Consider the following 277,125-nt stretch of genomic DNA (forward strand, 5'->3'; position numbering starts at 1 on the left):
AAGCTTTCTGGTGAAAGAGTTGCAGTCGTTGCAAGAGTTGACCGTACTTTTGCGATTTTTCTGTTTCGGACAAATCTTGGCGATCCATCAAGGACTGCAATTCGTGTTGTAACTGGGACATCTCGCTCAAATTGGGATTGGGAGGTAAATGCGGGGTGTGTTGTTCTTGCCACCGATGGTATTCCATCCATCGTTTGTAAGGCACTAAAGCTAGTTTTCGTCCTTCCATGGGGTTGTCAGGGGTCGATTCTGAGATCTTGGAACTTCCGAGGCCTTTTTGTCTTGCCCCACCAGTCCTCCCAACATGGTTCCCAAGACTCCTTTCAGTATGGGGCCTAACAAGAGAGGTAAAATACCTCCACGTTGCACTAACATCTTCTTTTTTTGACGAATGGGAATTTTCTTTTGAACCATTTGGCGAAGAACGTGACGATGTTTGCCTAAGCATTGTTTCTGGTGTTTGGACAAAGGGATCGTGCCTTTCAAAACGTTCAAACAACATTCGCACACGGTATCGATGACCTCTTTGGAGGCCGTTTGAATGAGTTTTTTTCGTAGGGGTGGAGAAGCTTTGGACAGGACAGATAACATGTCCCCATGTTTGGCTAAACGTGGTGGCAGTCCTTTCCTTTTCTTTCCTTGGGGTTTACATCTTTGAATCTTCAGGAGCACCAAAAAAACACTGATACCCTACTCGGTCACAGGCCTTTTTTATACTGGAACGCGTCGCCACTGATTGTCTTGACGTCGTATCAGTTTGAGGACAGGCATGACACGTCGTGCAGGGGTACGCAACGGACTAAATCGAGCCAGTTCTTGCTTGGACAAATCCAGTAAACTTTGTAACATGCCCGATCTTTCATGGACTTTGATTTTGGGAGAAGGTACTTTGTGAGCAGCAGCCACTGCCACTAAATTGGGAAGGTCCTGCCACTGGGGAAGTTCTTTTGGGGGTCATCAACGGAGAAGTTCTTGGTGTAATCAATGTCTCCAAGTACTCTTCAGTTCCTGATGTCATCAACGGAGAAGTGGACAAACGTGAGGATGCCGGAGACGCAGTCACTGCCGTGGCAGATCGTGGTTTGCGAGTGTAAGGTTGCGTCCTGGCCGAAGTGCCTCTCTTGCGACTAGTTTTCTGTGGACTTTTCTTTTTCTGGGGACTTTTTCTCTGTTTCTTTTTCTCGGGGCTTCTTTTCTTTTTCCGGGGTGGTGGTGGTGTCTGGTTAGAGGAGGGTCCTGCCACTGGAGAAGTTCTCCTTGGGGACCTGGTCTTTTTCTTCTTGGGGCTTCGTTGGACTTTTGTCTTGGGTATAACTTTGGGGGCATTAGGATCCCATCTTAAGAGTGATCGAATGATGACCCCTCCTAGAGTACCGCTCCCTCCAGGTTTCAAAATGATTTGTTTTCTGGTTTGAGTGTCGATGCGGGGATCGGCCAGTTGGACCAAAGCGACTTTGTTTCGATCAAAAAAGCGTTTGGTTTGATGAGGAATCTGAATGATTCCTTGGAGTAATTGACGTGCCGTCACCGTGAACCATCGTAAGACTTCTTTGAGACTAGCTTCTAAGACACGAGCTCGTGTTTGTGGATCTTTTTCTCGACTGATGCCATACAAGGCACGAATCAATTTGACGGGAAGATGCGACTGAAGGGACGTCATGTTCACACTGTGTGAGACAGACGAAAAAGGGTCTGAGGTTTTTATAGATTTTTTTATGGGGAGTGAAATGATGTCGAGGACGGAGACGTGTACAGGACAGGCCCTCCGTCTTGGCACCAGTGGTGAAACAAGTGGGTACGAAATCGCAAATCCTCGGGAGTCGTAGGTTTCAAATCGACGAGTAAATAGGCGTGTGGCGTTTGAGTGGCATCGTCGTACGCCTGAGTCAGCCAAGGCGTTCCTAACTGTTTGGCTAAAACTTGCACTTGCGATTTATCTCGAGGGGTTTTAAACAAGACCACGTAATGCGCATTGAGACTGATGGTGCGATGGGCTTTACTTTGTTGAAACAAATTTTGGGTGATGTAAACGACACTGGCATTACTATGATGCCCTTTGCGCGTGAACCACAGTTTAATTTCTTCTTCGTCTTCTCCTAACATGTCGTCGAAAATGACCAAATGGGTTTGACGGGAGTCAGAGACGATGCCGTCGTCTTCTTTAGGAATGCCTTTCACAAACACGATGGAATCGCCTTGACTTTCTCGCAAGAGGTTGTACGCCGATTGCCACTCTTTGTAACACCACACGATTCGTTGAGGGGGTCGATCGATCAAATGATGTTTATGTTCGATCAAACGTTTGACGAATTCGGTTTTGCCTGAACCGCTAGGTCCAGCAATGAGCATGTTAAAGGGATGGCGAAGATACAAAGCCTCCCAACTGGCACGATCTAATTGTTCGTCGATGACTTTGACAGTAGAGGAAGAGGGAGCAGAGACAGCAGAGGTAGCCATAGTGTGAGAAATGTCACTTGTGACACGAAAACAAACAAGACAAGAGTTTATATACTTTTTTTCAGAACACGTTTATTGAATGTTGTTTTCCAAACATGAATACGAAAGACAAAAATACATAAAAGCCAAAGGCTTAAGTACAAGAATAAAAGGCACATGATAACCATGAACGTGGAATGAACACAAGTGTCTGTACAACATGTTTTGGGTAAAGTTCTAACCAGTTCTATAGTAGGGGGTAAGGTCACACAAGTGTCCTCCCGAAAGGGTCTTTCAGGCCTGTCCACGACAGTTCCGTCCTGGGTGACGGGTTCTTCTGGCACCGTCACTAACACGGGTTGAAAAGTAACTTTTTTCCTTGAATAACTCTCGTACATACTGGGCCACCTCTTGGGTCCAAGCCAAACCAATCTGGTTTCTTCTTCGTCAACGACATGGTAAGTTACTTCAATGAACAATGAACTATCGATCTTGCCTAGGGTTCCTTTTTATATACAGACCAATACCGACGTGACCGTACGGCAACGTAAAGTGATTGGGAAGTCGAACTCGCTTCTGGTATACAATTTGATAGACTTTTTCCAAGGGTCGACTGACGATGTGATGAGTGGGTAAACGTACAATCTTGTTCGGTTGATAGGTGGTCACTTTAAAGTTTCCATCCTCTCCCGATTGCAAGGCTTCTTTCAATACCCCAAAGTTGACCACTCGACTGGTACGATGATTCAGAGTCAGTCCTTTCACTTTGCACGTCGTGTGCACTTCTCCTTGTTTGTCCCGGTATTCGTAGCCGTAATTTTTGGGGCCGCCACTGACGAAACTTAGAATCTTGTCGTCGGGATGCTCGTCTGTCCAGGCTCCTAAACGGTCTCCTTCGATGTCAGGGTGATGTTGAATCGGGTGATGGATGTAAATGCAACTGTCCGTGTCAAAGTACAGGACGCGTTTTTCTAACAGTTCTAAAGCTTCGTACAATTTTAAGCGAGCATGAGCTGTCACGTAAGCCGCAATGATGACATTTCCCAAAGGGTCGTCTTGTACAAAGTCCAGATCTTCTTCGTAATTGACCAAGATCAAATCCTCTCGAACGACGTCCACGTGTTTCATGTATTTGGTTTTGTCGTGAATCATCTGGAAGTAGCGGGAAGGTTCTGTCAAATATTCCGTCTTGGGTAAACACGGTCGTTGTGCCATTTTACCCCACAAGCAATTTAACATCACTTTGGCAAACGATCGCCTGCCTTCGTTTTTTTCGATGTGGTCTAAAGAGATGCTTTCTTGTTCGTAGTATTTCTCTTTGAATTGTATTTGGTCTTCGGGAGTGTGACACCAGGAAGGATAGCCGCTGGCTTCTTGCTTCAGTTTCAAAAAGGCATCCACGTAGTCGGCGAAAATGCCTTTCTGAGTAGGGTCACCCTTGTGGTACTGTTGTGTCTTGGGAAAGTGGCAAATTTCGTACACTTCTAACAGTTGGTATCCCATGTCCAGAGCTTTGAACAATTCTATGCTGACCCAGGTTCCCGTCAAGGCCCGTTCTTCCTGGGTGTGCTGACAAGGCTGATCTTGGTTGCACGTTTCGGCACAAGTACGGCACAATGGAAACATCAGTTTGCCTTGACAATGGTGAGGTAAGACGGGATGGTATAGGTTCGTGGGAGGCAAAACTTTACACTTGATCAAGCCTTCGTATTGTCGAATGTTTTTCAGGTCGATGTGTTCCGTCAGCAATTGCGGGTGCCCTACAGGAAAGCGACAATATTTGCACACGTAGGGATACAGCGAACACACGTCCAAGTATTTGATTTCTTCTCCTTTCTCTTCGTCGGCTTGGTACAGCAAACAGGTGGCATTGGTCCTTCCTCCGTACAAACTATCCCTCGGGTTCAACGGGTCCATGAACTGGTAACTTTCCACGAGGCGTTTAAACTCGGGATCGGTTTTCAAACGGTGATCGTACTCGTGTTCCCACATTTCCACCACTTGGTATCCTTGCTGTTCTAACTTTAGGCGTCGCTGACAAGTGTCCTGGTACAAGTCTTCCATGGTTCGTTGCAAAAACTGATTTTTAGTGTCACGGTCAGGGTAACAGACGGGACATCCATGAAATAAGCAACCGTTAAACTCGTACACGATCTTTGGGTTTTCTAAGTCCCAGCCATCGACCGAATACGTTCCGATGGTCTTTTCGCCTCCTCCGTTGCGGGCATGCTGAATCCATTTGTCTTCCTTGTCGCACAAGTAATGTAACCAGCGTAGGGCTTTGACCGAGTATTGACGTTTGACAAAGTGGGTCGTTTGAGGACTGATGACAGCCACGGTGTTTTCAGGCATGAATCGTTGTCTGTACACTAAGGAACACGCTTTGGCAATGGTGCAAGCTTCTTTCAAAGGATCGACCCCTCCGTGTTCCATGATCAGTTCTCGAAATTTTCCACAGCAACGTCGTAAAATGTCCACGTCGGAACGACAATACTTTAGCATTTCTTCCTGAAAGTCGAAGGGGTCAGAGGCATGAGCCTGGTACCAAGCGTAGAAAGCTTCTCGTTGTTCGGTACGCATGTTGTCGGGGTCGTAATAGTGAGCCTCAGGCAAATGGGGTAGAACGGCATGTTGATTGGCTTCCGTATTGAAAAAGTGTGGAAAGTACCCTTTAACCATTTCTGTCATTCCAAACGTTTTAGGCATTCGGCTCAAAGGCATGGCCAAGTAACTCATCGAATCTTTAAACTGCACTTGTCCCACTTGCATGAAAATGATTTTGGCTCCGTTCAAAGTCACTTTAGGACGTTCGGTGCCTTGTTCCGTATAGTATCTGAGAAGAAACTGTCCATCGTATCCGGAGAAATTGTGAGCCATCACCGTGGCATGACGATGACAATCTCCGTAACGTTCGATGTCCTCTTGGCTCCACGTCTTGTCGATGGGGTCTAAGACCCATCGAGCGAAATCGGCTATCGTGTTCGGTCCCCGAAAGATTTTTTCACGTCCTCCAGGAATCTTGCTGCAGTGAGGGCAATGACTGAAGATAGGTTTTTGAATGCACTTCTCGCACGCTCGATGAGCCACGCAGAAATTAGGAATGTGAATGCCGGTCTCTTGCATGCATTCGAAATCGAAAAAGATGAAATTGCTTTTCTTCTTGTGACCGTCCTCTTTCTCTGGTGGGGGTTGGTATTTTTGCACGTAGCATTGGTGTTCCAAGTCCACGATGTGGTGACAAATGTGACATTTTTTCTTTCCTCGACATACGTGTGCCTTGGTACTGTTGGTACGTATGCCTTGTCTACACGTAGGGCACAATCTCAGGAGTTGACAAGCACATTTCTTCTGTGAACCTTGTGCTTTCAAATGTTGTTGGTAACAGGTAGGGCTGACAAACGTGCGCAGACAAGTCGAACAAGGCACTGGTTCTTCGCTCAGACAGGGTGGAGAGGCCAAACATCCTGGGCATTTCAATCCACAATGCTTGTGTTGCTCTCGATTGTTATAACCATAATCACATTTCTCACAGTAATATCTATATCCCAGGAATCCGGTGATAGTGGTAATGGTATCGAAATGGTCATCGTGATAATAGACATGAATGTATTTTCCGTCCTTAAAGTTTTGGCCTCGAAACAACAGAGGTCCGCGCATTTCTTGAGGGTGCACTTTCAAGGTGTAGCGTGGAGCTAGGGCATCTTGCAATTTTTGCATCTCAGGAATGCCACAGGGTGTGTCTTTGGACAGGCCAGCTTGTTGCAACAGGAGTTCTGCTTCGTTTCGTTGTTTGGTTCGGTTCGATTTTCGAATGTTCTCCCAGGTTCTTTTCCATTCTACCGTGTCGTTCTTGTTGGCATAGGTTCGTCCCACCACGATGGCACGGGCTAAGCACATCTGGTCTTGAGGGTTGTTAATTCGGACGAGACTCTTTTTGGTGTTGCGAAGGTCGTCCACCAATAACATCTTTTTGCGTCCTGTCCCTTGAGGAAGAGAGACGTGAGCCATTTTCAGTGTGGCTTTACCATCGGTGATGTCAAACTGGTCATTAGATTGTTGTACGTGTTGAATCTTGTCCATGACTTTGGAAGGGGTTAGTTCTGCGGGTCTGCTAAACTCGATCCAAACAGGGGATTTCAAACCGTCGTGATCTATGGATAGTGTCAAGCGATCGTCTTCTTTGGGTTGACATTGTCGCTTGAGTGAGGTGAGCAAAGAATCCCACATCTCGGTGATAAACCCTTCTGCTTTCTCCAAGGGTACGTCGGCCTTGAAATCTTTAAACTTCACCGTGTAGGTGTAAGCCGTGGTTCTAAATTTTCTAGAGGAGCGCTTTTCCGTCTCTCGAATGGAATAGTACTTTTCAGGGTTGACTAAGGGTGGTGAACTTGGTTTAGAGGGTTCGGATTCTGGTTCACTCATATCCTCTTCAAAATCACTGGCATGAATTTGTGCCAATATTTCAGCCCTGGTACGAGGCGATAGATCACGTTTCTGCCTCTTAGTTTCTTCTTCTTCTTCTTTCTTCTCGAATGAATAGGATCGTTTCATCTTGAGTGCAAAACGTCAAATGACTCAAGTTTAAACACCATAGACTAATTTATGGTCATGACAAACCAGCGTATATAAAAGGGTGTGTGTCTTGTCCTTTCACTATTCATTTCACTCTCAAGCCGAGCACAACGATGGAAGAGACTAACCAGATGGAACGTTTCGTCAGAGCTTTGCGAGGGGTCATTAGAAAATTCTCTTCAGACCAGCCGACGGACTACTCTCCTTCCTTTCGAGATAAAAGTCAAGATACTTGCTATATCTGTAAGAAGAAAGGGCATTGGTCTTCAGAGTGTCCAGACCGTCAAAAAAGAAAAAAAAAAACAGGGGCTAAAAAAGACAAAAGTCAAGATACCTGTTATTATTGTAAAGAAAAAGGACATTGGTCTCCAGATTGCCCAAAAAAGAAACAAGAGGAGTCAGAAGAAAAGAAGGATTCTTCAGAAGAAGAGAGGGATTCTTCGAAAGAAGAGAGGGATTCTTCAGAGGAAGAAGAGGAAGAAAGAAGACAATTCTATTTAAAAGAAGCAAAGAAACAGGAGAAGAAAAGAAGAAGGGAAGAAAATGAGGAAAAAACGGTGAAGAAATTCAAAAAACAGAGAGACTAAACAAGGAGAAAGAAGAAGTCAATGAACTTTTAATTAAAGTGTTGTGTTGTGAATTGTGAATTGGATTGTAAAAAATGGAGAAAAGAATACATGAATGATATAAGGTAAGTGTCTTTGAGTTTTGATTTTAAAATAAGAAGCTACACTCACGCACTCATACACAGACACGTACTATAAGGGTAAAAATGGGTTGTTGATTTGTTTTTGTTTTTTTGAGTTATTGGCAATTGAAATTGTATTTCTTTTCGAGAAATGTGGGTGGCCCTGAAAAGGGCCTTTTTATTTTGGTGGAGGGGTGAGTTTAACCAATCAACTTTAACTGCCTTAAGCCTTTGCCACGGCCGAGGCCTACTTCTGATGATGACGATTGGGTTGAAATCACTAAGGGTGGTACGATAGGCTTAGTCACAGGGTTGGCGTGTTTAGCTCGGGAAGGTCGTATTCTCTTCGGTCGTGATAAAGAAGTCTGATACATTTGTTTCAGACTTCTTAACTCCGCTAAAATGTCCAACAGTACCGTAGCCGTTTGATTTTCACCCTCTTGTTTCTTTGCTGCTACTTCTTCTTGCTGTTGTTGCTGTTGTTTTTTTCTTACCTCTTCTTGTTGCTGTTGCTGTTTCTGTAGGAGAAAAGCTTGTTCCGCTTCCTTTTGTCGTTGCATAAATTTCTCCAATTCTTCTTTCTGTCTCTGTCTAAAATTCTCCACTTGCGGTAATGAAGAAGGTAACGAAGGTTCCGGAACAAATTCTTGCGAGGTAAGAAAATCCACAAAATCCTAATGTACCTCTTCTGAAAGTAAGTCCGAGTTCCCTTGGGCAGTCTCCCCTGCTGGTGCACCCCAATGGATCGTTTTCTGAGTTTCCGTCATGTTGAATCACTGTCGCATAGATTGACTGCACACAAGCGCTAACGAATCTATATAGACCACGTGACGTCACAGACTGCTCTCTTCGGATTGGATGCGAGCTGACTGAATTTTGTAACGCGTGTTCGGGTTGGTGAATGAATTCAATCCGTTTCAATCCTTCCTGTACCTATAAATAAGCGCAGTTCACTGCATTGATTCACCTATTCTCGTCGCTTCAAGATGTGGACCACAGTTGAGTCATCCACCCTTGTGTCTTCCATGATGTTTAGGACGGACATGCTCATGTATGTCAGGTCCAAGTGGACTGTTGTTGATAGGACAGATACTAGTCAATAGATGAGGAGAGTTTACATAGAAAGACAAGGATGTCTCAAGAGGGTACTTGTGTATGGACCGGCAGTTAGAAGGAGTTTAAGAAGAAGAAGAAGAAGATGTGACAGATGCCATCTATGTTAATATTAATATTAACATAAACCCAAAGGCCCTTTTCAGGGCCAGCCATATTTCTCGAAAAGAGATAGCCTTTCCATTGCCTACCCTTTTTAAATTTAAATTTAAATTTAAATTTAAAAAAACTTTTTTAAAAAAAAAAAAAATCCCATATTCAATTCCCCTTGTCCCTAGACAAACCCAAACTCTATTCCCATGTTAATTTCCCTTGTCCCTAGACAGACCCAAACTCTATGTTAAATTCCCATTGTCCCTAAAGTGGCCCAGCGTTTTTCTCCATGTTAAATTTCCATTGTCCCTAAAGTGGCCCAGGGGTGTTTTTAATGCTAAGTCCCATTGTCCCTAATGTGGCCCCATTTACTACTATTATTGTTATCTTCATGTAATGTACATTGTTATACTCTCCTTAAGAGGGCCTTAAGGGATAATAGTCCTTGACTAATGAGTAACCCTCTATAAATAAAGCATTATTATTATTATTATTATTATTATTATTATTATTTAGCTTTCCTCAGTTCTCTTTTCAAATAATAAATTACTTTTTTTACGTGGGTATTTATGTTTTATTGGAGCTTGGTTGTCAAATACATTTAACAGAACTTTTTCAAAATTAAGATAAACAGAGTTGACAAATGCAGAGTCATTACTGGAAGACGGGGACAGTAAATAATGCTTTTTGTAAATCATTTACAAAAGTCAATCACATAAAAATCTTTAAAATAATTCTATACGATGTTTTCTCTTCCTGGTTGCACAACGCAGTGTCTCGTAACTGAGTAAAGACCAAATTATGAAAATCACTGATACCAATAAATACCTTTAAGGTTTTCATACATGTTACCAATATATACCTTTAACGTATTCATACATTGGCTTTGTTTATTTGTAAGAATGAGATCATCCGTTCTTAAACATGTAGGTTCTTTAATTAGGCATACCAGATCCAAACTATCAAATATATCGTGCTGTCATCGGGATTTGGAAAGGTCCTGCATATCAAAATTTAGGTCACCAATGATATTAAGGTCTTCACACTTTACTAACTTTTGTCAAGCGGGTATACAAGATTATCCGAAAAATACTTTTCATTTATCGGCGAGGGTCAATACACAATGGTGTAACCATTTAGTATTCTTTAGATACATCAAATAAGTAAACTGCACCAGGTGCTCGGATTCTTTTTTTTTTTTTTCTTCATCCTGCGTGCAGAATATAAACTCAGATTACTTATGGTAAACATGTGAAACAAGCTTAGGATGTTGACAGTGTGTACCACACCAAATTTTGCCTTCGAAAATGACAAACGATCGCCGCTGACTCGTCATCCCTCCTAATATGGCAACAAATAATAGCATTTGCATGCGTCCAGTGATTTAAATTTATATTGTGTGACGAATAAATTATTGCAGTAAACCTATGTAAATCTTTAAAAATGCTTTCTGATAAAGTTTCACGCTAAAACAAGCCGAAAACCTCATCATGCATATTCAAAAGAAAGAGCGCAGAAATCTGGAATTCCAACTTTTTCGATGCAATTTCTGAAGAAGAATCTTATTCTTAATTGTCGCCAAACAATACTAAGAGTTTTTCGGTTTCGAAGAACGCGGCCATGGACATTTTCATTGGAGGGTTTCAGAAACCGTACAAGTTTCATTGATCACATGTAAGTATGTCCGGTGAAGAAAGTACCTGGTAACTTGGTAGAAAACACTGGAGCTTGAGGGAGTAGTAATTGTGGCGTTATGAAGGGCTAGCATTGGTAATGCAAAATTTAGTACAGGTGGGTGGGGGGTTAGTAAAGAAGAAATGTTTGTGAACAAATAGCTTAAAATGATGGTAATAGTGACGTCATATTTCTTTCACTTAAGCGTCATGCACCATTTAGCACTGAGTGTGTGAAAGAATAACTTAAATTAAAACAATTCCGTACTTTTTGGTCCACAAATTTTGATGCAGTATACAGAAATATGAAGGCTGGATCTTGCATGCAGTGAAAATGAAACGCCGCTGCTACTTGAAACTTATGAATAATCCATTTAGTGGCAAGGAGAAGTGGATTTTAATAAAACTTAGCTAAACTAAACATGAATTCTGTTTGTAAATAAAATACATTCTAATCAGTCTTGAATAATTATGACACTAATTCCTCAACAACAACAAAAAAAGGATCAAAACCTGTATAAAACTTTTTTCTAGTTACATGAATCTAATATACTTGTACACTGGATATATGTATTATGTTTGTTCTCATGTATGTTAGTTTTGAAAAGAAACTCGTATGATATAATCTTGCTGTGATGACATTTCAGTTAAAAAATGTAATAAATTTATTTCCAAAGAAACATTAGTATTATTTTGTATATCTGAATGAAAGTCCTTAACTATATGAAATAACTTGAGAGAATTATATTACTAAATCAAGTTTCACACAATAATTCCAGTGACACACTGTACTATTTATTTGAAGGATAAATTGGACAATGCACTATCATTTCCCTACGGCTGAATTGATCAGACATGACTACATAAATGATGCTTCCTATGGTAAACACAGGTTACTTTGAAATATGAAACACACATGGATAAATTCCAGTGGGATGTCATCTTAAGAGCTACTATATTTACATTTATTACTGCCTTTTAAAATGTAGAAATAAAGATGAAATTTTAAATTCTTCTAAATTATTATTTATTTGTCAATCTATGGGCCACTTAATGCGATAAATATATGTCTAGATGTTTATTCTGTAAGGGTTCAATGTTTTTGCATCCCATTTGGTTGGAATTTATCGGAAATTAAACCATAGATGCAGGTCACTGTTCAGAAAACTTAGCAGCAATAGAATTAGGGAGCTAGAAAGAGTTACATCCCCTGACAGTCCCATGTCTACCTACTGTACAGATTTAAAAAGGAAATGCATTAACACATTAACCCCTAGAGGTTTTTGTCATTTTTGTTTGAAATTCGAGTAGGAAACACATTTTTTGAAAGCTATTTCTGAATACATCCGAAAGCACCAACTTCCAGGTGATCTTCCAATAACAAACTGCCTAGTTGTGTTAAAAACATTGTTTTTCATTGGCTATTTGGCTCATTCAAGAGCAGAAGGGTAGAAGTTGGAGTTCTTTTTTTTTTTTTTCTTCTTAACAGACCCATTATTTTCATATCGAGACCACTCTTTATTCCAAATGCCCATCTTATCCTACTTTTTGCAAAGGTTCATCTGTCTGTTTACAGTTTATACCGGTTTGACTTAGATCTGAGACCAAAAAGTCTAAAATCCAGACACAAAATCAGATTCCGACCAAGGGCGAATTTTGGGTAGAAAAATAATGAGTCCAAAAAATGAGGTTTTTCCCTCAGTATTTTGTAGTGCAACTAGAAATTCAAGATTATTTGGTATCATTGTAGAGCTACATCTGTCTACCTTTCTATAATACCACTCACTTTAGCGTATCGTACATGACCTTGATGCTACAGAGCTCGGCAGTAGGCTACTACCTCTTGCCCCGTAAAGTCATTGCTAGAGGTTAATATGTTAAGGAAATAGAGTCAAAGTGTACCCATGCCAAAAAATGTAGCCACTTCTTTTTCAAAACGTAGAAAGTGATATTGAAACATGCCCTAACCAGACTGTAGTCCAATACAAATACCAAAACAAATCTGTTGATAATAAATATAAAACACTTTGTTGGTCTGATGCAATCAGTTTATTAAAATGTGCAGTTTTGCTGCATACAGTTCTCTCTAGAAAAAACTAGCATGTAGTTTAGACACAGCCATAAATAACCATGAAATTTAAATTGGTCACAGGACATGTGTTGTGTTATTCAACATGAATTTACAGGTCATCAAACATAGGATTTGATCCAGAAATAGTCCATGGATATCACCAAAAGGTTCCTTCAACTGACAGTTGCTGAAGAGTCATGATATGGATAAATGTTTAATATGTACATCGATATGTTGCAGACAGAACTGCAAACAATTTCTCCATTTTATGAACAGGTATATTCAGACCCACAAATGGTCCATCGTTGTCAACACAGAATGGGGGTGGGTGGGAATGTATGTCTGATTTATTAGACCAATCTAAATGTAACCCCAACCAAAAATCAGATAAAATGTGTTCAGCTCATGGTTAAAATGCACCTTACATACAATGTAATCTTTTTCTTTTTTTCACTTTTTTTTTTTTTTGTTTCTTTATTTGTTTTGTATCCACTGCTTTAAAACAAGGGGATAGGGGGCTTAAAATATGGTTGGGGGAAAATCTTCTCATGGTAAATTAGCATCTCATTCAAAACATTTATTAGAAGCTGACATGTCACATCAAAGAGTAGGTGCATAAAAGCTCATGAATTTCAGATATGAAATCTACTTTCTGTTGAGATCAATGCACATCAAACACAGGCTAGTAAGTCTAAATGTTGACCAACAGTTGCTCTACCTGGTGTTGTTTTGGGTCCTGGAAGTAAGTTATTTTTAATTAGATTATCAGCATTGCATGAGCTAGAACCCATGACCAGTCATTAATATAAGATGTTGATCCTGATTATTATATTGGTGGTTAAGACTATAATAGTAAAGATTTAATAGAAAATAGTTAATTTTACTAAGCATGTGCTTGATTTTCTGAGAAATCTAAAATGTTACATAATCTCATGAGCCCCTTGGGTGGCTCCCAATTCTGAAATTTTAATTTATGGTAGTGATAGTCAATGTAATGTTGTGTGCCAAATAAGGTTAGAGCATATGCATTTTGTTTCCCTGATGATTAAATTGAGTGGGAAAAACAGTTTATATATGGAAATGTATCATGTGCTGCTATTAAAAGTTACATCTGTCTGAAATACCAGGGTTGTAGCCAGGCCTACTTAAGTACTCATATGAGTGAAATACCAGGATTGTAGCCAGGCCTACTTAATCACTTGTATGAGTGAAATACCAGGGTTGTAGCCAGGCCTACTTAAGTACTCATATGTGTGAAATACCAGCATTGTAGCCAGGCCTACTTAAGCACTTGTATGAGTGAAATATCAGGATTGTAGCCAGGCCTACTTAACCACTTGTATGAGTGAAATACCAGGCCCAGGGTTATAGCCAGGCCTACTTAAGTACTCATGAGTGAAATACCAGGGTTGTAGCCAGGCCTGCTTAAGTATTTTTATGAGTGAAATACCAGGGTTGTAGCCAGGCCTACTTAAGCACTTATATGAGTGAAGTACCAGGGTTTTAGCAAGACTGCTTAAGCACTTGTATGAGTTAAATATCAGGATTGTAGCCAGGCCTACTTAATCACTTGTATGAGTGAAATACCAGGGTTGTAGCCAGGCCTACTTAAGTACTCATATGTGTGAAATACCAGGGTTGTAGCTAGGCCTATTTAAGCACTCGTATGTGTGAAATGCCAGGGTTGTACCCAGGCCTACTTAAGCACTTGTATGACTGAAATAGCAGGATTGTAACCAGGCCTACTTGAGTACTCATATGTGTGAAATACCAGGGTTGTAGCCAGGCCTACTTAAGTACTCATATGTGTGAAATACCAGGATTGTCACCAGGCCTATTTAAGCACTTGTATGAGTGAAATACCAGGGTTGTATCCAGGCCTACTTAAGCACTTGTATGACTGAAATACCAGCGTTGTAGCCAGACCTATTTAAGCACTTGTATGAGTGAAATAACAGGATTGTAGCCAGGCCTGCTTGATCACTTGTATGAGTGAAATACCAGAGTTGTAGACAGGCCTACGTAAGCACTTGTATGAGTGAAATACCAGGGTTGTAGCCAGGCCTACTTAAGCACTTGTATGAGTGAAATACCAGGGTTGTAGCCAGGCCTACGTAAATATTTGTATGAGTGAAATACCAGGGTTGTAGCCAGGCCTACTTAAATATTTGTATGAGTGAAATACCAGGGTTGTAGCCTGGCCTATTTAAGCACTTGTATGAGTGAAATACCAGGGTTGTAGCCAGGCCTACTTAAGCACTTGTATGAGTGAAATACCAGGGTTGTAGCCAGGCCTATGTAAATATTTGTATGAGTGAAATACCAGGGTTGTAGCCAGGCCTAATTAAATATTTGTATGAGTGAAATACCTGGGTTGTCACCAGGCCTATTTAAGCACTTGTATGAGTGAAATACCAGGGTTGTAGCCAGACCTATTTAAGCACTTGTATGAGTGAAATACCAGGGTTGTAGCCAGGCCTATTTAAGCACTTGTATGAGTGAAATACCAGGGTTGTAGCCAGACCTACGTAAATATTTGTACGAGTGAAATACCAGGGTTGTAGCCAGGCCTATTTAAGCACTTGTATGAGTGAAATACCAGGGTTGTAGCCAGGCCTACGTAAATATTTGTATGAGTGAAATACCAGGGTTGTAGCCAGGCCTATTTAAGCACTTGTATGAGTGAAATACCAGGGGTGTAGCCAGGCCTACTTAAATATTTGTATGAGTGAAATACCAGGGTTGTAGCCAGGCCTATTTAAGCACTTGTATGAGTGAAATACCAGGGTTGTAGCCAGGCCTACGTAAATATTTGTATGAGTGAAATACCAGGGTTGTAGCCAGGCCTATTTAAGCACTTGTATGAGTGAAATACCAGGGGTGTAGCCAGGCCTATTGAAGTACTTACATAAGTGAAAGGCCAAGACATTTTGTTGAACACTTTTGGAGGAAAAGTAATTTCAAGACTTTTCTCTTTTTAATAATGGTATCCATATTTGGTAGAAAATGAGATTGATTGAAATAAACTTTAATTCATTCCATATCAGAATCAGTTTTGTTGAATTTGGTCAAATTTCATTGAGAGGTTCTTAGAACTGGTAGACTGCAGAGATGAAGTTGTCTAAATGTTATCTTCTGTTTTTAGCAACTGCTAAAACTGAAAATTAAATTTGTTGCTTCTCTTTTCCCTGTGAAATGTGATGAAAATTAATTTGTTATTTTTTCATTTGACGTTTAAACATTGGAGTACATTTTTTTCAGTTAAATTCACGTTTGCTTTTTAGGGAAAGGACTCAGAGACCGGAAACAGATGGTGATTTCTACATATTGCAAATTGATGATGAAGATGATGTGCAGAAATTTGTATTTGAGACGATTCAAGAATGTTTGTTTTGTTTTGTTGCTGATTTTTGCATTTCAAATTTTTTATTTAACCCATTTACTTCTCACAGATGATCGTTTCACTAAGAATTTTGAAATTTTTTATGCCTCTACGAGTGAAAAATTTATACAGAAATTTCCCAATGTCAAATGGCAGAATAAAACTGTGAAAAAAATACTCACATGGACAACATTTTTCAATTCATGGGAATACTTTGAAGATGCTAAGACAAATTGTCTACCAACATGTCCTTACAACTGTACCGTGACAAAGAACAAATCTGAAGTTTTAGATAGTGATGCAGTAATTTTTCATCCAAATGATGTCTGGAAATACAAAGGAATTCCATCATACTTCTATCAGAGTCTGATTGATCTACCGAAGGTCAGACATCCCAATCAGGTATATGTTTGGTTCAATATGGAACCAACAATATTCTTGTGGGGGAAGGATTTACCCAACTTTTACAATTGGACAATGTCATATCGCAATGATAGCACCATACATATGCCCTATGGGAAGTTCTTTGAATTAACTGAGGAGGAGAAACGAGCAAGAGCAAAGAATGTTTTTGATTCTCTAAAAAAGAAAACACGAATGGCTGCTGCTTTGATCAGCAACTGCTTTGACCAAACCTATCGGTACAGAATAATTGGAGAACTTAGGCGTTATGGAGTTAACATATCTGTATATGGAAAATGTGGATCTGGGAAGATATGTTTCAATGAGGATGGAAATCGGGACAAAAATTATCAGTGTATGGAAGATTTTCTGAAAACATTTAAGTTCTATTTTGCCATTGAGAATAGTCACTGTAGAGACTATATAAGTGAGAAGTTCTGGATGGTTTTATCTAGAGACCAAATTCCAGTGGTTGCATGGAGACAGCATCTGAAGAATTATGCTCCACCTGGGTCTTACATTAATTTATTTGACTTCCCGTCATTCAAGGAAGCGGCAGAATATCTTCTGGAGGTGGCCAACAATGAAAGCTTGTACAACAGTTACTTTAAATGGAAGTATGAGTACAAGGTGGGAGGGGAGCTGTGCAACTTCTGTAAGATATGTAAAACCCTGCATACACCATTACCAGCACAGGTGTACTCTGATTTAGATGGCTGGGTTAGAGATGACACATGCAAAAAAACTAGTGTAAGTATTTCATATGGAAGAAAATGTTCCACTTCAATTAGTTTGAAGGTTCTCTGATTGCACTGTCTGACAATTATCAGAATTAAATGGGTTACTGGGCTAACATGAGAACAGCCTTGGAGCCTATTATATTCAGTAGCCTTGTAGCCTATTATATTCAGTAGCCTTGGAGCCTATTATATTCAATAGCCTTGGAGCCTATTATATTCAATAGCCTTGAAGACTATTGTATTCAGTAGCCTAAAAATGGAACTTTCATATAAACCTTTTAGTTTTGAACACTTCCAATTTTTATTGTTGCAAATTTTGATCATTATTCTCCTTTCAGAAATATTGTCATTGTTATATAGTAAAAGAAAAAGTAGTACAAGTCATGGAATCATAAAGAAGCCTGGATTCAACGTATGGTAGCCAAGATCCATCATCTTGGTTTCCTCTGGACTCTATGCACTTCAGTGTTAGATAGAGCATTCATTTGAGAGATTTTTCCTTCAGGAGAAATTCTGTTTGCAAAAGTAGGTTTTGATAAAATGATTTTAAATACTTTAATTTGAAATTTGTAAATTTGTATGGATTATCTTTATCCTTTCACTTAGTATATGACATTGTTTATAAAATGGAGTCAGTGTGCATCAAAAAGACATCTATAAGAGATTCCAAGTTTTGTAACCTGTCTGACTAAAATTATGAATTTGTTCTTCAATCGATCCTTCACATCATGATAGTAAGGGAAATTCAAATCAGTTTTATAGTGAGGGAAAACAAATCATCTTGATAGTGAGGGAAGACAGCTTGATAGTGAGCGAACAACAATCAAATCAGTTTGATATTGAGGGAAAACAACCAAATCAGTTTGATAGTGAGGGAAAGCAATCAGATTGGCTTGATAGTGAGGGAAAACAGCTTGATAGTGAGGGAAAACAATCAAATCAGTTTGATAGTGAGGGAAAACAATCAAATCAGTTTGATAGTGAGGGAAAACAATCAAATCAGCTTGATAGTGAGGGAAAACAACCAAATCAGTTTGATAGTAAACAACCAAATCAGTTTGATAGTGAGGGAAAACAACCAAATCAGTTTGATAGTGAGGGAAAATAATCAAATCAGTTTGATAGTGAGGGAAAACAATCAAATCAACTTCATAGTGTGGGAAAACAATCAGATCAGCTTGATAGTGAGGGAAAACAATCAAATCAGTTTGATAGCGAGGGAAAACAGTTTGATAGTGAGGGAAAACAATCAAATCAGCTTGATTGTGTGGGAAAACAATCAAATCAGCTTGATAGTGAGGGAAAACAATCAAATCAGTTTGATAGTGAGGGAAAAAAGTTTGATAGTGAGGGAAAACAATCAAATCAGTTTGATAGTGAGGGAAATCAGTTTGATAGTGAAGGAAAGCAATCAAATCAGTTTGATAGTGAGGGAAAACAGCTTGATAGTGAGGGAAAACAATCAAATCAGTTTGATAGTGAGGGAAAACAGTTTGATAGTGAGGGAAAGCAATCAAATCAGTTTGATAGTGAGGGAAAACAGCTTGATAGTGAGGGAAAACAATCAAATCAGTTTGATAGTGAGGGAAAACAGTTTGATAGGGAACAGTTTGATAGTGAAGGAAAACAGCTTGTTAGTGAGGGAAAACAACCAAATCAGTTTGATACTGAGGGAAAACAACCAAATCAGCTTGATAGCGAGGGAAAATAATCAAATCAGCTTGATAGTGAAGACAGTCAAATCAACATGTTATCAAGTAAGAACAGTTCAGCATAGTAGTGACACTAGACACCATGCTAGTCACATCATTTTTGTAAGTAACTATTGCTTCATACTTTATTATGTTACTTTTGGTTACAAAAATTGTGCGTGTGTGTGATTTGCATTTTTAACATAGCTTTAATGCTCTAACCACTAGGCCACTGGAGCAGTGGTATAAAGATATATATATATATATATATATATATATATATATATATATATATATATATATATATACATGTGTGTGTATATATATATATACATGTGTGTGTGTGTGTATATATATATATATATATATATTCAGTGCTATCAGCCATATCTGTGCATGTAAGGTTTCTGTCTCCAATATTGAACCAAAACAAATACCGATTTCGACCGATTGCAATATTAATTTTGGATGCACGGGATACCACCCCCATGTTTTCATGACTCACAATATGTCGGCCTATTCTGTGCACAACTTTGAAAAGATGTAATGTTTATCCATCAGGCTATAGAAATGAAATACATTACTTTGGACTGTTTCTGACAGCAGTTCAGTCAAAAAATTCGGTTTATAGCTAGTTTTACAAAATTCAATGTAATAATGCCAATAAATGGCAGAGATATTAAACAAACTATACCGATCTTGTAAAAATATCAGTAAAGTTCAACATTTTATATAAAAAAAAAAATAAGCTATTATGTGGAAGAGAAATAACAGTGAATAGGATGTAATGTGTTTACGTCTTGTTTATGGGGAAAAATTACTGAAGAATTCAGAAACAGACTATATGCCGGGAATCTCGTTCTAGCGGCAAGTTGACACATTGGCTAGCATACGATTTTGTACATGTTGGACAATTTCTTGCAAAATTGAAAACTTGGATTAAGATGCAAAACAATTTTAAGGTAAACATTTCCTTCTTTTAAATAATGTATTTGTATGGTTATAAAAGATACATAGTAAATATGATTTTCTAGGTTACAGGTTCAAGAAGGTAACAGAGTGGGTCTTCATGTTGACATTTAGAAATCACATTTTCATATGCATTCCGAGTCGAAATGTGGATATTTTTGTACACTTTTTGAATATCACTTTTCTTTATTAAAGTACGATTACTCTTTCTTAATACAAAATGGATTTTTTACCCAAAATAACACATGATCCAATGTTTGCAGAAATGATGTATCTTTGCGCAAAATTACCCAACGTGCACAATCGGCTGACATGGTGGTATATATATATATATATATATAGTTTAAGCATCCATTTTGATAAAATGTGCTTGACAATATTTTGTGAAGATTTCCTCTGTTTGTTGGGGATTATTATGCCTCTATGTTTCCTGTTTGATTCATTGCAGGTCAACACTCTTATTAGCAGCTACATCCGTAGAAAGCTTTATGACATTGGACTGGTATCATGACTACTGGAGATATTAGCATTCCCAATCATGTAGTGATGCCATGCCAGATAGGGAATTCCCTCGAGATATGTGCCGTGCCAAGCCTACCTTTATGCCATCACAGACATGGAATTCAGAGAGCAAAGAGTTGCAGATTATCTCAGCACAACCATACAAATCTTGACAGACTATTGCAACTTTCTATCATTGGTATTGTGAACACTATTAAAATCCCATGGAACATGTACATGTAACCGTTATGAAGTCCCAGGTTAATTAGGTCAGATGGTTCAAAAATTAAGTTTTCTTTTTCTCTCTCACTCCACATACTTCCCTGTACACCTAAATGTTACAAAGTGCCAGGTTCCTTTAGGTTATATGGTTCAAATTCAGTTTTCTTTTTCTCTCTCACTCCACATATTCAATGTATTATCCCTTATGTATGAGAGAGAGATCAAGGGGAAATTAAAGAGGATTTCGATGAAATTCGTAACAATGTTTAATTCATTTAGAAGACAGGGATTATTATTATTTTTATTGATATTTGATTACAGTGCTAATGAGTAATCAGTGGAAATTCATCACAGATTTAGAGAATGTAGAAGTGATATCCTACAGTTGAGACATAACCTTATATTGAAACAATATATATGCATATTAATGCTCTATGGACAGATTACAATTTGATATACTAACAGTATTGGTATATCAAATTACTTTGTACCTGTTAGTGTATATATATATATGTATATATTGATGTTTAAAACAACAGAAATGAAAAGTAACTTAAACCTTGTCCATTATATGCAGGTATTTGATATGGCAGCTTTTACTGTATCTTCATGTATACATTACTAGATTTCACTGCAGAAATCCTCTGACACTTACGATTGATCTCTGTGAGGACAATCTTTTTACTAACTTGTATTGTAGAAACATTTACATTCTTTCCGTTGCAATAAATATTGATAAGGTGCCAATGGTTATTAATGTATTATTTATATCATATCTCATCTTAATGCGTATAAAACATTTACTTAGGAATATGAAAATCATTTTTTATACTTTATATCATGTATGTGTAAGTACTTACTTACACATATTTATTACATACATAGAGTATGTAGAGAGAATCTTTATACTTGTATACATATTATAAATTTGATAAAAATTATTACAAACGTCAGTGGTCTACATTGGTTGAAAACATTGTATTCATATGAAAATTCATTGTCCCACTTCCAGTCTAAAAGCAAAATTACACAAGATTTTGCTTCAGAATTTTGAAGCTGTACATGAATCAAAACAAGTCATTTATTTAATCTTTTCATATTTAAAATGTTCTTTGTATGACATCACTACTATGTCTTATTTCATCATCAGTATTTTTAGGTCGCTGAGGTTTAATCATAATAAAACCTCATATCATTTAAATTTTACTGTTGATTTTTGTAATTCTTAATTTTTTTGTACTGAGAATTTTATAATAAACTATTGCTTCCAAATAAGTAGCTGGTATGCCTTTGTCATCAATTTTTTTTATTTTCTTCTTTTGTAATGCGCCTGATCAGTGGAACTCTTTACCTTTAGATATCATTGCTAATTCTAAATTTATCTTTCATTTCAAGTTGCTACCTGATGTTATATTATTGCATTAATCTGAGTTGAAATTGGACATATATTGTTATTGGTATGACTTTCTGTCATATTGCCATTGGTATGACTCTTCTGTCACTATATTGCCATTGGTATGACTTTTCTGTTATATTGCCATTGGTATGACTTTTCCTTCATTATATTGCCATTGATATGACTTTTCTGTCACTATATTGCCATTGGTATAACTCTTGTGTCATATTGCCATTGGTATGACTTTTCTGTCATTTTGCAATTGGTATGACTTTTCTGTCATATTGCCATTGGTATGACTTTTCTGTCATATTGACATTGGTATGACTTTTCCTTCATTATATTGCCATTGGTATGACTCTTCTGTCACTATATTGCCATCGGTATGACTGTTGTGTCATATTGCCATTGGTATGACTTTATGTCATTTTGCAATTGGTGTGACTTTTCTGTCATATTGCCATTGGTATGACTTTTCTGTCATATTGCCATTGATTTGACTCTTCTGTCACTATATTGCCATTGGTATGACTCTTCTGTCACTATATTGCCATAGGTATGACTTTTCTGTTATATTGCCATTGGTATGACTTTTCCTTCATTATATTACCATTGGTATGACTCTTCTGTCACTATTGCCATTGGTATGACTCTTGTGTCATAATGCCATTGATATGACTTTTCTGTCATATTGCCATTGGTATGACTTTTCCTTCATTATACTGCCATTGGTATGAATCTTCTGTCATTATATTGCTCAGTTGTTGTAGGGTTTAACGCCATTTTTCAGCACAAGATAGGCTATACATGGCAGTCAGTATAACTGGTGGAGGAAGAACCCTGGGAACCCCAGGAAGAACCACCGACCCACGAGAAGCTACTGGCAAGCTTTCTCATGCACCCACATTAGCCGAGCCTAAGACTTGAACCCATGCAGACAGAGGTGAGATGGCAGTGATCTGGAATGGTGAGTGCTTTAGACCACTCTGCCACTCAAGGCCCCATTGCTCAGCTCAGTCTGAAAGGGTGTGAAAGAAATCTTATTGAATGAAGTCAGTTTTCTGTGAGTTCTTGGGTGTCTTAACATTCTTGGTATCTCAAGATTTATCTGGCACAAGAGAAACATCAAAATTTGTTTGTGGACAAGTTTTAAAACCAAAAGGATACAATAGTAATTCTTTCATTTTCACTGGTTTCATTTATGTGGTTTCCAAAACAGCACATTTTTGCTGGCACTTAAATTTTTGGGTATGGGAAGAGGTCTTATTGTTCCCTTGGTAGAATTATCCTTGTAGGTATGGGAAGAGGTCTTATTGTTACCTGGGTAGAATTGTCCTTGTAGGTATGGGAAGAGGTCTTATTGTTCCCACCTCTATAGAATTGTCCTTGTGTATATATTATTATTATTATTATTAAAAAGTATCTCTTGATTTTTACCCAGGGCTCAAAATTAATGGTAATCTACTTTTCTGCAGTTAGTGATTTCGCCAGCAAATCACTAAAACCCCCCCAAGTCTCACTAATCCAATGAAGCAGTGGACACCACTGGCTGCTGTAATAACAGTTACAAAGTGGTCATGAGTTGGTATTCTATTGAATGGCTAATTGATTGGTTATTTTATTAATTAAGTACCTATCAACATCCTGCACTTGAAAACTGTATATGCAGAAGTATTTACATGGTGTGCAGCCACCACTGAAATGGCAGAAATTAGACCATGTGAAGAGAAAGCGTGATTGCAAACATACGTAGGATATTAGACAAAGTACCAGAAATACTGGAAAATGAACACAGATGGCTTAAATATGACCCATGAGAGACTGATGTTGTGGACATTCTGTACTAAGTATTCAGAGAAATATGAAAATGACCATGGTACATGTTTTCGCAAGCCTGGTTGGTGAAATGCAGGTGTTATTAGTTTGTGTGGATGTTAAAGAATAATAAATGTTGAATCAGAAACTAAACTGGTTTCTGTTTGAATTTAGTAGCATCAGTGAATTTAGGCAGGGCTATAAAAAAATTATTTCAGTGATTCTGTGGGTTATTGACAAGAAATTATAGTTTTAAGCCTTGTATAGCTGTTTCTGCATATGTGTGTCAAAGAAAAAGTATTTGCATTTGTGCTAGTTTTTGTACACAGTGCTATGTGTGCCAGATTTATATTATTGCTTTGTATACACTGAACCATAATACATATTTTTTAATGCTTGTTTCTCACCATGGGGGATTTGCAGTTCTTGTCAAAATTGCAAAACTTAAGGCTTTTAATGTATGTTTCTTTAATTCACATTTTGGTGCTCCTGTATATCACTGGACATTTTTTTTAAATGTTAGTAAAAAAATGTAGGGTCTCAAAAATCCTGCCTCCTACAATGCCTACTTGCAATGACTTGTCTCTTTTGATAGAGAAACTATATGACATCCAAACTATCTGGATGCATCCAGTAAAAGGGAGGCAACCCAAGGTGTTATGCATTGATAGTGAAGTAGTTATCCAACTAAATGAAAATAAGCCATAATTCTCTTAGGTCCCATTTACTTTGCACCATAAAACCAATAACATATTGGAAGTGATGCTGAACACCAACGAACCATACCTCTCTATAGGCCTAACAAAAGTACTTCGTTATGCAGAATGAACAAGTTTAAGCATTTATAAAAATGCAACAATAAAAATGCATGACAAGTTCTGCCTGTTAGAGATTAATATCTATTTCTAGACTTTTATGAGCTCACTACAGAATTTCTAAAAAACAAATTACAGTGACCAACGTTTGCCACAGTTCTCCAGGAATCAATTGCCGACTACATCAACCTGTAAGTTAAATGTGAATCCTAATGGGTGGCTGACCAGTGCTATTGCTGGAAAGATGTGAACCATAATGTTACCACAAAATCACACTTAAAGCTTGTCTGAGTTTATGGTTTTGACAGTCCAGTAGCTAGGCAATTGTCATAATATTGTCAGAACTTGTGGCCCTGTTGGTCTGACAGCTTGGTAATATCTTAATGTCAGAGTTTGTGGCCCCGATAGTCTGACACTTAGGCAGTTATCATAATATTGTCAGAACTTGTGGCCCTGTTGGTCTGACAGCTTGGTAATATCTTAATGTCAAAGTTTGTGGCCCTGATGGTCTGACACTTAGGCAGTTATCATAATATTGTCAGAACTTGTGGCCCTGTTGGTCTGACAGCTTGGTAATATCTTAATGTCAGAGTTTGTGGCCCTGATAGTCTGACACCTAGACAGTTATCATAATATTGTCAGAACTTGTGGCCCTGTTGGTCTGAAAGTTAGGTAACATCATAATATTGTCAGAGTTTGTGGCACTGATGGTATGACACCTAGATAGTTGTCATAATTTTGTACGAGTTTGTGGCCCTGATGGTATGACAGCTAGGCAGTTGAAATGATTTAGCATCTACATATTCAAATTCCTCATCCAATGACACAATAACTGAAAATCACATAAATATAAATAGCACTAAAGAGTACAACCAGGTACCTCTGGCAATTGTTTGATTGGCTGTTTTTATCATAATCAAGTTGTAGGCATGATACAGTCTTGTCATAAATGGCAACTGATTGATTGGCTGTTCTTACTGTATTCATGTTGTAGGCATGATACAGTCTTGTCATAAATCGCAACTGATTGATTGGCTGTTCTTACTGTATTCATGTTGTAGAAATGATACAGTCTTGTCATAAATGGCAACTGATTGATTGGCTGTTCTTACTGTATTCATGTTTTAGGCATGATACAGTCTTGTCATAAATGGCAACTGATTGATTGGCTGTTCTTACTGTATTCATGTTGTAGGCATGATACAGTCTTGTCATAAATCGCAACTGATTGATTGGCTGTTCTTACTGTATTCATGTTGTAGAAATGATACAGTCTGGTCATAAATGGCAACTGATTGATTGGCTGTTCTTACTGTATTCATGGTGTAGAAATGATACAGTCTGGTCATAAATGGTAACTGATAGATTGGCTGTTCTTACTGTATTCATGGTGTAGGCATGATAGTCTTGTCATAAATGGTAACTGATAGATTGGCTGTTCTTACTGTATTCATGTGGTAGAAATGATACAGTCTGGTCATAAATGGCAACTGATTGATTGGCTGTTCTTACTGTATTCATGGTGTAGAAATGATACAGTCTGGTCATAAATGGTAACTGACAGATTGGCTGTTCTTACTGTATTCATGGTGTAGGCATGATAGTCTTGTCATAAATGGTAACTGATAGATTGGCTGTTCTTACGGAATTCATGTTGTAGAAATGAGACAGTCTTGTCATAAATGGCAACTGATTGATTGGCTGTTCTTACTGTATTCATGTAGAAATGATACAGTCTGGTCATAAATGGCAACTGATTGATTGGCTGTTCTTACTGTATTCATGGTGTAGGCATGATACAGTCTTGTCATAAATGGCAACTGATTGATTGGCTGTTCTTACTGTATTCATGCTGTAGGCATGATACAGTATTGTCCGAATTTGATAACTAAGTTATACATGAAAACAAAACTAGATAAAGCCTGTAAACAAGCAATTGATGACATGATGGTATAACAAAGGATCAAAGTTGGTAAATGCTGCTGGACGGCTCTATTGGTGAAGCTTACTAAAGCAAAATAATTTCAGTACTGAGAAAAATATACAAGTTATTCCTTTTTAAATACTCAACTGGAAAAATATAAAACAAAAGTCAAATATTAATATATAAGTTTATTTCCAACTCTGGAAAAATATACTAATTTATCATTCCTAAAAATGGGGCACCAAATATAAATCAGATACGAGATTTGGCATTTAATAAAACACTCTAATAGAATCTTATAATAAGGAAGTGTATAAAATACCCGGTAAGGGTTTGTAAAACTGCATCTATATAGACCACATGTGAAGAAGGAAAATATCCTGTAAGGGTTTGAAAAAATGCATTTACATAGACCAACTGAGAAGAAGGAAAATATTTCACTCGTGACTGGACAATGCACCACACATGTCGAAACAATTCCAAACCATTCAAAAACTGTTAAAAAGGTACTGAAAATACTCCTTGTTATTATGAATCTGTACAATTTATTCCAAATAAAGCAGGCCTAAAATCGAAGACTGTCTTTCTCAGAAATTAAAAGATTTATAAACCATTACACATCCAGATAAATTCAGTACGAAAATCACTATTTTCAACACCACTCAACTTTGCACAAGCCGACATAAACTTTTAAATCAGATCTAATGTATGATCTAATAACCAGTCATGGTTAGCCAAGAGCTTTGTACCCCTTTTTTGCACTATGAAAAAACTACACATAATGTAAATTAAATGTAAGACTCAGACTTTGGGCTTGAAACCAGAGTTCACGTCTTTAAGCTACTTCCAATTTCAATGGTCAAATGTACAGCATAGCAATCAAACAAACTTTGTAAATTATACGCTTCATTTTACATAATGCACTGATGTCCCAAATTTATATACTCCTATCTGTGTTGTCACAAAATAACAGTAATTTATCTAAATAAAACTACATCAGATGATATAGAATCTGCAGGCAGACCCTGTACCAACGAAGTTAATGAAGACACTACTAACAATCCATAAATGGCTTAAATTAAAAACACTAATTAAATATTCACTTTAAATTATTTCCCCAAACAATTCTTAAGATACATGATACATGAACAAGGAAAATAACAATATAACTTTTCATGCACACAGCATAAGAACAGGACAATAGCAAAAACCTAAAGCAAGCCAACACTAGCACACAAATACAGTATTGCATATTCAGGCATACTGAGTTGCATGATTTATACTCGTCTTCAAACAGTCGTAATGAAAGCAAAATGCAAAATATTCTTTAAAAATGCAAATCCATAAATCAGCCATTTCTGTGTGTGACTTATGATTATTCACTTCACACAGAATTATTGATGTGAATTAAATTTGTAACCTTTAATTGCCCATTTTAATTGCTATATCATTAGCCTTTAATTGCCACATCTGGATGCTATATCAGTAGCCTTTAATTGCCCCTTTTTGGTGTTGCATCATTGGCCTCTCATTTTCTATCTGAGGTGTTGCATAAGTAAATTTATTTCCTTATCTAATTAGTGTGAAAAACTTGATCATAACTTTCATTTTCATTTGACATTGATTTCCTCAGTACTTTAGCTTGCTGCATTTAATTTCAAAAGACTAGAGAAATAAATATACCATCAAAGGATATTGCAAGTTAAATCCAATAATGAGTAGAGAAATAAATATACCATCAAAACATATTGTGAGTTAAGTCCAATAATAAGCCGTATATAGATATAATAAGATAAGTAAATACACATCCTGCATGCATTAAATGTATTTCAACAGTATGTGTATCAAAATCAGTTAAATATGTTAACTAGCCATTCATACTGCTTAAAAAGAGCATATACACCTATATGTATTTACAGTCTTCTATATGTGACATCTATGCAAGTCAAACTTTCATCAAGATTAAGATAGCAGATCCGACATGTTATAGTTGCGGAGATCGTTTATCACATGGTCATTCATGATTGCATTAGGTCATCTTGGACACAGAACATAATCACACCCTGACTGGGAAAATTTCAACTCTATTAAGCTTAGAGAACAAAGTACCACTCTACAAAGATATCTTGAGAAGAAGCAAAGAATAATTAATGGTTAATTGATAAGTACCCTAAGGAAAAGTAAATCTCACTCTTTCCAATTTTCTGTAGTAGTGAATTTCCTTTCTCTTATTCAAATACCAAGATTCATGTGGGCTGGATTTTTTTTCTTCCATTATTTAAAATGTCAAAACATTTTAAATTATTGCCAGCTAAAAGAAATAAATTCCCAATACTAATGACAACAAACAATTTGTGTAACTTGAATTCCCAATATAACCAACCTTGATAACAATCATTTAGTGTAACTGGAATTCCAATATTCGTGACCTTGATAACAATCAATTAGTGTAACTGGAATTCCAATATTAGTGACCTTGATAACAATCATCTAGTGTAACTGGAATATCAATATTAGCGACCTTGATGACAATCAATTAGTGTAAATGGATTTCCAATATTAGCAACCTTGATAACAATAAATTAGTGTAACTTTTGAGTTTCAATGAGCATTATTTCCATAAAAGAATTTTCAGATAAATGCAAACTTAAATTTAGTTTGGAATTATTACAACTATGAAGGAAATAAATGCAGCACATAATCTAAATTAAATGGGAATGAATATATATACCAGCTACATAACTGCAATACACAATCAAATCTACACTACCCATCGTCAGTAGCAAATAACACCGCAATAAACAATCAAATCCAGTACTACCCATCCTCAATAGCAATTATAACCTCAATACATCATCAAATCCAGTACTACCCATCCTCAATAGCAATTATAACCTCAATACATCATCAAATCCAGTACTACCCATCCTCAATAGCAATGATAACCTCAATACATCATCAAATCCAGTACTACCCATCCTCAATAGCAATTATAACCTCAATACATCATCAAATCCAGTACTACCCATCCTCAATAGCAATTATAACCTCAATACATTATCAAATCCAGTACTACCCATCCTCAAAGCAATAATAACCTCAATACATCATCAAATCCAGTACTACCCATCCTCAATAGTGAATATTACCTCAATAAACAATGAAATCCAGCAATATCCATTATCAACACTAAATGTAAATGCTGTAACAAGACACAATCCTGTGCATGCAGAGGGTTGTATTTATAAACCAAACCAATACTATTAATATTCACACTGTGTTTTCATTTGAAATGCATTATTTCCCTTGCCACTCAAGGCATTGTTCAATACAAACAGCCATATACACTTTTAACAGCAAAAGGCAGTATGCTTCTGTTGAATGACCTCTACAGTTAAGGTATTATCAATACAGCAGACACTAACTAGAATGGTACAGCATTATATACAATATTTGAGACTTAATATTTGTATCACATGACTCCTGTGTTATGTAAGTTGATATATTAAAACATGTATATAAACAACTTATGACATCACAAAGTCATGCCAGGTAAGACAAAGATGAACTCATCAAATACATTTAATCTTTTCATTTAAGATGGCTCACAAAAGAATGGACCAAATGAGCACTCATGCAAATATTCCCAATAAACACCTCCAAATTTTACTTAATTAATTATATTATTGAGTATCTGGACCTGAATTTGTGCATCAAACATGTCTATATTAAATTTGAACCACTGACAAAACAGACCCAAATCGTTGTTGTGATATCTTTGAGAACCTATCAACCCCATTTCTAAAACCATTTAACCTGAATCCTAATACCATCACTGATGATCAATTTGTAAAAGCAAGGCATCCCAAGGACTCCCCTCAATGCCAACTTTAACAGTAAGTTTGATTCTGGATCCCTCTTGTACATTTTTTAATATGCACTGCATATACATCCTAAATACCCTGACCATTACCCTGGCCTCCTCATGCCACCTTGAAAAGATTTTTCATATTATTAGCAATGAGAGCTACTTTCCCCAACCTTTAACTTTTATTCTTTGACCATCACTAACTATACATCTCGGACAGCTAACAAGCTTAAGGCTATGAATGCATCACACAATATACTTATTATTAAAATGCAGCATACAACTGTGCATGTAATACTAAAAACACTAATATGGAAGTCTGTAACATTCATAATGACTGAGTGTATATAAAAAATGTAGGGATGCTTACTGATGCCATAGTCCTACTATACAAGCTAATGTCTGCTACCTTTTATACACATTTGAAATGCATTTATCATACTTGGTATGCTGTCAAATTAGTACAACATTCAGATGGTATGTAAAACAATGGCTTAGTTACTAATAGAGATCAGTTCAATTACAACATGAGATAGGCACGTGTCTTGCATGATGTTTTATGTAAGGCAATACTAAAGGTACACTTCCGGTGTATCAGTATCCAAAGCAACAGGTCCTTCTGGACTTGCTTAACGGGCATGCTTTTTGCAGTATGGTTTACCTCCCTTTGCATAGAATGGTTGCCCTTCTAAGTTCACTTGGCAAGTCTGTGGAAAGAAAAGAAAACGTTTTTGCAAAAGAAGACAAGGTTTTTGTTAAATTCAAATGAGTACTCATAACATGAATTGTATAGGAATCATCACCTAAATAGCATACAGCAGACAAAATTCTATATTCCAAACCATACAGAAGTTTATCACAAAATCCTCCAAGTTCAAAATAATTATGATGTGTATTGAGAATTGCTGTTCATGCATTTAAGCAGATCACATATGAACACCAAGGTTTAAATGATCAAAATTTTAGCCAGAAGTCTAACAATAATCAACACAGTAACTAAGTGAATATATTAAGATGTCAGCTATGGAAACAAATTTAAATTTCAGCCAGACTGAGAACATTTTTCAATTCAGAATTGTGTCTTCATGTTATTTCCAATAAAATGTGTGGAATATTTTGAACATTTATGTATGTTGACCTGGTTACACTCAGCATGCACATGACTGACTCTCAGCATGTAAATATACATACTGACTTAGCTGCACCTGGTATGTACATCACTGACACTCAGCAAATACATCACTTACACTCAGCATGTATATATGCATGCTGACTTAGTGCACTTGACACACACCTCACTTACACTCAGCATAAACATCAGTCTCTCAGCATGTACATCACTGACACTCGGCATGTACATCATTAACATTCAGCATGTACATCATTAACATTCAGCATGTACATCATTAACACTCAGCATGTACATCATTAACATTCAGCATGTACATCACTGACACTCAGCATGTACATCATTAACACTCAGCATGTACATCATTAACATTCAGCATGTACATCATTAACACTCAGCATGTACATCATTAACATTCAGCATGTACATCATTAACACTCAGTATGTACATCATTAACATTCAGCATGTACATCATTAACATTCAGCATGTACATCACTAACACTCAGCATGTACATCATTAACATTCAGCATGTACATCATTAACATTCAGCATGTACATCACTGATATTCAGCATGTACATCATTAACATTCAGCATGTACATCACTGACATTCAGCATGTACATCACTGACACTCAGCATGTACATCATTAACATTCAGCATGTATATCATTAACATTCAGCATGTACATCATTAACACTCAGGATGTACATCACTGACACTCAGCATGTACATCATTAACACTCAGCATGTACATCACTGACACTCAGCATGTACATCATTAACATTCAGCATGTACATCATTAACATTCAGCATGTACATCACTGATATTCAGCATGTACATCATTAACACTCAGCATGTACATCACTGACACTCAGCATGTACATCATTAACACTCAGCATGTACATCACTGACACTCAGCATGTACATCATTAACATTCAGCATGTACATCATTAACATTCAGCATGTACATCATTAACACTCAGGATGTACATCATTAACACTCAGCATGTACATCATTAACACTCAGCATGTACATCACTGACACTCAGCATGTACATCATTAACATTCAGCATGTACATCATTAACATTCAGCATGTACATCATTAACATTCAGCATGTACATCACTGATATTCAGCATGTACATCATTAACACTCAGCATGTACATCACTGACACTCAGCATGTACATCATTAACACTCAGCATGTACATCATTAACATTCAGCATGTACATCACTGACACTCAGCATGTACATCATTAACATTCAGCATGTACATCATTAACATTCAGCATGTACATCACTGATATTCAGCATGTACATCATTAACATTCAGTATGTACATCATTAACATTCAGCATGTACATCATTAACACTCAGCATGTACATCATTAACATTCAGCATGTACATCACTGACACTCAGCATGTACATCATTAACAGTCAGCATGTACATCATTAACATTCAGCATGTACATCATTAACACTCAGCATGTACATCATTAATACTCAGCATGTACATCATTAACACTCAGCATGTACATCATTAACACTCAGCATGTACATCAAAAATATTCAGCATGTACATCACTGATATTCAGCATGTACATTATTAACACTCAGCATGTACATCATTAACATTCAGCATGTACATCACTGACATTCAGCATGTACATCACTGACACTCAGCATGTAAATCATTAACACTCAGCATGTACATCATTAACATTCAGCATGTACATCATTAACACTCAGCATGTACATCATTAACATTCAGCATGTACATCATTAACACTCAGCATGTACATCATTAACATTCAGCATGTACATCACTGACACTCAGCATGTACATCATTAACACTCAGTATGTACATCATTAACATTCAGCATGTACATCATTAACATTCAGCATGTACATCAATAACACTCAGCATGTACATCATTAACATTCAGCATGTACATCAAAAATATTCAGCATGTACATCACTGATATTCAGCATGTACATTATTAACACTCAGCGTGTACATCATTAACATTCAGCATGTACATCACTGACATTCAGCATGTACATCATTAACATTCAGCATGTACATCAAAAACATTCAGCATGTACATCACTGATATTCAGCATGTACATCATTAACACTCAGCATGTACATCATTAACATTCAGCATGTACATCAAAAACATTCAGCATGTACATCACTGATATTCAGCATGTACATCATTAACACTCAGCGTATACATCATTAACATTCAGCATGTACATCACTGACATTCAGCATGTACATCACTGACATTCAGCATGTACATCAAAAACATTCAGCATGTACATCAAAAACATTCAGCATGTACATCACTGATATTCAGCATGTACATCATTAACACTCGGCGTGTACATCATTAACATTCAGCATGTACATCATTAACATGCAGCATGTACATCATTAACATTCAGCATGTACATCATTAACATTCAGCATGTACATCATTAACACTCAGTATCTACATCATTAACACTCAGTATGTACATCACTGACACTCAGCATGTACATCATTAACACTCAGTATGTGCATCATTAACATTCAGCATGTACATCATTAACATGCAGCATGTATATCATTAACACTCAGTATGTACATCATTAACATTCAGCATGTACATCAAAAACATTCAGCATGTACATCACTGATATTCAGCATGTACATCATTAACACTCAGCGTATACATCATTAACATTCAGCATGTACATCACTGACATTCAGCATGTACATCATTAACATTCAGCATGTACATCAAAAACATTCAGCATGTACATCAAAAACATTCAGCATGTACATCACTGACATTCAGCATGTACATCATTAACACTCAGCGTATACATCATTAACATTCAGCATGTACATCACTGACATTCAGCATGTACATCATTAACATTCAGCATGTACATCAAAAACATTCAGCATGTACATCAAAAACATTCAGCATCTACATCACTGATATTCAGCATGTACATCATTAACACTCAGCGTGTACATCATTAACATTCAGCATGTACATCATAGACATTCAGCATGTACATCATTAACACTCAGCATGTGCATCATTAACACTCAGCATGTGCATCATTAACACTCAGCATGTACATCATTAACACTCAGCATGTGCATCATTAACACTCAGCATGTGCATCATTAACACTCAGCATGTGCATCATTAACACTCAGCATGTACATCATTGACATTCAGCATGTACATCATTAACACTCAGCATGTACATCATTAACACTCAGCATGTGCATCACTGGTTCTCAGCATGTACATGTTGACCTGATAAGAAGTAGTACTCCTATCAAAATGGAGGTGGAAACTGGCTAAAAATTAATATTATGTCTCATGGGCAAAAGTTAATAAAAAAAGGCCAAAACTTTCCAAAAGAATCCCTCAGTTTGTATTAGCATACTAATCATATAGACACAACTCAGATTTGAAATCCCTTCTCCATCTGGCTGAAAATTCACTTTTTTCATAGCACAATAGCATTATACCCATGCAATGTCAGGCTGAAGTAGCAAGGATCCCACACTGAAAGAAAACATGATGAAAGAAAAAAAATGGTAATAACACTGTCCAAAATGAGAAAACTAAATCCAGGAAAAACAAATTTTAAGTCTAACAGATAATGTTCACACCAAATTGCATCATAATATGTTCGATAGTATTTTGGTATACAATTTTCAACGACTAGTAGGGGCCCTTCCAAGTGTTCTTTGGTACACAATTTTCAATCACTAGTAGGGTCCCTACCAAGTGATTAAGTGATTTTCTGTTAGTACAATTTTCCATGACCAGTACAAAAATGTTATGTTTAAAACACAAATACTGCAATCAAAATTGTTACTGAAAGATGGATGGCAAAATGTTTTGTTAGAAAACAAGATCAACCATTATTTAATGTACAATTTTTAGGAAGACAGTCAATTCAACTTTCTTTATTTAAATATATTCTACAGTACAAATGCATCCTTTTGCTTGTAAGTGGGATACATTTGATTGTTACTAACTATGCAAGATTTTGCTTGTTAGTGGGGTAAATTTGTTAGTGTAAGATGACATGTAGATAGTACAGAACATGATATGGCTTGCTGAAATGCTATCACCTTTCATTTTTTTCTGCAGAAGCTATAACATCCAACTATAAATCACATGCAAACTGCATATTAATTAATAATTCTCTGCAAAGATATACAATAATGTAAATTCTAAGGCATCTTATAATTATTTCTAAATGTCGAATACTCACTGAGCAGTTGAAACACTCAGAGTGGTAGTTGTTATTAAGAGCTTCCACCCATCTGTCTCCAGGTTCAATGGGGAAGTTACAAGCACTACACATCGTCTGGAACATTTGGCGCCAATCTGAAATTCAGAAAAAGAATTGTAACATAAAATGCCCTGGATATACTGAACGATATGTGTACATAGAATGTAGAATAGGTGAATTTGACAATGAAATTAAATGGTGTAACTCAATAAAAAATGTAAACAAATTAATGGACATCTTATTGTGTTGCAAGGAAGAGAGCTATATTGTTGAAATGGATCTACAGAGAGAAGAAAAAATAAACACCAAATCAGCATGGGGATAAGTTGTTGCAAGAAAAGATCTATCCTGCCTGACAAAGTCTCAGACAATTTGGGAGCAAAACAAAATTTAACAATGAAGATAAAAATGGACAAAGCTAATATATTTCACCATTTGTAACAATAAAGGCAGGCAAGGTAATTAAAGAATGAGTCTGAAAAATAACACTTTTACTACTGTAATGAATTTTTGTGAAAATCATTTGCTAGCGACCATGAAATTTCTGCAATCCCAGAACCTTTCTGACATGCATCAATATTTCTTGTTTTTATATGGCCCCCTCCAGTGGCCTAAGTGGCTGAACATCCATGTTGGATGTGGGAGGTTGTGGGTCAGAACCACGGACAAATCATACCAATGACTTTAACAATGGTACAAGCAGCTGCTTTGCTTGGCACTCAGCATTAGGAGGTTAATGTTAGGACTGGTTGGCCTGGTGTCAGAATAATGTGACTCAATGGGACATCATGCAAGATGTCTTTGGCATGATGGACAAGTAGCAGACATCACTAAACTGACACACTGCAGACATTGTAGCAATACGACTCAAACTGTTAAAGCCATGTTAAAAATCCAAATCACATACACACACACACAAGCTCACTCTTTACAATATAGGGAACATTGTCTCAGAATCAGCCACATACCCAGAATGGGACAAAAATTATTAACCAGTACTTGTGCCTATATAACGTTTAAAAATAAAGCCAACTTTACGTAGACCATCAGTTTGAAGTACAGACTGCAAATCCTCCTAGACACCACAGAGTAGTGTCTAGAAAGTTCCAAGAATCCATATGCAATACCAATGGAAAGTGCCTAGAAGGCTACAAGACATCATATTTGATGCACAGAGTAGTCCCTTGAAGGCTCTAGGACACCATATGCAATGCCAAGAGTTGTCCCAGAACATGTGTGCAATGCCAAGAGATGTCCTAGAACACTATAAGACAATATATGCAATGTAAAGAGTTGTCCTAGAATACTACAAGACACCATATGCAATGCCAAGAGTAATGCCTAGAACACTACAAGACACCATATGCAATGCCAAGAGTTGTCCTAGAACACTACACGACATCATATGCAATGCCAAGAGTTGTCCTAGAACACTATAAGACACAATATGCAATGCCAAGAGTTATTTTAGAACACTACATATGCTATGCCAAGAGTTGTCCTTTAACACTACAAGACACCATATGCAATGCCAAGAGCTGTCTTAGAACACTTACAATACACTATATACTATGTATACAGAAGGCTAGAATGCTCAAAGACACCAAATGCAATGCTAAGGGTAATGCTATTAATAAGGTTTCAAGATAACATATGCAACACCAAGAGTAATGCCTCAAAGGCACAAAAACACCATGTGCAACACTAAAAGTACCTTCAAGGCTCCAAAATATAATATGCAATGCCACAAGTGCCTAGGAGGCTTCAAGACACCATAAGCAACACCAATAGTGCCTATGAAGAACAATATACCAAATGCAACACCAGGAGTGTGCTTAGAAGCCCTCAAGACACCATATGCAACACCAAGAATAGTGCCTAGGAGGCACAATATGCCATATGCAATGCCAGAAGCAGTGTCTTAAGTTGGCTCTTTCAAAGTAAAATAGTATAAATGAAAGGCTATTCAACTAATTATTTTATCACGTTTCTCCTAACAAGGACAACTTTTAGAATCTGTAGTGAATTATTTTTCCTCTCTATAGAATTTTTTCCACAACAAAAGGTGCCATGGCATCAAACAAGCCCTATTTCACTTGAACTTGTGGTTATCATGGCAGTGTCCATTCCCCATAATAGGAAATGTACTAGATTTTTACCCGGAATGTTCCAAACGTTCAGTTTATTCATGTTTACAAAGATGCACATGTACAAATATATTTAACTTCAAACAATAACAATAATTTCTTTCATTTTTTACTCCTATAAATCAAATAGTTACCTTTGTGTCTATATGAAAACTCTGTCTAACTGAAAGACAACTCCAACCCAGTTAGGAAGCAAAGAGATCAAGAAACTCGTTCAGATAGTTTTAGCTTTTATGGCGAAAGGAGGCAATTAAAATACACAAAATCAACATGATTCCACGCCCATATATTTATAGAGTAGCTGCTGGTGGGTAGGCCATACTAGTTGTCACCTGTGAAATATTAACATATTTAAGTCATAGGCACTTTACCAATGGCAACATAGAATTTGGAATAGGAACTGACCATTTTCACAGTAGGGGTTTCCATCCTCCAAATGGAACTGTCCACCTGCAATTGGTTGCTTACAGTGATGACAAACAAAGCAGGCTGGATGGAAAGTCTTCTGCAGGGCATTAACACATTCCTGAAAAACAGTAACATGAGGATTACCAAAGTCATAAACTCCCCTGCCAAATTCTACTTTTAGTTCTGTAATAACAGTGTCTAAACATCCCCTGCCAAAAAAAAAAAGAATATTATGTTTCACTTTAACAATACAAGATACGTAAACTTTCTGTACACATGTACATTTAGGATAGCATAAAATAGAAGAGAAGATGCTTTAATATGAATGAATGTATCATGTTTCATGATGGTATATGCAATACAAATGTATCAATCATGTTTCATGATGGTATAAGCAATACAAATGTATTATAACATTTCATGATGGTATATGCAATACAAATGTATTTAGAATATTTCATGATGGTATATGCAATACAAATGTATTATAACATTTCATGATGGTATATGCAATATGAATGTATTCATAATATTTCATGATGGTATATGCAATACAAATGTATTTAGAATATTTCATGATGGTATATGCAATAGAATGTATTTGTAATGTTTCATGATGGTATATGCAATATGAATGTATTCATAATGTTTCATGATGGTATATACAATAAAAAATGTATTTAGAATCTTTCATGACGGTATATACAATACAAATGTATTTATAATATTTCATGATGGTATATGTAATACGAACGTATTTGTAATGTTTCATGCTGGTATATGCAATATGAATGTATTCATAACGTTTCATGATGGTATATACAATACAAAATGTATTTAGAATCTTTCATGATGGTCTATACAATACAAATGTATTTAGAATATTTCATGATAGTATTTGCAATACAAATGTATATATAATGTTTCATGATGGTATATGCAATCTGAACGTATTCATAATGTTTCATAATGGTATATGCAATACGGGGTCCCGAGTGGCTGAGTGTCTAAAGCACTCTCCGTCACGGATCACTGACATCTCATCTCTGTCTGCATGGGTTTGAGTCTAGGATTCAGCTAACATAGGTATGTGAGAAAGCTTGCCAGTAGCTTCTCATGGGTCAGTGGTTCTTCCTGGGGTTTTCCCGGGTTCTTCCTCCACCATTAATACTGGCTGCAATGCATAGCCTATTGTGTGCTGAAAAATGGTGTTAAACCCCACAACAACAACAACAACAATAATATATGCAATACAAATGTATCTATCATGTTTCATGATGGTATATGCAATACAAATGCATTATAATATTTCATGATGGTATATGCAATACGAATGTATTTATAATGTTTCATGATAGCATATGCAATACAAATGTATGTATGTTTCATAATGGTATATGCAATACGAATTTATGTTTCATGATGGTATATGCAATATGAATGTATTATAACATTTCATGATGGTATATGCAAAAGAAATGTATTTATAATATTTCATGATGGCATATGAAATATTTTCCAATATATCTAAAGCACAGCTTTAAGTGAATACGTGCGAAATTAAAATCGATATACTAACACTCACAGGATGAATGTTATTGCCAAGTTTTACAGTTGCATATGATAATAGTGTTCTTAAAAAATGCAGCTGAATGTAAAATAAAATCTTGTTGTTGTCACCCATGCTTTCTGTAGATCCACCAGAGGCACCCGACTACTCCCTTTTGGTCATCACATTTAGACCAAACATTCTCACAAAACAACGAGTGATTCATAGCCTATCAGAAGGTCTTGGCATTTCATAATTTTGAAACCCCTCCAATCTCATCATTCTACTTTCATGACATAATTCCAAAGTGATCCAATGAAGGAAGAGTTTTAAACAGGGCTTCGACTCCAGAACATTTCTGCTTCCAAAGTTTATTGGCAATTGAGACCTTCTACAGAGATGTGACAAGTACATGATCATTCTTTACACGTCCTACACATGCTTCAACATACTGATTCATTCTCAGCTCTTGCAGTTCAGCATGTCTACTGCAGAGACAGCAACATTCCTGCATGCCACACCATAAAAACCATTTGCTAATTTGGGTGTTTGTTTGACAATATTAACAACCTTACTTCCCTCAACATGTGGTGGACAATCAATGTAGAGAAGTCTGACCTTTTTCCTTTTCAACATTCTGGTCCATCTAGGTAAAGAATCCTTAACACTTGGCATCTTTCTCCCAAATGCAATGAAAGAATCGTTCATGTACCAAAGAAGGCATCAACCAAGGTTCTGAAGTGGACCTTCAGTAAGACATTAGACCAAGTTACATCCCATTTCAGGATGTCCTCCACATAAAAGACAGTGTTCATGGAGGACACACTACAAAATCATTTGGTAAGTATGGTTTTAGGTTTACAAAATGAACAATCTTACTTCCCTCATTTGCAGTTCAGGGTGTGTAACCAATGTAGAGAAGTCAGACCTTATCTGTTCTCAACATTTTGTTCATCTGGATATGGAACTCATAACAAATAATAACTTAGCATCTTTCTCCAAAACGCATTGATGGCATAACTCATGGATTGAAGAAAGTGTCAAAGACATTGTTTAGGCCAGTAAGTGTCTTACTGTGACTTGGCCTACTTTATGTGGGTGAACTGTCACAATGCCAGTTTACTACTGGGCTTGCAATGGTCAGTGTCAAATGGATTCTTCAAGAGAAATCTCTTCATATCAACCTCTTGGAAATGAAAGCCATTCCCAATGCCTTCCACATGGTCTTGATAATGAGGACAATTCGCTTGTGGCGAATTACCTCTGCAGTGGGTGGAACACTTGCCAGACCTTTGCCTCATGGTAGGAGAATAAATTCATGATTATCAATATCAGGTGATATTCAAGTCTTACACATTCCAGTCTGGGTTAATGTCCTAACTGACTGTTTATCAAGAGAGGACAACTACATACAGTTTTGTCCCTCCAGGAACATTTGATTGGGTTTGTCACTTTGGGACCATCCAATGCTTGACATGTCTTTTTCATTTTACCACAACCCCCGAGGCATGGGCTGTACATGCTCTTTTAATCAGCTGGGAGATAATGGGGATATGCACCATCCTTTCGTCACTTGCTATTGTGAAAAAGTAAAATAAATGAGTGGCACAGATTGCAGGATCTCTGACTGTCCCACTTTGATCAATGATCTGCTTAATTTAGTGACAGACATATCCAGACCAGTCATAGTGACCTAAACTCTACACAAGCATTAAAGACTGCCACTAATCCATCCATGTCCAACCTAAGTCTTCTTTCACTCCTGCTCCTTTCAGGGATGTCCTGATTGAAAAGGAGTTGAGAGCTTCTGTCCTGGAGGGGATCACAAAATCTGAATGACTGGTTTCACATCAGTGATGTCAAACCACTATCAGCACCAATTCACCAATGGTTAACTTCTTTCTCTTCCTCTTTGAAGACCAGAAGTGGGTACTGTTCCATGACCTCATTAGCTCAGTTACTGATAATGGTAAATTCAACTTGCAGTTTGAATGAATTTATATCTGATATCCATAGATCCATACTACATGCAGTTCCACTCTGATGGTTCAGACATTTTAATGACACAACCTTTCTGTTACTGGCCAACCAACTATTTACTCCATCCCACCGAATTACCTGTCAAGAGAGGCAAAGATGCTGTGTATGCACACTCATCTGTTATGTACACTGCACAGACAACATCCACATCAACAGTACAACTGAATGCAGGAATTCAAAACATAACCCTCAAAGCACTCATCACTTGGCTAAAGGGAGTTATTAAATCAGTGTATTCTTAACACTCTCACAGAATCGGTTACACAATGAAGATTGCAGCTTACGAAATATGCACAAGCTCTATGAGACTGGCCTTGAATATAGTGTCTCATTTAAGAACATAGCAGAGTCAGTATTTGCATGACACGACCTTACTAAGGAGAATCTCATTGGGTTTCTGGTAGCTGCACATGTACAAAAGCACAACCTTTGACATAGTCTTGAATTTGCCACTTTCACTGAAGGTGAAAGAGAAACTTTTGATGATGAAACAATAAGTTCTGTATCCCAAACAGATCTCTCATGCATGTGTATAAACAAACTGCCTTTTGTTCTCCTAAACTAACATTAGAAGTTCATCCTTTTACCAGAGTTCCTACTGGGTGACAGGTAGAGGTATGATGCTCAGTATTTCCTCCTCCTCTTGCCTGTAATATATTTGATGGCAAAAGCAAATTTGTGTGTTTCTCTGATAATACTTATCTGATCACATGACAAATAATCCCTCCCACCCTTCCCAACAATGCAAACATTCATCAAGGTGTTGCTCAATTAAAAGAGTGGTTTAAACTTTATACAATGGTAGCAACCTAGCTGGTAGAAAGGGGAGTAAACCTGTAAGAGTTGCTTCCCTTTGACTACATAATGTACACCAAAGAACGTTATCTAAATGATGTCGGATCAAGTAAGTATTATTGGAGGAACATTAAAGACATGATCAGTTTCATAAAAGTATGGGTGGTCGTGTTCACCATTGCAATATCTTTAACTAATCTTGGGACCTCTGTGTTATACATGTCCATGTAAGTACCAAACCAGACAGAAACACTAATTAATTGAAAAATAGGGAACCAACATGTCTGTGCCACTGGAGGGCAAGTTTTCCAGGTGGCTTGATGGTAATCTGGCTAGACTATTTGTATGTGGCTCCATAATATGCAGTATGGAACAGGCCAGTTGTGGCATGACTTATTATTATGCATTCTGGCTGCTAACAATTTTGTACTGCAGGCCAGTTGGCTGTACTGGCTACCTGAAAACCAGAACAGTGGCAGATGGCAAAGATAGCTAGAATAGTAACTGCAAAGTAAGAATGAAACAAAATTTGTCTGGACTGAAACTGCAAAGTAAGATTGAAAGTGCATTTGTCTGGACTGAAACTGCAAAGTAAGAATGAAAGCACATTTGTTTGGACTTAAAGGCACTCTTGACCTGCTCACTAGGCAGCTCTAAAGTATGAGCCAATTCTCTTGTCAACTCCAACAAGATACAATGACAGAATGGATACAAAATTCCCCTAAGTCATCAACTACTTTACTGTCTTCTGAATAAGTCAGCTCACATAAAACTTGTGTAATGGCTGCTGGCTACCAATGCAACCTGAAAATGTCACTCTCCATACATTTGGAATTTACACATGTCCCTTCTGACAATTCTGTACAGACACTGGAAGGTAAAGATTAAGTACATTTAAAGGCACGTCTCTTGTGTCCTCAGAGAAGTTACACTTTCTATATCTAGTCACCATTATATATCTTAAATAACAATGAAAACATGAGTAATAAATGGGCAGTGACAACATGCAAACTGTATTAATAAAAGCAAATACTTCAAGACCAAAAATACTAAACAGTGAATATAAACAGTAAAAGGCAAAACTAATGTTTTCAACAAGTAAAAAAAAACTTTATTATTAAAGAAAAAACAATAATAAAGCTACTAATGTCTTGAATTAACTTTAATTACTGATATTTTATAGGAAGACAAATTCTGAATTATATCAAGAGGCAAAAGTGATGAGATACTGAATAGTCAAAGTGAAAATTACAATTGATTAACATCCAGAATACAGGTGGCAAAATGAGGCAATTATAATGGTATCATGAAAGAGTTCTTCCAACAGATGCTATTTTTATTACCTATACGACATGCAGATGGGAGAGATCAAATAATTTTTTTTACTCTTTTAAGTAGGACTGGATGTGATAAGCAGCAGCATTTAAATCCAAATGGTAATGTGATCGGGTAATGTGTTTGCCACAGAAATCCATACACTGGGTAACATGTTTGCCACAGAAATCAATACATCAGGTAATGTGTTTAACACAGAAATCAATATATCAGGTAACATGTTTAACACAGAAATCAATACATCGGGTAACATATCTGACACATAAATCAATACATCGGGTAATGTATTTGACAATGAAATCAATACATCAGGTAACGTATCTGACACAGAAATTAATACATCAGGTGATGTATCCAACATAGAAATCAATAGGTTGGGCAATATATGTGACACAGCAATCAATACATTGGGTAATGTATCCAACATAGAAATCAAAAGATCAAGCAACATATTTGACATAGAAGTCAATACCTGGTGCAGCTCTTGCAACATTATTTATTGTTCTGTGTAACTGCTTTTTGCCTCACAAGTCATATAAACAGACAATACTGAAGAAAAAGTCTGGCCCTTTATAGAAGTGGCCAGTATAATGAGTCTGGCCCTTTACAGAAGTGGCCAGTATAATGAGGTTTGGTCTTGCAAGGGCCATAATATGCTGTGTTTAAAAAAAAAGTCAATTTATCTCGAGTGGCTGGTTTATTGCATTTAAATTTAATATAAATGTAATGTTTTTGGAGTATCATTGTTTTAGCATACATTAATAGAACTTCATTGTAGTACACACAAAAATTCAGACCACCTGATGCCTGCAAATATCAAAATCAAAACTCTGCTCAGTCAAAATTATTTTACAAAATATATTCCTTACCCCAACAATAGCCTTATCACACTTAGCACAGTGTGGGGCAAAGTACAGCTCATAGTCCTTCTCACAGTAAAGATTACCCCCTTCCTCCACAAATCCAATTTCAATCAGGCGAATCCCACAGCGTGGATTCTGGCAAACGAAATGGTCTGGACACCAACTCTGTCCCATGGCCATCACAAAGGGGCCTCTGTCAAGAAAAACAAACACCTCAAGTTAAAATACTTAAATAGGTAAGATATAGTCATTTAATTGCAATACATATATCTAAAGTTAAAAGTTGTATGTATGTATGTATGTATGTATGTATGTGTATATGTATATATGTATGTATGTCTGTATGCATGTAGTCATTTAATTGCAATACATATATCTGAAGTTAAAAATTGTATGTATGTATGTATTATGTATGTATATATATCTCTCTCTCTCTATATATATATATATATAGTCATTTCATTAAAATATAGCATTCTCCAACTTTTATTTTGGGTCTTCAAGAATTTTTTAGAACTACCTTTGCAATGTACAACCTATTTATTGATTTAGATAACATGAGCAAGACAACTTTCTGTGATTACATGAACTGTTGGTGTGATAAAATAAGCCCACCACATTTGCACGTCAGACATATGCCCAAAAAATTTAACTCGCACTTTTTCTTGCCATACAAATTTTTGATGTACAGGATTCATACACTGTGATGAGGAATTGTTCAATCTTCAATGCAGACAACATAGGATGACATGTCTGCTTCCAATGTAGGCATCGTTATGTCAGACTTGCTTCCCCTAATCTCAGTGAGCTCTCATGTGATTTCTTTCAGGCTGTGCAACATGTCATCCAGACAAATGAACCTTGCTGCTTTTTGTTACTAGCAAAATATTTCCAAATGAAAACAACATACACTCATAATCACCAGCTGAGAGAGCAAAAGAAGCAGAACACGGCAAAGTAACTGTGGAGCATAACTTTAAAGAACAAATGGAGAATGAATTCCCTTGGCTGAAATACAGCACATCCATTGGGATGACCCATTTGAATTGTAATTGGGAAGACTGCAAAAGTGAATAATCCTTTCATGACAGGGTCAAAGAACTTTAAAAAATCTGCCCTTGTTCTCCACGAGGTATCTGGAGAAAACATTATCACCCAAGGCATTCTTTTTCAACAAAGAAATAGGAAGCTTCAAAGAAAAATGATTTATTTGGATTACAAAGGCAGTCATTGTACATCTTGTACTGATTTAGATGTAATTTGTTGGTTTGTAACTTTGCTGCAATAAGACAAAGACTGTTAAAAGTGCAACTTACTAGATGCATGATGAACCATTACACTCGATGACTTTTGGATAAATGTGCTCTAGGAAGATTTAAAATTAAACTGATGACGATACAAATTTCATGACATAGGCAGCACACAACCTGTCATTTGGTTAACAATGTTTATTTTGGTTGTTGTAATGGCTTACATATGTTATATGTAACGTGTTGGCTTATATATATGTAATGTGTTGGCTTATACATGTTATATGTAATATGTTGGCTTATATATGCTATATGTAATGTGTTGGCTTATATATGTTATATGTAATATGTTGGTTTATATATATGTGTTGGTTTATATATGTTATATGTAATGTGTTGGCTTATATATGTTATGTGTAATGTGTTGGCTTACATGTTATATATATAATGTGTTGGCTTATATGTAATATGTTGGCTTATACATGTTATATGTTGGCTTACATATGTTATATGTAATGTGTTGACTTGTTTATGTTATACGTAATGTGTTGGCTTATATATGTTATACGTAATGTGTTGGCCTATATATGTAATATGTAATATGTTGGCTTATGTTATATGTAATGTGTTGGCTTATGTTATATGTAATGTGTTGGCTTATACATGTTATATGTAATGTGTTGGCTTATATATGTTATATGCAATGTGTTGGCTTATATATATGTAATGTGTTGGCTTATACATGTTATATGTAATGTGTTGGCTTATACATTTTATATGTAATGTGTTGGCTTATACATGTTATATGTGTTGGCTTATACATGTTATATGTAATGTGTTGGCTTATACATGTTATATGTGATATGTTGGCTTATATACATATAATGTGTTGGCTTATATATATCTAATGTGTTGGCTTATACATGTTATATGTAATATGTTGGCTTGTATATATTATATGTAATGTGTTGGCTTATACATATGTAATGTGTTGGCTTATACATATTATATGTAATGTGTTGGCTTATATATGTTATATGTAATGTATTGGCTTATGTTATATGTAATATGTTGGCTTATATATATGTAATATGTTGGGTTATATATATATAATGTGTCGGTTTACATTTGTGCTGCAAAAGTGCAACTATAAACTAAAAGGAAAATTAATAAACTATGACTGGACAATGCATTTGTTAAACTCTTTGAGTGGACAATGCATTTGTTAAACTCTATGAGTGGACAATGCATGTGTTAAACTTTATGACCAGACAATGCATTTGTTAAACTATATGACTGGACAATGCATTGTTAAACTCTATGACTGGACAATGCATCGGTTAAACTCTATGACTGGACAATGCATTTATTTGATTATTATGCATGTCTGTTGTTTTGTAATTTTCAAAGAGTTAGGGTCAAGGGAACATATAATGTAAGTTGTAATTTCCTATGTTAAGCTGAAAATATTCTGGAGCAAGACAAAAAAAAAAATCTGTACATTCTTGACCCCACCAATTTCATTACATTCCTGACCCCACCACCACCATTTTCACTTGACCCTCACCACCCAGTTTTGACACCAGGGGTTTTCTTAACCCTAAACCTCTTGACGGAGATACACTGCCACAATTTTGAAATGATTTGAACCAATGTCTGAACACTTTTTCTAACCCAAGTTATCATCTGAATTGATTATCAACAAAGTCTAACTGAGCAAAAGTGTAACTTACATTCTCCATCGTTACATTTCTATTCATCTCTTGTCCTGATATATCCACTTCTGAACATAAATTTATGCCAAAATAAATCTATTTATCAGTAAGTACTGAACAATTATTTGTATTAAATACTGGATATAAATATTATAAGATACAAAAATATTTAAAATGTATAAAGATTCAAAACAGTTAACCCATTTTATCCTGAATACGACTATGGTTGTAATACTTCTTTCTTTCCTGAATACGCCTGTGGTTGTAGTATCCCATTTTATCATGAATATGACTACAATTGTATTCTACTACGTATGTGTGTAGTGTCTCTAGAAACAAGTTATACATCACAAATATTTGTGTATTTCTTCATCAACACAGGAAATGGTTAAAACATGCATGCACAGTGAAATTTTCAAAAAAACGTTGGAAAATAAATTGTTGGCTTGAAAATCGATCGATAAAATGATGGACGACAACTCAGATGTAAACATGGATGTTGATAGCGAGGGTAGCTACACTGAAGTTGATGATATGGATGATTCTGATGATAATATTGACTTAAATGATGGGTTAGAATTTAATCAAGTTGATGAAAGAGATGACGCATGGCTTCATACACTTTTCGACAGTGATTCGGAGAATGAAGCTGACTTTGAAGGCTTCAAGAGGAATGGGTCTGGGATGATTTTAAACCTTGGTTGCAGCCATGATTTAAACTGATAGAAGGGGCAACTGTTCAACACCCAGAAAAAGCCAATGCAACATTACTTTGAGTTACTTTGGGATGATTTAATCTGGAAATAACTTGTTGATGAACAAACCGTTACACTGAACAGGAGCGTAGAAAAAATCCTCTTCTGCTGTATGATGCTCTGTTTTACCATAATGTATTTAGAATTGCTTCTCAGGAATCAAGGCACTGAAGTTGAAACTGGTAAACAGGATAAAATGGTTTAATGGCTGAAACAATAACCAGACTCGACAACAAATTTCAGACAATATGACGGAACAAATAACTTAGAAGAGATCTGAATCAATATGCAATTCAAATGAAAGAAAAGTCCCACATACAAGAAACTTTGAAATATTAAAGATTTTGAGTCCAGCATCATCTGTAAAGAATCTTCAGTGATCAATTTCCTGGTGCTATGATTGTGGGGAAAGGAATATATCATCATATCATTGTTTTACCTGATGGGAGATCCACATGAGGCACATACAGGAATCCTTCCTCCTGCAGGAACATCACCACTCCTCATCACAGCATCCCCTATCTTGCCCCTCACTGCCCCTACACCGGTTGGCTTGGATGGGGGTGAGATGGGGCCTGAGGATGCAGGTGGGGGAGGCTTGATAGTTGGGGTGAAGGGCTTGGCCCCCGAGGCTTGGCCAGGCTGACCACCAGGGGTCCAAACCCCTGGCTTGGTGGCTGAAAGAGACGAGACAATTATATAGACAGAATATCAAATTCTGGTCACTATTACAAAAGATCAAACTGTTTGAATCATTCTATTTAGTAACCAGCTTTCTCAATTATTTTGAACTATTTACGATTTTCTTTTTTGTCACCAATTCAGCAGAACACTTCAACACATCATAGGCCAATCTTCTGCCTATAACTTGGTTAAGATGAACTAAAGAAAGCATTATAATGGACATCACAGCTAAAAGCATACTTCCTGATGAATGGGCAGTCAGCTGGTGATACTTGTCAATGGCACATGCCACTGATCTTTACATCTCTCCCCAATAAAGTGCAAGTCAGCTGAGAATTTACTAATATATTATCATCCAGCATTAACAAAGAAGAACATTATCTGTAGGAGAAAAGGTCATGCATATTTAAAGAAATGAAACACTGACATAATACTGATAATTTCACAAATAATGTATTTAAATTGTGCATAAAATTAACTTAACTCTGAATAGATCATACCCGTATCTGCCACAGCACAATGTGCCAGCAGATCACGAAGATGTAAGTTGTTTATTTTATTTATGAACACCAGAAAAAAACATTAACCTTCACAATCTGTCAATGCATTGTTCAAAATGGGTCCATGCTGTAGACCATAATTTGCCAGCATGATATCCAGCAGTAGATTATGGACCAGTGTTGACTCTAATCTTTTAATGTGTTGTCTAAAGGTAGATATGGATCCAAGTTTATAAACGTTAAATCTGTCAATATATCAAGTGACAGATCATGGTCCACACTATAGACCAAAAGCTGTTGATGCACTGTCAAGTGGCAGATCTTGGTCTGCATTTTTAGCCCTACCCTTAAGAGTCGACTCAGTCCAAGCATTGTCAAGTGACACATTTGGGTCTGCATTTTTAGCCCTACCCTTAGAGTCAACTCAGTCCAAGCATTGTCAAGTGACACATTTGGGTCTGCATTTTTAGCCCTACCCTTAGAGTCGACTCAGTCCAAGCACTGTCAAGTGACAGATTTGAGTCTGCATTTATAGCCCTACCCTTAAGAGTCGACTCAGTCCAAGCATTGTCAAGTGACACATTTGGGTCTGCATTTTTAGCCCTACCCTTAGAGTCGACTCAGTCCAAGCACTGTCAAGTGACAGATTTGAGTCTGCATTTATAGCCCTACCCTTAGAGTTGACTTAGTCCAAGCATTGTCAAGTGAAAGATTTGGGTCTGCATTTTTAGCCCTACCCTTAGAGTCGACTCAGTCCAAGCATTGTCAAGTGACAGATTTGGGTTCACTCTGCAGACCTTGACCTGTCAGCATACTGTCCAATGGCAGACCAGCTTCCACAATGTCGATTCTGATCCATCAGTATGATGGCCTATGACAGATCTGGAGCCATGTTGTTCCCAATCCACATGACAGACTCTGAGCTGTTAGACATGTGTCCAATAGCCTATCTGTGTCGACACTAGAATGACCTGTCAACATATTGGCCAATGGCTGATCCAAGTCAACACAGTTCACAAATGGGTGCATGTTATTCAGCAATAAATACATTAAGAAAGTTTCTGTACAGGCAAAAGAGTTGGCAAAAACTTACCTGGTGTAATCAATTTTGGAGCGCTTGGTGGTGCTTCACTAGAAAACAAACATAAAAAGTCAAGTTAAAGTTGTTTTCATTAGAAAGAATTTTATATTTATCATTCATTATACTCACTTTTGGTACAAAACCTATATGAACAATAATCATTTGAAGGGAGTGAATGCTGTACTGGGCAAAAAGAATTTCCAAGAATGTTTAACTCTCGAGTGCTGAAATCATCTCTGATTTTCTTCTGCAATAACAGATTTTCAAAATGGCTGCTGTGGTAGACATAATGGATGTCATATTGGCACAATTTTGATGTAGATCATCATAGACATGAAAACTCACATGATCAAAACCCCATGTTATAATGATCAGCCATTTAATGGCAGTAGACAGTAACAAGAAAATTGTCACAAAAGCTGTCATGGCATCCATATTTTGACTGTATGACTTGCACCATTTTCTATTAGGACCATATCATAAGAAGTCTATTACAAGAAGTGAAATTCCCATGATGATATGACCATTAATTACAAGTAGTAAAATTCCCATGATGATATGACCATTAATTACAAGTAGTAAAATTCCCATGATGATATGACCATTAATTACAAGTAGTAAAATTCCCATGATGATATGACCATTAATTACAAGTAGTAAAATTCCCATGATGATATGACCATTAATTACAAGTAGTGAAATCCCCATGATGGTATGTCCATTCATTACAAGTAGTGAAATCCCCATGATGATATGACCATTAATTACAAGTAGTAAAATTCCCATGATGATATGACCATTAATTACAAGTAGTAAAATTCCCATGATGATATGACCATTAATTACAAGTAGTGAAATCCCCATGATGATATGACCATTAATTACAAGTAGTAAAATTCCCATGATGATATGACCATTAATTACAAGTAGTGAAATCCCCATGATGGTATGACCATTAATTACAAGTAGTAAAATTCCCATGATGATATGACCATTAATTACAAGTAGTAAAATTCCCATGATGATATGACCATTAATTACAAGTAGTGAAATCCCCATGATGATATGACCATTAATTACAAGTAGTGAAATCCCCATGATGATATGACCATTAATTACAAGTAGTGAAATCCCCATGATGATATGACCATTAATTACAAGTAGTAAAATTCCCATGATGATATGACCATTAATTACAAGTAGTGAAATCCCCATGATGATATGACCATTAATTACAAGTAGTGAAATCCCCATGATGATATGACCATTAATTAAAACTAATAATAATCCCATGATGATATGACCATTAATTACAAGTAGTGAAATCCCCCATGATGACTATGACCATTAATTACAAGTAGTGATATTCCCATGATGATATGACCATTAATTACAATTAGTGAAATCCCCATGATGTTATGACCATTCACTGCAGGTAGTGAGATCCCCATGATGATATGTCCATTAATTACAAGTAGTAATAATCCCCATGATGATATGTACATTAATTACAAGTAGTAATAATCACCATGATGATATGTCCATTCATTACAAGTAGTGAAATCTCCATGATGATATGACCATTAATTACAAGTAGTAATAATCCCCATGATGATATGACCATTAATTACAAGTAGTAATAATCCTCATGATGATATGACCATTAATTACATGTAGTAATAATCACCATGATGATATGTCCATTAATTACAAGTAGTGAAATCCCCATGATGTTATGACCATTCACTGTAGGTAGTGAAATCCCCATGATGATTATGTCCATTAATTACAAGTAGTAATAATCCCCATGATAATATGTCCATTAATTACAAGTAGTGAAATCCCCATGATGTTATGACCATTCACTGCAGGTAGTGAAATCTCCATGATGATTATGTCCATTAATTACCAGTGGTAATAATCCCTATGATGATATGTCCATTAATTACAGGTAGTGAAATCCCCATGATGATATGACCATTAATTACAGGTAGTGATAATCCCCCATGATGATATGACCATTAATTACAAGTAGTGAAATCCCCATGATGATTATGACCATTCATTACAAGTAGTAAAATTCCCATGATGATATGACCATTCATTACAAGTAGTGAAATCCCCATGATGATATGACCATTCATTACAAGTAGTGAAATCCCCATGATGATATGACCATTAATTACAAGTAGTGATAATCCCCATGATGATATGACCATCCATTCAGTGAAAACCCCCATGATGATATTACCATCCATTCAGTAGGAGTAGTAACAACAAGATGTTTAAAATGGCTGCTGTGGCAGCCAGGATATCAGATCAGCATTTTCATTTAGGACTAACTAGAAGCCATAAGAAGTCTTTTAGTAAAAACCTCATTTCAATATGACCATTGATTTGTGAGTAGCAGTGATAACAAGATGTGCATGTATCACCATTATTAACTAAGACCAACTACACCCTGGAATGAATGTGTGTCAAGTTTCATGGCAAGATGTGCAGATGTTGGACAACAGATAATGGATAGTGGACCATCCCATCTAGTCTATGATGAGTAGAGCTAAAGAATGGGAATTTTCTAAACTTGAAACAGGATTTCTACTGAGGACTTTTAATCAGATAATTAAGGGAAACAAACTGACTTTTTTAAAATTAAAAATGTACACTACTGAATATATCTGAATATATAAAAAATATCTTCTGTCCAAATGTGCAAAAATATATCTGACTTAACTGTCATTAGAAGTGCAATATATGCTTTATCTACGTAAATTATGTTTGACCGATTTCTAGATATATGTATTGGAGTTGGGGGTGTGGGTGGCAGTAAAGGTAATTTTAATAATATGATAATTGCATGCTCTTATTGCCTTGGTTTCCTTTTCTGAGATTCTGGTCTCCAGTCCAAGCTATTTATTCCAATGCCCAATTAGTACTGGATGGCTAGAATTAAAACGAACATAACACAGTCTGACTCCTTAGTCACAGGCAACATTATCAAGTACCATCCTCATCTGACTTGGACCTAGAAATCCTTCATAACTGAATCTTTGAGGATGTTGTGCATCTACCAGTCATTGAAATACTGGAGAATGGGGATCCTAACTAGGCAGCAGCTACCCCCATTACCCTGATAAAGGTGATTTGGGCAGAGACAAGGCCAAACAGAAGATCCTGAAATTGAAATAGTACCTGGTCAAGATAAAAACTAGAATATTGCCTGTGTGAAGGAAAGATGGAGAAGTGAAGATATGCTTCATGAAGATTGATGGATTCTATCCATTTGCAGGGTCTTACGGTGTTCCACGCCAAGGTGACAGTCTCCAACTTGAAGCACTCTACAGAAAGAAACCTGTTTAAGTCAGAATGGTTGATTATGTGCTAAACTTTCCACCTCTTCCTCAACAATAGAAAGATCTAGGAACAGAAAGCCAGAACTTTCCACCCTCTCAACTGCACTCTTCTACAGAGGTGTGTACTGATTCTCTAAATGAACCAGTTTGGACAGGTGAAAAAAGATGGAGGTCCATGATAAGAGTGGATGTTCCCAAAAACAACTCCAGCATCCATCTTTTAAGACGGAATGGACCCACACATCATATATGAAACATATTCGGGCCAAATTTAACTTTTGGAAAAATTTCATATTTAATAAAAAAGCTTAAACATTCCATTTTAGTTACATCTTTTAGATTACAACTTCGACAACAATTAACATAAACAGCATTTAGATTACAACTTCCACAACAATTAACATAAACAGCATTTAGATTACAACTTCCACAACAATTAACATAAAGAGCATTTAGATTACAACTTCCACAACAATTAACAGAAACAGCATTTAGATTACAACTTCAATAACAATTAACATAAACAGCATTTAGATTACAACTTCCACAACAATTAACATAAACAGCATTTAGATTACAACTTCCACAACAATTAACATAAACAGCATTTAGATTACAACTTCAACAACAATTAACATAAACAGCATTTAGATTACAACTTCCACAACAATTAACATAAACAGTATTTAGATTACAACTTCCACAACAATTAACATAAACAGCATTTAGATTACAACTTCCACAACAATTAACATAAACAGCATTTAGATTACAACTTCCACAACAATTAACATAAACAGCATTTAGATTACAACTTCCACAACAATTAACATAAACAGCAAATTCCTCTATTATAAGGTACTGGCCATCTAATTTTCTTGGGGGGTGGGGAGGCTGTGATTCCCTTTATAGCTTAAATCTTTTCTTCTGTTTCAAGATATTTAAAATTTGTTCCAAATATCTTGGATATAATATGGTATTGTTTTGGCATAAATCAGAGCAAGATATTTTTCCTACTACTGACAAACAAAAATTAAAAAAGTGGCAGGCCATGCCCCAGAATATTCAATTAATGGTCTCTAATATAACTTGGTATACATTGTGGTACATTCGGAAATACTGTGGTATACCACAGTACAAACTTTCTGATGGTACCAGGCTCTACTTTGAACTGACTCAGAAAGCACAGGATGCACTGTCTTCATTACAGCCTCCACCAAAATGTAAAAGTGCCACTGGAGACAACGATTCCTCCTCTGACAGCCTAAAGGAGGCCAACAAAATGATATTGACATGTGAAGATGTCAAGCGATCATCATGAGAGTATGGGCCTTAAGCTTCAGGGCCTCCAAGGTTTTAAGCCCACACTCAAGTCAGGGCCTCCAAGGTTGTAAGCTCACACTCAAGCCAGGGCCTCCAAGGTTTTAAGCCCACACTCAAGTCAGGGCCTCCAAGGTTGTAAGCCCACACTCAAGTCAGGGCCTCCAAGGTTTTAAGCCCACACTCAAGTCAATGCCTCCAAGGTTGTAAGCCCACACTCAAGTCAGGACCTCCAAGGTTTTAAGCCCACACTCAGGTCAGGGCCTCCAAGGTTGTAACCCCACACTCAAGTCAGGGCCTCCATGGTTTTAAGCCCACACTCAAGTCAATATTACACTTGTGAATCCCAGGTGGGGTACTTTACGTGTCAAGCCAGCAAAGGTACCCAACTGCTGGAGGCAGAAACCGGCAGCCAAAGTATAGAAGAGGGGACACACATTCTGCTGTCTGGTGAGTGTCTGTCCCAAAGGAACTTTGTAAAAGCTTCCAGACCATTTTTGCCAAGTGAAGGATCAAAAGAAATGGATGAGATGCCACTCCAGTGAGAGAAAATACACAAGTCTTGGGGGGGAGGGGGAGGAAGAGGCAGTAAACTTGATCCACTTCTTTATCGAACGTTCAAACTTAATACCCCTGGCCATATGGGTAATAAACTGGGGACCTCAGTGGAGAGAGATGACCACTTCCACCAGTTCCTCAACAAACAAAAAACTCAACCAAGTCCACCACAATGAGGATGACATCATCATCCTGAGCCTGCTCCTGAAGCAACACAGAACAGTACCCTCCCAGTACCTCTTTCCAGTGAGTGGGAGACATTGAAATGGAGCTGCCCTCATCCCAAAACTGCTCATGGTGGGTGACAGGTCTAAGTCTACTATTGGACCTCCTAGGCAAATGGGATCACTGATTCCCTCCAGACTGACATGGAGGTGAGAGGCAGGCCATTCCTGTTTGTTGGCCCTGGCTGAAAGCAAAGGAACAAGTCCGTGTTCTGTCATGTCTGCACTACCTTGAAACCAAGGGAGGGTTGTCCTGGGTGCCATGGAGAGGGAGCGAAGGGAGACTCACTTCCTGGAAAGAGCAGACCTGCCAACCCTGATGAGTCTAAGATTTACCAGTTTTCAGTAAGGTGTAACAAAATATCAATAACTGCAACCGTAAAGCTGGAAAATGTATTTAAAAGTTCGCTGCATCCATGATAAACATTATGTTCAACTGAAAAGTTTGTAAAGTACGCCTAGACTTTATTTATCACTAGTACAATTGCACAAACTCTAGTTCCAAACCCTATGCAGCTAAATGGCTTGTTGCTATCTCTCAAATTTAAATAATTCTTGGAAATTCTTTTCCATTTCACATGACAATAGCAATCAAATCTCCCGCCACGAGACATACTCAAACTGGCACATGACGTCCAATAAATGTAATTGTTTCCTTTCCAGCTTTTATTCACAAGAATCTGAAAACTCCTTTTTATTCTTCTGTGTCGATTATTAACACTTTTCTAGAAGCTTATTTACCCTTTCATCTCAAACATCGCTTTCTGGATGCCATTTAAAACAAATTTATGATCAACAGTTTGATCATGCAGATGCTTCGCATGAACAAATAGGTACAATTTAAAGCATCTGGGGAGTTGCTGTAAAGTTAGTCTGGTTCCCTGACTAATTTTACTAATTCTAAGATGAAACCTGGATCTAAATAAAACACATATGAACCAATTATCTGGATTTTTCAGCAACAATAATTTTTCGCAGATTTTTCTAGTATGACATAAGATTGTATTTTAAGGGTAATTTTCTAAGACAAAATCATAAGAGTTGGCAGGTCTGAAAGAGGGATGACACATCCTATAGGAAGATGGATGCCATATCTGATCCCCCTCCTTAGGTGAGTACAATCCAACTCGCTATCCCCATCAGAATTAAACAATCCCTGTTCCCAGATCAATAGTTAAAACCTGGTGAACATTAAAGAACAGACAATACTTATGCCAGCACTAGAACGATGAAAGGGGGTTCAATTTAATGAAGTACCACTTGCAAAGTAAGACACCCAATAAAATAATTTACAAAAAGAATAGTAGTATCACTTAAGTAAAGCTAGGACTAAGGATACAAAACACCCTATCAATGCAAAAAGATAGTGAAATGCCAAGATGTTAAAAGATGAAAATAAAGATAAATTTTGATGAACAACATGGCACATACTCGTCATAAGATGACAACAAAAAGAGGATGGTATTTTATGTGTTGATTCTGAGAAAGGAGTCAGACTGGGATCATGTTCTTTTAAATTCTGGCCCTTGACTACTCACTGGAGGATAAAATAATCAGTTTGCACTGGGGACTAGATTACTGGAAAATAAGGCAATGCAAAAGAAGCAAGTGATGTATACTGCTGCCAAAAATGTAAATGTTGAAAGTATCTAAAATATAGGAATTATAATTTTCTAAAATATAGAACTTTTATAAGATCTATCATTTTTATAGAAATTATAGGACAAATACAATCCATACAAAGCTCCACATGTTGGTCCTCGAGGCTGTGATGAAAAATACACTGGTACAGGAACTACATTATGTAAACACAATCAATATTTAAAACACAAATAAAAGTAAAATCAAACTGACTAATGTCATCTGGTTAATTGTTAATCATGCAAAGATAAATCAGTCCTCTCAGTCAACAAAAGCTCTCTGTCTTCCATGTATAATTTCCTTTATTTATGCTATGGTCTAGGAACGCTTAGTGTAATCATCTTAAATTATATATTCATGACTCAACTTTATATCATATAATTTATGACTCAACTTTATGATGCAGCAAGGTGAACTAGAACATCTATAATGTTAAGCTGATAACTTTAACAGTAATATCCATGAACTAACTATATGCATGCCCTGTCTATATGCCACTTCTACTCCATGGAATAGCTGTATACATGCCCTGTCTATATGCCACTTCTACTCCATGGAATAGCTGTATACATGCCCTGTCTATATGCCACTTCTACTCCATGAAATAGCTGTATACATGCCTTGTCTATATGCCACTTCTACTCCATGAAATAGCTGTATACATGCCCTGTCTATATGTCACTTCTACTCCATGAAATAGCTGTATACATGCCTTGTCTATATGCCACTTCTACTCCATGAAATAGCTGTATACATGCCTTGTCTATATGCCACTTCTACTCTATGAAATAGCTGTATACAGGCCATGTCTATATGCCACTTCTACTCCAAGAAATAGCTGTATACAGGCCATGTCAATATGCCACTTCTACTCCAAGAAATAGCTGTATACATGCCATGTCTATATGCCACTTCTACTCCATGGAATAGCTGTATACATGCCCTGTCTATATGCCACTTCTACTCCATGAAATAGCTGTATACATGCCCTGTCTATATGCCACTTCTACTCCATGAAATAGCTGTATACATGCCCTGTCTATATGCCACTTCTACTCCATGGAATAGCTGTATACATGTCCTGTCTATATGCCACTTCTACTCCATGAAATAGCTGTATACAGGCCATGTCAATATGCCACTTCTACTCCAAGAAATAGCTGTATACAGGCCATGTCAATATGCCACTTCTACTCCAAGAAATAGCTGTATACATGCCATGTCTATATGCCACTTCTACTCCATGGAATAGCTGTATACATGCCCCGTCTATATGCCACTTCTACTCCATGGAATAGCTGTATACAGGCCATGTCAATACGCCACTTCTACTCCATGGAATAGCTGTATACATGCCCTGTCTATATGCCATTTCTACTCCATGGAATAGCTGTATACAGGCCATGTCAATATGCCACTTCTACTCCAAGAAATAGCTGTATACAGGCCATGTCAATATGCCACTTCTACTCCATGGAATAGCTGTATACATGCCATGTCAATATGCCACTTCTACTCCATGGAATAGCTGTATACATGCCCTGTCTATATGCCATTTCTACTCCATGGAAAAGCTGTATACAGGCCATGTCAATATGCCACTTCTACTCCAAGAAATAGCTGTATACAGGCCATGTCAATATGCCACTTCTACTCCATGGAATAGCTGTATACATGCCCCGTCTATATGCCACTTCTACTCCATGGAATAGCTGTATACAGGCCATGTCAATATGCCACTTCTACTCCATGGAATAGCTGTATACAGGCCATGTCAATATGCCACTTCTACTCCATGGAATAGCTGTATACAGGCCATGTCAATATGCCACTTCTACTCCATGGAATAGCTGTATACAGGCCATGTCAATATGCCACTTCTACTCCATGGAATAGCTGTATACATGCCCTGTCTATATGCCATTTCTACTCCATGAAATAGCTGTATACAGGCCATGTCAATATGCCACTTCTACTCCATGGAATAGCTGTATACAGGCCCTGTCTATATGCCACTTCTACTCCATGGAATAGCTGTATACAGGCCCTGTCTATATGCCACTTCTACTCCATGAAATAGCTGTATACATGCCCTGTCTATATGCCATTTCTACTCCATGAAATAGCTGTATACAGGCCCTGTCTATATGCCACTTCTACTCCATGAAATAGCTGTATACAGGCCGTTTCTATATGCCACTTCTACTCCATGAAATAGCTGTATACAGGCCCTGTCTATATGCCACTTCTACTCCATGAAATAGCTGTATACATGCCATGTCTATATGCCATTTCTACTCCATGAAATAGCTGTATACATGCCCTGTCTATATGCCATTTCTACTCCATGGAATAGCTGTATACAGGCCCTGTCTATATGCCACTTCTACTCCATGGAATAGCTGTATACATGACCCATCTAAATGCCACTTTTACTCCATGAAATAAGCTGTATACAGGCCCTGTCAATATGCCACTTCTACTCCATGGAATAGCTGTATACAGGCCCTGTCTATATGCCACTTCTACTCCATGGAATAGCTGTATACATGACCCATGTAAATGCCACTTTTACTCCATGAAATAAGCTGTATACAGGCCCTGTCAATATGCCACTTCTACTCCATGGAATAGCTGTATACAGGCCCTGTCTATATGCCATTTCTACTCCATGGAATAGCTGTATACAGGCCATGTCAATATGCCACTTCTACTCCAAGAAATAGCTGTATACATGCCATGTCTATATGCCACTTCTACTCCATGGAATAGCTGTATACAGGCCATGTCAATATGCCACTTCTACTCCATGGAATAGCTGTATACATGCCCTGTCTATATGCCATTTCTACTCCATGAAATAGCTGTATACAGGCCATGTCAATATGCCACTTCTACTCCATGGAATAGCTGTATACATGCCCTGTCTATATGCCACTTCTACTCCATGGAATAGCTGTATACAGGCCATGTCAATATGCCACTTCTACTTCATGAAATAGCTGTATACAGGCCATGTCAATATGCCACTTCTACTCCATGGAATAGCTGTATACATGCCCTGTCTATACGCCACTTCTACTCCATGGAATAGCTGTATACAGGCCATGTCAATATGCCACTTCTACTACATGAAATAGCTGTATACAGGCCATGTCAATATGCCACTTCTACTCCATGGAATAGCTGTATACATGCCCTGTCTATATGCCATTTCTACTCCATGAAATAGCTGTATACAGGCCATGTCAATATGCCACTTCTACTCCATGGAATAGCTGTATACAGGCCCTGTCTATATGCCACTTCTACTCCATGGAATAGCTGTATACATGACCCATCTAAATGCCACTTTTACTCCATGAAATAAGCTGTATACAGGCCCCGTCAATATGCCACTTCTACTCCATGGAATAGCTGTATACAGGCCCTGTCTATATGCCACTTCTACTCCATGAAATAGCTGTATACATGCCCTGTCTATATGCCATTTCTACTCCATGAAATAGCTGTATACAGGCCCTGTCTATATGCCACTTCTACTCCATGAAATAGCTGTATACATGCCCTGTCTATATGCCATTTCTACTCCATGAAATAGCTGTATACATGCCCTGTCTATATGCCATTTCTACTCCATGGAATAGCTGTATACAGGCCCTGTCTATATGCCACTTCTACTCCATGGAATAGCTGTATACATGACCCATCTAAATGCCACTTTTACTCCATGAAATAAGCTGTATACAGGCCCTGTCAATATGCCACTTCTACTCCATGGAATAGCTGTATACAGGCCCTGTCTATATGCCACTTCTACTCCATGGAATAGCTGTATACAGGCCCTGTCTATATGCCACTTCTACTCCATGGAATAGCTGTATACAGGCCCTGTCTATATGCCACTTCTACTCCATGGAATAGCTGTATACAGGCCCTGTCTATATGCCACTTTTACTCCATGAAATAAGCTGTATACAGGCCCTGTCTATATGCCACTTCTACTCTGTCATGGAGATAAGTCTGAAGTCAAGGAAAGCTCATAACAATCCCTATGCTAACCTGGACTACAAGCCATTCACTTGTCTGCTAAATGTAGATGGAAGAGAACTCAAATTAATGTGTGAAATCCAAATTGGTAACATATGGACAAACAGGCATACAATATCAGAACATAATACACTCCACCTTATGGTAGACACATAAATACTGACACACTGGTTGTGTAATACACTACATAAAGCTGTAAGAAAAGAACAATTACTCTAATAGAGATTGTGGAAGTTAAGTGATCTGTACATATGCACATCTTTTGGTTATCACCATAATATTTACCAAGTTTCATGTCAGTGCATTATTGAGAATGTGTCATACACTGCATATGGATACAAGACAAAAAGAGCAAAAACTCTGAACAAAAATTGCTGGAGAAAAGTCGTGTGTCAATATGTGCATCTGAGGTGATAAACATGTAACTTACCAAGTTTCATGACAATATACAAAAAAAAGTTTGTTAAAAGAACTAGCACTCACAGGCTGAAGAGATTTTTCCAGAAATTCGGAATCAGACTGTTCCTTCTTTTAAGCTGCAGTGTGTTCAAACTATCTCTGATATTCCTGGACTGCCTACATTGATATGACTATCCACTGAGTATCATCCATTTATGACAAGGAGAGCCCAACACTGGAAGACTAGCTGTTCTAACCATTGTGTCATACACTGCATTAAGCTTTGACTTAAACAGCAAAAACTCTAAAACACTGTTGGACCGAAGCCATTTGCTGACATGCACATCTTCAGGAGATGGCTGTAGCATTTACCAAATTTGATGACAATCCATCAAAACCTGCAGTACCTGATGTGCTAATGAAATGATGTCATACACTGCACTGAATGAGATTAAAAACAGCATTAACTCTAGGTGCAAGTGATTTGCTGATATGCTAATGAAATGATGTCATACACTGCACTGAATGAGATTAAAAACAGCATTAACTCTGGGTGCAAGTGATTTGCTGATATGCAAAACCTTAGGTTATGACCATAATATTTACCCAGCTTGATGAAAATATATCTAAAGCTGCACAAGTTGTGCTAATAATAAGCCTGTGTCACATACACCATTAAGCTACAGGCTAAAACTGCATGACTAATTGTCCTAAACAGACTGTGTCACATACACCATTAAGCTACAGGCTAAAACTGCATGACTAATTGTCCTAAACAGACTGTGTCACATACACCATTAAGCTACAGGCTAAAACTGCATGACTAATTGTCCTAAACAGACTGTGTCACATACTACATTAAGCTACAGGCTAAAAATGCATGACTAATTGTCCTAAACAGACTGTGTCACATACTACATTAAGCTACAGGCTAAAAATGCAGGACTAATTATCCTAAACAGACTGTGTCACATACTCCATTAAGCCACAGGCTAAAACTCCAGGACTAATTGTCCTAAACAGACTGTGTCACAAACTACATTAGGCTACAGGCTAAAACTGCATGACTAGTTGTGCTAATCAGACTGTGTCACATATTATATTATGTTGCTGGGCAAAAAGAGTTTTTAAAAAATTGTTCTACTTGTTTTGCTAATGAGAATGTATCATAAGCTGCATAAAGATGCAAGTAAAAAAATGCAATAAATTTTCAAACACTTGCAGAAGCAAAGTAAATTTTCAATATATATATATATATATATATATATATATATATATATATATATATATATATATATATATATATATATATGTATATATATGTGTATATATATATGTGTGCATATATATATATATATATATATATATATATATATATATATATATATATATATATATATATGTGTGTGTGTATATATATGTATATATATATATATATATATATATATATATATATATATATATATATATATATATATATATATATATATATATATTTAAGAGACAAACATCATCTTTACAAAGTTTCATGGTAATCCATAAAAAATTTCCAAGACCAGTTGAGCATTTTTTAAAAATGGACAGATTGATGTATGGTTGGATGGATGCACACAAGTTACTATATTGTGTGGACAATAATAATTTGGAAAGACAAGGAATCTTCATCAATATATGTAAAGTACTTTCCATCATGTTCCAAGCCATAATACTTTCCATTTAAATGCTACATTCATGCACATTTACAAACACTTAAAAATTTCAAAGATCTGATACAAGTTCTTTATTTCAGTGGGGAATTATTAGTACACATGTATATTATCAAACACAAAATAAAATCTTCATGCACACAGCAAGTTTCAGATCTACAGACTATTTCAGCATACCAAACTATATGATAATTTCTTTATGCTGTTGTGATGGCAACCGATCAATTTCAGAATCTGACTGACACAGACTTCTAACCCTAAACAAAAGCAGTTTTTCACAATGAGAAGAAGAAAAAACTGAAGATAAAATTTCAATAGATTTGTAATAGCTGAATAAAAGCTGCAGCTATCAAAGGCACGATATTTACCCCAGTTGTGTTTGCAATTTTTTAAATGTTCGTGAGTGTTCAGGTTCGTGATTTTTCTCCTCTTTAGCTGGCACATGGTTTTCCTCTTCTAATATGAGTCTAAATGTTTCAGATGGATGATATATCCTCCTTCCCTCACTATCATAATCCTTATTCACAGAGTCTGTCTCATTTTCTGACCTGAAAAATCATGCACATGCATCTACATTCTATAAAAGGGCTAGAAAGCATGTTATTTCTCTGTTGTATGCATATTATGTATCTAGGGAAACAGATATAATGTTACAAGGAAAAGGGATAAGACAAAGGGAATCAGGATGTTAGCAATAAGAATGGGACTGACATAAAATGAACTCAATACATTGAAACAATTGAATATACCATGGCTCTACATAAATACACGGTTTCATTGGGTTTGGTTCTTGGCATTTTTATAGTACAGCAACACAAGTACCATATTTACCGTATATGTTGGGACACCGTATTTGTTGAAACCCCATAAATTATGTTTAAAATACATTTTTTGTGTACTGTATGTTCTGGGACACATCAATTTTTTTTAGTTGTAAGTTGTGGGACACCTTTTAAATCATTTGAAAATTACATGTCGCAAAATGCACTCCAACTGAAATTATATTTAAAAAATATAAAACTGTGTACTTGAGATAAAACTGTCTAATCCACTGCAGCAGCATTTTATCAACACACCCCTTCTCCTGCACACATACGATCCATTCTTTTGGTACATGAATATTTTTTTAGCTTTCTCATACCGTGAAAATTTATTAGAGGCAATACATCACCTGAAGCGGAAACTGCAAGGACAAAAGTCATATTTATTTTCAAATCTGCACTAGTATTGCTAATTCTTGCACTTCTGACCCCCATCTTATCATCAGTCCATCCAGGAATGTGATCAAAGTACATTTGAGTTTCATCCATGTTATTGATCACGTTGTCGGCAAAATGATCTGTTTCTCTTATTGCCTTCATGAATTCATCGTATTATTTTATTTTCTCCACATCTTCTGGGCGACGCTGGGTCATCAATGTTCATGCACGATGCACTATATTGTGTCACTTTAAAAACTGTTCCATTGTTTCAATTTATTTTCAAAATTTCCATGAATACCGGTGAAAAGGAACTAAAGTTAGCTTCCATATCTCATCCATCTTTATATATTAAAAAATAAAAAATAAAAAATCAGCACATTTAAAAGAATCCATAGCTGGCTTCTGAGGTCAGCTTGCTTTGCAATAAAATAACCTTTGTACTGATATCTTTTCTAAAAATTTCAGCTTCCGAGGTTGGCTTGCTTTGTAATAAAAATAACCTACTGCTGGCTGCCAGTTGTGCTTATTCACCACCAGGGCTTCTACGTCTTGGCATCTTTAGTTATAAGTAATACAAAGGAGCACTATGTCTGCAGGGACAAAAGTCATATTTATTTTCAAATCTGCACTAGTATTATGTCTGCACTATGTCTGCAGGTAAATAGTAATGATACTTTTGTAACCCGTGCCGGAGAAAAGATTGTCACTTGCACTCAAGTGAATGTGTTTTCAAATAATGATTTTTATTTGCAAGATACTGTCATACATTAGACTCAGATATAATTCAGTCTTGGTTATCAATATATTGGTTGGTTATTTCCCTCTCCTTTGCGAAATCATTTGCTTCTCTTTTGGCCTTCACGAATTCACCACATGATTTTATTTTCTAAAAAATTTTCTGGGCGACACTGGGTCATCGACATCCACGCACGAAGCACTATATTGTGTCCCTTTAAAAGTTTTTCCATTGCTTCAATTTATTTTCAAATTTCCTGTGAATACCGGTAACAAGGAACCAAAGTTTGCTTCTATATCTTAGCCATCTTTGTATATTCAACACATTTTTTGGGGCTCACTTCAAAGAATCCACAGTCATCTTCTGATGTCAGCTTGCTTTGCAATAAAATATTCTTTGTTTGATATCCTTTACAAAAAAAAGTAACCAAAGTCGTCTTCTAAGATTGGCTCGTTTTGAAATAAAAATAACCTTTTGTCTTTGATGTCCTGTCGGTAAATTCAAAGAAGGAGTTAACTGCTTGCTGTCAGTCATGTTTATTCAACACCAGGGCATCTATGTGCTTGGCATCTGTATCAATAATTAATACAAAGGAGCATTGATGTCTGCGGGTGAATAGTAAGGATACTTTTGTAACCCGAGGTAGTGAAAAGATTGTCACTTACACTCAAGTGAACGTGTTTTCAAATGATGATTTGTATTTGCGAGATACTGTCATACAGTAGACCTGGATGTAATTTAATCTTTATTTTGTTTGCTCCTAACAATGTGTCATGCGTGAATGGCATATTCATGATATTGGTTGATTATTTCCCTCTTGTTTGCGATTTTGTTGGATCCAGTTTTCAGTTGGATAACATGTTCAAACCTTTGAGCACAACCACACACAATCTGTTTCTCAATGTTTACATCAATGAACAATGTGGCGTGTGTTATCAGGCATAATTGATATACGCTACAGTAAGGAGGCCTATGCTACTTATACGGATTTTGTGGATATATTTTTCTCTTTAATGCTCATGTTGAAAAAAGGAATAAATGTTAACAATATTTGGTTAGTTTCTTTCTTTTTATTATCAATTAAGCATTTATCTTTTTTATTGCAATGTGCAGTGGGATGGGTGAGTACAAATGCTTTCATTTCTTAAGTCTTGGGACATATGACCAAAGTGAAAAAATGTTTCACCATAAGTTCTGGGACAGGAAAAAAAATAATTATTTATCATGTCCCAACATATGCAGTAAATACAGTAGGTTATTTAGTGTGGTGGAAATTGAAGGATAGAGTGCTTTGGCCAAGGACACACCCCAATCACCCTGGCTCATCATGGTCGGATTTGTACCTGCACCATTTCCGTCACCAGTAAGACACACTAACCTTCAAGTCACCTGTACTCTAAGCTAACACTTAAATTTGTTATGAAATGTACTCGTCTTACAGCCAATTAAAAGATCTCAAATTCTTTGGATTTTCTATGATGTACACTTTAATGTGAAACATGTTAGAAATGTGTACACCAAGCAACTTCTCACATCAATAAAGATCACAGAAAATGATGACCAAAAAAACCCTTACAAAAAACAGATTTAAACAAAAATACTTTATAAATTTCTGCTTCAGTTGCTTATCAAAACTAAATGAATGTTGACCAATTTTCTCAAATAAACATATCCCTTTCTCCTTGCACTTCACCCTTACTCCACAATGGAGATGAATCTCAAGAAAGAGTATAACTCATCTGGAAATAGTAAGTACAATGACTTATCAACATTTCTTGATGATGATCACAGTATGTCCTCTTTCTCTTATACAATGCATCAGCTGTATGCCACAAGTGGCAATAACTCAAACAAAAATAATGAGAGCACAAAGGTTTGTCAAATTTGTTTCATTTTTAGATGGTAACCAGGCATCCATCAAGAGTCATTCAAAGGGACCGATGCTCTACTTGGTTACAAGATTTTCAATAATTCAAGATAGACCATTTCTTCTTTTCAACTGTCAAGTATTGAAACCATATCTGATATTCTTCAAAAAAATGATTTTCAAATTAGCTGCTGTGGTAAATATGTTATATGTCAGCTTGACACCATTTTGATTTAGGACAAAGCAGACATCATTGGACATTTTTTGATGAAAACCCTGTCATAATGATGATTCTTTCAGGGTGTTAAGTGAATCCTGGCAGCTTTATTGGATGTACAACTGGCACCATTTTCATTTAGGAACACAAAAAGTCTATTGCTGTTAATAAAGCCATCCATATGGAAAACAACAGACATAAAAATATCTTCAGTAGTAAGATTTTCAACATGTCTGATGTGGCCATATTGGACATCAGATCTGCATCATTTTCATTTAATACTAGGCAGTAAATCTTCTGTTCAAAACACTATGTTAAATATGTCCTTCTGCTTCAGTAGAGTTGTGATACCAAGATTGTCAAAATGGCTGCCATTGTGGCCATCATGGATGTCATATCTGTGTCATTTTTATTTACAACCAGCGAGACATGACATGAGCATACATGCCAACCTTGAGAGAGGTATAAGCATAATTATTTGCTAATATAAGTGGCAAAAAAGCATCATCTAAGCATAAAAGGTTTAATCTATATAATACAAGTACTAATATTAGTAACAATACTTTGTGAGAAGGGGGCCCTGAGTGGCCGAGTGGTCTAAAGCGCTCATCGTTCCGGATCACTGCCATTTCACCTCTGTCTGCGTGGGTTCGAGTCCAAGGCTCGGCTAGCGTGGGTACGTGGGAAAGCCTGCCAGTAGCTTCTCGTGGGTCGGTGGTTCTTCCCTGCGTTTTCCAGGGTTCTTCCTCCACCATTTATACTGGCCGCCATGTATAGCCTATCTTGTGCTGAAAAATGGTGTTAAACCCTAGAACAACAACAACAACTTTGTGAGAATGCGACATAATAGCTAATAAATTACATGCCATAATTACAGTACACTGTATGAAAAATGGACATTTACTGTTACTACTAACCTGGATCTGCAGGTCAAAATACTTGGCAAAAATGTGCAAAAACCATGTGGATTAGAACCAGAATGCAAACACAAAACATACTGACAACTTTTTTATATTTAACACACACTTTAACTAGCATACAGGTCTATCTTTTGCCAAATGATCGTGAACTCCACAAATTCTGCAATAAGCACAATCCAAATGCTGTATTGCATCAATCTTATATGCTTCTTTACAAATTTGTAAAGCAGTTTTCTTCTTTTTTTGATCGAACATATTCTGAAGTTCAAAAAGACTCATTTGCTCTAAGAATTTCCATCCACAAGTCAAACCATAGAATCCTGTTTCACTGAATATCTGGTGTCATTTTCTTTAAAGGTACCGACTGGTCTGCTAACTAACTTGTTTATCAATATAATGAATCGGTGAGGCCAAGTTTCAAATTAAAGGAACCCGACTGTTTTCTTGGAAATGGGTCATATACAGTTGCTATAGACAATCAGGAATGTATATGTAAAATTCTTATAAGAAGTCTTTTAGTGAAAACCTCATGTGATGTGACAGCTCCGATGGCCTAGTGGTTAGAGCGTCCACCTTGGATGCATGAGGTTGTTGGTTCAATCCCTCTCCGAGTTATAACAAAGACTTACAAAAATGGTACTAACAGCTGCCTCGCTTGGCGCTCAGCATTAAGAGGTTAGTGTTAGGACTGGTTGGCCTGGTGTCAGGATAATGTGACTGGGTGGAACATCATGCTACATGTCTGCGGCATGATGCCCTAGTGCTAGACATCACTAAAAACTGCTACACTGCAGACACCGTAGCGACATGACTGAAAAATTGTTAAAGCTACGTTAAAAATCCAAATCACACACACTCACACACCAACTTTCCAGCAGAACTCACACAAAATACATGATGCAGATGATAGCATTACCCAAACTGGTACTGGAAAACCATGCCATATAAATATGACATTACCCACACTGGTATTGGAAAACCATGCCATATAAAAATAGCATTACCCAAACTGGTATTGGAAAACCATGCCATATAAATATAGCATCACCCAAACTGGTATTGGAAAACCATGCCATATAAAAATAGCATTACCCAAACTGGTATTGGAAAACCATGCCATATAAAAACAGCATTACCCAAACTGGTATTGGAAAACCATGCCATATAAAAACAGCATTACCCAAACTGGTATTGGAAAACCATGCCATATAAAAATAGCATTACCCAAACTGGTATTGGAAAACCATGCCATATAAAAATAGCATTACCCAAACTGGTATTGGAAAACCATGCCATATAAAAACAGCATTACCCAAACTGGTATTGGAAAACCATGCTATATAAATGATGAGCATAATTAAAATTGTATCTGAGTTTATTAAGCATGCTTGCCGACACAACTGTCAAAAGCAAAGGACTGGAGTGACCTTGTGATGGTGATGTCGGGTATAGACTGTTATACAATTGCCAAAAGCAAAGGACTGGAGTGACCTGTGTGATAGTGATGTCTGGTATAGACTGTTATACAATAGCCAAAAGCAAAGGACTGGAGTGACCTGTGTGATAGTGATGTCTGGTATAGACTGTTATACAATAGCCAAAAGCAAAGAACTGGAGTGACCTGTGTGATAGTGATGTCTGGTTGTTGTTGTTGTTGTTGTTGTAAGATTTAATGCCATTTTTCAGCACAAGATAGGCTATACATGGCGGCCAGTATAAATGGTGGAGGAAAAACCAGGGAAAACCCCCAATAGAACCACCGACCCACGACAAGTTACTGGCAAGCTTTCTCACATACCCATGTTGGCCGAATCCAAGGCTCGAACCCACTCAGACAGAGGTGAGATGGCAGTGATCTGTAATGGTGAGTGCTTTAGACCACTCAGCCACTCAGGGCCCTGGTGATGTCTGGTATGACTACTATACAATCAATAGCGTTATCAAATATTCCACCAGAGATTTCTCAGATTAATTAAAGAGACCAGCAGGATGGATTTACATTTTAATTCATCTAAATAATCTTAGAAACAATTCAAACAACTGCAAGTTAACATTAAAAAAATTAATTTTTTTATCTACCAATAATGTTCCCAAGAAAACACATTTTGTGATCCAACTAATTACAAAAATCTTCTGTCATGATAAAAGTATTGTTTAACACTTGTAAACTTTCAACTTTCAAATGTTAAGTTATCATGTATGGAAACCTGACATTAATTGAGCAGAATTTTATCAAACCATCACAGTCCTTGTAACTCAACACAAGACAAAATAACATCAACTATCACAAGACATGGAAATAGAACAGTCTTGAAGCCAGTTGGAACATTGCCATACAAAATTCATGCAACAATTTAACTCCTTATTTATACAATATTCATCATAAAGCCTGTTATGCCCATCAAGGAAATGTGAAACAAACTATGTAGCATGTGATTCACACATGAAAATGTGAAACAAACTATGTAGCATGTGATTCACACATGAAAATGTGAAACAAACAATGCAGCATGTGATTTACACATTAAAAGAACTATCCAAAACACAGCATGCTTCCCATCTGCAAGTATCTTTCTTTAGCAGAACTGATTTATAATGCACTCTGTGTTCCTTTCAAACAATGAAACAAAGGAATGCATGACCACACAATGCAACAACACCAAAATTCCTGTAACTAGTGGTTACCTCCTGTGTGGTGCAGGTGGTGCTGGAGGCACTGAAATAAATTATGTAAATATGGAGATCAAAGGATACATGAATATATTATGATAAAAAATCATTCATACCCCAGGGTACCAACAGTCCTTCATACCCCAGGGTACCAACAGTCCTTCATACCCCAGGGTACAAAAAAATGCTTCAAATCCCTGGATACAAAAACAGCCTGATAACAGCCTGATGTGTTTAAGCATAGGGTGTCCTTCATATCCCAGAGTACGAACAGTTTGATAGCAACCATGATTTAAGCTTAGGGATTTTTCAGGTATGCAAAACAGGCTTCATTCATCAAGGGCCTTGTACATATTTGTTTCATTTTAAAGTTTTTTGGTTTATAATGATCCAAATTCAGTTGGTTTTTTTTCTTTTTCTGTACAACATATCTTTAAAGACTGTAATGTTGTGCCATTCCATCTGGTAATAATTACTTTGAATTAGGAAAAAATTCAAAGTCTGTAATTCAAAATATTCTTCAAGTACCAAATATGTAAAGAAAAATTGAATAAAAATGTTTTTAAAATATCTCTTTTTTATTTGATGACCAAATAAGGAAGCCATGAAAGTTTAGGTTGCACCACCCATAATGAACCCTGGGATGTAGGACACTAGCAAGTTAATAAACATATTAAATAATATTTATAAAGAAGGAAATGACAGGCTATCTTCATTTACAAAAAACATGTACCTTTTGTTTATATGTTACATGGCTTAAGATGGTACCAGTAGTGTCATCATTGAGGTGAGAAAATAACATTAAGAATTTTGTAATGAGAATATATACTATTGAAGTTTCCTTCCTGATGATACCAATAGGTTCTGATAAGCTATTTAGTCAACCACTGTAACTAAACAAGTAGATTAATTAGATTTTGTTTGGTTTCTGGAACTGCACTGGAGGAAGGTCACATTGCAATGAGGCAGGTAAAATGTCTTGCCAATCATGGCAGCAGATCTGGGCTGATTTAATGGTGACAACTGAACCTGCACCATTCTGGTCACAAGTCCAATGCCTTAACCACAAAGCCACCACGGCACCCAGGTGGATTAAAAATTCTTTAATTCAACAGATTCTTTAATTCATCAGATACATGTATTTCTGTAAGTGAAGGTAACTTCTTAGAACTCTATTATGTAGAATTCTTAGCTCTAGTTCTTTACCCTGGCTCTGTTTGCACCAATCCTGACTGTTTCTCAACAATTTCCTTGGAGTACAGGCCAATGGGGGTGTTAAACTGTTGAGGTGTGACTGTGGCAAAGGCAACTTTTGCCTGAACTATGCCACTTATCCCTTTTTCAGCCACAATCCCCGGGGAGGGGCTTCTTCTATTGGGGTCAAGAGGCCGTAATGCTTTAGGGGGCTCTGAAACATCAGTAACAACATGCATAGTGTCAATAAAACAAAAACAGATTTTTACCATGATAAAATGTGATAATTACCATGGCAACTACAGGTAGCAGTCACCATCAAAACAAGGAGATGATAAATATGTTGGCAAGATAAATTGGAATATGATGATCACTTTGACAGTAGAAGGTATAAAATAATACTTGAGATGAAATAATTAAATTAATTTGATGTGTAATTTGAATGTGATTGTTTCACAAGTATAAAATAATACTTATGATGAAATAATAAAAGCAACTTGATGTGCAACATGAATGTGATTATTTCACAGGCACAAAATAATATTTAGGATGACATAAGTGAAAATCTGTATAGGTCATTTTGGCTCCCTACAGATGTATGTAGTTACCACCAGTACCTGAAATGCAACAGTAATTCTGTATAGTACAAGACTGTGTTCAATTGGAACTGAAGACACCAATTCAGTTCTGATTCAATGGCATCTATAAACAGAGTTGCTTAATTTCTGTTGAATAATCAGACCACGAGTCACTTGGGAAAATACCTTCCAGGCTTTAACATCTGTATCTACAGTGTGCATATTTTTCAGAGCTTGTGTTAGGAAATACTTGTTAAAATAGAGCAATTGCTAGGAAATACTTGTTAAATTAGAGCAATTGCTAATCCATAGGAATGTAATGTGTAAAAAAAAACTGACATAAAAACTTATTATTTACTTTATATCAGTCTAGGACTGCTTAATCCTTTTTTGTCAATTTTACACTTGTTACAAAAGGTTTATTGTTTATAAGAAATACTGTGCATTGCCACCAAAGGCAGAGACATTATGTTGACTTCAGAGTTATTATGAGTTGCATCCCTTATAATACTTTTTTCCGCTGTATTGGACAGTACAATGATATAAATGGGTAACGTTTATATTCAAAGTAAGATAATGCTAGACCTACTTTGAATGTTCTGAGTCATATTTTGACACAAAATGCTAGACCTACTGTCAATGTTCTAAACAACAGTCATATTTTGACTCAGAATGCTAGATCTACTGTCAATGTCATTAGCAATAGTCATATTTTGACACAGAATGCTAGACATACTGTCAATGTCATTAGCAATAGTCATATTTTGATGCAGAATGCTAGACCTACTGTCAATGTCATAAGCAACAGTCACATTTGTGACAGAATGCTAGACCTACTGTCAATGTCATTAGCAATTGTCATATTCTGATGCAGAATGCTAAACCTACTTTCAATGTCATAAGCAACAGTCATATTTGAGACAGAAAAACACAAATCATGACAATAAGACCTAACATAGTGTGTTAAAACCAGTTTGATAAGAAAAATCTCACCAAGTGATAACAATTGTGATTTTATGATGTTTACTAATAGATAGATGATCTGAAATAAATTACCTGACATTGATTAAGATTTGTCTAAGTAAATTCAGGTAAACAAGGTATTCTACTTGTATGCCTAAGAAAAACAAAAGCTAATTCTAAACGTTTTAAAATTTATTAAACTTGGTGAAAACTTGTATGAAGCCTGTACTGTTTATTCAGGGCAATAGAAGGCTAAAATTTCTGAACCATTTAAAGTCAAGACTAAGCATCCTGAGATTAAAGTAGAAACACAATTTACTAAATTGCAAGAATTAGCGTAAGCGATCAGAAACATACCAAAAATGCTATTTTTTGTCAGTTCTGTTGCAACATATACATTTGTAAAAACCCTAACCCATAGAAAATTACATTAGCACTGTCAGAAAACTGAAACCTTTCTCCAAATGCACTTCAGGTGGGAACAAATTTATTTGATGCTAAATTACAACAGTCACATTGTTACATACCTTGTCCACTCTCAAGTGTGTCCTGCAGGAATTTAAAAGACCGAGACTGGATTTGGGATGGTTTTTCTTCCTGTTCTGCATCAGCATACTTTTGTGCAAGAGAACTAAAATTAGAGACTGGCTGGCTGAAACATGATGGTACAAAATACTGCCATCAGTCATTTACTGTAAAATGACAAACCTATGCAAAATATTATGACCATGCATATGTAGGATATTAGTAAGCTACAACAAGGAAAGACAAAAGAAAGAAACAAGAGGCCCAAATGGGACTGACATTGCTCACCTGGCTAACAGATGACATTTTCATTAAACTGGTTTATGTAGTATTTTAAGAATGCAATATATATTATGTATATTTAATTTGTATTGTTTGTTGGCTTTTATATGTTATGGATGTCTGTATTTTGTACCTGACCTTAGTTCAAAATCAAGTTAATGGCCTACCTGACCAGTGATATTTTTGTTGTAAACAAAATAATACATATCTAATATTTCTCTCTTATTACAGATCAAATATCCAGATCACTAGTACTTGTAAACATATTTACATCAGTCTGAGTTACAGATACAGTCTTGATTCTTAGTGGATCAAGAATGTTAGCCTTTACTACTACCATTCTTTCATGAACACATAACAGTTATGTGAATAGATGCTGATTTTGTGCCTTGCACAACTAAACGTGTACCTTTTCATAAAGATATTTTGGATCGCTAATATCACTGAAAAATTGTCACTCATGTTCACATGGATCAGCGTAAATGAAATAGCTATGTATGTCAAGCTGAAATGTCATATGGTATAATGTGATTTGGTAGAAACAATGAATAAAGCAAATCTACATCTAATATTTTTGGGAATAAACAAGGATTTAAGTGACATTATGCTTGAGTTGCTTTGTGTAAGTGTTATTCATTATAGTTCAGCTTGGTCTCCTAGGTAAACTCAAACCAGCCCATGAATTATTAAGTCTTTATTTACCATTATTTAATTAATGTCATGTTGGAGAAATCAGAAAATATGCACATGCAAAGTTTTGGGACACCCAAAATATATTTCTTTTACATGCATACAAGTCGCAGGACATGGAAAAAATTATTTTCTCGTGTCCCAAGGTTTGCAGCCATTATGGTAGTCAACAAACTTAACAACTGTAAAGTTAAGATCTTGGCCTGCAAATAAGCTGACCCTTCTTCCAGGCCTTTTTTTTCCCCTAAATTATTTGGCTTATATGCGAGTATATATGGTAATATGGAAATTCCTGGTACAATAGTTAACAATTAATATACAGCAACAGATGAGATCAGTTGAACCCATTCTGTTTGACCTTACCTGCCAATATTGAGGTTTTGTGTCTGCTGAGTAATGCCACTCACTCCTGAAGACCCAAAGGGAGTCGGAGTCTTGTTTGGAGTTGAACCAAATGGTTTTGCACTCTTATTGTACAGGGGCTGCAAATGAAAAATGGAAAAAGATAATTGCTGACATAGGGTTTAAAACGATCCAAGTCTTAAAGAGTTTAGCTGAGTCAAGACATGAAATAAAGTGATTTCCATGATAGGTTTTATATTAAACATCAAGCAAGAAATTCATCAAGTTTCATTTTGAAGTCATGAAGCAAACCTTCCCAAAAATTCTTCACACAAAGTATGGAAGTGTGATAAATGTTCACAACTGTAGGCAGCCACTTTAAAATTAACTTAGTATAATTACAAAACAACGCATACAAAATAAGGAATAAAAACACAACTTGCAATAAAGTGAACCAAGATGTACAGCTTGAGAAAAACATAAAAACCATTATCAAAACAGACATAATTAAACCCTACTTGAAACAAGGGGGAGGACGAGAGCCGTCATTACTGTATAGAGTTTCACACAAATAAAAAAATAATTTCATGGCATTTCACATCAAATTAGATGTTTCAATATTAAGTGTGATGACATCTGAACATGTAAAAATAACTTCACAGATCTAAAACAAAAACTTATAACCAAAATAGACTTTGTATCCAAGAGGAATTACTGCTGGGATAAAATAAATAAAATATAATACTTTAGTGCTTCAGTACTGTGGTGCTTCAGAATGTGACCTTACAAAAGGTGACCCCTCAAGAATGGGACAAAATGAATAAAATATACTTTGTTGCTCTGTAACATGGATATATATATAAAAGGGGTGGTTTCGTGTATGTGTGCGTGTGTGCGTGCATGCTTGTGTGCTTTGTTACATGTTTAGGCTATCATAACCAGTAACAAGAAAAAATAAAGAGAAGAAGCTTTGTAAAATTTAACAAATAATTTATTTCCCTAGAAACCCAAAGTAGAAATGAAACAAAAAAGACCTTATGGTTTTAAGAATCAACTCCAAACATAATCTAAGAACTACAAATTAGAAGTCCTGGTAATAAAATGATCTAATGAATTTGAATTCGAGTCCCAACAAAATCTAGAATGGAAGGCTATGATGTATGCTATAGTCAGTGTAGTACTGATGTGTCTACAGTTCTTTGCTGAACCACAAAAAAATAATATTCCAGTTTTGAATTTCAAATAAAATTTCAATAAATGTCTTTGTCCAAGAATTCTGTATGACCACTTAAATATTACTAGGGAAAAGAATTAATCTCTTAGAATCCAAATAATCTGAAGAAAAATTAAAATATTAAATTCCAACTGGTCACAACAGAATTAACACCTTGACATCTAAGTGTTTAAATGCCCAAGTGAAATTATTTCTTAAAACAGCACTATTAAATTTGACTACTACACAATTCTGGTAAAACAAGAATTTTGAAATAGAGGCTATTTACATGTCTAAAGTCATGTAATCCCAGTACAACCTCAATTTCACTCTATAAATCCAAAACCAAGAATGAATTTTTAAAAAATTAGAAAGTTGTTTACTACAACTCTTACTAATTCTGAATCAAGGTCAGGAACTAGGTCAGCATTAAGATACAAAGTTCTAATATTAGGTTTTTGAAAAACTGAATTGAATTTCTGGAAAATGTCAAATCCAGTAAATAAAATTACATTACAAAAACATGTAACAGAATTTTAAAAAATTAAAACTAACAAACAATTAAATCAAATCAAATATAAATTAAATCAAATATACATAACAACGTATGTATGTATGACTATGACTGCATGTATCTATGCATGCATGCATGCGTGCGTGTGTGCGTGTATGTATGTATGTATGTATGTATGTATGTATGTATGTATGTATGTATGTATGTATCCTACCTTAACAAACAAAACATTAAACCTAAATGTAAACTTCAACCAGATATCTTTTGCTGTGACTAATACAGTATTGTGTCTGCTCTGCATCTGTTGTCTCCCTTTTAAACAGCCTAAAACACTACCAAGAATCTAACATAAAAATCTGTAGCTCTAAATTAAGTCTGACTGATTGCCTGCCTTTGATGTACTATTTAGTATGTCAATTAAACTGATAAAACATCTGAATTCTGGATTTGTATAGAATGCAAAGATGCAAGTTTCAAGGTCTACACTACTAGCAGTTCTTACACAGTTACCCCCAAATAATGGTAAAGAATCAACTGGATACTATAATATTTGTAGATAAATGTACTAATGTTCATAGAGTTTACTAAAAAGTCAGAAATCCAATGAAAATCACCACAGTCGTCAACACCAATGTTTTGGAAGAATAAGCAGATCCATAAATTTAAATGCCATTGAAAATTTAATTTGCTACAAAACCATGAAAAAATTTATGCTAAACAAAATAAAAAATTTCACAGAACTGAGAATACTTTTACTGGTAGTATAAAAAAAATTGTGAATAACCTTATTTTGGGAATTCTGCTAAGTAAGACCTCAACCTGTACGCATTTAGCTGCTGGAACCTAGTCTTTTATTGGAGCCACATAAATATCAAACAATGACAAAATTTCTGATCTTTTGAATCTAAAAATAAGTCAAAATATGGCTGTCTGGCTGAGGTATTCCAGTGTCATCAAAAGTGTACAAAGTTTCTGATTTTGTTTACACATTCTACGCACATCAACTGAAGTATATGTAACCAACATTTGATTTCTTCATAAGAATGAAAATATGTATTGATAAGAATACTTATAAAGGAATCTATACAGCTAAAAAAATGTAAAATGCTGGAATCTAGCCTTTCAAGGGAGCTACATATATGTCAAGTAACAATATAATTTCTACCAACAAAATGCAGCTGCTGGAATCTAGCCTTTCATGGAAACCACATAAATGTCAAACAACAACATAATTTCTGACCTTGTCAATAAAAATAATGATGTCTGAATGCCATTATAAAGGTTGAGATATTCCCGTATCGACTTCCACAGCAGGATATTTTATGTGTCCCTTTTTCAACACAACATAAATGTTTATATTAGGTTTCTGGCACTTAATTTTCCTGCAAAAGTTGGCAACAAAAAGTTGGCAACCATTTTGGCACAAAGTGTACTCGGGCAGTTACCTGTATTTTTATTATGTCACTAAAAGGGTATAAAACAGACAGTACATGTATTAGCTCCCGAAAGTGAAACCAAATATGGAGGAAACTGTGACCTATATCATTGTTTTTCAAAAGAAAAGTAACAAAAGCAGAGTAGTTAATGGTATATATCTATATTAGAGAGTCGAGCCTAAAATAACTCACTCCAGCTGACCGGGGTTCAACAGTTCAAAACACGGACAATACAATAGATTATCACAAATAGTACTTTTGGAATGAATTTAAACAATCCAAACCTGCAGGGCTATGAAACTTATCAACTATGAGGTATATTGGCCTAGGAAGAATCAGATCAACCATGATGTATGCCATCCTAAGAAGAATTGGATCAAACCATGATGTATGCCATCCTAGGAAGAATTGGATTACACCATGATGTATGCTGTCCTAGGAAGAATTGGATCAAACCATGATGTATGCCATCCTAGGAAGAATTGGATCAAACCATGATGTATGCTGTCCTAGGAAGAATCAGATCAACCATGATGTATGCTGTCCTAGGAAGAATCCGATCAACCATGATGTATGCTGTCCTAGGAAGAATTGGATCAAACCATGATGTATGCCATCCTAGGAAGAATCAGATCAACCATGATGTATACTGTCCTAGGAAGAATTGGATCAAACCATGATGTATGCCATCCTAGGAAGAATCAGATCAACCATGATGTATGCTGTCCTAGGAAGAATCCGATCAACCATGATGTATGCTGTCCTAGGAAGAATCGGATCAACCATGATGTATGCTGTTCTAGGAAGAATTGGATCAACCATGATGTATGCCATCCTAGGAAGAATTGGATCAACCATGATGTATGCTGTCCTAGGAAGAATCATATCAACCATGATGTAAGCCATCCTAGGAAGAATCAGATCAACCATGATGTAAGCCATCCTAGGAAGAATTGGATCAACCATGATGTATGCCATCCTAGGAAGAATTGGATCAACCATGATGTATGCTGTCCTAGGAAGAATCAGATCAATCATGATGTATGCCATCCTAGGAAGAATTGGATCAAACCATGATGTATGCCATCCTAGGAAGAATCGGATCAACCATGATGTATGCTGTCCTAGGAAGAATCAGATCAACCATGATGTATGCTGTCCTAGAAAGAATTGGATCAAACCATGATGTACGCTGTCCTAGGAAGAATTGGATCAAACCATGTGTGCTGCCCTAGGAAGAATTTAATCAAACCATTATGTGTGCTGTCCTAGGAAGAACTGGATTACACCATGATGTACGCTGTCCTAGGAAGAATTGGATTACACCATGACGGACGCTGCCCTAGGAAGAACAGGATCAAACCATGATGTATGCTGTCCTAGGAAGAACAGGATCAAAGGCAGAAAATATGCTGTCCTCGCAAGAATCATAACAAACCATGATGTATGCTATCCTAGGAAGAACAGGATCAAAAGCATAAAATATGCTGTCCTAGCAAGAATCATATCAAACCATGATGTATGCTGTCCTATTAAGTATGGTATCCTATGAAGAATCATATCAAACCATGATGTATGTTGTCCTAGGAAGAATTGTATCAAACCATGATGTATGTTGTCCTACGAAGAATTGGATGAAACCATGAAGCATGCTGTCCTAGGAAGAATTGGATCAAAAGTATAAAGGCTGCTGTCCAACACAGAACTGGATCAAAATTATAAAGTATACTTTCCTAGGAAATGGAACAAAAGCATACTATATGCTGTCCAAGGAAGAACTGGATCAAAAGCATAAGGTATGCTGTCCTAGGAAGAATCAGATCAAACCATGAAGTATGCTGTCCTAGGAAGATTCAGATCAAACCATTAGGTATGCTGTCCAAGATGAATCAGATCAAACCATTAAGTATGCTGTCCTAGGAAGAATCAGATCAAACCATTAAGTATGCTGTCCTAGGAAGAATTGGATCAAACCATTAAGTATGCTGTCCTAGGAAGAATTGGATCAAACCTAGGGCTGTTAATGGGTACCCGGGTAACTGAACGTAGTGAAAAACCCGGGCATTGAAAATTAATGACGAGTACCCATTCAGAAAAATAACTTGTCGACAACACTATCAAAATATCATATATCATCAGCAATACGCTGGTCTGAGTTGCAGCTCCAGTCTATATTTAGGAGTAGGACCACCCGTTATGCATTCAAGTTTTCAACCGAAAGCTGACTTTCACTGCCATTCGCCATGAGTAATAGATAATAAAACACGCTGTGGAAGTTGTTGGAAGTTTATTAATAAGTGAAACGACACTGTAATATTAATTCATTATTATTGACAAATCAAACAAAATATTATAGCACAATTTATAATAGACAATTTGAAGTACAACAGGAAAACAAATTATCTCCATCGAAAGACTATCAGCCGTCTCCCACTGGGTGTGGGTAAAGTGTGAATGTGAAAATGCAAAAGTGCAAATTGGTAAAATGCGAAAAAGAGAATGTGAAATAGTGGATAAAGTGTAGTAAACAATCTGCAAAATGATGTAAATGTTCGTTCGTTTCGTCACCCTACAACAATCCAGGTTTGTGAAAATTTGACAGTGGGGTAACTAGGGTTGTACATGTTATTCATGTTCTAACGGGTACACGGTTACCCGTTAAACAGCACAATGGGTACCCGGGTGAAGTTTTCCATGGTTTGAGACAGCCATAATCAAACCATGATGTATGCTGTCATAGGAAGAATTGGATTGAACTATGTGTAAGCTGATGTTTATCATTTATCCAAGATGTATAGTGAGGACCTCATCCTTATTATAACTCTATACACAGCTCAAAATCCAAAATCTCTGATGCATGCCTTCCTAATGAAGATACAAGAACATATCAACTCTCTAGGCCTAATGGAAAACATAAGTAAAACCTTCTGGATAATAAATTGTCAACAGAGATGACATTGTTAAAGCATGGATAACACTGTCTGGATAATAGGCTGTCAAGAAAGATTATAGTGTTAAAGCATGGATAATACTGACTGGATAATAAGCTGTCAAGAGAGATTATAGTTTTAAAGCATTAATAATACAATACTGTCTTAATAACAGGCTGTCATTAGAGATGATATTTTTTAAAGCATGGATAATACTATCTGGATAATTGGCTGTCAATAAATATGATAGTGTTAAAGCATGGATAATGACTGGATAAACAGGCTGTCAAGAGAGATGACAGTGTATAAAGGATGGCAAAAACTGTCTGGGTAAAAGGTTATCTTCAGAGATGACAGCGACAATGCATGGATACAACATTCTGGATAACAGGCTGTCAAGAGAGATGATAGTGTATAAAGAATGGCAAAAACTGTCCAGATAGTAGGCTGTAAAGAGATATGAGTATGTTAAAGCATGGGTAAAACTGTGGTTAATAGGTTGTCATGAGAGATGACAGTGACAATGCATGGATAAAAGCTATGGATAATAGTCTGTCAAGAGAGAAGATAGTGTTAAAGTATGGGTAAAAATGTTTGGATAGCAGGTTGTCATGAGAGATGATTGTGTTAAATCATGGGTAAAACTGTTCAGATAACAGGTTGTCATGAGAGATGATTGTGTTAAATCATGGGTACAACTGTTCAGATATTAGGCTGTCAGAGGGATGATAGTGTTAAAGCATGAGTAGTACTAATTGGATAATAGGTTGTCATAAGAAATGGTAGTGTTAAAGCATGGGTAAAACTGTTCAGATAACAGGCTGTCAAGAGGGATGATAGTGTTAAAGCATGGGTACTATTATTTGGATAACAGGTTGTCATAAGAAATGATAGTGTTAAAGCATGGGTACTACTATTTGGATAATAGGTTGTCATAAGAAATGATAGTGTTAAAGCATGGGTAAAACTGTTCAGATAACAGGCTGTCAAGAGGGATGATAGTGTTAAATCATGGGTAAAACTGTTCAGATAACAGGCTGTCAAGAGGGATGATAGTGTTAAAGCATGGGTACTACTATTTGGATAATAGGTTGTCATAAGAAATGACAGTGTTAAAGCATGGGTAAAACTGTTCAAATAACAGGCTGTCAAGAGGGATGATAGTGTTAAATCATGGGTAAAACTGTTCAGATAACAGGCTGTCAAGAGGGATGATAGTGTTAAAGCATGGGTACTACTATGTGGATAATAGGTTGTCATAAGAAATGATAGTGTTAAAGCATGGGTACTACTATTTGGATAACAGGTTGTCATAAGAAATAATAGTGTTAAAGCATGGGTACAACTATTTGGATAATAGGTTGTCATAAGAAATGATAGTGTTAAAGCATGGGTCTACTATTTGGATAATAGGTTGTCATAAGAAATGATAGTGTTAAATCATGGGTAAAACTGTTCAGATAACAGGCTGTCAAGAGGGATGATAGTGTTAAAGCATGAGTACTACTAATTGGATAATAGGTTGTCATAAGAAATGATAGTGTTAAAGCATGGGTACTACTATTTGGATAATAGGTTGTCATAAGAAATTATAGTGTTAAAGCATGGGTAAAACTGTTCAGATAATTGATTGTCTTATATTGAAGCAACTACTGCAAATGGCAAAAATTGCGTTTGGTTAATTTTGGTGATTTTTTTAAAGACAAAGTTTCAATCAGGTAATTTTCAATCACACAAAAAATGGAATACACCATTTGAAGAATGTTAAAATTGCAGGAAAACAAACAAGGAAATCTTTCAAAAATTGAAAATTTGCAACATTTAAACAGTGCAGAAATTCCCCTATGTAATATTTCCCTAAATCTACATGCAGATCAGGGTTCACAAGGGATATTTCTATACCTTTTTGGCAAGCAGCAAACTCCACCCACACCCCATGGCACAGAAATAAACCAAGCATATCAAAGCAACTTCCTCCCCCAACCCATAACACAGTCATATATCAAACACATACAACAGCGGTACCTCCTCCCACATCCCACAGTAGTCATAAATCAAACATATCCAACAGTAACTTCTTTCCCAACCTCATGGCACATCCATAAACCAAAAACATATAACAACTGCTTTCTCTTTCACCTCATGGTACATACATATACCACCACTCAGGTGACCCAGTGGTGAGAGCATCCACCTTGGATGTGGGAGGTCACGGGTTCCAACCCTGGCCAAGTCATACCAAAAAACTTATAAAAATGGTACTAACAGATGCCTCGCTAGGTTCTCTGCATTAAGAGGTTAGTATTAGGACTGGTTGGCCTGGTGCCAGGATGATGGATGATGTGACTGGGTGGGACATCATGCTTCATGTCTGCAGCATGATGCCCCAGTGCTAGACATCACTATATACTGCCACAATGCAGACATTGTAGCAATATGACTCAAATATTGTTAAAGCTATGTTAAAAATCCAAATCACTCAACTCACATCCATAAACCAAACACACAGAAGCTACTTCCTCCCCCAACTCATATCAGTTACATATCAAGCACATGCAAGAGCAGTACTTCCTCCTCCAACCTATGGTACAGTCATAAATCATATATATACAACATAACTTTTTCCCCAGCCCTATGGCACAGTCATAAATCAAACACATAGAACAGTAACTTCTTCAGCAACCCCATGGCACAGCCATAAATCAAACACCAAGGACAATAACTTCTACAGCAACCCCATGGCACAGCCATAAATCAAACACCTAGACCTGTAACTTCTACGGCAACCCCATGGTACAGCCATAAATCAAACACCTAGAACAGTAACTTCTACAACAACCCCATGGCACATCCATAAATCAAACACTTAGAACAGTAACTTATACAGCAACCCCATGGCAAAACCATAAATCAAACACCTAGAACAGTAACTTATACAGCAACCCCATGGCACAACCATAAATCAAACACCTAGAACAGTAACTTCTACAACCCCATGGCACTGCCATAAATCAAACACATGCAACAGCTACCTCATCCCCCACTCATGGCACACTCATAAACCAAACATGAATGATTGCTACTTCTTTATCCATCCCATGGCACAGTTATAAACCAAACATGTACAGTGTAACAGCTTCTTCCTCCTCCATTCCATGGCAGTTATAAACCAAATAAATATAACTGCCACTTCCTCTCCTACTTCATGGCACAGTCATAAATCAAACTCAAAGTGTAACAGTTACTTCCTCCCCCATTCCATGGCACAGTCATAAACCAAACATGTACAGTATAACAGCTATTTCCTCCTCAATTTTATGGCATAATCATAAATCAAACACACAACATCCACTCCCATCCTCCACCCCATCCCATGCCACAGCCATTTATAAAATACATACCAGTTACTTCTTTCCCCACCCCATGGCACAGTCATTAATCAAATATATACCAGTTACTTCTTTTCGCACCCCATGGCATTGCCATTAATCAAATACATACCAGTTACTTCTTTCCCCATGGCATAGTCGTAAATCAAATACATACAACAGCAACCTCAATAGCAAATTTAAATACCTTTCATTACATATTCACCTATTATACCACATCTTCACCCAGAAGTCATTTGAAGTTGGATCCATGCAATACTTAAAAAATGCAACTGTAACTGCAAAATTTGCATATCTGATCTCAGGCCCCTCCATCCAACCTTGAGGTGAGGCCCAAAACAAAAAACATACCAGTAACCCCACTTACAGGTGGATTTCACATGGGCAACCTATGTATTGCACACCATATCCCCCCCCCCCCACTGCAGGATGAGATAATTAACTGTGCTGTAAGACAACAGTTATCACATACTGCCAAGACTCTTATATAAAAAAGACCATGCAATGTACAGTGCATGATTTGAAAGGAGAGCTTATCACAAAGTCTAGTTATGTTTACCTAAGAATTTCTCAAACCACTGATATGACACAATCATGCAATATGATCCAAATCAACTGAACACCAATTCCAAACAAGTCCAGTTGGCTCTCCTTGAATATTATCATAAAAGTAGCATTATGGAGAATCACTGGAATGTACCAGGAAAGTTCCTTTTGTTTGATTGATAGTTAATGAATTTATGGGGTTAAGTAGGTATCAATATCACAGCATTGCAAGCTTATACCAGTCATGCAATGTTAATGCCCTCAGGTGTGGGTCAATTGCTCTACAGGTAAAACAAACCACAAATTGTAGATGTATATAGGTGTGCCAAGAATGTTATTCAGGCTGTACTGAAATGAATAAAAAGAACAAACCCTGCAAATTTTGTCTACCTGTCAGATATACACACTGGATGACATCAGACATTTATGTGTGAAGCAAGTGGTAAACAAGACAAATTAATCTGTCATTACATATGAGACTTGATATATAAAATGATGTGTCACTTTGACTTCACACTGGACTGTCCTTATAAAAAAATTCATGTTAAATCACAATCTTTCACTCTGTTTCTGACTCAGTACTCTCTCATTTACACTGTTCATGGAAGTCCTGTTCCAGTAATCGGGGGCCCCCGAGTGGCTGAAAGCACTCTCTGTTACAATTCACTGCCACTTCACCTGTCTGCGTGGGTTCGAGTCTCGGATTCAGCCAACGTGGGTATGTGAGAAAGCTTGCCAGTAGCTTCTCATGGGTTGGTGGTTCTTTCCGGGGTTTTCTTGGGTTCTTCCTCCACCAATAATACTGGCCGCCATGTATAGCCTATCGTGTGCTGAAAAATGGTGTTAAACCCTACAACAACAACAAAAACATGTTCCAGTTATCTGATACAGTACAACACTCCTTCATTATAATGATGTTCATAGAAGTCTTGTCCCAGTTATCTGATACAGTACAACACTCCTTCATTATAATGCTGTTCATAGAAGTCTTGTCCCAGTTATCTGATACAGTAAAATACTCATTCATTATAATACTGTTCATAGAAGCCTTGTCCCAGTTATCTGATACAGTACAATACTCCTTCATTATAATACTGTTCATAGAAGCCTTGTCCCAGTTATCTGATACAGTAAAATACTCCTTCATTATAATACTGTTCATAGAAGCCTTGTCCCAGTTATCTGATACAGTACAATACTCCTTCATTATAATACTGTTCATAGAAGCCTTGTCCCAGTTATCTGATACAGTAAAATACTCCTTCATTATAATACTGTTCATAGAAGCCTTGTCCCAGTTATCTGATACAGTACAATACTCCTTCATTATAATACTGTTCATAGAAGCCTTGTCCCAGTTATCTGATACAGTACAATACTCCTTCATTATAATACTGTGCACAGAAGTCTTGTTCCAGTTATTTGATACAGTAAAAACCTCGTTATACTACTGTTCATGGAAGGTTTGCTTCAGTAATGATAAGTACAGTACTCCCTCAATATTATGTTGCTAATGGAAGCTATAACTTGGATTGCTTTGTGTGTGAGGTCATTTTATATTGAGGTATTTTTTATTAAATAACGAAATGGGATTCATCACCATATCTGCCTTATGAATGGAATCATCTTATATTGAGGTACTGCACAGAGAGGGAGTAATGTATTTACCTTACCAAGGTATACTAACTTACCTGGTTGGGAGTGATGGATGAGGCAGGTGATGGTGCAACTGGAGGTGAGGCCTGGTAACTTGCTGGAGCGCTGCTAAAGGTGTCATACTGGGAGGTATGAGGAAAGGTGGCTCTGTAACAGTAAATTAACAATGAGAATAAGTCAACCACTATTAAAACCATTATATGAACTATAAATTCTTTACAAGTCTGACCTTCCTGTTTAACTATTTATTTTCTTTGAAAAAAACATACAAATCTAAAAGCATTGACACACTGATACAAAAATGGCATTGATCACCTGCCATTAATATGATAATTATGGCCCCCCCCCCCAAAAGAATATGTACTTCACATACCAGTAGGTTCTGATATACTGAATACTGTGAGTGATGCCTCATTCTGGCAGCTAGACAACTGTTATCACACATCCTCACAAGGTCATATCAAAGCACTTCAAAGTTAGTCATGGCAATATCAGACCATGATGTGGATATAATGGTGAGATATTTTTCTATAAGATATACAAAACCCTACTGGATGCTTCCCTGCAAAAGATTTGTATCTTCTTAACATAAACAAATTTCATCACTCTGACATCCTGTAACATCGGTGATACTTCAATTATATATCAACCATTATTAAATGTATATTTTATTACTACTGACATTTAACAAAACAAAATAGTTGAGGTATTTTTTAAATTTAGTCAGGAATAGGTTTTTCATTTTACCAGCCCGAAGTGAGCACAGCAGCAGCTCTAAGATACTGTACAACTAAAATGCACAAGTCTGACCCATATGTGACGTTGATTAAAACACCTGTAGACCAGACCCCACCTTCTACCTCCCCAGTGACAAAACAATGTAAGCATATAATTTGAACTTTTGTCCCAATTTGAAAACATTTAATCTTTGTAACTTCGCTCAGACGGAGATAATATTTCCTGATTAACTAATTTATTATTACTCCAAAAACATGCCACAAAATGTAACATGAATGAGTCAACATGCCACAAAAATGTACCATGAATGAGTTAACATGCCACAAAATGTAACATGAATGCGTCATTCTAAGCATGACAATTTAGTTTGGAATATTGTTTTTGGAGTTCAGACAGTTTTGTAACTATGTGGTCATGTCAAGAAAGTTTGAGTCCAACTTATTTCTGAGCTTTTAGTTGAATTCCACACAGTTTTGTAAATCTGAAATCAGGTCGGAAAGGTGTGAGCTTGATTAATTTTTGTAGTTTTTAGTTGAATATCAGAGTTTTGTAACTCTGTGGTAAGGTCTGGATCATGTGAGCTTGCGATTTTGATATGACCAATCACAAATGACATTACTTTTGAAAAGTCATTTCTAATTGGCTAATTTTGGGAGACTTGATCACAGACTAAAGCTTCAAGATTCATGCTATCAGGTCAAAGTCTGATTTTTGTTCAACAGTACATGTAATGATTTCCAGTAAACATCACTGACTAACCATCACGTAGATCAATAATGACAGATATGGGTCTACACTGGCTTACATCTGGTATATCAGTAAATAACAGATGGGTCCACACTTACTAACATCTGGTATATCAGTAAATGACAGATGGGTCCACACTTGCTATCAGTAAATGACAGATGGGTCCACACTTGCTAACATCTGGTATATCAGTAAATGACAGATGGGTCCACACTTGCTAACATCTGGTATATCAGTAAATGACAGATGGGTCCACACTTTGGTATAACAGTAAATGACAGATGGGTCCACACTTGCTAACATCTGGTATATCAGTAAATGACAGATGTAGGTCTACACTTGCTTATATCATGTTGTGCATTACAAATAAGTAATCATACAGTAAATTTGTTTTCTTTTTCAACCAAGTGAGTAAAGCAAATGTACAGTGTTCAATTACATGTTGTGATGAGTATCATGCTACAAGGACTAGAATGATACCACTGACACATGGTGAAGGAATTCAGTTCAGTGGGACTGTCTAAAAGGGACCAATTAATTTTCTTCTATATCTAGAAATTGACGTGGATACAAAAGTGATCTATCACACACAGGAAATAGTTGAAGCAGTTTGTTTGTTCTGAAAATGACAAGTACTTCAACAAGTGGGGCCAAATAGAAAACATGTTTGAATTAGCATGTAAGGTTGCAGTACAACAAAAAAAATCCAATGAAAATGCTGAATCAGCCAATCAAGATGAATAGTTATCAGAGAAAACAGCCTGCCACCTGCTTATTAATGTTAAGAATCTCGGGTTTCCCATTGATACAGGAGGCTGAAATGTTTGGAACTAATTAGACTGCACATCCTGATCAAACTTGTTATCTGAATACAAACACTGGGTAATAGCCTAGTCTGCAGAACATTTTTCTCACCTATCCTCAGCATTAAACATCATTTTCATGTTTTAGTATGGGATTGTTAATGAAAAAAGTACAACATATGAGATGCATTGTTTGAATCCTCATGATCCCCTCAAAACCAAATGACATACTGGATATGGAGAGTATCAATGAATTATAAACTTATGTTAAACAAAAAGCTGACCATGGCATACCAACACTATTTAAATCTGAAATAGGCTGACCATCCCGGTACATCAAGCCTATCAGATACAAATCTTAAATAGGCTGGCCATGCCGGTACATCAAGCCTATCAGATACAAATCTTAAATAGGCTGACCATGCCGGTACATCAAGCCTATCAGATACAAATATTAAATAGGCTGACCATGCCAGTACATCAAGCCTATCAGATACAAATCTTAAATAGGCTGACCATGCCGGTACATCAAGCCTATCAGATACAAATATTAAATAGGCTGACCATGCCAGTACATCAAGCTTATCAGATACAAATCTTAAATAGGCTGACCATGCCGGTACATCAAGCTTATCAGATACAAATCTTAAATAGGCTGACCATGCCGGTACATCAAGCAGATCAGATACAAATCTTAAATAGGCTGACCATGCCGGTACATCAAGCTCATCAGATACAAATCTTAATATATGCTGACCATGCCGGTACATCAAGCCTATCAGACACAAATCTTAAATAGGCTGACCATGCCGGTACATCAAGCCTATCAGATACAAATCTTAAATAGGCTGACCATGCCGGTACATCAAGCCTATCATTTACAAATCTTAAATAGGCTGATCATGGCCCATAGCTCAAGCCTGCCAGAGTTATATTTTAAATATGCTGATCATGGCCTGTGAATCGACCTGTCCAGAGCTATATTCCAAATCTTAAGAGGGTGGAATAAATGTTATTTAAATACAAGAAAGCTAACTTTAACAATGAGGCTAATCTATGGTATGGATGGCTGTACAGAAACACACTTGGACACAAAGTGATCTCTACTGTCAAGGTTCCAAAATTGAAATCTTGCCAACATCCATCCATATTGTACCTATATTGTCTGGTTTGACCTCTCTAATTTTGAGATAACGTGTTGCAATACAAAAAATACTATTCATTATGATGATCAGCAAACAGGCGTTGTCATTTACTTCTATTACCCTCAGATTGCAACTAGTTTTCGGATTAATTTGCTTTTTGATCTGATCTATTGAACAGAAAAACAGGTTTAATGTCTGCCACATAGATCATCTGACAGTCATATTGGGATAGCTAAGGTATTTGCTTTGCCAACCCTTGGGTTACCAGCACATGGAGGAGTAGGAATAGTCATGTGCTACAGTTTTGTTGTTTGTCTTTTTACACTGTGTTATAAAGTATGTGCATAAAAAAGAATGGTTTGGAAATTACCCTGCCCCAGAGCCCCACAAACATAAAATTATCATGAAATTGCAACATTCTTTGCAAGTATAACAGAAATCACTTTTGTGTATTTGTTTTGGACTAGAACACAAATGGCATGCTTCTGATTATCAAAAGGCATTAAATTTCTTGGGGTCGAGTAATAAAAAATTAATTTTTATGTAAAGATGCTTGTTATATATTTTTTAATCTGAGGTACAGACAATGTCAATATTATCTCTGTCCAAAAATAAATAATTTGTATAAAGTTTTGAAATTAGGGAAAGAAAACTGGACATTTTTCAATACAGTATTCATGTACATTATATCCAGACCCTTTAAAATATATAATACTCACAGATCCTTTAAAATATGTAATACTCACAGATCCTTTAAACTATATAATACTCACAAATCCTTTAACATATATAATACTCACAGATCCTTTAAAATATATAATACTCACAGATCCTTTAACATATATAATACTCACAGATCCTTTAACATATATAATACTCACAGATCCTTTAAAATATATAATACTCACAGATCCTTTAAAATATATAATACTCACAGATCCTTTAAAATATATAATACTCACAGATCCTTTAACATATATAATACTCACAGATCCTTTAAAATATATAATACTCACAGATCCTTTAAAATATATAATACTCACAGATCCTTTAACATATATAATACTCACAGATCCTTTAAAATATATAATACTCACAGATCCTTTAAAATATATAATACTCACAGATCCTTTAAAATATATAATACTCACAGATCCTTTAACATATATAATACTCACAGATCCTTACAGATATATAGTACCAAGACCTTCAAAAATATATATAATAGCCAAACCCTTTAAAATACATAATTTATATCTACTTCCTGCAAAACTATAGACACCTCAGGAGCTATTAAGTCACTTGGTGTATGCTTGTTGTGGAAGAAAATGAAATACTTAAAGCTAACAGAAAAAAATGAAATAATAGCAGGGAAAAAAAAAAGAGTGCAGAGCTCCAGCTTAAAAGATATGAAGCTGGCAGCCTCAGTTACTACCGCAAGTAAAAAATTCCAGAAAGGAACTGACCTTGGGTAAAGCTCTTTAGAGGTTGCTACTACAAAAAATAAAAAATTCCAGAGGAAATGACCTTGGGTAAAGCTCTCTAGAGGTTGCATAGTTCAAGTAAACTATTCCTGAGAAACTGACCTTGGGTATAGTTCTTTAGAGGCTGCATACTTCCTCAATTTTAGCAATGATTTATCTTCTTCTGGAAGATGCAGGAGTGAGGAATCCTACCAAGGTTTTGCTAATTGTGTATTTAAAACATTATAATCTGTTTCTTCACTTTCCATTTCCATTGACTTCCAGCTTAATTGTTTCCAATACCTCCCAGCTTAGTTGTTCAATTACCTCACAAACATTGATTCTATTTTGGTATACAGAACCAAGACTCATAAATGTACACTGAAACCCACTGACACAAACACTTTAGTTTGTATCCATTTCCAATGGATCAGCAAGGAATCCCAAATAATGACTTATTCAAAATGATAACAGAAGTTTGTTCCTAGCAATATTTCACTGGAATACAAAAGACATTTGTATACCATTTTTACATGCTTATAAGACAAGTCCATCTGCAAACTGTACAGACCCAGATCTGCCATCATATAAAGCACTGGCAGTCCTGGGTCTGTGCAGCTTGTAAGGAGTAATCAATGGGGCCAGGACACTGACTCTTCCTGTAGTTGTGGTGCTCTACAGACCATGTCACACACTGTGAACAACTTTCCACTGACAAAGTTCCCCAGCAGACTGCAGGCTCTGCACCTTGCTGATGATGACACTGTTAAATGGCTGGGCATGCACTACACACAATAAATAACTAAATAATCAATAGAAAAAACATAGACCCTGACCTGTGGGCACATTATGCTATGGCAGATCAGGAACTTTATTGTTTGCAGTTTGACTAGTGAGTATATACAGTCGATTCCAGCTGAATGATGCTTCGCTGTCAAACCCTTCTTCAGTACTGGAAGTAAACAATGCCACTGCCAATACAGACCATTTGACTCCTGGGTCTGCTTCATTATGACTTGTCATTTTTGCTTTCATTCTTGGCAATAACAGCAGAGAAGTTAACAATAACAGTGCTAGAGTTGCTAGCTGAAGTTTTAACAATTCTGTATTTTCCACGACTTTCTCAGAGACCTTGAAAAATTTGGTTAAAACAATATGAGGCATTTCTGCAGAAAATTGGCTGATTTCAATCTGCATTGAGTGTAACAGTTTGAGAAAAGTAAGAACACTGTCAGGGGAGCAGTTTGGCTTTGTTGTATTACCATCCAAAACTTGCACTCTTTCATATTCTATTTTCATATAGGTGATTCCTGGAATTTGCAGTAAAATAAATCTGCTTGTTCTGTGCTTTAGTAACATACACAAAAAGAATTCCAACTTGGCAGACAATCAAGTAATTTTCAGCAGAGCTTAGAAGAGGTATTTTCCACAGATTAACTACTTCCATCTGGCACTGAAGTCTGATGAGGTGCAAGATTTCCTACACCATTTACATTCTGTGTGCGGAATTCAGTCTGAAAACTTCAAAAAGTCTGATATTCAATATCTTCAAAATATAAGCTTAAGAATGAGAACAAGAGGTTCAAGTGAGTGCAAGATTTATCACTTAGCAGACATCTACCTCAGAGTTGTCAGCTGGCCAAGGAATCTAAGTTAGCATGATGCCTTCTGAAAGTTAGTGGGGATCAGGTCCTTCTTTAGTAAAGGCATACTTCCTTTAAAATTTGATTAATTTCTGTTGACTAGTTTTCCAGAAGTCACTGAAAGGTGTTTCTAATTATAGTAATATCAGCCAAATTTGATTGTTGACTGACAGCACTGTATGAAACTGAAAAGCCCTAATACAAGAAGGCCTTCTGTCAAATCTGTTCACCACTTTTTGTTAAGTCCAATTTAAGTCTGTTTCTTAAATAGTGGCCAAATCTGACAGCAAATCAGCATCATTCATGAAATATTTAAAAGGCCTAATTTATGTCATAAAGTTTTCTGTCAAAATGTCTAATTCTGTTCACCAGTTTTGAGAAGATGTTGTTGGAGATTTTCTTTTTTATCACAGACTGCATTGTTTGTATGCAATTCATGTCAGGATGCTTTCTGTGGAGCTTAGCCCAAGCCATTCTTCAACTTTTACGAAGAAATTGTTTACGTTTTTTTTTTCAGTAAAGGCAGCCATATTATACAGTGGAAAGATATCATATGTGTGAACTCAAGGTGTTCATGCAAAGATGCTTTCTGTCAAATATGGTTAACTTCTGTTTAGTGATTTTTGAGAAAAAGTCATCCAAAAGTTTTTCTAAGTTGTTGTTAATGCCATTTTTCAGCACACAACAGGCTAAATAAACATGGCAGCCAGTATAAATGATGGAGGAAGAACCAGGAAAAACCCATGGAAAGCTACTTGCAAGCTTTCTCACATACCCACATTGGCTGAGCCCAAACCATCGAACCCATGCAGACAGATGAGATGACAGTGATCATCGGTATAGACGAGCATATTAGACCACTCATGGCACCTCTATTTTTAGTAACAGTGGCCATATTTTATGAAGATACAGGTACAGTAGGCATCATTTGTACAAAATTAAAAGACGCTGATGTCAACATGATTTCTGCAAATTTCTTTTGGAAATGGTCAAGAAGTTTTTGTGAATTTGCCAAAGCAGGGTTTTACAATAAGCTCACGGGGCTACATAAATTAAAATTGTAAAATTCATTTTATAGATTTCAATTATTAAAAAGTGGAAAGGTATTGCATTTAACATGAACCAGAGCTACATCCATGAATCAACATGGAAAATCCCAATACTTTTTATTGTAAAGTCCACAAACCCCCAACCATCTCTCAGAACCATAACTCACAGGTCCAAAACAAAATCTAATTCACCCCAACCCTCCTAACAGGAATATAACCCTGGGGTTGTAACCCCAAATCCATTTCACCCACCTTTAGGGCTGTGACTTAGCAGTTGTAATCCAAATTCATTACATCTGAGCAATCATAACCCACACTGTTACACTCTAAACTCCCTTTCAGAACCATGACCAAAGATTATAACCCAAAATCCATTACAATGACAATATATACACCCACCCACCCCCAGCTAGGACAACACCTATAAAGTTAAGTAAGAAATTATTCGCAATTGCCAGTGTCATAGGGAAAATTACAGTTTAGGTGGATGTGATGTAATGTGTAATAATAACCTGATGCCTAAAAATATCCAGCATGGGCAGTGTCTTTAATCCTTTGGAAAAGCTTTGTAACATGGCAGCTAAGCAACAATATGCAGAGCAAAGTGAAGATGATGTTCCCTGGGTGATTTTACCTTACAGGCTACAATGCATGTAATAGAAGAACGCTCTGTTATACAACTGAAAGGTTGGTTACAATAATATCTCCCTACAAGAGCAGATCAAAGTAAATTTATATTCTTTATTTCAGTAATTCAGGCTACTGCCCTCATTGCAAACAAAAAATGTCAGTATACACAATGCATTTCTTATAATATAAAAATCTGACACTGAGGAGGCATTGCATCATGGCTTTTGTAACTTCTGGTCCAGAATTAATTGACCATTAGCTCAAGACAATCCCTATGCATTTTAAACTTTTTTTTTAAAATATCAGATATTATTAACAAATTTAAAAGATATCAGATATTATTAATTTTTAAAAATATATTAGATATTATTAAAATTTTTAAAGAATATTAGATATTATTTTAAAATTTTTAAATATATTAGATTTTAACAATTTTTTAAATATTAGATATTATTAAAAATTTTAAAATATATTAGATATTAACATTTGTAAAAGATATTAGATATTATTAATTTTTTTAAATATATACTAGATATTATTTTAAAAAATTAAAAGATTGATATTATTAAAAATTTTAAAATATATTAGATATTAAAATTTTGAAAAGATTATAGATATTATTAAAATTTTTAAAAGATATTTGATATTATTAAAAATTTTAAAATATATTAGATATTATTAAAAATTTTAAAATAGATATCAAATTTTTTAAAATCTATTAGATATTATTAAATTTTTTAAAAGATTAGATATTACATTTTTTAAAAATATATTAGATATTATTTAAAATTTTAACATATTACATATTAAAATTTTTTAATATATTAGATATTAAATTTTTTAAAATATATAAGATATTATTTTGAATTTTACAAGATATTAGATATGGTCTAGCTAATAAATGATATATAAACTGTGGAGATGAAATCAAGCAATACAATTTTCTAAAGATGGTCAGGTTTATTGAAATATTTTTCTTTCTAATATCTTTTAAAAAAAGTTTAAAATGCATAGGGCTTGTCATGTGCTAATGGTCAATTAATTCTGGACCAGAAGTTACAAAAGCCATGATGCAATGCCTCCTTCATATCTACCAGCCAATATATTGAGTTTTCTGACACATTTTTTTTCTCCCAAAATATTTTTTATATTGATATCAATAAATCTAATTTATGTAGCTTTATTTCAACTGTCTTATCATTAAAAGGAATGCACACTGAAATAGACAGTAGGTGCATATCAGTTGGTAAGTAAAAGAATAAGCAAAATAATAATATGAATGAAAGAGTGAAAAACAAATGAAACGAACAATAGATGAATGGAAGAAAATAGAGTCAAATAAAATAACTGCAAAATCTATGAATTTATGTATGAATGAGAATAAAGAAGAGGATAATGAAGGATCATAGCATCCAGAACACAACAATTGTACTGAAACAGGAAATGAAAATACAAGATGCAAACTATGACAATGAACACTGATGAACAGAGGTTGTTACTGAAACTGGTGGGGGGGGGGGCCTCTTGTTGTATTAGACCAAACAATAAAACAACTATGTTCTTAGCTAATAAATCTCTAATCTCCACAATTAGAGGACTTCTAAGTCTTTTGGGGGTTTATCTGATAAATCTGGTTAAAATTTTATCTCTGAGTGTTCTTCTTCTTATTGTTGTTATTATTATTATCAAAAAATAATGTCAAAGTCAAGATAAATACATTAACTGCTTCCACTACACCCCAATTCCAGACCCCTCCCAATCCAGCTCTGAAAGCCATTCTACATTTTACACTATGCAAATTACTAAGGTGGCAACTATTAAAAATGGTGTACTGACTGCATGCAAAAGTGGACCTCCTGCTGTCTTGTATAGATAGGTCATAGTAAAGTGGTTATGTTGTACTGTGGAAGACCGATAAATAAAAGACAGCTGGGATTACTTAACTTGATTGAATCATGGTTTTCAGCTGCCAACTTCTGAATCTAACGCAGACAATGTGAGCTGTATCTACTTCTGCATTTATTACAATGTACATGGTGTACATACCTGGTGATGAAAATCCCCAAAATATAACTGACTACCATTCTAAAACACTAGCCATGCTAAATGGAGCAATCTGTGATAAAAATAAGACCAAGTCAATAATAAACTGAATACTCAATATAACAGAAACACACAAACAATATTCCACAGACTGATTTACAAAGCACCTACAAACTATATCTTGGTACAAATGAAAGATACCATTCATATTACCATGTAGCAATAAAGTAAGTTCATCTCAGCTACAATATATAATATACATTCATGTCATCTACAGTATAGAAATTATGTTCATGTCAGCTACAGTATATAGAGTATGTTCATGTCAGCTACAGTATAGAAATAATGTTCATGTCAGCTACAGTATATAGAGTATGGTCATGTCAGCTACAGTATAGAAATTATGTTCATGTCAGCTACAGTATATAGAGTATGTTCATGTCAGCTATAGTATACAGAGTATGTTCACATCAGCTACAGTATAGAAATTATGTTCATGTCAGCTACAGTATAGAAATTATGTTCATGTCAGCTACAGTATATAGAGTATGTTCATATCAGCTACAGTATATAGAGTATGTTCATGTCAGCTACAGTATATAGAGTATGTTCATGTCAGCTACAGTAAATTGAAATATGTTCATGTCAGCTACAGTATATAGAGTATGTTCATGTCAGCTATAGTATATAGAGTATGTTCATGTCAGCTACAGTATAGAAATTATGTTCATGTCAGCTACAGTAAATCAAAGTATGTTCATGTCAGCTACATTATATGGAAGTATGTTCATGTCAGCTACAGAATATAAAGTATGTTCATATCAGCTAAAGCATATAAAGTATGTTCATGTCAGCTACAGTATATAATGTTCATGTCAGCTACAGAATATGACATTCATGTCAGCTACAGTTTATGAAGTATGTTCATGTCAGCTACAGTATATAAAGTATGTTCATGTCAGCTAAAGCATATCAAGTATTTTCAACAGCTACAGTATATAATGTACATGTCAGCAACAATATGACATTCATGTCTGCTACAGTTTATGAAGTATGTTCATGTCAGCTACAGTATATAAAGTATGTTCATGTCAGCTAAAGCATATCAAGTATTTTCATCAGCTACAGTATATAATGTACATGTCAGCTACAGAATATGACATTCATGTCAGTTACAGTATATAATTTCATGTCAAATACAGTATATAATGTTCAAGTCAGCTTAGTATATAATGTTCATGTCAGATACATTGCATGAAGTATGTTCAAGTCATCTACAATATATAAAGTATGTTCATGTCAGCTATAATATACAAAGTACATGTACTACAGGGTTAAAGTTCTCAAGGAATCAATCAAACTACTACTAACTCTTTGTACATTTGCATCAACCTGAGGTTGTAAGCCTGGAAAAATGATACTATACTTCTATGACACATGAGACTGGCATTAAGATCTTAGATTTAAGATGAACTAGACACCAAAACAAGTCTTTCGGTGAAAATCTCATGTCAGTATGAATTTCCATTTAGATGGTGTCACAATAACAAGAATTTTTAAGATGATTACTGTGGAAGTCATATTAGGTGGTCATCAGACTGGCACCAATTTCATTGAGGACCAACTAGACGTAACAGAAAGTCATTTTAGTGAAAACTCCATCTCAATATGACCACCCATTCAGAGGAAGTAGCAATAAGAAAAATTTGAGCTGTATGCGTGTGTGTGTGATATGGATTTTTAACGTAGTTTTACAAAATTTTTAGTCATATCACTGCAATATTTGCAGTCACACTGTTCTGATGAGACCAACCAGTCCTAGCTAGCCTCTTAGTGCTGAGCATCTAGTGAGGCAGCTGCATCATGCCGATATAACCATTTAATCGGGAGGAGTAGAGACAATCAGATTTTCAAGGTTGGTGGCCATATTAGACATCATGTCAAATCAGATTTTCAAGGTTGGTGGCCATATTAGGCATCATGTCAATATAACCATCTAATCGGGAGGAGTAGAGACAATCAGATTTTCAAGGTTGGTGGCCACATTAAGCATCATGTCAATATAACCATCTAATCGGAAGGAGCAGAGACAATCAGATTTTCAAGGTTGGTGGCCATATTAGACATGATGTCAAATCAGATTTTCAAGGTTGGTGGCCATATTAGGCATCATATCAATATAACCATCTAATCGGGAGGAGTAGAGACAATCAGATTTTTAAGGTTGGTGGCCACATTAGGCATCATATCAATATAACCATCTAATCGGGAGGAGCAGAGACAATCAGATTTTCAAGACTGGTTGCCATATTAGGCATCATGTCGATATAACCATCTAATCGGGAGGAGTACAGACAATCAGATTTTCAAGGTTGATGGCCACATTAGGTATTATGTCGATATAACCATCTAATCGGGAGGAGTAGAGACAATCAGATTTTCAAGGTTGGTGGCCACATTAGGCATCAGATCAGCTTTATTTTCATCTAGAATGAACCTGACATCAAAAGTTTTTCAGTGAAATTAGATATATTTCAATATAACCATCCCTGTAGGGGATTGCAATATGATTTAAAAGGTAGCTATAATGGATAACAGTAAGCATCATATTAATTTGGAACCAACTAGAAAAAGCTAGAAATCTTTGTTATTATGTATATTTATTTTACACTTCCTGTTTTTTAAAATTTATGATATGCTATGTGTTCTGTAATATTGTATTTTGTAGATGACCTTGTCCAAAATCAATTTCACTGTCTACCTGAAAAAGAATCATTGATAATTTTTCATTCTGTAAACAAGTAATACATAGATAATATTTTCTGTGTGGATTTAATATTATGATCATTATCAACAGAAGTAAACATACATGTATTTATGTTGGTCCGAGTCAAGGATATTATGTTTACCATGTTCTTTTATTATAATTTTAGTAATAGAGAACATTGTCTAATTAATTATACAGTAGTTGGATTGTTCTGGAAATAGAATTTTATCCTACATCCTGGCTCTTCTTTAGTGATGTATTTTTATATATCTTGCTTACTGGAAAATTATTTATTCATGCTGTAAGATCTTGAAGCTGAATCACTTGTTGTGTTCATGTTCAGTGTTTGATTTGGGCTGGAATTTATTTAATCAAATTATCCTTGTCTGGAAATACAAAATGATCTATATTATTTTTGGAAAGAGACATTTGCTGGGAATTATAGGGAATTCAAACACAGAAGCCTTGGATTATATTACTTTTATTCAACAAAAGACTGTTCGCACATCATTACAATTCAGGTCATTGGTATATTAGTACATTAGAGACTACTGTTCAGTACCAGTGCATCAACACCTCCAGCTGTTGAAATTATTTGGAATTCAGTCATCTCCGCTAATATGCATAGCCTCTGGCCTGGACCCAAGCTATGCATATAAACGGAGTATGCATTTAAGCTGAATTCATGTATATTTACAATGTAAAACGGGGCCATACTTTCGCTATGTACTTAAGTGGTCTATGCCATTAAGGAATATGCATTTAAGTGGAGCCAACTGTACCACTAAACTGTATTCAGAACTTTATTCAATAGGACTTGTATTAGTAACTGTAGGATTATTTGAGATTTAATTTACAATACCTTAAGCTATTTTTATATCTTCACTTTGTTTTCAACGGAAATAAACTATTTGTTGAATTTTATAAAACTTATTGGTTTTTGCTCTTTTCTATTACTTATTTTAAGAACATAGTCACAATACTGTGATACAAATAAACCTATTAAATTTCATTTTGTTCTACATTAAGTGAAGTTTTGCTTAATCTTGCTAACAAGCTTTGTGTTCAAAAAGTCTAAGGACAATATGTTTTTGAAACAAGAGACCCATGAAGAGACTGATGGAATTCAAGATAAGACCATTTGTTCCTTTTAACTACCAAGCATTGAAACCATCTCTAACATTTTTCAGCAGAAAGATAATTCTCAAATTAGTTGCTGCAGCATAAATACTGTCTGTCAGCTTGGCACCATTTTCATTCAGAACAAAGCAGACATCATTTGAAGACTTTTGGTTTAGTTTGGTGTACAGCACTGCAACTTAAGTAGATGAATTTTGATGGAAACCCCTGGTCAGAATAATTATAAGTAGATGAATTTTGGTGGAAACCCCATGTCAGAATAATCATCCATTCTGGAAGAGTAGCAATAGCAAGATTTTCAAGATGGCTGCCATGGTAGCCATAATGGTCTTCAGATCTGCACCATTTACATTTATGACCAACTATACAAAATAGGAAGTCTTTTAGTGAAAACCTAATATGACCATCCATTCAGGATCAATTCATTCAGATACCAACTAGACCCTGTGATGAATGTGTGAGTAAAGTTTCAAGGCAATTTTCTAGGTAGTTGCGGAAGAGTAGTGGTAACAAAACTGTGATAAGAGATGAACAAACAAAGGACAGACAAAAGGCTATCCCACAAACTCTTTTGGTCTTTGACCAGTAGACCTAAAAAAAAAGGAATTGCTGTAATGACCTGAAAAAATCTCATCCAATGAGCTACATAAGCATAAGCTAAATTTCACTTGTCAGCATTTAACGGCACAGCTGTGTATTTTTTTACAAAAATGGGTGGGTACACAAATTACTTTAATTGCTCAGCACCACAAGATCTAGAGTGTTCAGGATATGGATCTATATGGTACATGTGTATCTAGAGTGTTCAGGATATGGATCTATATGGTACATGTGTAGATAGTGTGTTCAGGATATGGATCTATACGGTACATGTGTAGATAGAGTGTTAAGGATATGGATCTATACGGTATATCTGTATCTAGAGTGTTCAGGATATGGATCTATATGGTACATCTGTATCTAGAGTGTTCAGGATATGCATCTATATGGTACATCTGTATCTAGAGTGTTCAGGATATGGATCTATATGGTACATCTGTATCTAGAGTGTTCAGGATATGGATCTATATGGTACATCTGTATCCTGCATGGAAGGGATGATCAAATGCCTGAGATAGACAATGGTATTCTGACTACATTGTAGTTCCACAAACCTCTCTATTTTGTTTCACTGCCAAGCTCTTCACCTCTATCTCCCTCACTCTGGCTGGTAACCACATCAGTTATGGATAGGGGTTACAACATACATGTTCAACATAAACCAACAAGTGTTATAGCCAGACTGGAGATCAGCCCTGACTATTTACCTTTTCAGCATTACATTATCTACATATATGCACCAGGACATTGGAGCACCTGTTGTGAAATTTGATCCCTTCAAATGCACTTGTTCCAAAATTGAACTTATCTATTTATCAAGTGTATCATAAACTGACCTTGAGATCTTTACACAAGTTTCAAATGCTTAATTGTACCAAAAGTAAACCTAGCAATGATGACTTACACACACACACACACACAAATATATATATATATATATATATATATATATATATATATATATATATATATATATATATATATATATATATATATATATACACACACACACACACACAAGTATGCAAATATTAAAGTTGAAAGTATAGTTTTCTGCTTTTTGGTATATTAGTGTTAGATTCTTTGATTTTGGTTTCCCAATAACAAAAGCATGTAAACAGATATTCTGTTTCAGCAGCAGAGGGGCTGTACAGACCGAAACTTTTTGCACAATAAACCCCTCCAGGAAACTATTCCTCGATAGAGGGCTTATTTCGACGAAATAAACCCTTCTATTCAGAATACAGGACAAAAAAAAATGTCCCCCGAAAACTCGAAGAGTTTCCAGGGACAAACTCGTTGAGTTTGCACTGACAACTTGGGTTACTTCAATAAATCTGAAACAGTTTCCGTGGCGGGGTCGTTATTGAAAAATCCATGGGTCGGGTCCATCCCCTCTGCTGCTCTGGGAAATGAGTTTCCAAGGAAAAACATTTTTATGTTAGCGGAATTAAATCATTGACAAATAAATAATGGCAAATATTGGAGAAGCACATACGACTAGATTAGCTCGAGAACATCTCGAAGCAATTCAGAAATTTCTTCCTGTCCGTGATAGTGTCAGACAAAAATTACAACTAAGACAGCAAGCACGGGAAGGCTTTGCAGAGACTACGGAGGAATTATTTAAACCCGTGACCAAAGCTACTGAAAAATCCGCAGCTGTTACCAAAGAGGCTTTAATAGAGCAAAGGAAAATTTTACAGGATATTTCAGCTGGACTTAAACCCCCGCCTCCACCCGATGAAGTTGTTGTGTCAGTACCTGCTGGTAAGCGAGTAACAGGGAGAATTACTGACCCCGCCAAAAGATTTACGCCGGATTATATTGAACTTCTTAAAAATGTACCAGAAGAGAAATTACCTGAGACAATACTGTTAGGATTGATTAGAAGAGATGTGTCTTTAAACCCAGAACACGGTTCTATGACAGATGATAATTTTATCAAATATTCGTATCGTATACGTGAAAATAAAAAACAAATCAGCAGGGACGATACAAAATACGATAGACTTGTAGATGCTATACGTAAACTTGAAATTCCACCATCGCAACCTCAAGAAGAAAAATCACCGTTGCAACACACAGAACGACAACAATATCCTTCACGGCGAAGAGCAATAGATCCTGACCTAACTCCGTTAAGTGAATACGAGGCTGCATCTGAAGGAAGTCCGCGGGGCCAAAAATTCAAACAAACTAGGTCGCCGATAATTAGCTTAACAACATCTTCTGAAAGTTTGCCTCAAGACATTTTATCCCCAAGAATTGTACCATCAACAGGGGAGGGTTTAGGATCCGGTTTTATTGCCTGCCCTAATAATATCATCGATGATGTATCACGGTTGGAAGTTCTCATCGGAGGAAGACGTGCCGGAAACAATTCTCCGGAAATTATAAATGAAGCCGCAGATATCTGTCAGAGACTATTTCAGCGTGGCATCATGGATATCAGCATCTACCGGGGGCTCATTGATGAACTCGCAGACGGTTACCACAGCGACTAATAATTAAATTTGCTAGCAAATTCAGTTAGATAAACAATAATTAAATAAAATGATACTACACGATTCTTTTCGCAGACCAAGAAGTGTCAGAGTATTAAACTCACGATTACCAGTATACGAGGTTGTTTACGGAGATGGAGTCGGTGATGTTGTTAGGGATTTAGTCACAAGAATCGCTCCGAAAGCTGGACCGTTAGCAAAACAATTCGCGATGAAAGCCGCTGATGTTGTCAAGGATAAAGCCATTGGCACTGTTGGTAGTCTTGCCGGGAAAGCATTTCAATCAATCAAGGATCGACTAGCACAGCTGATACGAAAAAAAAACCCAGTCGAGAGGTTGGTGCCAGTAAAACTACCATCCACTGAAGCTATGCCGGCAAATGTTAGTAGCGTAGTAAATAAGGCCGTAAATCAGAAATTAGCTGAGATCGCAACAGCAGGAATTACCTCCAAAGCGTTGCAAGATAGTGTAACTGCTAATTTGATAGCTGGTAGTGGTTTCCGGTGACGATAACATTTTAATTAGATCATCACAAATAATAATAATGTTTGCACGAAAATCCAATGACGCGTTTGATATGTCCAAACCAGTACTTAAAGATGATTCTGTACGTGATTTTCAATATTATTCTTATGAAGCACGTGATCCTAACCAACGCGGAAGAATTGAACTACAGGTCCAGGATACAAGTAGATACTTCTTGCCCGCTGAGGCCTTCATCGAAGTTGAAGGTAGGCTTTTAAAGAATGATAACACTAACTACGGAATCGGCGACCGAGTTGGATTTGTTAACAACGGCATCATGGCGTTATTTAAATCCGCTATTTACATGAAAGATGGAAAAGAAATTGAAACAATTCATGATAACGTCGACGTTGCCACAACAATTCTCGGGTTGGCGAGATACTCGGATGATTACACCAGATCAGCCGGACCATCAATGATGTTTGCAAAGGATATAACCGACAGCCCCGAGAACAGGAATGTAACAATGAATAATGCCGGTGACGCAGTTGCATCGATGAACGAAAATTTTAATTTGGGTTTTGCAACACGTAGATCGATGTTAAGTGGAGATGAAGAGTTCTCAGGTGTGATTCCATTGTCTCACATCTTTGGATTCTGCAGAGATGTCCACAAGGTCATATTCGGTGCCAAACACACAGTTGTACTTGTGCGAAAACCTGATGATAATGACGCTATCTGGCGAGATGCTGCTGTTGCCCCTGGTCAGGTAATACTAACTAAACTGTGGTTGTGGATGCCAGTGTTGTCTCCGTCAATCACCGAAGAACAACGACTGTTGTCTTTCATGGACACGGGCGGTAAATCACTGCTATCCTGGAAAACAACAACCACAGACGTTATTCAGGGTGATAATGGTGGGTTGTTTACATGGCATATATCATCGCAACAAGGAGTATCAGCACCACGACATATTTTCATTGCATTTCAATACCGTGCTAGAACAGATAGCCAGGAAAGAAATCCAATGGTATTTGATACACTTGGAGTTTCTGAAGTTTCGTTGAGAATAAATGGGCATCAGGAGCCATCTGAGGATATATTAATAGATTTCGAACATCATCGTGTCGCACGCGCGTATCATCGTCTGATGTCATTTATGGGGCGCGACCTTAATGTAGACACTGGCCTGCAAATATCACAGCGAGACTTTATGAGTTTATATCCGATTTATTACTTTTCGCTGGAACATCTTGATCTGGTTAAACAATCTGTTGTCGACCTACATTTCCGAGCTCGTGTAGGTGTTCCTGCTGGTGGTTACAGAGCGATTGCTGTCATACTCTCCGATAAAGCAATGCTGCTTGAAGGTGTTGGCGGACGAATGAGGGTCATCGACGCTCCAATCGAGAATATGTAACGCAATTAAAATCAAACTTAGGATATAATGTCATACAGTCATGTTAATGTCACCTTGACTTCCGGTCAAACGAAGAAATTGCAATCAAAGAACGCAAGCACGTGCGGGACATCAATAACACTAAAACGAGATCAGATTACTGGTGGTCCAAACAAATTGTCGTTGACTAATACTCAGCTTAAACATTTTAATAAGGCACTAACAGCAAAAACCGGTGTCCGACTTGATTTCTCTGCTGCAGCTATCAAGGACATGACTAAAACCGGTGGAATATTTCCTCTTCTCGCAGCAATACCGGCGTTGATTGCCGCGGCAGCACCAGCCGTAGCAAAAGCCGCAGCACTCGGTGCAGTTGGAACTGCAGCTGGAATGGCACTAAAAAAGGCAACGGGAAAAGGATACAAGAAAAAAAAGGGACGCGGTCTAAGACTACCAGGAACTCCACCATCATGGTATCCAAAAAAATTCTAACGCCGTTGAGCAATTTTGATTTACTCGATGCTGTTAAAAAATTGCGTGTAAAACATTTCAGAGGCGTATTTATGCGAGATCAATTACCGCAACGACCGAATAATCCAGAAACTGGCATTATCAATCTCGACAACAAAGATGGTCCGGGAACTCACTGGGTTGCTTACGCGATCGATCCACGTGGAATTATCTATTTTGATTCGTACGGTTTAGCACCGCCAGTTGAGTTTCTCAAGTATGTCAGCAGATTTTCTAATGTTCCAGTGTGGCAGTCGACGTTACCAACACAAACATTAATTGATCCGCCCATTTGTGGGAGGGAGGTTTTAAATGTTCTTGATGCAATCTCAAGAAATCCAGCAACTCCTCCTCATAAAGTAGTGTATGAATATACCGCATCGAGAAATGCTAGCATTTGAAAAACAGCAATAAGAATAATGGTGGATATTTACGGAAGACCTTTCACACGAGGAGGTAAACCAAGCACAGATGCTGATCTCTCAAAATATGCGACCAAAGATGAAGTCGATAATCTTTTGAATATAGCTGGAGTTGACCCAGATGAAGTTGCTATTTTCCAAGACAGGCAAGGAAAACTAAGAACGAGCAACATTAAGTGGAATGATATAATTCGCAGAGTTCTTGGAGCTACCAAGGATAACTTCGTTGCATTTAGTGATGGCGGCCGGATCAAGGACTCGAATATATCAATCGCAAGCATCAAAGACAGTATTGATAAAGGTGTTGATAAATGTGTGAAAAAAGCCGGTGACACGATGACAGGCGAACTCAGCATGAGCGGCAACAAAATAACCGCGTTAGCGAATCCCGAATCCGACCAGGATGCGTCAAACAAACAATACGTGGACATCGTCAACGGTAAACTAAATACGCTGCGTGCAGAGCATGATGTTCACGTGGGCGCGTTTACAAGATTTCGAAGAAACTTCGTAAAAACTGATGAGGTCGTGGATAAGTTCTTTGGGACTCCTCCAGTCGTCGATGTAAAACTCGCTGATGTAAAGACCGACATTAACACGATCAAACAAACACAGCAGGATATCGTATCGGGTATTCCTGATATCGTTAACAAAACCAGTTTGATTAAAGTTCCCACTGGAGTTACTCTGGGGCATATCACCAACATCGTATTCACGGTATCATCGGGATTCGCAACATGGTCACGACAAAATAACACTATCAAATATACAGCAACAGCCACCGGTGTTTACAGGTTGTCTGTGTTTTCAGCCGCTAAATTTGAAATCTTCACAACATATCCTTGGAGACATTCCACCGATAAGTATTCCGGGGTTTGCACTGTAATACTAAACAGCGGAACCGAGGAAACATTTATGCTTGAAGCCGAGGACGATAGTTTAACAGCAACATCTTACTGGTTTTGTTTGGAATTCGTCGCTGCAACGCCTCAATTGGTTACCGCGTAATTGAATAATGTCAACGACGCCAGATGCTCAACAATATCGATACAATCAAGTCCGTGAGTGGCAATCTGAGTTAAAAACTGTCATCGAAGTAACTAGTCAAAAAGTAAAAAAATACAAGCGCCGCATAACAGTGCTGGATATTATGGTTTATTCAGTATCTGCCGTTGTTGCATCTGCCGGAGCAATACTATCAGCGGTCACTCCGGTAACTGCAGCAGTCGCCGCCACGATCTGTGTTTCCGCGGCCACAACAACAGCTGGAGTTTTCGGCATCATAGCAAAAAAAATATCATCATGTGCTAACACAAAATTACACGATTACACGACAAAATTAAATACAGCCACGACCGCATATCAGAAATTATCATCGCTGATATCATCATCGTTAGACGTGCAAAGTAGCGACGCTACGATATCAGATTCTGAATTCAAACTAATGTCAGATGCGTACAATGACTATTTGAAAACTAAACAAATAAATAATGTCAATAGAACTGCTTCAACAAATAGTCACAAACACAACACCGGTAAGGACCACAATGATCTCAGTGTCCTCGACGACACCAGAATTCGGTATTAATTTTCGAACTCCAATTCCAGTGAGTGAAATCGCGTTAGCAAAGCTCAGTGTGTATCACAGCTGGCCCAATGTTAGGTCGGCATCATTTGGTGGTCTGCAGCCAAATAATTCATTCGTGTTCGGGAAAAGCAAAGCCGACTCCGGCGAACAGGGTGAACTTGACTGGAATACAATTACACTTCCCACTGGGAGTTATCAGATCGAAGAAATCAATAATGAGATACAACGCCAAATAAAACGAATCACCGGCAAGGAAGCCAAAATATCTATAACAGCTCATGAACCAACGCTGTCTGCGGTCATTGAAATCTCAACGCCAGGATACGCCGTGGATATTTATAACAGCTCAATCCGAACATTATTAGGATGGCCAAAGGCCCCCGAGGTTAAACCTCGTCCACCAAAACCTGAAAAATCGGATTTTATGACCTATAAAGAAGCACTACACGACCTCGAGTACAATTATTATTTACTCCTTGCAGATCAATTACTAGCAAGAAAAAGTACTTTAATGCCCGATACTTGGAGTATAGAAGCTCCACGTGTTAAGGGGGGGCAGGAGCTCCGTGTTTACCGTCTAGATGATATAGAATCTGAATTATTTATTCCGATCAATCTAGTACATAAACAACAGCTACAACTCCTGCGAGTATATTTCCAAGATTATATTTCTGATTTAACAAGTCCGCGTGATAATATTATCACAACCATAGAAAAACTAAACAAACTCGCATCGGCCATGGAAACTATAAATCTAAGAATAATTCAGGCTTTACTGGATCTTAAAGACTATATCGATGATAATTATAGACAGATAGCCAGAGCAGATTTTGCAATTAAATATGGTATTCAAGTGAATGATATTTCAGATTTTAAATTTCCTGGATATAACGTGCCCGAGCTGAGAAAATCAGTCTCTGATCTCATCGATCAATCTTTCGAAGATATTCTTGCCGCGTACGAACGAATAAAACCACAACCTGTTATTCTCAAGCACGACAACAGTACAGCATCCGATGGCAGACACATCTCACCCGGGATCGTAAATATCACAGATGTTATTGCGGTCAATCTTGTATGTGACGTCATCGATGGCAGTTACAGCGCATCAGATACTACGACGGCACAACAGGGGTTTATCCTGTATACGTTCACACCAAGAGACCCCCCTGGTTTTCTGATTGTGCAAGAACCAATCAATCCGGTCTATCTACGGTGTCATAACCCGTGGTTGTCAACGATAAATTTCAAACTCACCGACCAGAGGGGGAATTTGTTGGACCTGCGTGACGAGACTGTTAGTATAAACTTACTGGTGAAGTCCTAAGTCAAGGGATCCATAATATTTATAATAGTTTTTTTTTCTGCACTGATCCATTTTCGTCATTTTATCGTGCAAATACCCTATCAAAACCAGCATAAGTTATCGTTGAAAGTGCTAGCACGCATTTAAAAAAAAACGGTTGTGTATAATGTATCAACCCGAGTACATTCATGCACGAGTTCATATTCATGATAAGCAAATTCTTTACGAGGCAATAAAAACCGCATTTCAAATACAGACATTCCCAGAACAGTATTTCCCCGTTAAAATAGTTATTGACGTGTATGGTGACGAAGACTTCTTGTTAACTCCGTCACAATTAACAGAGCTACAGCAAAATCATATGATCATAGTTTGGTGTCAACGAGAACAGATTATGAACTATTCTCATTCCTGTATTGATGTTGAAACGCTTAAGCAAATCCTGAAAATCTGAAAGCGCCCTTCACTTGAGAAACTCTTTGAGTTTCCAAGGGCAAAAAAAATAATACACTTTTTTTTTTACCCGTGGAAATGTGCTTTACACTCCAAGCGGGGGGGGGGGGCGCTAGCGTTCTCAGGTTCTACTTTCACTTTGTGCTGTGAGTCACACGCTATGCGGTTTATACTTCCTTGTCGGCCTCGTAGTCAGAAACACTAGTATTTTTGTCAGAAATGCAAGGCATTTCCGTGTCTAGATTCTTTATATAACCTTTTAACCGTCTCACCCTGGTGCTAATTAATTTTCGAGTCCCATACTCTTGTGACAATCCAAGACGAATCTTCTCAACTGCACGGCACAGTGGAATAAATTCAGATACCTGATTTTCAGTTATCCCGGCAAGTGATCTGTAAACACGATCTTGCAAACCCTTAATGAACCTATAACGAGCAGGGAGATTGTTCTTCCCCAAGCGTGATAGCTCATTCAAGGATTCAAAATCTGACATAATTGTTTCAGTGTCTAGTAAAATATTAAAACCTCGCTGTTGTAATTCTTTAATTTCAACAAGTATGGTATTTATATTTTCGTGATTCATATTATTATATATTTTTATATTTTTAATAGAAACACTTTGCATGAGAAACGCTAGCTTTCCAAAACAAAACGAGACAGTCGGAAACATTTATCCCCTGCAAGGGCCTAGATCGTCAAATAACGTTCTAGAACCCCACGAGGACTGCTTCCGACATGACAATACAACATGTAACACGAAACACTTTATCCCCTGCAAGAGCCTCTAGATCGTCAAATAACGTTCTATAGGCTCAAGAGGACGTGTTTAGTGAATTGACAAGGACAAACATATAACACGTAACTTATCCTAAGGACGGACCCCTCTGACTGCCAAGTGACTCAGAGGCACATTTATTTACAAGACAAGACAGCCCTGGCTTCTAGGATCGAGTTCTCTAGCAGGCCCGGCAAACATTTATTTGACAACACAAACAACCTTTACCTCTGATTCGAGTATCACAGCAAGCAAAGGTACAATGAACATGTAATCTTATCCTAAGAGACGGTACAGAACAGACAACCTTTACCTCTGATTCGAGTATCACAGCAAGCAAAGGTACAATGAACATGTAATCTTATCCTAAGAGACGGTACAGAACAGACAACCTTTAACCTCTGATTCGAGTATGACAGCAAGTAAAGGCACAATGAACATGTAATCTTATCCTAACTTATCCTAAGACCTTATCCTATGACGACACAAACATACACAGGTGGGTCATTTTCTACGGTCAGCAGCAGAGCAAAACCATCCATTGAATCGACCATTGGATGGTGCACAAAAGACACCCGCCATTGGCTGATTAAATTTATGGTTTTGCTTGCGCGTGCTGACTTTCGATCGACCCAAAGGTCTTAGGGAGCGATTTCGTATATAACCCAACTGTTACTTGCGAGTTGGAAATTCGCTCTAGCAGTGGGCGGGACTTGTTTAAAATATTTTAATTGTATGTTTTCTTAAGCGCGGTCATATAACAAGCACAGAAGAGCAAAACAGTCGGATATATTCAGTAAAACGAGGATATTGTTTGTAAAAAAATATATATTCTACGGTAAATAAATGATTACATGTTATGAACTCGATAAAATATTTTATCAAGGTGGCTTTCTTAGGGGGAGCAAATCCTCTGACCAGCAACGACAACTCTGCAAAGCGTTACACACTCTCGGAGGAGTTATCGTCGTTTGTGTCAACGATAAGAGTTATATAACAGAATGAAATCTTCTGTTTGAGCTTCTTTGAAAATGCTGTTTTGTAGATCCCATCTGCGACATGCTGTACAGAAGGTGGACAAATACCGAAATACCTACCGGCTGCGCTCATTGATTGAAATATTATTTCTTCACGAGTCTCAACATTCACAGATTTCACTGCTCTTCTTATAGCTGTTTTACATTTAACTCTTCCTCGTATGGTATTCTTGCTCTGAGTGATCGCTTGAAGGTTTTCAATACTGTTATCAAGTCTGTTCCCGTTAATATGATCAATGACAAGGCCTTTAGGGATCTCTCCGTTAAAAACCTCATAGACGAAACGATGACATAAATACCTCCCTTTCCTAACAGTAAATCTTAAATAACCAGCATTATCAACTGTACCAACTTGTTTCCTCAGCCTGTAGTTTCTCACTATGCCATCTCGGTTTGCCTCATAATTTGGAATAGTTGGATGTCGGACGAATTCTTGATTCATTATACTATAAGCAAATCATTGTCTAATTCATAATTTGTCTGAAAACTTATTTATGTAATCACGCTCGCATTTGAGAGCGTTATCACAGTCTGGATTTTTTTTATCATAATACCGTTTTAGTTCTCGATAGCGTTTTCCACCACACGCTGAACATAATTGCGTTTTTCCTCGTACTCCAATGCCGCATCTGATACACGGTATCGGTCCTAGACTCCCACCGCGGACCTGTTGAGCATGTTGTCCACAGTATTCGCCTCTGCAGGGTTTGCTACACGGCGCTGATGAATTTAGTTTGATCCACTTGCATTGGTTCATCATATAATATATTTGTCTATTTAAATATTTGTCTTAATTATAATAATGGGTTTTGAAAGACTATCCAGAATAAAACCCATATCAGGTTCTAGATTCGATCTTGACCGGTTAACCGCTGATCCACGACGAAGAGAGTTAGCAGAGGTAATTGGTGTTATCAAGAATGCCAAAGAAGAGTTTCGTCGTGATGGTGCCGCACACACGTGGTCTTCGTATAAAATTATCCTCGGAAACGCGAGCATTTCTCGTGACCGTATCATTGATGCTACCATGAACGATACAATCGCGCGTAACATAATTGGGTATCTCGACGATAGAAGATATTTCGTACAGATAAAATTTATTGTTGGAGTCGGCGAGGGAACGTGGATTATCAGAGACAAACTAGACCCTGTTCTTGATGCCAGAGGCGTTCGTGGAAAAACCGTTCTGTTAAGTAAAGACTCAAAACCGGGAGTACTTGTTGGGATTGATATACCATATTATGCCAGAGCGTATCCTGTGACCGCAGTTGTTTATGGAATTTATCCGATGAAGAAACCACGCGTTGATAAACTCAAACCGATGAAGGTGTCGGTGTTGAATTGTGTAGCTGAGCGAGTAATGGAACATTTTAAAAATGCAATGCGAGGAAACGGCCTAACACCGCTAAGACAAACTAAAATAACAGCGTGGGCGACACGAGTAGCGGATAAAGGAGCGTCAATAAATGATGTTGCTGAGCTAGAGCGATTACTAAAATTTCCTATAACGGTTTCATCGTTAACCGGTGAGGTATTGTATGAGTGTAAATACAATTCCCGTGGAACACCAATAACTATTATCGATCATAACAGTCACGCCTGGACTGACTCGGTTAGGATATTTCCGCAAGACCGTGTTGTGAAGTATTATCCGGAATTGCAAAGCAATTCTGGGAGCATGTTTGATTTTATTTATCAGATAAGTAAAACCGATCCAGTGTCTGTGTGGTTATTCAGAAGTAGCGAAGATGGAGAATATGATCAGTTTGTGAGACCCAACGGGGAAATATACAGAACAATGGCGTTACAGCAGGAAATGAAAAAACTCGTAGAAAAATATCATGCTGGCAACACTGATACGTTACTGACACACTGTTTTACTGTCCCGGGTGTTGTCGCGCATGTAGCCCGGGAACGAAATTCATGGAGACCAACTCCGAAAAGTTTTCTTGCTGATATCCAGCAGAGCTGTGTCGAATACGGACACGGCGGTTTGTGGAATACTCAGTATGATCACCGCGGTATGATATCCGTGGACATGACGGCGTGTTATCCAGGAAGTTTCCTTGGGCGTGGAGAATGCAGCGAATATTTTAAACGGTTTGGCCACGCTGGCAATACCATGACAAGAGTAGCTGTCAACGGTGTTTTACCCGATTTTGACTTGACCGGATTTGCTTGTGTGTCGTCGTTTAAATTCGCTAAGGATTTACATCCTGTGTGTTATGTTTGGTTTGGCAGACATTTCGTTGAGAAGCGATGGGCACCGATAGTGTTATTGCGATACATGCTTGACAGTCGAATACTGTTGTCGCTGACGGTCAGCGAAGCGATTATATGTTATTGTCGTCAAACCGAAGTTTGGTTGCCAACTCCAACGCCGGTTACGTTAGAAGAAGTCATCGAAGATTGGTCACGAGAATATCCAGAAACTTCTATCGACGCTATCATCAAGAAAGCTCCTGAAGTACTTAAAAGCAAACTCAGAAATGATGAAAGCACAGCAAAAGATCTAGGACGAAGAATAATAGGGAAATTCACTCAAGGTGGAGCGTATGATCATAAACAACATCACAGTCGATTAATCATGGACAAGACTGAATTGGATCTTATTGTCGCTGATGCAGCCACGAACAACATGTTCTGTAACCGCAAAGATGTGTTTCTGTCAAACGGGGAAAAACTAGGGACTGTTTTTAGTTATATTGACGGAGAATCATCTCAGTACATACATTTGAGATCTTCGATGCTGGCTTATGTATCCATAAATTTGTTGTCGATGATCAATAGATTCCCTGTTGCCGCAGTGAGAGTTGCAACGGATTCATTTTATATTGATAAAAAACACTCAGCGCTGTTGGATAATGTTATATCGGATGATCCATCGTGGGGCTCGTGGAGAATAAAGAATGAAATGTTACACGGATATTGTAAATCGGCTGATGTTGAAATCGAGGATGAGTATCGCAGCGCAGAAATATCTTCGATGGTTTCGTCGGGGGCAACTTCGTTGTTGCCGCCGGTGCACGATCCTGTTACAAGACACAAAACAGTTTATCTGAATGGTCCTGGTGGTTCTGGTAAAACAACTCGAGCGATTGAATTATTTAGAAACTCTGACATGATTGTGCTAACACCCACACACAGACTTGCCAGGGAGATGAGACAACGGGACGTTAACGCGTGCACGTATCACAGTTTTTTCAAATACAGCGGCGGCACGTGGACACCTGAACGAATGGGAACGAAATATATTCCCGAGAAAATCATCTGGGATGAGATAGACACTGTGCCGTTGGATACATTAAAACAGTTTCTGGATTGGCTGCTAAAGAAAAATACCGCAGTGGTGATGTGCGGCGATCATGGTCAACCACCCCCATTTACAGGTGAATCTCCACACGAGTGGCTGAAAACTTTTGTAGATTATTATGAGGAAATAACTAACGATGTTAGAGCACTCGATGAAACGCTGAAAGAGTTTAAGGCACTGATCAGGCTACAAACCAATAAAGTCCAGTGTGAGATAATGCGTGAAATAATTCCAGAGACTTCGCTGAGCGACTTTTGGGAAACGTGGAAACCAGGTGATTTAATTGTGGCAAGTAGAAAGATAGTCAGGGACACACTTCAGCAGCGGTTATTTCAGTTACATCAGAAGAAATTTCCCATGTTGCCAGTGCCGTTGTGTTATAGACCAGCTGATACGCGATTGCAGAATATTGATGTTGATATTCCAGGGCGCCTGACTGCGTCGGGTCCGGAGAAACAGAATTTAGTATTAAATGATATTGTCACAGTTGATGTTGATGCTGTTGAACAGGCACTGAAAATGAGCAAATCCCCGTGGACGCTAGGATACGCTATGACCATCCACAGTTCGCAGGGACTAACTATTTCAGATACAACAGTTTGGATTGTTGATGATCGCATCGAGTGGTCAAATTTAGTTTATTTAGCCGTGTCAAGAGTAAGAAGGATAGGTCAGTTACGAAGAATTGTATTAGATGATGTTGTCAACGACAGCTCAATCGCTGATGACACAATAAGAAAGAAATTAGCCGGTTACAAACAGAGCGACAAAAAAAATGGTAGAGAGTTTGATCCCAAACAAAGTTTGGATGTTGAATTTGTAATACAATTACAACAACAGCAGAATAATCACTGTGCGAGTTGTAATTGTTTATTGCTGTGGCAGTATTCGAAAAACGACTCAAGGCAATTCACCGTAGATAGAATAGATAGCAGTCGCGGTCATACACGTGAAAATGTGATGTTGACCTGTCTTGAGTGTAACCGACGCAGAGGTGTTGCTGCAGTTATTTAAATGATTGAATCACTTCAGTGCGGATCACTTTAGTGATCGGGGTGGTAATTGTGTATCCTCGGGAATCACCTGAAGTTGCTCGCGTTTAAATCCGCGTTGAGGAGCAGTCGAATCTAATCTGTAGATTGCGTTTCTCCCAGTTGATCTGGTTATGCTGGATATCTTATGTGTAGTAACACTCCATGTGGGATCGGTTGCTCTTTTTTTTCCTCCTTCTAGTTCGCCTGGTTCGTATAAATACCTAACGGTGACATTACCCAGCAGTGGGGACGCTAGCGTCCCTGGCTGCGTTGAAACATTTTGTTGCTGTTGTCCGCGTTCACTGACGCAGGGTATATATTTTTTTGTGATTGCATTTACAGGTCTCATGTTTGTTGTTCTGGTAATTTCATTATTCAGTGCGGCTATCACGTTTGGCAGTCTTGCAACCCATTCACGAGATCTCGTATCGTAAATGAATTCCCTCGCGTACTGGTATCCGAATAATCTCTCAGCGAGTGTTCTATTAAATCGCTCAACAATTGCCTGATCCCGATGAATTTCAGTATGTCCTCGTCGTATGGTAACGTTATGCTGCTTTGTCAGTGATGACACCGCGCCCTGAAATTCCTTGCCAGGATCAACTTGTAATAATCGTGGCCAGTTTAGAGGTCCTCGTTGATAAATTCGTTTAAACGCAGAGGCGACTTCGGACGCTGTTTTAGTCGCTAACGGTTCTGCTTCTTTGTATCTACTGGCAACATCAACTACTGTTAGCGCGTATTTGTATATTTTTCTACGGACAGTATCATGAGGCAGGAATAGTATGTCAGCCTGATGAACTTCATTGGGCACACTAACATCAAAATGTGCAAAGTTGATTTGTCGAGGTGGTGGTAAGTAGATTTGCCATATTGCTTGTTTTGATAGCCAATTTTTGGCAACCTCGCGTGTTACTGATGCCGCGTTGGCAAGTTTATTAATTGCTGAGTTACCTCTCCAGTATCCGATTGGGGAATAATAAATCGCTTGCATTTTTATTTAATTATCCAGCGCCTAATACTAATTTAGATTTCATCGCTGATCTTACTAACCAATTAGCGAGTGACTCCTTAAATGATTTATTTTTTATGGCGCTTAGTGCATGAATTAATTTCACATCCGCGATATGCCTGTCTTGTAGATCTTTACTTCGATAAGCAACATCATGTATGTGACACGCTGCGTTGATAGCGTTTATCGGATACTCTCCCGGTTTTGGTTTAGATTGTTCATCAAGTCTGATATCTAGTCGGGTCCCTGGACCGCAGTAATTGTATCCTGGGAGATGTTTTTCTCCGGGATACTTTGCCCAGGGAGTTCCGGGGAGCTTTCCAAGTTTGGCTGCAATGTCACCTCCGCTAAATTCTCGCTTTTTTTTTTAAATCTAAATTTTTTTGTGCCACATCGCGTACACTTACCAGAAAGTGCTTGTCTGTTATTTTTTGTTGTAATGGTTGTTAGATCATTCGTAGGGGTTCGTGCCTTACACTTCACACAATATAGATCCATAATTATTATTCTTTATATACAAATGGAAATTACAGATTTTTCTGCGACAAAAAAGAAAGAGCCAGTTAAGCATAATTCAGTGCTACCAAACTCTATCCGCGCGATTATAATTGGGCCATCCGGTTCAGGTAAAACACAGCTGTTGCTGAACTTGATAATGAAGTGGATGAAATGGGATAAACTGTATTTGATAGCTCCATCTGTAGATGATCAACGATGCTATAACGTTATAAAAGATTTTAATGAGAGTGCAAGCGCGCTGAGTAAAGACGGTGAGGATGTTGTTGAATTTATCACTGATATCGAAGAAGCCCCCAGCGTCGAGGATCTTGATGAATCAATTAACAACCTAGTAGTGTATGATGATGTTATGTTGGACAAGCAAAAAAATCCCGCAAGAATATTTTCCCGGGGACGTCACAAAAACACTGATGTGATTTATGTTACTCAGCGTTATACACAAATTCCTAAAGTAATCAGGGATAATTGTAATCTTCTTGCGATATTCAATGGAGTTGATACACATACACTGAGAAATATTCATCAAACCTGGTGTGGTGGCGATATGGATTTAAATAAATTTAAAAATTTCTTCAGTCATGCTCAAAGAAAACCTCACGGATTTGTGACAATAAATTTACACGATCCCAGAACAAGATACCGTATTGGACTTGATACACTATTTGCAACATAAAAATGTTTTTCCTTGGAAACTCATTTCCCAGAGCAGCAGAGGGGATGGACCCGACCCATGGATTTTTCAATAACGACCCCGCCACGGAAACTGTTTCAGATTTATTGAAGTAACCCAAGTTGTCAGTGCAAACTCAACGAGTTTGTCCCTGGAAACTCTTCGAGTTTTCGGGGGACATTTTTTTTTGTCCTGTATTCTGAATAGAAGGGTTTATTTCGTCGAAATAAGCCCTCTATCGAGGAATAGTTTCCTGGAGGGGTTTATTGTGCAAAAAGTTTCGGTCTGTACAGCCCCTCTGCTGCTGTTTCAAAGTCTTGTGCTGGTAATTGGGTTTTATTTTGTGTCTTCTGCCTTGAAAAAGGGATCCCAAAATCTTGAAAACTTGTATCCTATTTCTGAAATTGTCATACCATGCTTTGTATGCTTCCTCCATAAATTCTCCTTCACAAAAACATCCTTTCAAAGATCCAGTGCAAAACCTGAATATGTTAGAATCCCTTCAAGATCAAATTAATTTTTCAGCCCTAAATTTTTCTATCTTTAATATTAATTTTTTTTTCAGTAAACCAAAACCCTCAACTCCATATACCAAAATAAATTTTAACCAAATTTCTATTCTATGCTTAAAAACCAAAGAAAAAAACTGAACCTCAAAAAAAAATATATATATATTTTAGCTTATATATTCTCAACACTGAGGCAGACATTAATAATTACATTTAGCAAGTGTTGTAGTAGCTGATCTGTGAGACAACACCCAGAAAATGTCCCATGGGTAAAAAAGGTGAAAACAATAATTGACACAACAATGACACAGAATAGGGCTTTCAATAGGCTTATCTGACACAGTATAGGGCTTACAACAGGCTGATCTCAAGTCTCTACATCATACAGAAAATCCAGCTTGTAAGGTGAATTATTAATAAGTAAATGCATGTAGGTAAGGCATTTAAGAAAAACTGTTGATCTGTTTATTACTGAATTATGATTGATGATATTCATTTGTATATATGATCAATAGAACATCATTAGCTTGTTTTTTATTGTTTTAATATCAGGGCTTTATTCAATAGGCATGCAGCCTCACTTTTGATGCATTGGTGACTGAGACAGACAAAACAGTATTCTAAAAGTCAGATTCACTCAGTGATATACCATGAAATTTTATACAGAGATTAAAAAATTTCACGATTGCTAAGGATGAGTGTTACTGGCTATGGCATGAGAAATGGAGTCATTAAGACAAGTCAAATTAGTAAAAGAAAAATGTACAACAAAAAAATCAACAATGCATCATGCCTTCTTCAAGCCAAGCTCCTGAACCATAAACATTATTAATGAAATGGATTATTTAAACATAATGTAGTATCACTCATAATTTGAAAGGACATGTAGTAAAGTAATACACGTATTTCATTCCATTGATGTGTTTGTGATAAGGACTATTTCTATGTAGAACAAATGTGTCTAATTATATGACATGTTTTTGTGATGAGGACTATTTCTATGTAGGGCACCGCTCCAGTGGCCTAGTGGTTAGAGTGTCTGCCTCGGATGCAAGAGGTCGCAAGTTCAAACCAAGGCCAAGTCATACCAGAGACTTACAAAAATGGTACTAACAGCTTAATCATGTAAAATGTCAAATAAGAACTTTATTTATTCACTAATCAATATACATAAAACTGACCATCCATTCAAGAAAAGCAGCAATAACAAGACAAAATCTTATTTCCCCCAAGAGCCTGGTTAATAAATATTTTACTGTATTAGAATTAGTGAAAGTCCTCAACACCAAGTGTTGTTTTTCACCCTACCAAGTTTTAATTTTCTGTCTATCAAGCAATTCAGCACAATTCAAATTCCAGCTCAGCATCTTGATATTCTTGTAAGGTTATAAACCCACGAGGGTCACAATGGGTGGAGTTTGGTGGAAGGGGAGGGATGGTCTCTCGGTGTACAACTATGTCATCTTTACACACAAAGACTACCTCAACTTATAACCCTAACTTTGTGTAAAAGCTATGTCATGATCTTCTCAACTTGAGCCTTACCCTGTCTTAAGGCCTTAGGTTACTATTTGGCCTGCTTTGATCTGAGGCCTCACTCAATGACAAGGTCTAATTAATGCATCTTGGTCTTTTTTCTTCTATCTTTCTTGACAAATGGGCTTTTCTCCATGAGTAGTGTGCTTTTCTCCAAGGGTAGTGTGCTTTTCTCCATGAGTAGTGTGCTTTTCTCCATGAGTAGTGTGCTTTTCTCGTGGGCTTTTCTCCATGAGTAGTGTGCTTTTCTCCATGAGTAGTGTGTGTGCTTTTCTCCATGAGTTCTCCATGAGTAGTGTGCTTTTCTCCATGACTAGTGTGCTTTTCTCCATGAGTAGTGGGCTTTTCTCCATGAGCAGTGTGCTTTTCTCCATGAGTAGTGTTTTTCTCCAGGAGTAGTGGGCTTTTCTCCATGAGTAGTGGGCTGAGTAGTGGGCTTTTCTCCATGAGTAGTGTACTTTTCTCCATGAGTAGTGGGCTTTTCTCCATGAGATGTGGGCTTTTCTCTGTGAGTAGTGGGCTTTTCTCCATGAGTAGTGGGATTTCTCCATGAGTAGTGTGCTTTTCTCCATGAGTAGTGTGTTTTTCTCCATGAGTAGTGGGCTTTTCTCCGTGAGTAGTGGGCTTTTCTCCATGAGTAGTGTGCTATGCTCTGTGGCCTCATTAAGTTTATGTTGCTTATCTGATAGTGTTGTGTAAAATCAGTTACTAGCATTATATTCAAAATAATTAGCTACAGTATACTTTTCGTAACTCAACTGATGCAGATTTTTAAGTCACATTTAGCTGATTTGAATCATCTCCCTCCTCCTCTCTCGATTCCAAGAAGTTGCATACAGATTGATGAAGGATGTTATTAAGGCAGATAAATACAAGTATGGAAGGAAAATCACAGACTAAAAGACTACAAAACTATCCAGAAAAGTCTGTATTATAATAGTAAAAAATTTCAGACTTTGGTGTTCATACTACAATGTACCAAATCAGTGCTTGGTGTTAAAACTACAGCATACCAAATTTCAATTTTTGGTGCTATTACTACAGTGTACCAAATTTCAGACTTAGGTGTTAATACTGCAAAGTACCAAATTTCAGTATTTGATGTTGATGCTACAGCAATACCAAATTTCAGACTTTGGTTGCAGTCTTTGGTGCTGATAGTAAAGAATTATCAAATTTCAGTCTTTAGTATTAATACTATAGTATACCAAATTTCAGTTTTGGTGTTGATATTAAAGTAATACTAAATTTCAGTCATTGGTGTTAATACTACAGCAGTACCAAATTTCAGACTTTGGTATTGATGCTACAGTTTACCAAATTTCATATTTTGGTGTTGATACTACAATATACTAAATTTCAGACTTAGGTATTGATACTACAGTATACTAAATTTCAGACTTGGTATTGATACTACATTAGTACCAAATTTCAGACTTTGGTGTTAATTCCACATTATACTAAATTTCACACTTTGGTGTTAATAATACAGTAGTACCAAATTTCAGTCTTTCTTGTTAATACTACAGCAGTACCTAATTTCAGACTTTGGTATTGATGCTACAGTATACTAAATTTCAGTCTTTGGTATTGACACTACAATAGTACCAAATTTCAGACTTTTGGTGTTAATTCCACAGTATACTAAATTTCAGACTTTGGTTTTGATACTACAGTATACTAAATTTCAGACTTTGGTGTTAATACTACAGTATACTAAATTTCAGACTTTGGTATTGATACTACAGTAGTACCAAATTTCAGACTTTGGTATTGATACTACAGTAGTACCAAATTTCAGACTTTTGGTGTTAATTCCACAGTATACTAAATTTCAGACTTTGGTGTTGATACTACAGTATACTAAATTTCAGACTTTGGTGTTAATACTACAGCATACTAAATTTCAGACTTTGGTGTTAATTCCACAGTATACTTAATTTCAGACTTTGGTGTTGACACTACAGTATACTAAATTTCAGACTTTGGTGTTGATACTACAGTATACTAAATTTCAGACTTTGGTGTTAATACTACAGTATACTAAATTTCAGACTTTGGTGTTGATACTACAGCAGTACCATTACAATCAATCTTTTATAACATGATGGCATGCTGACAAAAAAAAGTAGGTGCAGTATCACTTTCACCACAAATCAGTTTTAAGCATTAGATGTCAAAGTAAAATATTCATATAAAATTTGCCATCTGGAATAAATGCAAGAACTGTCATAAATTATTTCTACAATCTAAATTTCAGCAACTTTAACATTGGTAACTTTTGTATATAAAGATGGCTGGTTTCATATACCAAAGTAAGATCTCTTGCATGTCAATAAACATGATTTTCAAGGAGACCACCATGGCGCACCAACTAGACAGTTACCATAAGATGTCTTCTGGTGAAAACCCCACGTCTATAGGACTTTCCTTTTAAGATGAGCAGCAATAAGATGGCTGCCATGGTGGCTATATTTGAGGTCAAGTCAAAACCATTTTCATTCAGAACCAGCTAGATACCATACCTAGCCTTGTAGTGAAAACCCTGTGTAGAACTCTGATTTTCTGTTTAGAAGAAGTAAATACCAAAACTTTCAAGATGGCTGACAAGTTGGCCATACTGTGTGCCAAATCACGACATTTTCATTTAGGACCAATTAGGCATCATCTGCTGAAAACCAATGTCTATATGACTTTCCATCAAAAAGAAGTACTGACAACAAGATTTTCATTATAGCTGCTGTGATGATCATAGTGGATATCATATACAGAGATGCTTCCAGGATTTTATCGGATGGTGTGGGGGCTTAGCTCCCTCCTTGACACAAACAATGGGGAAGTAGAGAAATAAAATAGTGTGGGTAGGCTCACCAGTTCATTATGTACCCAACACTTAAATATATCTTTTTCTTCATGCTATACTCTCCTTTAGTTTCAATGGAAAGCAAGTCCTCTTCTTGTTTTATATGCATTATCCTGTTGACTGTTAAATCCAAGCTTAATATGTTCCTTATCTGTGTATGAATAGCATTCTGCACTGAAAACCCCAATTCACAATCTACTGTCTGAAGGGGCATATGCATGGTTAGCTAAGCTAACTTCAACAAGATGCAAAACTGTTCTTTATGGTTAGTTTGTAGAATTCCATGTTTCACAGGTACTGTAACATGGGTATCGGCTCCAAAATGCATCATATGATCTGGTGAATCGGCATGTCACAAGAATTGATGTCCTAAAGTTCAGATTATTATTTCTAACATAAAATTATATTTTGTCCCAATATTTCCAGAAATATTACATAAGTCCTGACTCGGCGTTGTGTTGCACTGATATGTCATGTAACAGTAGATATTAATGAAACTTTACAACAAAATTTTGGATACTTTCTTGGTAATGTATTTAATCCAGTTTCAAACATTATTTTAGAATTATTGTCCTCCATTTGGATACTGGCGTCCATATGGATACTGGCCTCCATTTGGATATTGGTCTTCATATGGATACTGGCTTCCATTTGGACATTGGTCTCCATCTGGATACTGGCCTCCGTTTGGATACTGTCCTCCATTTGAATATTGGTCTCCGTCTGGATTCTGGCCTCCATTTGGTAAGAAGCTCTATGTCATCCTTCACTTCATTCTGCCATTCACATTGCACATTCATGCTAGCACAAACTTGAAGTTAAAAAGAATCAGTAAACTTCTGCCCGGCCATTCAATATAATCACACCTTTGGAAAATGGACTATGGCAGCCATACTGGATGTCAGATTAGCACCAGTTGCATTTAGGACCAACTAAACATCACAAGTCTTTCAGTGAAAACGCATTGTTGATATGACTATCTATTTATGATGAGTAGCAATGAGTTTCAAGATGGCAGCTTTGGGGTCACTATTAGACATTTGAATAGTACCATTTTCATTTAGGACAACTCAGACATCACATGAAGTTTTCTTGTGAAAACCCCATGTCAATGACTTTCTGTTCAGGAGGAATAGCAAAGTAACAAGATTTTCAAGATGCCTGTCATGGTAACTGTAATGGGCATCAGATAGGTATTATTTTCATTCAGGACCAATTAGGCATTATAAGGAGTCTTTATGAAAACCCATGCTGATATGATCATCTACTAAAAAGCAATGGCAAAAACAAGGTCTTCTAGTTGGGCACTGCGACAGCCATCGTTCATGTTCACGAAGCACTACTGTCATCTAGGACTAACTAACCCATGGGATAAATATGGGTGTAAAGTTGTATGGCAATCCTCAAAGGTGCTTAGGAGAAGCAGCGGTAACAAACTTGTGCTATTGGAAAAACAGATTGATGGAAAAGACTGGCAATGGACATTCAACAAAGACAAAAGTCTATCGCATAGGGTCTTCTGGTCTATGACCAGCATATATAAATAAAACAGTCATCAAAAGTAGAATCAAGACGTGAGTTGTAATGAATCCACATGATGATTGGAACCATGGAGTAAGAACATCCATCATAACTACATGTATATATTACTGGTGAAACGATATGCCTCTGTCATGTAATACATAAGCCATGATACACAGACAAAACTGCAAACGTGTTTTCTTCTCAATCAGCAGAAAGAAGGGGCTTGATATGGTATAGGGATACGTTAAGGGTTTGATATGGTATAGGAATATGTTACGGGTTTGATAATAGGTATATACTAAGGGTTTGATATGGTATAGGGATAAGTTATGGGTTTGATATAGTACAGGGATAAGTTATGGGTCTGATATGGTATAGGGATATGTTAAGGGTATAATACTGTTTAGGGATACATTAAGGGGTCTGATATGGTATAAGGGATACGTTAAGGGTTTGATATGGTATTGGGATACATTAAGGGTTTTGATATGGTATACGGATATGTTAAGGGTTTGATATAGTATAGGGATACGTTAAGGGGTTTGATATGGTATAGGGATAAATTAAGGGGTTTGATATGGCATAGGGATACGTTAAGGGGTTTGATATGGTATAGGATACGTTAAGGGGTTTGATATGGCATAGGGATACATTAAGAGGTTTGATATGGTATAGGGATACGTTAATGGGTTTGATATGGTATAGGGATATGTTATGGGGTTTGACATATTGGGATATATTAAGGCCATCAGGTCTCAACATATTCAAAAGCCATATTAAATAAGTTCTTTCCCACGACTCTGTACAAAACATAAATGCATGTTTTGAATAAATTTATTACAAAATTACCCTCTTTATTACACTATCTAAATATTTTTAGTTTTGCTGTATGAATAAAATTCAAAACGAGCTGGAATTTATAAAAGTTCGAATCTGGGTGTGTGATACAGAAAAACGGACTGAACAAGCAGTACTGAATGCCAGATAAAGCATGCAAGAGTAAATAGGTATGTAATAAATTATAATCCATGAAAATAGTGGAGAGGCAAAGACTAATAATTATTCATTGCTTTTGAAGACTGAAAAAAACAACTTTTATAAGGTAAATACTGAATTGATTCTCCACCTTTAGTACTGATACAGCAAATTAATTAACTGTTTCAACCAAAGTACATATGGTGTTCATTATCTCTAATGGGAAAGACTCCCTAATTGTCCTAACAAAACTTGTACTGTAATGAAATGTAAAATGAATTACAGTTTGTCAGTTAGTGAATATGATAATTTTGTAAATACAAATTCCTCTCTATAAATAATGAATACAATGAGTTACTTGTAATAATGAGACAAGTACAGCATCAGACAAAATGATGCCAATGGCTGTGTATCCATGAGTCTAATTTTACAAACTGTCAACAACAATCAGTTATTACCTACCCCAACCCTTTCTCTTGATAACTACTTAAAGCTATGTATTTGGATTAGGGCCAATATGGAGGTGGTGAGGAATCTGGCTATCATCAGGTTAAGCTAGTTGTGTCTGACAATCTGTGGCTCACTGCCATCTAATGAAGGTAAAGTACATGTAGATATCTTGAAAACCCTCCCACCCTCTACACAACTCAGTTGTATAAAATCAATTACATGATAACCCTCCCCCTCGATACACTCAAATATATAAAATCATTCACATGATATCCCACCACCTCCATAATACTTCCTCTCCATACACTCAATTGTATATAGTCATTCACATGTCTGGTCCAATTGCAGACAGACAGCAAAGTTACAAGCAGAATTTTGGGACACAAAGATAACTTTCTATTTTGATACTATGCTATCTATGGATCCCAAACTCAGAAATAATTAAGGAATATTGGCTGTTTTTTAAATAAAATCATTCATGCTAATAAAAACAAAAAACAACGTAACAACTAGAAAATATCTAAGGCTAAGACATCCAAAAAACAGTTGCCATAATATTACCTTCTGCAATAAAAGAAATGGCATAACTTTCCACATAGATGAAGTTCATGCAACTAATTACACAAGAACATGACACATTAATGACTGGCTACACTGGTAATTAGCAAACTATTAGTTGAACAAATTGAACAACAACTGACAACAATGCTGTATCTTGCAAACTCTTAGGACAACAAGATTCTGCTTGTGAAAAGTTTAACACCAAGTTGACATTAAAGAAATGTGAAAACTGGAAGATTACATTTACTATAGGCCAAGATGCCGACTCCAACTGATCAATAAACATACTCACCGATCAAGGCAGAATTATACCCTACATTATCTTACCTAAAAATATCTGCATCTGTTGTTTTGATTAAAGTAATGATGGTAAAGTGTATCGTGATACACACTTACAGCAAAATAAACATCTTTTAAACTTCTTGACAAGTCTTGCTTAACAGTCTAATAATAGATATATAAATTCAGGATTGGTAAACACCAAACAGATAATACACAAAACACAACACTCTTTTTACACTCATGTTCAGAAAATTTTGATGCTATATAATTAAATAAAGTTTAAATTCTCTTCATTTTTTCAGCCAAATTAGTGAATAAGCATAATACATGAAAACCCAATTAGAAGGTTAATTACTACTTGATAATTTACAAAACAACTATCAAAATATCTCTTATTAAATATTCTGTCAGTAACTACTTTCTTATGCAACCCAAGTCTTGATGTTTCCATTTATACCCTCCATAAATATGAAACCTTCATTTAAATATCTGAGAAAACTTGAAAAAAGGGAAAAGAAACAAATTGAAAGCAGAATCTAGTTTTGTCCTAAGAGTTCATCCATTATGAAGTCTCTTTTGTACTTACCCAATGGTACCATTTATCGCCCTCTTCTTCTCTCTTATTCTTTAATTATACAATGGAACAGTTTTCATTGTGGGACAAGGAAAAGATTAAAAACAAAGTATGACCTACTAAACAGAATTTCATCACATAGTGTACAATATCACAGCCTACCTATTATTTCAAATACACAATAAACCAGTAATAGAAAGAATTTATGGACTAATATTGGGACTTTAAAAGGTAACTTTCTTTACTTTGTCAAGTCTTGATTACTGAGAATGTAATATATCTGACTGAAAATTTACAATTGTTACATTATTATTATTGATTTAATTACAAACCCACTCAATATACATGTATACATCTGAGTAAACTTACCCTCTGTATACTTCCTGTACATCTACTATGTACAAGGCCAAACAATTATGAAGTTTTCAGATGTATTCATGTCGAAACTTGCTTTTGGATACAGTAGTGAGGAAAAAATTATGATGCAATTAAATGAAAATCATTTATGATGGAAATCAAATTATAGGATTTGATGTCACCCTCACCATTTTATTAAAATTACTGGAGTGTAGTTTGTAAAACAATGTAACAGTTGAAAATGGCAATATTTGTCAGTGAGTAAAGGGAAATACCATTTATGATGCTAAATACTAAAAAAATGTGGTCCAACATTCTGGGTCCATAACTATACTAAATGATCATATAGGAAGCTGAGTAATACAATCTGGCTCAAGTTATCAACATAGAACAACAATAGCCCATGGGTCCCACAATTTGGGACCACAACTCCACCAAATAATGATGCAGAATGAATGTTGAAAAATTAAAATTTGACAAGCTGTCATCAACATGAAGATGCAATCCAAATGCACTTGAAATCCAATAGGAATTAATGGAATTATTGTGCAAAAAGGAAATGGAGGAAGTCCAAAATCAGGACCCATAACTCTGCAAAAAGATAATACTGCATGCTAAACATGTATCTTAGTATAGTTTGGTTTTCATACTAATCCATAAATCACAAAATAAACTGCATATTTTAAAATGATTGTTTCATTTATGATAAAAGTTTAGCTGATATTTCCATACATGCTGCTTAATGTCAGTAGCGTCTGTTAAGTATTTAAAGCTGACCTCTGACATATTTCCAGTGATCTGCATTACAAGAGTGGCAACTTGAAAGCTACGCCTTTTCTGTATAATTGTTACATATATGTAACTGTAAATTTCTAAACCGCATTAATTTTTTGGGATTTTCTAGGAGAATTAGTTATGTTTTAATACATGCCCAAACTCACTACATCGGTAATAGTGGAAGAAGGGGTTGTGGTAGGGGAGGTAATTACAATTACTAGTCTTCATCAATTACTAAATGATGCACCTTTAAGCTGTTAATATAATCTCGCCATCCTGTGTCATGAGAATACAGAATATGTCAGTCTCTTTTGCCATGGTACTATGGGTCAGCTATTCAAAAACAACTTGAAGTTCCATGGTATTATACTTCGGCTATACAAAACAACTGATCACTTTCTGCCATGGTATTATGTTTCAGCTATTCAAAACAACTGATCACTTTCTGCCATGGTATTATGGGCCAGCTATTCAAAACAACTGGTCTCTTTTTGCAATAGTATGATGTGTCAGCTATTTAAAACAACTGGTCACTTTCTGCCAGAGTATTATGTGTCAACTTTTGAAAACAACTTGTCCAGGTTACAGGGTATTATGTGTCAGCTATTCAAAACAACTTGTCAAAGTTCCAGGGTATTATGCATCAGCTATTCAAAACAACTTGTCCAAGTTCCAGGGTATTATATGTCAGCTACTGAAAACAACTTGTGACATTTTGCCATGGTACAATCTGATTAAAATCAATCTTCACTGTCCTTTGTGAAGATCTGACAATGACTGCTTAAGGGGTCATGATGTGGTGACCAATGAATTAGCCAACTGAAATGCAGCTTTAATTTTTTTAAAAAGTGAACATAGCTGCCAACCCTCCATGCTCACAAATAGTGAAAATAAAGATAAAAATTAGTGAATTTTGACATGAATTCGTGAAGCGATCTTCGAGTGCAGAAATATATGTCAGAACAAATGTTTAGCATTGGTCTCCAGCTAATAAAGGTAGACTGTGTTCAACAAAACACTGCTTCAGCATTGGTAGCTTGCAGGTCTTCTGTTGAGAGCTGAAATCTGCTGCGAGTTCTTAATTTTTACAACCTCTACGTGTTTTTTACTATCAATGTGCTTCCTCACATCGTCTCTGCCACCATGCCCAATGTTAAACTTTGTGGTACACTGCGTGCAAAAATCATGATGTATATCAGTGTTTGATGGCAGAATGCGTGGCCAATTTTTGGTATATTCCAAACTAAACTTCACTTTTTGTGCAACACATTTCTTTTTCCTTGTTGGTGAAGACATTTTCAAAATGCGGTGCCAAATGGTAATTCAAGTCAGTGTTTGCAGCACATGCGCATAGCAAAATTCCAGTTAGGCCCCAGTTTCTCTCAAAGTCATTTGCAAAACTACTTTTATGCACATAGTTTAAAATACACTAAAATGCCTGCTACCGGGCCAACTGTACCAATCAGCTATAGTTCCACTAATATCGCAACTAACAGTACCTGACCATTTCGGCAATTGCCGATATAAGGACTAGCGCTTAACAGGAAATCGATTATTTTATTAAAGATTTTAAATAAATGAGAATTAGGGAATTCGTGATTTTTTGGCATGTGGCATGAATTCATGAATCACTGAAAAAGTCATGAAATTCATGCCAAAATCATGAGGGTTGGCAGCTATTAGTGAATCACATCGTTTGGCAAACACTGATGCTCTTCAGCAACACTGTTCAGTCTCTCAAACGCAAAGATATAAGACTTCATCTGACTGGCTAATAAAATTAGCGACTAAAGTAATAATTTAGGTCACCAGAACAGGCTCCCTAAGTGATCACTGTCAGACCTTCATGTAGGACAGTGGAGATATGATTTTAATCAGATGGTACCATAGTATTATGTGTCAGCTATTCAAAACAACTGGTCACTATTTGCCAAGGTTTTATGTCAGCTATTCAAAACAATTGGCTTAAGTGCCTGATACAAAGCACACAAGAAAACCAGCGCAGGCAAACAGCTATTACATCAGTGTTTATACATGGTGAAACAACATATTAATATATACTGGTATATATGGGTACACATCCATATAAAAATTTGCATCAGTGTAAGTGTTTTGTATTAGTATTTCCAGCCTATAGTTAAGAAGTCATACATGTCGTGTATGCGCATTTACTCATCTTAAATTTAATAAAAATTGTTATTTTAAAATTTAATATGAATTTTGTTTAAGGAAGTCTATTCAATAGTGATTATTGAATGCTCTGCACCTTAACTGTCATCAAGAAATGAGCATGTTGAATCTGATCATCACAATACAGGGTAGTATGAACTTGTTTATATATGTGTAACTTTCATTGTGACATCGCAATATGCATCATTCAATCTGGATTGTACTGGATCACACATTGAGGCTGATCTTGTCCAAAAATGTCCACATACCTTAACACTGATTAAACAAGTATGAAGTGTACAGAAAATAAAAACAAAATTTGTTATGAAGACACTGTCTATCCTTCTCACCTGTATGCAATACAATGACTGTGTACCTACATATCACACCTTAAGAGCACATGGTTTTATCTAAGTGCTGAGGGTGTTGATAGCCAAGGAAGCTACAGTATAGTATATAATGTTAAATGTCAACTCTTGTAGATAATGGGGGTGGGGTGGGGTGGGGGGCAACCACCAGCATAATGATCAGGATGAATTGCATTATCCCCCCTTGGTTCTAGCCCATGCAGTAGTGATGATCTAAATGAATAACTGACTTCCAGGAACCATAACAACACCAGGAAGAGCAACCCTTGGTTATCAGTTAGATCTGCTAGGCTGTGGTGTAAAATGGAATCCAACTTTGCCAACTGACCCCATACTGACTGCCATAATTAGATGGTTAGAACTTGTAGATCAAATTCCACACTGTTAAATGGAAATAGACACCTACACATCATCTTTACAAAATGTCACTGCAGATCTATGTTTACAGAGTCTGACCCAGGCTTTACCCAGTAAATGTATGTACATTATGTTGTATCACTGACCATACAGAATATAAAGTAGGTATATATCCAGTAAACATACATACATTATGTTGCAACACTTAGCATATAGAATATACAGTAGGTATATGACATACTCTCTTAAATGTTCATCAGAATGTTAAAGCAAAATACAGACATTTAAGTGCCATTAACAACCTAGTGAGGAAAAAAAAAACAATCAATAGAGAATATTGGTTGTTGATTGGTTGGTTGGCTTTTAACAGCACCTTCAGCAGTTTGAGACATCATGCCAAGAAAATGGAACATACAGCAAGTGACTTGCAAGGACACAAAAGGTAGTTGACCTAGATTATCCTGTATGGGTCTTGAACCAAATCCCTTGTATTACAAATCCTATTCTCTACCAACTCAGGTTTAAAATGCATGCACATGTGGAAAAGTTCTGTACGGTAATACACATGTCAAGCAGAATCAGCACAGGTAAAGGAAAGCAAGAACAAAGCTAAAAATAATTCACGTACTGTTTCTGACTCTTGCCAGTTCCAAACACATAAGATAATCAGAACAGATTTCTTCACTGCCAGCATGGGAAAATTGCTGATGGCAGCACAATTCAGCTACAAAATTTGCAGCCTAATGATCTTCCCAGTGATAGTATTCAGAATCTTTACTGCATTGGGTATTAAATCTGAAATACCTTGACTTATCAAACACAAGTACAATGCACTGTTTTGGCCTGGAGCATACAGAAATTTCAGGCAAGGCTGCATAATTACTAAAAATTACTTTGGCACACACGTTTTGATGAAAAATACAGATATGCTACCAGAAAAAAACAACTGGAAATACATTTTAACCCTTCTAGCCAATTGATGTTCAGTCATCAGATGACTGTTGTTACCTACTGACTATACAGCCTACAGATCCCTATCATCAACAATACACAGTATCCTAATGGTTTCAAATGTACTGTTTTGAATAAATGGTATCACAGATAAAGATAGATACAATGTAGGTAGATTGGTCAGTTAATGACTGTGTGGAGATGGTTTTGCTATTTTGGGTTTAACACCAATGAGGAGGAAACCTAGAAACCCAGCTACTGGCAAACTTTCTCATATACCCACATAGGCAGAGCCATAGTTGAACCTACGGGAATAGACATGAAATGGCCATGACTGTTCAAGGTGAGACCACTCAGCCACCTGAGGCCCCTGACTGCAGCGAGATAAGATAAGGTTAATGTTGTAAGATGATTAATACAGGAATGTAGTTTTAGGACAATCAGGGAGCAAATGATGTAAGCATAATTTTCAATAGACAAAGAAGAGAGTTCCATGTAACACCAATGCCTTGCCTTCTTCATCTTCAGCATACAACTTTTCATCTGGTCCCAATAAGTGAATTCCCAGACAGATGACAGTACTTTTAGGGTTGGGTTATGTGCAGTTTCTAAGGCATGAGCTAAGTGCAAGTCTTCACAGTGTAAGACAAGACCCAAAAATAGATGCTGGCTGCACAAGTGATGTGGATGTTTTAGGTGTATATACAGTTACAGGGAGAAGATCTCAATGGTTTCTAAGTTAAGTCCCAGGAACTGAGCTCTAAAGGATGTTTGTGACAAGAAGCAGGAACTGAGCTCTAAAGGGTGTATTACAAAATGGCAGGAACTGAGGTCTAAAGGATGGGGGTGTGAGACAAGAAGCTAGAACTGAGCTCTAAAGGTGGGGGTGTAACAACAAGCAGAGACTGAGCTGTAAAGGGTATGTTTGACACCAAACAGGAACTGAGCTCTAAATAGTATGCATGTCAAACACAGGAAATGAGCTTAGAATGGTGTTTCACAACAAGCAAACTAAATATGATTACCTCAAAAAATGGAAGGACTTTATTGATATATATATATATATATATATATATATATATATATATATATATATATATATATATATAAAAGACACTTTATGGTTAATGGGTGGGACATTGAACAATTTCTATTTCTGAATGAGTGGGATAGTTGCATGGTTGCTAATGTTTCCAAGTTATGAACGAGGGCTTGTCTCCAAAGGGTATTGGAACATAACATTGTATACTGATAATGACAAGATTTCTTATTCAAAATCTAAAGTTTAACGTCAGTTACATTTGGATATATGAAGACATTAAGACTAGGTATTATGTAAAGTTTTCCTATCCACATTCATCTACTCTTTAATTTCATTCCAGTCCAAATCGAGATGTCAGTCCAAATGGAGATGTACAAAGTCAATACCTATGGCATCAAGATCAGGAATTATGTTAAGTTTCCCATCCACATTCCTTTTCTACAATTCTATCCCAGTCTATATATAGATGTGTGAAGACAGTATATTGGCAGGAACATCCACATTCCTTTTTGGCACATACATTTTCTGTCCAGTCCACATGTAGCTCTGTGAAGACAGGACACTATCAGGAAGATACGCATTCCTTTTCTGCACATAAATTCCCATTCCAGACAACATATGTATTTCCATGAGAAAAACTGAATGCATCATGAGAAGCAAGCACCACCAATGTCGCAAACTAGAACAAAACTGAATACAATTTTAGAACAATAATGATACTTTAGTGTACAGTAGTTGTATGACCCTAGAACCCGACCATGTTATAAACTAAACCATGTTATAACCATCCAAGTCAGTTAGCTGAAGAAAATGATGCATTTACCTAAAAAATGGCTGAGGAGGGGGAGAATAAAAGTGGGCGCAAAAATATGTGCTTTTCATTAACTGAATACAAACTTAGTCTGAAAAACACATGTATATTGACAACTTAGATTTGTGTAGTACAATCTGTAATTTCTAAAGTACTGTACTTGTATAGAATAAATCCATGAATTCGCATATAGATCGCATGTTATAAACTTCATGTATGACTCACATCCCATTAGAAAACACAAATAACACATATTTATTAAATAAATGGGAGTCCTCGTCTTGATCTGTATCCAATTGTCACTTAACAATTCACTACAATTGTTGCCAGCAGCACATGGCTTTAGGAGTTTACTACATGTACATGTACTTAAATTGGCCTAGATTTTGGTCAGCTGGAGACATTATCATCCAACCGAGGATATCCAGGGAATGAGGTTAATGATAGGGAAATGGAAACTTAAAAAGTTTACTAAACATCTTTGCAAGACACCCCATCATCAATAAACCTGATGGCCACATATATATGGTTTCAGAAGATTGGAAATTTAATTTCGTTAGTAGCTAACTTAAGCATAATTTTTTCCTGCAAAAATGAAACTTTCATGGCACAATAAACATTTTCCAGTCACTTTGGAAAATGAAACAATTTATCAGATTCCATTGCTTTTATTTAAGTTTGGGACTGACTTCCTTTGATGAAAGGTTATTTGTTTTTATTGAAGATTGTAGTTGGCTTTCTTTAATGAAGGGTGCATATCAAGTTACCATTAAAGGACAACTTTGGAGGACCAAACATATGTCTTTTTCTTATAACTGAAGAATTTTTTGTTTTTAATTAGTATTTTTATAGAACAATTGGTGCTTTAAAGGTGACCCGTTTTCTCTGAAGTTTCACCAAATGTTTTCTTTCTTCTGGGTACATTTTAAAAACAAAAGGAATTTGTTGTCCTTTGGTCACAGCTCACAAGTTTATTAGTTCTCTCATTATTTCAGCACAACATCTGTAATAACCTCTAACAATACAAATATGATGCCTTGGAAGCATGGCTTTCTTGATGCAAATTTTATTTGCAATTTGGGTTTATATGCCATTTCAAATGTATTTTGTGTACAATTTGGGTTTATATGCCATTTCAAATGTATTTTGTGTACAATTTGGGTTTATGTGCCATTTCAAATGTATTTTGTGTACAATTTGGGTTTATATGCCATCTCAAATGTATTTTGTGTACAATTTGGGTTTATATGCCATCTCAAATGTATTTTGTGTACAATTTGGGTTTATATGCCATCTCAAATGTATTTTGTGTACAATTTCAACCAAACATGTCATATGCTTTATATATGTTCACTCAGATGGTAGAGAGCATATCCTGACAGCACTTCTGTACACCATCATACTCAAATGATTGTCTGCATTACTAAAAAGTATATTTACACTGACAGTTCTCTACATGAGTACACAAGTAATATGATGGTAGAGGCCAGTAATGACAGCACTTCACTGACATGTACTATGATGGTAGAGGCCAGTTACTGACAGCACTTCATTAACATGTACTACGATGGTAGAGGCCAGTTAATGACAGCACTTCACTGACATGTACTATGATGGTAGAGGCCAGTAATGACAGCACTTCACTGACATGTACTATGATGGTAGAGGCCAGTTAATGACAGCACTTCATTAACATGTACTACGATGGTAGAGGCCAGTTAATGACAGCACTTCACTGACATGTACTATGATGGTAGAGGCCAGTTAATGACAGCACTTCATTGACATTCTATATTTACCATGTGAGGATTTGAGTGGCTTTCCTCCCCCATGCCATCATCATCATCGTTATTATTATCATCATTATTATTATCATCCAATTAGCGAAACATCACTGATGTTACATGAAGCTTAAGCAGGCCTTGAGACCACACATACAGAAAGGTATATCAAACTTGATTTGAGTCTCAGATTCAGCTAATGTGGGTATGTGAGAAAGCTTGCCAGTAGCTTCTTGTGGGTCAGTGGTTCTTTCTGGGATTTTCCCGGGTTCTTCCTCCACCGTTAATACTGGCCACCATGTATGGCCTATCGTATGCTGAAAAATGGCGTTAAACCCTACAACAACAACAAACTTAATTTATTTTACATCAGTTAGACTGTAAATCCTGACAACTTACAAGTATATTTCTATTCTAACATCACACCCACATTATGTGCTTAACATTATTATATTGATAAATGTTAAGATACTCAGTCTCATTCTAATAGGCACATATTTGTCCAACAAAGTAAAAAAAAGTATCCCATTACTTGTATGTATGTACATAACAGAAGAGTTAGATCCCTTTATTATGTTTGCATCTCAACATTAAAGAGGTCTACTGAGCAACATTACCATCTTATGTGGTGTTTTCTAATTATATTGGATCCATTTGTATTTATATGCAGTGATTTTACTAATATATTTGTTGGTTTCATTATTATTTCTGGTTGCTTTGACATTATATGCAATAGTGTCATTTCAAACAGATTCAAAAGAGGCAAAGCATTTAGACTCCATTTTATAGTCTTTGAGGCACTTACTTCGTTTGTATGATGGATGAGTAGATTGGAAAAATGACTGCCAGATTAAAGTTTGAAAGATGCATTGGAAGAGATGAGGCCTTGGGATGCTCCGATTTTCAGCAAAAAGAATTGATGCAGAAATGGTTTTTGGACTGTCCAATGCTGAATGAGCCAGTAAGGGAATCGTAACTATTGGTGATCATATCTGACTGATGGAAAGGCTGCAGTTACAGCAAGATTTTAAAATTGCATTTTACTGACAATGAAGCTGTACCTCATACCATTCATTTGACTGCGCCAGGTGTAGCGTGAAGTGTCTTTGCTCTCAGCATCTCTTATTTTATTATGCTCTTCTCCTTTCCTGAAACATTATCAATATGACAACCACATTCTGAACTTTTATCATAAATGCACTGGATACTGGCTGTGAAGATTTTCAAGAAATATTAATTGTTAAAATAATTGTTTACTCCAATCTCTCAACATCAGCACTGAGCTACACGTGAGTTAATGAAATACTTATTTGTTTGCTGACTCTGATCCCTCCCCCCAACTCTGAACGTCATGTGCGATAGTACGTGAAGTCAAGGTCTAATAATACACTGATATCGAATGTCATCATATTTAGCACCATAGGCAGTAGCTAACATTCAAGACAATTTCTTGATGAAATAAGTTGATGTTAATTGAATTTTGAAAGTAGATGAGATTTAATTAAACAAACCTGCTTCACTCTGACAGGTTGACTTGATCAAAAACTAATGCACACTATACACAAAGTCACATGTCACTTTTGTTTGTAACACCCACTGAGATCATATCATACCTCAAGAGTTTACCAATAGTTTCTGGCATTATTCTCTCTGGAAAAATTACCCATATGATTACTAGTTCAAACTTTCAAGGATGCACTGCATTTTCCTTTTGTATCTTTCAAAAAACTTGTAAAAGTACAATTGTAAATTATGGAAGCACTTTAACACTGGTGTACATGTTAAGCTGTTTGCAACTATCATCAATGTCATCTTAATAACATCATATAATGAAATAAGCACTGTATATACTGATTAAACCATGGTACATAAAGATGTAAGTACCGCATATAAAGACACAACCACAGAAAACAGAGGAAAAGGACCGAATATATATTAAAAAAATGCACCAAATATAATGGAGACAGCACCATATATATTTGTGGAAACCACCATATACAGAAACAACACTAATGCATATAATGGCAAAACCACCGCATGTAATGTTAAAAGTACAGGATATATTAATGAAACCACCTCACATATTGATGAAAGCACCTCACATAATGATAAAACCACCTCATATATTGATGAAAGGACCTCACATAATGAAACCACCTCACATAATGATATAACCACCTCACATAATGATGAAACCACCTTACATAATGATATAACCACCTCACATAATGATGAAACCACCTCACATAATGATGAAACCACCTCACATAATGTAACCACCTCACATAATGATGAAACCACCTTACATAATGATATAACCACCTCACATAATGATGAAACCACCTCACATAATGATGAAACCACCTCACATAATGATGAAACCACCTCACATAATGATGTAACCACCTCACATAATGATATAACCACCTTACATAATGATATAACCACCTCACATAATGATGAAACCACCTCACATAATGATGAAACCACCTTACATAATGATATAACCACCTCACATAATGATATAACCACCTTACATAATGATATAACCACCTCACATAATGTTAAAACTACCACATACAATAAGCAAACCACAGCATGTAAAAAATAATCCATGCAATATAAGAAGGAACCAAATAAGACATTATTAATTATGTTGTTGTTGTTCTAGGGTTTAACGGCACTTTTCAGCACAAGATAGGCTATACATGGCGGCCAGTATAACTGGTGGAGGAAGAACCCTGGAAAACCCAGGGAAGAACCACCGACCCATGAGAAGCTACTGGCAGGCTTTCCCACATACCCATGCTAGCCGAGCCTTGAACTCAAACACACACAGACAGAGGTAAGATGGCACTGATCTGGAATGGTGAGTGCTTTAGACCATTCGACCACTTGGGGCCCCTATTAATTATGTTGTTGTTGTTGTTGTTGGGTTTAACGCCATTTTTCAGCACGATAGGCTATACATGGCGGCCAGTATTAATGGTGGAGGAAGAACCCGGAAAACCCCGGAAAGAACCACCAACCCACGAGAAGCTACTGGCAAGCTTTCTCACATGCCCACATTGGCTGAATCTTAGACTCGAACCGCCGCAGACAGAGGTGAGATGGCAGTGATCCGTAACGAAGAGCGCTTTAGACCACTCGGCCACTCGGGGCCCCTATTAATTATGTACTTCTGCGAGAGATATGCATATATAAATAAATATGCACTGCTTATAGTCTATAGGTACCTTTGCATTTTGTTTACTTTGAACACATCATACACTTTGCTTAGAGTCAAGTCAGAACTTCATGTAGCAGGGGTAAGGACCATAAAAAGACTACCAGTATTATTTTTTTAAAAATTGCTCAATGTTGCTCAGCATTTGTAGTGTAGACTTTCATTCAATTAACCTAGCACAGCTGGTAAAAAGTGAGTCACCTGCTACATTCATATGCTGCCATGAAATCAAATAGTTCAGATCACACCCTTATCCAAGCAAGGTACAGCACCTGTATAGTACCTACACACCCATCAACTGTATTACATGAGTCAACAAGTATAACACACAGCACAATGTCTTGCCAAAACAGACAGAAAACAATACAAAGATTATAGCATATAACGTAACCTGGTATCATATAGCAGCAAGCAACACCAGACCAGTCTGGAAACTTTGCAAAATCAAATACAGGTCTGGTCCACATTAACTTACTGTGTTCTTATTCAATGAGCTGACCTTTCATGCCATTTTATTAATCATATTGTAATTTGACTTTGACAACCATGGCAAATCCCCGTGTGCATTATTTCCCCACTCCAGACTGTGACCCTGGGCTTACAGGATTAAAGCCCAACATAAGTAACACGCCCATAACAATCCATAAAATATCGGAATCACCACACCTCTTGATTTTGTTAATATATGAAACTTTAACATTTATTTTCCCTTCCAAAACTTTGCAAAATTATCAAAGCCACATTCAGGATTTAAGCTGGAAGTGAAAATCCAGTCTTGTTATGACTATATTAAGGTTGACCTCATTAAATTTGAAGCTATTATGCAGATTTATAAGTTGCAGCTAATCTGGCAATCAGGAATGAACAGTAGGCCAAAATTTAATTATCACATAACCTTGCCATGATAACTCTCCAAGCATTCAGAGAATAACTTAATGAACTCCAGTTATCTTCTGCTAGGTTACACCATCACCTCTCGCTGATGATAATGATAGGCATATATACTTTTCTAATGTCTACATTCCTCTGACTACTTCTATAATTTTGCATTTACTCACTTTCTTCATATTATATTTACTAACTTTGGAGATGGGTGTGAAATAGGACATGCATAAGTATTTTGTATTGATAAATCAATCTTCTCTATACTTAATTTAAACAAATCCATACAAGATCCACTTTTATCAATCAAAATCTGCAAAATAACAGTGAAGGACTAAACAAAAATAAATTTTAATATGTAAATTCATTTACACAACCCCTCCCCCAAAAATAAATACTGGTAACAATTTGTTTCTTTTATTTATTTTATTAGTGTCAGTATGCATACAATCTAAGAGACTGATCACACTTCACAAACAGGTCGACATATTGGTCAATGGCAAACTGTGTCATTCAACATGGTTAACTTGTATCATCATACATCCTTCACAGTACAATATACCATACTTAATTTCACATAACCAACCTCTTTCTCGTAATGATAAAAAGTAATATGAAGTACATGAAATTTGTGGATAATGTTCACTGACATTGCTAATTTCTTAATAATAGAATTATGAAGGAGGTGAAATTTGTGGACAATGTTTATTCTAATATGCAATACTTGCTAATTTCTTAATAATAGAATTATGAAGGAGGTGAAATTTGTGGACAATGTTTATTCTAATATGCAATACCCAAAGTGTTGGTCAGCACCCTCTATAAGAAACACGGTGAACATTCTGAGATTTAAAGACCAATAACTCCTAAAATGCTTCAATCAATTGGGAGGAAATTTTACAGATATGATATAAAAAATGAACTCTATTAATTGGTTACATGTATATGTATTTTTTAAACATGATTGAAATTTTTCTCCAACAATTATGTTTAATCCTTGATGCTAATAGTAAAGAGGTTAGAAAAATATTGCAACTGGCCAGATCTGGCCTGTGACTTGGTTTTATCTGTTAACTTACATCTTAGGGTGTGGCTTTAAAAATCACTTATCCAGCCAGTGCCCTCCAGAAAGTTGCCCATGCCTGTACTAGTATATCCTTATGACCAGTTGGTGTCACATTTACATAACTATGCTCTAGCTCATTTTTATGATGAACCTGTCCTGCATTTACTATCATTTGACAGATGTATCTTTAGAGTTATCTGTCAACAAACTGAACAGTATCCTGTTATGCTTGATCAGTAGTGGAGAAACAAGCATCTAACTTTTCCTAGTGACAACTTCTGACCCAAGAAAATTGTGTCTGATATGAAATAAAACACTAGCTAGTAGTACTATGGAACTATGAAACTGCACACATACAAATAACTTGTTTACAAAGTTTTTGAAAATCCCCATGTCTTTCCTAATGTAGTGTATGTCATCAACTTTTCATCATTAACCTAACCTGCCTCATATACTAAACTGGCAACAATTTTGTAGATAAAATTAGTGACATATTCACACCGTGAAGAAAATCATACAAATCTCAACAATGGAGGGTAAACAATCGCAAGGAATTTTGGCTTAGAATCCTCTGTGTGAAAATAAAACATGATAGATGATAAAAACTTAATAAAACAAGTTTAGACTTATGACAAATGTATGGAAATTATCAAATTATTTTCTGTGAGAATCAATCATACCAGCACTGGAGGCAGGCAGATTTGTTGACACTTCCTAGCTCCATCCCAACATATATGGCTGGTTAGAACTTACAAGTGGCACCCTGTTTTTCCAAAAGTGTGTATTAGTGTGGGTTTCCCCTGTCCTCCCGTGTATCTGTAAGTTTTTGTGTGACAAAAACAATAATGCAAAATTATAAATTTTGTAGGGTTGCTTTGATTTTTTATTTATCAAATTTTTGAAGGTTTTTTTTATATCCCTTTAAGCATAGTTGATGTACTTTCTTCCCTATGTCCGGGCTGACAGTGGGCCTGATTTCCATCGACATTACTTAGGATTAGGGTTGTACTATTATCCCATAGGCAAGTTACAGCCATGGAACAAATTCCTTCCCTTACCCCTAGGCAGGTAGAGCATATACTCATATCACCTGTAATCACATAATATACAGGTAGATCTGGTGGGTCAATGGAGTAGAACAAAGCTGACCTTGACCTGTTGGTGCATTATGCAACACTAGGTCAGGGTCTATCGTGTTTACTGTTGGACTCTACTTACAACTGAGTACAGATGTTATCTTTAATAATTTCACACACGTCAGTAAAATACTGGCTTTGGTGATGCATTTAACATTACAATAACTTTCATACTGTCGTGATGGTACTGAAAACGAGGGGGGGAGGGATAATCAAAATCTTTTCTGCAAGAATTTGTAAATCTTAAGGAGAAAAATGTTACATAATTTTTGCGTGATTGTGGTTACAAAATTGACAAATGCTTAAAAGTTAAAATTAACTGCTTCAAAATAGCTAAATATATATATAAATATATAACGTGTATTCCTGGTGCACGAGACTTGCATTCTGTCAATGTTGAATGTTAGCCTTCTCTATATACAACAGAATTACTTCAGCAAAATGTGAAATATGTTACTTATTTGCATGGATTAGTTCAAAATGATTAAAACAGCATCCAAGACAGGTTGATACAATGCTTGGCAGATTCGAAACATGGATCCAAGACAGGTTGATACAATACCTGGCAGATAGGAAACATGGATCCAAGACAGGATGATACAATACCTGGCAGATAGGAAACATGGAGCCAAGACAGGTTGATACAATACCTGGCAGATAGGAAACATAACTGAAGACCTGAATCATTTGATGCTACTAGCTTGGAAAGTACATGTATTAAATCTTTCAGGAAAAAAAAATTGGCAATGTCATTGATATTCAAAGAGATCTCATGACCTACTTATGCCATCTTTGAATATTTATTCACCATATTTTCTTGAAGCATGCCATACATGGAGATAAGCATGGTATAAAACATGAAGATCCTTCATAGGTAATATTTACAAGTTTCTCTCCATCTTTCCACCTTGCATAATCACATTAAAAAAAAGACCCAAAATGAAAAAAAATACATGCAAAAAAGTCATACCAAAATGGAAAATGAGAAAGTGTCTGTAGCAGTAGAACAAAAGTAAACCTCAGCAAGGTAATATTTAATTTGTCTCATTCAGGAAATGGTAGAACATTAACCTCCATTCACAGTAGGGATCTCATTGAGATGGGATGGTATGAATTTAGCATACAGTTAAAGTCAAAATTCATTAATCGGCCACCTATGTGAAGAACTGAAATAAAACATTTGTTTTGCTCCACCAAATTTACTCTAAGTTTTCAGAGGGTCTATTGTTTTTCTTAATTTTACTTTTTAAAAAAAGTAAGCCACTGGCCCAGCACATGTGCACATTGTTTTATATAGGAAAATGAGCCACTGGCCCATCACATGTGCACATTGTTATGTATAAGAAAGTGAGCCACTGGCCCATCACATGTGCACATTGTTATGTATAAGAAAGTGAGCCACTGGCCCATCACATGTGCACATTGTTTTATATAAGAAAGTGAGCCACTGGCCCATCACATGTGCACATTGTTCTTCCAAGTTAGGGAGATTTCTGAGCATCATGTGTAATAAAGATGAAGCCAGACAAGCACCAAAACGAGTTGGCACTGATCTTTTGGCAGGACTTCATGTATCTCAGAAGATCTACAAAACTGTTTCCAATTTTTGTTGGAAGAAATAAAGTTTGCAAGCAGGTTGGTGAAGAAAATCCTTCTTTAATCAACATGAAGCAAAATGGTCTAAGATCTGAGCAATTTCAATCTTGACCAAATAACAACATATTCCACTTCATTTGATCAATGCTGGAACATTTAGAATACACTGCCACACTCCTGACTTGCTCAACCAATTAATGGTAGTCAAATTAATGGCAGTTAATGGAAAATATCACACAAAGGGTCAAACCCCACAATGGATGCAATATTATTCCTAATGCAAAATCACAAACCAGTTTTTTATGTGACATTTAATTTGAGAAGGGCTTTTGAAAATTCATTTTCAAAGTGAAATTTACCTTTGAAGTAGAAGATCCAATTTGTTTCCATAATGGACTATGGCATCCTGAGCATCCTTGTGTTTGAGCTGGTCACAGTCAACATTTCCAATCCGTTTGATAATGTCCCCCTGTTGTAGGCCACACTTTGCTGCCAGACTTCCTGGGGTCACCTGCAAACAGAAAATATTGAAAATATGTATTTTCATCTACATTTAGGACGAATGTTTCCACAGTACCCCTGCCACAAGTGGACTTGACACACTTGAGTAAATTTAAATACTGGAGACAAGTAACAAAGCTGACATAGTGACTACCAGAATTTCATAGTACCGGTATGTGAACTTTTATTTTTAATTGTTGCACTGAACTTTTCATCCTTGTTCCCCTGACAATCTAACAGAATTTTGTTTCCTTTTTCACACCTGTTTTTGACCATAGGCTATGATTTCATTTTGGCAATATCAGTGTTAGCGAATTGGGAGAAAAAAAAAACTTTCTGCCACAAGTTAACAAGGTTTTTGGAAATTGTTTTACAAATGGATATATTTGTAATTTATGTGTTGTGTGTGTGTATGTGTGTGATTTGGATTTTTAACATAGCTTTATCAAATTTTCAGTCATATCTCGTTGACATCTACAGTGTGGCAGTTTATAGTGATGCCTAGGACTGCAGCATCATGCCGCAGACATGTAGCATGATGTCCCATCCAGTCACATTATCCTGACACCAGGCCAACCAGTTCTAACACCAATCGTTTAATGCTGAGTGCCTAGTGAGGCAGCTGTTAGTTTGTAATTTATGGGCAATTTTGATGCACAAATAATCACAAACACAAAGCATCTTCAAATTTGGTGACATCATCAAAATTCACCCATTAACTCATTAACCAATGGAAATTTTTGTCATTTTCACCTGAAATGAGAGTAGGAAATGTTTTTTAGGGGTTACTTTTGAACACATCCAAATACATCTGCTTCCAAGAGATTTTCATTTAGCTGGATGCCTAGTTGTGTTGGAAACATTGTTTTTCATTGGCTATTTAATTTGCACATGTGCAGAAGGGTAAAAGTAGCAGTTCTTTTTCCTGTTTTTGATAAGTGGACACATCATTTTCATGCCCTGGTCAATTTTTTCTCAAATCCCCAACTTATACTCTTTGCAAAGGTTCTGTGTGTGGTTAAGATCAGTCTGCCTTAGATCTCAGGCCAAAAAGTCTAAAATCTGGACATAAAATCCAATTCCATCAACAGGTGAATTTTGGGTGCAAAAAATCTGGTCACAACAAGTACATTTCCCCCTCTGTAGCTTGTATTGCGAGTTGAAAGTCCAGATTATTTGGTATCATTGTAGAGCTACATCTGTCTACTGTTAGGTAATACCATGCATTTTGGTGTATATAAAATGACCTTGACACTACACAGCTCAAAAGTAGGTAACAATGTCATGATGCATAAACATGGCACCATAGGTTAATGAGTTGACTTGTCTCAAAATAACACTCATCATTAGGTCATGTTAATGTTTAAAGCTCGATTTGTCATAGAGAATATTATATGGCAGGACTGGAATTCAAGCAACAGTTGGAACTATAAATTACTGGGAAGAACAAACAAAGTTGCAGACTCAAAAGTTCACAATGATGTAATCTTACTATGACCTTTAAGACAATGGTCAAGTTATCGGACAGACTTGGAGAGTAAAGATTCATTGCCGTATCTCAAGGTAGCAGAACATATTTTTTTTATCAGTGATCTTGCCCTTGAGGATAAAGCCTTGACTGTTTTAGATGAGATGCCATCAAATTGGGATACTGAGTGTAGCATGGTCTATCACCATGCTCAAAACAATATTTTGATCAAATAAGGTACAAACAAAAGAAACCTGCCAGCTCGTGTTTTGAGGACTCAGCACAAGTTAATACCAACAGACACAGGTCCACAGGGTTAGTTAAATTTGTAACGTAGTTATTAGTGTTCCCATTTAAACAAAAAATGTGAATCATGCACTGAAAGAACTAGGCACACATAAAACATTGGTCTGACAAGTGCAGTTCATGTACTGAAATTGAAGTCCAGCCCATGTACTGAATGAAATCTATGTGCATCTGGATATTGGTGTTACTAAATTCCTTCTGACTTCTCACTGATAACAAACAAAACCAGATTAAATAAATCTGATGTGTACAGTTGTTTATGGTTGCCATATTGGATATAAGAAGCAGACTGGTTCCTTGTCTCTAAAGTGCTGTATGTTTCTGGTACACATTACTATAAGTTTTTGGTACACATTACACTGTACTATATGTTTTTGGTACACATTACACTGTACTATGTTTTTGGTACACATTACAGACAAGAAAAGAAACATGATGATAAACAGATTTTTGAGTGGCATAAGGTATTTCTGTTTTATAAATTAATGGAGGCAATGGTATTCCTTATGATTATTTTTATTAAAGAAAGAAAAACTTAAAACTAACTTCATTTATTTTGCAATATTTGGAATTGTTAAACTACAAATTTGTCCATACACAAGCATTACTTTTCTGAAGTACAAAATGCAAACAAGTTGTGAAATTTGTAATTATTGGCAGATTTACGTATTTCATTTTTGCTATATTCCAGTGTAATAGTACAATTTTATTCATAATGTGCATCCCCAATATTTGTTTTACTTCCATTTTAGAGACAAATGGGCATCCATGAATCCTCAATCCAATAAAGCAGTGGGAATACTATACATTAAATTTAATTGGGAGGGCCAGTTGATTTCAAGGTGTGCTGCCATGCTGGCAAAAGGAAAAATCTATGATAAGTCTATCCATGCAGTTACTGCCAATCTGATTAAAATCATCTCCACTGTCCTATGTGAAGATCAGGGGTCATGTTCTGGTGACTTAGATATATGTTATTACCATAATCACTAACTGTATCAGCCAATCACATGAAGTCTTATATCTTTGCATTTGGGAGACTGAGCAGTATGGCTGAAGAGAATCAATGCAAGCTGAACGTTTTGATTCACTTTCAGATTTCTCAAAGCTGCATTTCCCTGGGCTGATTAAAAGGTCACCAATACATGACCCGTAAGTGGTTGCTGTCAGATCTTCATGTAGGACAGTGGAGATTTGATTATAATCAGATGGCAGGCAGTTACTGCATGATCATAATTTATTCTTATTATATGCATTATTTTCAAGTTGCTGGAGGGGCCCCAAGTGGCCGACTGGTCTAAAGCGCACTCCGTTACAGATCACTGCCATGTCACCTCTGTCTGCATAGGTTTGAGTCTCAGATTCGGCTAATGTGGGTATGTGAGAAAGCTTGCCAGTAGCTTCTTGAGGGTCGGTGGTTCTTTCCGGGATTTTTCCGGGTTCTTCCTCCACCATTAATACTGGCCGCCATGTATAGCCTATCGTGTGCTGAAAAATGGCATTAAACCCTACAACAAGTTGCTGGATGACAAAATGTACCTTAACAAATTTCTCATTGCACTTTCAAATGTTGTTCTTCATGAAGAATAAGTAATGATCAAGCACTGCTTGGTTATGAGCAGAAACTACTATAAACAAAGGATCAAATGGTAATTGGTTCTAAGCAAAAACTGGTATGAACCAAGGATCAAGTGGTGCTTGGTTCTGAGCAGAAACTGGTATAGATTGAAGATTAAACTGTGCTTGGTTCTGAGCAAAAACTGGTATAGTGTCATGTTTACCCCGACCCAGAGTAGCCCAGTTGAAACATGTATAATCAAGGTAATTCTGACAAGCCATTGTTTGATGTTAAACATTGCTGAAGGCTAGCACTAACCCATTACGTAAGATTGCCGTAGCTAGAAGTGGAGAGCCGGACCTCGGAGTTGCGAAGCCAATTATCACCTAGGTGTGGAAATGTTTGTCCAAGATCAAAAGAAGTTGCCTGAAGAAGTGGGAGTGTCATAACTTCTTTTCCCTGCAGACAGACAGACAGGTTGAACTGGCCGCTAAGACGATTGGACAGGGTCACAGCGCCATCCAATCAAAATCGAGATGGGGAGAGACCTTGATTTGGGTAGAATGATATCTCCGTGTCTTCCGGCAAGAATTAGTTCGCTGAGAGAAATTACCCAGAGGAGAGGTTAGCGTAACTCCAAATAGCCATTCATTATTGGCGGGAAAATCTTAGAGCAGGAAATTCTAAGTATAGAGAGAGAGCTTCAAAATAAGGTCAGTGGGATATTTGTTCGGTCTTTGTGGAATGCGACTGCATTTTAATTGTAGGTCGTATGTATACTTTATTATTACTAGACTCGTAGTACGAAGAATTACTTTGTTTTGTTAATATGTTTGCATATTTTGAAGAAATGAGTTGATATTCGTAAAGAATTATATAGCTTGCTAGCCGTCGTAAGAGTTAATACTGTAATTCGCTAAATGGGTATTTTTTAGTAGACTAACACACGTGTTCATATGATTATAGATTTTACTATTGTTGAATATTTGTAATGTACAGACATGCTTCTGATTGTTGTCAGATTGTAGTATGATGAGATTAAATATATGTGTGTATATACTGACGTGACGCAATGTATTGATGTCTGTATGACAATTTGCTGATACCGTGTTATTACGCCATTGTTTACCCTGCAAGAAGTGTGTGGGAATTTCGATGTGTATGCATGCGTGACTGAAACCGTGATAGCTTATCTGATGATTAATTGTCGATATAGTGTGAGGTGAAATTCGATAAAACATATGTTAATGCCTTGTGGTTTTTCACAGGAAGCTTTGAGGGACAGACCAGTTACAGTTTGGTCCCGTAGTCTCAGATAGAGAGACGGAAGAAAGGAGAAGAAAGGAGAGAAGTCAGGAAGCTTTGAGGGACAGATCAGTTACAGTTTGGTCCCGTAGTCTCAGATAGAGAGACGGAGGAAAGGAGAAGAAAGCAGAAGTTGAAGTCTGGGAGCGAAATTGGAGGAGGAGATAGTAGAGAGGGAAACGGAGACGAAGGAGGAGTTAGAGAAATGGAAAGAAGGAAGGAATTAGCGGGAAAGAAAGAGATGAGTAGATGGAAGGACAGGGGGAAAATCAAACTCACACTGTAAATCATGGGATGAATTAGGCTGTCACATGGTCGAGAAAAGACGAGTGATTGGAAGTTATTGTTTCTAAATTATCGAATTTATTAAATTGTTATTGATTGAATTTCATCTTCATGTTCTTATAATTTAGCCATCGGCATAGCTGACTGGGGGCTCAGAGCTGTAAATCTACCTCGTCACTAATTTAACTTTCTAACCTCACAAGCCAGGGTGGAACTTCCTTCATAATTTAATTAAATTATATTGGAAGAACCCCACCCCAATGCATGCAAACGTCACATATAGAATAAAGATCAAGTGGTGCTTGGTTCTGAGCAGAAACCAAAAAATATGGCATCCTGTACACAAAGTATTTTCCAACTGAAATGACTGCCAAGGCAGCTGCTAGCTATTAGAAATGTAGACCAGCAAGTTATATTAACGACTGGTGGCAGAAAAAACTGTCTATGGCATGATTTGTGCTTGAGCATTAGTGATGTTATTCAGGTGGATTATACAAAAGTTAGTAAAACTACCTTTATTAATCAGCAGTGAACACCCTGATAATCCACCTGAATAACATCACTGACCTTCCAGAAAAACTGTGTCTTAGACAGTTGTTCAGACAAACAAACGGCTGAGAAGACCAACACGTTGGTCTATTAGAAATGATGACCACCCAGCATGTGCAACCTTTCTCCATAAAATCATAATAATTATGTATCAATTGGATTTTTTTTATACAAAAAAAGTACCTGCTTACCCTAAATTTAAAACCAAAGCAATAGGAAACATGGATTTTTTTCTTTGTGGGCTTTATGGTCTTGTCAATCCAGAAACCTTGAACCATGCACTACGTCTTATAGTATCCACTAGTATAGATATAAAAATATAATTATAGCCTTTCCTGGAATCAACCCTGCTCTGAATCCTCCCTACCCTGATTCCAGCAACCCCTATTAAACTGTCATAGGTGTAGGTCACTTGAAATTTATAATCTTCAATGTACAAATCAAGCCTCATTTCCTGGACCCCAGCTTCACTTACCAAAGCACATCAAACCACTTTGACCCACATCAACCCTAGGAAATGAAGCCAGCCAAAACAGCATTTTGAACAAGTGTCCTCTTGTGGATGACGACTTATTATCCATAGAAAGTTAAATCAACTGACCATTCAGAGAGCCTGATACTTGATCTGGAAGGTTTCTAATAAAATACCTTCTGTGATCTCCCTGACTTGAACAGAAAATGCAAGTGAATAGTTTGAATTTGGAAAAATCTACATCTTCCATGGTAAATGTGACTGTTATGTATATTTAATTTATATTTTGTGCTTAATGTTTGTCTATGCTTTTAAGTTGCAAACAACATGTCTGCATAGCAAAAGGTCCAGGTTAGTCTTGCTTAAAGTCAGATTAGGTTTTTCCATTGTCAATCTTCACATTCTATTATATTGTAGGTCAAGAGAAAATGTCTCAAAATAGGGATTTGATAAACAAATCCTTCATTTCTCTTTCAGATCAGTCTCTGGAATTTCAGTTGTGTCGATGAAGTCATATTATAACTGGTAAAAATATCTGATAGCCCGATGCCCAGTGTCCCTATAATTTCAGGTCAGCCCGATGCCCAGTGCCCCTATAATTTCAGATCAGCCCGATGCCCAGTGCCCCTATAATTTCAGATCAGCCCGATGCCCAGTGCCCCTATAATTTCAGATCAGGCATGTCCTGTATTCCAAGTGAGGTGCTCTTTAGGCTTGTCCCACAAAAATCAAATTTACCTGTGAAAACTTTGATCACGCTGACAAAATGGAGAAATTTATTTTCAAGATTGAAAGACAAGTAAATTATTAATATCCATGCCTGCCCCTTTCACGTATGCAGATTGTCTACTTCTACTTCTACTGGAATCCATAAACTCTGTCCAAAGCGAAGCATGTAACCAATGACTGGGGAACATATTGCAGAGGTTACCTATAATTAGTGCTCACCTGGCTTTATTCTATCAGAAGGGTATTTATGCGCATTACAGCCAGAACCAGTCTAGTTGGTACTGAAACTGTCCTAGGAGTCCAGTGAAAAGTGGTGTGAAGTAATGAGATTATGGCTAGCATGTCAATGTTACCCTTTACCATCATTTGCACTTCAGAGACCCCAAATTTTCAATTTCAGTTTTGATACTCAGTCTCACCCAGTTTTGAAACCAAGGAGAATTTTGACTCTCAGTCTTGCACCCCTATGAGATACACTGCATGTACTGACTGGTTACTTTAATGATGCAATCTGGACAGCTTAGGTCAAATACGCATGTTTGATACATTATGTGAGAAGTTCAATTAATTTTCAAGCTGGTTCAATGGCCAGCCTTTTGTAGCTTAATAGAACATGCTTCTAAATCTGGACCTCGTTGCACTCATCTGTCTCTTTCAATTTCCCTAATAACTGCATTTTTGACAACAATTTTCATAGTAGCTCTCTCATTCATCGACCGCTCCTTGAACAGGAAATAAATGATCCTCTGAAACCTTGTGCCTAGAATATACATGTACTGAAATTTACATGTTTCATGTTCCATTAGTTGCTACTGAAAGTTTCCTTTCACAGTTGCTGCACCATTTGCATAAATTTCTTGTTTTATAGCATGAATGTTCTACTTCATGATTCACTCAAAAAATCTCTCTTTCATGCTTCATCTCCTTTAGACCAAATAAAAACACATGTAGTTACCCAATGAACCTTATTTTTCTGCCAAGTCTACATTTTAGGAGGGGGAATGAACAAAAGTTTGGCAAAAAGAAAAAAACCTTTGTCCATGATTGAGGGTTGAGTTCTGTACTACTTAACTATTGCCATATTTTTGTTCCTGGTTTCTGTCATGATTATAAATGGTAACAAGGTGTTTATTAAACCTCAAGTTCAATGCCTAAACTTGTTTATGAATTTTATGGAATTTTCTATTTAAAATGACCCATATCCTGCATATTTTATTGAGTGTTAGGTCAAGTGAAACTAGTTAATATAGGATTTGGTCAACAGTCTTCCTGTTTAAGTCTGTTGAAGTCATTTACTGTTGTGTTCAGATACAATCTGAGGGGAAACTTTCATTTAAATTATTCAATGAACTAAAATTGTTCTATGACTTTTTTTTGACAAAAACACTATTTCTGGATTAGTATGAACTCATTCAAAAACATTCTGGATTATATCACTGTGATACATCAAAACTGTTGGTACATTACTATCTTCAAGGCTATTGGTACATTAGCACATTCATATTATTGGAATTCATTCAGAATGTTCTATAATCAAGAACTTAAGAAGTAATATTTAGGACTATTTGGGATTTAATTCATAATACTCAAGTTCCTCTTACATTTTCATTTTACTGCCTAGAGAAATAAATTATTTCTTAATTTACTAAACTTACTGATTTCGATTCTTTCGATTGCTCAGTTTAAGACTAAGGGTCATAACAGGAGAAAAAAATTAACAATGGGAAGTAACTATGATTCAAGTTAAATTTATGATGCAAATAAGACTTCTTTTCTATGTTATGTTTTGTCTTCTGAACGAACAAAAGGGTTTGTACATCTCCCAACCTACCTAACTTCATTTCTTATCTTCAATTTAACCAGAAACACATTTTTTTTTAATTGGTCTTATCAAAAATAGATGATGCAGATACTACTTTCTGTTGGCCAGTCTCATGAAAATCTGAGGCTCATCTGAAGCCTTGAGCTTGGCATCAAAGAAGGACACATGTGATAATCACTTTAAAAAGCACCTGACACCCAAAAACAGTGGATTTAATGATGATTTGCATCAAAGTTTGAAATCCTCTATTACCACTGTATTTGAACAGCTCAAGTTATGCAAACAAACTGATACAGAGGCTATATTTGACTGCATCAAGTTCCAAAGTAGTCCAGAACAAATCATTATGAATCCAATATTAGAAAAATCAGTGTCTCCATTTCCAAAGGTCGCATGTCTTATTCTATGGAAGAGAGAATAACTGGTGTATGGTGAAATTGTTTGCATTTGCAACATGCACAATGGAGAATATGTTTGCAAACCTCTAAGCTACTTTCATGTACTGTGCATGAAATTTCTTTACATCCTGTATGTATGGAAACTGAATATGATCTAGCTACACAGCTAACCAAAATGACAGCAAAATATATTTGAAAAATCAACCGGAATTAGTATAAAGTACACCATCTTTAGCAGTTATTAAAATCAGAAAAATGAATTTTCCATAGTAGGCATTACCAGCTTCTGAAAGTGCAATAAAAGAATTACAAAATATATAAACAGATTTTAAAAAATGTTATCTCAATTTTTTTACAATTTACCTTTGAAGTGAAAATGACCAAGTTGATCTAGTTGATTTTTATATGCACACATCTGAAGTAAGGCAAAGCTGCATAATCTATAAACCAAAATTACACCCATCAATCAAACATAAAAAATTTCTTTCAACAACACCTACAAGATATACAAGGCCTTTTATAAATAGACAGGATAACCAGTTGAAAATCCTGCAAAATTCTGCTCCTTAAAAATGTAGCTATATACAAATATGAAACAATAGACCACCACCTTACATACAACAATAGACCACCACCTTACATACAACAATAGACCACCACCTTACATACAACAATAGACCACCACCTTACAACAACAATAGACCACCACCTTACATACAGCAATAGACCACCACCTTACAACAACAATAGACCACCACCTTACATACAACAATAGACCACCACCTTACATACAACAATAGACCACCACCTTACATACAACAATAGACCACACCTTACTACATTTATAACAGTACTTCAAAACAAATTATCGAAGCTTTATTTCATTTTCAGTAGTAAATTATAGATCTGGAAATAAAGATGGCACTGCCAACCATATTTTAAAAAAACAGAATTAAAACACTATTTGACTATAATTATGACATACGACCTTGACAATTTGTTTGGATTACTCTGAAACAACCATCTTTACAATTATGCTACCATGTATAAGGGATGATTTGCATTTTTTTGGACAATATTTGACTTACAAAATTATGTTGAATGTCAATGAAAAAAATAATGAACACTTATACTGCACACTTGCTCTCAGAGAACATACATACATACATACATACGTACATACATACATACATACATATATATACATGCATGCATACAGACATGATTTATTCCCCACCACCCCACATACTCTGAAATTTTCTTACTCCCGTTGTGGAATTTCAAGAGCCTGTCCTTAAACATACGTTTGGAACTACGCTACTTTCATGTACTGAAACTAAAATAATTCTAAATTTCATATAATTAATTTTTTCCAAATAATCTGAAGCAAAACCTAAGGACAGGCTGTTTTGCATGATTTGACAGGCACCAACTTTGTAAGTTATGACTGACCCAGCATACGAACGTACGCACGGCCAATTAGATGACTTATCTCTACCTTCAGAAAAATATGTATTTAATAGCGGAGAAAGTAGTATTAAGCTGTGTTTACGATGTCTATAATCACTGGACTAAACAGGGCACTGTACGTGAACAAAATTTATCATCTGTGACGATCCGGAACATATTCCAGTTGATACACCAGTAACACAAACAATACACAAACAAATAAAATCTACTTATATGGCTGGGTCATCTGGGTTCAAATACTTGTTTGTTAAATAACTTGCATGCCTAAGATCGAAAACAGGATACTCATGTCACGCCCATTTTCATTAAGGTCACTAAATTTTTAGCACAACTAGGAGTAAAATAGGGTGTAATGAGTAACTGGGAGGGGCACTTACTCTGTTTATTGTAAAAGGAGCACTGAAATCCTTTCCTCCCTGCATACGAAATCCCCATGGCGTTGTCGAGTCCGCTCTCTCCAATTTTGCCTCCAATGTCAACAACTGTGACATCTTCTGTCTATTACAATACGACTATCTCCCAGTATCAAACGTGAAATTTGGTCTAAAACGAGATAAATTCCAAACTGAATTCCTGTCCTATGTAATCACCTCGCTGTTACAGCCAAACTGTTCCGTTTGCCTTACTCAGACTGACTGAATCAGCTCGTCTGGTAGTAATACTGCCAATCTTTTGCACACGACACGCAAATTTTCTCATCCGTAATCTCTTTGGAGGTGTACATTAGCCCTAAGTTGCTATATTAGAGATATTCCGACTTATTCAATACAATGACTAGACTTATTAACTACGATTCAATATATGGTTCAATGGCGATTGATTGAATAATATTGTTAATACGGTTGCACCATTTTGAGCGACTTTGAATTAATAATAATAATTGATTCTGTAGTAGTGTTGCCGTTCGTCTGTTGTTCAGCTGCCACGCACCCCACCCCTCTTAAAATGATAATTGTTTGCGTGTGTGAAACGGAGTGTCCGGTATTCTTAAATTCGTTCAATAGCCACACAGTTCTGTCGTAATTGTTCATAGTTTCTCAAACAGAGGAATGACTCATTTCTGACTAAATCAAACAGATCATCCATACTTTTAAATAGCAAATATATACTTGGTAATAATTAAAATATTTTTATAATACCATTTATATATATATATATATATATATATATATATATATATATATATATATATATATATATATATATATATATATATATATATATATATATATATATAAATAGACCTACTGTACTGGCAACATTCGGTGTCGGCTTATTTATAATATCGACAGTTCTGTGATCGATTTCACCACTGTAAACTTAGTAATCTCACAAAGATAATGGCCGAATTTTTTTTAATATTTTTTATATTTTTTTTTTTTTTTTTTTGTTATTGGTGTGTGTGTGTGTGTTATAATAACCAGGTATACGGATTGATAGTTATAATAATAATAATAATAATAATAATGGTAAATAGGGGATCACTGTGTTTCCAACACTCTTACTTACACTATGTTTATCTGAAATATTACTTGAACTGCTGTTTGGCAGGCTGTATTGTTTCAATTAGTTCTTCAAGGCGATTAAACAGTGAAACAGCTTTTATTGTAGGAAAAATAAAATTCAGATCTGTTTTGTTTATACCTCTAAGCAACTCCACCGAGTTTTATTAAACTTAGCACTTCTTAATTTTATTGTTGTAGGTTGTTTGTTTGGGTACAAATGTACTATACATATATATATAATTGACCGGCATGTCTGCTGCACAACCTGAAATTTAGTTGCGGGTCAATCTCCAAATTCACCACAGCTAGTCAGTTGGGGTCAATTTGTTTCCTTCGACTTCCTCAAGCGTCGCAACCTTTTGTGACCTCCTTCTGAGTCCAGCCTCTTACTGGTATTCTCTTCTTATATTCGTGTGGTCACTCTTATACCATTCGTAGAAGCTATTTCTTTTTAAAACAAAATAAATGCGAACTAAATGTCTGTTCTTTATTCTAACGCCCTGCAATGAAAAATACACACCCCTTCATTCTCAGAATTGGCAATATCGTATTTCACAACAGACATTAACTGCTAACTGGTTGCATGTTATGTTATAAGCTTGCATTCAATAAAAACAATGTATTAAAAAATACAATACATTTTTTTACACTCGATTTCTCTCTTTCCATAGACAATTAATATTGTACAGGAAAATTAATGTATTCCATATATATATATATATATATATATATATATATATATATATATATATATATATATATATATATATATATATATATATATATATAGGTTCCATACTAACTGATCGATATAATGGTCTGCTCTCGCTTATTGACAATTAAGCCCCTGAGTGAACTATTAATCAGTGTCTTTAACTAAATGTCGAACACATGTAACAAATACGGCTGACAATAAATAGCTATTCAAACATTAATACAACAGATTAATGGGTTTAAAGAATTTGCATCCCAGTTACACAAGTTCACTTCTTGTCTTAATTACATTATTTGCTAACTAACAATTCATCGGCATAAACATCATACAAACCTAATAATGATTCATTCGTAGCATACATGATTTATATATCATTTAAGACAAATCGATTCAAAAAAATATTTCAAGACTCATATCAAAGAAAAATGATGTGTGAAATTAAGACACAGAACCATAGCATTTTACCAGAAAGTCAATGCTATTAAAAAACTAAATCCCTTATTGATACCCATCTTGTGCAGTTACTAGAGCTATGGCAAAGAAAGCTCTTGAAAATGATACTGATCAGGAAATTATTCATTTTTAGCTGACTCATGTGTTTGTCAGGCTTTTGATGAGGTCACTTTTAACCCTCGTTTGGATCAATCAAGAGGTATTCTTCATCGTTGTCCTCTTTTAACAACTCATTCTCTTTATTCTAATCAGGTTGACAAACGACAATCATTTGTCGTCGAACAGGAAAAAGATCCCGAGTTCACCTGTTTGTTTCAGAAGCTATTAGCGAAACGGAAGCCAGAGAAGTACATATTTGTTTTTTTGTTAAAAATGGACTCCTTATTAGAAAATGGAGACCACCTTAGGTGACGTGTGGTCAATGCTCTATCAAAGTGTAATTCCAAAGTCGGATAGATAGGAAATTCTTAATGTAGACCATGGAACTCCTTTGGCTGTTCATTTAAGAATAAGTAAGGCTTATTAAAAGATTTTAAATCACTTATATTGGCCAAAACTTAAAAGTGACGTTTTAAAATAGTTCCGATCTTATCACACTTGTCAAATGGTAGGAAACCCCAGCTACGAGATACCATCTGCAATATATGCCTGCATTTCATGAACGATCTAGCAGCATAATGGTGGACTGTGTCGGTCCCTTACTTAACACCAAGTCAGGTAATCAATACTCCGTGACCATAATTAGTGCGTCTACAAAATTCACAGAGGAGATTCCTTTGAGGAATATTAAAACTAAAACAATAGTAAAAGCTTTGATAAAGTTTGCTTTTACTCAGTCTGGCCTGCCCAAATCTGTCAAATCTGATCAAGTGTCAAATTTTATGTCTGGCATTTTCCAGCAAATTATACATCAATTAGGCATCCAAAAATTCAAATCTTCTGTGCATCGCCCTGAAAGACTATGATCTTTAGAAAGATTTCATCAAACATTGAACAATACTATTCGGTCATATGGTTTTTATACCGGATAAGACTGGAGCAAAGATGTTCATTTATTGTTGTTTGCTGTTAGGGAATCAGTTTAAGAATTTAGTCCTTTGAAATAGCTTTTTGACATACTGTCCGTGGACCATTGAAGTTGCTAAATGAGAAACTTTTTTCAAATGAAGATACCGAAATGATTCTTCTCGACTATGTTTCTAATTTTGAATATAATTCGCCAAAGGCTTGTGAAGTTGCAAGAACTAATTTGCAATCAACTAAGTCAAAAATGAATCTCAGGTATGATAAAAATACAAAGGAAATGATTTTTGAGCCTGGTGATAGAGCTCTGGCTCTCTTGCCCATACCACAAAATCCTCTTCAGACTGAGTACTATGGTCCTTGCACAGCTTAAACGAAAGTTATATCATTGATACTCTTGAGAGGCAAAAACAAAAACAAATTTGCCATATAAATGCATTGAAGGAGCATGTTGATAGATATAGCCAGTTTAATCATGCAGTCAATTTAATTGTCCCACACACTGAGAATTAAGAGATGGCTGTATTGATAAAGTTAGAAATGCAAAATATGTAATCAAGACTGACCTTTTGAAAGGATTCTGGAAAATTTCATTGACGGTAAAGGCTAGGAAAATTTCTGCATTCCTGTCTTCAGATGGACTTAATCAATATAAAGTGATGTAATTTGGGATGAAAGGTTCGCCTTGTACTTTTAAGCCTTTAGTGAACATGATTACATCTGGTCTAGATAGTTGTGATGCTTACATCGATGATGTCATCATCTACAACGACACCTGGAAAGACCATTTAGTAACAATTCGGAAATATTTTGACAGACTGATTGATGCAAATTTAACAATTAATTTATCCAAAAGTGAGTTTGGTCAGCTTGTGTTACATTTCTAGGACACAGTTTGGGGCGTGGATAAGTTAAACCTTTTGATGCTAATGCCAAGACTATCTCTGAATTCCGTGCGCATATCAATAAAAAGCAACTAATACAATTTGTTGGGTATGGCTGAATACTATCGGAAAGTTTATTTGAACATTTTTCAATAATTGCTGAACCGCTGACAAATTTATTAAGTCATTGGTCTGAAAAATGTCAGGATACGTTAGTAGTAAAGGGGGTCGGATTAGCGACAATGGGAATTAGCATTACAGAGACCCTTGGGTCCGATTAGCGACAAGGGAAATTTAACATGGAGAAAAATCGTGGGTCCGATTAGCGACAAGGGAAATTAACATGGAGAAAAATATCGTGGGTCTGTCTAGCGACAAGGGAAATTTAACATGGAGAAAAAAAATCGTGGGTCCGATTAGCGACAAGGGAAATTAACATGGAGAAAAATATCGTGGGTCTGTCTAGCGACAAGGTAAATTTAACATGGAGAAAAAAAAATCGTCCGTCCGATTAGCGACAAGGGAAATTTAACATGGAGAAAAAAATCTTGGGTCTGATTAGCGTCAAGGGAAATTGAACATGGGATTTTTTTTTTTTTTTTTAAAAAAGGGTAGGCAATTATAAAGGCTATCTCTTTTCGAGATATATGGCTGGCCCTGAAAAGGGCCTTTGGTTTATGTTAATATGCCCTTAACATAAAGGGCATTTGCGACATCTTCTTGTCCTCAAACTTCGTCTTACAGCAGGGCCATACATCAGAGTCCTCTTGAGGCAACCTTGTCTCTCTATATAGACTCTTCTTATCCACAGGCTGCTGCTGGTCCTGTGGACAACGGTCCACTTGGATCGGACATACATGAGCATGTCCGTCCTGAACATCATTGTTGACACAAGGGTTGAAGATTCAACGTCGGTCCACATGTTGAGGCTCCGAGAATAGGTGAATCAATGCAGTGAACTGCGCTTATTTATAGGGACAGAAAGGATTGAAACGGATTGAGTTCATTCACCAATCCGAACACGCGTTACAGAATTCAGTCAGCCCGCATCCAATCCGAAGAGAGCAGTCTGTGACGTCACGTAGTCAATATAGATTCGCTAGAGCTTGTGTGCAGTCAATCTATGCGACAGTGATTCAACATGACGGAAACTCAGAAAACGATCCAATGGGGTGCACCAGCAGGGGAGACCGCCCAAGGGAACCCGGACTTACTTTCAGAAGAGGTGAATTGGGATTTTGTGGATTTTCTCTCCTCGCAAGAATTTGTTCCGGAACCTGTGTTACCTTCTTCATTACCGCAAGTGGAAAATTTTAGACAGAGACAGAAAGAAGAATTGGAGAAATTTATACAACGACAAAAGGAAGCCGAACAAGTTTTTCTCCTACAGCAACAGCAGCAAGAAGAAGAGGTAAGAAAAAAACAACAGCAGCAACAGCAAGAAGAAGTAGCAGCAAAGAAACAAGAGGGTGAAAATCAAACGGTCACGGTACTGTTGGACATTTTAGCGGAGTTAAGAAGTCTGAAACAAATGTATCAGACTTCTTTATCACGACCGAAGAGAATACGACCTTCCCGAGCTAAACACGTTAACCCTGTGACTAAGCCTACCGTACCACCCTTAGTGATTTCAACCCAATCATCAACATTACGCAGTTCAGAAGTAGGCCTTGGCCGTGGCAAAGGCATAAGGCAGTTAAAGTTGATTGGTTAAACTCACCCCTGCACCGAAATAATAAAAGGCCCTTTTCAGGGCCAGCCACATTTCTCGAAAAGATTTACAATTTCAAATTGCCAATAACTCAAAAAAAAAAAAACCCACCCATTTTTCCCTTATAGTACGTGTTTGTGTATGAGTGCGTGAGTGTACGTTCTTATTTTAAAATCATAACTCAAAGACACTTACCTTTTTATACCTAATTTATTCTTTTCTCCATTTTTTTACAATCCAATTCACAATTCACCACAGAACACTTTAATAAAAAGTTCATTGACTTCTTCTTTCTCCTTTTTTAGTCTCTCTGTTTTTTGAATTTCTTCACCTTCATTCCCTCTTCTTTCTTCTCATTTTCTTCCCTTCTTCTTTTCTTCTCGTGTTTCTTTGCCTCATTTAAATAGAATTGTCTTTTTTCTTCCTCTTCTTCCTCTGAAGAATCCCTCTCTTCTTCCGAAGAATCCCTCTCTTCTTCTGAAGAATCCTTCTTTTCTTCTGACTCCTCTTGTTTCTTTTTTGGGCAATCTGGAGACCAATGTCCTTTTTCTTTACAATAATAACAGGTATCTTGACTTTTGTCTTTTTTAGTCCCTGTTTTTGTTCTTTTTTGACGGTCTGGACATTCTGAAGATCAATGCCCTTTCTTCTGACAGATATAGCAAGTATCCTGACTTTTATCTCGAAAGGAAGGAGAGTAGTCCGTAGGCTGGTCTGAAGAGAATTTTCTAATGACCCCTCGCAAAGCTCTGACGAAACGTTCGATTTGGTTAGTCTCTTCCATCGTTGTGCTCGGCTTGAGAGTGAAATGAATAGTGAAAGAACAAGACACACACCCTTTTATATACGCTAGTCTGCCATGACTATAAATTAGTCTATGGTGTTTGAACTTGAGTCATTTGACGTTTTTCACTCAAGATGAAACGAGCCCATTCATTCGAGAGGAAAGAAAAAGAAAGTAAGAGGCAGAAACGTGATCTATCGCCTCGTACCAGGGCTGAAATCTTGGCACAAATTCATGCCAGTGATTTTGAAGAGGACATGACTGAACCAGAATCCGAACCCTCTAAACCAAGTTCGTCACCCTTACTCAACCCTGAAAAATACTATTCCATTCGAGAGACGGAAAAGCGCTCCTCTAGAAAATTTAGAACCACGGCTTACACCTACACGGTGAAGTTTAAAGATTTCAAGTCCGACGTACCGTTGGAGAAAGCAGAAGGGTTCATCACCGAGATGTGGGATTCTTTGCTCACTTCACTTAAGCGACAATGTCAACCCAAAGAAGACGATCGCTTGACACTATCCATAGATCACGACGGTTTGAAATCCCCTGTTTGGATCGAGTTTAGCAGACCCGCAGAACTAACCCCTTCCAAAATCATGGACAAGATTCAACACGTACAACAATCTAATGACCAGTTTGACATCACCGATGGTAAAGCCACACTGAAAATGGCTCACGTCTTTCTTCCTCAAGGGACTGGACAACGCAATAAGGTGTTATTGGTGAACGAACTTCGCAGTACCAAAAAGAGCCTCGTCCAAATTCACAACCCTCAAGACCAGATGTGTTTAGCCCGTGCCATCGTGGTGGGACGAACCTATGCCAACAAGAACGACACGGTAGAATGGAAAAGAACCTGGAAAACTATTCAACGATCCGATCGAGCCAAACAACGAAATGAAGCAGAACTCCTGTTGCAACTAGCTGGCCTGTCCAAAGACACACCCTGTGGCATTCCTGAGATGCAAAAATTGCAAGATGTCCTAGCTCCACGCTACACCTTGAAAGTGCACCCTCAAGAAATGCGCGGACCTCTGTTGTTTCGAGGCCAAGACTTTAAGGACGGAAAATACATTCATGTATATTATCACGATGAACATTTCGATGCCATTACCAGTATCACTGGATTCCTGGGATATGTTTATTATTGTGAGAAATGTGACTATGGTTATAATAATCGAGAGCAACACAAACATTGTGGATCGAAATGCTCAGGATGTTTGGCTTCTTCACCCTGTCTGAGCGAAGAACCAGTGCCTTGTTCAACTTGTCTGCGCACGTTTGTCAGCCCTACCTGTTACCAACAACATCTGAAAACGCAAGGTTCACAGCAGAAATGTGCTTGTCAACTCCTGGGATTGTGCTCTACGTGTGAACAAGTCATACGTACCAATAATACCAAGGCACACATATGTTCAGGAAAGAAAAAATGTCACATTTGTCACCACATCGTGGACTTGGAACACCAATGTTACATGCAAAAATACCAACCCCCACCAGAAAAAGAGGACGGTCACAAGAAGAAAGGCAATTTCATCTTTTTCGATTTCGAATGCATGCAAGAGACTGGCATTCACATTCCTAATTTCTGCGTGGCTCATCGAGCGTGCGAGAAGTGCATTCAAGAACCTATCTTCAGTCATTGCCCTCACTGCAGCAAGATTCCTGGAGGACGTGAAAAAATCTTTCGGGGACCGAACACGCTAGCCGATTTCGCTCGATGGGTCTTAGACCCCATCGACAAGACGTGGAGCCAAGAGGACATCGAACGTTACGGAGATTGTCATTGTCATGCCACGGTGATGGCTCACAATTTCTCCGGATACGATGGACAGTTTCTTTTGAGGTACTATACGGAACAAGGCACCGAGCGTCCTAAAGTGATTTTGAACGGAGCCAAAATCATTTTCATGCAAGTGGGACAAGTACAGTTTAAAGATTCGATGAGTTACTTGGCCATGCCTTTGAGTCGAATGCCTAAAACGTTTGGAATGACAGAAATGGCTAAAGGGTACTTTCCACACTTTTTCAATACGGAAGCCAACCAACATGCCGTTCTACCCCATTTACCAGAGGCTCACTATTACGACCCCGACAACATGCGTACCGAACAACGAGAAGCTTTCTACGCTTGGTACCAGGCTCACGCCTCGGACCCCTTCGACTTTCAGGAAGAAATGCTAAAGTATTGTCGTTCCGACGTGGACATTTTACGGCGTTGCTGTGGAAAATTTCGAGAACTGTTCATGGAACACGGAGGGGTCGATCCTTTGAAAGAAGCTTGCACCATTGCCAAAGCGTGTTCCTTAGTGTATCGACAACGATTCATGCCTGAAAAGACCGTGGCTGTCATCAGCCCTCAAACGACCCACTATGTCAAACGTCAATACTCGGTCAAAGCCCTACGTTGGTTACATTACTTGTGCGACAAGGAAGACAAATGGATTCAGCATGCCCGCAACGGAGGGGGCGAAAAGACCATCGGAACGTATTCGGTCGATGGCTGGGACTTAGAAAACCCCAAGATCGTGTACGAGTTTAACGGTTGCTTATTTCACGGATGTCCCGTCTGTTACCCTGACCGTGACACTAAAAATCAGTTTTTACAACGAACCATGGAAGACCTGTACCAGGACACTTGTCAGCGACGCTTGAAGTTAGAACAGCAAGGATACCAAGTGGTGGAAATGTGGGAACACGAATACGATCACCGTTTGAAAACCGATCCCGAGTTTAAACGCCTCGTGGAAAGTTACCAGTTCATGGACCCGCTGAACCCGAGGGATAGTTTGTACGGAGGAAGGACCAATGCCACCTGTTTGCTGTACCAAGCCGACGAAGAGAAAGGAGAAGAAATCAAATACTTGGACGTGTGTTCGCTGTATCCCTACGTGTGCAAATATTGTCGCTTTCCTACAGGGCACCCGCAATTGTTAACGGAACACATCGACCTGAAAAACATTCGACAATACGAAGGCTTGATCAAGTGTAAAGTTTTGTCTCCCACGAACCTATACCATCCCGTCTTACCTCACCATTGTCAAGGCAAACTGATGTTTCCCTTGTGCCGTACTTGTGCCGAAACGTGCAACCAGGACCAACCTTGCCATCACAGCCAGGAAGAACGTGCCTTGACGGGAACCTGGGTCAGCGTGGAATTGTTCAAAGCTCTGGACATGGGATACCAACTGTTAGAAGTGTACGAAATTTGCCACTTTCCCAAGACACAACAATACCGCAAAGGTGACCCCACTCAGAAAGGCATTTTCGCCGACTACGTGGATGCCTTTTTGAAACTGAAACAAGAAGCTAGCGGCTATCCTTCCTGGTGTCACACTCCCGAAGACCAAATACAATTCAAAGAGAAATACCGGGAACAAGAAGGCATCACTTTAGACCACATCGAGAAAAACGAAGGCAGGCGATCGTTTGCCAAAGTGATGTTAAATTGCTTGTGGGGTAAAATGGCACAACGACCGTGTTTACCCAAGACGGAATATTTGACAGAACCTTCCCGCTACTTCCAGATGATTCACGACAAAACCAAATACATGAAACACGTGGACGTCGTTCGAGAGGATTTGATCTTGGTCAATTACGAAGAAGATCTGGACTTTGTACAAGACGACCCTTTTGGAAATGTCATCATTGCGGCTTACGTGACAGCCCATGCTCGCTTAAAATTGTACGAAGCTTTAGAACTGTTAGAAGAACGCGTCCTGTACTTTGACACGGACAGTTGCATTTACATCCATCACCCGATTCAACATCACCCTGACATCGAAGGAGACCGTTTAGGAGCCTGGACAGACGAGCATCCCGACGACAAGATTCTAAGTTTCGTCAGTGGTGGTCCCAAAAATTACGGCTACGAATACCGGGACAAACAAGGAGAAGTGCACACGACGTGCAAAGTGAAAGGACTGACTCTGAATCATCGTACCAGTCGAGTGGTCAACTTTGGGGTATTGAAAGAAGCCTTGCAATCGGGAGAGGATGGAAACTTTAAAGTGACCACCTATCAACCGAACAAGATTGTACGTTTACCCACTCACCACATCGTCAGTCGACCCTTGGAAAAAGTCTATCAAATCGTATACCAGAAGCGAGTGCGACTTCCCAATCATTTCACCTTACCGTATGGACACGTCGGTATTGGTCTGTATATAAAAAAGGAACCCTAGGCAAGATCGATAGTTCATTGTGACTACCAAGACCGAGCGAACAAGATGAATACTTTGAAAGAGGCATCGTTCCAGTTTGGGGATTGTAAAAAAGTTGTATCTTCCTCTAGTGTGACTAATATTGGATGGATAAGACCCATGCATTGCGACGGAAAATGTCCGGAAGGAAACTGCGATTGTCCATGTGGTTACCATTGTAATTGCGTAACGGAGTTTGCAGACGAGTGCGATTGTGAGCCTTGCGATGGGACCGATGCTGTACGTTGTGACCTGAGCGATGCCGTAAAGCATCATGGGAACTTTAGTGTCCCTACCCCTATCATGGAAAGTAATGCTGTGGGTGTCAAACCTGTGGGATGCGAAAGTGATGCCGCTCGTCCTCTTGGACATTTTACTGGGTTTCGTTTTAAAGGGGAACGTTCACCTTCACGTCTACCCCCCTACGGATGTCATCCAGCCCTGAGCAAACTCCTACCCATGTCACTCAACCCTCATCGAAACGAACCTGTGAAAGACGAATATTCGTTTCCTGTGCGTTTGTCGGAATACTGCGACTTTGAAAATCGTCTTCAATCGTTCAAAGGAAAATGGCCAAAGTATCTGGGAGGACCGACCCCCGAAGAATTAGCCAGAGCCGGATTTTTCTACTTGGGCGAAGGAGATAAAGTCAAGTGCTTCAGTTGCGGTGTGTCACTTCACCACTGGGAACCGCAAGATTCGGCCTACGTAGAACATGCTCGATGGTCACCGAATTGTCATTACTTACCCTTAGTGGGACCGAGACATTGAAGTAACTTCTTACCATAATAATCTGTTCATGGATACTTTACAAGAGAACATTCGTGCTTTGCCTGTGGAGTTGAGAGAACGCATTTATCGAGAACTGGTCAAAATACAAGTGAAACGTAAAGAACAATTGCATCCGTTACGTCACCGGTGTTTGAACCACTGGTACCTTCAGGCTATACAAGGACTGATTGAGTTGAAAGTGTTCCATTGGACAGACATTGATCAACGACCTCCTGGTTATAAAAAGGAATGGTTTGGTATTGACGATTCTATCTACTACATTGTAAACGTACTGCATCGAATTCCAGAGGAAGAGTTAACGAATTACCAACATCTTTCAGGCAATGTCAACTTGGTGAAAGAGGAAACTTCTGAACGAATTGTAATGTGTAGATTAGTGGTGAAACGATTTAGATTCGACAATGAATTAAAACCATGTTTGTGCAAACAGTACATTTCTTGTGTCAGACCAAAGAGGATTTAGTATGACCTATTCATGGATACTTTACAAGAGAACATTCGTGCTTTGCCTGTGGAGTTGAGAGAACGCATTTACCGAGAGCTGGTCAAAATACAAGTCAAACGTAAAGAACAATTGCATCCGATACGTCACCAGATCTTTAACCACTGGTACCTGAATGGTATAAGAGAACTGATTCGTCAGAAATTCTTTCAATGGTCAGACATTGTTCAAAACTTTGAGGTCGCTAATGATCGACATGTTCATGATTATGGTTACTTCGAGATTCACCTAGTGCAACGCATTGAGGAAGACAAGTTAAAGGATTACAAACATATTTTACGTGGAATCTGCTTAGCGGAAGAGGAAACACCTAAACGAACTCTGACGTTTCGGTTACAGTATGCAAGATTTAGATTCCCTACTGGAGAACGAAGATCTCTGGCTAGAAAGTACGTGTATTGCATCCAAAAAAAAGAGAATATAAAAACAGGCTGCCATGCCACGGTTTATGTCACATGTCATCCAACAGATTCCGTGGAAGGAACTCAATGACCATATTCAAACCGTGGATCATTACCATCGATTATTACAAGAACTGTATCCATTCAATTTGGGACGACAAGTGGTGTGTGTCTTAGTGACTTGTTTTCTGGGATTTCGTTTACCAGCCGATTCTTTGTGGACTCTTTACGATCAGTACTTACCACCTCCATGGCCTTAAATGGTCACGAAAAACTCCTTTTGCTCAAAGCCTTGCGTTTTCATCTGGATACTTCTCGACCTCAACAGGAAAAAAAGATTCGTCAACTTTTAGCTACCCAAGACGTGTATGACGATGTGTGTGTAGCTTGTGACTTACATCCCCATTGGACAGATGTCCGTGCCTGGAAAGAATGGGGTTTTGAGGCTTGGACCCAAGAAGTGGCCCAGTATGCACGAGAGTTGTTCAAGGAAAAAAGTTACTTTTCAACCCGTGTTAGTGACGGTGCCAGAAGAACCCGTCACCCAGGACAGGACTGTCGTGGACAGACCTGAAAGACCCTTTCGGGAGGACACTTGTGTGACCTTACCCCCTACTATAGAACTGGTTAGAACATTACCCAAAACATGTTGTTGTACAGACACTTGTGTTTATTCCACGTTCATCGTTATCATGTGCCTTTTATTCTTGTACTTAAGCCTTTGGCTTTTATGTATTTTTGTCTTTCGTATTCATGTTTGATAAAAAAAACATTCAATAAACGTGTTCTGAAAAAGTGTATAAACTCTTGTCTTGTTTGTTTTTTCGTGTCACAAGTGACATTTCTCACACCATGGCTACCTCTACTGTCTCTGCTCCCTCTTCCTCTACTGTCAAAGTCATCGACGAACACTTAGATCGTGCCAGTTGGGAGGCTTTGTATCTTCGCCATCCCTTTAACATGCTCATTGCTGGACCTAGCGGTTCAGGCAAAACCGAATTCGTCAAACGTTTGATCGAACATAAACATCATTTGATCGATCGACCCCCTCAACGGATCGTGTGGTGTTACAAAGAGTGGCAATCGGCGTACAGCCTCTTGCGAGAAAGTCAAGGCGATTCCATCGTGTTTGTGGAAGGCATTCCTAAAGAAGACGACGGCATCGTCTCTGACTCCCGTCAAACCCATTTGGTCATTTTCGACGACATGTTAGGAGAAGACGAAGAAGAAATTAAATTGTGGTTCACGCGCAAAGGGCATCACCGTAATGCCAGTGTCGTTTACATCACCCAAAATTTGTTTCAACAAAGTAAAGCCCATCGCACCATCAGTCTCAATGCACATTACGTGGTCTTGTTTAAAAGCCCTCGAGATAAATCGCAAGTGCAAGTCTTAGCCAAACAGTTAGGAACGCCTTAGCTGACTCAGGCGTACGACGATGCCACTCAAACGCCACACGCCTATTTACTCGTCGATTTGAAACCTACCACTCCCGAGGATTTGCGATTTCGTACCCACTTGTTTCACCACTGGTGCCAAGACGGAGGGCCTGTCCTGTACACGTCTCCGTCCTCGACTTCATTTCACTCCCCATGAAAAAATCTATAAAAACCTCAGACCCTTTTTCGTCTGTCTCACACAGTGTGAACATGACGTCCCTTCAGTCGCATCTTCCCGTCAAATTGATTCGTGCCTTGTATGGCATCAGTCGAGAAAAAGATCCACAAACACGAGCTCGTGTCTTAGAAGCTAGTCTCAAAGAAGTCTTACGATGGTTTACGGTGACGGCACGTCAATTACTCCAAGGAATCATTCAGATTCCTCATCAAACCCAACGCTTTTTCGATCGAAACAAAGTCGCTTTGGTCCAACTGGCCGATCCCCGCATCGACACTCAAACCAAAAAACAAATCATTTTGAAACCTGGAGGGAGCGGTACTCTAGGAGGGGTCATCATTCGTTCACTCTTAAGATGGGATCCTAATGCCCCCAAAGTTATCCCCAAGACAAAAGTTCAACGAAGCCCCAAGAAGAAAAAGAAAAAGACCAGGTCCCCAAGAAGAATAACTTCTCCAGTGGCAGGACCCTCCTCTTACCAGACACCACCCCGGAAAAAGAAAAGAAGCCCCCAAAAAAAGAAACAGAGAAAAAGTCCCCAGAAAAAGAAAAGTCCACAGAAGAAGAAAACTAGTCGCAAGAGAGGCACTTCGGCCAGGACGCAACCTTACACTCGCAAACCACGACCTGCCACGGCAGTGACTGCGTCTCCGGCATCCTCACGTTCATCCACTTCTCCGTTGATGACACCCAGAACTGAAGAGTACTTGGAGACGTTGATCACACCAAGAACTTCTCCGTTGATGACCCCCAAAAGAACTTCCCCAGTGGCAGGACCCTCCCATTTAGCGGCAGTGGCTGCTGCTCACAAAGTACCTTCTCCCAAAATCAAAGTCCATGAACGATCGGGCATGTTACAAAGTTTACTGGATTTGTCCAAGCAAGAACTGGCTCGATTTAGTCCGTTACGTACCCCTGCACGACGTGTCATGCCTGTCCTCAAACTGATAAAACGTAAAGACAATCAGTGGCGACGCGTTCCAGTATAAAAATCCTTGTCACCAAGTCGGGGTATCAGTGAACTTGTAAAAAAGATGTCACCTCCAAGAAGCCACAAAAGAAAGAGACAAAGGCAGACGCGTCATCCGAGAAAGCGTTTAGCCAAGCATCGACGTTACCCTAAGAAAAGACACAGTCGTTCCAAGAAAAGGAGGCGTCAACAAAGGGGAGGATTCCTTGGCGATTTTGGGAAAAACATTGTCACCTTTATGACAAAGCCATAGTTACAGAAAAAAAGATAAAAGGGTGTGCGTTAAGTCATCGACGTTAGTGTCTGTTCGGTGAATGTCCCGGAACCCACAAGCAAAAATGTCACCCTCCAGAAAACCCCAAGGAAAGAAAAGGAAAGGACTGCCACCACGTTTAGCCAAACATGGGGACCTGTTATCTGTCCTGTCCAAAGCTTCTCCACCCCTACGAAAAAAACTCATTCAAACGGCCTCCAAAGAGGTCATCGATACCGTGTGCGAATGTTGTTTGAACGTTTTGAAAGGCACGATCCCTTTGTCCAAACACCAGAAACAATGCTTAGGCAAACATCGTCACGTTCTTCGCCAAATGGTTCAAAAGAAAATTCCCATTCGTCGAAAAAAGAAGATGTTGGTCCAACGTGGAGGTATTTTACCTCTCTTGCTAGGCCCCATACTGAAAGGAGTCTTGGGAACCATGTTGGGAGGACTGGTGGGAGCAAGATAAAAAGGCCCTCGAAAGTCCCAAGATCTCAGAATCGACCCCTGACAACCCCATGGAAGGACGAAAACTAGCTTTAGTGCCTTACAAACGATGGATGGAATACCATCGGTGGCAAGAACAACGCACCCCGCATTTACCTCCCAATCCCAATTTGAGCGAGATGTCCCAGTTACAACACGAATTGCAGTCCTTGATGAATCGCCAAGATTTGTCCGAAACAGAAAAATCGCAAAAGTACGGTCAACTCTTGCAACGACTGCAACTCTTTCACCAGAAAGCTTTAGACGAAACAGCTCTACCCACTCTGAAAGATTTTAAGACCTTGATGAAAAGTCCAGCACCATCACCAGTACCAGTACCAGTACCAGTGGTCAAGACAGAAAAAGGAGAAGAAGAGGAAGGGTTTCAAACTCCACCAGAAAAAGTACGCAAGTTAACAACACCACCTACCTCCAGAATTGGATGGATTAAAAAGATGATGGCCACCCCTTCTTCATCACAAGAGAAAAAGAAAGTGAAGACAGAAGTGAAGACAGAAATGAAACAAGAACCGATATCCCCCGCTCAGACATCCTCCTCCTCTTCGACACCTATTGCTGGTCGCACACGCAAAGCATTGCAATCCAAGAGAAAAAGAGTAGCCTCTTCCAAGAGTGGGTGCCTTATTAACACACCAACCAACACACAAAAAAATGGAAAAAGTCTTAGCCAGCATTTACTACGATCCCTCGCATCCTGCAGGTTACGCAGGAGTTCAAAAATTGTATCGTGCTGCCAAAACGCGACTGAAAAGTCTCCGTTTACCTCAAGTGCAACGATGGTTACAAAAACAAGCTACCTACACTTTACACAAACCCATTCGACGCAAGTTTGCCAGAAGTCGCACCCGAGTGGAAGGCATCGATCATCAATGGCAAGCCGATTTAGCCGATGTCTCTCATTTGGCCAGCTACAATCGTGGCTACAAATATTTGTTTTGTGTCATCGACGTCTTTTCCAAATTTGCCTGGGTCGTGCCCTTGACTTCCAAATCGAGCAGCGAGTTAGTGCGAGCCCTGCAACGGGTGTTGAAACAAAGCGGTCGTCACCCTCTTCGATGGCAAACGGACAAAGGCACCGAATTTCTGAACCAAGCTTTCCAAAAAGAATTAAAGAAACGTGACATTCATTTTTTTACCACCGAGAATCCCGAAACCAAAGCCAGCATCGTGGAACGTTTTCAACGCACTTTGAAAGAACGCATGTGGAAATATTTTACGCATCACCACACTCTGAAGTACATCGACATCTTACCGCACCTGGTGCAAGCGTACAACCAATCTTACCATCGAAGCATCGGACGTGCCCCGCAAGACGTGACTCCCGACAACGAAGTGCTGGTGTTTGAGCGTCTGTTTGGTACGTCCCCGACGAGGGCTGTCCCCGAGAAAAGTGGAGAGTTGACCGTAGGAGATTGGGTGCGCATTGGCAAAACCAAACGCACTTTCGACAAAGGTTACTTACCTAACTGGACGACCGAATTGTTTCGCGTCACTGGACGAGTGCATGGCCGTCATCCTACCGTCTATAAATTGGAAGACATGAACGGAGAAGTGCTCAAAGGAACGTTTTATTTGCCCGAGTTACAACGTGTCACCAAAAAAGAAGACGACGTGTACGACATCGAAAGCATTCTCGAACGCAGAACCCGTAAAGTGGGCAAACGACGTGTCAAAGAAGTCAAAGTACGTTGGAAAGGATATCCACCCAGTTTCGATTCTTGGATCGACGCTTCGCAAGTCATCGACTATAAAAAGAAGAAGTGACCATCATGCCCTTTCACACAGTAGACGCAGCTACGTCGACCACTCCTTCTTCCCCTAGTTCTTCTGTGCAAGATTTACAAAAACAACCCTTGTGGGTGTGGTGCGGAGAACGTGTGCCTAAAACGCAAATCGTCTTTTTCTGCCAAATCTTCGTGGTGTATTGTGTCATCGGGGCAGCAATCGCCAATTTGAGTTTGCAACAAGGAGACAAACAATTGTGGACCATTTTATTGAGCAGTTGCATCGGTTACCTGCTTCCCAATCCCTCCCTGAAATTCTCCTCGAACGGGAACGTTGTGTCCAGTGCCAGTGGCAGTCACCACTGCAACAACAACCACAACCAGAACCCCATTTTGGGCGGAGACACACCTCTGACATCCACTAATATTCCCTCGGACAGCCACAGAACTCTGGAATTATGAGTCACCAAAACCAATTTTACTTAACCTTACCCAGTGACAGTTCCATGGAGGTGTTTCCCAACAACACGTTGTGCTGTTACACAGCCAAATTACATCAAGCCATCCCCTTAGATCACGAAGCCCATTGGGAAGTGGCTTTAGTGGAAACGATTCACCCGACCCAAGTCCTCAATGTCATTCCCCAGCAAAATTGTTTTAAGGTAGAAGTTCATGACTCACATTTGCAACAAGAGTTGGACAGGACTAGTGGCACATATACCAATAAAACCTATGATCAAAACACTAAAACGTGGACCTACAACTTTGTGATTCCCCCAGGCTATTATTTCAGTGGTCAACATTTGGTCAACACCATAGCTACCAAGTTTAATGGTGTGTTTGGGGAAGCTTTTAAGAGTTCCAATGTCAATGTCAAGAACAAAAGTGTCACCATGGAGTACCACAAAGTAGCTCGTCGCTTCTTGATGAAATTTGAACGACCTAAAATCGTAACCATTGTATTTTGTCCTGGATTGTTTGACATGTTGGGCGGTGACATGGAGATGAGGAAGCAAGTAGAACTAAAAGGCGAATCATCAGGCATTTTCGACAACGATTCTTTTGTCAAGTATTTTCGTACCCCGGTAGAACTGAACCAAGGACTGAATTTGATCTTTGTGTACTCCGATGTGGTGGAGTACAACGTGGTGGGACACACCTCCGTACCGTTACTGCGTGTCATTCCTTTCAAAGTGGATTCTGCCACGAACGCTGACGAGGAAGGTGGAAACACTTACCACGTCCACCGCGAATTTGTCCATCCTCACTATTTAGCGGTCAGTAAGTCGTATTTGGACACGGTCAACATTAATATAAAAGGAGATTTGGGACAAGATATTCCATTCACCAAAGGAAAAGTCACGGTGAAACTCCATTTTCGAAAACGGTTCTCTCACGATTCGTAAGTAAGTCATGTATCCAGTGTACCAAGGGGTGGCTCGACAGCGAGGACACGGTTTAGGAGACATGTTAAAATCGGCCTTTCGTTCGGTGGCCCCGGTGTTGAAACCGATGGTGACACGCGGATTGCACGCCTTGAAAGATGCGAAACTGACGCAAGGCAAAGAATTTCTCCAAAATGTCATCATCGACAAACAAAACCCTGAAGAAGCCTTCATGAGGGCAGGCAAAAATGTCTTGCTGCAAACGGGAAAAGACATTTTGGGCCGACGAGACACACCTATAAATGCCCTGCACGCTACCGAGTCAAGCATTCAGCAAGGACAAGGCAGAAAGAGACGACGAAGAAGAAAACACCCTTTCACCAGACTTCAAGCGAGAAAGGCCAAGAAAAGAAGAACCGTTCGAGACTTAGACGTTTTCGATTATTGAAACACAGAACAAAATGATGCACCGAGAGTCTTGCGCTTGTTCCAAGACAGAACTGGATCTGTTCGCCATGCCCCCCACCATGATGACCATGCAAGAATCCCAATGGGTGGAATTTCATCCCGTCTCCTCATTGACCGATTCCGCTCCCATCGAGTTTGAAATCAAAGGACAGCCCGAAGATTACATCGATCTGAATAGCAGTTACTTGTACTTGAAAGTCCAAGTTCAAAAAAAAGATGATAGTGGAGTAGATGACGCTGACGAAATAGCTCCCGTCAACAATTTCATGCATTCCTTGTTCAGCTCAGTGGATTTGTACTTGAATAACAAACTGGTCAGCAGCAGCATGGATACTTACCCTTACCGTGCCTACTTGGAAAATCTCTTGACGTACGGAATAGATGCCAAGGATAGTCATCTCAATGCCTGCGTGCTGTGGGCAGCTGACGAAACGGGCAAGTTCGAAAAAACAGATGGAAGCAATCCCAGCTTTGAGGCAAGAGAAGACAAAATCCTAGGTAAAAAGAGTTTAGAACTGATGGATCGTTTGCATTTGGACATGTGGTTGCAAGAGAAATATTTGCTGAACGGGGTGAATGTCCGCTTGAGACTGAATCGCAGCAGTGCCGCTTTCCATTTGATAGCTGCTGATCCTACTAAGGCTCCTAAAAGCATAATCCAGGAGGCCAAACTCTACGTACGACGCGTAGAAGTGTTACCCAAAGTAGGTAACGACATCAGTCAAACGTTGAGCAGAACGACCGCCAAGTATCCCATACGACGTGTGGAAGTGAAAACGTTCACCATTCCCAAGGGACTGCATTCCATAACCGAAGATCATCTGTTCCAAGGACAGCTACCCAAGCGTTTAATCCTTGGTATTGTCTCGAATTCAGCCTTCAACGGAGCCTTCAAAGAAAATCCTTTCAACTTTCATCACTTCAACGTGAAGAAAATCGAAGTCAGTCGCGATGGCAAGACCTTGTGTACCCGACCTTTCGAACCTGACTTTGCCAACGAAAATTACTTGAGATCGTACTTGTCCCTGTACGAAGCTACCGGCCAGTTAGGAACCAACACCAGTCACGGCATTACGTACGACGATTATGCAGGAGGCTATGCTTTGTGGGCTTTCGATTTCACTCCAGACCAAGGCAGCGACGAGGGACATTTCCACCCTATAAAATCTGGCCAGATTCGTGTGGAACTTCAGTTTGCGGATGAACTGAAACAGACAGTGAACGTCATCCTGTATGCAGAATTCGATAATACGATAGAAATCAACAGTTTGAGAGAAGTCATTCTAGATTATTAGAAAGCCATGGAAGACTGTTATCCCTCATTACCTAGTGGAGAAACTTTGGAGATGGAATGTGAGGAGACCGTGGAAGGAGAAGAATCTCAAGACAAAGACGAAGAAGATATCATAATGAAGTCGAGATGGCCAGAACAAGAAGCCCATTTAGTCTCCTGTTTTGCCAAACACTTGGTCGACAAAATGACGGAATTGATCAAGAAAAATTGTTATGGATGTCAAAACGATCATCCCAGTCAAATTCAACACGATAAATGCCTGATGTTAAGTCAAGAAGAAAAATTGGACGAGTATCTGGACGAAGCTTGGAGTCTCATCTCGAACAAAGACGTATTGCACCAGTGGTATAAAGACTTGCGTGAACATTCTTGTCCACCATTAACCACTCAAGAGATCCATCGTATCGAAGCTCTCCTGAATCAGAGTGAGGAAACAGAACGAATAACCGTTTATTCGTCAGACATTTTCAAGCAAAAAGTCAGGATCGAATTGACGACGTATTATTACCTGTGAAGAAAAAAACACAAATCAATGGATACCTGGGAACTTTATTACCTTTTGAACCACAGTTCGTATACGGCTTCTTGGAATCCTGTCGTCTGTGCTAAAGATGAACTCCCTCATCGCAAACCTAAAGACCATCAAGCTTACGTGATCAACACGGACGACAGTCATCTCCCAGGAACCCACTGGGTAGCCGTCTACTTTCCTCAAGAAGGATGTGTGGAATATTTCGATTCGTACGGATTGCCCCCTTTGGAAGACGATATCATCGACTTTATGAGAAGAAATGCTCAAACCACCCGATTCAATAACGTGAAATTACAAGGCACAGATTCTTTGGTGTGTGGACAGTACTGTGTGTATTTTCTGCATCATCGCAGCCTGGGCTATTCCTTAGAACATTTAGTGACTCATTTTGATCCTCGTTCTTCTGCTAGAAACGATGTGAAAGTAGATCGATGGTTTTGTGACCAGTATGCTTATCTTTTGTCTCAAGCTAGGAAACGTAGTGTCCATCAATGGCCTAATGATTTCCAACAGTGGAAATCACAATTTCATTCACAACGTTGTCAGCCCTGTTCAAAGTAGATTGTAGATTGAGAAAAAAATGCTTGTGATTTGAAAAAAAAATTGTTTGATGTTATAGTGTTGGATTATTGTTAAAAAATGTTAGAAATGTTGTTTAGTGTTAAGTGATTTTTGAATAAAAAATGTTGTGTTTTGAAAAAATGTCTTTGTCTTTTGTTTAGCTAGAAGAATGTTGGATTGATGCTCTTTGATTTCTTACTATCCCTCTCATGACACTCACTAAACGTTGCGGCTCGAAAACCGTGTGGGGGATGTTTTCCTTCACGTCCGCGCTTTGACTTTAAGAACCGGGGTTGTTTCCAGTCTAGCCATCCATTGTCGACTCATCCTCCTACGAAGATGTGCTCCAAACTAGCTAAGCTCAACGAAGCCTACGTGAATTTGCATAGGGTCAGACACAGTCTGATACCGAAGCCAGAAGAAATAGAGAATGTGAGAATGTTAAAAATCACTGAAGACCTGATAGAAGAGCTCTTCAGAGAAGAAATGAACAGGGAGAAAGAAGAATGGACAGAGAAGTACAGACTTCAGAGACAGCAGCAACAGCAGCAACAGCAACAGCAGCAACAACCTGAAGCTGACAGAGGCTTTGTCGATTGCCGTATCGACACTAAAGAGTTCTTCTTCTCTTTCCGAAGAAGCAGACCTATCGCCAGAAAGTCTATCCTCAGAGGACATCGCATTCTTAGAAACTAAAAAAGAATGCCATAGCAAAACAAAAAACAGCCCTTTTCAGGGCTACCCAATACTCTAGAAAAGAAATAACGATCGATTTGCCAATGTGTGTAGATAGAGTAGTGTGAAAATAAACACTAACTCTTTTTCAAAAAAAATGTGAGGGTATGTGTTTGTGTATAGGATTGAGTGTTTGTGTGTTTGTAAGTGATCAAGTACGTTGGTGGGGATAGTAGATTAAAATGATGTTTGTTTTTTTTGTCTGTTAGAGGTGTATATTTGGAGTTAGATTGGATTGCTTTGCGTATGTGGATAGTCTATTGAAGTGATTTATAAAAAATTTTAAAATAGTGATGGGTAGCATAAAAAGTGAGTGAGTGTTTCTTTTAGGTCCGTGCGTTGCTGTTTTTTTTTTTTTGGGTCATGATCTAGGTAAGATCAATTTTATGTTATTAGGGGATGTTTTCCATCACGTCCGCGCTTTCACTATAAATTGAAACTCGCTGGGCAGTCTAGTTACCCTTGTTGATTGATCAACACAGTTAGTTAGTTAGTTAGTTGGATTATAGTGGTTTTCGTTCTTTTGAACATGTACCACTTTTTTATTCACGCACTGCGTGATTTTTAATTACTCCTGGGGGAAGGAAAAGGAGCCTCATCCCCCAGGCTTTTATGTACTCAAAGAGTACTTTTTAATTTAGCCACTCAGGTGTAGGACTAACTAGTCCTTAACAACCTGACTGAAAGGTTAATAGACATGAGTGGGAATAGTCACACCACACACTCGTGTTTCTTAGTTGGATTGAAATGCCCCAGGTGTCAAACCAAGCAGTATGTGACTCCCGCCACGATTGGTCGGCAGCGATGAGGTCACATTAGGACACCCGGTCTTGTGGCATTGAAGATCAACACAGCCAGAAGAATGAATAGCAGAATAGTGAAACTGTTAGAACTCCAGATGCACCTGGAATATGCCAGGCGCATAGTAAACGAACTATCAGCGGAGGCTATCGTAGAAGAAGCAAGAATGAAGAAAGAAGAGGAGGAGAGAAGAGAGAGGGAAGAAGAGGAAAAGAAAAGAGAAGAGAGGATGTCGTTCAATATTCCCGAGACGGAGGATTGGGGTGTTGAAGCGAATCATCCTCCCTCTGCGCTCCCCAGAAGAAAGGTGAAAGAAGACTGGGGAAGAAGATGCGTGTGTGGCGCCAGGCCAGGACGGTGCAACCATTAGATAGGTGCATCAGGAATTCAAAAAATAAAAACCAACAGCCCTTTTCAGGGCTACCCAATACTCTAGAAAAGAAATAACTATTAATTTGCCAATGTGCATAGGTAGAGTAGTGTGTATATAAACACTAACTCTTCTTTAAAAAATGTGAGAGTATGTGTTTGTGTGTTTGTGTTTGTAAGAGTAAAGGTATGTTTGTGAGAATAGTAGATTATGGGTTTCTTTATTGTTTCTTAGCAAATGTGGAGAGTATAGTTTGGGTTATATTATATGAAATGAAAAAGTAGGGGGATGTTTTCCTTCACGTCCGCGCGTTGTTCGGTCATGATCTAGGTAAGATCCATTTTATGTTTTAGGGGGATGTTTTCCATCACGTACGCGCTTTCAGTATAAAACTAACAGTGTTGGCCATTGGAACCCATTCTACGGAATAAGCAAACAAGAAGATGCCAGCAGCTTCAGCTTTATACAACGATCTTATGGGAAGTTGGTATTGGATGGTGGATGGATTGAGTGTAGTAGAAAGGGTTGAACAGAAATGGAGGTATGCAGTGACAAAAGACTTCGTCTCAAGACAAGTAACCAGCCTCCACTTATCCGTAAATATTGTAAAAGAAATGATAGAGGATGAGGAGAAGAGAATCAGAGGTTTAATTAACCCACCGTATGTCAAAGTGGGTAAGTTAAAAGAAGCGATAGATCATGTGACGAGTGCAAGGTTCTTTCTAGAAGACATTGTAGAATGGACAGATTGGTGTTTCGCGAAGTGGGGGTTAGAAAAACTTAAGAAAGCTGAAGAACTAATGAGGAATGTGCTGACCAAAGAGGTCAAGAAGATCAAAGAAAAGTGGTCCAATGAAAGAAAAGAAGAAGAAAATAGAAAAAAAAGGGATGAATTCGAAAAACTGAACACAAACTGGATGAAAATCCAAGAGAAGTTCCGGGCCATGGGCCACCCGGACTGGCTGCCGGAAACAGAAAAGAAAAAGAAGAAAGGAATGATGGACAAAATAAGAGGATGGTGGAAGAAGTTAAGAAGTTAAAAGAAGAAGAAGAAAAACCCAAAGGCCCTTTTCAGGGCCAGCCATATATCTCGAAAAGAGATAGCCTTTATAATTGCCTACCCTTTTTTTAGAAAAAAAAAAAATCCCATGTTCAATTTCCCTTGACGCTAATCAGACCCAAGATTTTTTTCTCCATGTTAAATTTCCCTTGTCGCTAATCGGACCCACGATTTTTTTTCTCCATGTTAAATTTCCCTTGTCGCTAGACAGACCCACGATATTTTTCTCCATGTTAATTTCCCTTGTCGCTAATCGGACCCACGATTTTTTTTCTCCATGTTAAATTTCCCTTGTCGCTAGACAGACCCACGATATTTTTCTCCATGTTAATTTCCCTTGTCGCTAATCGGACCCACGATTTTTTTTCTCCATGTTAAATTTCCCTTGTCGCTAGACAGACCCACGATATTTTTCTCCATGTTAATTTCCCTTGTCGCTAATCGGACCCACGATTTTTCTCCATGTTAAATTTCCCTTGTCGCTAATCGGACCCAAGGGTCTCTGTAATGCTAATTCCCATTGTCGCTAATCCGACCCCCTTTACTACTTACGTTCGATAACTTAAAGGCCATACTTAATAGTAGAACAGTTCTTTCAGATCCAAATGTCAATCAGTCATTTAAAATGTTTGTTTGATGCAAGTGATATTGGAGTTGGTGCAGTTTAGGTTCAGGAAGACCTGACGTAGATCATCCAGTGTTATATTTTTCAAAGAACCAGATAAATTATTCTACAATCGAGAAGGAATGTTTGGCTTTGACATTGGCTTGCAAAACTTGGAAGCGTATTTTACTTCAGCTTCTCCGATTCTTGTATTAAGTGATCACATCCCTCTTATCTTCATTGACAAAATGAAAAATAAAAAATAAAATGCACTTTCACGTATAAAGAAGTATTATATTGTTTCATGTATACGATACATTATCACGTGTGCATTTGACTAATAGTTAAAAGAAAGCTATAAAGGTTTCTTTTTCTTTATGATGGGAGGTATTATGGATAATTAATTTGCAGTGTTTGTAGTTTCCTTATTCATTATATGATATGGATAATTTTATTTTGGACTTGACCTTGTCCAAACTCAAGTTCATTTTCTTCATGACCTGAATCATTGATTTTGGTTTAGTAAACAACATGTTTAACTCAATCTGAGTCTAGAACTTTGGAATTCCACATGAAATGTTTACTACATTTTATATTACAATTTTAGAAATAAAGCTTTTAATTGTAACTAAGATTTATTTTCTGGTAAACACTTGGAACCTTCCGAAATGAAATTTTCCATTGGATAATAGTTTTGTTTAGAAAATGTTAGTTATGACCTAAAGTACTATATAATCTTGTTTTTCTAGAATTATGCATTCGTACTTTAAGATATATGCAGAATCAGTCTTATAATTATTGTGTTCAGTATTTTATTTGGGCTGGAATTGATGTATTAAAATTGATTAATTCAAATTCTTCTTCTCTGGAAATACAAAGTGCTCAACAAAAGACTGTTGGCAAATTACCAAGACAGAGGCCAGCAGAGGCACACAAACACTTTAAGCGTTGTCAGGAGGCGTTGTGCTTGAAAATCGAGGATTAGTTGGGATTTATTTCACAATACCTTAAGTTCTTTTTACATTTATCACTTTGTATTCCAGGGAAATAAATTAGTTGTTGAATTTTACAAAACCAGTTGGTTCTGACGCTTTTCTGTTACTTCATTTATGACAATAGAGTTGTAATAATATATAACTATACTCTGTACTAAACCAGGTTTGAATTTTTTTTTTGTGCGTATAGAGTAATCACGTTCAAGACAAGTCGCTAAGTGGGAAATCCAAAACTTCGTTGACGAATAAAATGCACATACTATTGTCCACATGCAATGGAATCTGGTACTTGAACTCTCACATTACCGAATTCTGGGCATACGTGTTTTTCCTCATAAAATCGATTAAATTTCTTCCATAGGCACTAGTGAAAGTTTAAAATTCACTCGTCGTAGAAGATACTTAAATGCCCTACTGCTCACACTTTGACTGATGTCTACTCTAAGTGAGACTTCCATTGGTCTCACGTAAAAACTGTCCTCTTGATTGCTCTTTTTGCTAGCATTACCCACCAACTATATCATGGTACTACTTCGATGCAGTCACATACTTACATCGACACGATTCAACAAATACTTCCCTTTCAACTCTATATTCCAATCAAAACGTCATCCTTGTTTTATTTTCGTTTGACTGTCGTTAAACCGAACTCACTGTCGTTGAACTAGTCCAATGTATCAGGTTTTCATACCAATCAGGCATCAGGATATGTGTTCTTGGCTTGTTTTCGGTAAATCTGGAGATTTTCCAGTACGCTCGCTAAGCGTATTTGTCTTTGCAGCTGCTCGTCCGTTTCTTGCACAACTACAAATCCACTCTGGCATTGGTACCTGGATTCACGTTGTCACCTATTGAGAACTTTGACCTCCAGGTATGAGTTACTGTTATTCAGATAACTGAGTTCTTTGGTTTGTCCTTTGATCTCAAATTTGTTAGGAGCTGAAGTCGTTGAAGACGGTACGAGATGAAATTCTGCGCATAAAATTCTTGCATAGTCTTGATCATCGGTGGCACAACAAGCAAACTGAGTTATAACGTGGAACATTCGCAATAATCTTTGTGATCATATTTTTGTTCTGTTTTTTATTCTTCCAAAATTTCAGATATTCTGAATGCATCTTTTATTTTCTTATTAATTTTCTGATCGTGGTAATGGACTCTAAAGAGTTTTTGACGTCGCTTTCTGATTTTTCCATGCATCAGATGGGGAATTAACGCCTTCGCCAGGAATGTACAGCGAATTTATACAGGTGTCTTGCCCAACAAGAAGATCGGCCCCTGTTTGAATCAACACATTTTGTCCTGCTCTCATCAATACTTGTTTAGGACTTTGTTGGTTTTAGAAAAATTACTTTCCTCGCATCAAAGTTGTATCTTTGAAATAATGTAATTCTCGAGAGAACGTCATTTTCAAGATGAGTGCCAGCGTCGAAAAGCTGATTTTAACATATTTCTTAAACCATATCCTCGTTATCGATGAACTTCGCGGTGCGCACGATATGTTTGTTACAATTCGCTAGAGAATCATGTACAGTCACTGTGACGTTTTCTCTCAAGAAAGCTGATTCTGTACAAAAAGTACATCTATTACCTCTAAGAGTGAGGAAAGGGTTTGAATAACTAAGGGCACTCAGAAACTACCGGAAGTGGGTATAAACGTTTACCATGCCACGACCATTATCAGACCATTATGCCACAACCATTATTCTTTTTCGGCAAAACTCAAAGAGAAAGGAGGGAATCAAGATGTGAAAGAAGAAAGCAACGAAAGATTAATCCGTTTTCATAACATTTCTACAACAATAAAGTGGAGTTCACCAACAATTCCACCATGGTTGCAGTCCCCATTCGTTATGTTGCACCGGCATTACCTCAGCCAAGAAGATATAAATCTTGACCGTTGTTTAATAAAGGATGCATATGTAGTGTAACGGTTTCTGAGCGAAGACGAGAGCGTTCCGAAAGATATTTTCAATCAGCGTATTACAGTTGTACCTGTAAAAAAGGACTGATTTTCTGTGTGTGTGTGTGTGTGTGTGTGTGTGTGTGTGCGTGTTGTGTGTGTGTGTTGCACCTGAATAAGGCCATTATGTGGAGCAATTATACTCCGCGATCATATCATTAATAGAAGAGCTATGAGAGACCTTCAAACTTGTATAAAAAAGGAATAATTTTATTTGTGTGTGTTGTGTGTGTGTGTCTGTGTGTGTGCGCGTGTGTGTGTGTGTGTGTGTGTGTGTCTGTGCGTGTGTGTGTGCGTTGCACCTGAAGAAGGCCATTATGTGGAGCAATTATACTCCGCGATCTCATCATTAATAGAAGAGCTATGATAGACCTTTAAACCCGCCGATGCGAAAAAATAATTGAAGCGGAACAACAGCTACTATATAAAATCACCAAAAAGAACATAACTACTGGCTGATTACAAACATGGCAACCATCCTTGATATTAGTGTGGCGAGAATCGCCACCACAGCAGCTATTATAGGCAGGCCATTCAAAATTGTTGGAGCCACATGAATAGTAACCTGTGGAGCTTGGGATCATGAAAACTGTTATACCGCATTATACCACAATTATATTAGGGACCACAATTATATTAGGGACCACAATTCAATGTTTCAGGGAAAGAGTCTGACATTTTCGTTTTAAAATCCGTCTATCAATAGCTGTGAAAATATCTTGCACTGATTTTTGGCAAAATAACACCATATTATATTCATGATATTATACGGATAATAATAATTATTATCTTGAAATAAAGCAAAAGAGAATATATCATCTGAAAGGAAAAGCACAGACACCCCACCTCCGAAAATTATATGTATAGTACCTTATACAAGATGAATCTGCTGATATGTGTATGTTAATTTTTGTATAAGGACACTGTAATCTAAAAACTTTAAAGTTGGATGATTAAGCTTACATTAAAGCTGATGGAAGGCAATGTGCTAACCTTTTAGAGCTTATTCGTTAAAATAGGAATCGCTGATAATGTAGCATACAATTTGCTAGCTATGCTGTTGATATAATAGACTATAAACCAAAAAAAAAAAAAACACAAAAAAAAAAATCTTATTCAATAAGTGAGTAAATACATGGTTGACTTGAGAAATTAGAGAAAGTTCAAACTGATAAAATGATGTACTTCTGAAAATCATAGGTGATTTGCAGTCAAACACTAGCAAATAACTAATATATAACATATGTTTTTCATTTGTTTTGTTTTGTTCCATTGAATCTGAAATTTTCTAAAAGTTGGATTTTGCCCGAATATCGTTAAAAACATTCATTTTTGACACCGCGTTGGCATCCGTATCACATATCAAACGTTATTAAAGAACATCAGTATACTTATACTTGTAATATTCACCATTGTGATATTTTCATCCGTTTTGTAAAACATATTTTTGTGTTATTGTATCATGAATAATGAAACACATGCTGCTATTATCATTTTGTAAAACGATTACTTCGGAGTTTCCGTTCATTCTTTACTGACGGAAACAACCGAAGTACCGACAACATGAAAAAGTGCCGCGGAACATACCACAGGGGAAAAAGTACCACGGTATAACGGTGAACAGTTAATACCGAGCACCTCTAATAACCGATATGACTGGCGGAATTAGTAAAATAATCTCCTAACGGCTGTATTCGCGAATACGTGGCTAACGAAGATAAACTATTTAGCATGACTGAGTTCGGTATAGTTTTGGCAGAACAAAAAACACCGGCGACTCTAAGTAAAAATACGAAACCAGACTGAGCCAAAGCAGGTAATGAATTTACAACCAGTAAAAGGCGAGTAACTTTCTTTTAAAAGCTTAAAAAGTATATAAATTACAAGAAAACAAGCGGACCTTCCGCCTTATATTATTATGGAAATACAATGCGTGCATGGTTCCATTCCTGCAAAAGAAGTTCAAAAAATGTGTGGAATCAGCTTAACCAGATTATGTCAGATATGGAATGCTCCCAAATATTACCCAGCAGTAATAACATCTGGTATCAAACACGAAGATCTACTGCCAATAACTGATAGCATTCAGTTTGTATAATGCCAAATAATAACGGATGAATTCAGCTGTGCAAGATAAAACATAACAGCTTGATAAAGTACAAATTTATCAGAAACTCTCTTAAAGATTGCCATTAATTCAACAGTGTCCAGACGTTTTATCTGAAGAATCGAAGAGAATTTTATGGAACAAGATTGAGAAAAAAGCAAGCAAACAGTTTACACAAGACAGGATAGATGAAATATAGGCAGAAATGGGGCCGATTAGGATACTTATTTGGTTAACCGTTCAAGCCACGATTATGTTATGACCGGTCAATCCACCAATTGTATGTACTGTGGCCGATCAATCCACCAATTATGTTGTGACCGGTCGGTACATTTCCAATAATAGTGGTTGGCTTTTTCAGCTTGCAAGCGTTGATGCAAATCATTTATATTCACGTGTCTCTTCAGGTAGTATGATTCTAGAGGATTTGCTTGGTTATTTATCTAGGCTGGAGTTTTCTACCCCATGTAACTATCCTCTGGCATGGGCGCCGACAAAGGCATGAGGTGAATAGAAGGTTTTGACCTGGATCGGTAACAAAAATACAACGTCCCTATTATCAAACTATTATCACCTATAGCACCCTTATTATTGTACTGTTATCCGTCTGGTGTTTATATCATGGTAGGTACCCAATCTGTCTGGTGTTTATATCATGGTAGGTGCCCAATCTGTCTGGTGTTTATATCATGGTAGGTACCAAATCTGTCTGGTGTTTATATCATGGTAGGTACCCAATCTGTCTGGTGTTTATATCATGGTAGGTACCCAATCTGTCTGGTGTTTATATCATGGTAGGTACCCAATCTGTCTGGTGTTTATATCATGGTAGGTACCCAATCTGTCTGGTGTTTATATCATGGTAGGTACCCAATCTGTCTGGTGTTTATATCATGGTAGGTACCCAATCTGTCTGGTGTTTATATCATGGTAGGTACCCAATCTGTCTGGTGTTTATATCATGGTAGGTACCCAATCCATCTGGTGTTTATATCATGGTACGTGCCCAATCTGTCTGGTGTTTATATCATGGTAGGTACCCAATCCGTCTGGTGTTTATATCATGGTAGGTACCCAATCTGTCTGGTGTTTATATCATGGTAGGTACCCAATCTGTCTGGTGTTTATATCGTGGTAGGTACCCAATCTGTCTGGTGTTTATATCATGGTAGGTACCCAATCCATCTGGTGTTTATATCATGGTAGGTACCCAATCTGTCTGGTGTTTATATCATGGTAGGTACCCAATCCATCTGGTGTTTATATCATGGTACGTGCCCAATCTGTCTGGTGTTTATATCATGGTACGTACCCAATCCATCTGGTGTTTATATCATGGTACGTACCCAATCCGTCTGGTGTTTATATCATGGTAGATACTCAATTCGCCATCGCTTAAAGAATATTTTCAATGTGTCTTAAGGGTTAAAATATATATTAACTTTTACGATTGGAAACTCATTTCCTTATTGAACGCGAGCACATGTATCTGAAATTATATCACTGTAGGAAGAAAATGTCAGAATATCTAACGTAAAATGGTCTGAAATAATTATACATTGCATCGCTTTTGAACTACAACCAATCAGTACATGCTAAATTTATGATTTGTGTGTGTGTGTGTGTGGGGGGGTATCTTTCCTTTCTCGGATATTCTGACATTTTCTCATTATGAAATCACAATTTAAAATCATTAACTGTTATTGTATTTATTTGATCAATAGCTTACACTTGACCGGTCCCAAACATTCAAATACATAAATGTAAGGGCTCATTTAAAATGTATCAGGATGTGTTCATTCTATTTTACTTTATTTTCTCAACAAAACTTAATTGTACGCAACCGTTATGAACCATTTTTAGGGCTAGCTATTTCAACCTATGGGCAAACTATAGCTTTAATTATATATTATTATTTTGTCCCTTGTATGAATATGAATGGCAAATCCTTTTTATTCATAGTGCAAGGAAGAGTTATATTTGGTTTTAAAGTGCAGACACATTTAGCAATCATTTGCTCTAACCGGGGGTTTAGAATTGGATTCGAAACTTTCTTGACAGCCTGCATTATTTACAAAGTCAAATTTGTTGTATCGTTGGTGTATCCATCCTCTGTAACGAGTCAACACTGCAGACAATACGATTAATATTCATTCTGATTTAAGTTTTCAAGATTATGTTTTCACTCAAGAATCGTTCATGAGTATGTGGATATGAGCAAAGAATTTAAATTATAAAAAAACGAAGAACGGTAAATGAATAGAAAATGTTCAAAACGAAAATTTGAAAATATATCTACATTGTAAATACAGCGATACAGATTAGAAGCAACTGAAATTTAGGTGGTATTTACTTTAAACAAGTTTACACATTTTCCTGTGTATCTTCATAGCAATTCACAACATTACAAATTTATTTTGGAAACATTTTAATCTTATTCGTTCTGCTCCAAGAAGGAAGTTATGTGTGAATACGTAATTAAAGTTTTGAGAGAATATAGAATGATATCAACAGTTTCAGCTTCAGTGGCATTAATTTATTTCACCAAGTCCAGAGGCAACAATGTTCTAATATCCCTCCACAACAGTGTTCTAATATCCCTTCACAACAGTGTTCTAATATCACTTCGTAACAGTGTTCTAATATCACTTCACAACATTGTATTTATCACTTCAAAACAGTGTTCTAATATCACTTCAGTTCACAACAATGTTATAACATCACTTCAAAAGTGTTCTAATATAACTTCAAATCGGTGTTCTAATATCACTTCAGAACAGAGTATTAATATCATTTCACAACAGTGTTCTAATATCACTTCGCAAAAGTGTTCTAATATAACTTCATAACAGTGTTCTAATATCATTTAACAACATTGTATTAATATCATTTCACAACAGTGTTCTAATATCACTTCATAATAGTGTTCCAATATCACTTCACAACACTATTAATATCACTTCACAACAGTGTTCTAATATCACTTCACAACAATGTTATAGTATCACTTCACATCAGTGTTCTAGTATCACTTCACAATATCCGCATGAAGCAATACCAGAATGCAGTGTGTCTTCGAGAAGAACTTTTTAAAGAAAAGAAAAAGAATTAAAATCTTTTCACTAAAGTTGTAGTGAGTAGAAAGATACTGATTACAAATTCGTTTCATTGACAATTAGCGGACCGTAACTAGCTCTTAGTTTACTATGTATGTGGTACAATGGACGGACAGTGACTATGCCTTAGTTTACTATGTATGTGGTACAATGGACGGACCGTGACTATGCCTTAGTTTACCATGTATTTGGTATGGACGAAGCGTAACTAGCTCTTAGTTCACTATTTATGTGGTACAATGGACGGACCGTGACTATGCCTTAGTTTACTATGTATTTGGTACAATGGACGGACCGTAACTAGCTCTTAGTTTACTATGTATCTGGTACAATGGACAGACCGTGACTATGCCTTAGTTTGCTATGTATTTGGTACAATGGACGGACCGTGACTTGGTCTTAGTTTACTATGTATTTGGTACAATGGACTGACCGTGACTAGGTCTTAGTTTATTATGTATTTGGTACCATGGACGGACCGTGACTAGGTCTTAGTTTACTATGTATTTGGTACAATGGACGGACCGTGACTAGGTCTTAGTTTGTATTTGGTACAATGGACGGAACGTGACTAGGTCTTAGTTTACTATGTATTTGGTACAATGGACTGACCGTGACTAGGTCTTAGTTTACTATGTATTTGGTACAATGGACAGACCGTGACTAGGTCTTAGTTTGCTATGTATGTGGAACACTGAGCATACCGTGACTAGGTCTTAGTTTACTATGTATTTGGTACAATGTACTAAACTTGACTAGGTCTTAGTTTATTATGTATTTGGTACCATGGACGGACCGTGACTAGGTCTTAGTTTACTATGTATTTGGTACAATGGACGGACCGTGACTAGGTCTTAGTTTGTATTTGGTACAATGGACGGAACGTGACTAGATCTTAGTTTACTATGTATTTGGTACAATGGACTGACCGTGACTAGGTCTTAGTTTACTATGTATTTGGTACAATGGACAGACCGTGACTAGGTCTTAGTTTACTATTTATGTGGAACACTGGGCAGACCGTGACTAGGTCTTAGTTTACTATGTATGTGGTACAATGGACAGACCGTGACTAAGTGGGCGAACTTTGACAAGGTTTTAGTTTACTATGTATGTGGGAGAAAGGGTGGATAGTGACTAGGTTTTAGTTTACTATGTATGTGGATCAATGGGCGTACCGTGACTAGGTTTTAGGTTTCTATGTATTGGGTTTGGATTAAAAACAAAAAACACTGCACTAGTTTCGTCATAGACCTGTCAGGTTATTAATCTGACAAAATTTTCAATAGTACGATTTTAAAGAGAGTTAAAACTAGTACTGTTTATTCATTGTCGATGTCCACGCTGGTGGAGGGTAGAGCTTAATCACATTTTATTGAATTGTGCTACATGAATCTGTGACGTGCTACATGAATCTGTGACGTGCTGCTACATGAATCTGTGACGTGATAGACGTGCTACATGAATCTGTGACGTGCTACGTGAATCTATGACGTGCTACATGAATCTATGACGTGCTACATGAATCTGTGACGTGCTGCTACATGAATCTGTGACGTGCTACATGAATCTGTGACGTGCTACATGAATCTGTGACGCGCTTATGTGTTTGTATTTTATGCTTTTCATATTTTATTTTGTTTAGTTGGGATGCAAGAAAATATCGTTTTCTTTTGAAATTGAAATGAGGTGATGAAAGTCATACAGACCGGTTATACAATAAAGGCTGCATTTTTTTGTATTGCTTTTAAAGCTTTATTCACTGCATGAAATTCAGTAATCTCAGCATGTATATATGCTTTTCCATTCCTTTTTAATATGTATATCGACACTTGACATGAACTTGTTTGACATTTGCTGAATATACCATTCTTGATTCGTATGACAAAAGCTCTTGTTCGCGAACTAATGCTAGTTTATTGAGATTTCATAATGTGGGCATCTTGGATTGTACCTAACAGTGCTGATGTAGCTGTACTCACTTACTCAATAGAATGACTCATCTGTCATATAACGCACTTGCTTCAAAGTAAAAATGAATCATAAATCATAGTTGATCTTACTTTGGTGACAACATTAAAGGGTTTTGGAACTTATACATTACCCCTCCCACTTGTATTTTCTCCTAAAAGCTTCTGACGAACAACAATCTTGATACCGATAGCAGGACCGCACACTCTCATGCACTTTAAACTGCACTTTGGACCGAGTTCGCCCAATCGGACCCTGCACCCACAGGGGCCCCGCGCGTTAGTATTTTGTAAAAAAAAATATCTATAGAGAGAAGGTAATTTTAAAGCGATGGAAGAAATTTTTAAGTTCAATATCATATAAACTTGTTTAAAAGTTTATTTCCAAATGTGTGCCCCGTGCATGAATCAAGGGGGCCGCGCCTAAATGATCCATATTGGGCCCCGCGTTTGCTAATGCCGTTCCTGTCCTTACTTCAGGAAGAATACCGCATGTTCTCAACACGAATAACATGAGTGCAATGATGAGGACCGCTCCGGTGGCCTAAGCGGTTAGTGTGTCCGCCTCGGATGCGGCAGGTCGCGGATTCGAACCCTAGCCGAGTCATAGCAAAGACTTACAAATATAGTTGTAATGTAATGGTCCGGCGATCTGAGCTGTTCATATTTTTGTAAAACATCATAAAATGGGTTTAACTCGACCAAACTACATTATTATGTTTATCTCGCTGACGTACTAATTATTGATTGAAGTGTTCGCGGTTGTTAAACTTAGACATAGGTGAACTTCGCAAATTTACTGATATCTAAGGCAACTTGTGATAGGGTCCAGTCCACTGGCTCGTATTGTTTGTTGCTAACGCAAAATGCAAGGCGACACTTACCAGTGATTTACTGCCAGTCAACATCATTATGCACGGCAAGTAAAAGGTGGGTGGGGTCGGGGCGGGTCAGGGGTGAAAGTGGATTTTCTTTCCAACCACACATAATATTTAAATTTTAATTTTTTTTTTTACATATAATTTTACTTAAAATAATTTGACGGTTAGAAATCAGTAATCAGTTTTTTCTCTTTCTACAAATCGAAGTTTATTTTTTGAAACAAAGTAGCGACATAAGGCGGCGAGTACATAGAATGCAACTAACTAGCTGTAGAGGACAATCGGGTTTCGCGAATTTCAAAGGTCCATTTGAGCTGTAGAGGGCAGTCGGGTTTTGCGAATTTCAAATAGAGCTGTAGAAGGCAGTCGGGTTTCGCGAATTTCAAAAGTCACATAGAGCTGTAGAGGGCAGTCGGGTTTCGCGAATTTTAAAAGACGCATAGAGTTTTAGAGGGCAGTCGGTTTTAGCGAATTTCAAATAGAGCTGTAGAGGGCAGTCGGATTTCGCGATTTTCAAAAGTCACACAGAGCTGTGGAGGGCAGTCGGGTTTTGTTAATTTCAAAAGACGCACAGAGCTGTAGAGGGCAGTCCGGTTTTGCGAATTTCAAAAGGCACATAGAGCTGTAGAGGACAGTAGGGCAGTCATGTTTTGCGAATTTCAAAAGACGCATAGAGCTATAGAGGGGCGTCGGGTTTTGTGAATTTCAAAAGATACATAGAACTGTACAGGACAGTAGGGCAGTCGGGTTATGTGAAATTCAAAAGACACATATCCAGATGGAGCAACTACATTTGCAAAACTTGTTTCAGAGCCCATTAAAAAAATATGACTGTTCTTTGAATTGGTATCTATTTATAGATAAAAACCTTTCGAGAGCACGATATCAAGAAGTATGCTAATATGAAGCATTTTTTTGCCAACTAGCTGTTTTAGACAGACATGACAAAAAATTCGATTTGATTCAATGTTACTATAGAGCTTTTCCAAAGAGTATGTCATCTAAGACGTAGACTATATAACGGTATTTGTGATTTCGGTGTTTCATGACATGCACGGAATTTGCTTTTTGAAGATATCATAAATACTGAACTTATTAGATTGCACAGAATTTGAAGAAGTTATAGATTATGAAAACAATAGGAACCCTATAACTCAAGGATTGGTTAAGGTACTGATATTTATCGCACTTATAAATCAATATAAACAGATCGATACTAAAGACAATATGTAATAATGCTGAAGTTAATCCAAACCCAGATCTCACATTGTGTAAGATATGGAAATCACTCAAACTGACTTGCACTGTATGCAGTTACATATGGACATCTGTGATACTGTTATGTATATTTAATTTAACTGTTTCTCTCATAGTTTTCAGTTTTTGTATTACATGTTATTGTATTGTATAATTGTTTGCTGAACTTGCCCTTGTCCAAAACTGAGTTTATTTCTGCTTGACCTGATTGACTTTGTTAATTTTTTTTAATTGAATTTATGTAAACAACTAGTAATAGCTTCATTATTCTTTATTTGTATCAACTTATTATCACGATTGCTATTCAGGTAAACAAAGGAGTAAATATATCGATCTGGGTCAGGGTTTTGGAGATTCCTAAGTGAATTGTGTAGGCTATTGTGTTGTAAATAAACAAGGCTCATTAGATCAGTCTAGCAGGTTATTTTCCATTAGATAATGGTTGTTTTTAGAAAATGCTAATTGTGAGCTGAGGTCAAGCAAAGAACTATATTATCTTGTGACTGTGAGGATTTTACCAGTCGTGCTTTAACATCTAGCACTTTAACCTGGAATAATATTTTTGTGCTTCAGCAAGAGACTGTTGACACGTCAGCACTTCGCAGACCATAACAGACACGACATCGCCTTCAATTTTGGATCTCTTCGGGACTTGAACTGAGTTTTATTCATGACTTTTTATTACGAGGACTTGTGTCTTTAATTCTTTGATTATTTTTGGATTTAATTCGCAATACCGTAAGTGTTTGTTTATTCTCATTTTTCACTTTGTATTCTAGGAAAAAAAATTTTGTTAAATTTTACAAAGCTTGTTGTCTTCACTTGTTTTTGTTACTTATTTTAAGAGCATATACTTGTAACAATACTGATTTGCCCTGTATGTCGTAACATAAGGACATCAATAATACTGACTTGCCCTGTATGCAGTAAGATAATGGCTTGCCCCGTATGCAGTTACATATGGATATCTGTAATATTGACTTACCCTATATGTAGTAAGATACTGACTTGCCCCGTATGAAGTTACATATGGATATCTGTAATATTGACTTGCCATATATTTAGTAAGATATTGACTTCCCCCGTATGCAGTTACATATGGATATCTGTAATACTGACTTGCATTGTATACAGTTACATATGGACATCTGTAATACTGACTTGCCCTATATGCAGTAAGATATTGACTTGCCCTGTATGCATTTACATATGGATATCTGTAATACCGATTAGCCATGTATTCAGTAAGCTATTGACATAAGTAATATTGACTTGCCCTGTATGCAGCATTGTGGACATTGAATACTGACGTACCCTGTATGCAATATATGGAAATCAGTAATACGGACTCGCCCTCTATACCGTAAATTGAAGTTTATTATTACGAAATATATTGGGCAACGCTGGTACTTAACCATCACTGCAATGAACAATATCTGGCTCTCTTTAGATAGGTAATATTGCAATCTGATCAAAATCTACTCAGCGGTTAGACGGGCTCTATTTTCATTTAATTAACGCCAAGTAGACAAGGTACATTTTTCTGACTAAAACCCCATGGACTCTGGAAGGTTAGTAATAACAAGATTTTATCACAGTGGCAATATTTAGATGCCCGAGGGGCATCATTTTATTTCAGGAACAACGAGACATTATAAGAAGTCTTTCAATGACAACCCCACGTCGATATAACCATCAATTCATAGAGAGCAGTGAAAAGATTTTCAAGCTGGTCGCTGTTTTTACGATATCGCATGTCTATGGGCATGTCCGATGGGCTCTATTTTCATTAGGAATAACAAGATATCATAACGTCTTTTAATGACAACCTTATCGGTATAACCGAAATCACAGAGGGAGTAGAAATAAGATGTTCAAGCCGACTACTGTGGTGGCCATATTGGATGTCCAAGGGCATGTCCAACTGGCTCCATTTTCATTTAAGACAAACTAGACATTGTAAGACGTCTTCTCACGAAACCGCAATGCCAGTTCGACCATCTAACTATTCAGGAGGATATAAATATTTAATTTTTCAAGATGGATGCCATTGTGGTCATATTACGTGCCAGACATCTACCGTTCTTTTTCAGAGATAACTATCCATCAAAAGAAGCCTTTTATTGAAAACTCCCTGTCGACACGACCATACGTTTAGGAGTTGCAATCATATTTGTACGAGGTCCAGTGTCCTGGCCATATTACTGTATATAGGGCATTATTTTCATTCAGTACCAGCTAGACATTAGAGAAAGTACATGTGAATACTACCATCCATTTAGATGAGCAGCGGTAAGTTATTCAAGAATGCCACGTCAGACATGCACCATATTCATTTTGGATCACAAGAAATTACAACAAGTCTTTTAGGTGAAAACCTAATATCAGTTTGATCATCCATTTCCATTGTAGTTATAACAAGCTTTTCAAGATGGCCACTGGTGGCCATATTGTTTGTCCGAGCAGCACCATGAGGTCGTTCATATATGAAGTCAGGCAGTGACGGGGGGGGGGGGGGGTCAAAAGTTTGTGGCGGAGTGTGACGAGGGGAGGGTGTGTTGAAGAAATGTGACGTCACAATAAACATGAGTGGAACGCTTCTTTCAAAAATAATATAGAACAAAAAAGATTTTGTGACCTGCATCCTCATTCCATTTTGATCCGCAATAGACAACAACTCTCTCGTGGACGACTTACATTAATATTGTTATCTCAGAAGAAATATCGGGTAATTGATATAACCTTTAACTGGTTTAAACTGTTGTTATTTGTAATTATGTTATTCTTTTCAATATAATGTAACACACACTTTAAAAGCAAAATATAGACTAAATAAACTGCAGGCCTACTGGTGATTTAACTTAAGAATTTAGAAAAGTAAAACAATAGACTAATAAGTTATCACCATGCTAACAACATTCCGACGAGATCAAAGACACACGAGTTTAGTAAGTTGAAAGACGGTATTCGGTCCTTAGTGAACGTTTAATCTTTTAATATTTTTATGTGAAAAACAAATGCAATTAGTTGAGTAGCGCCAAGGTTGGGCCCTTTGTCGAGCTGGGACGCCGTACGTTAAAGGGAATTCATATATCAAATGTTAGCTTTTTTTTTCTTTCTTTTATTGAAAACGTTTTGTTGACACCACTGAAGTGCCATAACATAAACGGTCCTAGTAGCACAAAGTGTATTTGAAGTTTGATGACATTAAAAAAAGCAGTCTAAAAAAGACCAGATCAGGGGAAAGAAGAACTTTGAGGATTGAGCCAGTGTGCGCCACTAGTAACATTACGCTGTTGAAACCATACAACATATGGTGTCCAGTGTTAAATTAGTTTTAATTTTCATGACTTTTCGGCAGTCCATAGCAATTTATAAAAAATAAATTATATGCCTTTATTTAACGCTTAAATGCTAGCATATCCGAAAAAAAAAAAGATGTGCCAAGATGAACTTATTGTAAAGTAGAATAGTATCAAGAATGACACATATTTGACTGAAAAAGTTGACCATATGTTGCAAGAGCTCGAGGCGATCTCCGTTACGAAAAAAGGATCACTTCTTAACTTTTGGATAAAACAAGCACCATCAGTTTCAAAACGTTTCTACTCAGGATAATTTAGAGTCCAGTGAACAACCAGCTGATGTCTTGAATATCATTACTTTTGAATCATTGCCTTCTACAAGCCATTTTGGTTACTCCGAGAAATGCTAATGTTCATTACATTTGAAGTCCCAAATTGATGTCATGCCCTCGTTGGTTTGTATAATTGGCAGACACAAGGACTACTTTTAAATGAGCAGAGTTAAAAGATAAACAAAAAAAGAAAACCTGAGTTGAAAAGAAACTAAAGAGGTTGACTGATGATCAAAGAAGATCCCAGAAAGCAAGGGATCTGAAAAAATCAAAACCGAATGCTTTATTGGAAGATACTCCTTAACTGCGCACCAAACCTCATGACCTATCTTTTGAGGTAATAACCTCATGACCTATCTTTTGAGGTAATAACATCATGACGTATCTTTTGAGGTAATAAGCGTTTCAATTAATATTATTTTGGGATAAGAACAAATACATATATAAATAAATATATTATCACTCCATAATACATTTAAAATTTTATTTTTCAGCTGGATGAAGACTTCATTGCGACACAGTTTCCCGAAATATTCTTTAAGGTCGAGGTTAGAGTGAGCAACAGACGACACCTGATCTTCGCCATTGAGAAACAGTATGAGCTTCGTGCTTTCGAACAGTACATGTTGTCGTCACACTTCACAATCTGACGCAAGTATTGGCTTGAGTGGACATGGGTGTCACACAAGTTTTGATCTCTACACAATATATCCTGTTTCATGAGCTCTGAATTTAATGGATCCATATACTCAGCAATGGTTGGGTAATTGTCTACAGTCAACTGTGACATTTCTGCCAACGTTTTTCCGGCAAATTCAAAGTTTTTCTTCTCTAGATCAATGTCAGTTGTCTTACCACGTTCGTCTAAATGGCTGCCATAGTTATCATAAGGTAATATTAATCCACTCAATTCCATTCTCATTGACGCCGAAACAGGATGATTCGGACCTGGCTGATTCGGCCCACGCTTATTAGGTCCAAATTACAAGATGATTCGGTCCAGATTTCTGGCTGATTCGAACCAGATTTTTGGCTGATTCGGACCATGTGAAATATCAATAAGTTTCGTCTGAGATTTAAATGTGACACTTAAAATTGTTTAAGACATTATATTTCTCATTATTTCCCAGGTATGTTGAGCAGTTCAAATATGCATTTAAGGAATCGATCATTAAATTGCATGCAGATTGTTGGGGACAAAAATCTCAAAAACATGGTCCGTGCAGCAACGTTTATTCATACATATTGATCTCAGTGTACATTTTTATTTTTGTCCACACATTCAGGTCTGGTGAGGTTTATGCCTTTGTTAGATTTATGTAGAATTTATTTATACTGTCTATTTTGTTATGAACTAAAAGTACTACATAAAACTTATATCTGAAAGGAGAAAGTGAGGTCCTGTACAATTTTTGATCTAGTTCCATAAAATATCACACTTCAATATAATACATTTATATTCTTCTAATTTTGTGGACCTCGTAAGACGAATTATATTTTAATAATATTTGTTTTAAGCAACGTCTGTTAATGTTTTCTGAATTCATAATCTTATCATTTAATGTTCTGCAAATTACTAACACAGAAAAAATTAATGCAAATGATTTGTTTTCGTCTACGTATACTGGTATGAGTCTGAGTATGTTAATGCCCTTTTCAAAAGCAAGATTCATGTGGAATATTTCTTTATCCTAAATAAATCCTATTTACTAAAACAAGGAGCACCGTAAGTGACTTTCATTAGCTGCAAGTATTATGAATCCTTTAACTGTATGAACATTACTAGTGAAAGTGTACACCGTATACTGTACAAGTGTATACCATATACTGTACAAGTGTATACCGTATACTGTACAAGTGTATACCGTATACTGTACACGCACAAAGATAAGAAGAATCGTATTATTATTTAAATTAATTTTATTTACATAATAATATGGCAATGGAGAACTAACGTGGTCCATAAATGATGTCCCTTTGTTTCAGTAGGTGACTAGTGGAGATCCGTTTCTCAGCATAGGACTTTCACAGTGCCCTCAACCGTCCCTGGCATTTGATAGTCTGCTTACGATGGTATCTCCTGAGTTTACCCTCTGATACCATCTTAACTTGCGTAGGAAGAATGGTGGCTTCCTTGTACAAAAGCAGTAACAGCAAGTAGAAAGTGCCACATCATTGTTGGTTCTGATAATTCGACCGTAAACACTCAACGATGTCACGTCCCATATACTGCTGCTGATCCACTGATCACGGACGTAGTCCATGTACTTCACGAGGTCCTCTGACCCAGTTCCCTTCTGACGTAGCTGGTCAAAAGCGGGAGCAATGTCCTCTGCCAGAAGGAATGGTAATGCAAATACTTAACTCAGGAACTTGTAGACATCGTCCCTGCTGTTGTGCGCCACCTGAAAAATATTAACATGAATTATATTGTTTTTTCTTAAAATAAAAAATAAAAATAGTATCTAATCATAGCTGAACTTTATTGGCAATGTTACTTATTCCGAAATTATTTATTCATGTACTAGAGTATAACACACCTAAGATAAGATAAGATAAGATTTATTTAACGTTAGCATGATTTTATAAAACAAATTTAACATGTGCTTTTTACCGACATTACATACAACAATGATGCATTACAAGAAAACATGATTAGTAAGACATAAAAAGACAGTACATAAATACAAATTGGACAAAACAGACAAATGCATGAGCAAGCAGGCATGTTTAAAGTCATTTAGTAAAAGTGAATTTAGAATGTGGATAAATTAAAACATTTAAAATGTATTATTTTGTTTAAAAAGTCAGAGTTAATAGTAGAGATAAATGCACAAGAACCAAATTTAGTTTCATTTTTCCTTATGAAATGTTGATTAACATTACATAATATAAAATATTGATTAATACCTGAAGTCTTTTTTCTTGAAAATTTGTCCACAGTGCTCGAGTGAAATGGAAAGCACACCCATGAATGACCAGGTCATGAAACATGCTTTGTAGTCCTTTCCAGATCCTTGTCTCAAAGTCCGCAACAATTTAGGACGTCACAACAGGTTCCGCTGGTAGATGTTGTGGAACAGCCCTGAATACATATGCATATTCAGATAATAAAGTTATTATTCACAGCCTTAATCTCACTAATTGTTGCACATATTAATTTGCTTAACTTAAATATTTTATGTTTTATTTGTTGAATATAATTTGTTTATTGCACTGATACCGAAATCACACTGAAATTAAAATATTGACTGTTTCTTACAGCACATACACTTATTATCTATACTGAACTTCTACTTTATGAAAGATCAAATTGATTCATTCATAATTAAAAACAAACATACCTTTTTGTAATCTCTTTTGCTTTTGCCAGACATCGAGATGAAACACAGTGGTAACTGCTTCATGATAAAAGACAGATTTCTTCTTCCTCCTTTAACCCTTGTTCAAATATATGAAGGGCGTAAAGTTCCAGAAAGAGCAACAGATTGAGCCTTGCACATATTTCCATCCTTATTTGCAACTGTCTCAAAACAGATGACATTCTACCTGGGTCAGCAAATACATTTCGGACAGTTCCGTACAATCTTTATTGCCCTTCACTTCAATCTGTGCTGAATGAGAGAATTTGCAAGATATGCCATGTGTACTTCAGCTCTCTGGTCATGCTGCGCAGTCACTCAGTCCTTCACAAATAGCAGTTTCATCGAAGTGCTTCAGACCAATGAGAGTCGCTGCTAGAGAGCAACGCAAAATAATGGCCATACTAGCAAATGTGGAGAATGGAGAAAGCGTGGACTGGATTCATGAGGAGGAGCTTGATTTGGAGGGAATATCCCTTCCAATAAACGATGCTAATAGAAACAAACGGATTTCTTGTTTGTTCAGTGGAGGAGCATCTTACATTGCTCTGGAGTAATGATAACTATGAAGAGAAGTAATTCATTTACAACTACTGCAGATTTTAAACGCTTAGAATTTTTGTTGATTTGTTTAAACTTTAATGTTAGAAAGAACTGAAGTGATTGATGTGTTTAATTTACATTTCATTTTGTTTAAAATTAATTAAACTTTTTAAAATAATAATATAAACTTTTAACTAGCCAAGCAGTCCTTGTAAAAGCCTTATTAATTAAACACTATTTTACATAAAAGATTGTTGTTTTGTCTACATAGTTAACTGATTTTCATTTACTTTTCAGTATTACAAGAAATTGTGGGGGAAAAAATGGGGGGGGGGGAAGAGATTTGTGACGTTACATAGAGGGGTCTGGGTTTTTGTGACAAAGTGTGACGAGGGGGGGAAGAGGCTGTAAAAAAAATGGCAAAAATTGTAGACGACCCTGTTTATCTGTTTGGAACTAATAGACCTCAGAATCAATTAGAGCTCATAAAGAGTCATTTCATACAAATCTGATTTCAACAGGACTATCCATTCAGAATCAATCAGAGCTCATAAAGAGTCATTTCATACAAATCTGATTTCAACAGGACTATCCATTCAGAATCAATTAGAGCTCATAAAGAGTCATTTCATACAAGTCTGATTTCAACAGGACTATCCATTCAGAATCAATTAGAGCTCATAAAGAGTCATTTCATACAAATCTGATTTCAACAGGACTATCCATTCAGAATCAATTAGAGCTCATAAAGAGTCATTTCATACGAATCTGATTTCAACATGACTATCCATTCAGAATCAATTAGAGCTCATAAAGAGTCATTTCATACAAATCTGATTTCAACAGGACTATCCATTCGGAATCAATTAGAGCTCATAAAGAGTCATTTCATACAAATCTGATTTCATCAGGAACATCCATTCAGAATAATTGACAAGACTTTCAAGATGGCTGAAGCAGTAGCCATATTGAATGTCAAAGCACCACCATTATCAATACTGACCAATTAGACTTTGGGATGAATGTGTCTGTAAATTTTAATGGCAATCCACCAAATAGTTTAGGATGGGTAGAAATTAGAAAATGTGCACCAGATGAAGTGATGATCAGTACAGCAATACATGTTGGTGCCAATGCCAGAAAAGTAACTGCAGTTTTAGTTGCCACTAATCTAGGACTCAAAAAACGGCCTAAAGTGATAGTGACTTCTATTCAGAGATGCTTCATTAATAAACAGCAGCTGGAAGCCAACTCATAGTTTATTCACATGGTTCTGATGTGAATTAAGGGTCCTATTTTCCATCCCAGTCCATCATCATATTCTGGCAAGACCATGCAGAATAAAAATAAAACAAAACAGTGAATGTTTCTAATTGTTTAATTGAATTTCATTCATGCAAAATAAAAATAAATTCTAAAACCTGACAAATAAAGAAGTGTAATAATATCAGTGCAAGTTGCATAATAAGTATTTATATAAAATCATTTCTTTTTATTGCAATATATTCAAAAATTAAAAAATGCACTTAATTACAAGGAGGTGTGGCCTAAATATCAGGTAAAACTTCAGTAGACATTGTCAAGACAATGATCACTTGGATCATATGGACTAAATGCAAAATATCAATACTTTATCCATACGCTATTCAACTTAAAGTGTGACTGAAAATAACAATCCGACTCACAGGCAAACGGATATAATCATTTGATATCATGTATTGCATGCTAACATTCTGAGGAGAAATTTGGATGAAAAAGGTTATTTTGCTATTTGAGCTTTGCATTTTCTTAAAATTATTATTTCATATGCATTACCAATAATTGTCACAAGTAACATATATAGACCATCTCGAATGGGAAATGATTTAATATTAAATTTATTTTTAAAAACTGAACAATTTACAACTATTGCAAAGCTTTGGCAAGACTGATTTGGTTGAAAAATGCTGTGGTTGGACAACTTTCTGTCAGATGGAAAACCAGCATTTGCTGACATTCATCTCAAAACAGAAATGAGTTTATTCACTCCTTGAGGTTAACATTTAAATGCCTCTTGTCACAGGGGTAGGATTATGGTTATACTTTTTTTTACCTAACCACCCCCAGCCCTCAATCCATTGACCAATACCCTTAATTTTATTTTTACTGAGCCCCTGTGAGGTCAACTGGTGATATTCTGACAGATATAACATTTTTAAAACCAGAAACCATTGAAAAGATGACTGCCAAAATATTGATAGATTTACAAAAAAAGGTTCCAGAAGGTGGGGCAAGGAAAATTCCCATGGCCACAGCTGATCAGTCATGAAAATACTGCTCAAGAATTTGATTGGCTTATTTGGACCAATCAGATTCACATAAAGTGATATGTTAACATAATGACATATAAATATTAAACTGTACAGTGTATGTAAGGGGTACCAACTATGTCATAAAATATAAATATGACATGCTTGAATGAATAACAAAACTGAATTGCAACAATTATGGCAAAGTAAACAACAACCCAAAAAATTCCCAAAAGATGACCCCCCCCCTTAAAAAATGCATCAAATAAAAGCCTACAATTTATAACAGAAATAAAAGAATATGCAAAATGCACTACTGTCAAAGTTCTGAATAAACTAAGTACATGGAAACATGGATCAGTATATATTTTAAAAACTAAGAAGTGTTTTTAAATCCAGCAGTAATTACTTTTATAATAAGGCAAATAATAATAATAATAATAATAATAATAATAATATAATCAAAACAACTTCTCAACAAATAAAATAAAATAAAATTGATATTTATTTGCTGTACAAGGAAACTGAGGAGAAAGTACTAATGTGTTTACCAACATGATAACACTTGTCTAGAATACCAAGTCAACATGATAACACTTGTCTAGAATACCAAGTCAAAATGATAACACTATTCTAAACTAAAAGTCAACATGATAACACTTGTCTAGAATACAAGTCAACATGACAAGACTTATCTGGAATACCAGTCAACATGACAACACTTGTCAAGAATACCAAGTCAACATGATAACACTTGTCTTGAATACCACATCAACATGATAACTTTTTTCAAGAATACCAACTCAAAATGATAACACTTGTCTAGAATACCACATCAACATGATAACACTTGTCTGGAATACCATTCAACATGATAACACTTGTCTAGAATACCACATCAACATGATAACACTTGTCTGGAATACCATTCAACATGATAACACTTGTCCAGAATACCACATCAACATGATAACACTTGTCTAGAATACCACATCAACATGACAACACTTGTCTGGAATACCATTCAACATGATAACACTTGTCTAGAATACCACATCAACATGACAACACTTGTCTGGAATACCATTCAACATGATAACACTTGTCTAGAATACCACATGAACATGACAACACTTGTCTGGAATACCATTCAACATGATAACACTTGTCTAAAATACCACATCAACATGATAACACTTGTCTGGAATACCATTCAACATGATAACACCTGTAAAGAATACCAAGTCAACATGATAACACCTGTAAAGAATACCAAGTCAACATGATAGCACTTGTCAAGAATACCAAGTCAAAATGATAACACTTGTCTATAAATACCAAGTTAACATAGTAGCACTTGTCTAGAATACTAAGTCAACAAGGTAACACTTGTCTGGAATACCAAGTCAACATGAAACACTTGTCTAGAATACCAAGTCAATGTTGACACCTGTAATAAAATGTTCACAGAAGGACAACTACCACTTGACAAGAAAGAAATAAGAGATTGCAGAGCTTTGGTTTTAATTTCTGTTCCTTGGAAAAAGTCTGTTTTTAGGGGAAAAATTGATTTTGAACAATATCCATCAACATTGTATTGAGACAAATCTCAGCTTCCCTGGATGAAGAACACAGGGAAATGACACGGACAAACATTTCATCAAATCCCTTTGGAATATGTCAAGATGATCAACCATAGCAAGTTTAAAAAAATTGAGCACTAAAGCAAAAATACAAGAAGAATTTTGTATTGTGTTAAAAATTTATTTCAGTTTCCACCATGGACAAAAAAGAAAGAAATTAAAACTAGCAGGGGGAAAAATGATTCCTTTAACGTACAGAACAAATTTATTATGTAAAGGTAAACAATTCAACTTTCAAATACCATAACTACTGCATTGAAAATGCCCATGTATGTCTGCATGATTAAATATTTCAATGAAATTCTAAAATTTATCAAAATATAAAATAATGATGATCCAAGCTGAAACTTGCTGAATAGGTACATAGCTTTATAAATAGTTTTATAAATAGCTTTATGGCTACATCGCAGAAATTAAAATCAATCTATCACCTTTTACTTAAGGCAGTGACAGAGTACAACAATATTTTTCAATTTCTGACATCAACCCATCAGTTTTCTAAGACTAAGTACAGATCAAACATTTACAATGTTGCATTGCATGCAATTATTTTTTCAATCCAAAATATATAATTTGTTTCTCAAAACAAGTAGCTGAAATGTAGGTGTTTAATCTCTCTCCAGCTGATAATTCACTGATTTTCACTTGCATATTTATTACAAACCTCATTCACTATACTAAGATGCATCTACACTGCCTCTGTTTCCATGCCAACAATGCTAAAAAATTGATCCAAATGCTGATGTTAGCTTAACGTTTTGAAGTGTGAAATTTAGGTCACTGTGGATTACATTTGATGGTTGCTGTCATGCACATGAAGATACACTGCATGTGTTACTCTGGAGATAACAATATTCAAGAAACTGACTTAAAAACATCACTTGGCTAAGGTCTGACATATGGTCAGACATGTAACTTAATGGCAATGTATTATAGGATTCAAGAGTATGGAATTATGATATAACACTGATGAGGTACTAGAAGCACTGATATACAAGGATAAAACACTTCTTCACTAACATACCAGATTACCTCTCTCCCCTCAGAACTAAATAAAACTGAGACAAAATGACAAAGTCACATTACATATATATTTATTTTTAGAATAGATACATTTTCCAAGTGGAATTCTTCTTTTCACAAGATTGGCAAGAAAAATCAGTTTCTGAAATAGTTTCATTTCTAGTGTATTAATGCCATAGTCTACTGACAATAACAATGTATACTGTCATTTCCAGATTTTTTTAATGCCTTAGTCTGCTATCAATACACATGTACACTGTCATTCCCAGTGTATTAAAGCCAGAGTCTGCTATCAATACACATGTACACTGTCATTTCTAGTGTATTAAAGCCAGTCTACTATCAATACAAGTGTACATGGTTATTTCCAGTGTATTAATGCCAGTCTGAACTCCATACACAATGTACACTGTCATTTCTAGTGTATTAGGGCCAGAGTCTGCTATCAATACAAGTATACATGGTTATTTCCAGTGTATTAATGCCAGTCTGATTTCCATACACAAGTACATTGTCATTTCTAGTGTATTAAAGCCAGAGTCTGCTATCAATACACATGTACACTGTCATTTCCAGTGTATTAGGGCCAGAGTCTGTTATAAATACACATGTACACTGTTATTTCCAGTGTATAAAAGCCAGTCTGTTATCAATATACATGTACACTGTCATTTCTAGTGTATTAAAGCCAGAGTCTGCTATCAATAGACATGTACACTGTCATTTCTAGTGTATTAAAGCCAGTCTGCTATCAATACACATGTACACTGTCATTTCCAGTGTATTAGGGCCAGAGTCTGCTATCAATACAAGTATACATGGTTATTTCCAGTGTATTAATGCCAGTCTGATTTCCATACACAAGTACATTGTCATTTCTAGTGTATTAAAGCCAGAGTCTGCTATCAATACACATGTACACTGTCATTTCCAGTGTATTAGGGCCAGAGTCTGTTATAAATACACATGTACACTGTTATTTCCAGTGTATAAAAGCCAGTCTGTTATCAATATACATGTACACTGTCATTTCTAGTGTATTAAAGCCAGAGTCTGCTATCAATAGACATGTACACTGTCATTTCTAGTGTATTAAAGCCAGTCTGCTATCAATACACATGTACACTGTCATTTCTAGTGTATTAAAACCAGAGTCTGCTATCAATACACATCTACACTGTTCATTTCCAGTGTATTAAAGCCAGTCTACTATCAATACACATGTACACTGTTCATTTCCAGTGTATTAAAGCCAGAGTCTGCTATCAATACACATGTACACTGTTATTTCCAGTGTATTAGGGTCAGAGTATGTTATCAATACACAAGTACACTGTTATTTCCAGTGTATTAAAGCCAGAGTCTGCTATCAATACACATGTACACTGTTATTTCTAGTGTGTATTAGGGTCAGAATATGTTATCAATACACAAGTACACTGTCATTTCCAGTATATTAAAACCAGAGTCTGCTATCATCACACATGTACACTGTTCATTTCCAGTGTATTAAAGCCAGAGTCTACTATCAATACACATGTACACTGTTATTTCCAGTGTATTAGGGTCAGAGTATGTTATCAATACACAAGTACACTGTCATTTCCAGTGTATTAAAGCCAGAGTCTGCTATCATCACACATGTACACTGTTCATTTCCAGTGTATTAAAGCCAGAGTCTACTATCAATACACATGTACACTGTTATTTCCAGTGTATTAGGGTCAGAGTATGTTATCAATACACAAGTACACTGTCATTTCCAGTGTATTAAAGCCAGAGTCTGCTATCAATACACATGTACACTGTTATTTCTAGTGTGTATTAGGGTCAGAGTATGTTATCAATACACAAGTACACTGTCATTTCCAGTATATTAAAGCCAGAGTCTGCTATCAATGTTCTAATTTCCTGGGTATTATTTAAAAACCAGCCTGTTATCAATACCCATATACATTGTAGTTTCCATTATTATCTTAAAACCAGAGTCCACTATCAATACACATGTACATTTTAATTTCCTGGTATTATCTAAATGTCAGTCTGCTAACAATATACATGTACATTGTTATTATCTTATGCCAGGATCTGCCACGTCAAAGTCTACTAACAATACACATGTACCTTCTGTCAGTTACACATTTACTTAATCCATACATTATTTAATCCATATATTTCTTTAATAATGCCTTCCTTACATAAACATTTAATCTGTGAGCAAACGTTTTGCAGTTTTACATTTCAATAACATTACACTGTTAACTTACTAACTAGAGGGCAACTGTTCATTGTGACACATGAAGGATGAGGACAGAGAATTCCAAATGGAATTTCTGATCCTTCTCCTGTCCATTATCACATGACTAGTATCTGGGGTAGGACAACTTGGGGGTAGGCAAGAATGTTCTGTTGATTCGTTACAGCCATTCCATATACTGCAAGCTAATTTATCTGTAAAGAAAATACACAAGGAATTAATTCTTCAATTTATATTACTGTACTAACAGTGTAAAGAAAAAACACAATGAATTAAATCTTCAACTTTATTACTGAACTAACAGTGTAAAGAAGAAACAGTGAATTAAATATTCAACTTTATTACTTACTAACAGTACAAGAGTAATATCTTCAAGTTATATTTCTGTACTAACAGTATAAGAGTAATATCTTCAAGTTATATTTCTGTACTAACAGTATAAGAGTAATATCTTCAAGTTATATTTCTGTACTAACAGTATAAGAGTAATATCTTCAAGTTATATTTCTGTACTAACAGTACAAGAGTAATATCTTCAAGTTATATTACTGTACTAACAGTATAAGAGTAATATCTTCAAGTTATATTTCTGTACTAACAGTATAAGAGTAATATCTTCAAGTTATATTACTGTACTAACAGTATAAGAGTAATATCTTCAAGTTATATTACTGTACTAACAGTATAAGAGTAATATCTTCAAGTTATATTACTGTACTAACAGTATAAGAGTAATATCTTCAAGTTATATTAAAGAAGAACATATGGAAAATTTTTTTATGCTAAGAAAATAATCCTCAGAGAAGAAACATGATGATTAATACTATCATCACACAAGTGAGACTGGTTGGCTTTAAACTCACTTTTAACACATTATTGGCTACATCATACAAAGAAAACTGAAGCTCAATGCATTTCTCAAGAACACAAAGAAGTATCCAACTCAGGCTACTCTGATAGGATATCAAACCTGCAACCTTTGAATTAGGAATCAACTGCTCTACCAAGCTAATATCGCTTCCAGAGCGTGGTAAGGTTGCCATAGTAACTCATTTGGTAGAGCATTAGATTCCTAATTCAAGGGTTGCATGTATCTCCTTCCTTTGCAATTAATCAGGCCTATACAATTGGAATAGCATGTATCTCTTTCCATTGCAATTAATCAGGCCTATAAAATCTGAACAGCAAGTGTCTCCTTCCATTGCAATTAACAAGGCCTATAAAATCTGAACAGCAAGTACCTCCTTCAATTGCAATTAATCGGGCATATAAAATCTGAACAGCAAGTACCTGCTTCAATTGCAATTAACAAGGCCTATAAAACCTGAACAGCAAGTACTTCCTTCATAAGCAATTAACAAGGCCTACAAAATCTGAACAGCAAGTACCTCCTTCAATTGCAATTAACAAGGCCTATAAAATCTGAACAACAAGTGTCTCCTTCATAAGCAATTAACAAGGCCTATAAAATCTGAACAGCAAGTGTCTCCTTCCATTGCAATTAACAAGGCCTATAAAATCTGAACAGCATGTACTTCCTTCATAAGCAATTAACAAGGCCTATAAAATCTGAAGAGCAAGTGTCTCCTTCCATTGCAATTAATCAGGCATATAAAATCTGAACAGCAAGTACCTCCTTCAATTGCAATTAATAAAGCCTATACAATCTGAACAGCAAGTACCTCCTTCCATTGCAATTAATCAGGCATATAAAATCTGAACAGCAAGTACTTCCTTCAATTGCATTTAACAAGGCCTATAAAATCTGAACAGCAAGTGTCTCCTTCCATTGCAGTTAACAAGGCCTATACAATCTGAACAGCAAGTACCTCCTTCAATTGCAATTAATCAGGCCTATACAATCTGAACAGCAAGTACCTCCTTCAATTGCAATTAACAAGGCCTATAAAATCTGAACAGCATGTACCTCCTTCAATTGCAATAAATAAGGCCTATAAAATCTGAACAGCAAGTGTCTCCTTCCATTGCAATTAACAAGGCCTATAAAATATGAACAGCAAGTACCTCCTTCTATTGCAATTAATGAGGCCTATACAATCTGAACAGCAAGTACCTCCTTCCATTGCAATTAATCAGGCATATAAAATCTGAACAGCAAGTACTTCCTTCAATTGCATTTAACAAGGCCTATAAAATCTGAACAGCAAGTGTCTCCTTCTATTGCAATTAACAAGGCCTATACAATCTGAACGGCAAGTACCTCCTTCAATTCCAATTAATCAGGCCTATACAATCTGAACAGCAAGTACCTCCTTCAATTGCAATTAACAAGGCCTATAAAATCTGAACAGCATGTACCTCCTTCAATTGCAATAAATAAGGTCTATAAAATCTGAACAGCAAGTGTCTCCTTCCACTGCAATTAACAAGGCCTATAAAATATGAACAGCAAGTACTTCCTTCCATTGCAATTAATGAGGCCTATTAGATTTGAACAGCAAGTACTTCCTTCCATTGCAATTAATAAGGCCTATAAACTCTGAACAGGAAGTACCTCCTTCAATTGCAATTAATAAGGCCTATAAAATATGAACAGCAAGTGTCTCCTTCCATTGCAATTAATGAGGCCTATTAGATTTGAAAGCAAGAAAACTGACCTATAGCATGTGTAATTTGTCTAAAATATGTAAGCAAAGACAGCAGTTTTTGAACCAATTAAACTTTCTGTCCGCTAATATAGTTTAAAAACTTCATCCCTGTACAGCCAGTATTTGAACATGGTCAAAAACTGCAATGAAGAGATGGAGTGGGCAGTGCTAATCTAAGTTTAAAATACCAAGTTGCTCATGATAGACACATATAGAAAGGCAATTCTCTAACTTGACCTCAAATATGATATTTTATACTATATAACTTCTTAGCCAGTGAAAGGAATTCTTTTTGGAATGCAACTAATCACATCAATAACTGCCTGATCACATTGATATCAATAGAATCACATCAATACCGATATCATCATATCAATACTGATATCATCACATCAGTACCGATATCATCACACCAATAATTACCAGATCACACTGACAGCTATTGAATCAAATCAAAACCAATATCATCATATCAATAACTACCTGATCACACTGACAGCTATCAAATCACATCAATACCGATATCATCATATCAATACTGATATCATCACATCAATACTGATATCATCACATCAATAACTACCTGATCACACTGATAGCTATCAAATCATATCAATACCGATATCATCACATCAATACTGATATCATATCAATAACTACCTGATCACACTGATAGCTATCAAATCACATCAATACCGATATCATCATATCAATACTGATATCATCACATCAATACCGATATCATCACATCAATAACTACCTGATCACACTGATAGCTATCAAATCATATCAATACCGATATCATCACATCAATACTGATATCATATCAATAACTACCTGATCACACTGATAGCTATCAAATCACATCAATACCGATATCATCATATCAATACTGATATCATCACATCAATACCGATATCATCACATTAATAACTACCTGATCACACTGATAGCTATCAAATCATATCAATACCGATATCATCACATCAATACTGATATCACATTAATAACTACCTGATCACACTGATAGTTATCAAATCATATCAATACCGATATCATCAGATCAATACTGATATCACATTAATAACTACCTGATCACACTGATAGCTATCAAATCATATCAATACCGATATCATCATATCAATACTTATATCACATTAATAACTACCTGATCACACTGATAGCTATCAAATCATATCAATACCGATATCATCATATCAATACTGATATCATCATATCAATACCGATATCATCACATCAATACTGATATCACATTAATAACTACCTGATCACACTGATAGCTATCAAATCATATCAATACTGATATCATCATATCAATACTGATATCATCACATCAATACCGATATCATCACATCAATAACTACCTGATCACACTGATAGCTATCAAATCATATCAATACCGATATCATCATATCAATACTGATATCATCACATCAATACTGATATCACATTAATAACTACCTGATCACACTGATAGCTATTGAATCACATCAATACCAATCTGATCAAATCAATATCTACCTTGCATTTATACTATGTTTAGTAACGTGCTGACAATCATTCTTGCAATGAGTATTACTGGTGTGAATCTATGCTCTATTCCTGATACAGGTATTTCTTTTACCTTTTACAGGTATCTATTTTACCTTTTACAGGTATCTATTTTACCTTTTACAGGTATTTTATTTACTTTGTTACCTCCTTTGATAAGATAGATTAACCAAGTAGGCAACTGTAGATTCAATATTTTGCTCTGTGGTGGTAGGTCAAGAGCCTAAACCCATAATTAAAATATCCTGATTTTTTTCAACTTGAATGAATGAATGCCAGTGGTATGTAGACATCAGTATTAAAATATGAGATCAGTTCTGCACCTATTGTGATGATGTCAGTAAAAATACCTGAAGCATGAAAAAATAACATCTCTGGTTTGGAGTATTATTACTAAACCCTGTGGGTATCCTTATAAAGCAAAAAAAAAAAAAACAACTGATGGAACTGTTCTCCCCTTTCACAGGTAGCTGATATATATCTGTAATGTCAAACCTGTTGTCATATTTCAAATATTCTAATGGCAGTATCAACCCTGACAGTCTAAAATATCCTGATACAAACTGCCATGTCTTATATTCAAATATGTTGAGGGTGATATCAACCCTAATGGTCAAAATATTCCAAACAAACTGCCATTTCTAATATTCAAGCATCAACCCTGATAGTCTAAAATATCCCAAAACAAACTGCCATTCTAATATTCAATCATCAACCCTGATAATCTAAAATATAACAAAAAACAAACTGCCATGTCTAATATTCAAGCATCAACCCTGATAGTCTAAAATATCCAAAAACAAACTGCCATTTCTAATATTCAAGCATCAACCCTGATAGTCTAAAATATCCTAACACAAACTGCCATTTCTAATATTCAAGCATCAACCCTGATAGTCTAAAATATCCTAACACAAACTGCCATTTCTAATTCAAGCATCAACCCTGATAGTCTAAAATATCCTAACACAAACTGCATTGTGTATTATTCAAATATTCTGATGGCAGCATCTAGTCTGAAATATCCAAAACCAAAATGCCATGTAGGATTTTAATTATCATTTGTGAGGGGATTATTCTTTAGTTCATGACAACCGTAACTGTAAAATTGTAAATCAAATTCATTCTGGTGATCTTTATTCTAACCCCCCTGCCTACTGAAATGTGACAAACCAGTACACTCAGCAAATCCACAGTATCCATTATGTACTAGATGTAAGACTTGTGTTCAGCAAGGAAATATGTTTTTTTGTATTTCTTTACAAGTCACAGATATTTAAACTTCAGTTTAAAGTCAAAATAAATGATATTTGTATTATTATAAACATTTAAAGTTAGTTGAAGTGTACTTTGTCTAAACCTGATGGCCAGTTGCATATACACACATTACTATAACTTTGTTAATGAGCAAATTCTTATGAAATAAGGGGACCTACTTTAACTGAAATATTATTTCTTCCGAACATTTTAAGATGTTTTATTTATATTTTTCTCCACTGGTGATGGGCAGAATACCTCTCCAGGTTCACACCCCCCTCACCCTCTTCTTGATTGCAAGAGTAACCCATTATACTGTGAAAGGATTACTTGTACAGAAAACACTTGCTTATCAGACCACTTATATGACAAATCACCGGTCTTGAAAAACCAGTCTTAGTGCATGAATTTAAAAATTATTTATGACCTGTCTAAAGAGACCAAATGTCTTGAGAGACCACAATGTTCGGCAGAATGGGTGGGTTTTCAAGACAGGCTCTACTGTAATCTTATAAAAATATAGGAAAGGAATTATTTGCTCATTATTTTACTATATACCCTGATCTGTTATCACATAGAGTGTCATAACATCACCATGTCCTCTGTTCTACTCATTATTTTACTATATACCCTGATCTGTTATCACATAGAGTGCCATAACATCACTATGTCCTCTATTCTACTCATTATTTTATTACATACCCAGATCTGTTATCACATAATGTACCATAACATCACTATGTCATCTGTTCTACTCATTATTTTACTATATACCCTGATCTGTTATCACACAGAGTGTGATAACATCACTATGTCCTCTATTCTACTCATTATTTTATTACATACCCAGATCTGTTATCACATAATGTGCCATAACATCACTATGTCATCTGTTCTGCTCATTATTTTACTATATACCCTGATCTGTTATCACACAGAGTGCCATAACATCACTATGTCCTCTATTCTACTCATTATTTTATTACATACCCAGATCTGTTATCACATAATGTGCCATAACATCACTATGTCCTCTATTCTACTCATTATTTTATTACATACCCAGATCTGTTATCACATAGAGTGCCATAACATCACTATGTCATCTGTTCTGCTCATTATTTTACTATATACCCTGATCTGTTATCACACAGAGTGCCATAACATCACTATGTCCTCTATTCTACTCATTATTTTATTACATACCCAGATCTGTTATCAAATAATGTGTCATAACATCACCATGTCATCTGTTCTACTCATTATTTTACTATATACCATGATCTGTTATCACATAGAGTGCCATAACATCACTATGTCCTCTATTCTACTCATTATTTTATTACATACCCAGATCTGTTATCAAATAATGTGTCATAACATCACCATGTCATCTGTTCTACTCATTATTTTACTATATACCATGATCTGTTATCACATAGAGTGCCATAACATCACTATGTCATCTGTTCTGCTCATTATTTTACGATATACCCTGATCTGTCATTACATAATGTGCCATAACATCACTATGTCCTCTATTCTATTCATTATTTGGGGCCCTGAGTGGCCAAGTGGTCTAAAGCAATCTCCGTTACAGATCACTGCCATCTCACCTCTGTCTGCGTGGGTTTGAGTCTAGGATTCGGCCAATGTGGGTATGTGAGAAAGCTTGCCAGTAGCTTCTCGTGGGTCGGTGGTTCTTCCCAGGTTCTTCCTCCACCATTAATACTGGCCGCCATGCATAGCCTATCATGTGCTGAAAAATGGCGTTAAACCCCACTCATTATTTTGTTACATAATCTGATCTGTGATTACATATTGTGCCATAACATCATTATGTCATCTGTTTTACTCATTTTACTATATACCCTGTCATCACATAATGTGCCATAACATCACTATGTCATCTGTTTTACTCATTTTACTATATACCCTGTCATCACATAATGTGCCATAACATCACTATGTCATCTGTGCTACTTATTATTTTATTACATACCCCGATCTGTCATTACATAATGTGCCATAACATCACTATGTCATCCATCTGTACTACTCATTATTTTATGAGAAGAGTGAAGATCATAATCTGCTGATGCAGAATGGAGTATCAGATCTGCGACTACCCTGTTGCAGTATGGAGTATCAGATCGGTGACTACCATGTTGCAGTATGGAGTATCAGATCGGTGACTACCATGTTGAAGTATGGAGTATCAGATCGGTGACTACCATGTTGCAGTATGGAGTATCAGATCTGTAACTACCATGTTGCAGTATGGAGTATCAGATCTGTGACTACCATGTTGCAGTATGGAGTATCAGATCTGTGACTACCGTGTTGAAGTATGGAGTAGCTGATCTGTGACTACCATGTTGAAGTATGGAGTAGCAGATCTGTGACTACCATGTTGCAGTATGGAGTAGCAGATCTGTAACTACCCTGTTGCAGTACTGAGTAGCAGATCTGCGACTACCCTGTTGCAGTATGGAGTAGCAGATCTGTGACTACCATGTTGAAGTATGGAGTATCAGATCTGTGACTACTGTGCTGAAGTATGGAGTAGCAGATCTGTGACTACCATGCTGCAGCATGGAGTAGCAGATTTGTGACTACTGTGTTGAAGTATGGAGTAGCAAATCTGTCTATCCTGTTCTAAGAAGCATGTGCACTGTTCATGAGTAATGATAATATGGTTCTTACTGGTACACAGAACCAGCGTATTTCATGTCAGGCCCAGGGGCTTGGGCCATTCTTCGAGCATGGGTCTCACAGTACAGCTTTCCTTCTATTATGAAATAACCTGTAATATATATAAAAAAAACATTCTCATTCATCCTTCAATTCTTGAGTTATAGTGGAAATATAAAACTATGCATCTTTTATGAATTCATTCTTGTAATCACAGTAATTGAACTCATTCATGCATTTACAGTAACTGAAATCCTTCATGTAATCACAGTAATTGAACTCACTCATGTAATCACAGTAATTGAACTCATTCATGTAATCACAGTAATTAGCTCATTCATGTAATCACAGTAACTGAACTCATTCATGTAATCACAGTAATTGAACTCACTCATGTAATCACAGTAACTGAACTCATTCATGTAATCACAGTAATTGAACTTGTTCATGTAATCACATTAACTGAACTCATTCATGTAATCACAGTAATTGAACTCATTCATGTAATCACAATAATTGAACTGACTCATGTAATCACAGTAATTGAACTCATTCATATAGTCACAGTAATTGAACCCATTCATATAATCACAGTAACTGAACTTATATATAATCACAGTAATTGAACTCATTCATGTAATCACAGTAATTGAACTCATTCATATAATCACAATAACTGAACTCACTTGTGTAATCACAGTAATTGAACTCATTCATATAATCACAGTAATTGAACTCACTCATGTAATCACAGTAATTGAACTCATTCATATAATCACAGTAACTGAACTTATTCATTTAATCACAGTAATTGAACTCACTCGTGTAATTACAGTAACTGAATTTATTCATATAATCAAAGTAACTGAACTCATTCATATAATCACAGTAATTGAACTCATGCATGTAATAACAGTAATTGAACTCACGCATGTAATCACAGTAATTGAACTCACTCATGTAATCACAATAACTGAACTCATTCATATAAACACAGTAATTTAACTCATTTATGTAATCACAGTAACTGAACTCATTCATATAATCACAGTAACTGAACTCATTCATATAATCACAATAACTGAACTCATTCATATAATCACAGTAAACGAACTCATTTATATAATCACAGTAACTGAAATCAATTTGGTTCTGTAGAATTTCTTTAGTTAAGTGTGGAAAAACTAAAGAATTTATTTTTATAAATGAATGCGTAAGATAAACTAAACATAAATACTAAATTTTGTTTTCCTTTTATTTTACATGAGACAGATCTAAAAGTATCTTTTAACCTAATTATGATACAAAGCTGAGATGGTTAAAATGCTCGAAGTGTTTATTAAGTACTTTTTCTGGGTTCATCAACAAAATTCTAGTTCATAGTCACAATCAGTTTTTAAAAATAAGCATTATGAGCAAAAGTAAATATTATCCAATCAAATTTCCACCATTTTAAATTTTAGGAAAAGCTGTTGAAACTGAAGCCTTTTATTCATGTGCCACATAGACTCAAGCTAGGTCATACGTGTAGAAAAAAGTACCATACACCTATCAAGGTCAAGCTAGGTCATAAGTGTAGAAAAAAGTACCATACACCTATCAAGGTCAAGCTAGGTCATAAGTGTAGAAAAAAAGTACCATACACCTATCAAGGTCAAGCTATGTCATAAGTGTAGAAAAAGTACCATACACCTATCAAGGTCAAGCTAGGTCATAAGTGTAGAAAAAAGTACCATACACCTATCAAGGTCAAGCTGGGTCATAAATGTAGAAAAAAGTACCATACACCTATCAAGGCCAAGATGCAGAACTCACAGACAGAAATGGTTAGAGTGAAACATAATGTGTGTGTGTGTCTGTCTATGTGTGTGCATGCATGCATTTGTGTGTGCATGCATGTATGTATGTGTGTGTAGGTGGTTAGGTAGGTAGGTAGGTATGTGTAGGCATGCATGCATGTATGTATATGTATGTGTATACATGTATGTATGTGGTGTCTGTGTGCATGTATATATGAATGTAAATATGCAATGTCACTGTCATGCTTCATTATTTCATTGTTCATTATCTAAATGTATTTTATTTGTGTCTGTCAGGATACTGAGATAAATTTCAATAAATCTTAATAATTATGGTTATTAATGATAGAAATATAAAATAAAAAAGACAAGAAAACGGTGAAAGAATTAAGCTGCAGACAAACAGATGGAAAGAGTACAGATATCAGGTAAATTGGTAAACACAAGTAAATGCAGAATACAGTATTAATTTATCACATTTTGACTAGTGATGATGCTATTTAAAATTCTGAAATCTGTCAACATGTACAAAATAAATACAATCCAAAAACTGATAAAAACTGATAAAAGCATACCAATAAAATCATTAAAAAATAATTACAATACGAATGATGACCATGATCTGTCATTTTGGAAGGTGCCTCATGATGCTATGCATAGTCTTCATGACCATATGCATGGTCCTCATGATGCTATGCATAGTCTTCATGACCATATGCATGGTCCTCATGATGCTATGCATAGTCTTCATGACCATACATATGCAGTACTCATGACCATATGCATGGTCCTCATGACCATTTATACAGTTCTCATGACCAAATGCATGGTCCTCATGACCATTTATACAGTTCTCATGACCATATGCACAATCCTCATGACCAAATGCATGGTCCTCATGACCATTGATACAATTCTCATGACCAGATACATGGTTGTCATGACCAATTATACAATTCTCATGACCATATGCATGGTCCTCATGACCATTTATACAGTTCTCATGACCATATGCATGGTCCTCATGACCATTTATACAGTTCTCATGACCATATGCACAATCCTCATGACCAAATGCATGGTCCTCATGACCATTGATATAATTCTCATGACCATATACATGGTCCCCATGACCATTTATACAGTTCTCATGACCATATACATGGTCCTCATGACCATTTATACAGTTCTCATGACCATATGCACAATCCTCATGACCAAATGCATGGTCCTCATGACCATTGATACAATTCTCATGACCATATACATGGTCCTCATGACCAAATGCATGGTCCTCATGACCATATGCAAAGTTCTCATAACCATATACAGACTCATTGTAACATGTCATCCTGAAGACACCAATAAAAATTTACTCTGATTCAAGACACTGCTAAATTTTGGGGTTTTCCCTTTCCAAAAATATTCACAAGCCTTGCATTTTATAGCAAAATTTGGTTGAGTAGATAAAGACTTGTTAACAACAACGTTAATGTTAAAGTCATTACATCTATGTTACTAAAGAACAATTTCTTAATCATAATTAAAAATACATGAAATTGCTCTCCTCCACTCAAATACCCAAGTTTTTTGCTTCAATCATAAGACAACATTTTATCAATTTTTATATTCAATGAAATGTCAAAATTTTGTGATGACATCAAGTGGGTTTGTTTCAATGATTGATGGGAAATTTCCTTTTCAAATATCAAAATTAAAATTAAAATTGTTCAAATTTTACAAGCTATGGTAATGTAAATATCTTTACAATATCTTTTTTTTTTCTAAGTCAGTTAATTGGTCAAAGACAAAGAAATCACTGGATTGCAGCCACACATTATCTGTGTCAACTACATACATCTGCATCAACTGCACACATTATCTGCATCAACTGCACACACTATCTGCATCAACTGCACATTATCTGTCAACTGCACACATTATCTCTGCCAAATGCACACATTATCTGCATCAAATGCACACTTTATCTGTGCCAACTGCACACATTATCTGTGCCAAATGCACACATTATCTGCATCAACTGCACACATTATCTGTGCCAACTGCACACATCTGTATCAACTGCACACATTATCTGTATCAACTGCACACATCAACTGCTGCACACATTTCTGAAACACTTAAGTGAAATTAATCATGCATCATCACACAGCAAGTACATACATAATTTGCTGTCTTGATTTGGCCATAATGCTGCGACTTTAAATAGTAAAAAATTAAAATGATAACAACATTTGTTGTCTCTCTAAGCAAGAAAACAGTATGAAGCCAGACAGTTTAAACTGAAGTTTTGCTCCACTTTTCCCAACTGAGCCTTGCCATGTTGCCATGCAAGCCCTGTGATGTTGCCATGTAAGCCCTGCAATGTTGCCATGATGTTGGTGTACACTACTGCATCAGATCTTATTCTTGTCTGGTATTAAAAGATGTTATAACCTAGGTAATATCACATGCATGCATGCACACACACAGTTTTCCCTCCTCTTTTTCAAATATACAACCAAAAAACTGAAGATTACTTGCTGTGTACTCTTTTCAAAGTCAGAAATATAATTACGTGACTGACCTTTCTGTTTTAAGTATAGACCACAGGATGCACATTTGAAGCACTTCTCATGGTATGGCAGACCCTTGACTCGAACAAATACACCTCTGCAAGGAAAATAAAAAAAATGAAACTCATTTATCTATAGAATTCAACAAAATATACCTATTGTTGGTATCCTGCCATTAGTATATGTATGGATGCTGGCGTACTGTACCAAGATTACTTCACACTCTTTGCTTAGCAGACAAATGTGCTCACATATCCGACTTAGCAGACGAATGAATTCATGTGTCAGACTTAGCAGATGAATGAATTCATATGCCAGACTTAGCAGATGAATGAATTCATATGCCAGACTTAGCAGACGAATGAATTCATATGCCAGACTTAGCAGATGAATGAATTCATGTGTCAGACTTAGCAGATGAATGAATTCATATGCCAGACTTAGCAGATGAATGAATTCATATGCCAGACTTAGCAGATGAATGAATTCATATGCCAGACTTAGCAGACGAATATGTTCACATATTAGACTTAGCAGAAAAACATGTTTGCATGTCAGGCTTAGCAGACAAATGAGTTCACATGTCAGACTTGGCAGATAAAAGTTTGCATGACAGACTTTGCAGACAAATAACTTCACATGATGGACTCAGAAAATAAATGTGTTTGCATGTCAGACTTTGCAGACAAATGAGTTCACATGTCAGACTTTGCAGACAAATGTGTTTGCATGTCAGACTTTGCAGACAAATGAGTTAACATGTCACATTTTGCAGACAATTGTGTTCACAAGTCAAAATTAACATAGCTATAGAAAAGTTTTGTGATCAAAAGTAGCATTCATTTATGTGCCTTGTAAAATAGATGCTGCAAATAGAAAGTATATATGGCTAATGGGTTGTTATATAACAAAAAAGCTATAATAACATAATAATTAATATATTTCATAGTTTGTAAATGTACAATATCAGACTGGTGAGACTTTATAAACAAGATTTTATATATAGCAGTAGTAGTAGCTGAAGGCTTTAATTGTATGTCAGCACTTTCACATTTAATTCAATGTTAAAAATTCTGTAGTGAATTTATTGTCATCAATACCCACAAAAAGTATGCATGGTTGATTTTTTCAAATGTGAAGTTTCCAGTTGTTACAGGAGTTTAATAATTATGGTAATGAAGCACTTTCTAAAGTTCCAAGTCAAAGCACATACAGGTACAGTATGTGTGTCTGCAAAAGGGGAGGGAGAGCAAGTTGCCCCCAACCCTCCCAGGATTTGTTAAAAATCTATTTTGTAATATATAAATAGCACCTTTGGTTTTAATATTGCCACACCCACTGCCCTGGAAAAATTACTGTTGATGCTCAAATGCACCTCTGAAGTTCCAAGTCAATACACATACATACACTAGATACACTCAAAAGTCATACTCTTCTAAACCTACCCCCATCTGATGCATACACTAGACGTACTGTACAGTGATTATTTTTCTTAAACTTTCCTTCCACCCAGTTCCAGGTCATATTATGCGTACATATTAAATGCATCATACTCTTGTAAGCCTTCCCTCTTCTCTTCCAACCTCAAGTGTACCTCTTGAGGTTCAGGTCAATGCACATACATGTACCATATGTACTGTACAGTGATTACTCTAGTCCACCTATCCCTCCCCCCCACTCCTCCACCCAGTGTACCTCTAAGTTCCAAGTCAATGCCCATACATATACTTTATGTATTGTACTGATTTCTATTGTGTGCTCATTCTGCAAACAGGTATCTACATATAGTCATACATGTACATACCTTCCTTTGAGAACTCAAAACACACTTTTTGAGTATCAAAAACCACACAACACTGTCTGGTGGGTGGTAGCATGTACTCTGTTATGGGAAATTATGTGATGGTATATCTGAGGATATGCTGTTAACAGAGGAAATGCTATTAACATGAGGATATGCTGTTAACAGTTGCTTGTGTATTATAAATGAGTAAACTCTCTAAACCAATAGAGCAAAAAACCTACGTGACTAAGTTTCCACATTCCTGGCAGTGCATGCTCTCTGGTTTTGGAGACTGCTGACCTGGTGGTTTGGACACTGGGGCAGCTACTGAGCGAAAACCAGTAGGCTGAAAGGACGGAGCTTCACCTGTAGGACTAAACTGCTGACCTGCCAACACCAGATGAAAACAAAAACAAAATGAGCATGTCTGAATACCAAACAAAAAGTCATTGCCACCTATTATTTTTGTAGGAGTCATGAAAATCCACATACGGTGCCAGATGTTGCAGGGGGGAAAAAAAGTCATGGCCAGTCTGAAGATTGATCTCAGGACCACCCAAACTCTAGACAGGCACTCTACCACCTCAGCAATCTAAACTGATACTCCAGACTTGTCCTGCTTCTTTAATTTAGACTAATGTACAATATATACAGTCATAGGTATCAAGTCAAAAGTCAATCTATGGAAATTTACAGTCATAGGTATCAAGTCAAAAGTCATTCTGGGGAAATTTACAGTCATAGGTATCAAGTCAAAAGTCATTCTATAGAAATTTACAGTCATAGGTATCAAGTCAAAAGTCATTCTGTGGAAATTTACAAGATATACAGTCATAGGTATCAAGTCAAAAGTCATTCTGGGGAAATTTACTGTCATAGGTATCAAGTCAAAAGTCATTCTGGGGAAATTTACTGTCATAGGTATCAAGTCAAAAGTCATTCTGTGGAAATTTACAGTCATAGGTATCAACATTCTGTGGAAATTTACAAGATATACGGCAATGGATCACAAGTCAAAAGTAATTCTGGCAAAATTTACAAGATATACAGTAATGGATCACAAGTCAAAAGTAATTTTGGCAAAATTTACAAGATATACAGTCATGGGTCACAAGTCAAAAGTCAATATAGGGAAATTTACAAGATATACAGTAATGGGTCGTAAGTTAAAAGTCATTCTGTGGAAATTTATAGTCATAGGTAACAAGTCAAAAGTTATTCTGGGAAAATTTACAAGATATACAGTCATGGGTCACAAGTCAAAAGTCATTCTGGGGAAATTTAGAAGATAAACAGTCATGGGTCACAAGTCAAAAGTCATTCTGGGGAAATTTAGAAGATACACACTCATGGGTCACAAGTCAGAAGTCATTCTGGGAAAATTTAGAAGATATACAGTCATGGGTCACAAGTCAAAAGTCATTCTGGGGAAATTTACATGATATACAGTCATGGGTCACAAGTCAAAAGTCATTCTGGGGAAATTTACAAGATATACAGTCATGGGTCACAAGTCAAAAGTCATTCTGGGGAAAGACTTGCAACCTCTGAATGTAGGTTTTAAATGCTGAAGTATGAGAGTAGCTAATATAAAACTATGACAAAAGATGCAAAATGAAATATAAGATATAGTAAAATGTTCATCAAGTTTTAATTATATGCTTCAAATGTTTACAATAGATATTTTATTCCCACATAATATTTTCATAAATGAACTGACTTTCAATTTTTGAAGGGTGGTCAATGTAAAGGTAAATTGTTTACCCCTGACTGAAAGCAATATGCTAAAATAACATCTTTCTGAAAGATTATAAGTTGATCCTTTTAACAAATACTATTTTTGTTTGAATTTAAAAACCAATGATTCCAAAATAAACTAATTATATTTATTCATATATCTCATACTATTTGAATCTCAGCAACAGACATCATATAATATGATTGAATTGTAATTAGGAAATGATGGTAGAAACAAAATGTAGTCTTAAAATTAAAACTTTTAAATGTCTCAGAAAAACTGGAAGTACAAACACATTACATAACAACATTCAATTTAGTTCATGCATAACTAGAATGTATCTACTTTCAATCTGAGCAAGAATCACAACAACTTCATGCCAATTCTCATCTAGATGGGAACACAAGACAGGAATTTTTCTTTGGGAAGTTGGCCTGAACCCATCATTTCGAAGAAAGGATAAACTGGGTGGAAAAAATCAGAAGTCAATCCTAAAATCAAGAATTCTGCATGATTGTGAAACATTTTACACTGGAATTATGGCCAATTTACATTGGGATTAGGGCATATTTCTGACTTCTGATGACCCCATAACAATCCTTTGATGTCAAACAGAGTTCCCATTTTTTCCAAATGAAACAAATGTGTATAGACCTCAGGCTTTTGTTACCTTAAACACCCCCCCATGACTTGACTTTTGTCACTAGCTTGTTTGAAATACAAGCAAGCAGCTTTAGTTTGAACTAGAAATTTGGTATACATTACAATCAATAAATATTTTGGATTTTTCAGTTTGAAGTAGAAATTTGGTATACATTACAATCAATAAATATGTTGGATATTTCAGTTTGAAGTAGAAATTTGGTATACATTACAATCAATGAATATGTTGGATTTTTCAGTTTGAAGTAGAAATTTGGTATACATTACAATCAATAAATATGTTGGATTTTTCAGTTTGAAGTAGAAATTTGGTATACATTACAATCAATAAATATGTTGGATTTTTCAGTTTGAAGTAGAAATTTGGTATACATTACAATCAATATGTTGGATTTTTCAGTTTGAAGTAGAAATTTGGTATACATTACAATCAATAAATATGCTGGATTTTTCAGTTTGAAGTGGAAATTTAGTCTATGCTGCAATCAATAAACACAAGTGATTTTTCAGTATGAAGCAGAATTTTATAGTCTACATTACAATAAATAAATACGTTGGATTTTTCAGTTTGAGGTAGAAATTTGGTCTACGTTACAATCAATGAATATGTTGGATTTTTCAGTTTGAAGTAGAAATTCGGTCTAAATTACAATCAATAAATATGTTGGATTTTTCAGTTTGAAGCACAAAGTTGGTCTATATTACAATCAATAATCTCACCTCTGTCTGCATGGGTTTAAGTCTTGGATTCAGCCAATGTGGGTATGTGAGAAAGCTTGCCAGTAGCTTCTCGTGGGTCGGTGGTTCTTTCCAGGGTTTTCCCGGGTTCTTCCTCCACCATTAATACTGGCCGCCATGTATAGCCTATCGTGTGCTGAAAAATGGCGTTAAACCCTACAACAACAACAACAATCAGTAAATATGTTGGATTTTTTGGTTTGAAGAAGAAATTTAGTCTATGCTGCAATCAATAAATACGCTGGATTTTCTGCTTGAACTAGAAATTTGGTCTACTACAGTCAATAATTGTGTGGAATTTTATGTCTGAACTAGAAGTTTGGTCGACACTACAATCAATAATTGTGTGGAATTTTATGTATGAACTAAATATTTGGTCTACAATACATTCAATAATTGTTTGGAATTTTATGTCTAAACTAAACATTTGGTCTACACTACAATCAATAAAAGTTATGGATCCTTTGTTTGAACTAAAACTTTCGTATAAATTACAATCAATAAATTTGTTTGATTTTTTGTTCACAATACAGGTGAAAAGATGGCATTTAATAAGTACAATAGACTGCAGACAAACACAAATGTCAAAAGATAACTTCTTTTAGCTGACAAAACTGACAACATATGCAAATTTTAAAAAATTTTAAAAAATAAACTCGAAACATTCATACACTTTCTGTTCAAAGCAATCTAATTAGATCATTTTCTTCACAGCAAATCATGAATCAATCATTCATGCAATTTTTTCAACACACACTCCCAAAAACAAATTTATAAATACACAACAGCAATCAAATCATGAAACATATGCTTTTGATGTAATGAAGCAACCAAAATCATTTTGACAAATTTTCAAAATAAAGCATAACTAAAATATATTATACTTACATCAATGTATTTGTTTATTGCTACATGAGTAGATAAGCAAGTACAATGTACTGAAACAAGTAATGTTTGTGTAATGATAAAGATTTATATTTTTTTTAAAAACTCTGAAACAATATATATTATGTTAAATAATTATGATTAACAATGCAGAACATACAATAATCTTATCTTAGAAAATGGTTTGCCTTCTGATCATTACAACTCCTGAATCCTTCCTTACGACCATATATGCAAAAGTCAAATCAAGATTGTTTCTTCATCATCTATAAAACTGATTCAAGGTGATTCCAGCTGCCTACCAAGGAATCATATGGGGAGATGTTTTGCAATTAACTTGTTGCCAGTTATACAACATGTTGCCAGATGTTGTACAGTTAACTTGTTGCCACTTGTACAATTAACTTGTTGCCAGTTATACAACTTTGTTGCCATTGTTGTATAGTTAATTTGTTGCCAGCTGTACAATTAATTTATTGCCTGTTGTTGTACAATTAACTTGTTTCCAGTTGTTATCCAAATGACTTATTGCCAGTTGTTATACAAATAACTTATTGCCAGTTGTGTGATTAATTTGTTGCCAGTTGTTTGCCAAAGTCATAGCACAGAGATCTTGGACATGTAAGTAGTTGTGGCATAAAAAGTTACATTTTTAAAACCCATCTAAATTTTGGCAAATTTAAACTCAAGTTTTAATAAACTGTCACTCAAAAATGGCAAGGAAGTATTCAGGCAACATTATACAAAAAATCTTGATTTAAAATGGTTTATGTATATTTATGGGAGGTGCATGATAGAAAGATTAAATGACACGCAACATTAGAGACTCGATCAAATTGATGATGCCATATAAAATTGTTGTGTCTAATAGAATCCATCATTTGTACTGATGTGGGATAGGGAAATTCCACCAAAAGGTCAGAATTTGTATGAATGTGGGATAGGGAAATCCCACCCAAAGGTCAGAATTTGTACAGCTGTGGAACTGGGAAACCACACCCAAAGGTCATTATTTGTAAGGCTGTGGGATAAAGAAACCACACCCAAAGGTCAGAATTTGTGATGATGTAGGATAGGGAAATCCCACCCAAATGTCATCATTTGTACAGATGTGGGATAGGGAAATCCAACCCAAAGTCAGAATTCATATGGATAAGAGATATGGAAATCCCAAAGGTCATCATTTGTACAGATGTGGGAAAGTGAAATTACACCCAAAGGTCAGAATTGGTGCTGCTGTGAGATGAAGAAATCCCACCCAAAGATCATTATTTGTATGGATAAGGGATAGGAAAAATCCCACTCAAATGTCATCACCTGTATGGATGTGGGATAGAGAAACCACTCTCAAAGGTCATAATTTGTGCTGATGTGGGGTAGGGAAAACCCACTTGGGGGTCACCATTTGTAGACAGATATGAAGCCACACCAAATTTATGACCACAAATTCTGATCCTGACTGGCGGATTTTCCTATCTTACATCAAGGCATATGATTCTATGATTTTATTCTCTCTCATTATGACAAGAAAATAATTTTGGAAAAAAGATGGGAAATCATCAGTACTGAGACACTATTTCTAAAAGATCTGACATCATTAAACAACAGTCCCTCAAAGGGATTGACACTACTGATTGAAAAGAATTTCCAAGAATTCAGGATAAGACCATTTCTTCTTTGAAATGTCAAGTGTTGAAACCATTTCTTATATTCTTCAGCAACAGCAAGATTTTCCAAATCGCTGCTACGGTACACACATTGGATGTCAGCTTGGCACTGTTTTCATTTAGGACCATGCTGTCATCATTATAAATCTTTTGCTAAAAGCCCCATGTCATAATGATCTTCCATTCAGGGGAGGGACAACAAGATTTTTAAGACAGTCATCAAGGCTGCCATACTGGATGCATAAATGACACCATTTTCATTTAGAACCAAACAGGTATCATAAGAAGTCTATTGGTGAAAAACCCATGTTGATATAACCATCCATTTGGTGAGGATTTTCAAGATAGGACACTCCATTCAGGATTTTCATTTAAAACCAACCAGACATCAACAGAAGTCTTTTGGAGGAAACCCCACATCAATATAACTTTCTGTCCAAGCAAGTTGCGAAAACAAAGTATTTAAGATGGATGCCATGGCAATCATATTGGATGTCAGATTGGCACCATTTTTATTTTAAGGTCAGCTAGAGATCATAAAGTCTTTTAGCAGTACAACCATCCATTCAGGAGGAATAGCAAAAACAAGATTTTCAAGATGGCAACCATATTGGACAACAGAACAGCAACATTTTCATTTATGATCAAATAGCCATCCTGAGAAGTCTTTTGGTGAAAATACTATGCTAATATGACCATCCATTCAGAAGAAGTAGCTATAAAAAGATTTTCAAGATGTCCACTGTGCCAGCTATATTGGATATCAGACTGGCACTATTTTCATTTAGGACCAAACAGACAGCGAAATAAGTCTTTCAGTGAAACTCTCATGCTGATATGACCAACCAAACAGGGTGATTAACAATAAAAAAATTAATTTAAGATGGCTGCCCTAGTGGCCATATTGGACATCAGAGCCACTATTTCAATTAGGAGCAAGCAGACAGCATAAGATGTCCTTCAGTGACCATCCATTCAGGGGCTGAGAAGTGAGCAAAAGATTTTCAAGATGGTGTCAAATCAGCACTGATTTCATTTAGCTGGCTGCCAGAGCCACCATATTGGACATCAGATTGGCACCATTTTCGTTTAGAACCAGCTAGACATTACAAGTCTTGTAGTGAAAACCTAATACACCTCATATTGATCTGACCAATCGGGAGAAGTAGCAACAACATTTTCAAGATGGCTGCCATAATAGGCATGTTTTCATCTAGGACCAAGTCAACCATGGGATGAATGTGTGTAAAGTTTCATGGCAATCCTTCTAGTCGTTTCGGAGTAGCGATAACAAACTCATGCTAATGAATGGATGACCAACGGACAACAGACCATCCCATAAGCTATTCTGGTCATGTCCAGTACAGTGAATTACATTTGTCCTTCCCATGATGTTCAGGTTAAAGGCTGGGATATGTTTAGGGTATGTGTCTCATCAAGTTATAGCCTTGGGCAAATTTTCACTCAATATCTTGAGAAAGGAGGCCTGGCTAATGTACACAACACTGTCTAATCATGATATATCTTTGGGCAAATTGTCACTCAATATCTTGAGAAAGGAGGCCTGGCTAATGTACACAATACTGTCTAATTATGATATATCCTCATGTAAATTTTCATGAAAATCTTTCAATTATAAAGTTATGTGACTGATAGATGAACAATTTCATATCAAAGCAATAAAACTGGAAAACACAAGAATCTAACTGTCCTGAATTTCAGAGAAAATTAAGACATCATAATGAATATTATTAATGAAAATACGATATACTGAAATTCACAATAAGTAGTAATGATGTACATGAATTGGGAAGTGCAATGTATAACATGCATCTGTGGCAAACACCATATTCAGTAAGTCCAAATTGATACAAATTCTTCTAATCGCGGGGTTAACACTTTCTGAAACATAACATCCAAGCCCTTTTAGAGTTTTTCCTTAATAAAATTTATCTTTTTAGGGCTCATCCACAGCACTCACTGAATGGGATCAAAATCATTTAAGGACTGAATATATGGACTTCATAAATCAAACATGTACCTATTTGGATACTCTCCATTAATATTCACATTCAAACATGTACCTATTTGGATACTCTCATTAACATTCACATTCAAACATGTACCTATTTGGATACTCTCCATTAACATTCACATTCAAACCTGAATTAGACATCTGATGATGTACTAAAAGTCATGATCTATTAAAAGAAACCAGCACAGCTTTCCCTCAATAAACTTGCAAGCAATGGGAACCATAAAAACTGACTGGCCAAGTGGTCTAAAGCGCTCTCTGTTATAGATCACTGCCATCTCACCTCTGTCTGCATGGGTTCGAGTCTCGGATTTGGCCAATGTGGGTATGTGAGAAAGCTTGCCAGTAGCTTCTCATGGGTTGGTGGTTCTTTCCGGGGTTTTTCCGGGTTCTTCCTCCACCATTAATACTGGCCGCCATGTATAGCCTATCGTGTGCTGAAAAATGGCGTTAAACCCTACAACAACAACAACAACTTTCCCCATGTACACCTAACTAGAGTTTTGCTATCAGTTTATGCAGTACTCTTACCCCATGTCCATCTAACTAGAGTTTTCCAATCAGTTTATGCAGTACTCTTTCCCCATGTCAATCTAACTAGAGTTTTCATGGCAATCAGTTTATGCAGTACTCTTACCCCATGTCCATCTAACTAGAGTTTTCCAATCAGTTTATGCAGTACTCTTTCCCCATGTCAATCTAACTAGAGTTTTCATGGCAATCAGTTTATGCATTACTCTTTCCCCATGTCCATCTAACTAGAGTTTTCCAATCGGTTTATGAAGTACTCTTTCTCCATGTCCATCTAACTAGAGTTTTTATGGCAATCAGTTTAAGCAGTGCTCTTTCCTCATGTACATCTAACTAGAGTTTTCCTGACTATCAGTTTTTTTACAGTACTCTTTCTCCACTTTATTTGAAATTACAGACATACAGAAATTTTTAATCGTTGTCTTAGAGGACATTTTTGCTCCTGATTCAGTTGACTGAATACTGTGCTTATATGCAGAAGTTATCTATGCAGCAAATCAATGACTGACAACTTCCAGAACTTTCCAAAATTCGAGTAATATAAGTCAACAAATAATATTCATGATCAGTTTAATTTCCGAGTTTATTTTCCATAGACTTCAACAGAAACAAACCGTATCTTATTTCTGACTTTGCCCCACTTCCAAGCAGTGTGAGAACCCTGATTACAATTGGACTGTTCTACCAGGACATAAAGTAACAAATATCTGAATTTATGTTGTTTGCAGCTGGATGCATGTTATAACAGGTAAATATGGTTATAAAAAAACACTAGTATTAGGGGTGTAGTGATATGGTAGAGTAGTATGATATGATACACATCATTATATTTTGCTGTACTACAAGTTAAAGTTCAACCATGTGGAAAAATACTACAATGTATTAATGTCTGCAAGCTGTACTGTATTTCACCAATAGAACATGGCAGTGAAAAGAAAGGTGTTCAAGAAATGTAAACAAAATAATTATTAAAAGAAAACTTAAAACATTTCTTTTTTAAATGACCTCACGCTGATAAGGTGTTTAAAATGAACACACACTGAAATGTTTTTTTATATGCATTCCAAAATTTTTTTAATAACTTAGCCATTTCCTTGTGGCACCTGCCACTGAAATACATTCCAGTATACATATCTCTTGCTATACTATATCCCTGCCTCTTGCTATACTATATCTCAGTATAAATTTCTCTTGCTATACTACATACCAGGATACATATCTCTTCCTATAATATCTCCCAGTATATATATCTCTTACTATATTACATCCAATTATTCATATATCGTGCCATACTATACCCCAGTTTACATAACTCTTGCTATACTACATCCCAGTTTATATATCTCTTGCCATACTATATTCCAGTTTATATATCTCTTGCCATACTATATTCCAGTTTATGTATCTCTTGCCATACTATATTCCAGTTTACGTATCTCTTGCCATACTATATTCCAGTATATATATCTCCTGCCATACTATATTCCAGTTTGCATATCTCTTGCTATACTACATCCAGGTTTACATATCTCTTGCCATACTAGATCCCAGTTTATATATCTCTTGCCATACTATATTCCAGTTTACATAACTCTTGCTATACTACATCCCAGTTTATATATCTCTTGCCATACTATATTCCAGCTTATATATCTCTTGCCATACTATATTCCAGTTTATGTATCTCTTGCCATACTATATTCCAGTTTACGTATCTCTTGCCATACTATATTCCAGTATATATATCTCCTGCCATACTATATTCCAGTTTGCATATCTCTTGCTATACTACATCCTAGTTTACATATCTCTTGCCATACTAGATCCCAGTTTACATATCTCTTGCTATACTATATTCCAGTTTACATATCTCTTGCCATACTACATCCCAGTTTACATATCTCTTGCCATACTATATTCCAGTTTATATATCTCTTGCCATACTATATTCCAGTGTATATATCTCTTGCCATACTATATCCCAGTTTACATATCTCTTGCCATACTATATTCCAGTTTACATATCTCTTACCATACTACATCCCAGTTTATATATCTCTTGCCATACTATATTCCAGTTTATATATCTCTTGCCATACTATATTCCAGTTTATGTATCTCTTGCCATACTATATTCCAGTTTACGTATCTCTTGCCATACTATATTCCAGTTTACATATCTCTTGCTATACTACATCCCAGTTTACATATCTCCTGCCATACTATATTCCAGTTTAAATATCTCTTGCCATACTATATCCCAGTTTACATATCTCCTGCTATACTATATTCCAGTTTACATATCTCTTGCCATACTAGATCCCAGTTTACATATCTCCTGCTATACTTTATTCCAGTTTACATATCTCCTGCTATACTACATCACAGTTTACATATCTCCTGCCATACTATATCCCAGTTTACATATCTCCTGCCATACTATATCCCAGTTTACATATCTCTTGCCATACTATATTCCAGTTTACGTATCTCTTGCCATACTATATCCCAGTTTACATATCTCCTGCTATACTATATTCCAGTTTACATATCTCCTGCTATACTATATCCCAGTTTACATATCTCTTGCCTTACTATATTCCAGTTTACATATCTCCTGCCATACAATATCCAAGTTTATATATCTCTTGCCATACTATATCCCAGTTTACATATCTCTTGCCATACTATATCCCAGTTTACATATCTCTTGCCATACTATATCCCAGTTTACATATCTCTTGCCATACTATATCCCAGTTTACATATTTCTTGCCATACTATATCCCAGTTTACATATCTCATGCTATACTAAATCTCAGTATGCACGTCTCTTGCTATATCATATAATACGCTGTCAACAGAGCAGCACGCCAACACCTGACAGTATCCCTATTCTGCTTACTGGGAAGAAACTGCACATGAATGTCTGCCTATTTTTAGCATTCAGATTCAACACTTAGCGCCTATGGTTTTTGTTTTTTTTCCTTAAGTATAAAATGACCAACAGCAATATTCTTGCTTACTAGTACATCAAGTAGTGAATCCCAGATTGGAAAATGTAGTTTTTAATGTTATACTCTAATTTCAAAGTATTGTTATTGTGGCCAACTGTATTATGTATCAATCATTACACCCCTAACTTCTATGAAAAACATCACAGTAATAATGTTAGTACACACAATACATACTTCCATTAGTAAGCTGCTGTTCATGCTGGTTAGTAAGTGATGACACTTCTTGATCCAGCTCATTCTCCTCTTGCATGCTTCTCAGTGACTCAGACTGGGCAATTCCAGCATTCTCTTCTCCTGCTGATTCTGGAGACTCCTTACCATAGCCTCTGCCCTCATCCCTGCCGACCTGCTGCAATGTTCCACCAGACAGTTTGACTCCCACAGGGACATCTGTTACATCTAGACTGAAAGAGATAATTTATCCCCCATTTAGGTAAAATCAAGGTGGCATGTCAAGAGGTTTTGTGTAGCATGCGAAGGGCAGCCAAAAATCTTGATTTTAAAATGTTACTATCTTACTGGTGGCATGCGCTCATTAATTTTGTAATTAATCTGGAAAAAAGTGGCATGCTATGTAAAATAGGTTGCCGACCTCTGCTCTAATTGTATTGTATTAGACATTCTTGATCATTTACAATATTGAGCAGAACTGTTTTCAAACACCATGGATGTTACGTGTGATGATTTTATGTATATTTAATTTGTATTATTTGTTGACTTTTCTTAATGACTATATGTGACATACATTTGTGTCTTATACATGACCTTGTCCAAAATCAAGTTCACTGTGTACCTGACTTGAGCCATTGATTTTGTAAACAACATAATACTTACCTTATATTTCTCCATGAGAATAGATTAAATATTAGGATATTATCAATGGAAGTAAACATGGCTATTTGGGTCCGAGTCTTGGACACTGGAATTTCCCAGTGATTAACCTGGTCGACCTGATGTCTACTATATTCTATATTATAATTTTTAGTAACAGACCTTATTTTGTTGACAACTTCGAATGCTCTAGAAATGAACTTTTGACCCTCATCCAGGTTCTATGTTTGTGTCATAGCTTTTTATATTATGTTGTTTACTTGAGAAATTACACATTCTTGCATTAACATCTTTAACAGAATCAATCTTACTGTTGTGTTTAGTATTTCATTTGGGTGGAATTATTTACTCAAACTATTATTCACTTGAAATACAAAGTGCCCATCAATACTATTCTTGGACCGGAACATTACTCTTGAATTATAGTGAACTCAGACAAGAATATTTTTGGATTTTATTACTGTGATATATCAACAGATTCTTAGCACATTGCTACAATCCAGGCTACTGACACATAAGCATATTCAAGGCTACCAGCACATCAACACATTCAATCTTGGAAGTCATTTGGAATATGTCTAGAATTCAGTTGGAACTTTATATATTTGGACTGCTGATAAAACTTTTAGGACTATCTGGGATTTAATTCACAATATTGTAAGTTCTTTTGAAAATTTTACTTTGTATTCAGAGGAAATAATTATTTGTTGAATTTTACAAAAATTGTTGTTTTTTTTTTTTGTTCTTTTCTTTTATATAGTTCAAGACCATATAGTTGTAATAATGTCTTCAAAATTTCTTGCTTCATGAATCACAAATAATGCAGCAGAATTTTGGCAACCTATGAAAAAGCGCAAAGCATGTCATTCCATAATGTCCTCCTGAAAGACATGAAAAGGATAAAGTGTGTAAAACTCATAATGTCAACAAATTCTCCGATACATATACTCTTGCCTGAAATAATTCTCCATTTTTATTTAATTGATATGTATACCCTTGTCTGAGATCATTCTCCATCTTTATCACACTAAACAAAACTCTTAACTTTGTTGTGATATTTGTGATGAATAAAAATTTCTTAAGCATTTGATTTTTTACAAATTCACGTCTGAATTGTAATTTTCAAAAGCATACTGCATGATATAACCTTCTAAACTTTTTCAAACTGCAAAATTTTAAGACAATTCTGTGAACAAAGACAGCATTTAGAAAAGGATGAATGTATGATATAAACACGACTATATTTAGATAACACAGAAGGTACGATACAAAGATGACTATATTTTGATAGCAATGAAACACTACAAACAAAAAAACGGATGGTGCGTAATAATGAAGATAATTACTTTTCCATTTCTGATTGCATATGAGCGGTCTGCTGTGCATAAGTTGTGGCGATGTTATCAGCAGAGTATAAGCCAATGGGGGAATTAAACTGAGCATGGACAACTTTAGGGATGGCTTTTTTCTGTGGTGAATCATATCCCATACTGCCTGATCCAGGGAATGGACGTGCTGACCGATTATGAGCTGAGCCTATTGTACATGGCTCCTGAAAAAACAAAGACAGATGACCTGTGATATTTTAGCTATCTGTACATGGCTCCTGAAAAAACAAAGACAGATGACCTGTGATATTTTAGCTATCTGTACATGGCTCCTGAAAAAACAAAGACAGATGGCCTGTGATATTTTAACTATCTGTACATGGCTCCTGAAAAACAAAGACAGATGACCTGTGATATTTTAGCTATCTGTACATGGCTCCTGAAAAAACAAAGACAGATGGCCTGTGATATTTTAACTATCTGTAAAAAACAGAGACAGATGGCCTGTGATATTTTAACTATCTGTACATGGTTCCTGAAAAAACAAAGACAGATGGCCTGTGATATTTTAGCTATCTGTACATGGCTCCTGAAAAAACAAAGACAGATTGCCTGTGATATTTTAGCTATCTGTAGATGGCTCCTGGAAAAACAAAGACAGATGGCCTGTGATATTTTAGCTATCTGTACATGGCTCCTGAAAAAACAAAGACAGATTGCCTGTGATATTTTAGCTATCTGTACATGGCTCCTGAAAAAACAAAGACAGATGACCTGTGATATATTAGCTATCTGTACATGGCTCCTGAAAAAATAAAGACAGATTGCCTGTGATATTTTAGCTATCTGTAGATGGCTCCTGGAAAAACAAAGACAGATGGCCTGTGATATTTTAGCTATCTGTAGATGGCTCCTGAAAAAACAAAGACAGATTGCCTGTGATATTTTAGCTATCTGTAGATGGCTCCTGAAAAAACAAAGACAGATGGCCTGTGATATTTCAGCTATCTGTAGACATTATCATACTTTGCACAAACTAGATACAATGATTTAACAATCTATCATTATATTCCAAATCCTAGTTATCATGTATACTTTCTTATTTATGCAAACATTCTGAATTTGATTCTCTGAGTAATTTCTGAAGAACAAGCAGATATTGTAATAACTCAAAGCTCTGTTTGTTTAATCTGGTAACCTTTGTCTTGTGGACAAGATACAGTGTGACACCATCAGTTTGTTTCCTCATGGCTGTACATAATCATATTGTTAGAAACTATTTAAGAAACTAAAATTTATTAGACCATTTATGCAACTGAAATTAAATAGACCATTTATGCAACTGAAATTTAATGGACTATTTATGCAACTGAAATTAAACAGACCATTTATGCAACTGAAATTAAATAGACCATTTATGCAAATGAAATTTAATAGACTATGTATGAAACTGCAATTTAATAGACTATGTATGCAACTGAAATTTAATAGACTATTTATGAAACTGCAATTTATCAGATTATTTATGTAACTGCAATTTAATAGACAATTTTATGCAATTAAAATTTATTAGACCATTTATGCAAATGAAATTTAAGGGTCTATGTATGCAACTGCAATTTATGAGATTATTTATGCAACTGAAATTTAACAGACAATTTTATGCAAGTGATATTTAACACACCATTTATGCAACTGAAATTTAAGACTATGCAAATGAAATTTAATAGACTAGTTATGCAACTGCAATTTATTATTGCAATTTATTTGATTATTTATGCAACTGCAATTTATTAGATTATCAACTGAAATTTAATAGACTATTTATGCAACTGAAATTTAATAAACTATGTATGCAATTGAAATTTAATAGATCATTTATGCAACTGAAATTTAATAGATCATTTATGCAACTAAAATTTTATAGACTATTTATGCAACTTTAATTTAATAGACAATTTTATGCAACTGGTATTTAATACAGACGATTTTTGCAAATGAAATTTAATACACTATTTATGAACTACAATTAAATAGACTAATTATGGAATGGAAATTTAATAGACTATTTATTAACTGTAATAAAACTGACTATTTATGCAACTGCAATTTAAAAAACTACTTATGAAATGGAAATTTAATTGACTATTTATGAAGTGCAATTTAATGGACTATAAATCTGCAATTTAATAGACTATTTATGCCAATTAAATTTAATGAACTATTTATGCCAGTGAAATTTAATAGACTATTAATGCAACTTCAAATCAATATAGACTATGCAACTCCAAATTAATAAAGACTTTTTATGCAACTAAAATTTAACTGACTAGTTATGCAACTAAAATTTAACTGACTAGTTATGAAAATGAAATTTCATAAAGAATACTCTATAAGTGAAATTCAAGCAAAAAATCATAATTAACATTAATAAAAACATATGTATTAAGCACTTTTAGAAATTCACTAAAATTTCATGACGATTTGCATTTTTAAAAAAATGAACAATGATTAATTTATAATCTAATAATTTGCGTACATGGCATCTTGCCAGAGATCTGAAAATATCCAGATTTGGCAAGTGAGTGAAAAATGAATTGCTACAGAAGACAATCATGAATCTTATTTCAAAAGAAATCTAACAAAATTTATGGAGAAAGTATAAAAATGAACAATTTTCCAACTCTGAATCACTCTTTCCTAAGAAAATAATACCTAAAATAAAGAAAAGCAAACAATCGTAAGAGATTCAGACAGATTTATACTGTACATGAAATTAATTTTCTTCATGCATTCATCAAAAAATTGTTTGAAACTTCAGAAATAACGCACAAACATCTCTCATCGCAAACCTGATCATAGTAAAAATTGCTAAAATAACTGTTTCACTGAAAGTGATATATGCTGAACCAAATGTATTTGAACAGCACTAGTCCAATAGATTTATCTCTAAGGTGTAAATAGCACTAGTCAAATAGGATATTTTTCTAATGTATAAACAGCACTAGTCAAATAGGATTTATCTCTAAAGTGTAAACAGCACTAGTCTAATAGGAATTGTCTCTAAGGTGTAAACATCACTAGTCTAATAGGATTTATCTCTAAGGTGTAAACAGCACTAGTCTAATAGGATTTACCTCTACAGTGTAAACAGCACTAGTCTAATAGGATTTATCTCTAAGGTGTAAACAGCACTAGTCTAACAGGATTTACCTCTAAGGTGTAAACATCATTAGTCAAATAGGATTTATCTCTAAGGTGTAAACAGCACTAGTCTAATAGGATTTATCTCTACAATGTAAACAGCACTAGCCTAATAAGATTTATCTCTAAGGTGTAAACAGCACTAGTCTAATAGGATTTATCTCTAAGGTGTAAACATCATTAGTCAAATAGGATTTATATCTAAGGCGTAAACAGCACTAGTCTAGTAGGATTTATATCTAAGGTGTAAACAGCACTTGTCTCATAGGATTTATCTCTAAGGTATAAACAGCACTAGTCTAATAGTATTTATCTCTAGGGTATAACAGCACTAGTCTAATAGGACTTATATCTAAGGTGTAAACATCACTAGTCAAATAGGATTTATCTCTAAGGTGTAAACAGCACTAGTCTAATAGGATTTATCTCTAAGGTGTAAACAGCACTAATCCAATAGGCTTTATATCTAAGGTGTAAACAGCACTTGTCTCATAGGATTTATCTCTAAGGTATAAACAGCACTTGTCTCATAGTATGTATCTCTAAGGTTTATACAACACTTGTCTAATAGGATTTATCTCTAAGGTGTAAACAGCACTAGTCTAATAGTATTTATCTCTAGGGTGTAACAGCACTAGTCTAATAGGACTTATATCTAAGGTGTAAACATCACCAGTCAAATAGGATTTATCTCAAAGGTGTAAATATCACTAGTCCAATAGGATTTATCTCTAAGGTGTAAACAGCACTAGTCAAATAGGATTTATCTCTAATGTGTAAACAGCACTAGCCTAATAGGATTTATATCTAAGGTGTAAACAGCACTTGTCTCATAGGATTTATCTCTAAGGTGTAAACAGCACTTGTCTCATAGTATGTATCTCTAAGGTTTATACAACACTTGTCTAATAGGATTTATCTCTAAGGTGTAAACAGCACTAGTCTAATAGTATTTATCTCTAGGGTGTAACAGCACCAGTCTAATAGGACTTATATCTAAGGTGTAAACAACACTAGTCCAATAGGAATTATCTCTAAGGTGTTAATATCACTAGTGTAATAGGATTTATCTCTAAGGTGTAAACAGCACTTGTCTCATAGGATTTATCTCTAAGCTGTAAACACCACTATTCCAGTAGGATTTATCTCTAAGCTGTAAACATCACTCTCTAATATGACTTATCTCTAATGTGTAAACAACACTTGTCTAATAGGATTTATCTCTAAGGTGTAAACAGTACTAGTCAAATAGGATTTATCTCCAAGGTGTAAACAGCACTTGCCTAATAGGACTTATCTCTAAGGTGTAAACAGCATTAGTCCAATAGGATTTACCTCTAAGGTCTAAACAGCACTAGTCTAATAGGATTTATCTCTAAGGTGTAAACAGTACTAGTCAAATATGATTTATCTCAAAGGTGTAAACAACACTAGTCTAATAGGATTTATCTCTAAGGTGTAAACATCATTAGTCAAATAGGATTTATCTCTAAGGTGTAAACAGCACTAGTCCAATAGGATTTATCTCTAAGGTGTAAACAGCACTAGTCTAATAGGATTTATCTCTAAGGTGTAAACAGCACTAGTCAAATAGGATTTATCTCTAATGTGTAAACAGCACTAGCCTAATAGGATTTATATCTAAGGTGTAAACAGCACTTGTCTCATAGGATTTATCTCTAAGGTGTAAACAGCACTTGTCTCATAGTATGTATCTCTAGGGTGTAACAGAACTAGTCTAACAGGACTTATATCTAAGGTGTAAACAACACTAGTCCAATAGGAATTATCTCTAAGGTGTTAATATCACTAGTGTAATAGGATTTATCTCTAAGGCGTAAACAGCACTTGTCTCATAGGATTTATCTCTAAGCTGTAAACACCACTATTCCAGTAGGATTTATCTCTAAGCTGTAAACATCACTGTCTAATATGACTTATCTCTAATGTGTAAACAACACTTGTCTAATAGGATGTATCTCTAAGGTGTAAATAGTACTAGTCAAATAGGATTTATCTCCAAGGTGTAAACAGCACTTGCCTAATAGGACTTATCTCTAAGGTGTAAACAGCATTAGCCCAATAGGATTTATCTCTAAGGTCTAAACAGCACTAGTCTAATAGGATTTATCTCTAAGGTGTAAACAGTACTAGTCAAATATGATTTATCTCAAAGGTGTAAACAACACTAGTCTAATAGGATTTATCTCTAAGGTGTAAACATCATTAGTCAAATAGGATTTATCTCTAAGGTGTAAACAGCACTAGTCCAATAGGATTTATCTCTAAGGTGTAAACAGCACTAGTCTAATAGGATTTATCTCTAAGGTGTAAACAGCACTAATCCAATAGGATTTATATCTAAGGTGTAAACAGCACTTGTCTCATAGGATTTATCTCTAAGGTGTAAACAGCATTTGTCTCATAGTATGTATCTCTAAGGTTTATACAACACTTGTCTAATAGGATTTATCTCTAAGCTGTAAACATCACTGTCTAATATGACTTATCTCTAATGTGTAAAAAAACACTTGTCTAATAGGATTTATGTCTAAGGTGTAAACAGTACTAGTCAAATAGGATTTATCTCCAAGGTGTAAACAGCACTTGTCTAATAGGACTTATCTCTAAGGTGTAAACAGCATTAGTCCAATAGGATTTATCTCTAAGGTCTAAACAGCACTAGCCTAATAGGATTTATCTCTAAGGTGTAAACAGCACTAGCCTAATAGGATTTATCTCTAAGGTGTAAACAGCACTAGTCTAATAGGATTTATCTCTAAGGTGTAAACAGCACTAGTCTAATAGGATTTATCTCTAAGGTGTAAACAGCACTAGTCCAATAGGATTTATCTCAAAGGTGTAAACAACACTAGTCTAATAGGATTTATCTCTAAGGTGTAAACATCATTAGTCAAATAGGATTTATCTCTAAGGTGTAAACAGCACTAGTCCAATAGGATTTATCTCAAAGGTGTAAACAACACTAGTCTAATAGGATTTATCTCTAAGGTGCAAACATCATTAGTCAAATAGGATTTATCTCTAAGGTGTAAACAGCACTAGTCCAATAGGATTTATCTCTAAGGTGTAAACAGCACTAGTCTAATAGGATTTATCTCTAAGGTGTAAACAGCACTAGTCTAATAGGATTTATCTCTAAGGTGTAATATCTTGTTAGAAATCAACCATCACTCCTGTATGTTTCTTGATATCCACTCTAGTACAATTAACTAACTCCACCATCACTGTTGCTTAAAGGCTATTCAAGAACAACTAATTATGACCAATTCCCATTCATCAATTCAACCATTACTTTTGTTGGTTGTTTAATGACTGCTCTAACAGATCTAGTTCCCTTTAATAGGACTCCGCTAAAACTCTTGTCTGTTGCTTTATGGCCAACCAATTTTTGCCACAACTTTTAAAAAAGTTTTTCTGAGCCTCACAACCCCCATTTCCACATTTTGTTAGTTTTGGTCTCTGTTTCAAAAGACTTTTGTAATGAACTAGACTTCTAAATCACAGAACCAGGCAACCTGTATTACACTCATATTATCCGCAGGACTCCTGTGTGTAGGTGAGGACTCCTGTGTGTAGGTGAGGGCTCCTGTGTGTAGGTGACTTCTGTTATGTGAAAATAATTTAGTTTTATTAAATGTAGCTATAGTGTTCATTATTTGGCTAGGTGAAGGTCAGGACAGGAAGTACACAAATCTTACATAAGCTAGCAAGATCCCAAACTATATGTACATACATCTAAATGGTCCCTAGCCAGTGAGGTTTTCTGTGTAGCTGTCATCTGATCCCCTGTGGCTGTCTCAATCTGACGTAGTTCATTTGGACGCAACTCTGACATTGGTGTAACCTTGGGCTTCCAGATCTGAACTGCACCCCTTCAACATGGATAAAAAAAAAACAAAGCTCATGAGAAAAGTAAACTTTCTTCAAGTCAGTCTAGTGAAATTGCTAATGGAGACCTCGGGAACTAAGAATAATAAATCTAGGGAGGAGAAAATCACCTCACAAAACTCCTGTGTTTGAGTGCATATTCAAACTTCTTTTCTAAAGCAAGAAACAATTTGGTTTCCATTCAGATTTTTCATTTAACACTGCTGTTGAATATGGAACATCGATCCTATATTTATCACATAAATAATAATTTTTCAGTCTGAAAGTGCTGTAAAATAGTGGAGCTTTATGAATCAAGGGCTGTGTGTACTTGATTGACTTGCATGGGTATGCTTGATTAACTTGCATGGGTATGCTTTATTAATTTGCATGGGTATACTTAATTTACTTGCATGGGTATGCTTGATTGACTTGCATCTGCAGGGTTATTTTAGAACTGAAAATATAGGATAAATTACCACTTCCAAGTACAAATATGGCTAACCGTTTCAAAATATACGAAGGATTTAAAACAAAAGAAGAGAAAACAAAGTGGGATTCACAAGTATAATGCCCTATTTTCAAGCATTCCATTGATTTTTGGGGGCAACTTTGTTTTTTTAACAAATTGACATGAACATGGGGTGGTATTAAGGGATGCTTGTTTACTCATTCAAGTCGGAACTACTTTCAGTTATTACTTGGGACACATATGATAAATGTATATTGGGGATGTAGGGCTTGTGACATAAATGACAAATGTGTATTGGGAATGTAGGGCTTGAGAAACGCGTTATAAATGTGTATTGAGAATGCAGGGCTTGGGAAACAAATGACAAATGTGTATTGGGAATGTAGGGCTTGGGACACAAATGACAGACATGTATTGGACATGTAGGGCTGGGGTTACAAATGACAAATGTGTATTGGACAGGTAGGGCTTGGGACACAAATCACAAATGTATAAAGGTAATGTAGGGCAATTTCCTGTACATAAGTAGGGAATAATTTATGTTGTGGCAGTAAATCAGATCCTGCCTTTTGTAACTCATTGACCTAGAATTTATTTTGCTCTTCCTATTCTCACTCCATGAACTCATTGACCCAGAATTTATTTTGTTATCCTATTCTCACTCCATGGAATAATTTTAAGCGACTATATAGTTATTTTTGTACCGACATGGAAATGAAGATCTGCCGACACTCATCAAATGACAGTCTTTTATTATTCAATATAACGTCAAGTCATTAAAATCGTACAACACAATTTGATTTGTTTAATATGTGTAAAAAATATAGATTCATTCAACATGGAAAACTGTGCAAATTCATGTATTTAGTAAACAAAAACAATATTATACCAATTACATCATTTAGGATTAAAGATATTTAAAAACAACAAAAAAATTAAATTTTGTGCTGCATAAATTTCATAACTACTAGGCCTAGTGAAACTGGAATATATTTATACCTCAACTATGCCAAATAACTGAAAATGACAAATAAATATAGTCATTATTTGCTATAAAGTATGCATGGTCAGACAGAACAGTTATCGTACACATCAAAGGGCTTTATGCAAACAGCTTTGCAGAATTTTATGAAACAAAAATGGGAATGCATATATAGTACACAAGCAGCTTTGGAGAATTTTATGAAACAAAAATGGGTATTCATATCTAGTACACAAGCGGCTTTGCAGAATTTTATGAAACAAAAATGTGAATTCATATATAGTATACAAGCGGCTTTGCAGAATTTTATGAAACAAAAATGTGAATGCATATATAGTATACAAGCGGCTTTGCAGAATTTTATGAAACAAAAATGGGAATGCATATATAGTATACAAGCGGCTTTGCAGAATTTTATGAAACAAAAATGGGAATGCATATATAGTATACAAGCGGCTTTGCAGAATTTTATGAAACAAAAATGGGAATTCATATATATTACACAAGCGGCTTTGTAGAATTTTATGAAACAAAAATGGGAATTCATATATAGTAGAATCTTGAGGATGTGAAAACATCTGGGAACAAAAACACTTTTCCAATGAATGAGTTCAGATCAAACAGAGATTAAATGGATTGGATTAACAGTACTGGATTAACATAAATGTGCAAGCTTGGGGACATACATTCTGTTTGGTGCAAAACATAATTTCTCAACAAAATAGGGTTGTTTTATAAAATTGTGCAAGTTTGGACATATGCTGTTTGGTGCAAAACTTATAATTTTAGATAAAATAGCATTGGATTAATATAAACGTGCAAGCATGGGGACATACATTCTGTTTGGTGCAAAACTTATAATTTCTCAACAAAATAGGGTTGTTTTATAAAATTGTGCAAGTTTGGACATATGCTGTTTGGTGCAAAACTTATAATTTTAGATAAAATAGCAATGGATTAACATAAATATGCAAGCAAAGGGTCACACATACTGTTTGGTCAGATCTTATATTCTGGATTAAAAAGAGTCGGATAAAGAATAGATGTCATTAAAGTAACATGTTAGTTATACCTCTGTACAATCATGTCTATATCATTGCTGGATCGAATGATAGCCATTTTGGCCATTTCATGTGTCATCTCATCTGTGTTCTGGTTGTTGATAACCAAGATTCCATCTCCAGCTTTAAGGCCACAATTGTCAGCCACACTTCTGGCCTGCACCTGAAATTTTATTGACACTGACCTGTATGCTAATTATAGCCATGCTTATATTGCAACTGACATTAAAAGAACTGAATACATCAAGGTCTACATATAATGTACTGATAAATACCAATCAGCAGGTTAAATTACAACTTAACAATGATTACTTATGAAATATTGGGATATTTAAAGTTTTCAACAATGTATATTTTTACATACCTAAGAGGTCCAACCAATCCTAAATCATTATGGAATGTAACGGTTGATCTGTCATTTCTGGCAATATTCTGAACATCTATCAACAAAACAAAAAAAAAAAGGATTACACAGAACAAGGCCAGTGTAGGTGCAATTGACTGGAAATTTTGGACTATTTCATTTGAATATAAAGAAAATTATTAAGCTTTAAGGCAGCGTGACATGAGATAAGCAATCAACTACCAACAAAACATGTCAACAAGCTTTAAGGCAGAGTGACATGAGATAAGCTAATCAACTACCAACAAAACATGTCAACAAGTTATAAGGCAGAATTACATGAAATTATCAAAAATCATCCACCAGCAAAACATGTCAGTCTACATTAAGGTAAATATAGCTGGTTGTTTATAGTCTGTTGTGGAAAAATTTCACCTCCCTCGCCCTTCATAACTGGGAATGGCCATACCAAGAGGAATTCCATGATGATAGCATGTGATGGCAAATAGGATGCCATCAATTTCATGATGATAGCATGGGATGGTCAATAGGATGCCATCAATTCCATGATGATAGCAGGGGATGGCCAATAGGATGCCATCAGTTCCATGATGATAGCATGGGATGGCCAATAGGATGCCATCAATTCCATGATGATAGCATGGGATGGCCAATAGGATGCCATCAATTCCATGATGATAGCATGGGATGGCCAATAGGATGCCATCAATTCCATGATGATAGCATGGGATGGGAAATAGGATGCCATCAATTCCATGATGATAGGATGCCATCAATTCCATGATGATAGCATGGGATGGCCAATAGGATGCCATCAATTCCATGATGATAGCATGGGATGGCCAATAGGATGCCATCAATTCCATGATGATGGCATGGGATGGCCAATAGGATGCCATCAATTCCATGATGATGGCATGGGATGGGAAATAGGATGCCACCAATTCCATGATGATGACATGGGATGGCCAATAGGATGCCATCAATTCCATGATGATAGCATGTAATGGGAAATAGGATGCCATCAATTCCATGATGATAGCATGTAATGGGAAATAGGATGCCATCAATTCCATGATGATGGCATGGGATGGCAAATAGGATGCCATCAATTCCATGATGATGGCATGGGATGGGAAATAGGATGCCATCAATTCCATGATGATAGCATGGGATGGTAAATAGGATGCCATCAATTCCATGATGATGGTATGGGATGGCAAATAGGATGCCACCAATTCCATGATGATGGCATGGGATGGCCAATAGGATGCCATCAATTCCATGATGATGGCATGGGATGGCCAATAGGATGCCATCAATTCCATGATGATGGCATGTGATGGCCAATAGGATGCCATCAATTCCATGATGATAGCATGTGATGGCCAATAGGATGCCATCAATTCCATGATGATAGCATGTGATGGGAAATAGGATGCCATCAATTTCATGATGATGGTATGGGATGGTAAATAGGATGCCATCAATTCCATGATGATAGCATGTGATGGGAAATAGGATGCCATCAATTCCATGATGATAGCATGGGATGGGAAATAGGATGCCATCAATTCCATGATGATGGCATGGGATGGTAAATAGGATGCCATCAATTCCATGATGATGGCATGTGATGGGAAATAGGATGCCATCAATTCCATGATGATAGCATGTGATGGGAAATAGGATGCCATCAATTCCATGATGATGGCATGGGATGGTAAATAGGATGCCATCAATTCCATGATGATGGCATGGGATGGGAAATAGGATGCCATCAATTCCATGATGATGGCATGGGATGGTAAATAGGATGCCACCAATTCCATGATGATAGCATGTGATGGGAAATAGGATGCCATCAATTCCATGATGATGGCATGGGATGGTAAATAGGATGCCATCAATTCCATGATGATGGCATGGGATGGCCAATAGGATGCCATCAATTCCATGATGATGGCATGGGATGGCCAATAGGATGCCGTCACCAATTGCCAATAAAATAAGAGCTTAATGGGTCTTTTAAAATGCATTCAATTTTCAGACAGAGAAGATTTTCAAATACCAAACAAATGAGAATGTTGGTCAATAAATCAACCAAACAAATTTACCAAATACAAATGGGTAAATTCATCAGTGATTTTTAAACCCAGTATTAAACAACTATTGAGGTTACATTAATATTCTAAACAATACATATTTTCCAAGTCTCCAAGGTTTCCACAATAGAAACCATGCATATCTTACATGTTTTCAAAGTCTCTACAATAGAAACTATGCATATCTTACATGTTTCCAAGGTCTATACAATAGAAACCATGCATATCTTACAAGTCTCCAAGGTTTCCACAATAGAAACCATGCATATCTTACAAGTCTCTAAGGTTCCCACAATATAAATCATGCATATCTTACATGTTTTCAAGGTCTAGACAATAGAAACCATGCATATCTTACAAGTCTCCAAGTTTTCCACAATAGAAACCATGCATATCTTACATGTTTCCAAGGTCCATACAATAGAAACCATGCATATCTTACAAGTCTCCAAGGTTTCCACAATAGAAACCATGTATATCTTACATGTTTCCAAGGTCTATACAATAAAAACCATGCATATCTTACATGTCTCCAAGGTTTCCACAAGAGAAACCATGAATATCTTATGTTTCCAAGGTCTCCACACTAGAAACCATGCATATCTTACAAGTTTCCAAAGTTTCCACAATAGAAACCATGCATATCTTACATGTTTGCAAGGTCTCTACACTAGAAACCATGCATATCTTACAAGTTTCCAAGGTCTAAACAATAGAAACCATGCATTTCCAGGAATTTAAGATAAGACCATTTCTTTCTTCAGACTGCTGAGTGTTGAAACCATCCCCAATGTTCTTAAGTGATAGCAAGACTTTCAAAATTAGTTGCTGTGGTACTCGTATTAGATATCAGTTAGACACCACTGACAACAAAGTAGACATCGTTATAAGTCTTTTGGTGAAAAACCTATATCATAATGAGCATCAGTTAAGTGGAAGTTGTGACAACAAGATTTTGAAGACAGCCATTATAATAATAATAATAATAATAATGCTTTATTTATAGAGGGTGACTCATTAATCAAGGACTATTCTCCCTTGAGGCCCTCGTAAGGTGAGTATAAAAATTCACCCATACTGGATTTACAACTGGTTGTTGTTGCTGTTGTTGTGGGGTTTAACGCCATTTTTCAGCACACGATAGGCTATGCATGGCGACCAGTATTAATGGTGGAGGAAGAACCCAAGAAAACCCACGGGAAGAACCACCGACCCACAAGAAGCTACTGGCAAGCTTTCTCACATGACCATATTGGCCGAAGATTTACAACTGGTACCCTTTTTATTTAGAGCCAACTAAATATGGCAAGAAGTCTACTGGTGAAAACCCCATACAGGACATCATATCAGCACCATTTCAATTTAGGGTCTGCAAAACATTATAAGAAGTTTTTTTAGTGAAAACCCAATGATGATATGACCATTCACTCAAGAGAGTAGTGTTATGTATATTAAATTTAACTGTTGTTTGTTAGTTTGAAAAAAATAAAATTTATCCAATTGTAATGTAACATTGTATGCTGGGCTTGACCTTGTCCAAAACTGAGTTAATTTCTGCTAGACTTGGTTGACTTTTTTCAAATTTTATTTTATGTAAACAACTAATACATAGCTAAATTATTCTCAGTGTGTGGGGGCTTAATATCAGGATCTTTATTAATACATGTAGAAGTAAATATGTTTATTTGGGTCAAGGTTTTGGACTTCCCTAAATGAATTTTACAGCTTATGGTTTTGATTTTGTAAACATCAGGATCATTCTAGAAGGTTATTTTCCATTAGGTAATGTTTTTTTTTAATAGAAAATGCTAATTGTGACCCTGAGGTCAAGTAGAGAACTATATAAACTTGTAATTGTGAGGACTTAGTCATTTGTGCTTTAGCATCTAACACTTTCAAGCTGTATTATACGTTGCGACCAGTATTTTTAATTATTTCGGCTGGAATATTTTTTTCTTCAAATTACTGAATTCAAGTGATTATTTTCTCTAGAAATACAAAAGTGCTCTGATAAAATTCTTGGATAGAGACATTCACTGGAATTTATACTGAATTCAAACCTGGAATGATATTACTGTGATTCAACAAAATACTGTTGGCACATCAATATTCTATAAGCTATAACAGACGCGACACTGCCTTCAGTTTTTGGATATCTTTGGGAGTTGTACTGAGTTTTATTCAGGACTTTAAATTACTAGGACTTGTGTCTGTAATTCTTGGAGTATTTGGGGATTTAATTCACAATATTGTAAGTTCTTTTTCTCATTTTCACTTTGTGTTCTAGGGAAAAAAATTATATTTGTAAAATTTTACAAAGCTTGCTGTCTTTCACTCTTTTCTGTTACTTATTTTAAGAGCAAAGACTTGCAACAATAGCAATAACAAGATTTTCAAGATAACCACAGTGGTGGCCATATTTGACATCAGATCAGCACCATTTTCATTCAGGAACAACTTGACATCATACAAAGTCTTGTAGTAAAAACTCTATATTAACATTACCATCCATATTGATATTATGATTCATACTGATATTACGATTCATATTGATATTACCATCCATACTGACAATACCATCCATATCGACAATACCATCCATATTGACAATACCATCTATATTGACATTACCATCCATATTGATATTACCATCCATATTGGAAGAAAAGTAATAATAAGATTTTCAAGATGGCCACTGTTAGAGGGGCAAGATATTACTGGTATACCGGTTTACTGCAGTATTTTTTCCTCTTGTGTTATAGCTGTACATTTTCACTGTACCAGTATAGCTATATTTTCTCATTTGTCAAGTGTGTTTTATGTTCACTGTCCCTCTCTGATAAATATCTTGCCTGGTTGTTGGCATCCCACTCAAAATTCCCCGCTTACTATATCAAAAGTACAGCTAGTCAATTGTAGGTTTCAATATCAGCACTTCCTTTGTTAATCGATAGAATCTCTAATGTCAGCACTATGTATTTCAGAGTACCAGCTATAGTGTAGGCTTAATCATTCCACTTTAGTTACTTAGATTACAACTTAAATAAAAAGTTTGATTTTACAACTGAAATAACAAGTTAGATCACAACTTAATTAACAAGTTAGATTACAACTTAAATAACAAGTTAAATTACAACTTAAATAAAAGTTAGATTACAACTTAAATAACAAGTTAAATTACAACTTAAATAACAAGTTAAATTAGAACTTAAATAACACGAACTTAAATAACAAGTTAGATTACAACTTAAATAACAATTAACATTCATCTACTATAAGGTACTGGCTATTTAATTTTTTGGAAAGGGGAGGCAGAATTTTTTAAAGCTGAAATGTTTCCTTTCTTTTTTTTCAAGGTAATTAATTTTTTCCCAAATAAAACAAAGGATATAATACTGTGTTATTTATTCCAAATAAATCTGAGCAAGATATTTTTTCAAGCTACGTACATGGAAATTAAACAATTGTCAGGCCCCTACCTTAGAACAGTTTTATTTAGTACCAACTACACAAATTAAGAAATCTTTTTGTGAAAACATCATATCATTTTCCATTCATGAGGAGTAGCTATCATGTCTGCTGAAGTAGTCATATTGGATGTCATATCAACATTTTTATTTTTGACCAACTAGACATCATAAGAAGTGTTTTAGTGAAAACCCCATCAACAAAGGAAGAGGTCAGATGATCATCATTTTAATTTTAAGCCAACTAGACATCATGTTAGGAGTCTTTTCATATAACCACCATGTTAATATGGCTTTCTTTTCAGCAGGAGTTGCAACAACAAGCTTCTCAAAATGTCTGTTGTCAAATCTGTCTGATTTTATTTAGGACCAACTAGACATCATAATAAGTCTTTCTGTGAAAACCCTACGTTGATATGACCAATAAATGTAGGAAAAGCGATAAAAAGATTTTCAAGATGGCCACTTTGGGGGCCATAATGGATGTCCAGGTAGCAACATTTTCGTTTAGGACCAACAAGACCATGGGATGAATATGTATGCAAAGTTTCATGGCAATCCTCCAAGCAGTTTTGGAAAAGTAATAACGTGCTGGTGCTAGAAGAGGGATGACAGACAAAAGACATCCCATAAGCCTTACTAGTCAATGACCAGTATAGCAAAAGTGATATCATATCGATGACATCATGACATAACAATAATTTCAAGAGACATTGGTTTTCACGAAAGTGGAGTACTTCAAATGTGCTTTCTAGGACTGGACTATTCATGAAAGACTGTACTATTCATGAACTGATTGGACTATTCATGAACTGGCTGTACTATTCATGAACTGATTGGATTATTCATGAAAGACTACTATTCATGAAGTGATTGGACTATTCATGAACTGTCTGTACTATTCATGAACTGATTGGACTATTATTCATGAAAGACTGTACTATTCATGAACTGATTGGACTATTCATGAACTGACTGGACTATTCATGAAAGACTGCAGCTAGTTAAGTCTTTTCTTAGTCTTCAGATACGATTTCTACAAGACTATGTTAAGACAAAATATATGCAAATAATATATACCATGATGTTAAATTTTATGGAGATGGTTCATTTGATTCACTGACTGGTTTTGGATCACCAAGACTGAGTGGATAGTGTCATATTGTTTGTGAATCACATTAGCTCCATGCTGTCAGAAGATGTTTTATAATTTTTTGGACAAACCACCAATAAATGGTAAAGGGACAATTACACATTTGTTTCTCCTTCAGATGTTCCTCCCTTATCTGTTCTTTTTCAGCAAACACCAAAGTCCAGTCTTTATAACCATTGGCCTTCAAAGCTTACTTAATGTGATCGACCTCCAACACCCGGTCTTCCTCAACAATGATAATGCTGTTCACCCAGTGCAACAGGGTTCACAACACTGATAACTTATGTTGAAGATGGTAGTTAGAGATAAAGTCCAGATACTGGTATGTGTGATTAGGTTTGTGCTAAATTGTAACTTTTGTACCCCCACTATGTGAACACATGTATCCAAAGAAGACAACATTCCCATCCTCTTCCTATTTATAAGTAAACTGAATATTTTCATCAATGGAATTGAGCTGCTCTATAAATTTTTCAATATTGTATTCATACATCATGGTGAAAGTGTAATACACATATTGTATTCATACATCATGCTGAAAGTGTAATACACATATTGTATTCATACATCATGGTGAAAGTGTAATACACATACTGAAACCACATATCCAGAGAAAGGGCTGCTGTGGAAATGGCATCAAGTTCAAAATCTTCCATGTACAAACTTGCCACAACAGGAGATACTGGTGAGCCCATTGCTGCCCCAAACTTCTGCTGATAATATTCTACCTGATAGAATTCAAAATCCAATTCAACAAAATATATATTTTTTCTAACACCAAAGTAGTGTGTTTGTTTGACTCTGTGTCTTTTGAGAGTCTATTCTGGACGACTAGCAAGTCAACAGAAATGCTGGTGAAAAGAGGGCACACAGCATACTGTAGTAATTTATTTTCTGGAGTGACTTCCAAATCTTTTGGACAAAATCTGCACTAGTGTCATAATCTATTATACTACTGAAAGGTATCTATTCTTAGTTTCACTGAGAGAACAAATGGCTGAAGCAGGTAACAATATTCATTCTGGGAAAATGTTCCAGTTGAAAATGTTATTAAACCCTATTGCCAGGTCCCTCTATTAGCAGTTGAAAATGTTATTAAACCCTATTGCCAAGTCCCTCTATTAGCAGTTGAAAATGTTATTAAACCCTATTGCCAAGTCCCTCTATTAGTCTGAAGGGTTTACCCTCCTAAGGATTAAAGCAGAAAATATTTACATTTTTATACTGTAAATTGTTACTAAAACCCAAAGCCAGGATAATGTTCATGTGCCATATGGTTTACCTTCCTAAAGATTAAATTAGCAAATATTAACCTTTACATTTTTATACTATAAACTGTTACTAAATCTAAAGCCAGCATAATGTTCATGTGTCATTAAACCCAATACTTAAATATCCTGATTTACTCCACATTATATCACTAAGCTAGGATTATGTTGGCATGCCATTAAACACCATACCTAAATATCCTATTGCAAAAATTCAGTAATGGTAAAAGTAGTCTGATTGAAATCTACAGGTCTCTAACTCCCTTTAATCATGCCATGTAACTAATGGACAGAGAGTCAATGGATTTGATACTAATCAGTCTCTGGGTCTGATATTCATCAGACTCTTATCAGACTCTGGATATAATACTGATCAGTCTCTGGGTCTGATATTCACCAGACTCTAATCAGTCTCTGGGCCTGATATTTACCAGACTCTAATCAGTCTCTGGGTCTGATATTCATCAGACTCTAATCAGTCTCTGGGTCTGATATTCATCAGACTCTAATCAGTCTCTGGGTCTGGATATAATATTGATCAGTCTCTAGGTCTGATATTCATCAGACTCTAATCAGTCTCTGGGTCTGAGATTCATCAGACTCTAATCAGTCTCTGGGTCTGATATTCATCAGACTCTAATCAGACTCTGGATATAATATTGATCAGTCTCTGGGTCTGATATTCACCAGACTCTAATCAGTCTCTGGGCCTGATATTTACCAGACTCTAATCAGCCTCTGGGTCTGATATTCATCAGACTCTAATCAGTCTCTGGGTCTGATATTCATCAGACTCTAATCAGACTCTGGATATAATACTGATCAGTCTCTGGGTCTGATATTCATCAGACTCTAATCAAACTCTGGATATGATAATGATCAGTCTCTGGGTCTGATAGTCATCTGACTCTAATCAGTCTCTGGGTCTGATATTCATCAGGCTCTAATCAGTCTCTGGATCTGATATTCATCAGACTCTAATCAGTCTCTGGGTCTGATATTCATCAGAATCTGGAGCTACAAACAAAATAGAAATAGCCTGATAAATCAATCAAATGCATAAAACAAAGCATCATTTTTGCAAGCCCTACTTAACTTGTTCACTTTGTTATATTTCCATTACAAATTGACAATTGCCCCTAGCCCATCTGCCCATTTTCCCAAGTGGCTCAGTACCTATGGCAGTGGGCTTATGATCTGAATGGTGATGGCTTTATTCCCACCCTCAAATCAGCTCAGATTTGCTACCAGTGTGTGTAATAATAATAATAATAATAATAATAATGACCTTATTTAAAGAGGGTAACACAATTAGCTAAAAACGAATCTACCTTGAGGCCCTCATACAAAGGAATTCATTTATTTAAGCTGCATCTCTGAAGCCACTGGATATATTGGGTTTGGAAGAAGGAAATAGAGTGGGCATTTCTAATCTCAGCTGGAATACTATTCCAGAGCAGAGTTCCAGAGTATTGGAAACTTTTTTTTAAATAACTCCTTATTTGGTCTGGGAATTTTATACTGTTTGGTTGACATGGATCGCAGGTGGGGAGTATTACCAGGTAGCCTATACTGGAATAGTGATTGTAAATATTCAGGAGCACTATTCTGAGATATCCTGTACATTAATTTGGCTTTTCTCAAACAGATTCGGTCTTTAATAGGTAATATTTTTAACCTACCAGCTAAACTTTCCTTGCTTTCTTTCTGGATTGATATTAGCCCAAATGCTCTTTTTTGAAGATGTGCCAGCTTTGCTATGTTTTTATCATTTGAATTACCCCATACTGTACTACAGTAGTCCAAATAGGGTTGTATGTAACTGTTATAAAATAGTTTCCTGTGCCTTTCAGGGAGAAAATGTCTTATCCTACTGAGAAGCCATAAACTTGAATTGACTTTTTTACTGGTATGTTTGATATGTTCAGTCCATGATAGGTTATTATCTACCAGAACACCAAGTAGCCTATCATGACAGACTATTTGCAGATTTGTATCCTTCCATGTCAGACATAGTTCATCACTATCAAGATTTGTCCTTCTTTGCCCTGTTGAGATAAGTAATATTTTAGTTTTACCAGTATTTACCACCATGCCATTACATGTGCACCAGTTTTCCAGTTTCTTTAGGGCATTCTGTAAAGAAATTTCGAGCTCATGCTTTGTGTTTTGGATGTCTGACAATGTTGTGTCATCTGCATAGAGATCTGTAGATGTTATTGAGTCTCTTAGTAAAAGTGGTAGGTCATTAATAAATAAAATGAATAGTAGTGGACCTAGAATTGAGCCTTGTGGTACTCCATATCTAATTGTTTCAGGTTCAGACAGAACATTATTTATGTAAACATGTTGTGTTCTCTCATTTAAGTACGAAGTAAACCATCTAATTGTTCTTTCATCACACTGGTAGATTTTCAGTTTCTTCAAAAGGATTTCATGATCCACCATGTCAAAAGCTTTCCTGAAATCTACAAATACAGTTCCTATTATTCTACCTTGGTCAAGTGCTTGAAGCCATTTATCAGTTAGGGAGATCAAGGCAGTCTCACAGGAATGGTTCTGTCTAAAGCCTGATTGATTAGGGTGTAACAGCAAGTGTTTGGTTAAATATGACATGAATGAGTCATGGACATGTTTTTCAATCAATTTTGACAAGTTTGGTAGTATTGAAATTGGTCGGTAGTTATCAGCATCATCCTTAGAACCAGATTTGTGAATAGGAGTTACTTTTGCAGTTTTCCATATTTTGGGGACAGATGAGGTTGCAATACTTAAATTAATTATAAATGTTATGCTATCTACAATAACAAAGGCTTATTGGGCAGGGCTTTTATTTAGCTTGTCTTGGCATGATATAACCTTCAAAGTGTTGTTGTTGTTGTTATAGGGTTTAACACCATTTTTCAGCACAAGAGAGGCGATACATGGGAGCCAGTATTAATGGTGGAGGAAGAACCCAGGAAAATCCTGGAAAGAACCACCATCCCATGAGAAGCTACTGGCAAGCTTTCTCACATATCCACATGGCCGAGCCCGAGACTCGAACCCACACAGACATAGGTGAGATGGCAGTGATCAGTGATGGAGAGTGCTTTAGACCACTCAGCCACTTGCGGCCCCCCTTCAAAGTGTTCTGTACTATAAAATGAACAAACATCAAACCCAACATTTTCTCCAAATGAAGTGGGGGGGGGGGCTAAAATTTTATAACTGTGCAAGCTAAGATAAAATCAGTATTTTATGTTTCTTGGTTGAGTAGATTGTTTGATAATATTTCATACTTTCAATGACCTTTTTTTGTAGATAAGTACATTCATGTATGAATAAATGTAACATATTATATACCAATATTTAAAGTAAACAGGTTTGGCCAATATCCTAACTATGATATCTGATTGGAGAACTATAAATTGGTTAATGCATTCTTACTGAAGATAAAACATGCATAGCTCAGTGGCATGAAGTAGAAATATCCACTTTCTACAGATAGGCTCTTCATGTAGACATGTAGATAAGGTATTCATTGAAAGCAAAATAATCTGATTGTAACCTTGCATTACCGTATTCACCCATTACAAAGTCCTCTCACAATCTGACATACTTTGTGAAGTATGCACCCTGACTTCCAGCACAAAAACAACTGCTGAATGATGACCATTAAACAGGCCAGTCAAAGCCTATGTACATTTGACTGTAATGACTCAGACCAAATAGTCTTAGTACATTTTCTGGCACCAACCCTGATTTCTTCTTTATTCCCAGATTGTATTGCTATTTCCATAAGATTTTTGCAAAATACACAAATAGATAAGAAAAAAAGTAGAGTACACACCATATATAGTGAATTGCTTAAATTGTCAATGAACTAATAACACAGTTTACCTGCATGCAATACAAAAATTACAATAGAAGATAAAGGTGTACAGTTTACAATCAAGGTTCAAACTGAAGGAGTTCAGTTGTATTCTGTACCATAATATTTTGTCAATCTGATGGGTGTATTGTATTCTGTAGCATCTGTTGTCAAGCTGACAGGATAAGCTGTATTCTGTAGCATCTGTTGTCAAGCTGACAGGGTAATCAGTATTCTGTACTGGTTTGTTGTCGAGATGACAGGGTAAGCTGTATTCTGTACCATCTGTTGTCAAGGTGACAGCATAAGCTATATTCTGTACTGTATGTTGTCAAGATGGCAAGGTAACCTGCACATATTCTGTACTATCTGTTGTCACACTGACAGGGTAAACTGTATTATGTACCATCTGTTGTCACACTGACAGGGTAAACTGTATTATGTACTGTCTGTTGTCATTCTGACAGGATAAACTGTATTCAGGACTATCTGTTGTCACATTGACAAAGTAAACTGTATTCTGGACTTTCTGTTGTCACACCGACAGGGTAAACTGTATCATTGTTACCCTACTTTATACTGTGGGTTCCAACCATGATTGATTCACTCTATCATTGATTCACTGTCACTGATTCACTCTATCGCTAATTCACTCTGTCATTGGTTTACTCTGTCATTTGTTGACTGAGTCAATGGTTCACTCTTTGTCACAGACAATTCAATCGCTTTGGTATGCTGAGTGTGACTTAGCTGCCAACAAGGTGATTTTGGGAGATTTCTGGATTTTTTTAACATGCTTTTGGCCAGAATTAAGAGTTTGAACGATGAAGTAACTCTGCTCACAGGAAGATTTTGGGGAGATTTCCAGTTATTCACACCTTTTGGCCAAAATCTCAAATCTGAGCCAGGAAGTAACCCTGCTCATCATGAGATTTCAGTGAGATTCCCATTTTTTCACACTTTTTCTGCCACAGTGTAGAAAATAAAGCAGAAAGTAGACCTGTTGACAGCAGGTTATCATATGTATGCAATAGTCTGCTATTTAAATCACTATGGTAAAAAGTGAAGTAATCCAGTCTGACCCTTATCACAAAATGCCAGACTGATTTTCTCTCAAGGAATGTGACAGAACCACAATATCACTGTTTATGACTTAACGCATTCCATACATAGCTAAGAGGATAATAATAACATTGTATCCCTTGGGGTGCAAAGCTGAGAGTCAAAAATCTCCTTGGTGTCAAAACTGGGGGGAGGGGCAGACTGAGTAAAAAACTTTGGTATCAAAACTGGGGCTCAAATTAAAAATTTGGGGGTCTCTGAAGTGCAAATGATGGTAAAGGGAAACACTGATAATAATAATAATAATAATAATAATAAGAAGAAGAAGAATGATAATGATGACGATGATGATTTGGCAAGTATACTTTCCCTACTGATAAACAATGCATACACACATTATCAAAATGAAACGTGTTATGGAAAAGAGTTTTAAGTTATGGAGCCTAACAAAGGATTAAATAAATATGTACACTGTCAAAATTAATAATGTTTAAAACTGTGCATTAATATCTCTGAACCCCAGGCTTCCATCTTTGGCAATTTCTCAAACAACATCTTGTTTGTGTTTAGAAAATGAATAAGATGCCTGAAACAATGATGTATGAGTCCACAACATAGTCTATGGTGCCTTTAGCTGAATGGGGGGATTCCCACACTATAGTAAAATACATCTACAGAACTGACAAAGGGACTAATTTCATGCTAAAATAAACCAATATTTACTTTCTTCTTCCTTTTTATTTCCTTTCTATGCCTCCACTGCTTTCCGTTTGATTTTACCAGAGTGATGTAAAACAGAAACCAAAGATAATACTTTTATTACCGAATTATGGTCCATCTGGAGTACCTTAATCACAAAGGATGTGAAACTCCCCCTTAATCAACAAGAACTCACTATTAAAATGCACACCGATTCAATAGAAATATAAAAACAAAGGAAATTTTAGACTTGAATTTGATTGTAATTTATTGGATATGAATGGAAAAGAAAAACATTTAAAAGAAAAATATAGAAATGACTAAATCAAATATAATTCAGGATATTCACTGGGTCTTTTTGTGCTATCCTTCAGACTACTACACACCCCACCCTTGAGACTACTAGACCCCACCCCACCTGACACCAATCCCCACCACTTTTTTAAAAGTAAAATGTGTATATTATCAAAAAAGTATCCATGTTAAAATAAATTGCAACACTACATAAAAATTTACTGAAATAAATCTGATCTATCTTCTGTACAATGAGACCGTTCAGTGACAAGAAATTAATCTTGTATATTCTGTACATTTGAAACTGTACAAATTCTTTCTGACCTGTCTAGCTTCATAAAACAACCTCACTTCTTTCTCTTTATATCTGCCGCCTTCCAGCTGCAAACTGCTGGCGCTTCATGCACGACTTTGAGTAATTTTTTTTTAATGTATGGAAGGAGAGAAATATCCTACGTTTTGTATGACGTTTAAAGGTGGCTAAGTTTTAAATATGTGCTTAGTTTTGCACTGTTGAGATATTTATATTTATATTTAATCCAGGAAAATTGAAGAGCACTGAAGGATTCTGTATTCTCAGTAAAATAATAAAATTACGGCATTTAATTGACTTCCCACAATGCCAAATCTGATAATTTAACCAGTAACTGTGCTTCATGAATACTGATTAAGCGTGCGCGAATACACACCGGAGTCAGTTTTCACTTGGTATGCGGCATTTCATATTGCCATATATAGCACAGGCTCTCTCGGCTCTAACCAATCAGTACCGCACAAAACACGCGTGTGAAACTGTACACAGAAAACATTAAGATAGACATGAGAATATTGCCGTCAATTTTTTATTTTACCGAACCGAACTTAAACTACGTGTGAAAAGTACAAAAATACCGCTACATGCAATACACACGAGATACTCCAGTCTACACTAGGCTTGACAGCTGTCTCGAATAGGTGTCAATTGACTACGTTTACCTTGTCGAGTCGTATGTATACATCGACCGCAAAACATAAGTAAAACTCGATTCAAAATTGACCTACCACTTGTATAGACAGGGGGGTATTGAAGTCCACTCCTCCCTGCAGACGAAATCCCCAAGATACCCCTGAGTCGGGCCTGGCTAAGTGAATGTGTAACCTCTCCCCAGGATTATACTCCATGCTGAATCACAGAACAGTGAAGAAAAAGTGAGGAACGAAGAAGACTAGTTTCTCCCAGACTGTTTACCGGTACTACACGTTTCTCCGCTCTCTCACCATTAAATCCCAATACACTGACGTTAGATGGGATGAGAGTAGCGAGCGGAGCGCAAAGCTGATAGCTAACACACGTATGTTAGACAACTATTTCTGTAGGAAGTGTCGGAGGGTTATTGTTACACGAAGAATGTATAGCTTCATTTGACTAGGCTTCGTTATGTGATACCATGAATGTCATTGTTCACAATGTGTTAACTTTGTAAAGTTCGCTTGGTGCGATTGAAACTATAATGAAAATTAAAACCTAAATTTGTACAAAATTACAGCCGAGATTTCCGATTGATAGAGTTTGAAGAAAGAAAATAATAAAAAGCGCATATAAACCTTGCAAGTCCAATTAGATCATTCATCTGTGAGAAACAACAAAGCTGACTGTGAATCTAAATTAAATGTAAACCAACACGTTGTTTTTAATTAAAGGTAGAAGATCGTCAGGTGCGTATCCTAAAAGTAGAATTATGTGAAGTAGCCGCTGTGACTTTTTTTCTGACATTACTGGTACCAATGTCTATTATTTTTTTTTAAATTAAAAATAAAAAAATAACACAACAAATGGAGATCTATTTGTTGTTCTACTGTGGGTATGTGATTAGTGTACTGGACTCGTGACATCAAGGGGGTGGGTTTGAATCCTACAATTGGAATCAGCCCGGATCGGTTACTGGAATGTGTGTCCTTGGGCATGGTATGATACTCCAATCGCCTCGACATTGGATAACCTCTACATGTAATGATGTCATGCTTTGTGCTAGTCGAAATTACACACATTTGTTGTTACATACACAAACACAAATGAAGATAATGCCGACCACTTTACTATTGCCAATCAAACTGCACTCTTTTGCCCTCCAGTACACGCTATTTATATTTCCAGAACCGTTATATCTTGCGTGGGCGGTCTTGTACATGTTTCCGCAGCTATACAAAAATTTAAAAAAAAAAATTAAAAAAAAGGAAACGGGCGTGGCTGGAATTTTATCATAAATTAGACACTCGATAGTCTTGATCTGGTGATAAACAAATAATGATATATCTGTAGTATTTCTCTAAATAAGTGTTGTTTTTAAAACATTTTTTAAAAAAATCCATACAAAATGTTGTAATAAAACAAAAAATTTACATTTCATGGCACAACTCTCGCCTGGAAAATATATTATTCGACAAATGCCTTATTTGGTCACTCATTTCAAATACGCCCACAACAACAACCATCACAACATTTAAAGCTATCTCAGAATTGATTTAATTGTCAACCGATAAAAGGCTCATGATAAAAACACAGCATGGTGTTGCATCAATGGACAATGACAACTGAAATATGCAGATGCAGGGCCGGCGCCAGACCCGGCCAGACTATCTAGCGCCCTAGGCAAGGTTAGATTCTGCCCCCCCCCCCCCGGAAAATATCAATTTCAAAATGTATAAACAAAAAAAAAAAATTAAAAATGCGCCCCCTGAAATCAGCGCCCTAGGCGGCTGCCTAGTTTGCCTATATGGTAGCGCCGGCCCTGTGCAGATGATGCATGTTATCACAAGGCAGACCAGATCTATAATCCTTTTTATCTCTTCTTCTTCACTCAAAATGTGAAAATACTAGGAAGCCACTGTTTTAAAGCGGATTATTTTCATGATGCCAGTATTTCCCGCCTGAATTTTTATGACGTTTTATCTTGGTATTTCGAGTTCACGATGCTGTCCATCGGGCATTATTTCCTTGGTTTTAACTTTCTAATATTCAATGCTGTTATGAAAATTTTACGGTATTTTTATTTGGAATAATATTTTACATCAACAATATAGATTTAGAATTGTTCAGGTTTGTTAATTTCTAGTGGCTTATTGAATGATTTAGCTAATATGGCACTCTCATGCACTTGCTGGATTATAGATTTAAGATGAGATGCGGAGCCAAGAACAAGCTATTATATTGAAAAATGCAAGTTCAGAGGACAGTCTTATCAATAAAATTTTATATGCATATTTTAATTATGGTGCACAAGACTTCAAAACAGCAGGATTATTGTAAATTCAGTGTAAAACTATGAATTTTAACTAAAGATTTAGACTACGTACATACAATTCAAATTAACGCGGTGGTAAAACGCTCGCTTGGCAACTCTGCTGTACTGCGTTCAATCCTGAGTAGTTTAGGATGGGTTCAGCCATGTGTGGAGTAATCTGATTTAAGAGATAGCTACTTAGTTTCACAAAAGGACGCTTTTTTGGTAACTGTAAATTTTAGATGGAATAAAATATTCAGTATGTACAGTAGTTTACATATCTTTATTGCAGTACTATCTAACTTTACGTATCTATAGCCATACTACCGAGTCTTCAACGTGCAAATGTCAACTGTTATTTGTAAAGTATGAACACTACTGATTCTTCAACGTGCAAATGTCAACTCTTATTTGTAAAGTATGAACACTACTGAGTCTTCAACGTGCAAATGTTATTTCTCCCATGCTATTTGTATAGAACGATGGGATGTAGACAAAAACAAGAGAGTTGGGTGCAAATTAGTGAATTTTGCAGATACCATTGTAAAATATATAAATTTTTAATTGATGGATGGGATTTTTCTCCGGGTTCAATCCGCGGCATGTCCAAGGACGTTAGAATCTGAGTTCATCTGATTGGGACTTGATTAATAATGAGATCCCGCTGGTCACTATGTATGGAGAAGCCGGACTAGGTTGAAGATTGGGTTTTATTTATCGAAATGGCCATGGGTTGATATGTTGCATAAGCAGCGTTTGTCCTTGGTGAAATATCTGTCATAAGTTGAAACTTTGCACATATATATATATATATATATATATATATATATATATATATATATATATATATATATATATACCAAACCCTGGAGGGGCGTGTATTAATAATGGCGGTTCGATAAACATAACATCTGATTGTGTTTTCCCAGGCGAAGTCTCGTGTTTTAAAAACAACTTACACAGCAGAATCAGACAGCCCATTTTCTTTTTGCGCGAGGCTTAAAGGTCTTGTCTCCGAGGGGATGCGAGACCCTCGAAAAGGTTGTCCAAAGGACACGTAGATGAGAGTTTATGAGAGACGCGCAACCAGGGATGTAAGGAGACAGTTCTGCTCAACGGAAAAAAAAGAACGAACGTCAACGCCAACAGGTACTGTGTCTTAACTTCATACGTAACTGTGCTTTGATACGAGTCTTAAGAAAATCAATTTCATCACACACTTCATTAAAACAAGTGTTTCCCGATGGTAGTAATTGTATTTGTTGACCCTGAGTGACTTTGACACGTTGATAGAAGCTAAATCGACCTTTTTACCACCGACAATCAGTTCAGTATTGTCACAAGTACTTGTAGTGAATTGCATTGACACGGGTAATTGGATTTTAGGGCTAATGACGTTCCCACACGCGACCTCTTCCCTTTAAAACCCAAACTTATTCCAAGTTTCGCATTCCTTTGATAATGATTTAAAGGAGACTAGAAATCAAAATTTTCCTTTTACGTATGTAATTCTCTACAGATTTTAATTCGACTGACATGTTTGTAAATTAAATATCGTAAGCGGGTAGTGATTTTATTGCATGGAAGATACCACGATTCCGTAAATTGCCGAGTTTTTCCGAGTTTTGATGAGACGACAGATCACGTGGTACCGTGACGCAATACTAGCCAGTCCTCGAATACAAACAAACATTGGTGAGCGAGGCAGACGGAAGGAGACCACATCTGGGTTGCACATTGAAAACTTGAATCTGCAGTCTGATATAATAGTTTGTGTACTGTACTGGTCAGTGCTAAAATAAATGTTTTAGGCACAGGCCCCGGGCTGGTGACTTAAATAAACTCAAGCCCTGACTGAAATTCCACAAGCCCGGACAGTTCATACCTGTCAACTCTCAAGCCGGGAGAAAAACCTCCCGATTTTGGGGGTATTTCCTCATCTACATCCCGATCTCGTAATATCTCTAAAGTTTTCGCAGTGAAGTCCCGATTATTACATTATGTCTCTCAATTTTCATTTGTCAGAAGAAAAAACCCCAACCCCAAAACATTTATAAATAGATGTAACGTATGCAATCCACAGTCTAAACTGCCACACTGCAGACATCGTAGTGATATGACTGAAAAATTGTTAAAGCTACGTTAAAAATTCAAATCACACGCACACACGTCTAAATCCGGCACTGGACGAAATAATTAATATCACACAACAGTTTTTTTTTTCGTTTTTTTTCTTCTTCAGTAAATAGAACGTGAAAATTAAACATTATTCAAGTAAATTTCAGATGTTTTTAAACAACTACAACAGTACTATAGTATACAAAAATTAAAAGAATAAAATTGTCACCAATTAGCTTAAATGAATGATCACTGTGAAATTTTCTCTGCAAACAAAATCGCATCTCCATTTCCGCCAAAGAAACTCGGCCAGTTAACACCTGACATTCCTCTACCGTATATGTAAAGTTTAATTACCATGATTAAATTACAAGGAATAAAACAAACCATACCATGCAGTATATGTGGCCCTAAAGAACTAATTCTGAATAAATATTTTGTTCAGCAAACAGTGTTACATGCATTAAAACTTAAACCTGAAGTCCATGGCATCGTAAGTAACAACAAAATAGGCATCGTTTATTTGGCAAGCAATTGCTGGTGCTTACACATACACACACTCTCGAACATGGTTTCTTTGAAGTATGTTAGAAGGGCAGTCCTTTTCACAAGATCAGTGCAAGGATAAGGAGTATGTTCATTAGTCACACCGGCTTTATTGTTTGCGTACTTAAATCAAAACTTTAGCTATTTTGCAATTTAGCCAGAGCTGACCAGAATATGCAAAATGGGCTTGTCCTGGGGGAATAATAAGGCGTATCACATGGAGAAAAGGTACGTCCCATGGGCGCTCGCACATTGGGGCAAGGGGTTGGGGGTTTGGTCAATAGTCTCCCCCCCCCCCAAGTTTCTATTTTCAGCCATTTAATGTGAAACTTTGACCTCTTTTCTTTTAATCGCTGCTATTTAAACTGCCCAAGGAATAGTTTTATATCGGTTCCAATCATTACAGATTACCGTTTATACATACTACATGTATACAATGATTTTTTTTTTAAATTTGTAATTTTTATAAGATTACTGAAAATTGTGTTTTCTCGAAACACGACAGGTTTAGAATCTTATTTTTGGCAAAGCCTCCATTTGATCAAAATCAAATCTAAATTTCACCTTGGACAGTAGAGATTTGATTTAGGTTGTGCCGTGTTAAGGCATGTATGTCAACATCTTGAAAATACATTTACTCATTTCAAAAGTTTCCTCAGGCAAACAATTTTTGTTTCGACAAGCCTGACGGGCACCTCACTTTGAATAAAGGATGGGTCGGAACTAAAACCAGAGGGGCCCAGGGTGTCGGGCTATCAGATTTATTTTTAGCACTGCTGGTGTAGATAAAAGATCTGTGAGTTGATTGTTGTATTTTGTGGTCACTTACTCGGCCTTCTGCCTATTTTCGTAACTCGCACGTTTAACACTTTTCCCAGTATTTAAAATATTCAACGTTATGTCTGGAACAGCGCCAACTTTTAGTCTAGGCCTAGCATTTGCGTATCCTTGAACTGCCATTTTTTCAGAATCCCTCTCGTAACAGTCCTTTGAGAAATGTAACGAGCACAGAGTGCTGTATGGTGTTGCTTTGAAATCGACTCGTTTCTAATAATGTTATCCATTCTTTCATTATGCCTTTATCTTTCGAAAAAGAAAAAAAATGTTGTCCACAGGCTTTTCTTAATGTTCTATTACACCAGTAAGCAACGCAAAACGGTATTGTCTTTTACTCTGGCAACTCCCACTTGGGCTGCTGGAGTCGCTACTATGACGTCACATCCCGAAAGTAACCGAATAGGCGCGGAAATTTTGCATACGAGGTCACGTAAATTCAGCTCCTAGAAGATATGCCAATATTTTAATATCGGCATTACGGTCGCAGATGATACTTTAGAATAAGGTTTTCTGCTACAGTACTTTTATTATTATGCTATATTTCCATTGGTTTCTGGTCTCCTTTAAAGGTTATTTCGTACCTTAGAGTATTTTGTTTTGAATATAAAAGTTGAATTCAAGATAAATTGATATTCTTAACTGTACCTTTCGATGCAAGCGGTATGACATTTAAATTTGTTTCCATGCTGACAACGATGGCTATTCGTGTATTAAAAGAAACTGTAAATATTTTATTATCGCTATTTGACAGATACTGTAATAATCGAAGACCAAAGTGGCTCGTACACTTAAGCGTAATTACTTGAGATTAATCAAGTCGCAACTTTAATTGAACAGGGTAAAAAAAACTGACAATCTTTGCTGGATCCAAGAGGATTTATTATCATAATGACACCTAAGAATGGGTTGTTGTTGATTAGCGGTAAAGGGCACACCAGCAGATGACTGACTACTTCATGATAAGGCCATATGAGTAAGGTGTGCACACACACACACACACACACACACACACATGGTCTGGGTAGGATTCTAACTCAAAACCTACTAACTACTAGTCCCATTCTGTAAACACCGAGACATGTAGGATGGGAATGAATGTGTTTTACGGCACCACAACATTAAAGTGGCTATATAGTGAGGGGAAATATTGTCATTTTTCAGATATTATTATTACTGATATTATTATTATTATTATTGCTATTATTTAGACCTCAAACTAACATTCAGTTGAAAATTCATCTGAAAGCGACGAACAACGAAAACGTGGTGCCCCAGCTACTGGTCCCAGAGTGAAAAACTCGCTTGGGATACATATGATGATAAACATTAAACAAACTGTAAATGGTTTGGAAGTAACATTCATGAGGTTGACCACAATTTTCACACTGAACAATCAAAACAAATGAAAGTTCTACTCGCCAAAAACAATCATAATGTCTCGAAAAAACAAATTTCTGCTATAACGAGCTGTGCACTAGATCTTTGATAATAAGTATAAATGCTACAAAGTTATGTGTACTAGTTCGTTGATACTAAATATAAATGCAACAAAGTTCTGTATTCTACTTCGTTGATAATAAGTCTATATTGCTATAAAGAGCTGTGTACTGGTTCGTTCATAATACGTATAAACTATAAATGCTTTAAAGAGCTGTGAACTATATCGTTGATAATATGTATATATGCTTTAAAGACCTATGTACTATATCGTTGAGACCGCTCCGGTGGCCTAGAGGTTAGAGTGTCCGCCTCGGATGCGGGAGGTCGTGGGTTCGATCCCGGGCCGAGTCATAACAAAGACTTATAAAAAATGGTCCTAACAGCTGCCTCGCTTGGTGTTCAGTATTAAGAGGTTAGTGTTAGGACTGGTTGGCCTGGTGTCAGGATAATGTGACTAAGTGCAACATCATGTTACATGTCTGCAGCATGATGCCCAAGTGCTATACATCACTATAAACTGTCACACTGCAGACTGAAAACTTGTTAAAGCTACGTTAAAAAGTCAAACCACACACACACGCACACACACACACACACTATATCGTTGATACTACGTATATAACAGATGTAAAGAGCTGTGTACTATATCGTTGATAATACGTATGTATGCTGTAAAGAACTGCGTACTATGTCGTTGATAATACGTATGTATGCTGTAAAGAACTGCGTACTATGTCGTTGATAATTCGTATATATGCTGTAAAGAGCTGCGTACTGTCGTTGATAATACGTATGTATGCTGTAAAGAACTGCGTACTATGTCGTTGATAATACGTATGTATGCTGTAAAGAACTGCGTACTATGTCGTTGATAATTGGTATATATGCTGTAAAGAGCTGCGTACTGTCGTTGATAATACGTATGTATGCTGTAAAGAACTGCGTACTATGTCGTTGATAATACGTATGTATGCTGTAAAGAACTGCGTACTATGTCGTTGATAATTCGTATATATGCTGTAAAGAGCTGCGTACTGTCGTTGATAATACGTATATATGTAAAGAGCTGTGTACTTGTACTATGTCGTTGATAATACGTATATATGTAAAGAGCTGTGTACTTGTACTATGTCGTTGATAATACGTATATATGTAAAGAGCTGTGTACTTGTACTATGTCGTTGATAATACGTATATATGCTGTAAGGAGTTGTGTACAAGTTTGTTCATAATAGATTATAAGCTCGAAATACTTAAATTCATAGCGCCGAACCGCAGTTTAAAATCTAGTAATTTTTAGATTTGCATCTGAACAGGTTAAGAAGCTTTGCAATGGGTTCGCGTTGTGTTTGTGTGTTTTTTTTTTGTTGTATCAAAATGTACGTACAGACTTTAAATACGCAACAATTATATGTAAATAATAAATTCTCAAAGATTGAAAACCAAGCTATTTTCTCTAGAGCATCCAATCAATTAAGACTTTTTTGAAACGATAGGAAAGTCTAGCAGTAGTTGGGCAAATATATCAATGTGTCTGATAGTAATTCTCGATACTACCCCTTCTGGCATGCAGACATTTCTAATATTCGATAGCCTGGCAGTAATTCTCGATATCACTTCCTCTGGCATGGTGATATTTGTATCATACGTTAGTCTCCTAGGTCTTTCAATAATTATCGATATCACTTCTTCTGGCATTGAGAGATTTGCACTAAACGGTAGTCTGGCAGTAATTCTGGATATGACTCCCTCGGGCATAAGGACATTTTTAATATACGGTCGTCTCCTCGTTCAGATTTGACAAATTTCCTAACTGATCGTCTTATCTGTGACTATGTAAGAGTGGAATAAATAGTCTGAAGTGATTAAGTTGTGATGAGTTATTTCCCTTACATCAGATCAAACGTGTTTACTTTAAAACTCAATATCATTTCAAGTCAGTTATCAATTTACAGCTATATTAAAAACAAAATGTAGTTATGAATTACAAATATACTGACCGAAATTATCACAATTTTTTCTTCTTATTCCTGCTATTTCAAGCACATACGCTAAAATCTGGCAAATATCTCAAGTTACTTAAGAATTGTACGAGTTCCATAGAACAGTGTCAGCAAAACCTATCTACTTGGAGTGTTGTTGATGTTGAAATGATTTCGTATCTAAAATTTAGCTGAACCAATGTCCTTAAAACATGTAAATGCTGATTTATTGTAAACCATTTTTATCATCACAAATCCCAGATAAAGAAATCCTTGTTTTATTGCTCAAAATACGTAGTCCCAATCTTGAGTCATCTCCTGTTGCCAAGACAACAATTAAGTTGTAGATATTGAATGTGTCTGCAACATCTAATCACTAAATTTGTTGTGTTAGTCAACATATGGACAAACTAATGTGTGTGTATGTGATTTTTAATGGAGCTTTAACAATTTTTCAGTCATATCACTATGATGTCTGCAGCGTGGCAGTTTATAGTGATGTCAAGCACTTGGTGTACTTTGGGTTATAGAGTATACAACCTGGCCTTTTACAGGGTATCTGGCTTAAGATGTGCACTTAAGATGTGCACCTATCAAAAACCTAGCTTAGCTTTGTCACTTTCACTTCCTGGACTTCAGAGGTAAATTGTTTTAAAAAATAGCTCATAACCTTTTTACTTTTTATATTGTTATGACTATTTCGTCTTACATTAAGTAACTAGAAAGAGCAAAACCAACAAGTTTTGTATAATTGAAAAATATAATTATTTTCCCTAAAATAAAAAGTGAAAGAATTAAAAATAAATAACAGTATGGCTAATGAAATCCCCAAATCCTAATTGTTCTATAAATTCCAAAAGCTTTGAGGCAATCCAAATAACATGCTGGTGTGTATTGTAATGATGTATCAACAATTCAGAATAATCACTGTGTAATAATTCCCAAACAACTTTAAATGAATTAACAGTAATCTCATGACAACTATTATATATCCCACTAAATCTTTAAATGAATGTTAGCACACTATAATTCCAATGAATGATTAAATTAAGTAAATGAATCAATCCTCTCAGTATAACTCTTCCAAGATTGATAGTACTACTAAGAATGCACTATTCTAAGTATTAATTCTCTTATGCTAACACACAATAGCAAGAATTCAATATGAGGCTTTGAATGAATCTTGGCATTTCGAAATCACTTTATCAGTATACAGATCAGCTGTTCACACACCGACTAATCATAAATTAGGTCAGTTTTCTTAGGTCATGTGATGTTTACTGTAAACTATAGTGCTTCTCAACACTGTAGCTTTATGAATTAATCAATACACTTGATACATGACTCAACCTGCAGTGTGAACTTTGATAAGAGATTCAGTATTTAAAATACTATTAACTAAATAAGCCATATAAACTATAAATATGAATGATAATACACATAGTTATACATAATATATTTTGTAATTCATTCATTGCACTTTCTGAAACTGGTATGTTCTAGTCAGGCAAAATTCATTTTCCTTAGTTTAATAACTGTTAAAGATAGTGTACTTTACACTAATTCAGGCACATGTTGCAAATGTGTGTGCATGTGTGTGTGATTTGGCTTTTTAACATAGCTTTAACATGCTTTCAGTCATATTGCTACGATGTCTGTGGTGTGGCAGTTTATAGTGATGTCTAGCACTGGGCCATCATGCTGCAGTCATGTAACATCATGTCCCACCCAATCACATTATCCTGACACTGGGCTGGCCAGTCCTAACATTCACCTCTTAATGCTGCGTGCCATGTGAGGCAGCTGCAAGTACCATTTTTATAAGTGTTTGGTATGACACAGCTGGGGTTCAAATCCATGACCTCCTGCATCCAAGGTGGATGCTCTAACCACATAGGTCATAAGAATGGTCTGTTGCAAATGCAAACAACTTGACCTTACACCTGTCAATATCTCAGAAGTACAGAATATATGTGGATCACCCCTTATGGTCACCCAACTAATGCAGCCTTTCTAGCATTTTCTATCAAATTTGTAAACTGATTGATAGTGATTATAAATGACTTTTTTCCATAGTTGATATGGCTCATGTAATTTGGATTTGCAAAACTAAGAAAGTACATTTTGAGGAAATTCAGGATGTAAAACTAAGTATATTTTTTGACATTATTACCAGCCAAAGAAGACACGTTTATGCTTTGTCACTTGCATGTTATTTGTAGGGAACCAGCAATTTTATGACCTGTCTGGCATCTATTGCTAGCCTAAATCTGTGACATTGTATCAAAAAAGTTAATGTGGAATATTGCAAAGCATCTGGTATTTGGCAGTCTATGAAGCCTCTACTTTAGCTCATTCAGAAACAAATTTAATCAACCCAAACATAAAGCATCTACTACTTGATTTGTTTACAAAGTAATTTCTAATACACTATTGGGCACATGTGTCGAGCACATGAGTGCAATATCGTAAAATATTGCACGATTCTGATAATGTAGAGTTAACAGAGACAAAAATGAGCATATAATAACTAGCGTTTCTACTAAAAAAACAATCATTGATCAATCTCTCATTTCATCTCTCCAAAAGGCTGGTTGACTTTTAATTGAAGACTATGGCATTAAACTCTCCAAATTATAACAATAATGTAATCACTTTACAGCCTGCTGTGTGCCTGTTTCAGCTATTGCATAAAAATCTTAACTTGATACTCAGGACACATCACTGCACCAGTCATTGTACTGATGGAACAGTTCCAGTCCTAAGTAAACTGGCTGAGACTGGTTTCTGTAATGTGTTGACAGAATGCATACAAAATATTTTTCTTGCATTTTTTTTCTCTTCTAATTTTCAAAAGCAGTGCATTTCACCTTTAAAATTCTATGTGCAGTAGGTGGCCTTTAAAACGGTATTTCTGTCCTGCTGGTAGAATCACATGTATGGTAGTGTTTTATAGTGTTTTACAAACTTTGAGTGCTAATTGTGTAAGGGAAAATACAGTAAGCCCTTTGGGTCTGCATTGTTGTACAGTCAAATGTCTTTTGTAAATGGGAAAATACAGTAAGCCCTTTGGGTCTGCAATGTTGTACAGTCAAATGTCTTTTGTAAATGGAAAATACAGTAAGCCCTTTTGTGTCTATAATGTTTTACATAGGTTGCCTATTGGGAAAATGAAAATATGGTAAGCACTATGGGTTTACGGTGTTTTACAATTGATTGCCTATTTGATAAGGAAAATTACAATAAAATGTAGCATCTAGCCTAATTTTTCTTTCTTCCATTTATATGACAAGTTACTGATATACCATAAATTATATGTCTTATTGGCAATTTTATAGTAAGTTCAACTTGAAATGTGCATATTAATATGATTTCTTAATCTAGGCATGGTCTGTCTCCAGTTCATCTGGATTGATTAAACAAAAAATTTAAGTGATATCTTTGGTGATTCAGGAAGGTAGGTAGGTAGGTTAAGAGAAAGAAAAAAAGAGTATGATATAAAAGTACATGTAGATGTAAATATTGTCAACAAATGTTAAAATCAGAAAATGTTTTTTTTTAAAAATCTGCCACATTTCTTAAGCATATGGTTGTAAAATCTCCCCAACTGTCCACACTAGTTTACCATGCCAGACTACTATTTCTTGTCATTTGACACGGTTTCTGTGATGAATTAAGTTTTGCCAAATTATAAGAATTAATCTTAATATAAACAAGTATAAATATTTTAATATACCTGAAATCTAAACAAATTAAAGTACTGCTGACAAGTGCATCCATGTGAAGTGTGATACACAAGGTCTGTATTCATATGAAGTGTGATACACAAGGTCTGTATTCATATGAAGTGTGATACACAAGGTCTGTATTCATATGAAGTGTGATACACAAAGTCTGTATTCATATGAAGTGTGATACACAAAGTCTGTATTCATATGAAGTGTGATACACAAGGTCTGCATCCATATGAAGTGTGATACACAAGGTCTGTATTCATATGAAGTGTGATACACAAAGTCTGTATTCATATGAAGTGTGATACACAAAGTCTGTATTCATATGAAGTGTGATACACAAGGTCTGCATCCATATGAAGTGTGATACACAAGGTCTGTATTCATATGAAGTGTGATACACAAGGTCTGTATTCATAAACCCTTCATGTTACAGCAGTGGAATTGAAGTATTCCTAATTACTGCAAGTCTGGAAAAGTATAAATAATGAAAGCAATGCAAAGAAAAACTGGCACACTCTTTTAAAGAATGGAGCATGGAAATAACAGAAATCATCAAATTAAACATGAATACTATAAATGGCACACACACCAGACCTGTATTTATTAGTGAAACAAGAATTCTGTAAACTGCGCATTTTACCCACCGCCATGTTTAATAGTGAAACGAGAGTTCTATAGACTGTACATTAGACCCCTCCCATGTTTAATAGTGAAACGAGAGTTCTGTAGACTGTACATTATACCCCTCCCGTGTTTAATAGTGAAACAAGATTTCTATAGACTGCACATTAGACCCCTCCCGTGTTTAATAGTGAAACGAGAGTTCTACAGACTGTACATTATACCCCTCCTGTGTTTAATAGTGAAACAAGAGTTCTATAGACTGTACATTATACCCCTCCTGTGTTTAATAGTGAAACAAGAGTTCTATAGACTGTACATTAGACCCCTCCCATGTTTAATAGTGAAACGAGAGTTCTATAGACTGTACATTATACCCCTCCCGTGTTTAATAGTGAAACAAGAGTTCTATAGACTGCACATTATACCCCTCCTGTGTTTAATAGTGAAACAAGAGTTCTATAGACTGTACATTATACCCCTCCTGTGTTTAATAGTGAAACAAGAGTTCTATAGACTGTACATTAGACCCCTCCCGTGTTTAATAGTGAAACGAGAGTTCTATAGACTGTACATTATACCCCTCCCGTGTTTAATAGTGAAACAAGAGTTCTATAGACTGTACATTATACCCCTCCTGTGTTTAATAGTGAAACAAGAGTTCTATAGACTGTACATTAGACCCCTCCCGTGTTTAATAGTGAAACGAGAGTTCTATAGACTGTACATTATACCCCTCCTGTGTTTATTAGTGAAACAAGAGTTCTATAGACTGCACATTATACCCCTCCGTGTTTAATAGTGAAACGAGAGTTCTATAGACTGTACATTATACCCCTCCTGTGTTTAATAGTGAAACAAGAGTTCTATAGACTGTACATTACACCCCTCCCATGTTTAATAGTGAAACGAGAGTTCTATAGACTGTACATTATACCCCTCCTGTGTTTAATAGTGAAACAAGAGTTCTATAGACTGTACATTATACCCCTCCCGTGTTTAATAGTGAAACAAGAGTTCTATAGACTGCACATTAGACCCCTCTCGTGTTTAATAGTGAAACGAGAGTTCTATAGACTGTACATTATACCCCTCCTGTGTTTAATAGTGAAACAAGAGTTCTATAGACTGTACATTATACCCCTCCATGTTTAATAGTGAAACGAGAGTTCTATAGACTGTACATTATACCCCTCCTGTGTTTAATAGTGAAACGAGAGTTCTATAGACTGTACATTATACCCCTCCTGTGTTTAATAGTGAAACGAGAGTTCTATAGACTGTACATTATACCCCTCCGTGTTTAATAGTGAAACAAGAGTTCTATAGACTGCACATTATACCCCTCCGTGTTTAATAGTGAAACGAGAGTTCTATAAACTGCACATTATACCCCTCTGTGTTTAATAGTGAAACGAGAGTTCTATAGACTGTACATTATACCCCTCCTGTGTTTAATAGTGAAACAAGAGTTCTATAGACTGTACATTATACCCCTCCCATGTTTAATAGTGAAACAAGAGTTCTATAGACTGCACATTATACCCCTCCTGTGTTTATTAGTGAAACAAGA

General features: G+C 36.5%; 3 protein-coding genes and 1 long non-coding RNA gene across 13 annotated transcripts; 2 read left to right on the forward strand and 2 right to left on the reverse strand.

The window, feature by feature from the left end:
* The first annotated feature begins 10,441 nt into the window (after positions 1-10,441).
* Positions 10,442-21,830, forward strand: LOC149772982 (lewis-type alpha-(1,3)-fucosyltransferase-like). The gene is made up of 3 exons (XM_089947004.1): positions 10,442-10,576; positions 15,931-17,180; positions 20,279-21,830. The coding sequence occupies exons 2-3, from the start codon at positions 15,957-15,959 to the stop codon at positions 20,339-20,341; spliced, it is 1,287 nt and encodes a 428-aa protein (XP_089803130.1). The 5' UTR covers positions 10,442-10,576; positions 15,931-15,956; the 3' UTR covers positions 20,342-21,830.
* Positions 21,831-26,678: 4,848 nt separating this feature from the next.
* On the reverse strand, positions 26,679-157,186 carry LOC149772983 (PDZ and LIM domain protein 7-like). Of its 7 annotated transcripts, XR_016417515.1 has the most exons (15): positions 156,890-157,186; positions 146,009-146,160; positions 129,143-129,181; positions 88,112-88,223; positions 76,414-76,532; positions 75,081-75,205; positions 73,025-73,226; positions 64,575-64,754; positions 50,968-51,005; positions 49,130-49,367; positions 44,977-45,163; positions 38,386-38,506; positions 35,813-35,928; positions 29,602-31,078; positions 26,679-29,551 (listed from the first exon to the last, which is right to left on the reverse strand). XR_016417515.1 is itself a non-coding variant. In XM_089946998.1 (14 exons), the coding sequence occupies exons 1-14, from the start codon at positions 157,001-157,003 to the stop codon at positions 31,001-31,003; spliced, it is 1,800 nt and encodes a 599-aa protein (XP_089803124.1). In that variant the 5' UTR covers positions 157,004-157,186; the 3' UTR covers positions 26,679-31,000. The 7 variants fall into 7 exon arrangements, 6 of the variants coding, with proteins under 6 accessions (XP_089803124.1, XP_089803123.1, XP_089803125.1 ...); XM_089946998.1 differs by having other exon boundaries at positions 26,679-31,078; positions 75,081-75,184; XM_089946997.1 differs by having other exon boundaries at positions 26,679-31,078.
* A 37,976-nt stretch (positions 157,187-195,162) lies between these two features.
* On the forward strand, positions 195,163-201,214 carry LOC149772984 (uncharacterized). 2 transcript variants are annotated; one of them, XR_016417511.1, is made up of 3 exons: positions 195,163-195,398; positions 198,792-199,188; positions 200,284-201,214. It is a non-coding gene; the product is annotated as an uncharacterized LOC149772984 (long non-coding RNA). The 2 variants fall into 2 exon arrangements; XR_016417512.1 differs by having other exon boundaries at positions 200,287-201,214.
* Positions 201,215-203,564: 2,350 nt separating this feature from the next.
* LOC149772985 (PDZ and LIM domain protein 3-like) lies at positions 203,565-262,345 on the reverse strand. Of its 3 annotated transcripts, none has more exons than XM_089946993.1 (9): positions 262,053-262,342; positions 246,758-246,909; positions 244,098-244,236; positions 237,155-237,360; positions 235,152-235,381; positions 223,946-224,090; positions 221,932-222,017; positions 217,558-217,657; positions 203,565-209,607 (listed from the first exon to the last, which is right to left on the reverse strand). In XM_089946993.1, the coding sequence occupies exons 1-9, from the start codon at positions 262,170-262,172 to the stop codon at positions 209,604-209,606; spliced, it is 1,182 nt and encodes a 393-aa protein (XP_089803119.1). In that variant the 5' UTR covers positions 262,173-262,342; the 3' UTR covers positions 203,565-209,603. The 3 variants fall into 3 exon arrangements, with proteins under 3 accessions (XP_089803119.1, XP_089803121.1, XP_089803120.1); XM_089946995.1 differs by having other exon boundaries at positions 235,296-235,381; positions 262,053-262,338; XM_089946994.1 differs by lacking the exon at positions 203,565-209,607 and having other exon boundaries at positions 217,554-217,657; positions 262,053-262,345.
* Positions 262,346-277,125: the final 14,780 nt, after the last annotated feature.

The sequence above is a fragment of the Sinohyriopsis cumingii genome, unplaced genomic scaffold, assembly GCF_028554795.1.
Source record: "Sinohyriopsis cumingii isolate HCF-2022 unplaced genomic scaffold, ASM2855479v2 utg000940l, whole genome shotgun sequence".
NCBI lineage: Eukaryota > Metazoa > Mollusca > Bivalvia > Unionida > Unionidae > Sinohyriopsis > Sinohyriopsis cumingii.

Excerpts from the sequence above, each read along its gene's own strand:
- LOC149772983 (XM_089946997.1), bottom strand. The coding sequence starts at position 157,003 with ATGTCACAGTTGTTGACATTGGAGGCAAAATTGGAGAGAGCGGACTCG. Across the intron at positions 75,206-76,413 it reads CAAAACCTCAATATTGGCAG|CCAGCCAGTCTCTAATTTTA; the intron begins GTAAGGTCAAAC and ends ATCATGTTTCAG. Across the intron at positions 51,006-64,574 it reads AAATTGCAAACACAACTGGG|TGAAGCACCACCAAGCGCTC; the intron begins GTAAATATCGTG and ends TTTGTTTTCTAG.
- LOC149772985 (XM_089946993.1), bottom strand. The coding sequence starts at position 262,172 with ATGGAGTATAATCCTGGGGAGAGGTTACACATTCACTTAGCCAGGCCC. Across the intron at positions 237,361-244,097 it reads TGGCTAGGGACCATTTAGAT|GAGCCATGTACAATAGGCTC; the intron begins GTATGTACATAT and ends TTGTTTTTTCAG. Across the intron at positions 224,091-235,151 it reads ACAGCAGCTTACTAATGGAA|GTCAGCAGTTTAGTCCTACA; the intron begins GTATGTATTGTG and ends TGGTGTTGGCAG.
- LOC149772982 (XM_089947004.1), top strand. The coding sequence starts at position 15,957 with ATGGTGATTTCTACATATTGCAAATTGATGATGAAGATGATGTGCAGA. Across the intron at positions 17,181-20,278 it reads ACACATGCAAAAAAACTAGT|GTCAACACTCTTATTAGCAG; the intron begins GTAAGTATTTCA and ends GATTCATTGCAG.